Genomic DNA, 266,326 nt, shown 5'->3' with positions numbered 1-266,326 from the left:
TGAGTCAACTCTTCGCATGAGGTGGCCAAAGTACTGGAGTTTCAGCTTTAGCATCATTCCTTCCAAAGAAATCCCAGGGCTGATCTCCTTCAGAATGGACTGGTTGGATCTCCTTGCAGTCCAAGGGACTCTCAAGAGTCTTCTCCAACACCACAGTTCAAAGCATTAATTTTTCAGTGCTCAGCTTTCTTCACAGTCCAACTCTCACATCCATACATGACTACTGGAAAAACCATAGCCTTGACTAGGCAGACCTTTGTTGGCAAAGTAATGTCTCTGCTTTTGAATATGCTATCTAGGTTGGTCATAACTTTCCTTCCAAGGAGTAAGCGTCTTTTAATTTCATGCCTGCAGTCACCATCTGCAGTGATTTTGGAGCCCAAAAAAATAAAGTCTGACACTGTTTCCACTGTTTCCCCATCTATTTCCCATGAAGTGATAGGACCAGATGCCATGATCTTAGTTTTCTGAATGTTGAGCTTTAAGCCAACTTTTTCACTCTCCACTTTCACCTTCATCAAGAGGCTTTTGAGTTCCTCTTCACTTTCTGCCATAAGGGTGGTGCCATCTGCATATCTGAAGTTATTGATATTTCTCCTGGCAATCTTGATTCCAGCTTGTGCTTCTTCCAGTCCAGCATTTCTCATGATGTACTCTGCATATAAGTTAAATAAGCAGGGTGATAATATACAGCCTTGACGTACTCCTTTTCCTATGGAACCAGTCTGTTGTTCCATGTCCAGTTCTAACTGTTGCTTCCTGACCTGCATACAGATTTCTCAAGAGGCAGATCAGGTGGTCTGGTATTCCCATCTCTTGAAGAATTTGCCACAGTTTATTGTGATCCACACAGTCAAAGGCTTTGGCATAGTCAATAAAGCAGAAAGAGATGTTTTTCTGGAACTCTCTTGCTTTTTCCATGATCCAGTGGATGTTGGCAATTTGATCTCTAGTTCCTCTGCCTTTTCTAAAAGCAGCTTGAACATCAGGAAGTTCACGGTTCACGTATTGCTGAAGCCTGGCTTGGAGAATTTTGAGCATTACTTTACTAGCATGTGAGATGAGTGCAATGGTGCGGTAGTTTGAGCATTCTTTGGCATTGCCTTTCTTTGGGATTGGAATGAAAACTGACCTTTTCCAGTCCTGTGGCCACTGCTGAGTTTTCCAAATTTGCTGGCATATTAAGTGCAGCACTTTCACAGCATCATCTTTCGGGATTTGAAATAGCTCAACTGGAATTCCATCACCTCCACTAGCTTTGTTCATAGTGATGCTTTTCTAAGGTCCACTTGACTTTACATTCCAGGATGTCTGGCTCTAGATGAGTGATCACACCATCGTGATTATCTGGATCGTGAAGATCTTTTTTGTACAGTTCTTCTGTGTATTCTTGCCACTTCTTCTTAATATCTTCTGCTTCTGTTAGGTCCATACCATTTCTGTCCTTTATCAAGCCCATCTTTGCATGAAATGTTCTTGGTATCTAATTTTCTTGAAGAGATAGCTAGTCTTTCCCATTCTGTTGTTTTCCTCTATTTCTTTGCATTGATCGCTGAAGAAGGCTTTCTTATCTCTTCTTGCTAGTCTTTGGAACTCTGCATTCAGATGTTTATATCTTTCCTTTTCTCCTTTGCTTTTCGCTTCTCTTCTTTTCACAGCTATTTGTAAAGCCTCCCCAGACAGCTGTCTATGGGGTCGCAAAGAGTCGGACACGACTGAAGTGACTTAGCAGCAGCAGCAGCAGTCTGGAGAAGAGCTCTTGGCTCTGTGTCTTGCTTTTAGAACCCAGGCTACCCTGCAGATAAAAAAGTAATGACCACGTTACTCACAAGATGAACTGATGCTCTACGTCAGAGAGATAATAAAAGTCATCCAGCATGGATTTCTACAATTTGTGCCCAGTTGCCTCACCCAAACTCCATAAATTACCTGTGTCCACACCCAAGCTTACTCTTTTTCCTCTATCTCAGGCTGGGTGTCTCTGCTCCCCTCCAAGTGAACCTCTCCACTGCCTGATCCCCACTGTGAAGCCCTCCTTGGAATATCTTTAACATTATCCCTTTTGGTATTACTTTCCAGGATAATTAGGTAAGACTTTTGTGTCTGAAAGCTTCCCTTGACTTTAAAACTTCTTTCTGGTTCTCTGTTTTCTTCCATCATAACTAAGCCTTTGAAAGAATTGTGTATCAAGAACATTGCATTTCTTGAATATTTGTAGGATTCAGCAAAAAATCTTTTAAATAAATGCACATTGTCTTCCTCTCTACTCCATCAGTTCCTACCCTCTGACTTCCTACTTGAATCTCACGCAAGCTGTATCCACAATGATTATTCTAACACATACTTTGGAGCGCACAACTCCACTGCTTAAAATCTTTCATTGGCTCATCAGCGCTTTTGAGACAAAAATTAACACAATCTTCAAGGCTTCTTTCATGTTCATGGGCTTTTCCCTCCTGTTAGGACAAAGTCTTCAAAGTTCCTGACTGTACTCACTCATCTCTACTTTGAAGAGTACTGTTTCCTCTAACCTTTCCCTCACCTTTTTGCTTGTCCAGCTCCTTTAAAAATAAACTCAAGAACATGCTGGCAAGTGTGCTCTGAGACATAAACCCACACATTCCTGGCCAAGGTCTGTGCTCCATCTGCTGCACACAGAGGCCTCCTCCCACTTCTTGCTCTCCTTACAGCTCTCCAGAGTCCTCAGTTTTCACCTCTGCTGAGCTCCATTCAGAAGTTCCCAGTACTCACCAGGGCCCCTAAGTTGATAGCCAACATTGGACCAGCCTTTCATTATTAAATGTTTCTTTGGTGTTCAAATGAACACTATTATAAGTACCTTTTCACAAATCACTGCCCATGTCCTAACTTACTGCCATAATTTATGTGCTTAAAAGTAATTGAAGATGTGAACAATTTTAGCCCTCTTGAAATATATTGGCAAGTTACCTTTCAGGAAGGACGTCAGTGTAGGTATCACATTGCCTGGAATAAAAAACACACCTCTGCCACCCAGCATCACATTCAGATTTTCATGGATTCTGGGTGCTTTTACTTGGGCCTCTTCCTCCATAAAGTAATATTTAAAATTATATTTACAACTGCATTGAAACAAAGATAGCATACTGGTAATATACATTAAAACATTTCTTTGGCCTAAGCATTCATTTTTTCTTTCTGATTTTAAAAGACAGTAAAACATTATAGTGAAAGTCACTTAGTCATGTCTGACTCTTTGCAACCCCATAGACTATAAAATCCATGGAGTTCCCTAGGCCAGAATACTAGTGTGGATGGCCTTTCCCTTCTCCAGGGACTCTTCCCAACCCAAGGATCGAACCCAGGTCTCCCATATTGCAGGCAAATTCTTTACCAGGTGAGCCACCAGGGAAGCCCAAGATTACTGGAGTGGGTAGCCTATCCCTTCTCCAGTCAATTTTCCCAACCCAAGAATCCAACTGGGGTCTCCTGCATTGCAGACAGATTCCTTACCAACTGAGCTATGAGGGAAGCCCTATGGCCCTCTGAAAGTCTGGTTAGCCTGAGGCACTGTACTTATCTTGTCAACTGAATAAGTCAACACTCCTGCTTCGTATGAGCTATGAGGTTTGGCCAAAATCTTTAGTCTGTGCCTCAACCAAAAAGTTGGTTTAATACCACCACATGATGTTGTAGTAAAAAGAAAATGAGTTGCTACAAATAAAATAACTAGAACTACGTGGCACATAATAAGTTACTGATATTATAATTTTCATTCTCAGTTTTCCCACACCACCATATGAGAGTATGTGATTATCCTTCTTCACTGTGCCAAAGTCATCATGGTATAAGTCTTATCTGGGTATATTCTCATCACAGGGCAAAAATGGTATCTTATTGTTGGTCCATTATCCATTTTATTGCTGGAGTATTCACAAAAATCAATTTATACAATGTGGATATTGATGTATATATAATGCATATATTGTAATGTACAATTACAATATATAATTAGATGTTATGTACAATTTATATAATGTAGATATTGATGATATAAATGTAGATACATTTATATAGTGTGGATACTGGCTTAAAACTCAACATTCAAAAAACTAAGATCATAGCATCTGGTCCCATAATTTCATGGCAAATAGGTGGGGAAACAATGGAAACAGTGACAAACTTTATTTTGGGGGGCTCCAAAATCACTGAAGATGGTGACTGAAGCCATGAAATTAAAAGAAGTTTGCTCCTTGGAAGAAAAGATATGACCAATCTAGACAGCATATTAAAAAGCAGAGATATTACTTTGCCAACAAAGGTCCATCTAGTCAAAGCTATGGTTTTTCCAGTAGTCATGTATGGATGTGAGATTTGGACCATAAAAAAGCTGAGCGCTGAAGAATTGATGTTTTTGAACCGTAGTGTTGGAGAAGATTCTTGAGAGTCCCTTGGACTGCAAGGAGATCCAACCAGTCCATCCTAAAGGAGACCACTCCTGTGTGTTCATTGGAAGGATTGATGTTGAAGCTGAAACTCCAGTACTTTGGCCACCTGATGCGAAGGGCTGACTTATTTGAAAAGAGCCTGATGCTGGGAAAGATTGAAGGTGGGAGGAGAAGGGGACGACAGAGGATGAGCTGGTTGGATGGCATCGCTGACTCATTGGACATGAGTCTGAGAAAGCTCTGGGAGTTGGTGATGGACAGGGAGGCCTGGCGTGCTGTGGTCTATCAGGTTTCAAAAAATCTGATACGACTGAGCAATTGAACTGAACTGAACTGAGATATTGATGTGAGATAAAATCATTACTTTCTCATTTTTGTTTTCTTCTATTATTTTTTGCTTCACAACTCCATTACCACCCTGGGATCATGTCATTTATCTGCCTTTGAGTTTTTCTACATGATCATTTTGTTTTATCCATTAAATAATTTAATCCTTTCAGATTTAATTTACTCTCATCTACCTTTTCTTTTTCTAAAGAGCTCATGGTCTCCCCCAGCTCTTTTGTTAAAGACTCTCTCTCCATCTCTGAAGATTTGAAAATACGCCAATGAATTTATCCAGTACTCCTCCCTTCGAAAAGTAGAGACAAAGTCCCTTTCAAATGAATGTGGGTTGTATTTAGTGACATTTCTAATGGATACAATACCATAAAAGTGACAGTATGTACTTTGCAAGAGCAGGTCTTAAAAAGGTGTCGTGGCTTCTTGCAACTCTCTCTAAGATCACTTGCTCTGAGGAAGGCAGTTTACATGTCATGAAGGCATATCAGTAGCTTTATCAGATGCACATGTGGCGAGGAACTGACTGACTAGCCAGCAACCAGCAAGGATGTGAGACCTCCTGCCAGTCTCCATGTGCATGGAACCCTCGTGTATATGGAAGTGGGTCCACCAGCCCCAGTCAGGCATCAGACATCTTGAATGCAATCTCGTTAGAGACTTTAACCAGAAACCCTCAACTCAAATACCTGACCCATACAGTCACTGTGAAGTAATAAATTGTTCACTGCTTTAAGGCACTAAATAGGGGGGACAATTTTTTGCGCATCAATATGATAAACCGACTAACCCAGTGGTTCTCAGTTGGGGACCATCTTGTGTCTCAGAGGACATTTGTAAATGTTGTGAGCCATTTTTAACTGTATTAATAACAGCTAGGGAGCTGGGGGCAGTTTCCATTGGCATCTTGTGGGTAGAGGCCACAGAATGCTAAGCATCCTTCAGTGCACAGGCCAACACACACACACACACTCACACACACACCCCACAGAAGCAAAGCATGAGCAGATCCCGAATGGCGGTATGCTGAAGATGAGAAAACCTGCACTCGCCTCTCCGTTTTCCCCTCACTTATACTCTCTCTCTTTTACACAGATTCGTTCCACATCCTTTGCTCCTCTAAGTACTGTATTACCTTGTTTTACCCCTGGTCCTAGGCAACCACCAATCTGCTTTCTGTCACTAGAGAATATTTTTTTCTTTTTCAAGGATCTAGGGTAAATGGAATCATGCAGTGTGTATTTTTGTGGCTGACTTCTTCAGGTCAGCATATTTTAAAGATTCGTTCCTGTTTTGTGCAGCAGTAGTCACTTCTTTCCTCATTGCTGACTATTATTCTATTGTCTTGATCTGCCAAACTTTCAGAAACTGGTCCTAGTGCCTCCCTCTATTTGTCTTATTGGTAAACATTTAATTTGTTTCCAGTTTCTGGCTTTGTTGTTCAGTCACTAAGTCATGTCCAACCCTGCGACCCCATGGACTGCAGTCCACCAGGCTTCCCTTTCCTTCACTATCTCCTGCTGTTTGCTCCAATTCATGTCCATTGAGTCAGCGATGCCATCCAAGCATGTTATCTTCTGCTGCCCCCTTCTCCTTTTGCCTTCAATCTTTCCCAGCATCAGAGTCTTTTCCAATAGATTGACTCTTCACATCAGGTGGCCAAAGTATTGAAGCTTCAGCCTCAGCATCAATTCATCCAAGGAATATTCCGGGTTGATTTCTTTTGGATTGACTGGTTGGACCTCCTTGTAGTCCAAGGGACTCTCAGAAGTCTTCTCCAGCACCACAGTTCAAAAGCATCAATTCTTCGGCACTCAGCATTCTTTATGGTCCAACTCTCACACATGTACATGACTATTGAAAAAAACCTTAGCTTTGAATATATGCACCTTGGTCGGCAAAGTGATAGCTCTGCTTTTTAATACGCTGTCTAGGTTTGTCATAGCTTTCCTCCCAAGAAGCAACCGTCTTTTGATTTCATGGCTGCAGTCACTGTCTGCAGTGATTTTGGAGCCCAAGAAAATAAAATCTGTCACTGCTTCCACTTTTTCCCCCTAACGTGATGGGACTGGATGACATGATCTTAGTTTTTTCAAAGTTTTTCAAACTTTCAAAATTTTTTTAAGCCAGCTTTTTCACTCTCCTCTTTCACCCTCATCAAAGAGGCTCTTTAGTTCCTCTTCACTTTCTGCCATTAGAATAGTATCATCAGCATGTCTGAGGTTGATATTTCTCCCTGCAGTCTTGATTCCAGCTTGTGCTTCATCCAGCCTCGCATTCCACATGATATACTCTGCATATAAGCTAAATAAGCGGGGTGACAATATACAGCCTTGTTGTACTCCTTTCCCAATTTTGAACCCATCTGTTGTTTCATGTCCGGTTCTAACTGTTGCTTCTTGACTTTTTTTTGGCTATAATGACTAGAGATTCTATGAACACTGGGTTAAAGGTGTTTGTGATGACATTGGTTTTTATTTTTCCTGGATAAATAATGCCTAGGAGTGGAATTGCTAGGTCACATGGTAAGTATATATTTAATTATAAGAAATTGCCAAACTCTTCTCCAAAGTGGTTGTACCATTGTTCATTCCCACCAGCAATGTATGGGAGTTGCTCCAGCTGTTCTATTTCCTTTCCAACACTTGGTAATATCAGTCCTCTCTGATTTTAGCCATTGTAATGATGTGTAAGAGTAAGCCACTGTGTTTTAATTTTGGTTTTCTTGATAACCAATGATGTTGAGTATCTTCTCATGTGATTATGGCCTATTTGTTTATTTCCTTTTATTAAGTGTATGTTCCAGTCTTTTGTCCTTTTCAAATTGTTTTTGTCCGTTCTCTGTATGTTCCATACACCAGTCCTTTGTCAGATCCATGTGTTGTGAATCTTTTCTCCCAGACTGTGGCTTGCTGTGGTCGGCAGGCCTCCAAGATGGACCCTAGAGATCTTGCCTCCTGGTACCCACGCTCCTGGACAGTCTCCTCATCTTTAGAGCAGACCCGTGTCAGCTTTTCCAAGAGGAATTGTGAAAGCAATGGTACGTGACTCCTGGTACCAGGTCGTGAAAGTCGTTTGCAGCTTTTACCCTTTCCTCTTGGATTGCTTGTTCTAAAGAATGTCTTTGGGAAGAGAGCTAAGACCTGTTGATAAACAGCCTGCAGCAATTTGCCAGTCAGATGTGGCACGTTAGAAACAAACGCTCCAGCCTCTGTCCAGCCTTCAGATGACTGCATGTGACACTCCAAACCACAACTGGACAGCCAAGAAATTCACGTATTCCTAATCCACAAAAACTGTAAGAGGTGATCATTGTTGTTTGTTGTTTTCAGTCACTAAGCTTTGGAGCAATTTTTTACACAGAAGCAGTGAAACTGACTCCTCATTTTCTTAACAATGTCTTCTGAAGAACAGAGCTTTTATTTTGCTAAGGTTCAGTTTATTAACTCTTTGTTTTGTGACTCATGCTTTTTGAATGACATGTTTAAGAAAGTTTACCTACTCCTACAGAGAAAATAAGTTTTTACATGTTTTCTTCTTGAAATTTATAGTTTTAACCTTTTCATTTGGAACTGTAATATATTTCAAATCAATTTTTGCATAAGGTATCCTCAAGGAAAGGATCAATGTTATTTTTTTTTCTAGATGGATATACTATTATTTCAATGTCATTGGTTGAAAAGACAGTCCTTTAACTTTGGGAAAACTCAGCATCATTTTGGACTCTTTAATCCATTCCATTTAACTGTAAGCCTATCTTTATCACACTGTGTTGACTATAATAATTTTGAAAAGTATGGATACCAGGAAGTGTAAATTTTCCAAATTTGTTGTTCTTTTCAAAATGGTTTTGACTCTCCCAGGTTCTTCGCACTTCCATACAAATTTTAAAATTAGCTATTTAATTTTTATTTTAAAAATACCTCTAGGAGTTTGGGATCATTAATATGTAGATAAATTTAGGAAGAATTGACACATTAAAAGTATCAAGGGGACTTCCCTGGTCATTGAGTGGCTGGGAATCTGCCTGCAAGTGCAGGGGACATGGGTTTGATCCCTGGTCCGGGAGGATCCTGTGTTCCCAGACCACCTGATCTGCCTCTTGAGAAATTTGTATGCAGGTCAGGAAGCAACAGTTAGAAGTGGACATGGAACAACAGACTGGTTCCAAATAGGAAAAGGAGTACGTCAAGGCTGTATATTGTCACCCTGTTTATTTAACTTATATGCAGAGTACATCATGAGAAATGCTGGACTGGAAGAAATACAAGCTGGAATCAAGATTGCCGGGAGAAATATCAATAACCTCAGATATGCAGATGACACCATCCTTATGGCAGAAAGTGAAGGGGAACTCAAAAGCCTCTTGATGAAAGTGAAAGTTGAGAGTGAAAAAGTTGGCTTAAAGCTCAACATTCAGAAAATGAAGATCGTGGCATCCGGTCCCATCTCTTCATGGCAAATAGATGGGGAAACAGTGGAAACAGTGTCAGACTTTATTTTTCTGGGCTCCAAAATCACTGCAGATGGTGACTGCAGGCATGAAATTAAAAGACGCTTACTCCTTGGAAGGAAAGTTATGACAACCTAGATAGCATATTCAAAAGCAGAGACATTCCTTTGCCAACAAAGGTCTGTCTAGTCAAGGCTATGGTTTTTCCTGTGGTCATGTATGGATGTGAGAGTTGGACTGTGAAGAAGGCTGAGTGCCAAAGAATTGATGCTTTTGAAGTGTGGTGTTGGAGAAGACTCCTGAGAGTCCCTTGGACTGCAAGGAGATCCAACCAGTCCATTCTGAAGGAGATCAGCCCTGGGATTTCTTTGGAAGGAATGATGCTAAAGCTGAAACTCCAGTACTTTGGCCACCTCATGCAAAGAGTTGACTCATTGGAAAAGACTCTGATGCTGGGAGAGATTGGGGGCAGGAGGAGAAGGGGACGACAGAGGATGAGATGGCTGGATGGCATCACTGACTCGATGGACGTGAGTCTGAGTGAACTCCGGGAGTTGGTGATGGACAGGGAGGCCTGGCGTGCTGCGATTCATGGGGTCGAAAAGAGTCGGACACGACTGAGCAGCTGATCTGATCTTATCTGATCTGATCATATATCTGCAAATAAAGAGAGTTTTACTTTTCCTTTCCATTCTGCATGCTTTTATTTACTTTTCTCATTTTATTGTACTGGCTAGAACACACAGTACAATGCTAAACAGAAGTAATAAGAAAGAGCATCCCTGTCTTGTTCCTAATTTTAGGGAAATCACTCAGTGTTTTACTATTAAATATGATATTGTCTCTAGATTTTTTGCATATGTCCTTTGCCAGGTTGAGGAAGTTTCTTTCCTTTCTTAGTTTGCTGAGAGTTTTTATCATGAATGATTGTTGACTTATCAGTTGCTTTCAAGGGGCTTCTACTGAGATGATTTTATCTTTTTTTTTTTTTTTAGATTGTTGAGATGATGGATTAAATTGATTAATGTTAAACCAAGTTACATTCCCGAAGTAAACCAAACTTGTTCTTCGTGTATTATACTTTTTATATATTGTTGGATTCTACTAGCTAAATTTTAAAAATATTAAAGAATCCAAATTCATTGGGAATATTGGTCTGTAGTTTGCTTGTAATGTCTTTTTCTAGATTTGTTTTCAGGGTAAGCTTGGCCCAATAAGATGAGCATGGTAGCTTCTTATCTATTTTATGAGGAAGTTGTGTGATATTTTTATTATTTACTTCTTAAATGTTTGAAAGGTTTTCCAAAAAACTGTAGTTTATTTTTTATTGAAGTATAATTGATTTACATGATAGCTTTCATCAGTGAAGCTCTCTAGGACAAGAGTCTCCCTTTGGAGAAAATGTAAATTATGAATTTAAGTGTGTTTGTAGATAAAAAATTTAATTTTATATGTCTTTTTTGTGCCAGTTTTGGTAATTTGTGTCTGTCAAGATTTTTTTCCATTTCACTTGTCATATTTTTTGGCCTTAAGTTATTTATTTTATTCCTCTATTATTCTTTAACATTTGTTTAGTGTTTGATGTCTCATTTATTCCTAATATTAGTATTTTATACTTTCTCTTTTTTCACTCAGTAAGCTTAGTTAAAAGTGTTTCGTTTGATTGAGCTCTTCAAAAAAAGAAGCTTTGGTTTCATTAATTTTGTTTGTTCATCTTCTGTTTTATTTATTTCTGTTTCGTTTTATTTCCTTTACCTTTATCATTGCCATATTTCTATTATTTAGGGCTTATTTTCTCTTCTTTTTCTCGCTCATTAAGGTGAAAGTTTACATTATTCACTCGAGACCTTTTTTATTTTCTACAATAAGCATTCAGAGCACAGGTTTCTTCTGAGCCCTTATTTCGATATACCCCCCAAATTTAAATACATTTTATCCTAATTTTCATTTAGTTATAAATATTTTCTGATAGTCCTGTGATCTCTTCTTTGACCCATCAGTTATTAGGAAATCAGTTCAGTTCAGTTCAGTCACTCAGTCATGTCCGACTCTTGGCGACCCCATGAATCGCAGCACACCAGGCCTCCCTGTCCATCACCAACTCCTGGAGTTCACCCAAACTCATGTGCATCGAGTCAGTGATGCCATCTAGCCATCTCATCCTCTGTCGTCCCCTTCTCCTCCTGCCCTCAGTCCCTCCCAGCATCAGGGTCTTTTCCAGTGAGTCAACTCTTCGCATGAGGTGGCCAAAGTATCGGAGTTTCAGCCTCAGCATCAGTCCTTCCAGTGAACACCCAGGACTGGTCTTCTTTAGGATGGATTGGTTGGATCTCCAATAGGTTGTACATTTTCCAAATATTTGGGAATTTTCCATATATCTTTTGTTATATATCTTTTCCAGCATTCTTGGTGAAAATTTGCACCTGAATAGTGTGTGTTCTCTTGTTGCGGAGAGTGAAGATAATTCTATAAATGGCTCAGTCAAGTGGATGATAGTATTGTTCAGACTTTCTGTAGTTTTACTGAATTTTGTCTACTTTGTTCTATCAATTACTGGGATGAATAAAGAAATCTCTATAAATCTATTCAATGGATGCACTTTTCATTCTGTGAGTTCTGGATTCATGTATTGTGTGGATTTTTTATTAGGTGTTTACACATTAGGATAGTTATATATACTTTACCATTACAGTTTCCCTCTTAAGATGTTAGTCTTATTTGTTCTGAAATTTACTTTTTCTGATATATTTTTTAAACTTTTTATTTCGTACTGAAGTGTAGCCCATTAACAGTGTTGGGATAGTTTCAGGTGAACAGTGAGGGGACTCAGCGTTGTATATGCACGTATCCATTCTCCATCAAACTTCCCTCCAATCTAGGCTTGCCCTTAGCGTTGAGCAGAGTTCCATGTGCTGTACAGTAGGTCCTTGTTGGTTATCCATTTAAAAATATAGCAGTATGTGATATTTGTCTCTCTCTTTCTGACTCACTTCACTCTGTATAATAGGCTTTAGGTTCATCTACCTCATTAGAACTGACTCAAATACATTGCTTTTTATAGCTGAGCAATATTCCATTGTGTATATATACCACAATGTCCTTGTCCATTCATCTGTCGATGGGCATCTGGCTTGCTTCTATGTACTGCTGCTGCTGCTGCTAAGTCGTGTCAGTTGTGTCCAACTCTGTGTGACCCCATAGACAGCAGCCCAACAGGCTCCTCTGTCCCTGGGATTCTCCAGGCAAGAATACTGGAGTGGGTTGCCATTTCCTTCTCCAATGCATGAAAGTGAAAGGGAAAGTGAAGTCACTCAGTCGTTTCCAGCTCTTCGTGACCCCATGGACTGTAGCCTACCAGGCTCCTCCACCCATGGCAAGAGTACTGGAGTGGGGTGCCATTGCCTTCTATGTCCTAGCTGTTGTAAATAGTGCTGCAGCAAACACTGGGGTACGTGTGTCTGTTTCAACTATGGTTTCCTCAGGCTACATACCCAGTAGTGGGATTGCTGCGTCATCGGAGAAGGCAATGGCACCCCACTCCAGTACTCTTGCCTGGCCTGGAGAATCCCATGGACGGAGGAGCCTGGTAGGCTGCAGTCCTTGGGGTCGCTAAGAGTCAGACACGACTGAGCGACTTCACTTTCTCTTTTAACTTTCATGCACTGGAGAAGGAAATGGCAACCCACTCCAGTGTTCTTGCCTGGAGAATCCCAGGGACGGGGAGGCCTGGTGGACTGCCGTCTATGGGGTCACACAGAGTCGCACACGACTGAAGTGACTTAGCATAGCATATCATGGTAGTTTTATTACTAGTTTTTTAATCTCCATACTGTTCTCCATAATGGTTGTATCAGATTGCACACCCATTGACAGTGTAAGAGGATTGCCTTCTCTCCCCCCCCTCTCCAGCCTTTACTGTTTGTCTATTTTTTGATGATGGCCATTCTAACTGATGTGAGGTGATGACCTCCTGGTAGTTTTGATTTCTTTAATAATGAGTGATGTTGTGCATCTTTTCTTGTGTTTATTAGTTTCTTTGGAGAAATCTCTGTTTAGGTCTTCTGCCCATTTTAAGCATCATGAGCTATTTGTAAATTTTGGAGCCTAATCCCTTGTCAGTCACATCATTTGCAAATATTTTCTCTCAGTCTGTGTGTTGTCTTTTCATTTTGTTTATTGTTTCCTTTGCTGTGCATGAGTTGAAGTAGGTCCCATTAGTTTATTTTTGTTTTTATTTGGGGAGATGAATTGAAAAAGATACTGCCGTGATTTATGTCAGAGAGTATTCTGTGCATGTTTTCCTTTAGGAGTTTTATAGTTTTCAGTCTCACAGTTAGATCTGTAATCCATTTTGAGCTTACTTTTGTGTATTTTGTTAAAGAATAATCTAGTTTCATTTCAAGGATGTCCACTCTCACCTCTCTTATTCAGCATAGTTTTGGAAGCCCTAGCTATGGCAATAGAGAAGAAAAAGTAGTAAAGGGAATTGAATATGGAAAAGAAGTTAAACTGTCACTGTTTGCAGATGACATGATACTATGCACAGAAAATCCAAAAGATGCTATAAGAAAACTGCCAGAGCTCATTGGTCAATCTGGTAACACTCATCAATGAATTTGCAAGTTACAAAATTAATGTGTAGAAATCTGTTGCATTTCTATACACTAACAACAAAAGATCAGAAAGAGAAATTCAGGAAACAATTCAATTTACCATCACATCAAAAAGAATAAAATATTTAGGAATAAACCTACCTAAGGAGACAAAACACCTGTACTCCAAAAACTTAAGATGCTGATGAAATAAACTGAAGAAGACACAAACAGATGGAAAGATAGATATACCATGCTTGTGTATTGGAAGAATCAATATTGTCAATATGACTATGCTACCTAAGGCAGTCTACAGATTCAGTGCAATCCTTATCAAATTACCAGTGGCATTTTTTGCAGAACCAGAGCAAAAAATCTTAAAATTGTTATGGAAACACAAAAGACCCTGAATAGCAAAAACATTCTTGAGAAAGAGAAACAGAACTGGAGGAACCAGGCTCCCACTGGAGTGGGTTGCCATGCCCTTCTCCAGGGGATCTTCCTGACCCAGGGATTGAACCCACATCTCTTAGGTCTCCTGCATTGGTAGGTGGGTTCTTTCCCACTAGTGCCACCTGGGAATGGCATATTTTAAATAATTACTACTTAATTCCCCCGCCACGCTCCCCCCACCCCGCCATAGGCTACTGAGGCTCTGTTTTCATTGTTAATGTTTCAGTTTATTTCTAGAGGTGGTTTTTTTTTTCCCTGTCTTCACTTCAGTTTGGATAGTTCAATTGTTTTTTAATAGATCTCAAGTTTCACTGATTTTTTTTCTTCATTTATAGTATCTAATATATTTTTAAGAACATTTAGTAAATTCCTACTTCAGTTGCTGTAGTTTTCAATCCTAGAAAATTATATTTGGCGTTTTTAAAAAAAATCTTCTCTTTCCTCTTCTTTATATTCATATTTTCCTTTAGATACTTGAATATGTTTAAGATAGCTCTTTTATCATTCTTATTTGCTAATGCCATCGTTTATCACTTCCCAGTTTGTTTCTATTGTCAGATTATAAATCTGGTATGAGAAACAAGTTCATACTTCTCTGCATGTCTAGCAAATGTTAATTGCATGCTGGGCATTTTAAGTGTGAGCCTGCTGAGTTCTGGGTTTTGTTTCCTTATGTATTTTTTTTTTTAAAGAGTGCTAAACTGTGAAAGTTTGTTCTGTTAGCTAAGTTACTTAATAATTGACTAGATTCCCTTTTTTTGAGTACATATTTTATTTAGGATGCAGCACTAACAACACGATGATAAATTGTTACCAGTTTATACCAAGAAACACACTATCTTTAAAATGTGTTGTTTTCACAATTTAAGTATAGCCTTATTATTATTTGATACTAGAGTCAAAGACAACCTTTAGAGTTTTCCGCTTTGGGGCACTTAGTGACATCAAAATGATGATCTAGTCATGTAGAGGAAAGCAGTGCAAACGCAGTTTCTTTTCTTTTTGCCCGTTCCCTTGCAGTAAGATCCGTCCTCTCTCATCTGAGGAATCGTTAATAGGGAGACTTTCAACCACCTTGCAGGTCTTGTTCTTGATTATAACAGGTAATGAGCAAATCACCCAAAATACGTAAAAGTTGCCTTAAGAGATAACACATAAAGGACACAAATTCTCCCTTTGGGGTTCCACACCGGACGTGTCTGAAGTGGTGTCTGAGGTGGTCACAGATGGCTTTTGCAGCCGACACCGCACTGGGTAGGTTTCAGGCCTGATGACCCCAGTGCCATGCTGCTGCACGGCCATGAGGAATCCTCCCTTGAACCGGCTGTCATCTTTCAGAGCTTCGGAAATACCATCTTCCTTTCTGTACGCTTTCACTTTGCCGTGATTGACATCTGGATACTGAGGTGAGGAGTGGTTTCCCCAGATGATGACATTCTTCACACCATTGCAAGTCACACTGGAGACTTCCCTGGTGGTCTGGGGTTTAGGGCCTGGCACTTCCACTGCAGGGGGCATGGGTTTGCTCCCTGGTTAGAGAACTAAGATCCCAAATGCCCCATGGCACAGCCACAAAAAAAAAGAAGTCACACCAAGTTTTACACCGAGTTTAACAGAGCATATCAGCTCAGGTAAGATCCAAAAGAGTCAAGCAATCAAAGTTCTCCCTGGGGATGGGCTTGGAGCAATCAGGCCATTGGTATTGGCTGGACTTCCTACCACGAGAACGGTAACTGACTTCTTGGCATGTTTCTCAAGGCTGCACCCTGGCATTTGAAGATTTTCATATTTGCTTTGAATACATCTTTCCTCTCCATGCCATCCCTTTTTTGATGTGGAGCCCACAAGCATGGCCACGACCAGGTGTTTGAGGCAATCTGTCTTTTATTTTTTATCTGCGGCAGTGACCTCTTTCAGGAGGGTTGGGCCCAGTCTTGCGGTTCCATTAGGACACCATCCAAGACACCCATTATGAGAGTAATATCCAACGGCAGAAAAATTATAGGCTGGTCTTTACCAAAGGCAGATCCATTTCTAACACCGTACAGTAGTGACTATGTGATTTGACCAGCTGCTCCAGTCATAAGGACTCTGATTTGTTTCAAAATTTGTAGTCAAGGGCCTTCTGCTTTCAAGAGTTTTGTGACAGAAACTCTTAGAAACACTCTTGGTAGGTTTGGGGGCTCTGTGGACAGTTTGAACACCTGCCTTGACTAGATTCTCTTAAACCTTGTTTTTAAGCTTTTTTTTTGGTGGACTGATTTAGAATAGACTGTGGGTATTCAAATGACTCCCGGAATCTGGCTGGTCAAAACTCACACATCTCCGAGTTCTGTGTGAACTTTGAGGATCATCCACGTTACAGCCTCCCGGCCCATTTTTGTCTAGTTTTGAAAAGTCTCACCATGTGCCTGTGTCACCGAGTATTCAACAGCAGTCTCATGGTGACTCCGTGCTGGATTCTGAGTCTCCTCCTTCATGTTGCTTCCTTCTCTCAAAGTTCTTTGCTCTACAAAGTTGTCACATCGACTTGGGATTAATTTCACGTTAGTATCCATTGAGTCTTCCTCTACTGTAGCTCTTGCAGCAATTGAATTCCAAAGCTTAAGTTATTCTGTCTAAAATAATGCTCTGGGGCCCCAGAAGCTCTATCTATGTTGGGTTTTGGTCCTCCAGATCCAGTGGGATGATCTCAGAAGGTGAAGTGATTTTGGTACTCAAAGCCCCTCTGCCATGAAAACTCCAATATATTCACTTTTGGTGAAATATTATTTGCACACTCTTTAATCTTTTCATAATCTAGAAAGTGGATGTTAGATCAGTCTCACACAAGCATACATTTCCATGTATACATGTACACCTATACAAGCATCTATATACACATATGCACACACACATACTCATCAAGGAGAAAGTTTAATATCAGTAGCTATTTTATTATCACAATAAAAATAGCCACATAGTAATAATGGCTAAGATCTTTTGAGAGTTTATTATGAACCAGAAACTATGACAATTTAGGTGCATTATTTTCTTTTCTTCTTTTGAAATATGAAGGTTAGAGAATTGGGGTAATTTATACAAGGTCATGCATTAAGGAACAGATGAAGCCAAGTTTGAGTACAACCAACCTGACTGTAGAGGAGGAATAGGTAAACGATGGCTTGCAGACTGCCATTTGTTTTATAAATAAAGTTTTATTCCCAGGAGAACCAAGGACACTCATTTTTGTAGTGTCTGTGAGTTCTTTTGAGCTATAGTAGCAGAGTTGAGAAGTTGCAGTATAGCCTGAATAACAGCCTAAAATATTTATTATCTGTCCCTTTACAGAATGAGTTTGCTGACCCTTGCTTTAAATTGTGAATTAATCACTCTATAATTTTCAAGGCCCATCTCCATTGTTACCTTGAGGTAGTTTCTCCACGTCATTTTGCTCACCATGTAAATTCTCTTCATTCATATCCCCTACTTTCAAAGTATACTTTTCAGTATACCAAAAATAGCCTATTGTTAACAGCTTTACTGGAGAAGGAAATGGCACCCCATTCCAGTATTCTTGCCTGGAGAATCCCATGGACAGAGGGGCCTGGAGGGCTACAGTCCACGAGGTCACAAAGATTTGGACACGACTTAGCTATGAAACCACCAAGAGCTTTACCATTCACTTTCAAAATGTCTTTTTCTACCCTCCAGAATGGAAAGTTTTTGAGAACAGGTGTTTTCGTCTACTTTGTTCGTGGCTTTATTCCCAATGCCTAAGGCAGAGCCTGCCACAGAGTAGGTGTATAATTTTTAATGGATGATCCCTTGACCAAATACCTGGTTAAACTCAGACAAGGCTTCCCCGGTGGTGCTAGTGGTAAAGAACCCACCTGCCAATGCACAAGACCTAAGAACCACGGGTTTGATCCCTGGGTTGGGAAGATCCCCTGGAGGAGGGCATGGCAACCCACTCCAGCATTCTGGCCTGGAGAATTTCATGGATGAGTAGCCTGGCAGGCTACAGTCTATGGGGTCGCAAAAAGTCAGACACGACCAAAGTGACTTAGCACACAGATAAGACTCCATCCTTCCCTAGCTGAATCAGTATGGAATGGTGGCTGCTGCTTTTTTTTCTCTCTTATATATGCATCCTTTCCCATGGATTCATAATGCCACTTTTTCTTCTTGTAAAATCATGAACTGAGTTACTACATGTACTAGTTAACTCAGTTGTCAGTTGAGGCTGGTTCACCTTTTGATATTTAAAGAAAACCAACTCTAACGACTCAGACAGCATCCTATGAGAAGTCCAATTGCCTTCCCTCCCTCCTACAGCTTCTCTGAATTCTCCAAAGACAGTGTCCGATGGTGTCTTCAGGCTGTGTTAGCGTCAAACTAACGTTTACTTTCACAGATCTCTCATCCCACACGGCTGGTGTCCTCTCTGCCCCACGCTAGGCATGAATCTCAAGACTCTTTTTCTTGGATTCCTTCTCAACATCCCAACCCTTAAAAAAAAAATCTCACCCACAAAAGTGATTCTTCGTGTGTAACATTTTTCGTTTACAGTTAGAGGGAGACAAAGGGGATTTGCATGCAGCTGTGCCAACAGCTTAAAGTCTCTAGAAATTCCTTGCTTTCAAAACAACTTTAGTCAACATACAGCCAAGAATTTCTCACCTCTCTCCACCAGCACAGTGATTCCTTCTCTCTTTACTCTCTCTTCATACAAGTTTTTTTTTATTTAGGGGGCACAGTGATGTATCTCTTCATTACATTATCTTCTTCCATCCTTGTTGCTGTTTAACCACTCAGTCGTGTCCCAACTCTCTTGCGACCCTGTGCACTGTAGCCCGCCAGGCTCCTCTGCCCATGGGATTTCCCAGGCAAGGACACTGGAGTGGGTTGCCGTTTCCTCCTCCATCCTAAGCCCCACTGTATATACAGTGCTCAGGGACCACGGCTCCACTCAGGTCTTCCTGGGTACCTGTAACTCCACTTTAATCTCACCATCACTTCTGTGTTTTCATTAAAGAATGTTTACATCTGTGTTTCCCAAGCAAAATGTTACAGTTTTCTTTATTTAGACCCACCAGATTAAGAACCTTACTAGAAAGCTATGTGAAATAATGTCAACTCTATCTGAGTACATCAACTGCTTTCTTCAATATCAGTTCAGTTCAGTCGCTCACTTGTGTCTGACTCTTTGCAACCCCATGGACTGCAGCACACCAGGCCTCCCTGTCCACCACCAACTCCCGGAGTTTACTCAAACTCATGTCCATTGAGTCGGTGATGCCATCCAATCATCTCATCCTCTGTCATCCCCTTCTCCTCCTGCCTTCAATCTTTCCCAGCATCAGGGTCTTTTCAAATGATTCAGCTCTTTTTTTCAATATATCTTTCCATTTTTCCCCTTTGCCCATGGATGTATTATTATATTATTGTGATTTATAGTAAGAAATATGTATTTGGTCTTCAGTTGTTTCTGGCACACGGCTCCTAATACCCTTGGAATTTCCTATGTAATAAGATGAGAAAAGTTCCTTGATATTCATAAGAACTCCCCTTCTACTACTCCTGAGTTTATGTTAATGATGTGACTTGTGGGGAGAGTCGTGTGCTTGGAGAGAGCATGGAAACTCTGCACTTTTCCCCAACTCTTGCCCTACACATCCTTTCTTACTGTTCCTGAGTTACATCCTTTTATAGCAAACCAGCAATCTAATAAGAAAGCATTCCTCTGAATTCTGTGAGCCACTCTAGCAAATTCCTTAAACTCATGAAGGGGGTCATGGGAACTTCCCGTCTATAGCCCACAGCACTGGTACAAACTAAGCTGGGGACTGGCTTCTGAAGTGGTCAGTGAGGCAGTTTTGAAGGACTGAGCCCTTAACCTATGGGATCTGATGATCTGTCTCTAGGTAGCTAGCGTCAGAACTGGGATACATTGTAAGACTCCTGTCAGTGTCTCCTGAGTTGAGAAAACACACACTGGGATTGTATAAACAGGTTTTCTCATAGTGAATTGTCCTTGCATTCTTGTATCAGCCTTTTCTTGTTTGTAGTGGTTTTTATATTAAACTTGGAGAAGGAAATGGCAACCCACTCCAGTACTCTTGCCTTGAAAATCCCATAGACGGAGGAGCTTAGTGCAGGCTACTGTCCATGGGGTCACAAAGAGTCGGGCACGACTGAGCGACTTCACTTTCACTTTCACTTTATATTAAACTGTCAATTAAGAGCAGCTTGACAATGAGACTACCCCACTCTGAGAAGCCTCAGTGTGCTTGTAATACTTATACCCCCAACTGGGGGATTCTTTTTTTTTTTTTCCCCAGTAATACAAACACTTGACAACAACTGAGCAGAGCAGTGATGGGTTCTTAACCCAAAGACATTCATATTTAAATTAGACTGTAGTTTAAGACATGGTCTGGACTAAGGTTTTGCCACAGTCTTCTGGAAGATGATTGTACCAGACACTGAGAGAGAGAGAGGTGAATGATAGAATGGCGTGGAAACAAAGAAACTTCACAGAGAGAAGCAGTAACCAGAGGCCATGAAGTAGAAGTAAAAGCAATTAGATGAAAATGGCTGTGAAATAAAAGTTTCTAGTTTCCTGAAGGAATGAAACAGTCACTGTAGGAGCAAAGGTAGGCTTAGCCATGAGTATGGAAGACAGCTGGAGTGAAGAGCCGCAGGTACTTGGGGCTGAGCAGTCGTAGATGAACAGGACCCCCGTTGCAATACTGCAGTTGCAGAGACACAGCACCTGTGCATCCCGAGTGGCATTCCAGTTTCTCAGAAAACCTGACCTGTGGGACTATTGACAGACTGTTTTTACATATATCCCCTTGTATCAAAAGATGTTACCAACATGTGGCTTCTTGCTATCTGAAAAAAAACACAGCCAATGCAATTATTTTCTTCAAATACAGCAAGATTCAATTTTCCAGATTTGTGTTTGTTTTGGTCTTGGGTTGTTTGTTTTAGTATGCATCCCAAATATTTGCCTAAACTTTTTCATGTATTTGTGGGGATGCATGTGTATACTTGTACATGCACAGTTCGTAGGTTAAATTTTTTTTCTGTTACATTCTTTCTTGTTGGATGCTCTGTATTACCTGTCTTATCAGTTTTACTTTGCTGGATTTGACAAAATTACTTTCAGTTTACCATTGCTGTTTTTGCATAGCTTTCTTTTACCCTTATATATGAGGAGTGTACCTCAGACGGAGAATACATATATCTTTAAAAAATCTGTAGATTTGTGAAACTGTGCCAAATTCCAAATAAAACTTCAAAACTTTTAAACACACAGTATATTTCTTAGAGAACTCTACTTTCTGAAGTATCCAGAATTCATTATGTGGAAATGTCCGTTTCTCTTGAATGGGTTTTTGAAGTTTAGTGTCATGGTAGGTTCAGGAATCCAGGTGTCCATCAATTAGTTGTGTTAATGACCCCACCTAATGGCCTCCATAAGTCCATTGTGTTTGCCCTATGACTTGAACGTTTCCTCCCACTTTGACTCTAGACTTGGGCATGTGACTTGCTTTGAGCAATAGGATGTTAGCCTCCCTGATACAAGCAGAGACTTGGAAAGCACAAATGCTCTTTTATTTCCCTCTTGCATAATCGGGCCTGCTCACCATTCCCCTCGGCCGTGTTTTGCAAACATGCCTAGGCTAGTCTGCAGGAAGGACGTGAGCGACGTGTAGAAGAGAGCCAGATAGTCCAGACCTCCCAGCTCGGGCCGCCCTAGACCAGCCGGCTACCAGCCGGGCCCCCTATCTGTGGGGAAATCCACCTGAGATCAGAAGAACCACCCAGCTAAACTCATTCAAAACCGTCAACTTGTAGTGAACAAAATAAATGCTTGTCACTTTAAAGCCCTGAATTTGGAGTGGTTTATTATGAAGCACAATTGTGGCAATGGATAACACAGAGATAATTAATCAATGAGGGGAACTTCCTGTGTATTTGAGGTGCAAAATCAGAGATAATATTCACAGATGGTAGATACTTTCATATGTTCATATCTCTTTTTGTTTCCTTCTGTCTCTGAGAAAGCTCATTTACTACCCCAGGAAGAGTTCTGGTACCAGAGAATGTTTCCCTCTAGCACTTGAGTAGCGTTTTAGACCCTAGGCTTGTCTGACTTAGGCTATCGTTTGGTATTTGAAGTGTTAAGAAGGTGTGGGCCTTATGTGATCAGGATGGTGGACATAATGCCCTTCTCTGGCTCAGATTCTCATGTCCACCTAAGGTGTGGATGAGAAAAAAGAGAGTGTAACCAAGTTTGTGAATACTTTCAGTATGGTCTTTCCTGACATCTCATAGACGGTATTGATAGATGCTTTTTAAAGATATTTGGAAATAAAGGCTGTCACATGAAGTCTTCACTCTTACATTAGGCAGATGTAGATTTCTAAATAGAAAACACAGGGGTTTCAGTTCAAGTTAACAAACATTTATTGATCACCTGTTGTATAGTAGTAGGCATTAAGGATACAAAATCAAGAGCTTCCCCAGTGGCTCAATGGTAAAGAATCTGCCTGCCAATGCAGGAGATATGGGTTCAGTACCTGGTCCAGGGCGCTCCCACATGCTGCAGAGCCGCTAAGCCCGTGCGCCACAACTATTGACCCTGCGCTCTAGGTCCCGGGAGTTGCAACTACTGAGCCCACGGGCTGCAACTGCTGAAGCCTAGAGCCCTGCTCTGCAACAGGAGGAGCCACTGCAATGAGAAGCCTGCACGCTGCAACTAGAGAAAAGCCTCTGCAGCAACGAAGACCCGGCACAGCCCCAAATAGAAATAAATTATTTTAAAAAAAGAATGCAGAGTTAGTGAAAATTAGCCTCTGTCCTAGAGGAACTTCAGAGTCTGGAAAAGAGACAGACAAGTAAATCACCATTTCAGTATGGCAAATACAGTGATGAGGCATTCACACACAGCATGTGATCATCTAAGTGGTGTCAGATGTTGGATGGGGAGCTGTGTTGAGAAACGTAAAGGGTGAGTAGATTTAGGCAAGTAAAAGATGAGCCTTGGTGGAAATGAGTTCCAGCAAGATACAAGGGTATGAGGGCTTCCCAGGGGACGCTGGAGGTAAAGAACCCACCTCCCAGTGCAGGAGACTCAAGAAATGCGGATTAGATCCTTGGATCGAGAAGATCCCCTGGAGGAGGGCCTGGCAACCCACTCCAGTATTCTTGCCTGAAGAATCCCATGGACAGAGGAGCCTGGCGGGCTACAGTCCATAGCGTCTCAAAGAGTTGGACACGACTGAAGTGACTGAGCACGCATGCATGCACAAGGGTATGAATGATGACCTGGAGTGTGCCACAGCATGGATTATATTGGAGGCCACAGAACATCACGTGGGACCAGGAGTTATACTTGCCAAAGTATAGTTAAAGACCTGTTAGGTATTTGCTTATGTTGTCAGTTGTGCAGTTATTTGTAGTTATAAGACTTTTGTTTTATATTACATGTTAGGAAAATAATCTTTGAGCCTTTCAGTACCTTCGGGTTTTCTTTAAATGCCGTGTGGACGGAGACCAAGTTTATCTTATTCTCTCCTGCATCTCAGCACCCAGCACAGGGTCCGGCTCTTTGAATTCAGTAATATATGTTGAGTGTTTTACTGAGCATGGGTTGGTAAAGAATTTCTAGACACAGAGTATTTCAGGAAGGAGTAAATTTGCTAAGAACAAAGAACAGAGATAATGTGGACACGGAGAGCACAGCGGACTGACACCTCCTGACAGACCAGGGAGAGGCGATGCTTTTCATGGGTTAGAAGCCAATTTTTATAGCCTCAAGATACATAAAATTCCTGCTGGGAGGGTGGCATTAGGAGATTGGTTAGGGTGGGTATTTTTACCCACCCTCATATGGGGTGAGAGAGCTGGCAAGTTTAGATCAGGGAGACTCATGGTGATGGTCGCTCTGGGGCTCAGTCCTGAAGACGACCCTGGTGCAGGGCCCTGAATCTGTGGCCTCGTTACAAGGCTTCACACCTGTGACCTTGGTATGGAGCTCCATATTGAGCAAATCACTGAATTCTCAAATGCATCAGCCCCTACCAAAATACAACAGAAAGTTATCTTTAAATTATTCTTTTAAAAAATCATTTATTCATAAAGACTTATTTGCTTGAATAATTTATTTTTCTCAAATATCTTCAATAAAGACAGCTTAATCTTCAGTTTTATCATTCCCTCTACGTTTATTCTTTCAGTTTTTGAGATGTAACTTACATACATAGAGCACTGTATAAGGTTAAGGTGTACAACCTAATCTCTATTTTCGGATTTTTAAATATATGCAACTCTTGCTGTGGTTTTCACCCCATACATCCATTTATATTATTAGTCAACATATTCTTATTGAATACTTCATTCTATGCCAGCATTGTGATACACATTAGGAGCAGAGTAGTATTAGTTCAGACCTGCTCTGGGCCCCAGTGGAGCATATAGTCCAGAGAGGTAAGCAGGCCAACACTGAACAGAGAATTTACAAGCACAGTGAGTTTACAAACAGAAGTGAATAGCTTCCTGTGAGTGTGTAACAGCTTTGTTAAGTCTCTATTCAATATGGATTATCACATGATGATTATACAACGTATTTACTTTATCAGGTTTTTACTTTATGTCCTCTGCTTTCTGTTTTATTATGCTACATTTATAATTAATATTTAGCACATGGAAAACACACTATAAACATTACTTGATTGAATGAAAGAATAAATGAATATTTCCTCATAGAATTTGTCTTTTATCATTAAATTATTACTTTAATACTATTGCTTGAAAGCATATGTACCCTTTGTGGGAAGATGTGCATGTTTTTCTCTTATAATACATCTGTTAATTGAATGAAATGTTCATGGGAATGGTGCAGGTAATTAGTACTGTTTAAAGTTAGTTTGTCAGAGAAGGCAATGGCACTCCACTCCGGTACTCTTGCCTGGAAAATCCCATGGACGGAAGAGCCTGGTAGGCTGCAGTCTATGGGGTCACTCAGAGTCGGACACAACTGAGCGGCTTCACTTTCACTTTTCACTTTCATGAATCGGAGAAGGAAATGGCAACCCACTCCAGTGTCCTTGCCTGGAGAATCCCAGGGACGGCGGAGCCTGGTGGACTGCTGTCTATGGGGCCACACAGAGTCGGACACGACTGAAGCGACTTAGCAGCAGCAGCAAAGTTAGTTTGTACTCTTCAGCATTCCATTAAAGCCCTGCTCAACAGTTTACTGACTTTGTTTCTGTGTAAAATGAGATTACTGCCCAAATCTGTTTGGTTATCTGGTTTTATATCAATAAATATTTATTTGAAGTTCTTGTAAGTTATGTGGCAGATGTGAGGAATCCACAGAATAGGTTCCCTTATAGAAACTGCAATCCAGGACAAAAAAGACAATAACATATGAGAATTTGCAAACAGTTCCGCATGAGAAAAGATATGCCTTTTATATCTTTTAGAGAACGTATTGTCCTAGGTAATATGAGGGAAAAAAAGAAACTAGTAAGTAGTATGCCATGCCTTCAATTTGCTTATAATTTAATTGAGGCAGTAAGACAAATATACTTAACATGAAAATAACACCAAACAATAAGTGGTATGTTCTGGTGCTGAAGATCATGCAAGTCTTAAGACTTCAATGGATGGAAATCTCTTAAAGGATGGACACGTTTTCTCTTTCGACCAAACATTAGAAGGTTCTCCAAAGTACGACAAGACCATCCAGCAGTAGTAATAGTAGTAGATTGGGAAGAAAATATTAAAACTTCTACTTATTTAGAAATGGTTTTAAAAAAAGAATCTAGTCCTTACTAACATTTAATAAAAAGGATTGACAATGGACTGTCAATGGGTAGCCCATGGATGTATGGTATTAGTATTTGACATGGCATCACATGGAAATGAAAGTGGAAATTACATCTCCCAGAACAAAGGGAAGCTCCTTCCAATCCTTCACTGTGAGGCATTGCAAGTTATGGGACATGCCTTAAGTTTTAACTGACGTTCATGAAATGGACAACTCGCTTAAAAGAGTCCCACAAAGTGAGAGCAAATAAAATTTAAAATGCAAGCACAATTGGACACAAAAGAAAATTTTAGCTGTGACACTGCTCTTTGTGAATAAGCTTTTTCTGCAAATTGTTAAACAAGATCTAATCAGATCTAACAAAAAGCCATCTCCCCCTGGAATCAAAGTTATGATGAAAACATTTGAAATGTGGATTTTTTGGTATTCTTGTTAATGAAGATAGTTATCTGCATGTATTGTGCCTTGAGATGTGTTCGTGATTAACAAGGCATTAAAAAAAAATAAGGACAATCTTTTACAAGTTTTTCAGAAATTTTCAAAGTCAAGAGTTACTCAATCTGGCATTTAATGAAATTTCACTGACGTTAATGACAAATGTTCAAAAGTTTCCTTGCTAATAAAAGACCCCTTGGAAAACTGTTTTCCTTCCACATAAGACAAACTAATATGTAGTCCGTTGTCAGCAGTGTTAGAAGATACACAGAAAGTTTTCTAAAGACTTTGAGAAACAGATAATAGAACAAACATCAGAATTTAGGCAGGGTTAGAACTGAGTGAGTCTATCAGCATTTCTACCATGTCTCAAAATATACTTGCTAGATTGCATTTCAAAAAGAAAGCTCATGATTGATCATAATTTTGTGCCTCTGAAGGAAGAGTATATTGAAGATAAACTCTCAGCAGTAAGAGAATCCTTGTTGATTTTTTTAAAATTGTTTTATGGGAAGTATATTGCTTTGATGGAATTTAAAAATTGTGAATGTTTTCATACGTGAGATCTTAACTGCATCATTGATTAGCCAGGTTTTTCATCAGTGACTCTGAAGTCAGGAGTGCATCAACAATGATGTTTCTAATTTCACAAGAACACAACTCCAAAATGACATCAAATATTTATATGACTTTGTAATAAGATAGGGAATAACAATGTTAATATTTGCTGCCAGAGAAATTCACTGATTATTCCACTGAAAAGTGCTTAAGGAGTTGCTGAATTTAAAAACAAATTAAGTATTTCATTTACAAAAAGATAAGTGCTGAAAATGTGTTGACCTTTTCACTGATGACAAAAGGCTGTCTGCAGAGTGCACTTATCCTTTACATATCATCAAAATAAAGGGCACATTTTTACAGTGAATAGAAAATAAACAATTTGGGGGAAACTTTGTATTGTGGAAACTATTTGAAAACAGATGTTTGGAAATGTTTATATTAATATATGGTATTATAGCTGAAAGTGATACAGGTGTGCCATCTGTAAAATTCCTTACTTACAACTTTCCAAATAGAATTTCGCACAGTATCATCTTCTAAATGAAAAATTTGAATCCTTTTGGTTAGCCTTTTTTTCTTTTTTTTTTAAACCCAGTACCTATGGGCTTCCCTCATAGCTCAGTTGGTAAAGAATCTCTCTGCAATGCAGGAGACCTGGGTTTGATTCCTAGGTCGGGAAGATCCCCTGGAGAAGGAACGGGCAACCCTCTCCTGTATTCTTGCCTAGAGAATGCCCATGAACAGAGGAGGCTGGCAGGCTACAGCCCATGGGGTTGCAAGAGTCGGACATGACTTAGCGACTAAACCATTACCACCTACATCAAGGTGACATCAAGATGAACTGAATTGCCTATCTGAATTTCAAAACTTTGGCATAATTGGTGTCTGGGAGTGAACATGAATTTCGTGTTTTAAAACTAAGGATAATGATATATACTTAATCCATTTGTGTCAACATTTTTGAAGTGTCTTTTTCATCTGTGATAGCTGTTAATACTTAGCACTGATTCAGTTGAACTTAGAACCCAAGCCATCAAAATATTATATCACTAAATATTATACCAAGATTGAAAAAAAGATAATTTCACTAACTGGGAGCAAAATACTCTATATTGTTAATAAACACAATAAAATACCACATTGGTTTTAAAATATTGGTTTCATTGCTATCTAACCTTTCCTTTCAATTATTTTTTTCTGCTTCTGGTTATGAGTGTACATCCACAAAATATCAGTACTATAATACATGTATGCAATTTATTTTAAAATGTGTATAAATTTATATGCAAATTTGTTCTCCCTTATTTGATAGAGATGTGGGTTCAAATACTTTCTACTAATCAAGATATGTGATCCAAAAAGTTTGTAAGTCATTGAATTGGTACAAGGGACAGGGGCAGCTTTCTTGAGACAGTTAATCTGATAAAGTCACATGAAATAATTGGGAAGGAAAAAAGAAACAATATAAAAAATTTAACATTATTAAAACAGAAAAATTGGGCATAATAATATCTTTACAATAATAACATCTATTCACTTAAGGTCAGCATTTGTTTAGACCTATTATGCTCTGGTTGGCCTTGGCAATGAAAAGATGAATGTTATGGTCTCCTGTCCAGAGCTGCCCACCGTCTAACAGAGACATAGGATGTGTGTGACCATATGATGTAGTGAAACCATGTGAACAGATAATTTCCATAACAGTGTAAGCAGTATACAGATGGGGTTCTGTGAATATAAGATGGTATCTAGTGATGTCTGATGGGATAGGGTTCCTGGAGGATGTGGAGCCTGAGTTAAGCTTTCTTGAGACCATGTTAGAGAAAAATATGATAGATTCAAAAAAAAGGAATTTGAATAGCTTATAGAGTATTCATTATAATTTCATTTCTTTAATGAGGCAGAAAAATCTGTAAGACAATTGCTAAAGATTTCTGCCTTCATAAAACATTTTAAAAGTTTTGATTACTGAAGGTATAAACTTCAGTTATCTAGAAGATTCCTTAGACTACGCTTGTGCCAAATGAATAACATACTTTTTTTTTACTCTCTCTCATTCAGTCACGTTTCTTGAACACCAGCTCTGTATCAGACACTGAGGTAGATGCCAGGAATATGCAGTCGAATAAGACACTATTTCAGCCCTGGAGGGACTTGAAAGTCTCATTTCAGACGCAGTGTCGTGAAGCAGCACGTAGAAGTTAGTGTGAGAACTGCTGCAGTGGAGGATGAAACCAGGTTTGTGTTGCAGTGTCGATCAAAGAAGAGATTGCCTTTGATCTGAAAGAGAAAAGTGGACCACATATGAAAAAGATGACCAGCAGGGATGGTTAATCTAGGTCTCGAAGAACGAATAAGACTTTGCCAAGAAGACGGTGGAAGGAAAGGCGTTCTAGGGAGACGATCAGCATATGCAAGTGTGAGGAAGCCTGCCTCCATTTTCTAGCTCCTTCTAAACTATATTTTATTCACAGTCTTATTCACCATTACCTCAGAGTTTTTGTTTAGTTAGAGAAATTGTATTAGATTACAATTTACAAGATCTCTATCCTTAGTATGTCTCCAATCTGGTTTGCTTTTGGAAAGGGCACAAATTTAGTACTACATTCTACACCAACACTGGACAATTCAAGCATTCATATAAGTTGGAAGCACCTGATTCTTCATGGGTGTTGGCCAAGAAAGTGTGGCCTCACTGGTGGTTATGGGTGGTGACTGGGTTTTATAGCTTTGCTGGTCGTGTCTACTAATCATTGCTTCCCTCACCCAGCCCTCCATCTAAAGGAAATCTTCCCCCTGGTCACACCCATGGCTACCATGTTTATAGCACAGAATCTTCAGGTCCTCAACCCCAAAGGCTTAGCATAGCTGACTAGACAGATAGCCTAGATTAAAGCAACCTAAAGCTCAGTAGGGCCAATAAGATTCTTTCTGAGAGTGTGATGTTACGATGCTATACTTTGACCACTTGGTAGTAAAGCGTCCTGAATAAGATATCTAAACTCTAGGCCTGCTGGTTGGCAGAGAAAAACTCTCCCCATCAGGACCAAAAATGTCAACAATCTGAGAAGTATACCTCAGGTAGAGGAAGCAAGGTAGCAATAAGAATTCCTACCCAAGACTTACTAGACAGGGGATTAGGTTGCTATGGAGAAGGCAATGGCAACCCACTCCAGTACTCTTGCCTGGAAAATCCCATGGATGGAGGAACCTGGTAGGCTGCAGTCCATGGGGTCGCACAGAGTTGTACACGACTGAAGCGACTCAGCAGTAGCAGCAGGTTGCTATATTAAAGAGTTTGAGGTGCCTTAAAATAGCTCTGTAGATTCTGCTTACAAAGTCATTCACCTAAAGAGCTAAGGAGATTTTCCGATGGGCCAGCTGAGTAGGGTGTTTATTTGAAGACTGTGTCGGAGTCTCCATACTCCAACTGCAGGTAGTACCACCATGCCACATACATGCTGAAAATTTTCAGACAAGCTCTTTTCTCTTCTTTTTTTTTTTTTTCAGTCAGCACCATGTCTGTTCTCTGCATCTCTCCATCTTTACCTCCATTTCATTCTCCTTAAGGCAGTCAGTCTTTTTCATGCGGCTCTTAGTTCCTGTTCCTAAGGAACTTCAGTTTAACGTGAACCTTTTGTCCTTCTCTGGAGCCATTTTGGCACAGATTTGATATTACAGTTCCAGTAAATGCTACTGCTTACAAAGTCAAACTCTCCTGTGACTTACTTTGAATTCTTGTGTCCAGGGATATACAAGCAGTTGACATTTTTGGTACTGATGGGTAGAGTTATTCTCTGCCAACTAGCAATCTTAGACATTTGATACCTCATTCAAGACCTTTTACTACCAAGTGTTCAGATCGTAACATCTTAATCTTAAGTTGGCAAAATATTCTAGATAGTATAGATTTAAAAGGCATTGCTGGAGCATTTATAAGTATAAGCCAGTTGGCAAAAGTCCTGACATTGGCACAGGGAAAGCAAAGACCAGATCCTGCCAGGATGTCATCATTGTGGGGCATGTCAGCAGCATGTTTCATCCAAGTTACAACTGGAGTTAAGCCCTAGAGAGGATTGGCAAGCTTGCTTGTTGCAGAAAGCAAGCAAGAGAGTGTAGGTAAGGTGGTAGAAAAAACAGGCAAGGCTCAAGGTTAAATGAAAACTAATACCACCGATATTAAGGCAGTCAAGAAAAATAATCAAAGAGGTCATAAGTCAGAGCATGCTTGGAGGGAGCAGGTATTTCAGTCGAGAGCATTTGCTGAAAGAGGCCCATAATTTCAGAGCATATCAGAGTTATTGACAACATTCCTGCTTCTAGATCATAAAGAGCCTTTTGTAGCCAAAGTAAGGACCAGGCAGGAGCCTTCAGAGCTGTTGCCCAAGAGGGATGACTGTGCCATCTTCTGCATAGACTTGGATTTTGAATAGTCTGCGATCCTCACAGGGGCTCTGAAGGGTCATGCCCCAATGGTGCCAACCCAGCACCTTGGAGAGGATTTCCTTCTACTGAATGTCAAGGTCACGTCTCACATTACCCTAGTTTAGTTTCTTCTTAGTCCTTATCACCATCTGGAAATCTTATTTGCTTACCTTTTATCTCCCCCCAGTAAAAGGTAAATTCCTTTAGAATAGAAACATTAATCTGTATTTTCCTCTATTGCTGTCTTTTTAGTGCCTTGAACACTGCTCAGCGGTTAGTAGGTTCTTGGTAAATATCTACTGAATAAATAAACAGAAGTCCATGAACTCGGTGATGCGGTCAACAGCCAAGGGCCTGGACAACAGTCTGAGTCCTGGTGATCCTAAGAGCCCTGGATTAAGCTGTCTGCATTTTAAATATACTTAGAGAACTTGAGTGGGTGTCAACCATGGACACTGACATCCCAGCCCAACCACACCCAGATTCTGCTGCCAACTGATTTAGCAGATTTTGTAAGAGGAAAAAATGTGACTGTGCACTTCTGGAGGGAAGAAGCCCTTGTGTAGCCACTTGTTCCCGTGGAAGGAGCCCTCAGCCGCGGGTATTTTGTCCTGCCCAGCCTGCTTCTGGGATGACTCTCCAGGGGTCCCCGACCCAGCCCCCCATTTTGTCCCTTTCTTCCCAATAAACAAGCTCCTCAGTTCTTGCAGGTAATAAAAACCTCTCTTTCAGGGAAGTGTAAGTGAGCATGTTTGCAGGAAACAGCTGAAATTTCTCCCTGTACTTTGCTTTTTGAAAAGCAGCCACGTGGCTCAGTATGTGTGCAGCACGTGTTTACTTTAACAAAGAGTCTCCCGCTGAGTCAGCCTTCCCTGCCTCCCAATTTCCTTTTCCATTCTCAGAAACCTGTTTGAATGAATCCAAACTTGGCCCAGCACTTCTTGACAAGTGGTGGGGCTCCATTTATCAGCATGAACACTGCCACGCTGGAAATACATATTTCTTTTAGAGGGTATAATCAAGTAAAAATAGCATTCTGTTCACAAAAGTCAATTTTGGAGTCATTAAGCGAATGTCTACTTTGTACGATGACTTGACACAGGATCTCTTTCTTTGAAAGCAGCAAGTTAGAGTGAAATTTATTGTTGCAGAATGACATAATTAGCTTTAAAATCCAGTAATAAAATTTTCATTAGGGGTTAATTGGCAGATACGTATTCCTTTGGTAAGACAGGCTGCTACCTCACGGGCATCCCAAACTTGACATGTTCAGAACAGAACCACTCACTTCCTATCAGGATCTTTCTTAGTCATCCTTATTTTAAACAGTCGCTTACAATTTAATGGAAGAAATAGATAAAGATAAACAACATTTATGGAACTGTAATAGTGCCTTCATGGAGTCAGACCCAAGATAATATGTATGTTGAGGGAGGGGCAGTGAGTGCAACTAAGTTCAATGGAGCAAAAAGCGCAATATTCTTGTTATCAGAGGCGAATTTCCTGCTATCATTCAAGAGTAGTTTAAAGCATACATCACTGGGTAATTCTTTTCAAATGTTATCTTTCTTCCTTCTCTGCAAATGTTGTGTCTGTCTTATGGGCTGATAGAGTCACCCCTTCAATAACATGGGTCATTCTTTTTGGTGTTTCTGCCTGAGAATGTAGTGCCTTTCTGATTCCTGTCTTTTCCTTACAAAATTGAATTGAACTGCTAGCCAAAAGGGCCAGCTGCTTTCATTATTCACAAAGTTTAAAGTTCCCCCTTCTTCAGCCCCGGCTGAATCAGTCATGACTATCGTGGCAGCCATTTTGAATATCACATAGGGTTAATTGCTTTGAGAAACTGTCTTCACTTTGCCAATCCACTTTGGACTGCATAATTAAGATGGCACTGTTAAAACGGAGAAACCAGTTTCAGCATTCAATGGTCTTTATAATTTGTCCTCTGTTTGGAAAAGATAACTTTGGGGGGCGTCCCCGGTGGCTCAGATGGTAAAGAATCTACCTGCAATGGAGGAGACCCGGGTTCCATCCCTGGGCTGGGAAGATCCCCTGGAGAAGGGAATGACAACTCACTCCAGTATTCTTGCCTGGAGAATTCCATGGATAGAGGAGGGGGATAGGACTGTTAAAACTGAGAAACCAGTTTTAAAATTCAATGGGCTTTGTAATTTTTCCTCTATTTGAAAAGACAACTTTAGCTCTGTGATACTGGAAGTCTATATTCAGAATTTCAATGTGGAGAATTATTTACAGCTCAGCTAATTTACTAACTGTACAACATATAACGGTAATGCCGTCTAGGTCTAATTTTCAGTGTATTGTTGTGTATCGTATATAACCCCTGTTCAATATGAGGTCTCTGCAGTTCAGTGCAAAATATATTTTCATTAGGGAGGTAAAATGGTTCCTGGGGCAGTTAGGCAAAGATTATTACTATTCTCTTGAGAAGAAGATTAGTTTTTATTTTTATGGATCTATTCATGCACACAGGTGAAATTTTTAAAAAATATTAATGAAGTGCTAGTGAATTAGTACTCTGTGGTACTCACTAGTCAGCTTCAGAGTTAGCAGGTGGTCAGTGTATGCCACTGACTTGTAAAGAGGAAGATCGCTCGTCCCTCCAACACAAGTCTATTCTCTGCTGTTTTCAGTACTTTCTTTTCATTCCTTTGAGTCTGAAAAGGTTTTTGATTTTCAAAGCTTTAATAGATAGATAGGAAGATTTGGACCGGAACAGAATAGGATCAAATGTGTTTCCAATTATAGAAATATAAATGTGCAAAATTTAGAGGCATGGAAGAGGATATTTGGGGAAAGTGAGTTTATCAGATAAATGCCTTAAAAGTAATTTAATGGCTGATATTTATTATATGCTCATTATATACAAAGCATCCTGAGAATACTTTCATAAAGATTATAATAGTTAATCTTCATATAAGTCCAATTTTAATAAGACTCCATTTCAAAGTGAAGAAAATTAATCTTAGAAGTGTGGAGGTATGAGTCAACAAATCCTTTGGGCTTCGCCTGCAAAATATTGCCAGAATTAGACCAGTTTGACTACATTCATCCCTGTTGTCTGAACCATCATTTTCCACTTGGCCATTGCAATAGTCTTCAAACTGGTCTCCCTGTTTCTATTTTTTTTTTTTTTCCCTGTTTCTATTTTTGATCTCCTACTATTCTTCACATTGTGTTCAGAAAAATAATTTTTAAATTAATGTAAAATCAGGCCACATCTTTGCTCAAAACTCCCCAAAGATTTTATAGCCAAAATAAAACCTAAACCCTTTACCACTGCCTCCAAGACATTGCATGGTTCCATGCATTAGAGGCACCCATATATTAGAAAAACACACCAAAGTAGATGTTATTAGATGGCATACAGGTAACCTTCGCCACTCAGGAGACATTCCTCAGCACGGGCATGGCACAGCCCCATCCTACTCCTACACTTTTGTGACTGACACTGTTTAGGCCCCAGGGAAGTGTCTTTTACATCTTTTCCCTAGGTCTTCAAAATGCTGTGAATATTTGTGGATTATGCTATTGCCAACAGCTGAGAATGACGGCACTTCAAAAAGGAGTGGAAGAATTTAAGAGAAAAAGACAAAAAACAATAAAATTCTGTAAAGCAATTATCCTTCAAGTAAAAAATAAATAAATTTTAAAAATTTAAGCAGATACATAGATATTAAAGTACATGATTACAATAAAATTTGAAAGAAAAAAAAAAAACATTTGGTAATTAACTTCTCAAACCCTTTCAGAAAGCATGAATACCAAAAATTCTTGGGTAATGAAGTAATGTTTCCCAGTATGCCCTGCGTATTTTTTCTGTTTTGATTCATGCTTCAGAAAAATTGTTTGGGACCTGAGGAACAATAATTGCAAGTGGGCCCTGAGGAACATTTTTTAAAAATTTATATTTACTTCTAAATTTGTATGTAAGTAGATCTCAACACAACATATGAAACAATATCAATTCTTTACATTTTACATGTTATGCCTAATAGGCATAATAGGCACATATAGGCACATAATAGGCATAATAGGCACATAATAGGCATAATAGGCACATAATAGGCATAATAGGCACATAATAGGCATAATAGGCAGAAAGGCCCAAAATATAAAATATAGGCACATAATAGGCACACAATAAGCATAATAGGCATAATAGGCAATCAGGCCCAAAATATAAAATTACAAATAGCTTTCCTTCTTTGACAAAAATGTAATAAGATTTAATTAAAAATTTGAAAATGAAATTCAAATGTTTGTTTTATTTATATAATTAAAATTTTTTATGTTCTTTAGTCACGAATTGAATTTTGCTGCTTAATTTTAATAGATAACTCTAAGCATTTTAGAAACAGTAGAACACTTCTGAAAACATGAATCAAAATTTTAATCTTTATATTTATTTTATTTTTGGATAAATACATATTCAAATTATGACCTCATTGAATACAATTTTATTATATATACACATACATATGTATACATATGTACACATGTATGTATGTGTATATGTATTATTCTTTAGATCATTGAGAATGAGGACAAGTTGAAAGCAGATTGAAATTACAAGACAGAGACCCCCAAATAAGAAAACCTGAAAATAAAAATTAAACGGAAAATCTCCTAAAAAAGCAGACTGCTTAAATTTTTGAAAACCAGAAACAATGAGAGTTGAGAACAACCCACGTAAAATTCATGAAAACACATTGCATATTCTTTATTTAATGAAGATTTAATTAGTGATTAAAATAATAAAAGCAAGCAGGAAGATTATTTTCATCTAATTCACAACATATATGTATGTCATGAAATCTGTGCAACTTCATATTCTTTGCTAAATAAAGATTTAACTACTAATTTAGACAAAGACCATATAGGTAAGCCTCCCTTTGTACTCTTGCTGTGGGTTCCTAAGTGTTCATAAAAACGGGTTCACAAATATTATTTGTTATTTTTCTTTATAGAACTTGTCACAAAATGGCATGTTTGTTTGTTTATGAAAAGTCTCCTGATAGATTTTTAGCTCGATAAGAACAAGAACTTTATTTTCTTCATATTACCATCTATTCAAATTCTAAAACAATGCCTGACCCAAAGTATGGGTTCAATAAATTTTTCTGAGCTTGAAATTCTAAGACATTAATAGTCTTAACTAAGAAACACACGGGGTTCCACAGAGATGTCTGTATAAACCTCTGGGAGACAACTGGGGAAATGGAAAGCAAAGTGCAAATCATAATATTAGCTGGTCTTATGGCAAACATTTTAGCCTGTCCTAAGGTCCATTCTAAAAGAGATCAGTCCTGAGTGTTCTTTGGAAGGAATGATGCTAAAGCTGAAACTCCAGTACTATGGCCACCTCATGCAGAGAGTTGACTCATTGGAAAAGACTCTGATGCTGGGAGGGATTGGGGGCAGGAGGAAAAGGGGACGACAGAGGATGAGATGGCTGGATGGCATCACTGACTCGATGGACTTGAGTTTGAGTGAATTCCGGGAGTTGGTGATGGACAGGGAGGCCTGGCGTGCTGCGATTCATGGGGTTGCAAAGAGTTGGACACGACTGAGCAACTGAACTGAACTGAAGATTACCATTAAGACTTTAGCTAAATTTTGTTTAACCTAGTACTTTGTGCAAAGTATTGTCTTGGGTGGAGTGGATTCAAGGAACAATAAGACATGATTCACTTTACTGTAGACTGTATTAATGTCAAAATACTTGCTGCCCCTCTTTACTGGGTCTGCCTTGACAGGTGATCTGCTTTAGCTAAGAAAATGTGAGTAGCAGCGACTTGCAGCAATTCAGAACAGAACCCCCAAGAGTCATCCTATGGCTCCACTCTTGCTCTTTTCCCCTGCTACAAATTGGTGTGTCCTAGATAAGGGCACAGAGAAAGCAATGGCACCCCACTCCAGTACTCTTGCCTGGAAAATCCTATGGACGGAGGAGCCTGGTAGGCTGCAGTCCGTGGGGTTGCTGAGGGTCGGACACGACTGAGCGACTTCACTTTCACTTTTCACTTTCATGCATTGGAGAAGGACATGGCAACCCACTCTGGTGTTCTTGCCTGGAAAATCCCAGGGACAGGGGAGCCTTGTGGGCTGCCGTCTCTGGGGTCGCACAGAGTCGGACACAACTGAAGTGACTTAGCAGCAGCAGCAGCAGTGTTTAAAGAAACTGATAGTTGAGATTCTTCATTACCACACCACAACTTAGCCTAAGCTGTCTGATTCGCTGTTCTCCAACAGTTCTTAACCTATGGTAGATACTAATAGGATAAAACAGGACAGCATTCTACAGTTGAACTACATGGGTTTGAACTGTGCAGACACACTCTCACATGGATATTTTTCAATTGTAGATATCAGTACTGCAGTACTGCAAGGTCCATGTCCAGTTGCATCTACAGATGCAGGGGAATTGCTGACACATAGGGCTGACTACAAGTTATACACAGATTAATCCCCCAAGTTATTCAGGGGTCAACTGTAGAAAGTGCTGCATTAAGGCACGAACAGGATTTTTTGAGTTTCAGAAGCTGTGAAGCTGCTGGGGTGTCATCCTACTTGTAAGCCCACAAGTTCACCAGCCAGTTTCATGGCTGCTGTCAGAGGATACCCAGATCAGACACAAAGGACTGTATCAATCACAGCACCAAAAGCAGCATGAGGTTCCTCTTTTTCCCAAAGTCAGAAGTGAAGTGGAGCGGCCTGGGGAAGATGCTGCACATGCAATTAAAACCACAAGCTTAAGAAACCGGAATCTTTTTTTAATGCACCACAATCAAACCTCCCCAATTTTTGCTCTGGAGGAAGACATGATTTTATTTTGCCAATAAATAAATCTGTATTCTCGAGTGGGAGACACCACTATCCTCCAAGGCTGTTTGCTCTACACACATTCTTGAAAACACCATCCAGAACAAAGGCCATCCATGGCTCCACTCAGAAGTGCAGGGAAATAAGAGACACCTAGAGATTTGTCTCCCCAAGTGGATACAATCTCTGAAGAGCACCTCAGCTCCAAAGGAAGGTATGTTTCAGCATCTCCCTTTGTTGTTGTTCAGTTGCTAAGTTGTGTCTGACTCTTTGAGACCCCATGGACTGCAGCATGCCAGGCTTCCTTATCCTTCACTATCTCCTGGAGTTTGCTCAAACTCATGTCCATTGAGCCGGTGATGCCATCCAACCATCTCATCCTCTGTTGTCCCCTTCTCCCCCTGCCCTCAATCTCTCTCAGCATCAGGGTCTTTTCCAGTCAGTCAGCTCTTTGCATCAGGTGGCCAAAGTGTTGAAGCTTCAGTTTCAGTCCTTCCAGTGGATATTCAGGGTTGATCTCCCTTAAGATTGACTGGTTTGATCTCCTTGTTGTCTGAGGGACTTTCAAAGGTCTTCTCCAACATCACAGTTGAAAAGCATCAATTCTTCAGTTCTCAGCCTTCTTTATGGTCCAACTCTCACATCTGTACATGACTACTGGAAAAACCATAGCTTTGATTATACAGACGTTTGTCAGCAAAGTGATGTCTCTGCTTTTTAATATGCTGTCTAGGTTGGTCATAGCTTTTCTTTCAAGGAGCGAATGTCTTTTAATTCATGACTGCAGTCACCATCCACAGTGATTTTGAAGCCTGAGAAAATAAAGCCTGTCATTGTTTCCATTTTTTCCCCATCTATTTGCCATGAAGTGATGGGACCAGATCCCATGATCTTAGTTTTCTGAATGTTGAGTTTTAAGCCAGCTTTTTCACTCTCCTCTTTCACTTTCATCAAGAGGCTTTTGAGTTCCTCTTCACTTTCTGCCATAAGGGTGGTGTCATCTGCATATCTGAGGTTATTGGTATTTCTCCCTAGAGTCTCTCTTTAAGAGTAACACATGAGAGCATATCTTCCCCCTTCTTTCTTTGATTTTCTGGTCCTAGACCTTTGTGAGATCATTGAAGTTAATGCTGTAACAATTTGAGGAGTTCATTGTGGTCTTGTTCCTCTGAATGACAGTGTAAATAGGTGTGAGCAGCTGGCCAGGCTCTGCACTTGGTTGCATCTGAGGAAAATCGTAGACTTTCTGCTCAGTAACCCTTTGAACAAGCTTCAGGACGATAATGCATGTGTAATGAAGCGTCCTTGTGCACCACTGACAGAATTTCTTCATTCTTAGTGTTTCCTGAGGTTTTATTTCTTGTCCTGGGCTTTCATTATTAGTCAATATGGAGTTGGAGTTTTCAGCCTAGAATTAAAAAGTCAGTAAAACTGCTTATCTTTAAATTTCCAAATGGAAAGTTAACATCTCTAATAGAGACAATAACCTGAAAGGCTGAAGACCGGACTAGAGAAACTGTCTTCTCACAGTGGAGGCCTGTGAGCATCACTGATGGCATTGGGCTGGGCCCGTCTTTACATCCCATCTTTACCAAGGAGAAGAGGAGATCAAGAGGCTGAAATTTTGCACTGAGATTAAGTTCTGAGTTTACTTCTTTTCAGTTGAAAGTGTCTGGAATTACTTTGGTGGGCAAATTTATATTTTTCCTCAATTAGTGGACATGGGTACTTACATACTGATTCATATTCAACTCTTAGAGAAGTGAACGAAGTCATATTTGGAGCATCTGAGAGTTTTTGACTGTTCATTTCAAATCTACTATCCATGGGAGGGGGCTGGCACGCTGCCACATAGAATATATTCAATGAGCACTATTTATTGTTACTAATGGTATTATGCACATACATTTACAAAGCCTGGGGATGACTGAGAAGTGTTTGGAATCTGTTGCAGGTGTACCCTGCTTCATGCTTTTCTTCTTTCGTGTTGCTTCGGATCTCTCACTCCCTTATTTAGTAACTAATTCTCTCTAGAGTGTTAATAAGTGTTAACTGATAGATTTACTCTTCCCAAGAATATTTTTCAATTGCATAAGACAACCAAACACAAAAGCCCTTCAAGACTCAGAAAGAATGCACATCTAATTATGGGGTGCAGCATCTCACACTAGCTGTGGAGATACTTTGGGGTAGAGGAGAGCACTTGCTTTTCTCAAATTGTATGTCAGAAGTGTCTGTCTGCTTTCTTTCTTCCAAAAGGCACAGGTTAGTGCAGGAGGATTCTCAGATTGCTAAATTCAAGTAGAGTGTAAGAGCAGAGATTTATGTTTCTCCTGGCAGAATTTGAAGGGGAATTATTTTGGCCAAGTTTCCAAATTCCCTCTTCATTTCCACTACTTCACAGGCCTGAAATTATGCCTTTTGATGTCAATCTTTTCCAACGATGAATGGCAATAGACTTGAAAATATTACTAGTGATTTTTATCATTGACATTTTTCTGCCTTGAGATCTGTCTGATGAAACCTATTGATACTTATACTGGCTCCATGGGGACTCTCATAAACAATTTATTCCACTTAGTTTTGCAGAATGCTTAGCCTTACAGCCCCTGTTCCAAAAGAGGGATGCTGCTTAATTAATCTGCTTCTTAAATGTTGATTTTTGGACTAATATCTTTCAAAAAATAAAACAACTCTTGAAAATGAGTCTCAGCTAACAACTTAATTTTAGCTCATTTTTTTCCAGTAAATCATCTACTGTTTCCTATATCTTTATGGGAAGATACATTAAAAAAATCTGAATTTTTATAGAAAGAATTTTAAAAAAACAACTGTTCTTTTCCTATTCCCGAGAAACCCTTAAATTCTGCTTGGCTTTGATCCCAATGATCAAGCCTTCACAGATACATTTCAAAAATCTGTCTTTCTCTATAGAAATTTCTATTATAATTAACTTGAGTGTGCTTTCAGTTTCTTTCCATTGAGTTTGAAAGAAAAATCATTTAATATTTAAAATTACTGTTGAATACTTTCTTCTCTGAAGTGTCTGGAAACAGATTCTCCAAATTCTACATAAAGATACATCCTTCTGGAGGGGAAACATGTATACCTATGGCTGATTCATACTGATATATGGCAAAAGCCATCACAATATTTTAATTATCCTCCAATTAAAATAAATAAATTTTAAAAAGAGAAATTATTAACAACATAGGGCTCCCTGTTTCCTTGAGAGCCATTTGTATATTTGTAGACCATTTCTTAGTAATGTTTTAGCATGCTATGAGTTTAATAAATGTTTCTTGTATTTATAAAAAAAGAGATACACCCTTGTAAAACCATCAGTGTGAAAGTTCTATACACTTTTTCTTTTTTAAGAATGAGATCATGTGTCTACATATTCCTAGATATGTAGTGTCTAGCATATGGTAACAGGTATATTTTTAAAACTGAGCGAAATTTATACTTAAAGACAACTTTTTTGTTAAAATGAAAATCAAGTGCCTTTATTCACATGGCTGCTTCTTAAGAAGGTACAGTTTAGTGGAGCTGCAGCAGCCAGCTGGCATGCTTGCTCTCAGTTCAGTTCAGTCGCTCAGTCGTATTCCACTCTTGGCAACCCCACAGACCACAGTATGCCAGGCCTCCCTGTCCATCACCAGCTCCTGGAGTTCACCCAAACCCATGTCCATCAAGTCGGTGATGCCATCCAACCATCTCATCCTCTGTCGTCCGCTTCTCCTCCTGCCCTCAATCTTTCCCAGCATCAGGGTCTTTTCAAATGAGTCAGCTCTTCACACCAGGTGGCCAGGGTATTAGACCTTCAGCTTCAGCATCAGTCCTTCCAATGAATATTCAGGACTGATTTCCATTAAGATTTGACTGATTTGATCTCCTTGCAGTCCAAGGGACTCTCAAGAGTCTTCTCCAACACCACAGTTCGAAAGCATCAATTCTTCAGCACTCAGCTTTCTTTATAGTCCAGCTCTCACATCCATACATGACTACTGGAAAAACCATAGCTTTGACTAGATGGACTTATCTTTGCAAAATAATGTCTCTGCTTTTTCATATGCTGTCTGGTTTGGTCATAGCTTTTCTTCCAGGGAGCAAATTTCTTTTAATTTTAGTTAAAAGACAAGGAGTCTTTTAATTTCATGGCTGCAGTCACCATCTGCAGTGATTTTGGAGCCCCCAAAAATAAAGTCTGTCACTGTTTCTATTGTTTCCCCATCCATTTGCCATGAAGTGATGGGACCAGATCCCATGATCTTAGTTTTTTAAATGTTGAGTTTTAAGCCAGCTTTTTCACTCTCCTCTTTCACTTTCATCAAAAGGCTCTTTAGTTCTTCTTTGCTTTCTGCCACAAGGGTGGTGTCATCTGCGTATCTGATCATATTGATATTGCTCCCTTATATTCTATCTTGGGCTTCATCCAGCCCAGTGTTTCTCATGATGCACTCTGCATATAAGTTAAATAAGCAGGGTGACAATATACAGCCTTGATGTACTCCTTTCCCAATTTGAAACCAGTCTGTTTTCCCATGTCCAGTTCTAATGGTTGCTTCTTGATCTGTATACAGATTTCTCAAGAGGCAGGTCAGGTGGTCTGGTATTCCCATCTCTAAGAATTTTCCACAGTTTGTTGTGATCCACACAGTCAAAGGCTTTGGCATAGTCAATAAAGCAGAAATAAATGTTTTTCTAGAACTCTCTTGCTTTTCAAAGACCCAATGGATGTTGGCAATTTGATCTCTGGTTTCTCTGCTTTTTTTAAATCCATCTTGAACATCTGGAAATTCACGGTTCACATACTGTTAAAGCCTCACTTGGAGAATTTTGAGCATTACTTTACTAGCATGTGAGATGAGTGCAACTGGGCGGTAGTTTGAACATTCTTTGGCATTGCCCTTCTTTGAAATTGAAATGAAAACTGACCGTTTCTAGTCCTGTGGCCACAGCTGAGTTTTCCAAATTCGCTGGCATATTGAGTGCAGCATTTTCACAGCATCATCTTTTAGGATTTGAAATAGCTCAACTGGAATGTCATCACCTCCACTAGCTTTGTTGGTTTCTAAGCCTTACTTGACTTTGCATTCTAGGATATCTGGCTCTAGGTGAGTGATCACACCATCGTGGTTATCTGGGTCATGAAGGTCTTTTTTTTTTTTTTTATAGTCCTTCTGTGTATTCTTGCCACCTCTTCTTAATATCTTCTCTTTCTGTTAGGTCCATACCATTTCTGTCCTTTATTGAACCCATCTTTGCAAGAAATGTTCCCTTGGTATCTCTAATTTTCTTGAAGAGAGCTTTAGTCTTTTCCATTCTATTGTTTTCCTCTATTTCTTTGCACTGAACACTGAGGAAGGCTTTCTTATCTCTCCTTGCTATTCTTTGAAACTCTGCATTCAAATGGGTATAATTTTTGCATTCAAGTGGGTATATCTTTCCTTTTCTCCTTTGCCTTTTGTGTCTCTTCTTTTCTCAGCTATTTGTAAGGCCTCCTCAGACAACCATCTTACCTTTTTGCATTTCTTTTTCTTGGGGACCGTCTTGATCACTGCCTCCTGTACAATGTCACAAACCTCCATCTGCAGTTTTTCAGGCACTCTATCAGATCTAATCCCTTGAATCTATTTCTCACTTCCACTGTCTAATCGTAAGGGATTTGATTTAGGTCATACCTGAATGGTATAGTGTTTTTCCCTACTTTCTTCAATTTAAGTCTGAATTTGGCAGTAAGGAGTTCATGATCTGAGCCACTGTCAACTCCTGGTCTTATTTTTGCTGACTGTGTAGAGCTTCTCCATCTTTGGATGCAAAGGATATAATCAATCTGATTTCAGTGTTGACCATCTGGTGATGTCCATGTGTAGAGATACATCTGTACTTACTCTATTACATGCAACTGGTGGCGGCATCTGCCCTGAGATGATGCCTTTTTTTAGTGTGGAGACTTTCCCTTTTCACATCTTGATAAATTATAACCTGCCTATCCCACTCATTCATTCTTTTTGTTTTTTCCTTCTCTGTTAAATCTAAACTACACTATTAACAAAAGTTGCTAAAAATAAAATCTTTTTCTCTTCCCTATTTGAGGCCTTGATTTCATGTTTAGAAGACAACTTCATTTGCTGTGTCCACTTTTAAATTTCTAGTACTATCATTTTAAAATGTGATTCATTTCATTCTGTGTACATTTCTTAGTATTCCTAAATGCCTAGGAAAGCATTTCTATGTTTTTATACAATTACAAATAGGACACATACTTAGAGCTATTTCATTTTTATTAACTGATTGACTTGAAGCCCAAAATTATTTTTATGATGTAGGATGCATAGTTATTTGCATTAACTCAAAATTTGTTTCAGATTCAGACATGGGAGCTATTTAAATAACAAACAAGAACAGTTATAGAATGAAAGCATCTCTGAAAGCCTTTAGCCTTCACAAATTGGTGATAAATTGGTGGGATCTACTACCTCTTTCAGTGAAGGAGCTGAAGGCAACTATTGCCATGACCCTTATTTCTCTAGGCTAATTATTCTTAATTTCTTTGTAAAATATCTGATTTTTATCTGATTTATCAACCTGGTCAATTTTCTTTACTTTATATATTTTCTATATATGTGAGACCCGAGAATGAATGTCATCTCTCCAGATACGGTCTGAGGACGGAGGTGTAGGGCAGGGCTGTATCTTTTCTAATTCTAGATATTAAGTCTGTTGACTCTCAGACCATACATAGGTCCATGGGTTTTGTAAATCTCTTACCTAAACTAGAGCTTGATTATTGCATTTACAAAAGATAGTATATAGGTCCTCCCAGGGAACATATTCTTCCAAGAAAGATAAAAAGAAATTAGATAACCTTGACAGAAAAGAGAAATGTAAAATTTGTCTTTGAGGGAAGTGAAATTTGCAACATCAATTGTTTACTGTAGTTTAAAAGAAGACCTTATAGAAGATTTGTTCAATAAATATGCTGCCTTCAAATTCCTTCTGTACACATGCTAAACATTCGTGTTTATTCTGGGAGCCAAGATTGCATTGAGTGGTGTGAGGTGTGGAGCCAGGATTTTTAAATATGTATCCCCCTGGGGACCTAAGGAAAAAGATTTAATTGCTGTACTTTCCAAAATGTGGCTGGTAACATTTCCAGGCATACCCATATTTATTTTGTAGACTATTCCACAGATGTGTGTACCACACTTTGAAGATAAAACATAACAATCACTCTGACTCTGATAAAGGGCTAGGTAGATCTTTAATGACTGGTTTGTCAACATGTAATCAAAGACGGAGGTGGTGTCTGTGGGCTTACTGTTTAAAACAGCCCATGGAGAAGAGACTTGCGATTTCCCACACTTTCAGCTAAATTCCTCGTTTGTTGTTGTGGGTCCTCTGATGTCAGAGATGCTTGCCTCCATAGGCAGGAACTCATTGACAGAACAGAGTTTGCACCGTGAGGGAACAATTTCAGACTCAGACCTAATAAAGGAGTATTGTTAGATGCTTTATCTGTTAGCATGATTGGATTACAGTCAAGAGAAATTAAACCCTATAAATTTAAGCAAAATCAGTTTATTGGAAAGATACAGGATTTTAGTCTGATGATTTGGGCTTGAGAACAGGCAAGACCCAAAGAAGCTGGGAGGCCACAGAACAAGGAGTTCATGGCAGGAGTTGTCTTGTCAGGATGGTGCTGACCAAACTGGTGTATGCCAATCATTTTAAGAGTTTAGGATGCTCTGCTCAAGCTTCTGTTTGGTTCAGTTTTTTATGGAAGAGGTAGAACTCTGATTACTATCCTTTAGATTAGCAGTTCTCAAGCCTTTTAATCTCAAGGACTCTTTACACTCTTGGAGATTATGGAGGATTCCAAAGAGCTTTTGTTAATGTAGCTTACATCTGTGTTCCTTTACCATATATTGTTTTGCTTTTAAAATGTGTTTTCTTATTTTACTTATTTAGCTCACTTGGTTATGTCATGAATGAATGAATAGTCCTTGTGTAAAGAGAGTTGAGAAAGGATGAGAACAGACATTGATACCATTTGAGTGCCCACCATGTGCCAGGAAGGGTCTGTAAAAATAGTAATGCCATCTGTCATTTTTGAGTGGCACTCAAAGGATTTATTATGTGGACAAAATAATGAAGATAGTCTGTTATTATTTCCGTGTATATACATACCATGCACTGTCCATGTGTATGCTAAGTTGTTTTAGTCGTGTCCAACTCTTTGGGACCCTAGGGACTGTAGCCCACCAGGCTCCTCTGTCCATGAGATTCTCCAAGCAAGAATCTGGATTGGGTTGCCATGCCCTCTTCCAGGGGATTGTCCAGACCCAGAGGTCAAATCCATGGCTCTTGTGTCTCCTCCATTGACAGGTGGGTTCTGTACCACTAACACCACCTGTGAAGCCTCTACTGTCCTTGCACGATCTCATTTAATACCAGACTTGCAAAGCAGCTACATATTTACTGTATTATAAGCCAAAGTGAAAGTAAGGTCGCTCAGTCATGTCCGACTCTTGTGACCCCATGGACTGTAGCCTACCAGGCTCCTCTCTCCATGGGATTTTCCAGGCAAGAATACTGGAGTGGGTTGCCATGTCCTTCTCCAGGGGACCTTCCCAACCCAGGGATCGAACCCGGGTCTCCAGCATTGTAGGTAGATGCTTTTACCGCCTGAGCCACAGGGAAGTCAAAAGTGAGACAATTGAAAACATTCATGTATTCCTTTATTTTAAAATACCAATAACAGTAAACTTGTCAAATGTTAACCTTGCAGACTCATGAAAAGAAGTTATATTTTTCTAAACAAATAGTAGAAACAGTATGTGTGTGTGTATGTATATATATATATATATATATTTTTTTTTTTTTTTTTTGCCAATACCTTTAGTTTGGCTTGATCAATGAATTCTCTTACCTACTTTGCATTCAGTCATATACAATATACTGTCCAGCTGAATTACATAAAGAAAATTTGATCTCACACAGATAGTTAGAGGAGTATTTAAAAGCCTTTTTCAGTTAATTGTGGATCAATGGTGTTAAACTGCAAAATAGAGGCAATAGTCTGAAAGCCTAAAGACTAAGCTAGAGAAGATCTGCCTCCGTGGAGGCCTTTCAGAACCAGAGGCAGACGCTGGGATGAGACCCCTGCTCCTCACGCGGGTAAGCAATGTAAATCATTCCTCTTCTCCCAGTGCTGTCTTCCTCCTGCCACCAGGGGGACGGGTAGATCCAAGGGAATTTGAGGGTAAATTCTGAATGTAAGATCAGAAGTTTCTGCACATGGTCACATGGAGGGTCTTCCAGTCTCACACTGTGAACCCATCCCTGCGTACCCACTTCTCCAAGCCTTTGACTCCTTCTCCCACTAACTTGATATGATGGATCTGACATCTTTGCCTGATGAGGGCCATTCTTTTTTCTGAAGTTCCAGGACTATCCCAGTAGCATATTGGAACACTCACCCACAGCCTTGACCAAGGTGTTAACGTCTTACGGAAGGATATCCTTATAATGAAAAACACCCATTTGGAGTTTCATATTCCATCTGGCTTAATCTGACCCTCATTTTCTTGATTCCTGCCGGGATACATCAGCAAGGTCTTACAGCAACTTTAGCATACACTCTCTCTCCTCCCTTAGCAGGCCGAGCACTTCTCCAGTCCTGTTGTGCAGATTTGACCCTGATCGTGTGTCCATAGCCAAGGAGATGGAAGCAGATGCTGAGGAAGGCAATGTGATCTTGCCAGGCTTTGGCCTCATATGAAGTCTCCACAGACCCTTCAAGCAGGAAGTGAAGGTTGGATCTGTCTGTCAGTAAGAGAAAGTCGATCAATTCTGCAAGCCCAGAGGGCTCAGAGGAATGCAGACATTCAGGCTTCTGAAGTTCTTCTACTTGGTGATCCTCAGCCTGTTACTGAACCAAACTGGGATCCAAGCCTCCATGTGCCATAAAGCCAATCTGCCAACACTGGGTCGTGGTGAAGGAAAGTGCAGCGTTATTACAGGGACCAAGCAAGGAGTCCAGGACAGCTAGTGCTCAAAAAGCCCAAGCTCCTCGATGGGTCTCAGGAAAGCACTTTTAAAGGCCAGGTGAGGAAGGGGCGAAGTCCCAGGGCCTGTGATCATCTGATTGGTTGATGGTGAAATAACAGGGCAGTGTCACAGGGGCTCACATTATCAGGCTCCAGCAGGCTGGGGACTATGTAGTTAACATCATCCATTTGGTGAGGGGAGAGGAGACCTTAGCATCTGTAAAAATAGCTCAGGAAATATGCATCAGATGCTGTTATCTAGGGACTTCACAGAGGACCTAAGCAGAGGATTTGAGGGCGGGACCTGTCCCAGGAAGGCCCCAGAGGCTCCCTCTCAGTTCTGATCCCAGATTTCAGTTCTCCCCTTTCCCTATCAGAACACTGACTTTGCCATCTAAGATTCGCCAGAAGGAGAACCCAGCTTTCTCTGTGGTTCTGTCACTTCACAATCAAATCCTGTACCTGATCTTCAGTGTTTCAACTATAAGACCATGAGGTTCTATTTAAAGGCAGTCAAGGAAGTCTTCTGAGTATCATATTTAAGTTGTTGGTTAACAAATCTGAGACTAATTTTTTTGTTTTCCATGAATCAGTAACACTTAGCATTTCATTCCAATCTTTATGCTTGCTTTCTATAATACTTCTCACATGCCCCAGCCATAGCACCGGCTTTTGTAAGCCCTTACACATATTTACAGCTTGCCAGAAATGAAAGTCTTCACAATCACACAACTACAGCAATTCAGTGACAGTGACTGCTACACGTATTGCCCGTGATGGGTCCTCAGTGCCATTCACCAGGCAGGTGTTGCAGCTCCAGAATCTCATCCTTAGAGACTGCTTTGTAACACTGCATTCTAGAACATAAACAGAGCCTGAGGCTGGGGATCTTAATTGTAAGCGATTTATTGCAGGAACATGCTAAAGATAAAGGGGAAGGAAGGAAGCAGGGTACAGCAGGAAATTAAAAGCTAAGCAAAATTGTGGTCTCAACTAGAGGCAGGCTTTATTCTCCCCTAGGGGAGCTCTTGGAGAAGGCAATGGCACCCCCCTCCAGTACTCTTGCCTGGAAAATCCCATGGATAGAGGAGCCTGGTGGGCTACAGTCCATGGGGTCGCTAAGAGTCGGACACGACTGAGCGACTTCACTTTCACTTTTCATTTTCGTGCATTGGAGAAGGAAATGGCACCCCACTCCAGTGTTCTTGCCTGGAGAATCCCAGGGACAGGGGAGCCTGGTGGGCTGCCGTCTGTGGGGTCCCACAGAGTCGGACACGACTGAGCGACTTAGCAGCAGCAGCAGGGGAGCTCTAGAGCAGACATCGTATCATAGTTAAGGTTTCCTTTATTACTTTCTGTCCAGGCAAGGGGGTGTCACTTGGGTGAGGGCAATACTCTGGAGCATGAGAGCGTGAATCGTTAGTAGCCGGTAACAAGAATTAAAACAGTCATTGGTAACAGTATTGACAAATGCTTGGAAGGTGTAATACTGCTGAAACCAATTACTAAGAGGAAAAGCCTCTCTCTGCTTTCTATGCCTTGCCATTTTGGGGAAAGTCATCATGTTAGAGAACTTCCCTTGCCTCTCCAATCACTCTGCCTGACCACTGCAAAAACTGAACACACCAAAGGAGTTATTTCATAAACACTCGTGACATTATTTTTTTGCACGTTAGCCATTTTCTCCAAAACAATTGTTATCAAGCCAAATGAACACTTCCACTCTGGAAGAGCTCCATCAGCATGTATTAGCAACATTAAATAAAGAAAAAAAAATGATTTCACAATCTTTTCCTCTCTCAGTCTCTCCAGCCTACTCCTCTCCTCTGTTTTCTTCCTTCTTGAGTGCCTTTTATTTTTGGCTTTCCCGTCACTCTCTTCGTCCTTCTTGTCTTTCTTCCTTTCATTTATTCTTCTGAACGTACATCTAACTTTCAGTCTCTCTTTTACTTGACTCATCATATGATTCCATATGGCTATTTTCCACATATACATGGCTTCATTTTTCAAGACTGTTTTCTTTTCTGGCACCATCTGCCTTTGCTCCAGACAGGTATATCTCTCGTGATTTTAGAAGTCTTTAATCAGCAAGCTATGAAACAGAGTCAATAGCAGAAGACGTTCCAGATTTTCAACTTTTAACTATTTACTCCGAATATCTCTCTTGAGGAAAAGAAATTCTCTTTTTGAGCATATGCTGGCTATTACAATTGTGATTTTTTAGTCTAAATCAAAAGGAAGAGATAAGAAAAGATAACTATCTTCTATCATGTAGAAAACATTTTCTGTAATTAAATAATTTTAATACTCTGGTACTGCATCAATTGGCGAGGATGCAATAACAAAGTACCACAGGCTGGGTGGCTTAAATAGCAGAAGTTTATTTTTGCAAAACTCTGGAGGCTAGAAGTCTGAAGGTGTTGGCACGATTGTTTTACTCTGAAGCCTCTCCCTATGACTTGTAGACAGCTGTCTTCTGTGTCTTCACATGATCTACCTTTTGTGCCTGTGGTGTGTCCAAATTTTCTGTAGTTAGAAAGACAGCAGTCGTATTGGGTTAGGGCCACCCCAAAGACCTCATTTTAATTTATTTTCCTCTTTAAAGACGTTATCTCTGAGTCACATTCTGAAGCATTGGGGGTTAGTATTAGTCGCTCAGTTGGATCCGACTCTTTGCGACCCCATGGACTGTAGCCCACCGGGCTCCTCCGTCCATGGGATTCTCCAGGCAAGAGTACTGGAGTGGGTTGCCATTTCCTTCTCCAGGGGATCTTCCTGACTCAGGGATTGAACCCAGATCTCCTTCATTACAGGCAGACTCTTTACCTTTTGAGCCACCAACCAAGGTATTGGGGAGTTAGGACTCCAATATAAAAATGTTTAGAGAGACACATTCAGCTCATAACAGCTCACAACAATATCAACTGTATGAGAAATCTTCAGATTCTGATGAATGAGAAAATCTGCATATCACTGTTTGCTATGTTACAGTATTTTTAAAACTGCTAAACAGGAGGCTTAGTCTCTTCTGTCTGGGTTTGCTATAGTAAAATACTGTGAACTAGGTGGTTTGTAAACAACAGAAACTTGTTTTTCACAGTTCCAGAGGCTGAGACGTTCAAGATCAAGGTGCCTGCAATTTCTGTGTCTGGCGAGAGCCCACTTCCTGGTTCACAGATGGCTGTTTTTTGTTGTTCTGTGACTTACATGGTGGAAGGTAGAGACATTGCTGTGGGTCCTCTTTCATAGAGGTTCCAGTCCCACTCATGAGGGCTCCACCCTCCATGCCTGATCACCTCCTAAAGACCCCACTTCCAAACATCATCACAGGAGGACTTTGCTCCAGAGAAGGTTAAGCTGACATGTATTTCCCTATTCTTCCCAGTAAATACAGTGAAAACTTCTGGACATCATATATAAAGCAAAAAAGAAACTCTGAACAGTGGGGAAAAAAAGGTAGACTGGCTAGGGACCTCTAGACCTAAGGAATGAAATGGAGGTATTAAAAAAGCTCTCAACATACTGAGTGTAGAGGTAGAAGAAATGTAGAGGTAGAAGAAACTTTCAACAAAATTTATTATTCTTTCATGATAAAAACTCTTGAAAACTGGGTATAAGGAGAACATACATAAACATATTAAAGGCCGTGTATGACAAGCTCACAGCTAACATCGTGCTAAACATGGAAGAGCTCAAAACTTTTCCTCTAAGATCAGGAACAAGACAAGGACACGTGTTCTGGTCTTTTTTATTTAACGTAGTATTGGAAGCCCTAGCCAGTACTTTGGTGGTGGGAATGTAAATTGGTGAAGCCAGTATGGAGGTTCCTCAAAAACTTAAACATTGCTGCCATGTAATGTGGCAGTTCCATTTCTGGGTGTATATCCAAAGGAAATAAAATCATTATTTTTTTTGGAAAAAATATAAGTACTTTGTTTACTTATTATTTTAATGGAAGTATGAGTGAGTGACAATTGCCCAGTCATGCCTGACTCTTTGTGACCCCATGGACTGTAGCCTGCCAGGCTCCTCTGTCCATGGAATTCTCCAGGCAAGATTACTTGGAGTGGGTTGCCATTTCCTTCTCCATAATGGAAGTAGAGTTATCTTAAAATATTGTATTAGTTTCAGGTGTACAGCATAGTGATTCAGGATTTTAGCAGATTATTGCATTCCATTAGAGCTTATTACAAGATAATGGGTATAGTTCCGTGTGCTCTACAGTGAGGATTTGTTGCTTATCTTCTTTATATACAGTAGTCGTGTGAACACTACTACCACTCTATAGTAGTTTGTGTCCAGGAACCTTGCATACCTCTAATCTGTCCCTCCCCACTTTGCTCTCTCCTTTGGTGACCACAAGCTTGTTTTCTCATGTCCATGAACCTTGCATACCTCTAATCTGTCCCTCCCCACTTTGCTCTCTCCTTTGGTGACCACAAGCTTGTTTTCTCATGTCCATGAACCCTGCATACCTCTAATCTGTCCCTCCCCACTCTCCTCTCTCCTTTGGTGACCACAAGCTTGTTTTCTCATGTCCATGAACCCTGCATACCTCTAATCTGTCCCTCCCCACTTTGCTCTCTCCTTTGGTGACCACAAGCTTGTTTTCTCATGTCCATGAACCTTGCATACCTCTAATCTGTCCCTCCCCACTTTGCTCTCTCCTTTGGTGACCACAAGCTTGTTTTCTCATGTCCATGAACCCTGCATACCTCTAATCTGTCCCTCCCCACTCTCCTCTCTCCTTTGGTGACCACAAGCTTGTTTTCTCATGTCCATGAACCCTGCATACCTCTAATCTGTCCCTCCCCACTCTCCTCTCTCCTTTGGTGACCACAAGCTTGTTTTCTCATGTCCATGAACCTTGCATACAGCTAATCTGTCCCTCCGCACTCTCCTCTCGCCTTTGGTGACCACAAGCTTGTTCTCTCTGTGAGTCTGTTTTTGTCTTGAATAAACATCCATCTGTATTACATTTTAGGTTCCACATGTAAGTGATGCTGTATAGTGTTTGATACCCTGACTTAGTTCACTAAGCGTATTTCTAGGTCCACTAATGTCGCTGCAAATGATAGCATTTCTTCTTTTTTATGACGCACATTCCATTATATATATGCACACACTACATGCTCTCAAGCCAAGCATCTGTTGCTAGGCACTTGAGTTGCTTTCACTTGTGTCTTAACTATCGTAAATAATAGTTTGAATATTGGTACTTGTGTATCTTTTCAAATTAGTATTTTCATTTTTTTCAGATATATACCAGAAATGGAATTGCTGGATAATATGGTAGTTCTAATTTTTGTGTGTGTGTGAACCTCCATACTGTTTTCTCTATGGTTGCCCCACCAATAGTGTACAGGGGTTTCCTGTTTTCCAAATTCTCTTCATATTTGTTATTTATAGATTTTCTGATGTTTGATGTGAGGTGGTACCTGGTTGTGATTTTGATCTGCATTTCTTTAATAATTAGTGATGCTGAGCATGTTTTCATGTGCCTATTATCTATCTGTATGCCTTCTTTCGAAAAATATCTATTTAGATCTTCTGCTTATTTTTCCATTGATTTTTAAATTATTTATTTATTTATTTTAACTGGAGGACAATCACTTCACAACACTGTGGTGGCCCCTGCCACACTCTCATTGGATTTTAAAATACTGAATTATATGAGCTGTTTGTATATTTTAGGTATTAGACTCTTGTGAGTGAAAGTCGCTCAGTCATGTCCAACTCTTTGTGACTCCACGAACTCTACAGTCCACTGAATTCTCCAGGCCAGAATACTGGAGTGGGTAGCCTTTCCCATCTCCAGGGGATCTTCCCAAGCCAGGGATCGAAGCCAGGTCTCCCGCATTGCAGGCAGATTCTTCACCAACTGAGCCACCAGGGAAGCCCAAGAATTACTGGAGTGGGTAGCCTATCCCTTCTCCAGGGGATCTTCCTGACCCAGGAATCGAACACATCATTTGCAATTTTTTTTCCATTCTATAGGTTGTCTTCTAATTTTGTTGATGATTTTCTTTGCTATGCAAAAGCTCTTATGTTTAATTATGTCTCATTCATTTATTTTTGCTTTTATTTCTTTTGCCTTAGAGGATTGATCCAAGGAAATAATGCTATGATTTATGTCGAAGTATTTAGCTTATGTTCTCTTTTAGGAATTTTGTGGTAATATGTCTTATATTGTAGCGATTCCCTGGTGGCTCAGACAGTAAAGCATCTGCCTGCAATGTGGGAGACCCGGGTTTGATCACTGGGTTGGGAAGATCCCCTGGAGAAGGAAATGGCAACCCACTCCAGTACTCTTGCCTAGAAAATTCCATGGATGGAGGAGACTGGTGGGCTACAGTCCATGGGGTCACAAAGAGTCAGACACAACTGAGCGACTTCACGACTTCACGATGTCTTATATTTAGGTTTTAATTCATTTTGAGTTTTTTTTCTGTGTGGTATATGGTTGAGAGAATGTCCTATTTTCATTTTTTACATGTGAGTATACATTTCCCCAGTACCACTTATTGAAGAAACTATCCTTTCTCCATGGTATGTTTTTGCCACCTGGGTTGTAAATTACTTAAATGCACGTGTATGGGCTTATTTCTGGGCTTGTTATTCTATTGATTTATGTATCTGTTTTTATGTCAGTGCCATTCTGTTTTGATTCCTGTGACTTTGTAGTATAGTCTGAAGACAGGCAGGGTTGTTCCTTTTTCTCAAGGTTTCCTATGTGCTTTCATATAAATTTTAGCATTGTTTATTCTAGTTCTGTGAAAAAAGCCCTGGGTATTTTGATAGGGATTTCATTAAATCTGTAGATTGCACTGGGTGGTATGGACATTTTAATAACGCTAATTTTTTCAATCTAAGAGAATGAGATATGTTTCCATTGTTTGAAATCATCTTCAGTTTTTTCATCAGTGTTTTATATTTTTCAGAGTGCAGATCTTTCACCTTCTTGGTTAAGTTTATTTCTAGGTTTTTTTATTTTTTGCAATTTTAGATGGAATTTTTAAACTCTCTCTGTTATTTAATTATTAGTGTATAGAAGTGCAGCAGATTTCTGTACATTATCTTGTATACTGCCAACTCGCTGAATTCACTTATTAGTTTGAATACTTTTAGGGTAGAGAATTTAGGGTTCTTTATATAGAACAGGGGTCCTCGACCTCCAGGATCTAATGCCTGATGATCTGGGGTGGAGCTGATATAATAATAAGAGAAATAAAATGCACAACAAATCTAATGCACTTCAATCATCCCCAAACCATTTCCCCCCAGTCCGTGGAAAAACTGTCTTCCACAAAACCAGTCCCTGGCACCAAAAGTTTAGGTACTGCTGGTATAGAGAATCATGGCATCACAATTTTTTTGTGTCTCTGTGGTGTTAGCTGCTATTTCTCCTCTTTTATTTTTTATTTTGTTTGAGTCCTCTTTCTTTTTTTTCTTAGTAAACCTGGATAAAGTTTTATCAGTTTTATCTTTTCAAAAACTAGCTCTTGGTTTCACTGATCTTTTCAATTATTTTAATCTCTATTTTATTTATTTCCTCTCTGATCTTTGTTATTTCCTTCCTTCTGCTGACTCTGGACTTTGCTTTTTTTCTGATTCTTTCAGTGGGTAGGTTAGGTGTTTTATTTGAGATATTTCTTGTTTTCTTGAAGAAGACCTGCATTACTATGCACTTTCCTTTTTGAACTACTTTTGCTGCATCCCACAGATTCTGGAAAGTTGTATTTTCATTTTCATTTGTCATGAGGTATTTCTGATTTCCTCTTTGATTTTATCATTGACTTATTAGGTTTTTTTCGATGATCCAGCAGATGTTGGCAATTTGATCTCCAGTTCCTCTGCCTTTTCTAAAACCAGCTTGAACATCTGGAAGTTCACAGTTCACGTATTGCTGAAGCCTGGCTTGGAGAATTTTGAGCATTACTTTACTAGCGTGTGAGATGAGTGCAGTTGTGCGGTAGTTTGAGCATTCTTTGGCATTGCCTTTCTTTGGGATTGGAATGAAAACGGACCTTTTCCAGTCCTGTGGCCACTGCTGAGTTTTCCAAATTTGCTGGCAGATTGAGTGCAGCACTTTCACAGCATCATCTTTCAGGATTTGAAATAGCTCAACTGGAATTTCATCACCTCCACTAGCTTTGTTTGTAGTAATGCTTTCTAAGGCCCACTTGACTTCACATTCCAGGATGTCTGGCTCTAGGTGAGTGATCACACCATCATGATTATCTTGGTCGTGAAGATCTTTTTGGTACAGTTCTTCTATATATTCTTGCCACCTCTTATTAATATCTTCTGCTTCTGTTAGGTCCATACCATTTCTGTCCTTTATCGAGCCCATCTTTGCATGAAATGTTCCCTTGGTATCTCTAATTTTCTTGAAGAGATCTCTAGTCTTTCCCATTTTGTTGTTTTTCTCTATTTCTTTGCACTGATTGCTGAGGAAGGCTTTCTTACCTCTTCTTGCTATTCCTTGGAACTCTGCATTCAGATGCTTATTCCAGAAAAACATCTATTTCTGCTTTATTGACTATGCCAAAGCCTTTGACTGTGTGGATCACAATAAACTGTGGAAAATTCTGAAAGAGATGGGAATACCAGACCACCTGATCTGCCTCTTGAGAAACCTATATGCAGGTCAGGAAGCAACAGTTAGAACTGGACATGGAACAACAGACTGGTTCCAAATAGGAAAAGGAGTACGTCAAGGCTGTATATTGTCACCCTGCTTATTTAACTTATATGCAGAGTACATCATGAGAAACGCTGGGCTGGAAGAAGCACAAGCTGGAATCAAGATTGCAGGGAGAAATATCAATAACCTCAGATATGCAGATGACACCACCCTTACGGCAGAAAGTGAAGAGGAACTCAAAAGCCTCTTGATGAAAGTGAAAGAGGAGAGTGAAAAAGTTGGCTTAAAGCTCAACATTCAGAAAATGAAGATCATGGCATCTGGTCCTATCATTTCATGGGAAATAGATGGGGAAACAGTGGAAACAGTGTCAGACTTTATTTTTTTGGGCTCCAAAATCACTGCAGATGGTGACTGCAGCCATGAAATTAAAAGACGCTTACTCCTTGGAAGGAAAGTTATGGCCAACCTAGATAGCATATTCAAAAGCAGAGACATTCCTTTACCAACAAAGGTCCGTCTAGTCAAGGCTATGGTTTTTCCAGTGGTCATGTATGGATGTGAGAGTTGGACTGTGAAGAAAGCTGAGCGCTGAAGAATTGATGCTTTTGAACTGTGGTGTTGGAGAAGACTCTTGAGAGTCCCTTGGACTGCAAGGAGATCCAACCAGTCCATTCTGAAGGAGATCAGCCCTGGGATTTCTTTGGAAGGAATGATGCTGAGGCTGAAACTCAATACTTTGGCCACCTCATGCGAAGAGTTGACTCATTGGAAAAGACTCTGATGCTGGGAGGGATTGGGGGCAGGATAAGAAGGGGACGACAGAGGATGAGGTGGCTGGATGGCATCTCTGACTCGATGGACATGAGTTTGAGTGAACTCCGGGAGTTGGTAATGGACAGGGAGGCCTGGCGTGCTGTGATTCATGGGGTTGCAAAGAGTCGAACACAACTGAGCGATTGAACTGACTGATGAGGTTTTTTGTTTGCATGTTGTTTAGTCTCCACATGTTTGTTCTTTTCCTATTTTTCTTTTTTGTAGCTGATTTCTAGTTTCATAGTCTTGTGGTTGGAAAAAATGCTTGATATAATTTTTATACTCTTAAATTTGTTGAGGCTTATTTTGTGACCTGCTGTGTGGCCTGCCTTGGAGAGTGTTCCACACACGTTTGAAAAAAGTATATTCTTGTTTGGATGTGGTGCCCTGTAGGTATCAATTAAGTCCAACTGTTCTGCTGTGTCATTTAGGACATCTATTGCCTTATTGACTTTCAGTCTGAAGGATCTGTCTGTTGATGTCAGTTGGGTGTTAAATTCTCCTACTATTATTGTTATTGTCCTTGTTAGTTGTTCACTTGTGTCTACTCTTGGCGATCCCATGGACTGTAGCCTCTGACCACGGCATTCTCCAGGCAAAAATACCAGAGCGGCTTGTCATTTCCTTCTCCAACTACTGTATTCCTGTAATTTCTCCCTCTCCTTTAGTATTCGATTGTGTATTTATGTGATCCTGTATTGGGTGTATATATGTTAATGAATGTAATATTCCCTCCTTGTAGTGATTTCTTTATCATTATATAATGTCCCTCTTTTTTTAAAAAAAAATGGTCTTTGCTTTAAAGTGCATTTTGCCTGATATGCGTATTGCTTTCCTACATTCTTGTCATTTTCATTTGCATGAAATATCCATCCCCTCACCTTACCTTCAGTCTTTCACCCTGAAGTGAGTCTCTTGTAGGCAGCATTTTGAAGATTCTTGCTTTCCTTTTTTTTTTTTTAACCTAATCATCCACCCTGTGTCTTTTGATCAGAGCAGTTAGTCCGTTGACTTTTAAAGTAATTACCGATAGGTATGTGTGTACTCATGGCTTCCCTGGTGGCACAGTAGTAAAGAATCTGTCTGCCAAGCAGGAGGCACAGATTTGATCCCTGGGTCCGGAAGATCCCCTGGAGAAGGAAATGGTCACCCACTCCAGTATTCTTGCCTGGGAAGTCCCATGGACAGAGGAGTCTGGTAGGCTACAGTCTATGGGTTCCAAAAGAGTCAGATATGACTTAGCAACTAAAAAACAATGTCCTTATTGCCTTTTTATTCCTTGTTTTCCAGTTTTTTTTTTTAATTTCTTTGTTCATTTTTCTTTTTTGTTTTTCCCATTGTGATGTGATGATTTTTTTGTAGTGGGCTTGACTTCCTTTCTTTTTGGTTTTTGCATATCTATTATACATTTTTGATTTGTGATTTCCGTGGGATTCATATATGTTGATCCCCAATTATATATACTTGATTTAAACTGGTAATAATTTAAGTTCATATTCTTAAAGCTCATTTTTTACCATCCTTTCCTACATTTTGTTTTTTTCATCTCATATTTTACATCTCATGCTTATCCTTTTTTGTAGGTATAGTTACCTGTTCACTTTGGGTGTTTAAATAATTTACATACTGACTTATATAAGTTATCTTCGATCCATACAGTATATGTGCCTTTCCTTTTGAGACTGTCCCTTTCCTATAGATTCTTGCTTCTTTTGCCCTTAGAGAAAACCTTTTAACATTTCATTTAAGGTAGGTTTGGTATTGCTGAATTCTTTTAGTTTTTGCCTGTCTGAGAAATTCTTTACCTCTTCTTTATTTCTAAATAGTAACTTGCTGAGTAGAGTATCCTAGTTTGCACGTTTCTTCACTTCAGGACTTTGACTATATAATGCTACTCCCTTCTGGCCTGCAAAATTTCTGCAGAGAAATCAACTGATAGCCTTACAGGGGATCCCTTATATATGACTCTTTGTTTTTCTCTTGCTGCCTTTAGAACTCTCTATTTTTAACTTTTACAACTTTAATTATAATATGCCTTGAGTTAATTTGTTTGGGATCTTCTGTGTTTCCAGGACCTGAAAATCTATTTCCTTCTTCAGGTTTAGAAAGTTTTCAGCCATAATTTCTTCAAAACCATTTTTGATTCCTTTTTGTCTCTTTGCCTTCTGGAACGTCTATTATGTGTATGTTGGCACAAATATATTATCCTATGGTTCTCGTATGTTACTTTCTAAAATTTGTTTTCTATCTGTTCTGATTGGATGATTTCCATTATCCTACCTTCCAGATTACGTATGCATTCTCTGTGTCATTTATTCAGTTTTTTATTGCTTCTGAAGTGTTTTTTTTTAATCTCAGACATTGAATTATCCTCTTTTGATTGGGTGGTCTTTATAGTTTCTAGTTCCTTATTAAAATGATGTACATTTACATTGACACTCTTTCTTAATTCAGTTAGCATTTTTATTACCAGCTTTTTGAAGTGAGTGTCTGGTAGACTAGTTATGTTCCATTATTTATTTTTTCAGGGTTTTTCTTTTGCTTTCAACTGGAAGTAGTTCCTCTGCCTTTCATTTCACTTCACTTTCTCTGTATCTATGAGTTTAGATGAAACCGTTATCTATTCTGGTGGAACTCCCTGTGTAGACTGCTTTGCTTCATGCCTTTGGAGGGAGGGCTGGATCTGGTGTGGATGCCAGCCCCGTCTTTCCTGCGGGTGTGCTGGCCACTGTCATCTTGTCTGGGTGTGTAGCTTGTGTTGGAGGAGCTAGAGCCCGTGCAGGGCGTGAGCCAGGACTTCCTGCCCCATCACTGTGGTCCCCCTGCCCGGGGTGGGGTCTACTCCCCAGTTGTTGGAGTGAAAGCCCTGAAGATTAGCTCAGGCAGGCTGAGCTCACTTTAAGTATCTGCCCTTTCTTCTTCCTGACCTGGAGACTTTTCCCCAAAGAAGTGAAGTACATAGGAAAGGGAGGCTTTTGCACTCACAGAGGTCCAAGATGTTGCCTGTTCAGGCTGAAAATCACATCCCTTCCCCTTCTGTGGGCGTTACAGATCTAGCGCAAAGTTGTGGTGTGGAGTGGGCAGGGCCAAGGCATGTCTCAGCTGGGACTGGGGTTGCAGTGTTTTGGTTGCAAGGAGTTTTTTGAGCACCTACATTGCTGCCAAAAGTTTGGGCTACATCTGTGGTGCTGCCTCTGTAAGTGTCGACCGTGGTCACTGCTGCCTCCCACGGATCACTGCCCAGGCCTGTTGGTCATCCATGTACGACCATATCATCCCTTTCTGGGACCGGGTTGCCCTACATCCTGTGCCATGGCATGGACTGAGTGGAGCTGGTATGTCTGCCCAGCTTGGCTTGGGGAGTAAGGCGAGGGGACAGCTGCTAGTGCAGAGCTCTCTCTGCCCTGCCTGCAGGCAAGTGAGCACCTGTGTACTCGTCACAAGTGGAGTCTAGGCTTCTTCGCATCTTCCATCTGTCCCAGCTTTCTCCCCAGCAGCCAAGGGGCCTTGTCTCCTCTACGTGGGGTCCCGGAATTGGGATGCCTAGTGTACAGTTTCCTGTACACAAATAATTTAAAAGCAGTTTGGGTTAAAATTTATAAAAAGCATTTATTCTATTGTGCCTTGGGTTCAAGTCCTAAGAACAGATGATAATTGTGTTTCATTATCCTTTATTAACATCAGTTATTTCTTCTTACCAGTTTAGTTGTGTGTGAGTACTACACAAAGTTAACAGGAGGATACACATAATCCAAACAGATGCCCCTGTGCTACCAAGTTCTTGTACTATTATTATTGAATATACTTATGTTAATAATGAGTTACTAAATTCCTACTGTTTTCCAGGGACATTATATCTAATTCTTATAACTGCAAGGTAGATATTATCAGTCATATTTATTTAGCTTTCAGGAAATTGAGGCTTAGAGAGCTTCAATGGCCCTAGCTCACATTCTAGTGAGAGATCAGAGTTTCCTGTTCTCATTTCTATATTTACCATAATTTAAACCAAAAATTGGGGCCCACAATGTGAGAACAGGATGTAATAATATTTGAAACTGGGTTTCAGTTTGATGAAATTTTCAACACCTTGAAAAGTCTGTGATAGGTGTCTGGAACATATGTGTCTATTTCCTTAGAATTGCAGAGCATATCTTTTTCAGAAATCATAACTAATGAACAGTACTTATTTTCTTTTCTTTGATATTTAGAGAAACAGAAGAACCACTGCTGCTGCTGCTAAGTCGCTTCAGTCGTGTCCAACTCTGTGCGACCCATAGACGGCAGCCCACCAGGCTCCCCATCCCTGGGATTCTCCAGGCAAGAACACTGGGGTGGGTTGCCATTTCCTTCTCCAATGCATGAAAGTGAAAAGTGAAAGTGAAGTCGCTCAGTCGTGTCCGACCCTCAGGGACCCCATGGACTGCAGCCCACCAGGCTCCTCCATCCATGGGATTTTCCAGGCAAGAGTACTGGAGTGGGGTGCCATTGCCTTCTCCAACAAGAACCACAGATGATTCCAAAGCATGTTGTTAACAACAGTTCCTTTACTGACTGTGGTATCTTCTCTGCTTATTTTTTCAGACAGTCTAAGAAGTCCTCTATTTATCTTTGATAGTAAATAACTAAGAGGAAAATGAGCTTATCTTCGTCAAGTGCTCAAGTGCTACTGAATTATTGAGGGGTGTCGTGGCTCTATATGTAGAGGACAGTTGTACTTATATAATTTGTACAGTTATAGTTACATATAGATATGTAATTATCTATCATAAACAACAAAAGCTATTTTCTGTGTAGGGAAACTTTTATCCTTAAATATAATATGAGCTTTGATGATATTGAATGCATTTCAAAAACTGTAACTGAAACTGCATAGTAAAGATGTGACTAAAGTTTCTGGTTTCTTTGTTGTTGTCCATTTTCATAAGACTTTTCCTAAACACCATCTGGGATCTTCCTAGGTGGCTCAGTGGTAGGAGGTGCAGATTTAATCCCTGGGTTGGGAAGAGCCCCTTGAGGAAGAAATGGCAATCCTCTTCAGTATCCTTGCCTGGAAAATTCCATGGACAGAGGAGCCTGGCGGGCTACAGTCCATGGGGTCCCAAAGAGTCAGATATGACTAAGGAGCTGAGCACACACACCCCGAAGCACCCCATGAACAGGGCTACCATCTATAACATCTTTGGAAGAATTTGCGGTTCACAGTTCTTAATTGAAAAGAGTGTTTACTCTAATTTATCTGTTCTTGGGCATTAAAAATGTTTAAAGCTTTATAATGTAAAGCTTATAATTTTAACCATTTATAAGTGGACAGTTGTGTGACATGGTGTGTTTTCACATTGTTGAGCAATCGTCACCTCATCCATCTCCTGAACATTTTTCTCTTCCCAGCTGAAACCCCATAACCATTAGCATTAACTTCCCACCCCCACGCTCACTGCCTACCCTGGCAATCATCTGTCTGCTTTGTGTCTCCATGAACTCGACTACTCTATGTAACTCATATAAGCAGAATCATGATATTTATCCTTTTGTGGCTGATTTACTTCACTTAGCATGGTGTCTTCATGCTCATCCATGTAGTAGCATGTGTCAGAATTTTCTTCCCTTTTAAGACTGAACAATATTTCATTGGTTATGTATACTGTGTTTTGTTTTATTCATTTACTTTGGACTCCTGTATTAATTCCACCTTTTGGCTATTGTGAATAATGCTGCTATTGATATGGGTGTACAAATATTAGCTTGGATATCTGCTTTTAATCCTTTTAATTTAACTTTAATAACCACAAGTGGAATTTCTGGATCACAAGGAAATTCCAGTTTTAATTTTTTGAGTACTCACCATACCATTTTCCACAGTAGTTACACCATTTTGCATTCCCACCAGTAATACACTAAGGTTTCAGTTTCTTTATATTTTTAACAACCCTTGTGACTTTGTTTTTTTTTTTTTTTAATAAAAATTGTGCTCATGAGTGTAAAAGGGTATTTTCTCTTGAAAGAGTACATACTGAAGATTAATAGAAACAAATGCCAACAAACCAACAATATCTAATACTCTTACAGATATTTGTTGTGAAGTCAGTTTGAAAATATGCCCTTAAGATAATGAAAATTAGAACAGCAGTATTTTAGAGTTCTTGTTAAGTAAAGAAAATGGGAAAAAAAAATAAGAAAAAGAATAAGAACGTGCACCATAAGCATCTCAAAGGGAAGAACGTGTATTAAACAGGAGTAATGTATCCAAGGAAGGGGTGGAAATGTGGAAAAAAGCAAGGACTAGAGAAGTAGGAAATTAGTAATTTCCTAAATAAAACACCAAACCTCATGTATCTGTTATAAATAATGAAAGCAAATTCCTTTTGAGTACATGGTTGTTGCTTCTTTAGTGAGTGCTTAAGAAGTTTAGAAAGCGTATGTGAGACTTTAATAATGGTTTTTAGTTTTGTCTCTGTTCTTAAATTATGCCAAGAGAAGAAGAAGTTGGATTGTAATGATCTAGCCGTACTAGGGACATGCTAACTAAACAGAAGTGGGATCAGTTTTTCCAGTAACAGAATTCGACAGCTTTGTGTATGATTAAATATCAATTTTTAACTTTCAAGCAGTATAAGTGTCCTATGAATAGGTAATAATTTTAATAAAATTAAAAAATTTTTGCTTGAATCTGGACACACTATAAAGTGTACTGAATAACATGTGACCTGATTAAAAATGCCTACTCTTAAGCCAATTTTGGGTGTAAATTTAACTTTTAGAAGTTCAGAAATACAGTCTAATTCTACTTCTAGATGTTTATTAATTAGTAATCTTTACTGAGCATCTAGTGAGTTCTAGGCACTTTTCTAGGCACTGGGGATTTATATGTGAAAAAATTAGACTAAAATCTTTATTTTCATAGACCTTAGTTTTAGCAAAGGAGAGAGACTATAAATTGTAAATACAGCAAATAAATAATAATTTAGGTATTAGATGATGAATATTATAAGGTATTGTTGTTAGGGTATTAGATGTTAAGTGTTGTTCAAAAAAAGATGAGGCTAAAGAAAGGACAAAGGGTTGCAATTTCAAACGGAGTGATCACAGAAGGTTTTACTGGGATTTTTAAAAAAGCTTCAAGAAGGTAAGGGAAAAGAGCGTTCCCCCACACCAAGGAAACAGCCAGTGCGAAGTCCCTAAGGCAGGAATGTGTCTGACATATTGATAAGCAACTGGAAGGCAAGTGTGACTGGAACAAAGAGCAGAGTGAGAAGGCAATGAGCAGAAAAAAATCAGAGTTGTCCCAAAATTTATGCACATCGATGTCTAGTAGTGTATACTATCGAATAAATTCAGTTCAGCTCAGTCTCTCAGTCGTATCAGACTCTCTGTGACCCCATGGACTGCAGCATACCAGGCCTCCCTGTCCATCACCAACTCCTGGAGTTTACTCAAACTCATGTCCACTGAGTTGGTGATGCCATCCAACCATCTCATCCTTTTCCTCCCACCTTCAATCTTTCCCAGCATCAGGGTCTTTTCAAATGAGTCAGTTCTTTGCATCAGGTGGCCAAGGTATTGGAGTTTCAGCTTCAGCATCAGTCCTTCCATTGAATATTCAGCACTGATTTCCTTTAGGATGGACTGGTTGGATCTCCTTGCAGTCCAAGGGACTCTCAAGAGTCTTCTCCAACACCACAGTTCAAAAGCATCAATTCTTCAGCGCTCAGCTTTCTTTATAATCCAACTCTCACATCAATACGTGACTACAGCTCATGTTTAAAAAGAAAATTTAATGACTTGATACAATGCTCACAACTTAATGGTAACTAAAATATATGCTATAAAATGTAATAAACTTAAGAACAGATGCTTGTTTTTACAAGTCATTGAATTTGATTTGGTTTGTTATGCATCATTACTGCAGCAATAACTGATATGTGGACAACGTGCCTGTCTTGGTCAGCATTGAAAAACTCATTCAAAGCTGTGAAATAAACAGAAGATTGAAACGATAGAAAGTCAGAATTCTTGTGGATTTTTATACCAGTCCCAGGTTCTGAACTCTGACCTGTTTGTTCCCATATTACTCCATTGGAGAAACCGAATATTGATCTAATTCGTAAGTAAATTCTGGTAGTAAGAGTGGGATAGGTTAAGTTAGGATGAAGTTGTATAGAATCATTGCAGTTGCCGAGAGCAACCTGGGTACCAACGCTCTTAGCACAGCAGTTCAGTACTTACTTTAATCCACCACAGGGATTATTCCTGAGATCAGTTCCCTGTTAACCTTCTGCATGCAAATCTGCATTTCAAGTCTATTTCCCAGGAAACTGACTTAAAGGCAGTGAACAATATTTGTAGTTTTACCTTATGTATGTAAAAAATGATGACTAGATTTATGTTTTCTATGCATGTGTGCACATTTGTAGGTGCTTAGAAAATGTCTGAAATGATGTAATAAGTTGTGGATAAAGAAGACATGACGGAGATACATATATATATATATACACACACACATATGCATGCAATGGAATACTACTCAGCCATAAAAAACAGTGAAATATTGCCATTTGCAACAACATGGACGGACCTAGACGTTACTATACTAAGTGAAGCAAGTCAGGCAGAAAAAGACAATTATTATTTGATATCACTTATCTGTGCAGCCCAAAAAATAGTAGAAATCAACTTATTTCCAAAACAGAAACAGACTCACCGACTTAGGAAATAAACTTATGGTTCCCAAAGGGGAAAGAGGAAGGGCAGGGATAAATTAAGAGTATGGGATCAAAAGATACACACCACTATGTATAAAATAGATAAACAATAAAGATTTGCTGCATGGCACAGGGAGCATTATTCAATACCTTGTAGTAACCTATCATGGAAAAAAATCTGAAGCTGTATACCTGAAACTAACACAATAGTGCAAATCAACTATTTAGTTAAACGTTTTTTAAAAAGGTGGTGCAATGGAAATGGAAGAGGGGACTGTCGATGACAGAATTTGCTTTTCACATCACATTTTTTGTTTGAAATGTTCCAAGAGTTTGTAGTACTTTTTACAATATAGAATGTTTAAAATTATTTTTAAAAGATAAATACAGTAAAAAAAAAAAAAAAAAAAAACACCAAAACCTCCTGCAGGCTCTATTAGGTAGTGAGCTGAACCAAAAGATCTACAGACTATAACCAGCTAGTTTTGCCAGGAGCATGGTGTTTGTACAAAATCCTTTGCTATTGCAACAGTAAATATAGCTAAGTATGTAACACCTAAAGATATACAATCCACAGTGCAAGAAACAAATTTTCTCCTTCCCTTGTAATATTAATTTTATTTTAGTAGCAAAGGATCTATATAAAGAAGTTAAGTGAAGTGAAGTTACTCAGTCGTGTCCGACTCTTTGCCACCCCATGGGCTGTAGCCTACCAGGCTCCTCTGTCCATGGGATTTTCCAGGTAATAGTCCTGGAGTGGATTGCCATTTAAAGAAGTTCAGTTCAGTTCAGTTCAGTTCAGTCGCTCATTCATGTCTGACTCTTTGCGACCCCATGAATCGCAGCACGCCAGGCCTCCCTGTCCATCACCAACTCCTGGAGTTCACTTGGACTCATGTCCATTGAGTCGGTGATGCCATCCAGCCATCTTATCCTCTGTCATCCCCTTCTCCTCCTGCCCCCTATCCCTCCCAGCATCAGAGTCTTTTCCAATGAGTCAACTCTTCGCATGAGGTGGCCAAAGTATTGGAGTTTCAGCCTCAGCATCATTCCTTCCAAAGAAATCCCAGGGCTGATCTCCTTCAGAATGGACTGGTTGGATCTCCTTGCAGTCCAAGGGACTCTCAAGAGTCTTCTCCAACACCACACTTCAAAAGCATCAATTCTTCGGTGCTCAGCTTTCTTCACAGTCCAACTCTCACATCCATACATGACCACTGGAAAAACCATAGCCTTGACTAGACGGATCTTTGTTAGCAAAGTAATATCTCTGCTTTTGAATATGCTATCTAGGTTGGTCATAACTTTCCTTCCAAGGAGTAAGCGTCTTTTAATTTCATGGCTGCAGTCACCATCTGCAGTGATTTGTTAAAAAAGTTTTTTAAAGAAGTTAAAAAATCATTGCCAGTCCCCTATTTAGAAATAACTTTACTCCAGATGCTTTTCTATACATATGCACAAATGGAAGCATAGGTATATAAATTGGTGAAAGTGATTTTTTAATGAGATCATATTCTAAATGAAAAATATTATATTTAAATTTATTCATGTTTAAGAGGAATAAGATTCCTCTCAATGGGCCATTATGTTCTGAAAGATTTATCTGAGCTTAAGAGAAAATAAAGTGCATTAAGAAGTTGGAGTCATACTTAAAAATTACTTATTTCCACTTTAAATGGTATTGATTAAAGTCTCTGCTGTGGGAAATGAGGGCATTACTAACAAAAGCAAACAGTGACTGAGTGATTACAAAGGGCCAAGCACTTCTCTAAATACTTTAAGTGCATTAAATCATAGAATGCTTACAACAGTCCCACAAGACAGAGGCATCATCCTTATTATTTTACATGAAAAAACTAAGGTAAAGAAAATGTCACGATCACCCAGGGCCACTAATTAAGAAATCAGTGAAGCTAGAATTCAAGCCCGGAGAAGGCAATGGCACCCCACTCCAGTACTCTTGCCTGGAAAACCCCATGGACGGAGGAGCCTGGTGGGCTGCAGTCCATGGGGTCACTGAGGGTCGGACACGACTGAGCGACTTCACTTTCACTTTTCACTTTCATGCATCGGAGAAGGAAATGGCAACCCACTCCAGTGTTCTTGCCTGGAGAATCCCAGGGGGAGCCTGGTGGGCTGCCGTCTATGGGCTGCACGGACACGACTGAAGCGACTTGGCAGCAGCAGCAGCAGAATTGAAGCCGGGGCCCGAAGCCTTGGCTTCCTGACTCCACTGCTCCGCTTTGGTGCCTGCACCCCTGTTGGTTAGCCGAATTCTTTTTTATTTTGTCAAACTGTATGTCACTTCTACTTTTCGTACGGTCCATTTGTTTTGTCTCATTGTGTTCTTCAGTTTAAGGTGAAATTGAATTTTTTTTCCTACCTCTTTTCATTTTTTTTTTTTTTTTTGCTTTACCAGGTTTATCGACATGCATCACTGTATAAGTTTCCAGTGTACAACCTGGTGTTATTTGATTTACACATGTTATGAAATCATTACCACAAGAGGGTTTGGTTAACATCTGTCATCTCATGCAGATACCATCAAAAAACAAAAATTTCTCCTTGTGATGGGAACTCTTGGGATCTATGCTCTTAACTTTTCTGTTTACATAGCAGTGTTAATATGTTATACATGTTAAAACTAGTACTTACTCACCTTAAAATTGGAAGTTTATACCTTTTGACCACCTTTCTCTAACTGCCCCTACCTCCAACCTCTGCCTCTGGCAACTACAAATCTGATCTCTTTTCCTATGGGCTTGGTGTTTTTTGTTTTTTTGTTTGTTGGTATTAGATTTTACCTGTAAGTGAGATTGTATAGTATTTATCTTTCTCTCTGACTTGGTTAGCATAGTGTCTTCAAGTTTCATCCATGTTATCACAAATGGTAGGCTTTCCTTGTTTTTTTTTTTTTTTAAATGGCTGAACAATATTTCATTGTATATACACAGCTGACTCTTGAACAGCTTGGAGATAAGGGGTGCCGATCACTTGGTGAAGCAAAAACAATCCATGTTAACTTTACAATTGGTCCTCCATATCCCTGGTTTTCCATCTGCAGATCCAACCACCTGTGAGTCGTGTAGTGGTGTAATATGTATTTACTGGAAAAAATCTACAGATAGATAGAAACATCCATAGATAAGCAGACCTTCATAGTTCAAACATGTGTTGTTCAAGGGTCAACTTTATACCACTGTGTTTTGAACACAATTCAGTTCAGTTCAGTTCAGTCGCTCAGTCGTGTCCGACTCTTTGCGACCCCATGAATCGCAGCACGCCAGGCCTCCCTGTCCATCACCAACTCCCGGAGTTCACTCAGACTCACATCCATCGAGTCAGTGATGCCATCCAGCCATCTCATCCTCTGTCGTCCCCTTCTCCTCCTGCCCCCAATCCCTCCCAGCATCAGAGTCTTTTCCAATGAGTCAACTCTTCGAATGAGGTGGCCAAAGGACTGGAGTTTCAGCTTTAGCATCATTCCTTCCAAAGAACACCCAGGGCTGATCTCCTTCAGAATGGACTGGTTGGATCTCCTTGCAGCCCAATGGACTCTCAGGATCTTCTCCAACACCACAGTTCAGGCACTTATTTCACACTTACGTGACTTTCATTCCACCCCCAGTCCTTTTACTTGTATTTTCCGTTTCTGAGTTCAGTAATTTGGAATTTTGGGGGGTTTTTTGCTTTGCTTTCTTTTTCTCTTAATAAGAACCCATGAGTCCTATGTTCTTGCAGTTTCTTTGAAATAGATGGAAGGTCTGTTTGATTTTCTCACTTCTTGGATGAGTATTATTTCCTTGGGCCATATGAGTTTTTTTTTTTTTTCTCTTTTAGAGTTTTCTGGATGTGCCTCTCTGCTATGTTTTGTTTTGCATCATGCTGTGCCTCAATTCGGAGAAGGTGATGGCACCCCATTCCAGTACTCTTGCCTGGAAAATCCCGTGGACAGAGGAGCCTGGTGGGCTGCAGTCCATGGGGTTGCTAGAGTCGGACACGACTGAGCGACTTCCCTTTCACTTTTCACTTTCATGCATTGGAGAAGGAAATGGAAATCCACTCCAGTGTTCTTGCCTGGAGAATCCCAGGGACAGGGAAGCCTGGTGGGCTGCCGTCTCTGGGGTCACACAGAGTCGGACACGACTGAAGGGACTTAGCAGCAGCAGCAGTGCCTCAATTCTTTCTCCTTTTCAGTGGAGTTTTTTCCTACCTGATGTCTGAAGATTTCTTCTTTTCCTAACTTTTCCTTTCCTGTCCTTCTCTTTCTCCTCTCTTTTTCTTCCTTATGTTTGTTTTCTTTATTTTTAAAGTATCATGATTTTACCAAGTTATGGCTTGATGAATGTTGATTATGTGTGTTCAGTCTGCTGGAATCATTATTTGAGGGTTATTAGTTGGCAGTAATTCTTTGGAGGCTTTTGTTCTTACATTTGTTTAGTTCTTTGGTTTCAGAATGCTTCTATTAAATTGTAGCCATCTGTGCTCCAATCTGAAATTGATCATTTCAGTAGGCAAACCTTTGCCATATTCTTATCTGGTGATTGATCTTATTGGTGATTTTCTCAAATTTTTCATCTATTTAATAATTCAACTTTCATCTCTGTCCATTATGTTTTAAATTCATTTATCTGTAATGATGTTCTTTTGCCCCTCAATTGGATTCTTATAATCTCTCATTTATTCTCCTGTTCTTTTCTTATCATCTTTTGTTTTTAACTTTTTAAAAACTTTTCCATTAACATAGTAGGTTGTCTACCCATTTATTTTTGCCCCACTCTTGGTTAGTGTAGTTCAGAATTTACCTTTGTTCTAATATATTTAATTATTGGTTTTCTTTACACCATGCCTGGAGGAGTTGACTTTCTTTTGTGTGAAACAATTTAGAGATGTTTTCGATAGCACAAACAATCATAGGAGAAAGGGATAATTCAGAAGAAATTATATCTAGTATTTGTAACAATACCTAGGCTTTGCTCTCGTATCTGAAGCTTTCTTAACATTGTGTACAGGGGTTATCTATGAGGGTTAAACTATCTGTTGTAACAAGTGATTCTCAAACCTTGGAGATTTAGCACAATAAAACCTTGTTTTAGTTCACTTATTTTAGTCTTTGTCCAATGAGATATTGTGGGGAAAGACCACTGTCATCTAGTCATTCAGGGGCTAAAAGCCTCCATCTTGTGAGGTTGTCATCTTCAACACGTGGCTCTCAGGGTCATCAATGGAAAGGAAAGAGAAAACAAATACTCTCACATGGGCCTGACAGTATCATTTTTAGCTTTTACCCTCATTTCATTGGCCAAAACTTAGTTTCATGGCCACACGTCATTGAAAAGTAGCTTGGAGATACAGAGAAAATGTGTGCTCAGCAGAAACATTAGAAGGATTTAATGAACACATAACAATGTTTCTGCTGCAGGTTCACACTCTGCTTTGGTGCTCAAAAAATAATTGTAAACAGTTAAGTACCATCAAGCCTCAGATAAGTTCTCCAATTCAGTGTGACTCACCGTGAATCAAAGTCAAGGCTAGTTTCTGCCATGGGATAGTTTTTCCCATCACTCATGTGTATGACAAAAATAAGATGACTCACTTAGTTTTTATTTTAAAGGCTAAGTATTGGAGTGTTAGAATTCTGAGGAATTTGTTTACTCGACAGTAGAGAGGGGTGAGGACATTCGATTTCCAGTGCTGCCGTGACATCCTTCCACTCCCGCTCTCGTAGATACGCCTCCCACCCTACAGGAGAGGCTCCTCCCCTGCCTAGTACCTCTTTCAGCTGGACCTGCCGTACTTAGTCCTTAAGCTACTGGGTTTTACCTCTGTGCTAGCCTGGAAATTATTCAAACAAGCGATCACGTCCTCCAGGGGTGATCCGCTTATTCCTGCAAAGCCTGACTCCCACGGTCTCTGTTGGTTCCCTCTGCTCTGGCGTGCATGGCTCTGCACGGCGGGCAGTGTCCTCTGACCCGAAGGTGTGAGTTCTGTGACTGATAACCTGCTGTCGTGCTCATCTGTCCAGTTTTGGGGGTCATGTGTTCAGATATCTAACTACTTAGGATGAAAAATCCCTCCTTCACCAACAAGGTGAATTAGAAGTGGTTCAGAACAGGGGGGTTTGGAGGCTTATCACACTGAATCATCCAATTTTGCTTCAGCATCTTGTGGATTTTTTCCCTCTTGTTTTTCCTTTTGTTAAGAAAACAATATTAGATGACAGCTATCTCACTGTTTGGTTTAGTGGTTTTTCGACTGGTTTGATGGTTTTTGTTTCAATTTTTGTTTCCATTGTTTCAATTACTTAATGTGAATAGACAGTTTCAGAGTAGCTTTGTTTTGCTTCAGGTTCTTTATAGGCAAGGGTCTTGTAGAAAAGTGTAGAAGGGCAATGTACAGAAGTAAGAGTGTCCAGGAGCAGCCATCATTGATATCATTATTGGACATGAACAGTAAATCTGATATAACTGCTCTTAAGAGGAAAATCTAAGTGACTTTTGGTATACTGGCATTAGAAAGAGAACAAAAATAATTCATAAGCTTTTAAAAAGTGAACTCAGTGAAGCTATTAAATTGTTGAACCATGTGATGTCACTGTAATTTCATCATGCTGCAATTTCATCATTCTTATTATTTTATGAGTGGACAATATGTTGATGCCATCAAAGGCAAACTGGAGCTACTGAAGTCCTTAGAACACCTTACAGAGTGGATACACCCAGGGACACTCTGTATCCTAGGGCCTAACTCTGTTTCTGAAGAGCAGTTCTGTAGCTAGTCATGCATACAAACCGTTATTGGAACATTCAGAAACTATTTTTTTAGTCACTAAGTCATGTCCAACTCTTTTGTGACCCCATGGACTGTAGCCTACCAGGCTCCTCTGTCCATGGGATTTTCCAGGCAAGAAAACTGGAGTGGGTTGCCATTTCCTCCTGAGGATATTCCCAACCCAGGGATCAAACCCATGTCTCCTGCACTGGCAGGCAGGTTTTTTGCAGCTGAGCCACCAGGGAAGCCATTTATGAATTCACACTCTGCATTTCTTCTTAATCATATGACAAGTAGAAGAGACAACTTCTTAGTGGAGTTTTGAGAACTCCTAATCCAAAATGTCAATCCACCACCTTACAGTTTCCATCTGAACCTTCTGGTTTTGTTTGAGTTTCAAAAACTATTTGGTCTTCAAGGCCTCAAAAGATAAGGAAGATTTTGATAGAAAGAATGAGTAGGTGGCAACATTTTTATTATGAAAAAGTATATTCCATGGACAGAGGAGCCTGGCAGGCTACAGTCCACTGGATTCAGACACAACGGAATGACTGAGCATACCGTGGTCAAAAAGTTCTTGACTTAAACCTGGAGAAGGTAGGCTAGCTGTGTGCTCAGTCACGCTCAGCTCTTTGCAACCCCACAGACTAAAGCCCCGTCAGGCTCCTCTGTCCATGAGAGATAATCTGTATATAATTATAGGCTTGTGTTAAGTATCTATCATAATAATGACAGCTAACATGTATGAAGCAATGATAAGAATTAGGTTTTTTGCCAAGAATATATATATATATATATATATATATATATATATATATATCTAATATAGCAGCAAAAAATGAGAAATCTTTATTGTTGATGTTTTGCAGGTAAAGAAACTAAGACCTAGAGAAGTGGAGTAGACAGACATCTAATGAGATTGAGGCTGAGGATCTAATCTCAGAATTTCTGATTCTGCTGTCCAAGCTCTTGACCAATGCACTGAGAGTATGTTGGAAGGCAGAAAAGAATATCTAGAATGAAGGCTACTTCAGTTACCTTCTTCAAAAGGTTTCTCTTAAATTCTAACTTAAATGCTAATTTATTTATCCGAAATTATTTATTGGCCACCAGCTGTGGTCTTAGGATTGTGCTAGATATTGTGAACATAAAAATCAATGATTGTTCCTGTCTTCCAGCAGTTCACAGCCCAATGAAAGAGTTAGAAAATAGACAGAGAACTGTGAGTAGAGCACGGTAAGGACCACATAGGGACAAGCAAAGGATGCTAGGCACCCCACAGCGAGCACTGGGAAAATTTTTATTACTGGCTGTGGACACTACACCATGATTTACCCTTCTTTAGAAGTTCTAGTTCAGTTCAGTTCAGTCACTCAGTCGTGTCCAACTCTTTGCAACCCTATGGACTGCAGCATGCCAGGCCTCCCTGTCCATCCCCAACTCCCAGAACTTACACAAACTCATGTCCATTGAGTTGGTGATAACATTCAACCATCTCATCCTCTGTCACCCCCTTCTCCTCCCACCTTCTATCTTTTCCAGCATCAGGGTCTTTTCTAATGAGTCAGCTCTTGGCATCAGGTGGCCAAAGTATTGGAGTTTCAGCTTCAGCTTCAGTCCTTCCGATGAATATTCAGGACTTATTTCCTTTAGGATGGACTGTTTGGATCTCCTTGCAGTCCAAGGGACTCTCCAGAGTCTTCTCCAACACCACAGTTCAAAAGCATCAATTCTAACCATCTTTCCCTGCTTTATTTTTCAACATAGCCATTTGACCTATTGACATTTTGTTTATCACTAATATGTACACTTTGTGATAACAGGCATATTATCTGATTTTTTTTTTCATCGCTAAAACCCATGTATCAAAAATAGTGTTTGACCCTTAATAATTGAAAAAATAAACGAATAAATAATGGCAACCAAGTACTGAGCACAGTGTCTGGCTCATAGTAAACATTCAGTAAGATGAGGTTTTATGATTGTGATTATACCCTGACATACATGTGCACCTTAAAAGTGGCAAAGGGTTAGCCTTGGGTGTGCGGGAGAATTGACTAACATTTGTCCGTGTGTCCTAGTTAGTTATCTTCTGCACACTCTTATTTCTCCATTAATCTCAGTGTTTGACTATCCTAAAAGGTGTTAGGCAAATGGCTTACCCTTCACACTAGTTTTTAAGAGAAAATCCTGAACGCATAATGACTCAATAGCAAAAAGGTGCATCCTTCATTATGTGGTTTGAGATTAGTGGCTGAAATATTAGCCCTAGCAGTGGAGGTATTTGGGGTGAGGGGAAGGAATAAAGCTCAGAAAAGGCTGAGGGAATTGTTGGTCAACACACCAGTTCTGGGCTTCCCTCGTGGCTCAGTTGGTAAAGAATCTTCCTGCAGTGTGGGAGACCTGGGTTTGATCCCTGGGTTGGGAAGATCCCCTGGAGGAGGGAAGGGCCACCCACTCCAGTGTTCTGGCCTGGAGAATTCCATGGACTGTAAAGTCCATGGGGTCGCAAAGAGTCAGACACGTGGGAGTGACTTTTGCTTCACTTCACTCCCCCCATTCCCTCCTGCCTCTTAAATCACACCAAATAACCTACTACCCTCTGATGGAAACACAGCTGGGTGATGTTTTGTGGATTTATAGTATGAACTTTTTCTAGTTTGGGATTTGTTTACTTGTGTTGCCCTAAAGAAAATCTCCATAGACCCATGCTGGCCAGGCAGCAAGGGATTGCAACCCTGACACATTCCTGGGGTATGATCACTAAGGCGTGCTCCTACCATTGAAGCAAAATCCTGACAATGACGCCCTCCGATATCATCTCCTTCCTTTCAGTTTTATTTTACACCTTCCAAGATAGTTCAACTTGCTTCATAGGTCCTTAACCTAGATTCTGTTTTATCATTAGAGAACTATGCAGATATCACTCTATCGGTTTTTCATGTTAAACTGTTCATCTATTTTAGTTCTGATCCCAATGATCACATCTCCATGTTATCTACCTATAATATTTTCTCTGTGGGATAGGTTTTATTTAATTTTAGTATTCTTTGTATTTCATTTTATTTTGATGAAGATCACGGATTTGTAGTTTTTATCAAAGGCTTTTTCACCTAATGCAGCTGACGAAGAGCTGCCTGAGCAGGAAGCTATGAGAAACAGCTTTGCGAGGATGCTTCGAATTCCAAATAAAAATTAAATGTCTGCTCAATCAAAAATAGTGAAAATACTATAACACATTTAATTCCGAAGTGAACTACTAGGGAAATGTGCCTAAATTCAAGCCTAGTCTGTTGTAGGCTCACGTTGTCTTATTCATACATAATGTGTATCTCTTTAAAATTAATCTGCATGATTGCTTCATTAAATAAAAGAGTTGCTTATATTCTTTTTCCCTGTACTTTCTCTATGGAATTTGTAAGTTATGCTCAATTAAAGGGAATAATTGGAAAAAATAAAATATTCTTTTCAGTTTTCTCTGAGTATTTTCTCCGATGATAGTTTGAAGGTGTGAGTAATGCCATTTGCACAATCAACAGTTTCTTCCTAATGTTTTATTCCTGGGGGGATGGGGGAGACTGATATATTGGGATCATTATCTTTTTTTTCCTATGTGTATTCAAAAAAAGTCTCAAATGTCTTAGAGAATATTATTGTGTGCATATTCAATTCAAAATAAGATTCATATCAATTTTCTGCTCAAATACCATAGTTACATGGCAAAATTTGATTCTTGTGACATAAAGTTTGTTGCTGTTATTCTCATTTTTGCAGGTTCAGTCTTACAGCTTCAAATTCATATTATCAGCAGCTATTTAAATTACAAATGAGAATAATCATAGCACAGGATTATCATCTCTTTAATTCTAGATATCAAATTTCTGTTAATTGCTTTGGAAGCCACATCGACCAATAAGGTCATGTGAAACATTGCTTCATAAGTAGGACATGTTAATCTTTTACATGAAATTGCTAAGCCTCATTTTCTCTACCTGGCACTTGACGACAACTATCCTTAGATGAACCTGGGGAGGACACTAAAGGAGCATAGGTAAATGAAGTAGTAGGAAAATATTTTGATTATTATAAATATATATTTTTTTCTTTAATGCTCTGCAAATTTTTATAGCTATTTAGTAATTGAATGTTTATTTTCAATGATGTGCTGAGGTTGCTTTGTATTTGTCCGCAAGAGCTGACTGGGACATCTTCTCAACTCCAAATTTAGTGACATCAGGTTGTTGGCTTGAAATCAGCCATAAGTGAGAGTATTTATGGAGAAGGCAATGGCACCCCACTCCAGTACTCTTGCCTGGAGAACCCCATGGATGGAGGAGCCTGGTGGGCTGCAGTCTATGGGGTCACTGAGAGTCGGACACGACTGAGCGACTTCACTTTCACTTTTCACTTCCCTGCATTGGAGAAGGAAATGGCAACCCACTCCAGTGTCCTTGCCTGGAGAATCCCAGGGACGGCGGAGCCTGGTGGGCTGCTGTCTATGGGGTCACACAGAGTCAGACACGACTGAAGTAACTTAGCAGCAGCAGCAGCAGCAGTGAGTATTTATATGATGGGGAGTAGCAAATAAGACAAACCAGGGCCATTTTTTCAAAACCTGGAGAGCTTGATGTTAAATATTTACCGGCATTCCACTGCTAGTATTGTTAGAATTGTTAATTTCCTGCTGTTGATAATTGTACTAAACTATGTAAAAGATTATCTTTGTTTTTAGTAAACAAATCCTGAAATAGTTAAGGGCAAAGAGGTTTTATGTCTGCAACTTACTCAGGAAATTTATATGGTTATATACACATAATCTCCACACATAGAGAGATGAGAGAGAGAGAATGGTAAAGCAAATATGGTAAAATATTAACATTTGCAGAATTCGGATGATGGTTATAAGGAATTCTTTGTGTTATTTTTGTAACTTTTTTGTAAGTCTGAAATGATATAAAATAAAAAGCTAAAAGAAGTGTCCTTGAGGCTGAGATAAAGTGCTACAAGAAAAGGAGAATGCAAAAGAACAAGTGAATAGCAAGAGCACTTGCTTGAAAGGTTGTGCAAGGCAGTGGACACGAACATAGCCTGCAGTGTGGGGAAGGGCGTGGGTGGCAAGTGGGGGTCTGCAGGGTCAGGGTTGCCTTGGTTCAAAGGACAAAGATCAGCTCTGCTATTTCTTTTCTGTGGACTTGCCCACTAACCCTCTATGTGCTTGTTTCACCTGTAAAATGGGGTAATAATATCTATGAGAAGCAGTTGTTGCAGTGATTAAATGAGTTAATGCATGAAGCATCTCCGTTAGGGCCTGGCCCTTGGTAAGCAATTGCTATTGTTTTTGTAGTGGCTTTGCGTTTTTAAAACAGGGCATCAAAGCTTCCAAGACCAGGTGCTTAGGAGAGAAAAATGCTCAATAAATTTCAAAATCTTGATAAGTATCACGAACCAAAGCTGTAGGCTTAAAGAGTATGCCACAACATTATGGAGTCTGAGACTGTAGGATACATATACAAGAGCAGTTTTAAGTCACAGGGCAAGGGAATTAGAAAACAAGAACCAAAACGGAAGCTCAAAATCCAAAAATAAACCCCTGATATGAGAAAGATATATGGGGAGGATTTAGAAACAAGAGTCAGAGAGCTCAGATACAATGTGGAGTTTTATTCCCTGCCTGCCCATTCTCCGCTTCCCTGGAGGAAATCTTTTTGAATGTCAGTGATGATGCTAATATTTATTGAACAATAACAATAGGCCAGAGTGTCCTAAGTGCTTGACCTGGGTTATCTTTTATAATTCTCCCTACACCTCACTTCCCTGGTGACTCAGACAGTAAAGAATCTGCCTGCAATGCAAGAGACCTGGGTTCGCTCCCTGGGTTGGGATGATCCCCTCGAGGAGGAAATGGTAACCCATTCCAGTACTTTTGCCTGGAGAATCCCCATGGACAGAGGAGCCTGGTGGGCCACGGTCCATGGAGTCGCAGAGTCACACACGACTGAGAGACTAAGCACGGCACGACACCTCACTGTAGGTGGCATTATTAGCTCTGTTTTATAATGAGGACTTGGATGCAGAAATATTAATATTAAGTAAATTTCCCAGGTCACACACTTAAAAAGTGTTGGAAGAGAATTAGAAGCCAGACAGTAAACTCCCGAGCCTGCACCGTCTCTGGTGAGTTTGGGGCTCAGAAAGAATGACTAGCGCCTTGTACCCCATGCAGAATTCTGGGAGAAGAGGAACCTGGCAGAAGATGCGTGTAGAGTCGGCCTCCAGGATGGCCTACCGTGACCTCCTCTTCCTGGTGTTGGCACTCTCGTGTAGAACTGCTCCGCCGTGTCACTGCGCCCAGTCGAATGGTATGCGATTCGCTAGGCTAGATCACGAAAGACAATGTGGCTTCTTTTTTGTTCTCTTTCTCAGATCATTGGCCTTGGGAAAAGCTAGCCGCCATGTCCTGGGGTGTCTTCAGAATCTCTCCCGAGACGCCCAGATGGTGAGGAACTGGGCCCTCAACAACATGAGTGACTTTGGAAGCACACCTCCTCCAGCCCCAGCTGAGCCTTCCGATGACTGCAGCCCTGCGGAACAAAGGTTTGTGCGCCCGATGCACAGTGGGGCCAGAAAAACTGAGACACTGGAGTCTGGACCAGGGAAAAGCTGATTGCAGCGCCAAGCAAGGAAAACAGGCGGCCTGTGCTCAAAACCCCTGAACTCCCTGATGGTTTGGGGGAGAAGGTTTTATAGGCAAAATTTGGACTGAGAGTTGCAGGGTATGTGACTTTCTTCTGATTGGTTGATGGTGGGTGGATAGGGCTGTACTCCCGGCATCTTGGGCTCAGCCTGAAGTTGCCATCTTCTGTCTGGGGAGGGTCCTTCCTTCTGCCGAAGATACTGTTACGTAAATTCATTGAGGAGGAATCAGGATCCTGACCCAAGGCTAGTTGGGGTATAGTTGATTTACAATGCTGTGTTAATTTCAGCTGTGCAGCAGAGTGATTCAGTTATACATACATATACATTCTTTTTTTAAATATTCTTTTCCATTATGGTTTATCATAGGATATTGAATATAGTTTTCTGTGCTGTACAATAGGATCTTGTTTATCCAGTTTATATATGAAACCTTACTTTTAACCCCAACTTCCCACTGCATCCATCTCCTACCCCCATTCCCCTTGGCAACCACCAGTCTGTACCCTACATCCATGAATCTGTTTCTGTTTCATAGATAGGTTCATTTGTGTTGCATTTTAAATTTCACACATGAGTGATATCATATGGTATTTATCTTTATCTTTCTGACTTACTTCACTTAGTATGATAATCTCTAGGTTCATTCATGTTGCTTCAAATGACAACATCTCACTCTGTTTTATGGCTGAGTAGTATTCCACTGTATATATGTATCTCATCTTCTTTATCCATTCATCTGTCTATGGACATTTAGGTTGCTTCCATGTCCAAGGTTGCACTATTATATCTTCACCTTATTTCTGGGTTCATTCCCTTCCATCCCTGATTAAAGACTGAATCTGCTCTTTGGAACTCAGGGAAGACCAAGGAGGTTGAAGTCTGTTTCTTACAAACAAGAAATGAAGGACACAGAAGGGATTTGTGCCTGGGAGACCCACAGGGTCCTGCTTGGTTTCAACATCTTGACTTCAGCTTCAGGAGAGACCCCAGGTAACAACCACCCACCACCCACAGGTTGCTCCTGAATTTCTGACCAACAGAAACTGAGATAATACATGTTTTTGGTTTTAAACCACTAAGTGTTGGGATAATATGTTATGCAGCAAAGGGTGACTGATACAGTCTAGCACCAAAAAAAAAAAAAAAAAAATGCTTTGAGAGAAACAGTGGTATAGCAGATTTGTGCAAAGAGAGCATGAGGTGATCTATCTTTCCCCCAACAAATATTTTTGGTTAAGAATTAAGATCTGAGAGGGGAGCCCAGGACTAGGGTGACAGAACCCTATGCTAGGGTCTGCAGGGTGGGCTGCCCACGTCAAGGCAACCAGACTCCAGGTTACGTCAGCTGAGGCCACACATGAGGCATGGTGGAGACAGAGACTGATGCCCAAGATCAAGTAGCTCAAGCTTCACTCAGCGCAGTCTTACCTGAGACGCGCCAGCACACCGCTCCACTCCCCAAGCCCAGGATGACTCTCTCAGGAACTTCCAGCATTTCAGGAACTTTACTGCTGGGGAAAGGGCATAAAGGTGACGAGAAAGATGGGACAGTCTTGAGAGGCTAAATTTTAAACTGAAGATGACTAAGTTTTACCTTGAATGAATTTTCTACCACAAGTTAGCATTTGAGAATAAAATTAATTTCAACTACAGAGAAATAAGGTATTTATAGACTTTTGCACAGTCAATATTTGTTGTTACAAATCTCCACACCCACTGTTTCACGAATGGTAGGGATTCTTGATCCCAGAGCAAGATAGAAGAAATAGATCAGTAGTGTCACAGAAGGGCAGTGCGGATTTCCTTTGTTCAGACATGTAACTGCATTACTTTCAGTGATGAGTTCAGTTCAGTCGCTCAGTCATGTCTGACTCTTTGTGACCCCATGGACTGCAGCACGCCAGGCCTCCCTGTCCATCATCAACTCCCAGAGTTTGCTCAAACTCATGCCCATCGAGTTGGTGATGCCATCCAACCATCTCATCCTCTGTCGTCCCCTTCTCCTCCCGCCTTCAATCTTTCCCAGCATCAGAATCTTTTCCAATGAGTCAGCTCTTCTCATCAGGTGGCCAAAGTACTGGAGTTTCAGCTTCAGCATCAGTCCTTCCAATGAATATTCAGGACTGATTTCCTTTAGGATGGACTGGTTGGGTCTCCTTGCTTGGTGATGAGAAATAAGTCTTTATGGAGAATAAGCTCTCTTGCTGTGCACTACTGTTGGCTAATACTCCTGATATACTCACAATGTTCCAGGGAGTTGTTCTCACCATTTTACGAATATTAAACTTATTCTGTTCTCACAGAAAATCTATGGGGTGCTTATTAGTATCAGCCCCATTTGAAAAATGGGGAAACTAAGGTAAGGAAGCTTAGCAAACAACCGAAGGTCATACATGGCCAGTCTGGTTCTGGGGTGGATAATTTAATCAGTGTTCTCATGCTCGTCAGAACGCACCTTATACTCCAAACACTTTATTTCTGGTTTTGTTGTTGTTTATCACTAAGTTCGGTCCAACTCTTTGCTATCCCAAGGACTGTAGCCCACCAGCCTCCTCAGTCCATGGGATTTCCCAGGCATGAAAACTGGAGTGGATGATCATTTCCTTCTCCAGGGGAACTTCCTGACCCAGGGATCGAACCTGCATCTGCTCCATTGGCAGGGGGGTTCTTTACCACTGAGCCACCTGAGAGGCCCTAATTTCTAGTACATCAGGTTTATCCTAAGAGCTGTAACTAAGTTGGAAAAGTGTATGATTTAGATCCAAATTTACTGTGGAATTTCCTGACGATACTAGACAAAGAGTTTATTGGCTGATTTCTAAAATGGGGCTAATTGTAGTCATCTGCATGCACAGGTGTTTATGGAGATTATTCCGCTAGTATTTAGATTTCACTTTGAAGTGAATAACTTTAGGTGTCCTGGCTATGGGGTGGAGAGCTCTATGAATCTTTAAGGACTGGCTTGTAAACATGTAATCAGAGGATCTGGTGTTGCCTGAGAATCCAGAGCAGGTTTTAAATAGCTCACAGAGCACTAGGCTGGTCTTTCCAAGTCCAAGTTATCAAAAATAGTTTCCCAGTTTGTGCGTGTGACCTTTCCTGGCTGCAGACACTGAGCCATAAAGGCTATTTTGCCTTTGCCTGTCACCAGAAGCAAAAGCAAACTGCTGACTTTTTCAAATATGAATGACAGAGATCTAAATAATCTCAAATGTGGTGCTAGCACACAGCCCTGCGAGGCCCTTGGGTTTCCCTGAGTTCAGTGGAACTACTCTTTCCGTCGGATTCCTCCAAGATAGGGAATGGGCCTCAGTGGCCACGTCCTGACTTCATCAGCACATTCAACCAGAAACAAGACAGCCACAGACGCCCAAGGATCCTTCTATAGACAACTGGAGAATTTCTGATGTTGTCGATTAACTTGTTTCACTTGACTTATCTAAAATTTACTTGTCTAATACAGTCTGGTGGCTTTGCTCACTTCATTAGACCTGGAAGATAGGTTCCATCCAACATTTACAAATTCATTTTATGAACTCTTCATTTGAGAACTGTTCTAACACTCTAGTACTCTTGCCTGGAAAACCCCATGGATGGAGGAGCCTGGAAGGCTGCAGTCCTTGGGGTCGCTGAGGGTTGGACATGACTGAGCAACTTCACTTTCACTTTTCACTTTCATGCATTGGAGAAGGAAATGGCAACCCACTCCAGTGTTCTTGCCTGGAGAATCCCAGGGACAGCGGAGCCTGGTGGGCTGCCGTCTATGGGGTTGCACAGAGTCAGACACAACTGAAATGACTTAGCAGCAGCAGCAGCAGCTAACACCTATATGTGAAGTTAGCAGGGAATAAGAAAAATGATTGCTATGCTGAGATATTTTCTAGATGGTAGTCATATGGAACTATTGTGAAACATGAAAAATTAAAAAAAAAATCCTAGAAGATAAACATTTAAAGTACTCGATGAGTGGAATTTTGGCATTATTATACATTTTTTAAAAATCTGCTACTTTGGTCCAGAAAAAGATAGAAGTTTCAGTGTTCTTTTCTGTAAAGAGACTTCTAAAGTGCCATCAGGTAGAACTTATATTCTCGTGAAATACTAGGTCATAATCTTTTAATATTGTTTTTTAAAAATTTACTTTTGTTGAAGTATAGTTGATTTACAAGGTTGTGTTAGTTTTAGGGGTACAGCAGAGTGATTGGGATATTTTTCCCATATAGGTTGGTACAAAATATTGAGTATAATTCTTTGTGTTATACAGTGAGTCACTGCCATTTATTTTACATGTAGTAATATGTATATGTTACTTTTTAATATGCTCCTTCCAGTTTTCCAATGAATATTTATTATTAAGCAAGCCACGATTCAGGATCCCGGGGTGGGATCACCATGTACCCAGGTGCCCCTTTGCTGCCCTGGGAGAAGGATGGGGGGCAGAGGAGGGACTGGAGCCACTGTGGGTCTTCCCAGGACGGGGCGTCTCGGGCTGAGAGTCAAGCTGTGGGGCCGGAGGGCTCGCACACACAGAGCCCTTCTCGCCCTGTGGTGGCACTCCCACCAGCTGTCACTGCCTTCTGACAGTAATGCAGGTCCAGGGAACTCTGTTCACAGTTCCAGGTCTGCTTCTTGCTGGGTAAGGTGCCATCAAAGCGTCAGTCTGGTAGTTCTTGATTTGGGTCTTGCCATCTTTAGCAATAGTGCTGACTCCCAGAGACACCCCCGAAGCAGCGGGAAGCTGTGTCTGACACTGTGGTTAATCACCTAAGGGCTGGACTCTGCTTGTGGTTCCGTGGTTGAGAGTTTGCCTGCCGATCCAGGAGACATGAGTTCAATTGCCTCATCTGGGAAGATTCCACATGTGATGGGGCAGCTGAGCCCATGTGCTGCAGCTGCTGGAGCCCACCTGCCCTGGAGCCTGTGCTCCACAAGGAACCGCACCCCCCCACCGCCATGAGAGGCTCATGTATCGCAAGCGGACAGTAGCCCCCTGCTCTCTGCAACTAGAGAATGCCCGTGCACAGCAAAGAAGACCACAAATAAAATAAAAAATTTTAAAAAGGACTGGGTTTAATTTTCTGGGTGAGTTAGTTGAGATTTAACACTGTTTACTTTTATGCTTCATGATTATAAGTCAATATTTATTCAGAGAATGGAATAAATAGCATTTTATTTTCCTTATTTATAAAATGAATAGATATTTCTTGAAATGTGCATTCTCTTTTTAATGTGGGCAACTCACTAGGCCTGCTGTGTTTTTTCACATTCAGGTGCTTTTATTTTTTGTTTAAATCTGCTTATTTTTAATTAGAGGATAATTGCTTTAGAATATTGTGTTGGTTTCTGCAATATATCAACATGCATCAGTTTTAGGTATACATTAGGCTTGCTGTTGTTTTTTTTTTAATTGACTGATTCTTGAATCATGCAAGAAAAAAATTTTAACTACACTTTCAGGGCACTCATCATGTACTTTAATAAACTTCTGCTGTCAAAACTTTCCCTGTACCTGAATACTGCTTACCATGGGTCCATTTCAGGTTTATGGAACACTTGCATTTTACAACCACCACTGCTTCTGCCTCTGTTTTTCAGTTTTCATTTCTTAACTGAGGAATCATACTGGTCTACCTCATCTTTCTGATCAGGTCTTAAGAGAGCACCAGGTCTTAAGAGAGTACCACAAGCCCTGAACCTTGAGTGTGCTGCGTGCCTTTGGGCCAGCTGCCTTCCCCAGCAGACACAGATGCTGGGGCAAAGCGAGTTCTCACAGAAAGAGGTATGCAACATGGGGCAATACTGGCATTTTTGGGTATAATGCAAAGTAGGAAACTAAAGATTAATCTAGTTGCTAGACTATTCTGTTCTTTTGAAATAAATTCCTTGTAACTTATTATGGAGCACTTGAACTTGATTTCATAATCAGGATCTTAGTTCAAAGAAATAAAAACAGCTTTTGCAAACGACTGCTGTCACTGTTGGCTGGCTGATCCAGCGGCTCTTCCTGCCCCTTGAACTGGAGAATTTCCCTGAATTTTCTGGATTTTCTGGTAAAAGAAACTTGTGAGGCAGCATTGCGAGTTTGTCTTCCTCTTGCCTTGGTTGCTGGTGCTAAGCGTGAGTTCTAGCAGCCATCTATCTAGTAACTATTAGTGGGTAAGTCACTGGACCAATTTCTACCTCAGCCTTCCTCTGAGGCAAGTAAAAAAGATGACTATATTTTTAAAAGCTACTTCAATTTCCTGTAACTTATTTGCATGCAGTCCTAACTGATACAATAAAATATGGTTACACCAAAGAGGGTCAGGCCAAAACTTAGAGGACTGATGACGATACTGAAGTCAAACTGGACACTGTCCTATTTTTTTCAATACAATGAAAGATTTCAAGACCAATTTCAAAATTAAAAAGTGCATTTACTATTTTGGCATTTCTCCTTTACATTTATCATTTTCTCTTCATAAGTCTAATTGTGAGTACCACCTCACATGAACTGAGAAAATTATATTGTCTTGTAAACAGTGGTTTTTATATATTGGCCATTCCTCTCAAAGCATTATCATAAATCAATACAAGCACTTTTACTTTGGAAGAACTCCTGAGATTTGAATATACAATGTAATTAATAGCAGAGAATAAATTAGATCTCTCTTCTTTCTCTTTTCTTTCCTTCCTTCTCTCTTTGTTTCCAATTATTTCCTTCCTCTCACAATGTTTTTTTCTCTATTTAATCTTCTTTCTTTCCTTAAAAAAAAAACCTTTCCTACATTTCTCATAAAGAATACAAACATTTTTCGGGAATTTCCTGGTAGTCTTTGTTGTTGTTGGTGTTGTTCTGTCAACTGTGTTTGACTTTTTGTGACCCCATGGCCTGCACCATGCTAGGCTTCCCTGTCCCTCACTGTCTCCTGGAGTTTGCTCAAACTCATGTCCATTGAATCAGTGATGCAATCCAACCATCTCACCCTCTGTCACCCCCTTCTCCTCCTGCCCTCTATCTTTCCCAACATCAGGATCTTTTCCAATGAGTTGGCTCTTCACATCAGTCTTTCCAATGAATATTCAGGATTGATCTCCTTTTGGATTGAATGGTTTGATCTCCTTGCAGTCCAAGAGACTAAGAGTCCTCTCCAGCACCACAGTTTGAATGCATCAGTTCTTTGGCACTCAGTCTTCTTTATGGTCCAGCACTCACATCGTAGATGACTACTGGAAAAACCATAGCTTTGACTATACAGACCTTTGTCAGCAAAGCGAAGTCTTTGCTTTTTAATATGCTGTCTAGGTTTGTCATAGCTTTTCTTCCAAGGAGTAAGCGTCTTTTAATTGCATGGCTACAGTCACCATCTGCAGTGATTTTGGAGCCCAAGAAAAGAAAGTCTGTCACTGTTTCCATTGTTTCCCCATCTATTTGCCATAAAGTGATGGGCCCGGATGTCATGATCTTTGTTTTTTGAATGTTGAGTTTTAAGACAGCCTTTCACTCTCCTCTTTCACCTTCACTGAGAATCTGCCTGCCAAAGCAGGGGACACAGTTTCCATCCCTGGTCCAAGAAAATCCCACATGCCACAGAGCAGCTAAGTTCCATGCTACAACTGCTGAGCCTGCGCTCTAGAGCTGGAGAGTTGCAATTACTGAGCCCATGTGCTGCAAATACTGAAGCCCGGGCACCTAGAGCCTGTGCTCCATAAGAAAAGCCCCTACAATGAGAAGACTGTCCTGGGCAATGAAGAGTTGCCCCTGTTCACCACAACTAGAGAATGCCCGCGTGTGGCAATGAAGACCCAGCACAGCTAAAAACAAGTAAAAATAAATCTAAAAAAAAAAAAGAATATAGACATTTTTCTAAGTATTTATGTACCTTTGTGGTAGACATTTTGTCCTTATGCATTTTGTGGGGAATTTGCCAGCATGTTAACATGTTATACAACATAATCAGCAACGGAAAAGTTTTTGAGATTTTCAGTTTCAAATAATTTCCCTCCATTTTTTTTTCTGTAAAAATACAATCCTTGTTTGAAGTACATGCCATTTTGTCACAGTTGGAGACTTATGATCCAAGCCAAAATGATCAAATGATTTTTGATCATTCTGAAATATGAGATCACAAATCCATAATCATATTTGATTATTTACCAATATTTTTCTACTCACATGTATAAAAACACTGTGTGTTTTAATATTATACCAACTTGCAAAATATAGCTCAGTCAGTGTCTAAGATAGGATTAAATAATATAATTTGGTATGTTGTAAGTCAAATCCCTTATGATTATACAGTGGAAGTGAGAAATAGATTTAAGGGCCTAGATCTGATAGACAGAGTGCCTGATGAACTATGGATGGAGGTTCGTGACATTGTACGGGAGACAGGAATCAAGACCATCCCTATGGAAAAGAAATGCAAAAAAGCAAAATGGCTGTCTGGGGAGGTCTTACAAATAGCTGTGAAAAGAAGAGAAGCAAAAAGCAAAGGAGAAAAGGAAAGATATAAACATCTGAATGCAGAGTTCCAAAGAATAGCAAGGAGAGATAAGAAAGCCTTCCTCAGCGATCAATGCAAAGAAATAGAGGAAAACGACAGAATGGGAAAGACTAGGGATCTCTTCAAGAAAATTAGAGATACCAAGGGAACATTTCATGCAAAGATGGTCTTGATAAAGGACAGAAATGGTATGGACCTAACAGAAGCAGAAGATATTAAGAAGAGGTGGCAAGAATACACAGAAGAACTGTACAAAAAAGATCTTCACTGGGAGTTGGTGATGGACTGGGAGGCCTGGTGTGCTGCGATTCATGGGGTCGCAAAGAGTCGGAAAAGACTGAGCAACTGAACCCAACTGAAGTGTTTTAAACTGAACAGGATAAAAATTAAAAACAGCCTAATGTTGAGTAAGACATACGGAAAGTAAGCTTAAGCCATCTCCTTAGACAAGAAGGGCCACTTAGCTTACAAACGAGAGAAACAAAACAGAACATCTTTTCCAGTTTTTACCAAATTCAAGAAAGGTAAAATAATGTATTGAAACACGATTTCTCTGTCCATATGAGTCTGAAAAAAATCTGAACAGACAGTAATTTAACCAGAATCCAAAGTTCAGGGGCAAGACTGCTGAAAGCTCTCTCAGTTGAAAAATCACTGTTTGTAGAAGTAAACCTTTGTTCCTGGTCTGTAAATTATTAAAACAAGTAAATAATGAGTTCCCAGGCCTCCTCGTTAGGCCTCCTTGCAAGCACTGACGCGCTCCCTGGCAGCTCACCCTTGCCACGGCTGCAGCCCTTGGCGTGTGCGGAGGCGGTGCCGGTCCCAGGGCTGCGCGCGCATCCTCGCGCCAACTGCGGGTCAGCCTTTCCTGCCGCCTCCTCTAGAAGTTCAAATCTGGGGAGCTCAGTGGAGGGTAGGTTCTTGCTCTAGAAGCTTTTCTAATGCCGTTTCCTTTCTCTTCTGTATAATTCACTTTGATTTTTGCCTCAAAGTTCTTATTTTGCCCAAGGCAGAAAACTTAGTCATGTCTAAGTTAAGAATAAATTCTGTTGTTTTCAGTCCTTAAGTTTTGAAGCTTGATTACATTCACTGTGTTGCCCCCTGTTCCATCTTTTCCTTTCTCCTGGGTTGAAATTTTAAATTTTAAGCCCCTTTTAAACTTTTAGGGGCTTATGCAACTGCCACCGTGGGTTATGCGGGAGGGGCCTGACCTCATGCGGGTCTTGATTTATTAAGTCCTGCACTGGGTCCTTGCCTTCCACGTAATTTATACTATTAGACTCTCGGCAACGGGGAAGTATGATGCTTTCTCAAATGGCAACCTGGACAGAATGTGGCCGTATCTTGGCATCTACTCTGCTTCATCACACTGGTGGTCCCTGACCCCACTCTAGCCCTTCTGTTTGGAGGATGGCCCCAAAGGACCTGGTGGTTGTGTTTCTGTTTGTCCCAGTTGTGGGACCATCCGCAAAGGGGAAACACGCTTTCTCCCAGTTACTGTTCATGCCACAAATGGGGCCCAAAGGACCCCGCAGACCCCTTCTGCACTCCACAGGCGTCTCTGGTGGATGTGTGTGTCTCTTGCTCCCCTAGTACGTCACACTAACATCCCCACTTTCCCTCAGAGTCGGTGTTGAGACACTCAGTTTTCAATCAGGGGAGGAACCATACTTGGCACATGCAGTTCTGGTGTCTGTAAATGCAGTTCGATTCGGACACTACATACCTGGAGATAGAATCAAATTTCAAGGTAAAGATTCAGTCCCAGGAGACTGCTCTCCATTTCAGATGCCAGTTGCTAACCCAGGTTTTACCTGTATTTGTGACTAACTGGCTGCAAACAAGAGGTTTATACAACCCTGTCCTTTCTTGTTGTTTGGTTGCTCAGCTGTGTCCAACTTTTTGCGACGCCATGAATAGCAGCATGCCAGGCTTCCCTGTCCTTCAGTGTCTCCTGCAGTTTGCTCCAATTCATGTCCACAGCCCTCTCTTTGGGTTCGGTTAATTTGCTAGACAGCTCACAGAACTCAGGAAAATTCACTTACTCACGAGCTGACCAGTTTATTACATATGAGTCAGCAACCTGGTGAAGAGACACATAGGTGGGGTACCAAACAAAGAGCTTGAGACACAGACGTATGTGGAAGCATTCTGGCTTCTTCACATGGAAGCTCTCTTTTTCAACATGCCTGAACTACCTTACCCTGTAACTGATAACATCAGAGGGTTCTTATTTGTCCACATCTTGCTACCACTTGCTAATGTCGGTCTGATTTATTAGAGCCATTCTCGTGGGTGTGAAATGACATTTCATTGTGATTTAAATTTGCATTTCCTTAATGGACAATGTTGAACTGTGATGTTGGAGAAGACTCTTGAGAGTCCCTTGGACTGCAAGGAGATCCAACCAGTCCATCCTAAAGGAATATTCATTGGAAGGACTGAATATTCATTGGAAGGACTGAATATTCATTGGAAGAACTGATGCTGAAGCTGAAGCTCCAATAATTTGGCCACCTGATGCAAGGAGCTGACTCATTGGAAAAGACCCTGATGCTGGGAAAGATTGAAGGCGGGTGCAGAAGGGGATGACAGAGAATGAGATGGTTGGGTCGCATCACTGATTCAATGGATATAAGTTTGAATAAATTCCAGGGGATGGTGAAGGACAGGGAAGCCTCAAGTGCTGCAGTCCATGGAGTCGCAAAGACTGAGTGACTGAACACAGCAACAATGGATGATATTTTTGAGCATCTTTCCGTGTAACATTTTACATCAGCCATTCATGCATCTTCTTTCATAAATGTAGTTAACGTGTTTAAACATTTTTGATGGCTCATCTTATTGAGTTGTCAGCATTCTTCATGGGTTCTGGGTATAAGTCCTTTATTGGGCATGTGTTTTGAAAATGTTTGCTTCTTGTCTTTTGCTTACCTTTTCATTTTCTTAATTGTGACTTTTGAAGTCCAAAAGTTTTAAATTTTGATGAGGTTCAATTTAACAATTTTTTTAATTTTATGGATTATGCTTTTGGTCTTTCCCTAATACAAGGTCTTGAGCTTTTCTTTTACATATTCTTCTAAAAGTTTTATTGTTTTAACTCCTACATTCAAGTATATAATCCCTTTTGAGTTAATTTTGTGTATGTTCTAAGACAAAGGCCAAAATTGATCTTTTTTGTATGTGCATCTAATGGATCTAATCCCAGTTCCATTTGTTGAACAGATTACCCTTTCCTCCCAATGAATTGCTTTGGAATTTTGTAAAACAAATCAGTTGGCTGAAATATAAGGCTTTATTTCTGGGCTCTCAATTCTGTTTCATTAATCTACATACAGTTGACCTTACACAACTCAGAGATTAGGGGCACTGGCTCTTCTCACATTTAAAAATCCACATAAATTTAGTCTGCCCTCCATAGCTGAGGTTTCACATAACTGCGTCTGTGGATTCAACCAACTGCAGATCATGTAGTGCTGTATTATAGTACTTACTGTTTAAAAAAAATCTGCCTACATGTGGACCCTCACAGTTCAAATCTGTGTTGTTCAAGGGTCAATTATATTTGCATGTCTATATGCCAATACCAGGCTTCTCTATTGACTCAGATGGTAAAGAATCTGCCCACAACACAGGAGACTCTGGTTCAAGCCCTAGATTGGGAAGATCCCCTGCAGAAGAGAATGGCAACCCACCCCAGTATTCTTGCCTGGAGAATCCCATGGACAGAGGAGCCTGGCAGGCTACAGTCCATGGAGTCACAGAGTCAGACACGACTGAGACTAACACACACACACATATGCCATTACTAGGTTGTCTGATTGTTTTAGCTTTTACAGTTAGTTTTGAAATTAGAAAATAAGAGTTCTTTAACTTTTTGTCCTTTTCAAAATTATTTTGGCTGTTAGGTGTTTTGTATTTTCATATAAATTTTAGAATTTGTCAGTTTCTGTAAGAAGTTTTTTGATAGGAATGTGTTGAATCTATTTGGGAGAGAATTGTCATCTTAACAATATTGAGTGTTCTAATCCATAATCACAGAATGCCTATTTATTGAGGTCTGGGGCTTCCCTGGTAACTCAAATGGTGAAGAATCTGCCTGCAATGCAGGAGACCCGGATTCCATTCCTGGGTTGGGAAGATCCCCTTGAGAAGGGAATGACTATCCACTCCAGTATTCTTGCCTCTTGGACAGAGGAGCCTGGCAAGCTGCAAAGAGTCGGACATGATTGAGTGACAAACACTTTAAAATTGGCCTCAGCAAAGTTTTATGATTTTCAGTGTATGCTTTGTACTTTTCTTGTTAAATATATTCTTAAGTATTTCATTCATTTTGGTGCTATTGTGAGTGAAATTTTATTCTTAATTTTGCTCATATATCAAAATACAATTGATTTTTGCAGATTGATATTATATCCAGCAAACTTGCTGTACCTTTTGAAAAAAATTAGTGGGCTTAATTTTTTGAGAGCAGTTTTAGGTTTAAAGAAAAATTTAGCAGAAAGTACAGAAACTTCCCACCCACTCCTCCTCCCATCATTCTCCTCTACCCTTATTCAGTTTACCCTATTATCAACATCTTGTTAAATATGTTAAATAATACTAAAAGTTGGCTTACCATGTGATCCAACAATCGCTGGATCTAGTGCTAGAGATACACTTGATGACCCAATATTACATTAAAGTTCACACTATGTTGTATATCCTATGAGTTTTCACAAATGTATCCACCACTATGGTACCATACAAATTGCTTCACTGCCCCCGAGTTAACCTCTGCAACACCTGTTCATCCATCCTTCCCTCCTTCCAAATCCTTGGAAGCCACTTATCTTTTTACTGTCTCAGTAATGTTGCCTTTTCCAGATGCCAACTGTTGTGCCTTTGTTAAACTAGCTTTTGTTGAGTTTTGCGATGACAGATGGTGAGCTCTGGTTCAACAAGAGGCCACAAGGGAATAGAAATAGAGAAGTTTATTGCCCGTAGATCATAGAGGAAGTGCACCGCATACACTGGGGGAGCACATGGGGAGGTCAAGGCAGGGTGCAGGCAGAGAGAGAGACAGGATGTGGGGCATGGGCTTTTTTTAAGGTCCATGGGTGGAGTGCTTCAGGGTTTCCCGCTAAGCCAGATTGGTTAGTTCAAACCAAGAGGAACGGGACTTTGATAAGCTCGGCAGCTGTCTTATCTCAGGAGCACACAAGGGAAGGCCCTGGGCAGAGGGGTGAGAGTCTATCACAAGGGCTCTGGGGGAAGTCATATTGGGAACTTGATTTTCTTGTGCCTCTGCAGGCTGCTCTCTGGGCAATGTTCTTGCATGTGGAGCTGACGTCAGTTTAAGGCCACTGCAAGTTTCTTGCCCTCCAAAGTGGAGGTCAAGGCAGTGCTACCATGGAGTAGCCTAGCTAAATTTTCAACAGTTGGAATCAAGTAGCCTGTAGTGTCTTTGAACCGGTTTCTTTCACTTCACAATATACATTTTTAAGATGTCTCCATGTTTTATCATGTATTTTAACTGCTGAGTAGTATTCCATTGTGTACAACAGAATAATATTCCATTAATATTAACACAGATGTTTATTCTTTCACCCTTGAAGGCATCATAGCTGCTTACAAGTTTTGGTTAAGTTGTGAATAGAACTTTGTGTGCACATCATTAATTTCAACTCATTTGGGTCAATACCGAGGAGTGCCTTGCCGGATCATACGGTAAGCCAGTGGTCAATGTTTTACGAAACTGCCAAATTGTCTTCAGTGTTGTCATACCACTTTTGGATTCCCACTAGCAATAAATAAGAGTTCTTATTGCCCACATCCTTACTAATATATGGTATTGTTAGTGCTGTCAAGGATTTCAGCCATTTTAAAAGTGTGTAGTTTTACTTAATTTGCAGTCCCCTCATGACGTACAATGTGGAGCATCTCTTCATATGCTTATTTGCCATATCTTATTTAATAAGGTCGGAGAAGGCGATGGCACCCCACTCCAGTACTCTGGCCTGGAAAATCCCATGGACGGAGGAGCCTGGTAGGCTGCAGTCCATGGGATCTCGAAGAGTCGGACACGACTGAGCGACTTCACTTTCACTTTTCACTTTCACGCATTGGAGAAGGAAATGGCAACCCACTCCAGTGTTCTTGCCTGGAGAATCCCAGGGACGGGGCGAGCCTGGTGGGCTGCCGTCCGTGGGGTCGCACAGAGTCGGACATGACTGAAGTGACTTAGCAGCATTTAATAAGGTAGCTTATCAGTTCTTTTGATCACTTTTTGATTAGGTTGTTTGCTTTCTTACTGCTAAGTTTTAAGAGTTCTTTCTATATTTTGGATACATGTACCTTATCAGATACATATTTTGCAAAGATTTTCTTTCAGTCTGCAGTTAGTCTTTTCATTGTCTTAACAGTGTCTTTGCAGAGCCAAAGTTTTTAAATTAGGAAAAGTCCAATTTATCACATTTTTCCCCACAAGTTGTGCTTTTGTTGTTGTGCCTGAGAAGTCATCACTAAGCCCTAGGCCACCTAGAGTTTTTCTTATGTTGTCCTCAAGAGCTTTGTAGTTTTGTGTTTTATATCTAGGTTTATGAACTGTTTTGAGTTAATTTTTATGAAAAATGTCTACTCTGTGTCTGGATCTATCTATCTTCTCTTGCCCTTGGTGTTTAGTGTTTCAGTGCCGTGTGTTGAGAAGATTCTGCTTTCTCCATTGAATTGCCTGTGCTCCTTTGTCAGCGATAAGTTGACTACGTTTGGGTGGGTCTATTTCTGGGATCTCGCTTCTGTTCCTTTGATCTGTTTGTCTCTTCTTTTGCCAGTACCACACTGTCTTGATTGCTGTAGCTTCCTTCTGTTTTTGATTTCTAACTTAACTCCATTTCTATGACTTAAGTCCATTTAAATTTATTAATGCTTATTTCATTACTTAACATATTATCTATCTTGTAAAATGTTCCATCTGTGGTAGAAAATATTTATGAATATTGCTGATGATGGGTGTTAGATTAAGTGGGTTGACGATATTTTTTAAGTTATACATATTCTTCCAGATTTTTGTTCCAGTTTTTCTATCAATTTTTTGAGAGCAGCTATTTACTTTCTTAATTCTTTTTTTTTTTTTTTTGGCCACATGATGTAGTCTGTGGGATCTTAGTTCCTTCAGCAGTGATCAAACCCCAGCCCTTTGCAGTGACAGCAAGGATTCCTACCACTGGACTCCCAGGGAATTCTCAAGAGCAACTATCATTGAATTTTCTGTTCCTATCTCTAATTTTTTTTTATTTTAGTTTTATATATTTGGGAGTCAGTTGTTAGGTTTTTGTAATTATTTGTTTGTAATTTGTTTTATAATTATTTGTTCTTGTAACTCAATTCTCTTATTATTATAAAATGTTTTTCCAGTCTAGTAGCATTTTTTTCTTAAAAGTTTGTCTTTTATTAGTGTAATCTCTCCAGCTCTCTTTTGCATGCTATTTGTATTATATATCTTTTTCTATCTTTTAACTTATTTGTGTCTTTGAATTTTACTATCTTCTATATACCATATTTAACTGGATCATTAAAAAATTCCATCCTACCTGTCTCTACATTTTGCATCATAGCATTTAATTATTCACATTTACTGTAAATGCTGTTAAAGTAGGAGTTATATTTGAAATCTTGCTATTTGTTTTCTATATGTCTTTTTTATTCATCTGTTTCTCCATTACTTCCTTCTCTTGTGTGAAATAGATATTTTCTAGTGTACCATTTAAATTCTCTGCTTATTCTTTTTAAAAAGTTTTTCTCTTAGTGTTTGCCCTGACAACTGGCACCTTAACTTAAATCAATCTAATTTAGATTAATATTAATGTTAACTTAATTTCAATAGTATATAGAAATTTTGCTCTAATGGGGAAACTTTGCTCCATTCCTTCCTTTTCTCTATGTGATATTATTGTTTTACAAATCATAACTTTAAACATTATAAGACCATCAACAAAAATTTATATTAATTGTAATATATAGTTGTCTTCTAAATCAGACAGAAGAAGAAAAAAATTACAAAACATGTATTATATTGTGTTTTATATTTATCTGTGTAGTTATCCTTACTAATAATCTATTTCTTTGTGTGGATTTGAGTTACCCCCTAGTGTCTTTTCATTTTAGACTGGAAGATTCCCATAGAACTGGTAATTGTGAATTCCCTCAGCATTTGTTTGTCTTGTAGTGTCTTGATTTCTCTCACAATTTTGAGGAATAGTTTTCCTGAATATAGAATTCTTGATTGATAGTCTCCCCCTCCCATTCCCAACACTTTGTATAGTTCCACTGCCTCTGGCTTCCATAGTTTCTAATGAGAAGTTGGTGTTAACTCTATTGAGAATTTCATATACATGATTAGTATTTTTCTTTTGATGGTTTCAAGAATCCTTTGTCTATTTCTTTCTAAGTCTGAATACAGTGTGCTATGGTATAAACTTAGTTAAGTTTATTCTATTTGGGACTCATTTGTTTTTCATCAATTTGAAAGTACATTAATCATACTGGATTAGGGCCCACCCTAATGACTTCATTTTAAATTAATTACCTCTGTAAAGACTCTATCTCCAAATATTGTCACATTCTAAGGTACCAGGTATTAGGACTTAAACATGTCTTTTGGAGTTACATAATTCAACCCATAATATGAATTTTATAGAATTAGACTAGGAAAGTGATTAAGCAATCACACACACACACACACACACACACACCCCTGAAGCAATAGCAATAACAACAAACTTTGGGGAGGAGGGATCCTATTTTCAGAGTTGTGACATTTATTTTATCTAAAATGTCCAATTTCAACAAAAATTTATGTTACTTATGAAGAAATAAGAAAGACAAGGAGAGAAAAGAAGACATGGGGAGAAAAGAGCATGGAACTGATGTCTTGCATCTACAAACCAGGAAGTGCTATGGATTGGCAGAAATCACCTGCTGCTGGATGAGACCAGAAAGGATTCTCACCTAGAGCGGTCAGAGATTATGTGGCCCTGCTGAAATCTTGATTTTGAACTTCTAGCCTCCAGAACAATGAGACAATAAGTTTCTGTTGGTTTAAGACATCTCAGTTTTGGTACTTTATTTTGGCAGCCCTGAGAAAAAAAATTGGTATTCCTCAATGTGCAGCTCTGAATTCTTTACTAGCTGTGCTTACTACTACTACTACTAAGTCACTTCAGTCATGTCCGACTCTGTGCGACCCCATAGACGATAGCCCACCAGCCTCCCCCGTCCCTGGGATTCTCCAGGCAAGAACACTGGAGTGGGTTGCCATTTCCTTCTCCAATGCATGAAAGTGAAAAGTGAAAGTGAAGTTGCTCAGTCGTATCCGACTCTTAGCGACCCCATGGACTGCAGCCCACCAGGCTCCTCCATCCATGGGATTTTCCAGGCAAGAGGACTGGAGTGGGTGCCATTGCCTTCTCCCCTAGCTGTGCTTAGTAGTCAGCTAATGACCCATCCCAACCACTAGCAAAGTAATGCTCACAATTCTCCAAGCCAGGCTTCAATAGCACTTGAACCGTGAACTTCCAGATGTTCAAGCTGGATTTAGAAAAGGCTGAGGAACCAGAGACCAAATTGCCAACATCTGCTGAATCATCAAAAAAACAAGAGAGTTCCAGAAAAACATCTACTTCTGCTTTATGGACTATGCCAAAGCCTTTGACTGTGTGAACCACAATAAACTGTGGAAAATTCTTTAAGAGATGGGAATACCAGACCACATGACCTGCCTCTTGAGAAATCTGTATGCAGGTCAAGAAACAACAGTTAGAACTGGGCATGGAACAACAGACTGGTTCTAAATAGGAAAAGGAGCACGTCAAGGCTATATGTTGTCACCCTACTTATTTAACTTGTATGCAGAGTACATCATGGGAAATGCCAGGCTGGATGAAGCACAAGCTGGAATCAAGACTGCCAGGAGAAATATCAATAACCTCAGATATGCAGATGATACCACCCTTATGGCAAAAAGTGAAGAAGAACTAAAGAGCCTCTTGATGAAAGTGAGAGAAGAGAGTGAAAAAGTTGGCTTAAAACTTAACATTCAAAAAACTAAGGTCATGGCATCCAGTCCCATCACTTCATGGCAAATAGATGGGGAAACAGTAGAAACAGTGGCTGACTTTATTTTGAGGGGCTCCAAAGTCACTGCAGATGGTGACTGGAGCCATGAAATTAAAAGACGCTTGCTCCTTGGAAGAAAAGTTATGACCAACCTAGACAGCATATTAAAAAACAGAGACATTACTTTGCCAACAAAGGTCCATCTAGTCAAAGCTATGACTTTTCCAGTAATCATGTATGGATGTGAGAGTTGGACTATAAAGAAAGCTGAGCGCAGAAGAATTGATGCTTTTGAACTGTGATGTTGGAGAAGACTCTTGAGAGTCCCTTGGACTCTCACAAGGAGAGAGATTCCTTTTGCAAGGAGATCCAACAAGTCCATCCTAAAGGAGATCAGTCCTGGATGTTCATTGGAGGGACTGATGCTGAAGCTGAAACTCTAATACTTTGACCACCTGATGTGAAGAACTGACTTATTTGAAAAGACCCTGATGCTGGGAAAAATTGAGGGCAGGAGGAGAAGGGGATGACAGAGGATGAGATGGTTGGATGGCATCACTGACTCAATGGACATGAATTTGGGTAAACTCCAGGAGTTGGTGATGGACAGGGAGGCCTGGTGTGCTGCAGTCCATGGGGTCGCAAAGAGTCAGATACGACTGAGCCACTGAACTGAACTGAATGACTGATCAGAGGTTCCCATAAGTGCTTGGGGCCAGTAAGTCTTCCAGTCTTTGCTAAGGAGCTCTGTGTAGGTTAAGGCATTCCTTCTATGCTCAGGCAAATTATTAATCTAACTTAGGCTTCATTTCGAGTTTTCACAGGGCCTCAGTTCAGACAAAAGTGAGAGCTTGGGGCCCCGTCAGGCCTTCTCTGGGCATTTGCACAGTCCTGGATGTGCAGGTGGCCTTCGAGATATTTATGAATACACTGGCACTTTTCAAAGTGGATGTCTTCTGGATGTCTCTTCCTCCAGATCTTCCTTTTAAATTTTGGGTTTGGATTTCCCCTGTCCAATTCGCCCCCTAAACTGGCATTGCTGCTTTAGGCTATTGCTGTGTTAAACAAAATTGCAGTTGATTGTTTGTGTTGGATATCCTGCTGTTAGGGATTTTTTCAAGACCTGCATATGGAGTTTTTCAAGGAGCTGAGAGATAGGTCCATTGAGGAGAATGCTCTGGAGGCGGTGCTCTTTGAGGAGCTCCTAGTTTATCACTTTTCAATGCCTGCAACACCGCTTGTTTTTACAGCTGCAAGATTTCAGAGCTGTTGGTTTTCAAGGCTGATTTGGAGCTAGGGGAAGGAGGATGGGAATAGGGCAAATTTAAAACCTACCAACTCAACTGTATTAATTAAAGCTCAGAAGTTTTTCTTAAATAAATTCTCCGTAGATTGTGACAGTTTTTGACTTAGATTCTAAAGTATAGAAAAAGTTGATTTTGACAAATTTTTCAGTATCTTGTTGCTTTTATGGAAGAATAGACATGAGGGGTCTTCAGTCTGATAATGTGACTAGCATACTTACATTTAAATCAGAGGTAAAGCAGGGAAGCCTGGCGTGCTGAAGTCCACTGGGTCGCAAAGAGTTGGACACAACTGAGCAACTGAACTGACCAATACATAAGAAGGAAAAATCTAGTGCTATCTGCAGAGATGTGGATGGAGCTAGAGATTGTCATATAGAGTGAAGTAAGTCAGCAAGAGAAAAATAAATGTCATATAAGATCATCTATATGTGAAATCTAGAAAAATGGTTCAAATGAACTTATTTGCAAAGCGGAAATTGGGCCACAGATGTAGAGAACAAACTTATGGTTACCAAGGGGGGAAAGGGGTGGGGTGAATTGGGAGATTTGGAGATTGACATATATACACTGCTAAGTCTACGATAGCTCACTAATGAGAACAGACTGCACAGCGCAGGGGATTCTACTCAGCGATCTGTGGTGACCTGAGTGGGAAGGAGCTCTGAAAAACAGTGTGTTTGTGTATATGTGTAACTGATTGTCTTTTGTGTACGTCAGAAACTAACACAACATTGTAAAGCAATTATATTTCAATAAAAATTAATTAAAAATTAATAAATCAGGAATTTATTCTACAAACAGTAAAATTTTTTCTACAAATAATTCTACAAACAGTAGAATTTAGGTATTAATAACATAAATTTTGGAGTAACATAGAGGCATATGAATTGCACAAGTCCCTTCCCTTCTCCCATCACTTCATGGGAAATAGATGGGAAAACAGTGGAAACAGTGTCAGACTTTATTTTTGGGGGCTTCGAAATCACTGCAGATGGTGACTGCAGCCATGAAATTAAAAGACGCTTACTCCTTGGAAGGAAAGTTATGACCAACCTAGACAGCATATTGAAAAGCAGAGACATTACTTTGCCAACAAAGGTCTGTCTAGTCAAGGCTATGGTTTTTCCAGTGGTCACGTATGGAAGCGAGAGTTGGACTGTGAAGAAAGTTGAGCGTTGAAGAATTGATGCTTTTGAACTGTGGTGTTGGAGAAGACTCTTGAGAGTCCCTTGGACTGCAAGGAGATCCAACCAGTCCATTCTGAAGGAGATCAGCCCTGGGATTTCTTTGGAAGGATTGATGCTAAAGCTGAAACTCCAATACTTTGGCCACCTCATGCAAAGAGTTGATTCATTGGAAAAGACTCTGATGCTGGGAGGGATTGGGGGCAGGAGGAGAAGGGGACGACAGAGGATGAGATGGCCGGATGGCATCACCGACTTGCTGGACATGAGTCTGAGTGAACTCCGGGAGTTGGTGATGGACAGGGAAGCCTGGCATGCAGAAATTCATGGGGTCGCAAAGAGTCGGACATGACTGAGCAACTGAACTGAACTGAACTTCCCTTCTATTTGGAGAAGGCAATGGCACCCCACTCCAGTACTCTTGCCTGGAAAATCCCATGGATGGAGGAACCTGGTGGGCTGCAGTCATGGGATCTTGAAGAGTTGACACGACTTCACTTTCACTTTTCACTTTCATGCACTGGAGAAGGGAATGGCAACCCACTCCAGTGTTTTTGCCTAGAGAATCCCAGGGACAGGGGAGCCTGGTGAGCCGCTGTCTATAGGGTCACATAGAATCAGACATGACTGAAGCAACTTAGCAGCAGCAGCAGCAGCAGCAGCAGCTTCCCTTCTATGAGCCTCTTCTTTGCATATCTGTACAATTGAGCTAATGATACACGTTTAGCAAGACTGACAGCATTAGATCTGTCATGACAGATCTTCTCTTAGAATGCAATTAAAGAAAAAGAAGAATAAACAGGAAAAACATTGTAAACCTTTCAGGATGGCATCTCACTATACAATTTAGTCTTTCAAAATGTCTCTTCTTTGCCTCCCTCGTCTCTGATTCTCTGCTTTTTACAACTCCCATTGTTGTTTCTTAAGTCACGTGTTGAAAAGGCATGGTCATGGAAGTTTCTCACTTCACTTTCCAGAGTTTTTGTCCAATGGCTGAGCTCACCTACATGCTGAGCAGAAGGTAATTCTCAGGGCACCAGAGGAGCTGTGCCAGTGAGCCTAATACTGGATGATTCACCTTTTAATGGAGTAGCCTCACCTAGAATCTTCAAGAATACACACCATGGAGTAGGGATCCTGTTTCAAAGGAAGCTTCTGATGTATTTGGAGAATCTCTGATAGTGCTGAGAATGCCAGGAATGGGGGTTGATACCCTAGCCCAAGTCTCTTGTTTTACACTCTTATTTTTCAGTGTCACAGACATTTGTTGCTGTTTAGTTGCTACGTAATGTATGACTCTCTTGCGACCCCATGGACTGCAGCCCACCAGGCTCCTCTGTCCATGAGATTTCCCAGGTAAGAATACTGGAGTAGACTACCAGTTCCTTCTCCAGGGGATCTTCTTGACCCAAGGATTGAACCCGAGTCTCCTGCATTGGCAAGCAGATTCTTTGCCACTGAGTGACTGACATACTTGAATACTGCTGACCTCAAGGGATACGTGAAATGGCATATCCTTTTGCTCCTTGTATCAGTTAGAGCAATGGAAACTCTAGGAAATTGTATCTACATCTGCATATATTTCATCTCTGTATAGGGCCGTCTATAGCTCTTTATCTGCGTCCGTATCTGAATCTCTTCTATTTCTAGCTTTGAAAATGAAGAGGATTTGCCTGCTAATGCGATTTGACTTTATTTAGTTGTGGGAGCTGATTATGTCGTCTCTAGTAAGACTGATTATGATGTCTCTAGTCCTCAAGTCTGCAGCTGGAAGTTGAAGTTCAGGTCATCCAGAAAGGATAGTGGATGTAAAAGGGAAGGAGAACAAGAACAGGCGGGAGCTCACAAGGGTAAACTGAAATCTTAGTTTTATTAGCACTCACCTTGACAGCGTGAGTATCTCACCGAAGCTGAGGCCCTTCCTGGTGGAACTAAGCATACACCAGACCCAGAAGTTGGAGCAGCTGAAGGAGGACTTTGGTGAAGCTGGAAGAGCTACAAGTTTACTTACCGCCTCATGCTAATGAGATAAGCCAGCAGATATACAATTACAGCAAAGGGGTGGGCCATCATCTATAACACAGTGTATATTGTAAAAGAAAAATTGCTTAGCATGCTGGTTACAAATGGCAAGGCAGATTTTATTCAAGCTACTGCAGTAGGGGAAAGAGACTTCAGCCTAGAACTGAACTCAACTCCAAACTCAGCAAAGACATGTGAGGATTAATAGCCAACGCAGAGTGAGGGGTCAGTGAATGGAGGAAAACTAAGAGGAACTTGATTAGATGGCAGCAGTGTGGGTACTCTTGCTAAACTGCTCAGCAATTCAAAGGATGAGGGCTCAAAGGAGGTTTAGGTTTGGTCAAGAAGGGCTTCATTGTCAGTGTGAAACATCAAAATGATTTGCTGCTTCACTTCTGTTTTCTAAATCTTACTCAAGGATATTCCTTGTGGGGACTTCCTTGGTGGCCCAGTGGCCAAGACTTCACACTCCCAGTGCAGGAGCCCCTGCGTTTGATCCCTGGTTAGGGAATTGGATCCCACATGTCACCACTGAAGAGTTCAAATGCCACAACTAAGACCCAGAAGAGTCAACGAAACAAACAAACAAAAATTAGAAAAAAAGAAAAAAAAAAAAAAAGAATTCTTCCTAATGGTTCATTTTAACTCAAAAATTTGGGAAATGTAGTTCAGCATAGTCAAGTGTGTAGTTGACACAACTGCAAAGCTACCACACTGTTATCTGTGGGGGTGTGGGGGTCATGCTTTTTTTTCTAGTCTTACCTTCCTGCTATGAAATCCAGGACACGGGTTAGCTCACTGTCCCTCTGGAAAGCAGGTGGGTAGGAGACTGAGTGGCAGGGTGCTGCTGACTCTGCCCCTGCTGCTGCTGCATTTCTACCTTTTCTCCCCATCACTTAAATTATATTTCACCCTCATTTAAAATATCTTCTTGTGATAAGAACATAACATGGGCTTTATCCTCTTAAATTTTCAGTGTGCATTATTGTTGATAGTTATAATGGTGTGCATCTCTAGAGCTTATTCATATTACTTAGCTGAAACTTTATGACCTCTGATTAATAAGTACCCATTCCCCCCTGGTCTCAGCCCCTGGTAACCACCATCCCACTCTTTGACTTTATGAATTTGACTGTTTTCAGTTCAGTTCAGTTCAGTTGCTCAGTCATGTCCGACTCTTTGTGATCCCATGAACCACAGCACGCCAGGCCTCCCTGTCCATCACCAACTCCCGGAGTCCACCCAAACCCATGTCCATTTTGTTGGTGATGCCATCCAACCATCTCATCCTCTGTCATCCCCTTCTCCTCCTGGCCTCAATCTTTCCCAGGATCAGGGTCTTTTCCAATGAGTCAACTCTTCGCATGAGGTGGCCAAAGTATTGGAGTTTCAGCTTCAGCATCAGTCCCTCCAATGAATACCCAGGACTCATCTCCTTTAGGATGGACTAGTTGGACCTCCTTGCAGTCCAAGGGACTCTCAAGAGTCTTCTCCAACACCACAGTTCAAAAGCATCAATTCTTCTGTGCTCAGCTTTCTTTATAGTCCAACTCTCACATCCATACATGACTACTGGAAAAACCATAGCCTTAACTAGATGGACCTTTGTTGGCAAAGTAATGTCTCTGCTTTTTAATATGCTATCTAGGTTGGTCATAACCTTCCTTCCAAGGAGCAAGCATCTTTTAATTTCATGGCTGCAATCACCATCCACAGTGATTTTGGAGCCCCTCAAAATAAAGTCAGCCACTGTTTCTACTGTTTCCCCATCTATTTGCCATGAAGTGATGGGACCGGATGCCATGATCTTAGTTTTCTGAATGTTGAGCTTTAGGCCAACTTTTTCACTGTCTTCTCTCACTTTCATCAAGAGGCTCTTTAGTTCTTCTTCACTTTTTGCCATAAGGGTGGTGTCATCTGCATATCTGAGGTTATTGATATTTCTCCTGGAAATCTTGATTCCAGCTTGGGCTTCTTTCAGCCCAGTGTTTCTCATGATGTACTCTGCATACAAGTTAAATAAGCAGGGTGACAATATACAGTCTTGATGTACTCCTTTTCCTATTTAGAACCAGTCTGTTGTTCCATGTCCAGTTCTAACTGTTGCTTCCTGACCTACGTACAGGTTTCTCAAGAGGCAGGTCAGGTGGTCTGGTATTCCCATCTCTTTTAGAATTTTCCACAGTTTATTGTGATCCACACAAAGGCTTTGGCTTAGTCAATAAAGCAGAAATAGATGTTTTTCTGGAACTCTTGATTTTTTGATGATTAAATTGGGTGTTGGCAATTTGATTTCTGGTTCCTCTGCCTTTTCTAAAACCAGCTTGAACATCTGGAAGTTCACGGTTCATGTATTGCTGAAGTCTGGCTTGGAGAATTTTGAGCATTACTTTAGTCGCGTGTGAGATGAGTGCAATTGTGTGGTAGTTTGAGCATTCTTTGGCATTACCGTACTTTGGGATTGAAATGAAAAGTGGCCTTTTCCAGTCCTTTGGCCACTGCTGAGTTTTCCAAATTTGCTGACGTATTGAGTGCAGCACTTTCACAGGATCATCTTTCAGAATTTGAAGTAGCTCAGCTGGAATTCCATGACCTCCACTAGCTTTGTTTGTAGTGGTGTTTCCTAAGGCCCACCTGACTTCACATTCCAGGATGTCCGGCTCTAGGTGAGTGGATGTGACCCCACGATGATGGTTCCTCCGACACGGAAGGACAGTGGAAGCAGCCACCAAGAAGAACCAGAAGCGTAAACACTCCTGAATGGTTGTTCCCAGAAGAAAAAACTGGGAATACGTTTGGGAAGGGGTGAAGTAGAGTAGAAAACCCTTGCTTTTTGCTGTAATACCTATCTTACTGAAATTTTTTTCCATCTGAATGTATTATTTTGATGATAATTTTTTTAAAAGTCAAACTAAAACCCTTTCAAGTAACCTGACATTATTTTACGTGGATGAATCACATGTATTTTGCTAATGATTAACACAATCTCTATTTAACAAAGGTGGAACAAGAGGGACAGCACTCTTTTATTTCAGAGAACCCATGAAATCATTTCTACCAATATGGGCAGGAAAAGTCATCAGCTGTCATTTATGCAAAATTTAAGAATTCTGTTACAATGGATAAAGAGAGGAAGATACAGCTCAAGAGAGTATTTGGATGTTTCTGGGCACAAGGTTTCTAATTGCTGATATAACTGGAGCAGACGTTTTTGTGGCCCTCAAAGGGTGTTGAAGTCCTTGTGCGTGAAATCGGGACTCTTCCTGAGCATCCAGGTTGATTGGGCCCTGTGGTCCTTTATGACCCCTCTCCACTCAGCAGAGGTAGGTGTGACCTTCCCATGCAGTGGAGCTCACTACTGTTTTCTCAAGAGGTGTTTTGGAAACATGATCTCTTTCCTGAATCTCTGGACCACCTTTCTGGGCCCAGGGCTCACTGCCAGGCAGGCTCTGCTCCTTGCCGAGTACAGCATCCAGCCTTTTTATCCCAGCTGCTCTGCTCCAAAGCTGCTGAAGAAATGTCTGGCGCTGGGAATTCTGAGTTCTCGTGGTGTGAGAGCGGTGACTTGGCTTCAGATAGCCAGCATGATGCTGAAAATGGCCACGCTCGGCCTTATTTCCCTAAATGCAGTAGTGTCACCGGTGAAATGGAGGAAGAAGCTAGAATTATTTCAGAACTCTTTGAATGCTGAGTTTCTAGAAGCCTCCCAGTTGACAGAAGCCATCTTCCAAGGATATTTTGCAGATTGAGTTGGGAGATGCTTTATGTATCCAGCAGGTAACCAACAATACTTTGAGAAAAACAAATCTCAAGCCATGACTTGTTGCATGCAATGTGAAGTGCACATCTTTTATTACATTTTGTGTCTTATTTAAACTAAGTAATTTTTTCTTTATTATTTTCCAAATCAGATCAGAATATGCCAGCTCTGCATTTATCACCAACTCTTAATTTTTTCCAGCTATTCTGAAGTACTTATTTTCTTGAATAACTTCTCTTTTTCAGCTTTCTTTTCTGGGACAACAGATAGGGGACTTACGTGCCAATCTAGTTTTTATTCTATTAATGAATGGATTCTGAGAGTGTGGAAATAGTCCTCTTTCATGAAACTGAATCTAAGAATAATCCAGTGCCAGACTATGCTTGTGTTACAGGTGGGTGTGGCATATTCAGGCTTTTAAGTATTTTTAAAAAGAATAGAATCATAGGTTTCCTTGATTGCTCTAAGGTCAGATTCAGTACTCTTCCCTTTAATGTCAGGATACAAGTTTTCTCTCCATTTTCAAAGTCAGCCTCTCCCCTTGGCCTCCACCTCTATACTTTTCCTCTCATCTCCTTTTTATCAGTGTTTTTCAACCTTTTTATCAGTGTTTTTCTTGGACATTTAAACATGAAGCAGACTCTCTACTACTGAAAAAAGTTTTCCTTAATTTTAGGGCCCCCTGTAGTCACTGATGTGTCCATCATCTATTAACTCTCTTGTCAGCAGGCATTTTTTGAAACACTGATGATTTTCAAAGCTCTGTATTAGTGCCTTAAGATGAGTAAGATGCATTCTTTCCACCAAAGAGGTTTGCCGTGGTAGAAGAGGCTCTCCCTAGATTGCGGCCTGACTTCCGCTACTTCCTAGCTGTGGCAAGTGTCTTTAACTCTCTGCACTTCACCCTCCTTCATCTGAAAAATAAGCAGTATTGTTTAAAGTCACCATAATTCTGTGACTTGTGAATAAGTAATGATATGATAGTATGTAGTAACTGGCAGTAAGGGAACAATACAATTACAATGGAAATTCAGTGGAAGGTAAAACCACCTTCTGCTGTCTCATCAAGAGGAAAAGTTAGCAATTTTAATGGGACCCCACAAAAATTCCAGCAGTAGAGAAATCTGAGTGAAGCTGTGGAGACGAGAAGTGTGCAGATGTGTGTAAGACATGGCACACAATCTTAAATAACTGCCAAATTGTTTCCACCTCACCAGCCTGCTAATCAATAGAGTTGTTAGGTCAAGCATCGAGAGTGAGGTAGAGCAAGATGGCATAGGATTGGAGACGGAGGATGGAGAATGTCAACTTTTAGGAGGTAGATGGAGAAAATGGATTTGATAAAGAAGCCAGAGGAAGTCTAGAGAAAGAAAATCACCAAGTTTTCAAAGGAGAGAGTAATCCATATGGTGAAATGCTTCAGAAGTTGAAGAGTGTGAGAAATGATCAGAAGCAATTTTACTAACCAGGAGTTCATTGGTGAATTTTGAGCATGAGAGGTAAGTCACTCAGCATTGAATTTAAAATTGAGATATTGAGAAAAGAAAACTATGAGAGATCAGTGTTTTATAATTAAATGGGCCACTGCCGTTTGAGAGGGTAATGAGCCAAACTTTCTTTTCCTCTCTCTCTCTCACATTGTCTCTTTCTCTTTTAAGAACAGAAATCTTTGGCTTCTATTTGTGCCAATTCCATCTTGTTTCTTTGCCAATGGTGTTTCATTGCTAGATGACTCTGCTGTAAACGAATTAACAAAATTTGCTAACCTATCAACTGTTACAGAACTCTTCAAAACCAGCGAGCAGTAAACAAAAGCTGGAGGAATTTGGGTATATGCTGGGATTGTGGAGAAGGCAATGGCACCCTACTCCAGCACTCTTGCCTGGAAAATCCCATGGACGGAGGAGCCTGGTAGGCTGCAGTCCATGGGGTCGTGAAGAGTTGGACACGACTGAGTGACTTCACTTTCACTTTTCACTTTCATGTATTGGGGAAGGAAATGGCAACCCACTCCAGTGTTCTTGCCTGGAGAGTCCCAGGGACAGGGGAGCCTGGTGGGCTGCCGTCTATGGGGTTGCACAGAATTGGACATGACTGAAGCGACTTAGCAGCAGCAGCTGGGATTGTTAATTTACTTAATAACTTTTAAGCATAAGTAAATTCTAACACTTTTACCAGTAAAATGGTAATTTATAAGCAGCTGACTTTGCCTACTGCAGGAACATTCATCTTTTAAGTTCAAAACCAAGGATATTCACCACTTGTATAGCTATTACATTATATATTTTATTGTATTATATTCCTTATCTCCGATGTAACAATCTAATACATAATGAGAAAAAGCAAAAGGCCCAAAGGAAAGAACAGATAATCCTAAAAGTTGCCCTTTTGCTTGCTCAAAAGCTTTAACTAATAACTGTAGTTATTAATAACTTATTAAGGGCTAGGGATTTGATGGGAATTTTATTGTCTCTATATTTTCCAATTACCCCCAATATACAGGTAAGGAAATTGAAGGCTTGATGGTCAATAAATCATCCAGAAGCCCATAGGAGTGAGTGGGTGAGGCAGCACCTTAGTGAGAGCTTTTTAAGCCTTTACTCTTCAGCTCTCAATCAGCCCAGGGACAGTACATTCAACCCCTGGGTGGATGTAGATGGAAAGCGTTTGATATCTGTCAAAGGACAAATATTTATCAGTCAGAGGTATTTGGCTTTAAGTAACAGAAACTCACACACATTAGCTTAAAAACAAGCAAAAGGAAATGGGCTGGAAGAACAATGCTGTATTTCGAGGAAGGCCTGAGCAACCCGTCTTCAGGAACAACAGAAATCAAGGAAGCTCTAGGATTTAAAAATTAAAATTATCAGTTGCCTATTATGCAAACACTGAGTGCTTTTTTCCTGGTTCTCTCAGCTTTGTTGACATATGGTTCAAATCTTTGCAAGAAATCCTGTGTACTGGCAATGATAGGCTTCCAGTGAGTCAGAGGTCTGTGTGTGGTGCTGTTACCTATTACCAGGGCCCAGGGTCACAGAGTGTACATATAGCTATAATGTTCAATTGTCTATGTCAGGGAGAGTGCTCAGAAAATGGTAAGACTGGGGAAAATGGTGTCATAAACGGGATAATATTTAGAATAAGACTATCCTGGAAAATCATTATATATATAAAAATAAATCATGATCTCTTCTGCACTGAAGATTGGCATTAAGGAAAGATGAGAACACACAGGGAAAGAGAACTTCTGACTGACTCTTCTACTCTTTTCACAGATGCTATGAGAATGTATAACAGGACAATTTTGTTGGCCTAGGAGAGTTTTGATAGACAGAGTGCCTGACGAACTATGGACGGAGGTTCGTGGCATTGTACAGGAAGCTGTGACCAAAACCATCCCCAAGAAGAAGAAATGCAAGAAGACAAAATGGCTGTCTGAGGAGGCCTTACAAATAGCTGAGAAAAGAAGAGAAACAAGAGGCAACAGAGAAAAGGAAAGATATACCCATGTGAATGCAGAGTTCCAAAGAATAGCAAGGAGAGGTAAGAAAGCCTTATTAGGTGATCAGTGCAAAGAAATAGATGAAAATAATAGAATGGGAAAGACTAGAGATCTCTTCAAGAAAATTAGAGATACAAAAGGAACTCATGCATATGAAATAGGCACAATAAAGGACAGAAATGGTAAAGACCTAACAGAAGCAGAAGAAATCAAGAAGAGGTGGCAAGAATACACAGAAGAACTGTACAAAAAACATCTTAATGACCCAGATAACTGTGATGGTGTGGTCACTCACCTAGAGCCGGACATCTTGCAGTGTGAAGTCAAGTGGGGCTTAGGAAGCATTACTACGAACAAAGCTAGCAGAGGTGATGGAATTCCAGCTGAGCTATTTCAAATCCTAAAAAATGATGTTGTTAAAGTGCTGCACTCAATATACCAGCAAATTTGGAAAACTCAGCAGTGGCAACAGGACTGGAAAAGGTCAGTTTTCATTCCAATCCCAAAGAATGGCAATGCCAAAGAATGTTCAAACTACCACACAATTGCATCATTTCACATGCTAGCAAAGTAATGCTCAAAGTAGGTTCACTTTGAGGTAGGTTTCAACAGTGTGTGAACTGAGAACTTCCAGATGTACAACCTAGATTTAGAAAAGGCAGAAGAATCATCCACTGGATCAGAGAAAAAGCAAAAGAATTCCAGAAAAAAAAAAAAAACCTACTTCTGCTTCATTGACTCTGCTAAAGTCTTTGTGTGGATCACAACAAACTGTGGAAAATTCTTAAAGAGATGGGAATACCAGATCACTCTACCTGCCTCCTGAGACACAGTTTAAGAAGCAACAGTTAGAACTGGACATGGAACAATGGACAAAATTGGACAAAATTGGAAAAGGAGTACATCAAGGCTGTTTATTGTCACCCTGCTTATTTAACTTATATGCAGAGTACATCATGCAAAATCCTGGGCCCGATGAAGCACAAGCTGGAATCAAGACTGCCAGAAGTATCAGTAACCTCGGATATGCAGATGGTACCACCCTAACGGCAGAAACCAAAGAGGAACCAAAGAACCTACTGATGAAGGTGAAAGAGGAGAGTGAAAAGCTGGCTTTTTTAAAACTCAGCCTTTGGAAAACTAAGATCATGGCATCATGGCAAATAGAGAAAAAATTGAAACAATGACAGACTTTCTTTTCTTGGGCTCCAAAAGCACTGCAGATGGTGACTGCAGACATGAAATTAAGAGATGCTTGCTCCTTGGAAGAAAAGCCGTGACAAACCTAGACAGCGTTTTAAAAAGCAGAGACATCACTTTGCTGACAAAGGTCTGTCTAGTCAAAGCTATGGGTTTTCCAGTTGTCATGGATGGATGTGGTGAGGGTTGAACCATAAAGAAGGCTGAGGGCTGAAGAATTGATTTCTTTGAATGTGGGGCTGGAGGAGACTCTTGAGAGTCCCTTGGACTGCAAGGAGATCAAACCAGTCAATCCTAAAGGAAATCAACCCTGAATATTCATTGGAAGGACTGATGCTGAAGCTGAAGCTCCAATACTTTGGCCACCTGATGTGAGGAGCCGACTCATTGGAAGAGAGTCTGATGCTGGGAAAGATTGAGGGCAGGAAGAGAATGAGGCAACAGAGAATGAGACTCAATGGACATGAGTTTGAGCAAACTCCAAAGACAGTGAAGGACAGGGAAGCCTGGGGTGCTGCAGTCCATGGGGTCTCAGAGTTAGACATGACTGAGAGACTGAACAACAACAAGGAGAGTGTTAGCTCCTGTTTTCCCGGAAGAAACTGTGATTGCTGGAGGAAGGGTTAATGTCAATTAGGCAACCAGAAAAGGCAATGAGAGAATGGGCTGAGGGCAACAGGGAGAACATTTCTGAGAAACTGAAAGAAAGCTGGTGTGCCTGTGACGCAAATAGCAAAAGGGACCATCAATTATCATGTGTTTTCACAGCCCTTTCTCTTTTATACGGACCCTTATCACAGTCACTGTTTTAACTTTTCTTCATGTGATTATTGAGTTAATCATAGCTCCTCTTCTCATAATCTTAAGGTATTGAACATATGTTTTAAAATGAGTAACATCCAAGGAATAAAAGGAAATTTGGGAAAAAATGAGGAACAGGAACCAGGAGAGGTTGAGCTTCCTGTTTGTTTTTGCTTACCATTGTATTCCCACTACTCAAACTCAGCGCCCAGTACCCAGCAGAGAAGCCTGAAGACACAGGCGGACTCTGAACCCACAGGGTCATATGGGCTCAGCTTCCATTTTCATTCTTGTGCCTTTAATTCAGAAATTTTACCATGTATGGGGGAAATGTCTGCATTCCCCACCTTTGTTCACTCAGCAGCAAGCTTTGAAGGGAGTGGGAGTGTGTAGCAGTTACTATTGTGGGTGTTTGTGCATATTAGTGTGTGTGTGTGTGTGTGTGTGTGTGTGGCCAGGGTGAATAGGAAGAATGCAGTCCAACACTTGAACAATTTTAAAGATAAATTTAAGACGTAAGATTTACCTGTTGTGATTTTGCTCTTTTACGTCTATTCAGGGGAGCTCAAGAAACCCAGAAAGACAATTCTAAAGGACGTATTTCCTGCATTCCCGCTGGTAACTCTTGTTTATTTACTGGTTAACATTTCCTACCTGACTGTTCTGACATCCAAGGGAATTCCCTCTTCAGATTTGTACATAAATTGCTAAGACAATAAATAACAACAAAGACAGCATATGTAAGTATCCCTTTACCAGTTGGAACTGTTGTTTGCTTTTCATTATTTTATAGAGAATCTATTGTAATCTTTGAAGATGACAGAGGGGATAAAGAGTATGGTTTGGTTAAGAAGAGAGTTTCACATTTAATCATGGTAATACATTTTTTGCTAATATGGAAAAGTATATATAATGCTGGCATATGATGCAGACTGATTCAATGTTAGCATTCCTTTCATGATCTCATCTCACCAGAGTGATGCTGTGTGATCAGAGCTTATATCTACTAAAACTTTGACAATGTGAATTTTCCAAATATTCTTCTAGATGATGTAAAGAATGATAAACTTGAAATGTAGGACAGTAGCAATTAAAAGAATAGATGCTAATGTATATAGTTAATATGATAAATATTAATATGTAATATAATTTAATTATTTATCATAAATAACTAAAATATATGGTGGCAAAGGGCTCTGAACATATTGCAAATTTGACTAAAAGATAACTATTTGAGATCCCTAATTGTAGAATAAAAAGTGAAATAAGAAAATCTTAAGGAAATAAAGCATATAATTAAAAATGAGCAAAAGATTCAAGGAATAAAAGGAAATTTGAGGAATAGGAAATATGAGAGACTAGCAATTTCCTCAAAACAGCATTAGACTTTGAGTAACCACCTTCTGTGATAAGCTATCCGCCAGTACCATTGGGACTAATCTCTTTTGAGTGGTTATTACTGCTTTGGCAAATCCTCGGGGCACTGGGAATAAACCTGGGGGAGGTTTAATATAAAAGTCGTAACACACTCCGCCTGAGGTCTTGAGTTCCTGCCATGTAGGAAGTTGCCATATGCATGATATCAGTGTTGATTCACAGTGGTCTAGCTGTCTTTGGAAGCTGTATGCTAGAAATAATCAAGATTCTGAGAATTTGTAAGAACAACCTGACTGCTGAATTGGATAAAACCAAGTAGTGGGTTAGTTCCTCAGTCATGTCCGACTCTTTGCAACACCATGGACCGTAGCCTGCCAGGCTCCTCTGTCCATGGACTTCTCCAGGCAAGAATGCTGGAGTGGGTTGCCATTCCTTTCTCCAGGGGATCTTCCCGACCCAGGGATCAAATCCAGGTCTCTTGCATTGCAGGTGGATTCTTTACCATCTGAGCCACCAGGGAAGCCCTCTACTTTGATTATGTAGAAAATAAATTAACAAAGCTAGCTATAGATGTGGTGAGGGCTGTTGGTCACCTGGCTAGCTGTAATGCTTCACTGAAGCTGACATCTGTTATGGCCAGTCATAAAGATTGTGAAAAATAATGAATATCTCTTCTCAGCTGTCATAATAGTTGCAACATTTTTGTGGGTGGTATATGGTGACTGCAGCCATGAAATTAAAAGACGCTTACTCCTTGGAAGGAAAGTTATGACCAACTGAGATAGCATATTCAAAAGCAGAGGCATTACTTTGCCAACAAAGGTTCGTCTAGTCAAGGCTATGGTTTTTCCTGTGGTCATGTATGGATGTGAGAGTTGGACTGTGAAGAAGGCTGAGCGCCAAAAAATTGATGCTTTTGAAGTGTGGTGTTGGAGAAGACTCTTGAGTCCCTTGGACTGCAAGGAGATCCAACCAGTCCATTCTGAAGGAGATCAGCCCTGGGATTTCTTTGGAAGGAATGATGCTAAAGCTGAAACTCCAGTACTTTGGCCACCTGATGCGAAGAGTTGACTCATTGGAAAAGACTCTGATGCTGGGAGGGATTGGGGGCAGGAGGAGAAGGGGACGACAGAGGATGAGATGGCCGGATGGCATCACCGACTTGATGGACGTTAGTTTGAGTGAAGTCCAGGAGTTGGTGATGGACAGGGAGGCCTGGCGTGCCGTGATTCATGGGGTCACAAAGAGTCGGACACAACTGAGCAACTGATCTGACCTGATAGTAATTTTGGTATGTTTGGAAGACTCATGAAATATTTTGACATATTCTTTTAGACATTTCCTCAGATCTTGTTTAAATTCTGAAATAATATTTTTATTGCAAATATCTATTTTTATTGTATTATGAACTTAAATTAAGAAAAAAATCAGAACTACACACAAAAACTGTATGTACAGGGACAACCATCATAACATTATCTAAGAGAGCAAAAAATTAAAGATCACCAAAATAGTCAATAAATTTGAAATAGATAAATAATTTCTAGCAAGTCATATAATAGACCACCCTGAGCTTTTCCAAAGATCGTATTTTTGAAGAATGCTTAAAGTAAAAAGACAATAATGAGAGGATTTAATTGTATCTAGTGCCATCTGAGGGCTTCCCAAGTGTGCTAATGGCAGAGAACCCGCCTGCCAACGCAGGAGACTAAGAGAGGTGAGTTTGAACCCTGGGTTGGGAAGATCTCCTGGAGGAGGGCATGGCAACCCACTGCAGTATTCTTGCCTGGAGAATCCTGTTGACAGAGGAGCCTGGTGCGCTGCAGTCCCTGGGGTCACAAAGAGTCGGACACGACTGAAGCGATTTAACAATGAGAGAAAAGGCAGGATCTACATTACAATATATAACAGAAAGTAAACAGTTAATACTGATCTACAGGTGATTTTTGTTTATTCCTTACTAAAGTTTCTGTCAAGTCTGACATCGTCGAGTCTGTTCAGCAGAGGTTCCTTTGTTTACTTACAAAGCTACTGCTGCATTCCAGCATCTTCCACAGTGAGGCTCAGATTTAGCAGGTGGGAAATAAGAACAGGCAAGTGCTGCTGTGGGGTCACAAGTTACAGCATCTGCTATTCTGAAACGTCAGCTTAACTCGATCACCAACAGATTCCATCATTTCATCTTCACTTGAATTTAAACTGACTTTCAGTATGGATGAAGAAGGGTTTCACAGGAGCGCCCTTTAGTTACAGAAAAGGAAAGAGGCAACAACTTGACCACGTAAGGATACTATTGGAGAAAGCTGGCCTGATGCTGTAATTACCAGAACAGTAAAATAGGCTTGGTAGGCTCAGCATGCTAAAAGCTTTACTTATTTAGCCCTCTCGGTAATACAGAAGGCAGATACTACTGTTATCTCCATTTTACAGAAAAGGAAACAGGTTTATACAAGTTGAGTCACTTGCCCAAGGTCACACAGCATGAAGTGGAAACAAGCTTCAAATCTGGGCAGTTTCTTCGGGATGTTTTTCTCTCACTAAGTACAAAATATAAGAATGAACACTCAGATGAAGCTGCATTTTAATCACCATCAACTTTGGCTGACTTGCAACCAGCCGTTCTTTTCAGTTCTTCTGCTTCCATCTAATAATGTAATGAAAGTCGTTCAGTTGTGTCTGACTCCTTGCGACCCCAGGGACTATACAGTCCATGGAATTCTCCATGAAATAATACTGAAGTGGGAGCCTTTCCCTTCTTCAGGGCATCTTCCCAACCCAGGTACTGAACCCAGGTCTCCCACATTGCAGGCAGATTCTTTACCAGCTGAGCCACCAGGGAAGCCCATCTAGCCATCCCCTAATTGTATCAGTTATTGAGTAGCCACTAGGATTTGAGTATCTAGCTAGGTATTCTGGGTGTAGAAAGGAATAAGACTTGGCTTCTGCATTCAGGCAGAGTTTAGTCTACCTGGACAGTCAGGTGCTCCAAAACCACAGTAAGATCCCTGCCAGCTGGGGGCCTCCAGAGTATATAGGGAGGGTACACAGGGAAAGACAATCTTCTTTTTTTTAACCGCTGATCCTCAGTGTTTTCAGACCTAAAATTGGAATAAATAATGCTTACCTCCTAAGAATGTGGGATGTATTAAATGAGCTAAGGCATGCAAACAGTACAAAGCCATGGTTATTATTACTTATATTATTATTTGATATTCATTTGCATCAAAATGGAAGGCAGGGGACTTCCCTGGTGGCCCAAGGGCTAAGACTCTGTGCTCCCAGTGCAGAGGGCCTGGGTTAGGGAATTAGATCCCGTATGCTGCAACTAAGACCCAGCACAGCCAAATAAATATTACATTAAAAACAAGGAAGGCAAGGGTAACCATAGCAGAAGTAGTTGAAATTTGTCTCCAATACCCACATGCATGCTCTTCTTCCCGCTCTCAGTTTTTGGATAATTGATAACAGGCTGTGAAATGATAGGTTATCTTTCTCAAGGGTATTTTACCCATTAAAAGGAGTTTTCTTAATGATTTGAGCCCCAAATGAGTGACCTTCTAATTAAAGGGTTTCATAAATTGTAACTTACTATGTTATACTCTGGGGCTATAGATTTGTATCTGTCTCTTAAAGACATCACAAAAGTGACTGACTTTTCTCCCTAGACTTTTCTTTATGTGAATTGCTTACATTAACTTCCTAATATTTTATGGTTTTGTTTTTAAAATCTAGCTCTTTGGTTTATATAAAACTTGTTTCTATGTATATTTGAAAGAAATCTTCTAAATGTACCTTCTTTTTTTCTGAAATGAATAGCCAATTACCAATCTGTTTTCTTTTGATAGTCTTTAATTTTAAAATATATATGGGTCTATTTCTGAATTATTTATTTTGTTCTATTAATCTATTTTGTATTAGTATGCAGTTTCTTAAAAATAGCAATGTTTTAGTTATCCTATTGGGTTGAATATTGTCTCCCAAAATTTATGTCCTTACCTGAACCTCAGAATGTGAATCTATTTGGAAACCATGCTTTTAAAGATGTAGTTAGTTAAGAAGAGGTCATACTGCATATAGGATGGGCACTTAATTCAACAAGATGATATCTTTGAAAGCAGATGAGCAGAGCCGTGCAGAGGGAAGATGTGTGATGGGACACCAAGAATACCATGGACTTCTGAGTCAGCGTTTGGAGTAATGTATCTGCAAGGAGATCCAACCAGTCCATCCTAAAGGAAATCAGTCCTAAATATTCATTGGAAGGACTGATGATGAAGCTGAAACTCCAATACTTTGGCCACCTGGTGTGAAGAACTGACTCATTTGAAAAGACCCTGATGTTGGGAAAGATTGAAGGCGGGAAGAGAAGGGGGCGACAGAGGATGAGATGGTTGAATGGCATCACGACACGATGGACATGAGTTTAAGTAAACTGCTGGAGTTGGTGATGGACAGGGAAGCCTGGTGTGGTGTAGTCCATGGGGTCACAAAGAGTCAGACACGACTGAGCGACTGAACTGAACTGCTCTGCAAGTTGGGGAAAATGCCATGAGTGGCCAGAAGCTTGACCCTTCAGAGAAGGCAAATGGACTTCCCACACAACTGTGGGAGAGTAAATTTCTGTTTTTTTCATGTCACCCAGTTTCTGGTACTCTATGGCAGCCGTAGGGAATGTACACAGTTTTTAATGCTCTTAAAGAAAAGTCTTATTTGGTTATCTGGTAGTGTATGTCAATTTTCCTCATCTTATAAAAAATGAGTATTAGTTATTACTGCCTTTTCATACGCCATGGCAAATTCTATTTGAATTTTTATTTTCATTACTTGGTTGTACTGGTTACTTCCAGAAGAACTCATATTTTCCAATACTGAGTCTTTCTTTTCAAGATGATTATTTTGCTATTTATTAGGTTATCTTTATGTCTTCAAAGAAGTTTTATACTTTTCTTAACAAAGATCTTGCAAATTTTTGTTCATTCCTATATATTCCATATTTTCTTTCTTTTTTTTGACAGCAATTATGTTTGGGATACTTTAATCTCTCATTATTTTTTTCCAACTGGTGATTGTTGGTATTTAGGAAAGCCATTTTTATTGTGGATGATCTTGTATTTGGCTACTTAACTGAACTCTCATTATTCCAATAATTTTTTAGAAGACTATTTCTCATTTGCTAGGAAGATAATTGTCATCTTCAGAGAAAGAATTTTGTTTCTTCCACTTTAGTTTTTAGATATCATTTATATGTTTTGCCTTGTGGTGATGACCAACACCTCCAGAACAAGGTTGAAAACTGTAATGATATATGTATCCTTGCTCTGATCTTAACTTCAGTGGAAATAATTTTTATGTTTTACAATTAAAAATAACTAATGCAAGTGTTATCCAAGTTAATCCAGTGGTCATGTACGGATGTGAGAGTTGGACTGTGAAGAAGGCTGAGCGCCGAAGAATTGATGCTTTTGAACTGTGGTGTTGGAGAAGACTCTTGAGAGTCCCTTGGACTGCAAGGATATCTAACCAGTCCATTCTGAAGGAGATCAGCCCTGGGATTTCTTTGGAAGGAATGATGCTAAAGCTGAAACTCCAGTACTTTGGCCACCTCATGCGAAGAGTTGACTCATTGGAAAAGACTCTGATTGGGGGCAGGAGGAGAAGGGGACGACAGAGGATGAGATGGCTGGATGGCATCACTGACTCGATGGACGTGAGTTTGAGTGAACCCCGGGAGTTGGTGATGCACAGGGAGGCCTGGCGTGCTGCGATTCATGGGGTTGCAAAGAGTCGGACACGACTGAGCGACTGAACTGAACTGAACTGAATGCAAGTTTATACATATTTGCAATCACATACGTATTTATAGGAAAATTCTTATTCTAGCATATTTTCCTTTTCTTTCCTTACAGTGATAAGCTTTTGTTTAGTTGAGTAAAAATAAATATGAATTCCCTGCCCGCCCCCTAAAAAAGTAAAAGAGAGACATGAGGCTTTCATGAACCCTGAAGAGTAGATGGATATTTCTACATGGCACCATCTTTCTATCACTGCAGACTCATCACAAGAGATGATGGTTCCAGGGACTCCCTGTGGTTGTCTGTTCACTCTGGAGGGTAAGACAGCTCTACATATAGTCCTCTGCACTTTTCTAAAACAGTCTCTAACGTGATTCACCCGAGATTTCCTTTGTCAATGTTCTGGGGAATTCTCTTTACCTCCACTTGTTTCTTTTGTCTATTGTATTTCTATTTTTCAGCTGATTCTTCATTTTGGAAAGGCATGTTATTTTCTAACTTCATGTAAAAGGTAATGGGAGAAAAATTTCATGAGATATTATAAGTATGTGTCTATTTTATTTTCTTCCTTGAGTGATAGCTTGCAAGTAATAGAATTCTTTGGAAATAATTTTCCTTCAGAATTTTGAAGGTATTTCTCCATTGAATTCTAAATTCCAATATTGCTGTTGACATTTCAAAATCATTCTAATTTTTAAAATTTCTTGTTTAATTGTTCTGGTTAGACATTCTAGTATATTCTAATACCTAATCCTATATATGTAGCCAAAGCCCTGTTTTTTTCCCTCCAACCTGAAAAAATGTAGGTATATTTTTGGTCTTCAGTATTTTAAAAAATTTAATGGTAATGGGTTTTTATGTGTCTTTATTTTCACCTATTGTGTTAGACCTTCATGAGCCTTTTCAAAATGGAAAATATTTTGGTTTGGGGAAATTTTCTTGGATCATTTCATTGATATATGCCTCCTCTCTCTTTCTGTTGGTTTTTCTGGAATTTTTGTTATTTTGGTGTGAACCTCCTGAACTTGTCTTTTGATTTTCTTATCTTTTGTTTCCTATTTTTAACCTCTATTTGTTTGCTTGTTGTTACTTTTTTGTTGCTGTTTGTTGTTCAGCCGAGTCCAACTCTTTGCTACCCCATGGACTGCAGCATGCCGGGCTTCCTTGTCCTTCACCGTCTCCCGGAGCTTGCTCAAACTCATGTCCATTGAGTCGGTGATGCCATCCAACCATCTCATCCTCTGTTGTCCCCTTTTCCTCCTGCCTTCAATCTTTTCCAGCACCAGGGCCTTAATGAGTTGGTTCTTCATATAAGGTGGCCAAAGTATTGGAGCTTCAGCTTCAGCATCAGTCCTTCCAATGAATATTCAGGACTGATTTCCTTTAGGATGGACTGGTTTGATCTTGCTGTCCAAGGGACTCTCAAGAGCCTTCTCCCACCCCACAGTTCAAAAGCATCGATTCTTCAACACTCTGTCTTTTTATGGTCCAACTCTCACATCCATACATGACTACTGGAAAAGCAGTAGTTTTCAGATGTTTTGTGAGCCTTAACTGTCTGCTCATAATTAATAATAATGGACCAAAAAGTTGACTGGAAACTCCAAATGTATACATATAGCTTATATGCTATATATATGGAGATCTGAGTGAACCAATTGTTAAGGCATTGTCAAAGTCAGAATCTGTACATCTTTCATCTTGGGTAGTCAGGTTCCTCAGCTGCTGCTGCTGCTAAGTCGCTTCAGTCGTGTCCGACTCTGTGTGACCCCATAGACAGCAGCGCACCAGGCTCCCCCGTCCCTGGGACTCTTCAGGCAAGAACACCGGAGTGGGTTGCCATTTCCTTCTCCAGTGCATGAAAGTGAAAAGTGAAAGTGAAGTCGCTCAGTTGTGTCTGACTTCTAGCGACCACATGGACCACAGCCCACCAGGCTCCTCCATCCATAGGATTCTCCAGGCAAGAGTACTGGAGTGGTGTGCCATTGCCTTCTCTAAGTCTTCTAATCTTTTTAAAGGCAGGACTCTGACTTTCAGGTATTGGGAGCTGAGCTGGGGAATGGGACTAGAGAGCACAGTCTCTGCAGTTAGTAATCAATGAATATAAATTCATCTCATTTTCACAGAGTACCTAGAACTTCAACTGTGCTGATATCTCCCATCAATAAATCTGCAGTCATCTGCTATGGTAGCACAGGAGCAGGTGCCTAGGGATTAAGACTAGAACTGGATTCTAGATCATTTCCACATAATCTTCTTTATTTAAGTGATGTAACTGCCCCAGCCCCAGTCAGACCTAATTCCATTAATTTACATGATGCTTTTGAGCATTCTGTAGAGTAAATCACCTTGTTTCTCAACTTCTACTGCTTTAAAGACCCACATTTGTAATGCATCTTTAATGCATTTGCTTTCCAATTTACAATATTTTGGAATATTTATCTCAAAACAAAACAAAACAAAACACCTTTTCTCTTTCCCCTCTTCCTCATGGGGTTATTTATTTGAAAACTTCTTCATTCTGGTTTTACTGGGATTACATAAGAGTGAAGGTACTGCGTTTTGGGCAGAATAGTGGAGTGGGTAGCCCTGCCTTTCTCCAGGGGATCTTCCTAACCCTGGGATCAAACCCAGGCTCCTCCATTGCAGGCAGATTTTTTTTTTAACCATCTGAGCCATCAGAGAAGCCCCAAAATGCTGAAGTGGGTAGTCTGTCCCTTCTCCAGTGGATCTTCCCCACCCAGGAGTGGAACCAGAGTCTCCTGCATTGTATTATAAAACATGTTTCATGGCTTAACATATTTGTTGTATGTAGCTGAATTTAAGAGGCTTCCCTCATGGCTCAGATGGTAAAGAATCTGTCTGCAGTGTAGGAGACCCAGGTTTGAGCCCTGGGTTGGGAAGATCCTCTGGAGAAGGAAATGGCTACCCAGTCCAATCTTCTTGGGGCTTCCCTGGTAGCTCAGATAGTAAAGAATCTGACTGAAATGCAGGAGATCCAGGTTCAATCCCTGGGTCAGGAAGATCCCCTGGAGAAAGGAATGGCAACCCCTTCCAGTATTCTTGCCTGGAGAGTCCCATGGATGGAGGAGCCTGGTGGACTACTCTCCATGGGGTCTCAAAGAGTCAGACATGACTGAGCGGCTAACACACACACACACACACACACACACACACACACAATAGGGACTTCCCAGGTGGCTCAGTGGCAAAGAATCTGCTTGCCAATGTAGGAGATGCAGGAAATGGATTTGACCTCTGGGTTGGGAAGATCCCCTGGGGAAGGAAATGGCAACTCACTCTCGTATTCTTGCCTGGAGAATCCCAGGGACAGAGGAGCCATGGGGTTGCAAAGAGTTGGACATGACTGAGCATGCACTCACGGCTTAAATAGATGTTTCTTCAGTCTGACATTTTAAACCTAAGACTTTTTTTAAAATGTGTTGCAAAGATTTTTTTTTAAACAGGTAATATGTCCATCAAGAAATCTGAGTTGATCAGACTCATTATTCTGAATAAATTTTAAAGGAAAGGTGCTGAAAGACATTTGACTTAAAAATCTTTGTCTCAGTGATATAAATTGTTTTAAAACAAGAATGTGATTAGTCTACATGGTCTTGTTTCATGGTATAGTGCAATATTTTCTTCCTTTTAATGGCTGGCCCCATTCTCAGGCTAAATTTGGTGTTAGTGCATTTACATTTGGCCCACCAGGCACAACTCTACCAAGATGTCCTGTAGTCTTACCATGCTTTAGTTCCACATGCTTAGGTTAGTGGTGCATTCAAAATTTCTATCTCGGTTAAAATCTTGTGGAGGATGATGTGTCTAACGGCAAGTTAGAAAATTCCTTATTACCTGGGATCTTTGAGCATTTTAATATATAAGGGAGATCTTACAGGTTGTCCCCTTTTCCCTTCCCTTACCTGATTTTATTCAGGTAAAAGGCAAAATTACACCCATCTTCAAGGGGATGAATCATAATGGATCTTGGCCAACCCCTGTCATCTCATACTCCTGGCCTGTGATTTGTTTAGGAGTGGGTGTGAGACCAGCTTTTGCCAACAAAATGTAAGAGAGAGTCCAATGCAGGGCTAATGAGAAATATTGCTCTCTCTGATAAAAAAGAGAAGCCAGAACAATCTCTTTGTCCTTTCCTTTCTTGGATTTTATCATGTAAAGGTAGGATGCTTGAAGCTGTGCTGACCATCTTGTAACCCTGATATGCAAGTCAAGAGAATATGGAGAAATGGAACACTCATCTGTGAAGCTGGAAACATAACCAGCCCTGGAACTGCTTCCCTCCAGACTGCTTTTTATGACTTAATTTAATACACTTATGATTTAAGATACTTTTATCCAGTCTACTTTAAACCAAAAGTATTTTAACTGGAAAAATGGTAAAATGTGAGGTGTTTGGTGGTCATCAAGTGATGAGATGGTAATCAATATCTTTAAACCTGTTTTATCATTTACAAATTGGAGTTAACACTCACCACTTAGGGATTTATTAGAATTAAATGAGGTAATTTAGATTTAAAATGAGGGGGTGTGTGGGAAGCATGTCACAAGGTAAAAGATATATGTCTACATACAGCTGATTCACTTTGTTGTACAACAGAAATTAACACAACATTGTAAGGCAATTATACTCCACAAAAAATAATAACATTTTATAAAGTAAAATAAGGTGCTTTTCTCAGTGTCTGGTAGCTGGTAATCTCTAAATAAATAATAGTAAACCTTATCTTAATTAAGACATCTAGCTTCTTTCATTTTAATAATTGTCTTAATAACACTCATTTTTTGGCCTAATGAGACTATATCCACTTTGGAAGCAAGCCCAAGCTTATGCGTATCTTTTCATGTCCAGTATGAGGCACAGGATAAATGTTCCATAAAATTAATGAAACACAGTGAACATAGTAGGCATGGAATGCCTTTTTATTAAGTTAATGAATAAAAGGGTGAGTGAGTGAATTAGTGCGAATTGTCTACAGTGTCTATTGATTACCCTAAATTGTTAGAAGGAAAGGTGACATCACATCCAAGTAAGTTCTGTGAAAATTTTGACAGAGTTCCTCGAGAGAAGGTGGGATGGGACGGCAATGTGAGCTCTATACAGAACGTTGCGCCGTGCCCCTTACGATAAAGCGGTCCGCCGCATCCTGGGGAAGTATCCTGGAGCTGCGCAAGCAAAATCTCTTTGAACTGTGCTAGGACAGAGCTTGTCTCTCACCCTGTCTGGAATTTTATCTTAGAATCTTACAGGCTTATGCAGCATTAAATTTCATTTTATAGAATACACATTTAGCATTTTGCCATAAACAGAACTCATTAAAACAAATGGAATGTACCAGAGAGGTTTCTACAGAACAAGGTGTTCCTTGAAAAGCCCATGGCCTCTGTAATTCTCTTCTCTTTCTGAACAGATGGTTCATTCTGGGCACCAAGCAGAGCTCCAAATCCAATGTCATCATCTGCTGGTCCCAATCTTATCACAACAGTTTGTATTTTTAAAGGAAATACATAAAACTGAAAGATAATATTCTTTTCATTTGCTCACAGGAAACAAGCATTGTGTTTTTTACTGAAAAGTTCTGGCTCGCACAACCCTTGACATCGCAACTGATCTCAAAGCCCATTCTTGTTTTGGAATTTTTTGAAAGTTTGATTGCAAGTTCTGCAGAAACCATGATTTAAAAAGCAAGAGCTCAAACTGTTTCTGATGCTGGTTCAACAGGATCCAAGGTACCTCAGGTCAATGTAAAGGAAATGACTTAAACCAATGATCAAACTTGTGTAATGTCCTCGAGAAAGAAGTAAGTGATTTATGTCTGAATATTTTATGAACCCAAAGGCTGAATCTGAGAGAAACAGCTCTGAAAAGCCAAAGACCTTGAAGAATTAATGGTATCATTTCTTTGGTTACTCTTCTGGAGAGGCACTAAAAGAGTCTGGGGATGGTATCTGAGGTTAAGGGGTAAAGCCGCTAACGGGACAGCACCGTACAGTTTCATCATCATATGTAGATAAGCTGAAAGACGACCTTTGCTGAGTCTTCAAGCCCCAGTCACTGGAAGACTCATCTTGTGGTCTGATACGGAATGTCTGTTCACAGATTTGTGAATCAGTGATGACAGAAGGGAGAGTGTGGTTGACAGGTGGAACCTGACTGCATTGAGAAAATTTTCAGCTGTGGTAAAACTAGTGAATGGAGGGCTTAAGCTCCAGTGAGAGATAGGATTCAGTGAACAGCCTATAAAGCAGGGTGTGCAAAATGTTTGAGAATGACAGTGTCACTCTCTGTCCTGAGATGGAGACTCTGTTTGTATGTTTGACACTGATGATGGAGGTGTGCAGGACAATATCTCATCCTCCTAAAATTGTTGCTTAAATGAAATTACGCCTATAACAAAGACAATACTTGTCGTCATATGTGAGGCAAAAGTAGCTATCAAGCAGAGGCAATTATTTAGAGTGTCTTCAGACAGTACTCTAAATCAGATAGCTATGATAGGAGCAGGCCAACCATTCCATCTCAGACATCCATGATTTACTGATTCTGATTTTTATAGCAAGAGAGAATGGATAAAAGAATTTCTGACATGGAAAGAGAGAATCATCTTTCATTCCACATCTATCAAGACTCCTTTAAAAGCACTGGAAAATGTCCAGCAAAGTTGAAGCCAGTGCTGATCGTTAGACTCGGAGTTCATTGACACACAGTATGTCTGAGATTGTACAGAAGTTACCTGGTGGCCAAGTCTATCTCAAAAACTCTCCCTCCCACTCTTCTCCTCCCCATTACAGATGGCCAACTTTCTATTGACTTCTTTCAAAATTTCCAACAAAGGTTAGGGATGGTTGGCTACTTGAGAAAAATCGAGCATATTAAAGGACGTGGCTAAGCTACTTACTATTTTCAAAATTTGAAGAGGAATATTTCAGACAGAACAGAGTAAAACAGAAAGAAAAGAAAGTCTTTTAAAGTTGCATCGAGGGGCACAGGAAGATAAGAACCCACCTGCAGAAATGGGAAGTTGTGGCACATGGATTTTTTTTTTTACTGGTATTTGAAACTCCTCATACACAAGATTGAACTTCTTCCCAAGCAAGCCTTCTCTAGTTTTACCTCTCAGTAAGTGGCATCAATATCTTCCCAGCAATATAGACTCACACATAAGAGCCATCTTTGAGCCCTCCTCCCCCTCCATCCCCAATATTCAACAGGTTATCTAAAGTTCTATTGATTCTATCTTGTCAGGGTTTCTCACGTTGCTTCTCTCTTTCCCATTGCCATATCTACCTTCTTAGTACAAGTCCTTAACTTCCGACCACCAGGTCTAGAGTGTTTGCCAATATCAACAATCAATTCTTTTTTTTTTTTTTTTTAGTAGCTGCCATACCTTCTTGTGGTATCCTAGGCACATGTTTGGTCTTTGGCTCACATCCCTGGCACAGAGCTCCTAAAACCCTTGGATTTTCCTGAGTGATAAGGGTGAGGAAAAAAAAAAAAGCTTCTTTTGTTCTAATGAGGTGACTCTTAGGGATCCCTAGATACCTTCAGGATGGTGTTATGTCATCAGAAAGCCCAAGCCTTGATTAGAAGCTTAGAAATTTTAGCTCTGCTTTCCCAGTCTCCTGGAAGGGGAGGGTCTGGAGATTAAGTTAACCACCTGTTATTTAGGTTATATAATAACCTCCTGTTATTTAATCAATCGTGTTTATGTCATGGAAATCTTAAATGACGGGGTTTGGAGAGCGTCTTGGCTGGTGAACACATCTGTATGCCAGAAGGGGGCACGCCCCACCTCTAAGGAGACAGAAGCTCCTGCACTCAGGACCCTCTGAATCGTGCCCTGGGTGCCTCGTCCCCTGGCTGTTCATTTCTATCTTTATAATACCTTTTCTAATAAACCAGTAAACGTAAGTGAAGTGTGTTCCTGAGTTCTGTGAGTCATGCTAGCAGCTAATTGAACCTGAGGAAGGGATTGTGGGAAACTCTAATTTATAGCTCGTCGGTCAGAAGTATGAGAGACTGAGAATTTGCAGTTGGAATCGGAAGTGGAAATGATCTTGTGGATTTTGTGGGTTTTCTGGATCTTCCTGCTAAGATTCATGACCCCTTGAGAGGGCACCCAGACAAATTTTCCACATATTATCCATCTTCATTTCACATAAAATGCCAGGAACCGGCACCTTGTGAATCAGCTCGGTTGCTCAGTTGTGTCCAACTCTTTGCAACCCCATGGAATACAGCACACCAGGCTTCCCTGTTCATCACCAACCTTGTGAATATCAGACTGGAAAATGATATACCATTCAATATGTATTATTATATCATGTATATGTACTATTACTGCCATTTAGAAATTATAAAATAAATTAGAAATCTGAAAAAAAACATAATTAGATAACCCCTAAAAATATGTTTATTATATGGTCTACTAAATCTAGGTCATATATTGAATTCTAAGCTTATACGACTGAGCGACTGGACTGAACTGACTGAAGCTTATACGGCTTTAACTTTCTTTGGCAGACTTATCTGAAAATTCTTTAAGTCTCTGAAATAGGCAAACTAAGATCATCTGGTTTTAATTAGCTTATTCAAGACATAGTGAATTACGATGGTCAGTGGCAATTAACACCAGTTTTTAGGGAATAAAGTAAATCACGCTCTGGGCATTGCCAAAATATGTTATTTTGATTGTTTTGACTTCAAACAAGCTAGTTCTTTCAAATGATTCAGTAAATAAACTTGATCTTACTCCAAGCTTCCCCCAAATTTTAACCACAGAAATCCTTTCAATTGCATTACTTTATTTTAAAACAAGATATAGATAGAATAGAATTTGGTATAGAATTTGGAAACTCGACACACAAATGAAAATAAATTATCTTACAAAGTAAAAAAGAGATAATTTTTGTATACAAGAAATGTTTATACAGCCACTATGTGCCAGGCAAAAACTTTTCAAGACTTCAAATGTAATCTAAGGATGGCAATGGGAGATAATCTGATAAATAAGAGGCTACAGCATCAGAGCCTGTTCAATGCTTTCCTGGTACCCAGAGGAAAGGCCAGTATAGGCTTTACCGGATACAATTTCAGTTGAGATTAAAGACAGAATTACCAGAGAGAACAAGTCAGCTTTGTACCTCAGTTCAGTTCAGTTCAGTTCAGTCGTTCAGTCGTGTCCGACTCTTTGTGACCCCATGAATTGCAGCACACCAGGCCTCCCTGTCCATCACCAACTCCCAGAGTTCACTCAGACTCACGTCCATCGAGTCGGTGATGCCACCCAGCCATCTCATCCTCTGTCGTCCCCTTCTCCTCCTGCCCCCAATCCCTCCCAGCATCAGTCCTTTCCAATGAGTCAACTCTTTGCATGAGGTGGCCCAAGTATTGGAGTTTCAGCTTTAGCATCATTCCTTCCAAAGAAATCCCAGAGCTGATCTCCTTTAGGATGGACTGGTTAGACCTCCTTGCAGTCCAAGGGACTCTCAAGAGTCTTCTCCAACACCACAGTTCAAAAGCATCAATTCTTTGACGCTCAGCTTTCTTCACAGTCCAACTCTCACATCCATACATGACCACAGGAAAAACCATAGCCTTGACTAGATGGACCTTTTTTGGCAAAGTAATGTCTCTGCTTTTCAATATGCTATCTAGGTTGGTCATAACTTTCCTTCCAAGGAGTAAGCGTCTTTTAATTTCATGGCTGCAATCACCATCTGCAGTGATTTTGGAGCCCAGAAAAATAAAGTCTGACACTGTTTCCCCATCTATTTCCCATGAAGTGATGGGACCAGATGCCATGATCTTCGTTTTCTGAATGTTGAGCTTTAAGCCAACTTTTTCACTCTCCACTTTCACTTTCATCAAGAGGCTTTTGAGTTCCTCTTCACTTTCTGCCTTAAGGGTGGTGCCATCTGCATATCTGAGGTTATTGATATTTCTCCTGGCAATCTTGATTCCAGCTTGTGCTTCTTCCAGCCCAGCATTTCTCATGATGTGCTCTCCATATAAGTTAAATAAGCAGGGTGACAATATACAGCCTTGAAGTACTTCTTTTTCTATTTGGAACCAGTCTGTTGTTCCATGTCCAGTTCTAACTGTTGCTTCCTGACCTGCATATAGGTTTCTCAAGAGGCAGGTCAGGTGGTCTGGTATTCCCATCTCTTTTAGAATTTTCCACAGTTTATTGTGATCCACACAGTCAAAGGCTTTGGCATAGTCAATAAAGCAGAAATAGATGTTTTTCTGGAACTCTCTTGCTTTTTTCGATGATCCAGTGGATCATCATGTAGGACCAAATATCTCTATAATTTGCCCAGTTAAAAATTACTTAACCTGGGCTTCCCTGATAGCTCAGCTGGTAAAGAATCCACCTGCAATGCAGGAGACCCCCTGTTCGACTCCTGGGTTGGGAAGATTGCTGGAGAAGGGATAGGCTACCCACTCCAGTATTCTTGGGCTTCCCTTGTGGCTCAGCTGGTAAAGAATCCACCTGCAATGCAGGAGACCCCCTGTTCGACTCCTGGGTTGGGAAGATTGCTGGAGAAGGGATAGGCTACCCACTCCAGCATTCTTGGGCTTCCCTTGTGGCTCAGCTGGTAAAGAATCCACCTGCAATGTGGGAGACCTGGGTTCGATCCCTGGATTGGGAAGATCCCCTGGAGAAGGGAAAGGCTACCCACTCCAGTATTCTGGCCTGGAAAATTCCATGGACTGTATAGTCCATGGAGTCGTAAAGAGTCAGACACGACTGAGCGACTTTCACTTCACTTTACTTCACTTCAACCAATGGATTTACTTAATATATTTATAAAAAGATAATCCAAGGTTATTGACTTTAGGAGGAGAACTCAGATTAACTGGTTTCAGATTAAGAAATTTTTCCCAACTGGCTTCCTGCCAAGTTGTTAATAAATATGCAGACCCAATCAAATACAAAAGTGGTGTTTCTTTTGTGCAACTTGGCTTGCCTTTTCCTGAAAGTTATCAGTGAGGGCACGGCACTGATTTATCTATCAAACCATTTTATGGGCCAGAGGGCTTTTCAAGGAGATGTGCCCATATGTTACCTTCACAAGTCTGAGTCTTGGGAGCTGTTCCTAACTGATGTTGATGGTGGGGTTGTCCACCGTCCAGCCCTGCTGGCTAATCCACTTCCAAACAGCAGCTGAGGAGATGCAGCCAAGGTCCTCCGTACAGACCCGTATACTGACTGGAGGAAGCCCTAGGAGAAGGCTTGGAGCAAAAGGGAGAAAAGTCCAGGCTTTTGAGAGACAAATCTGACTGTGGAAGCCTTGAGATCTCATCACTGCCCCTGGAATTCTGCCATGGGGGGAAAATTCATTTCTGCTGGATGAGAAGAAAATAGTGAATTTAACTCATCTTATGTCCTCCGTTACCATTAGCGTGGTCCTCATCAACGTGCAATTACTGAGTGCCTACTGGGTGACAGTGAAGGATGGGGAAGCCAGGCATGCTGCAGGCCATGGGGTCTCAAAGAGTTGGACACGACTTAGCAACTGAACAACTGGGTACATGCCCTTTAACTAGGGAATATGCAGCTCTTGTAAACCATGGAAAAACAATGGAGAATTTTTAGGAGATTTAACAGAGAAATGAGTAGTCATATATTAAGCATAAAAATTTTAGGTAAATACACACATTTGTGTAAAATGAATGAATATTGATAGCCAGATGGCTATTTTGGCTTTGAATTAGTCTCCAGACTGGAAATGACATGTTCCAATTAAGAACAGGTGATCATAAGTATATAGTTAAAGCAATACAATATTTTAAAAGCATTTAGCAATCTTTTTCAATAGTTACTGAATGAACTACTATCACATTAAGCTTAAAAAAATAAGTGCTACTTAATAAAGATAAGTTATGAAGATATTTTAGGTCCTCAGAGTACTATGGTCTTTAAATCCAGAGCATTATTGGGACATTTCCTTCCCATCAGTGATCCCATGAATTTCTGGGACCAATCAGATAACTGAGATAAGCACTGTTTCCTAATATCTGTAAGCTCTCTGGCCTCTAACATATCTCTTTGGAAATGGAAATATTAAGGACAAAGTGAAGTATAGTTATGGTCCCCTCAGAATTCTGGATCTCTAAACTTCTAGGTAAGTTATATCAGATTCAAACAAGGAGGAGGTTAGAGAAAAACTATCTTTTGGGGAAGGAGAGATGCTGTCTTTATTTGAAGTCCTGCCTCCCTTCTGTCGGGGAGTGGTCCTCTCATAGCAGCCCTTCCCTGCTCCGGCTTTATCCCAGGCCTGATTAGAAGCCATGGGCCTCTGTCCCTGGTCACCAAGGTGAGCAAGTTTACCCAAGGGCAGGCTCACGCTTCCTTCCTGCCACCCACCATTCAACACCCAGAAGAGTTTTCTCAAACCTTGTTACACAGCTCAGCGCAATGTAAGAGCTGCTAAAGGGAAGCGAAGTCACTCGCTTGTGTTCAACTCTTTGTGACCCCGTGGACTGTAACCTACCAGGCTCCTCTGTCCATGGGCTTTTCCAGGCAAGAATACTGGAGTGGGTTGCCATTTCCTGCTCCAGGGAATCTTCTCAACCCAGGGATGGAAGCCTGGTCTCCCCGTTGCAGGCAGATGCTTTACCATCTGAGCCACCAGGGAAGCTACCAAGATCTACTAAATATACAATAAATATGACTTTCCCAAGATCCAGAGAGATAGCCCCCTGAGAAGCTAAAGTCTTCCTGAGGGAACCTCTCTTGATACATCCATGTTCCTAATCTGGCTCCTCCCATTCCATGCTTCGTTTTTCTGACTTTGCAAATCTATCCCCTCTCTTTCGGGAAATGTGCCTCTTAACCACAGTGGTTGATCTCCTTCCACAGTCCCCACAGTCCGTGCTTCTCTTCCATGGAAGTACTTTTTTTTTTTTAATCTGAGACATTCATGTCAAAGTAACATACTTGGTGGGTTAGGGAGAGGGTCAGTGGTCTACGCTGATGTTTCCTGAGTAGCTTGGCAACAGCCAGGATGGACCTGAGTCCTCCAGTCCCCTCTCAATCTGAGAGCACACTGGGAGTCCACGAACGGCGGCTTTGTGCAGTGAGGACTATTTAAAGCCCACACACACGTGCACTCTCACACACACGTGCACATACACTCCCAAAGCACATCTCAATTCTGATAAATGGTGAATTCCAATCCTACGATAGAATAGAGAAATATTTTCCTCCTTCATAACCAAACTTCACATTTTTTTTAGGTTAATACCAAAAATGCTATTCCCTTTCTTTCATTGTTTCCTTTTAACGATTAATGCCTTTTCTTCACAAAGACCCTATGGAAGCTTAGAGATTCCTTCAGGTTTTCTAGAAGGAACCTGGGTCTCCCACATTGCAGGCAGACACTTTACCGTCTGAGCCACCAGAGAAGCTACCAAGAGCTACTAAATACACAACAAATATGACTTTCCCAAGGTCCAGAGAGGTAGCCCCCAGGAAGCTGAAGTCTTAGAGGAGGTTTTATGCTTCAAGTTACCTTTTTTTCCAGTTACATTTTTAGCACAATAAAACTCAAGAGATTCATTAATTCCTCATTTATTCATTGATTCATTCAACAGATGTTTGTTGAGTGCCACTTGGTTCTTGGGGGGAAATATTGTATAAACATAAACAAGCCATGCTTTCAGTCCACAGACAGCTCACAGATTAAGTATAATACCAAGTGGAACGTGCCTTAAAAGGTGCTAAGCGGATATAGAAAAGCTCCAATTAAATTTTCCTTGGAGAGTCATGGTCCTATTTCTCACTTATTTTGATAATGTGAAGTAGTAATTCACTTGTGAGAGAACCGTTTCTTTTTTCCTTATTATGTATTCGTACTGCACTGTCTCTCAGAACTTACATTTGGGTTTTGGAGATGTATGTGTGTTCTCTTCAACAGCCCTCTGTGTTCAACTGGGAGAAGAAACCACCACACCTTCAACTTAAGGGTGATGGGTGGTGTCACAAAGGGTGAGTAGACCCGAGAGATCCCCAGTGACCTGGGCATATTCCGAAATATTTTCACTTCATCTTAAGGATTAATGAATCTTACATCGTAAGTATCAGCTAATTTTGTCAACTTCACCCTTGCAAAAATAAAAAAGCTGTGACCCATGGTGCACATATAGCTACTCTCTCACTTCTATAACTCTCCGAGGCCTCCTGCTCTTCTGGATTCACAGCTTTCTCAGGTGGGGAAAGAGGAAAGGGTCAAATGTAGGGGAAGGTCAGTGATGGTGTGAATCTAAAATCCATTCATCCATTTACCCTTTGAATAGCTGTTAAGCGCTTTGCTCTGGAGTGGGCTCTGAAGACATAAGGTTCAGTAACAACACACACAGATACTGTGGCAAGCTGCTAGATGTTCCCCAGGTTCAACCTCCTTGTCTTTCCTAGTATACATGGGTGCGAGCTAACTCCTACATTTCCCAGATTTCTTTTTGTTGCAATTATTAATGACCATGTGAGTAAGTTGTGGCTGATAGGTTGAGCCTAGAAGCAACGTTTCTTCTTCAGGGACTCTGACCTTTTAAAGGATCACTGAACACACGCTGCTCTGGTCCTTTACTCTTCTAACTGACAGAGAGACAGTAAGACACCGACAGCCCTCTTCAGTCAGGACAGAGGCCTGTGCTGAGGAGAGCAGCCATCCCACCACCCTGGATTGCCCTCACCTGTGATGTTACACGAAAGAGAAATACACTTGCAGCCTGTATAAGCTGCATTATTTGTGGTTTTCTTTATTAAAACATTTTAGTCTGTTTCTTCATTAACACAGTCTCTGATAGCTCAGTTGGTAAAGAATTCACCAGCAATGCAGAAGACCCCGGTTCAATTCCTGGGTTGGGAAGATTCCCCTGGAGAAGGAATAGGCTACCCACTCCAGTGTTCTTGGGCTTCCCTGGTGGCTCAGATGGTAAAGAATCTACCTGCCATGTGGGAGATCTGGGTTTGATCTTTGGTTTGGAAGATCCCTTGGAGAAGGGAAAAGCTACCCATTCCAGTATTCTGGCCTGGAGAATTCCATAGACAAAGGAGCCTGGCAGGCTACAGTCCATGAGGTCACAAAGAGTCAGACATGACTGAGAGGCTTTCATTTTCACTTTTTCTGCCTTCATGGAGTTTACAAACTACAAGAAAATTTAGACATTAATCAAGTAATCTCAAAATGAGCATATTCTTATAAATTGAGATAGAAATTATGAAAGATAAAAAAGTGGTACTATTAGAGCATATAATAAGGCAATCCCACAGTGTGAGGGGTCAGGGAAGATTCAAGAAAGAACAAGAATGAAGTGAACAAAGTCCTTGAATATTTAAAAATAGTAATTTTACTTAGAGCTAGCTTTTAAAGGCTATAACCCAAATATTCTTCTGCATGAATTTTTCTGCCTGATGTGGTCCTTGGACTTGAGGGAGAAATTACAAATGCCTTGTATATAGAATAGTCAAGTAAAGCAACGCAATAAAATGAAAGCTATTTAGCATCTTCTAAGACACTGGGTTAAGATGAATTATCAAAACATAGTGTATAATAAGTTGCATAAGCTATGTCATATAAAATAGGAAAAATTCTAAATTCTGAACAGAAAACATTATTAATATTTAAATTACAATGCTGAGCTTAAAAAAAAAAACAGAGTAAAATGTTTCTGTAACATAAATCTACATGGGCAGATAGAAGAGGACGCCTGAGGTACATAGGAAATCTAGTCCAAAACTACAAATCCTTCCCTTATTAAGGAAGAGAATGAGGCTAATTTTCATCCACGTTTTTGGCTTGTTGTCTACAGTGATCATATGCATTGACAGACTGTGCCACTTTCTGTTCCTTGTGTACAGACTTAGGGCCAGAGACTAATTACAACTCAGTGTGTGCTAACAGAGAAGCTGGCGTCGAATTACAACTGTGCTGCGTGGAAGGACAGGAAACCCTTTTAGAGTGGTAGACACACAAGTGACTTTAATAAAGCCACAGTCGTGCAGACTTGCAACCAAAGGACATCGCATTGCTGTATGGCATCAGAAACAAGGTCAGGAAAATCAGTGACCGACTCATTGATTAAGACCTGAGCACATCTGATTATTCTAGCTTAATTCCACTGTGGTCTGAGAACAGACACTGTATGACTTCTATTCTTTTAAATTTAAGATGTGCTTTATTAACCAGAATGTGGTCTATCTTGGTGAATATTGCTCGTAAGCTTGAGACGATTACTCTATACATGTTTTTGTTTCAGTTATATCTAACAGGTAGATCATTTGTACTTGGAAACAGAAGGAATTGACTAGATCCTGGATGTTAACCTAGAATATATCTACTTAATCACATCTAGTGTCAAAATTTTAAAAAACATCCAGTCATCATGGTAAAGAGTGGCTATTTATCCCATATAACTTTTATTTTTTAAAAATCTTTAATTGGAGGATAATTGCTTTGCAATTTGTATATTAATTTTACATCTTAAACTGTTTTCCCAGTTTACATCATGATGGAGTATCTTGGTCTCACTAAATTAAGAGGCAATTGTATAGAAGAAATAGATGTCAAGAAAAACTCACTTTTGTAAAAAGTATTGCCTTGGCTAATAAGTTCACATGCTAAATTAAATATGATTTTCATGAACACTCTTGGGACAAAAGAAAATATTCACAGAGAGGAAGAGAAGCATGAAAAATGTATGGTTAAAAGTATTAACCATAACATATTAATATTTCTTTTCTATATTAATGGAAAATTCTACCAGTGGACATAATCCTAATAATTACAATGATGATGAGATTTTAACTTCATTAGAAGTTACTGGAAGTGTTTTCCAAGAGAGTTCTGGTCATTTAAACAAATTTATTTTGAGAGGAAATAGATTAACATTATGTTTTAACTACTCCATTGTATAAAGAAGAAGATTATGTGTTTCTGGAAAGCTAAATTTTAAAATAGGAAAGAAGAAATTTCGAAGAATTCATTATAAATATCATCCTTATCTGTTCTGATATTTTATAATGATCATAAAAGTCATATCTAAGTCAAGTTAAATAACATTAATATCACAGTTCAGTTATGATTCTTTTATTGGAATAAAAATTCATCATTTTGAAAATGAATTGCTATACTGTCCTGAGTGGGAAAAGCTAATAAATAGAGAAAGAAATACATTTGTTCAAGAAGCAAAACATATTTTAATCTGTCATATTGATATATTATTTTATCATTTTTGAGGCATTCTCATAGGCATCATATTGTTTTGAGACAAAAGTTCCACATGATAGGAGATGTTTATTCAGTGGCTGTTTATGGAACATCTACTCTGAGCCTGGTAACTTGGTCAGTAAAGAATCCGCCTGCAATGCAGGAGACCAGAATTCAGTACCTGGGCTAGGAAGGTCCCCTGGAGAAGGAAATGGCAACCTGCTCCAGTATTCTTGCCTGGGAAATCACAAGGACAGAGGAGTCTGGACAGCTATAGTCCATGGGTCACAAGAGTCGGACACGACTTAGTAACTAAGTCATGAATTTATTTAAGCAGGAAGGAGATTTTTATTATAAGGATCTTGATCTCACACTTCTCAAGGGAAAGATTGTTGAGTCTCAGAAACAATCAGAAGCGAGAATCTAAATGCTGCTAAGACCCTGACTTGCCTTTTCTTTCTGCCTTTAATCTCTATCTGCCTCTTAATCCTGACTTCATTTGTCTTTCTGACACATGATGAAAACCATGGCTGCCAACTTACTTTCATAATTTATAGTTTCAACCACTGGAATAAAATTGATAAGCTATTTTTTCTAGTAGGAAACCTAAAACTTCCACTGTAGGAATCCTCTGGCTCACTTTAGTAAATTAACCACTCCTGATTCAGGCAAAGGATCTGTAGGGCTGAGTTCTTTGGGTCAGATTAGATTTAGGTTTACCCTTGAAGCCATTTCCAGGGGCAGAAAGTCATTCCCTTGTCCTGGTTCCCCAGGCTGCCGCCCTCTGCAGCAGCTTTCACGGGGCCCATTCAAGTCCGAGCCCCAATTCTTCACGAGCTCCATCCCGTGACAGGGCAAGGTAACTGATCTCACCTCTCACCTTTCTTTTCACAGCCCCGTTTGTTGAAAGCAAAATCCATATACAATTTCATGTCCCTTAAGATCGGTTTTCTATCTATTTGCAGCTTGACTTACATTTTCATCGCTCGGAGAAACTACTTTTGCCAAGGTTGTCGTTGATTCAGTGAATCCCTTTCAATCCTCATCTCGCAGGAACTCTCTCGAGTTTGTGTCAGTGTTCACCAACTCTTGTGTGGCAGAAATTCCCAGTTTGCTTTCAGGATACGTTTCCCCCTTCTTAGTAAAACAGAGCTCTATTTTCAGCTGGACTTCTGGTTGCCCCAAATTTGATATGCATTTCCCAGCCTCCTTTAAAGGGAGGTGTGTTCATATGGCTAAATTCTCCCAATAGACAGAAGTACTGGGTAAAGTGGAGAGAAGTATCCTTACAGGGAGGACTCTCCTTTCTTCGACATGTCCTCCTTCCCCTGAGATGAATCTTGAGGAACCCAATTGGATTATCAAGATTCCGGGTAAAATGTAGAAGGAACTGGATGATAATGAAGCCCCCATACTACTACCAGCAGCCTAGCTCCACATCTAGTCTACCTGAGAAAGAAGTGTAACCTGCAGCGAAGTCCCATCCTAACCCGTACATACTCTTTCTTGAAACTCCCTTCCCTTTCCTCTGTCTGCTTTCTGTTGTATCCGCTTTTTACTGCTCTTCTTCTTATTTTTGAATTTCCAACTCAGTTCTTTCCCTTGATCCATCCATTAATTATAGTCTCCAAGATTCCATTCTCAGGTCTGTGTTTAGTCAAAATATTCTACATATGAAACTCATCAATATCCACATTTGAAATGGCTATCTTGCCCTGTTAACTCAGAAACGTCTCTCTTCTGACTGCAGACCTGTGTATGCACTTGGCCTCTGATTGGCTTCAGCGGTCTCTTCTTCAGTCCCTCTTCTCAGCTAGCAACCCCATCATCTGGTCCGCTACGTGAGAAAGAAGACTGGATTTCCCTGGACCTTTCTTTTCTACTCTATGGCGAGTTCCATGTAGCCGGTCTTCTTCCCCTTGTTCATATTCTTTTCCATTGCTGCCAAAGTGGTCTTTCTAAAAACGACATTCAACATGTCACTCACCCAAATAAAAAATCCTTACTGACTCTCTGTTGCCTAAAGCATGGGATCCATAGCCTTTATAGGAACTTCCAGGGTGTGCCTCTTCCTCCAGACTTATTTTCAGCAACTTTCACTTCAGATCCCCAAACTGCAACGACATTGAACTACTCAAAGCTCTGCAGACAGCCACGCTGCCTCTTACTTCTACCCTTCTTTATTTTGTCTTTTGAAACTGCACTTTTTCTAGAGGGCATGCCTCTCATCTTCATAATAAATTCCCACTTATCCTTCAAGACTCAGCTCATAACCTATAATAGAAAATAATCTGAAAAAAATGCATAAATGAATCATTTTGCTATACACTTAAAACCAACACAATATTGTACATCAAGTATACTTCAATTAAAAAAAAAGACCAAAAAAAAAAAAAAAAGACAAATATTCTTTCTTCTGAAAAGATTTCCCTGACATCTCAGGTGTATGTCAATTGATATTTTTTAAAGCTTCTAGTGAAGTGAAAGTCGCTCAGTTGTGTCTGACCCTTTGTGACTCCATGGATAGTCCATGGAATTCTCCAGGCCAGAATACTGGAGTGGGTAGCCTTTTCCTTTTCCAGGGGATCTTCCCAACCCAGGTATCGAACTGAACACAGGTCTCCCGCATTGTAGGCAGATTCTTAAAGCTTCTAATAACTTCCTAAATATGCACAAGCCTGAATTATATCTGTTATGATGCTACTCATTACTTAAACATCTGCATCTCTTACTTGATTGAGAACTTTTTTATACCCGGAGTTTTGTCTTCTCCCTGGCATACTATAGGTATTTAATAAAGTGTTGAAATTATTCAGGAAAACCAATGTTCTCTTTGTAACTCCATGAACCTAGAGCCTCATTATGACTTCAGCAATAACAGTAGATAGAATTGGGGTTGCTGCTCAGTACACAGTGATTCTCTGAGTGGCCTTGATCATTTTCCCTTCCCTTTCACTCTATGCCCTTTATCCTTGGCAGTGGCTGTTAACCCAAGGGTAGATATGCTTCCCAGGTGGCGCAGTGGTGAAGAATCTGCCTGTTAATGCAGGAGATGCAAGAGACAAGGGTTCGACCCCAAGGTCAGGAAGTTTTCCTGAAGTAGGAAATGTATTCTTGCCTCCAGTATTCTTGCCTGGAAAATTCCATGGAGGGAGGAGCCCGACGGGCTATGGTCCATGGGGTTGCAGAAGAGTCGAATACAACTGAGGGGCTGAACTCAGGGGCCCACAGAGATGCTAACTGTGCCTGGGCCAAGAGGATATTTCTTCCCCAGACGTTTGACGATGAATGGAGACCTGCAGAAACTGAAGCGTCTCAGAACCAAGTCACCTGATATGAGTGTCCTAGAGAGAATGTTTGGAGAAGACAATGGCACCCCACTCCAGCACTCTCGCCTGGAAAATCCCATGGACAGAGGAGCCTGGTGGGCTGCAGTCCATGGGGTTGCTAGAGTTGGACACGACTGAGCGACTCACTTTCACTTTTCACTTTCATGCATTGGAGAAGGAAATGGCAACCCACTCCAGTGTTCTTGCCTGGAGAATCCCAGGGACGGGGAGCCTGGTGGGCTGCCATCTATGGGGTCACACAGAGTCAGACACGACTGAAGCGACTTAGCAGCAGCAGCAGAGAGAATGTTCATGAGCAACTAACCCCAATGATGTCTCTGGATCTGCTCTGATTTCTGTCCTCTGCAAGGTCTGTGTTGCCCTTCCTTTGATTTTGTGAGCAACCCTTTAACACACTCTCCTAATTCATTTGGATTAGCCAGAGTCAGTTTCTTTAGCCTGAAAATTAAAGAATCTTAATCAAAGTGACAATTATAAAAGCACTACAGGATGGCAAACATGATTGGCAGGTCCTTTGTTCCGTGGGTTAGTCATTAGATTCTTGTAAACCCACATGGTTAAGCTCTTGGAGCACACTGATCTAATAGCCCTCTAATAGATTTAAGAGAAACAAAAGTGGACAAACACACAATAATCTTTTCCACAGATGTAATTTAAATCATTTTTTCCTCTTCAGGTGTCCTATTCTCAAGTTTTTCATAAAAATACATTTTTCCCCTTCTAGAAGTTGACTTTTCACTTCAAATTCAAAATGCTTCATCAAGTTAGTAAAGAATTTTGGCTTAAGTTGTTCCTAGAAATTAGGTCTACTTTCCCTCAATGCCAATTAAAATGACATAGTCTGACAGAGTGGAATATCTGACGTTTCCATAGCAGCTGGCACTAAGCAGCTTTGCTTACTAATTAGTCTCATGGTACAGTCTGAAATTCCCTTTATCCAAAGACCAGAGGTTAGAAGATATGGCCTTTTTTGTAAACATAACCTTATGTGACAGGAAACCAAAAAAGCAAAATTTATCCAGATGAAACAGAAAGGGGAAATGTGCTCAGCCAAACTGTTAGATTCAAGCTGAGAGTTGGCAGAACACGGGGAAGAAAATACCCTCTCCTGATTTGTTATCATATACATACTCAGTGGAATACTTAATAATCAGGCTTGTTTTGTAATGCAGTTTGGCAATTGGCATCTCCAGTACCCAAGGTCTTTAAATTTCATTACAAGACATGATTTAACACTGCTTTAGAGGACGTCGGTCTGCTGATTCAGCTCCACCACTTCCTGTCAACAAGAACACTAATATTATAAAAAACTCTTCTCACGTACTCAGTTGTTATTTAACAAAGTAATCTAGCTCTCAGGAAATAGAGAATAATCCATCAGGCCAAAGAGTTTACTGGGAATTCAGAGCTGCCTCACAATATCCAGGTACTCAAGTTTATCCTGAGTCTTCTTTACGTATCTTTTGGACCCAATTCTAAGTGGTATAAAAGTATGGTTTTATTGCTCCCCTTTGGTGGGCAGCAAATCAGATGTAATATAAAGAAGCCAGAGAAAACTAATAAAAAATAACTTCTATTACACTGACAGTTATAGAAGGGGCAAGAAAATTGCAGAAAAAGCAATCATAAAGCTATAAAACATGTGCTTGTCTAGAGTCATTTCAAAGACAGGCAAATGAGCTTATTCAGTTTAGTAGCCCTTGAGGCAACTCTGTTGTTATTATTTTTGGTCTTTTCTACCCCTTTTTATATTCTGAAATTATAAGGAAAAATATTTTTTAACAGTAATAATTTTAGAATGGCAGCTATAAATTTAACTCCAGGACACAAGTATGTACTGTGCCCTGAAAAAAAAAAATGTAACACCCTCAAAGGGAGGGCTATGGAGAGGTGAGTTGCTTTGGTGGGTGCTGGTTTGGAGATGCACTGTGAGTCAGGTGAGAGCATCAGGGTACTGCAGGGCACACTGCAAATGCCAGCTGCTCTCTGGACGCCCTCACCCCTCCTGTGTAGGGAGGTGCCCCCTGTCCTTGAAAACTAGGCAAAGGCAGGACTCCAACTGTCCAAGTCCCCCAGGTGACCGCTGTTCATCTCAGACTTTGTGGTCCCACAGACACTTTCTAAAAAAGAAGGCAAATTATTAAACTATAAATTGTGAAGACAAAACAATGAAAACTGGAGAAGTGAGTGGTGGCAGAAAGGATCTCAAGCCACCAAGAAAAGTTTCCATCCAGTGTGGAGGCTTCTAGTTAAGAAGATAGGGACATATTTATCCAACTTTCTATTAGAGTTTACTATAAGGCTCAGATGAGGCTTGGGGAGGGGAGGAGACTGAAAAAAGAAGAGCAGTGAGTGCCCCCCAAAATCACAGGAGACATGACCCAGGCTAAGCGGGATTGCAGCAGACCTGCAGTGAAGGACTTAGAGAGGGAAGGGCAAAGAGAGCTGGGAGCAGTAAGTAGAATTGTAAGACCAGAACATGAACCGCTCTAGGAGTTTGGGGAAGGGTGGCCACGGCCTCGAAATGGAAGAAATTATTGTACAAAAGAGACCGTACAGTGTTGTTCAGGTTTATATGGAAGGCGACAGTCCTCGTTAATCAGAATTAATTAATCTGCAGCCAACCTGGGAATTCAGTAAAATTATTTTGGTCATATATCTATATTATATCAATATCCAGTAGCAAATTTTGATTCGATTTGAAAAGCACATATGATTTGAACTAATGGAGACACAAAAGCAATTAACAGATGGTCTTCACTTTCCGGATACTTTCAGCCTAGTGACTGGAACAGCTGCTGCTGCTGCTGCTAAGTCGCATCAGTTGTGTCTGACTCTCGCAGCCCCATAGACGGGAGCCCACCAGGCTCCCCCGTCCCTGGGATTCTCTAGGCAAGAATACTGGAGTGCATTGCCATTTCCTTCTCCAATGCATGAAAGTGAAAAGTGAAAGTGAAGTCACTCAGTCGTGTCTGATTCTTCACGACCCCATGGACTGCAGCCCACCAGGCTCCTCCACCCATGGGATTTTCCAGGCAAGAGTACTGGAGTGGGTTGCCATTGCCTTCTCCGACTGGAACAGCAGCATGCACAAATTATTCAGATGCAAGTCTGTCCAAAGGAGGTGTAACAGGACATTTATTGAGCTCCTACTTTGTGCCAGGCTGTGTACTAAGCATTTAAACATATTGCTTAATCTAAATTTTGTAGCAATCGTAAGAAGTAGGTGTAATTCTGTCCCTCATACAGATAGGGAAGTTCAATCTTTATTTATGTATTTACTTTTGGTTGCACTGGCTCTTTGTTGCTGGGAGGCCTTCTCTAGTTGCAGTGAGCAGGGGCTGCTCCTTGTTGCAGTGTATGGGCTTCTCACTGTGGGAGCTTCTCTTGCTGTGGAGCACAGGCTCCAGGCACGTGAACTTCAGCAGTTGCAGCAAGCGGGCTCAATAGTTGTGGCTTGTGGGCTCCAGACCATGGGCTCAGACCATGTGGCTCAGAACCACAACTAAAGCCCGTTGTGGTTCACGGGCTTTAGTTGCTCTGCAGCACGTGAAATCTTCCTAGATCAGGTGTCAAACCCATGTCGCCTACATTAGCAGGCAGATTCCTATCCATTGTACCACCAGAGAAGTCTCAGAAGCTCAAACTTAAAAGTTTAGTAATTTGCCCAAGGCTACAAAGTTCTGGAAACTAAGGAAAGTAGATTCAAGTTCCTGACTCATACTCATTTTCTCAAAGGCTTTCCTGCTCTAATCAGTTAATTCCTTAGAGTCTAAGTGTGCTTGTTTGATGCCTAACAAGACCGAGACATGTATTTATGAAGCCCTTATCTGCTAGAAGAGAGTAAAGGCCTTTGTTTTGAAAGATGGAGCAATGATATTAAGAGGGAAGGACCTCCATGGAAGACAGGCTCCTCTCTGCTATCCTGAAGGGTGACTATGGAGGATGAGGTTAACCTTCAAAATCATTTCACATTTTAGTTTTTAAACCCCCACTCCCTGCTACCAGAAAACTACTAGAACTCATCAATGAATTTGGTAAAGTTGTAGATTACAAAATTAATATATAGAAATCTGTTGCATTTCTATATACAAACAGTGAAAGATCAGATAGAGAAATTCAAGAAACAATTCCATTTACCACTGCATCAAAAAGAATAAAATACCTAGGGATAAATTTACTTAAGGAGACAAAAGACCTGCACTTTGAGAACTATAAGACCTCAATGAAAGAAATTGAAGAAGATACAAACAATGGAAAGATCATAGTGTTCATGGATTAGAAAAATCAATATTATCAAAAATGACTATACTACTGAAGGCAACCTGCAGATTCAATGAAGAACTGGAACAAAAAACATTAAAACTTGTGTGGAGACACAGAAGATCCCAAATAGCCAAAACAATCTTGAGAAAGAGAAATGGAACTGGAAGAATCAGGCTCCCTGACCTCAGACTATACTACAAAGCTACAATAATCAAAACAGTGTGGTACTGGCACAAAAAGAGAAACAGAGACCAATGGAACAAAATAGAAAGCCCAGAAAGAACCCCATGCATCTATGGTCAATTAATGTCGGACAAAGTAGGAAAGGCTACATAATGTTGGAAAGACAGTCTCTTCAGCAAATGGTGCTGGAAAACAGGACAGATATACATGGGAAAAAAGTGAAATTAGATCATTCTTTAACATCATACACAAAAACAAGCTCAGAATGGATTAAAGACCTATATGGGAGACTGGACACGATAAAACTCCTAGAGGAAAACATAGGCAGAACACTCTCTGACATAAATTCAGCAATATCCTTTCTGACCCATCTCCCAGAATAATGGAAATAAAAACAAACAAATGAGACCTACTTAAACTCAAAAGCTTTTGCACAGCAAAGGAAATAATAAACAAAATGAAAAAACAACCCACCAGTTGGGAAAGAATATTTGCAATTATGATTGATAAGGGATTAGTGACAGTCACTCAGTCATGTCTGATTCTGCAACCCCATGGACTATACCGTCCATGAAATTCTCAGGCCAGAACACTGGAGTGGGCAGCCTTTCCCTTCTCCAGGGGATCTTCCCAGCCCAGGTTCAAACCCAGGTCTCCTGCAATGCCCAGGCTGATTCTTTACCAGCTGAGCCACAAGGGAAGCCCAAGAATACCAGAGTGGGTAGCCTATCCCTTCTCCAGAGGATCTTCCCAACCCAGGTATCAAACTTAGGTCTCCCGCACTGCAGGCAAATTCTTTACCAACTGAGCTATCAGGGAAGTCCTAAAAAGGGATTAGTCTCCAAAAGAGACAAACAGCTCTTGAGGCTTAACATCAGCAAAGCAAACAAAACAATCAAAAAATGGGCAGAAGACCTAAATAGCCATTTCTCCAAAGAAGACATACAGATGCCTAAGAGGCACGTGAAACTACATTCAACATCAGTAATTATTAGAGAAATGCAAATCAAAACGACAATGAAATATCACCTCACATCAGTCAGAATGGCTATCATCAGAAACTCCACCAACAATAAGTGCTGGAGAAAATGTGGAGAGAAGGGAACTGTCCTACACTGTGGGAATGTCAATTGGTACAGTCACTATGGAGAACGATATGCAGGTTCCTTAGAAAACTAACAATAGAGCTACTATGTGACCCTGCAATCTCACTCTGGACATATCTAGAGAAAAACATGATCCAAAAGGATATCGGCACCATAATGTTCTTACTGTTTATAATAGCCAAGACATGGAAGCAACCTAATTATCCATTGACAGATGAATGGATAAAGAAGATGTGGTACATAAATACAATGGGATATTATTCGTCCATTAAAAAGAATGGAAAATGCCATTTGCACCAACACAGATGGACCTAGAGATGGTCATACTGAGTGAAATAAGTCAGACAGAGAAGGAGCAATATTGTATAACATCCATTATATGCAGAATCTAAAAGGAAATGATAAAAATGAACTTATTTACAGAACAGAAAGAGACTCACAGACTTAGAAAATGAATTTATGGTTTCTGAGAGAGAGGAATGGAGGAAAATGATGTCAGAGAGTTTAGGATGGACATGAACACACTGCTAAATTTGAATGGACATTTCAAATTGACCAGGACTTGCTGTATAGCACAGGGAACTCTGCTCAATGTTATGTGGCAGCCTGGTGGGAGGAGAGTTTGGAGAAGAATGGATACATGCATACATGCGGCTGAGTTCCTTTGCTCTCCACCTGAAACAATCATAACATTGTCAATGGGCTATACTCCAATGAAAAATAAAAAGTTTAAAAAAAGAACACAGAAGGAGAGGATAAAAAGTAAGTAGACTGGACTATCATAAAACTTTACCAAAAAAGTAAAAGAATGGTTTCTCAAAGGAGGTGATAATTGAGATAGACCTGGATGGATGGCTAAGACATTTAAAGGTTAAAAAAAAAAGAACCTTCACAGTGTTCAAGTCAAGGAAATAGTATAAAAGAACACACAAAGAACAGAGGTGGCTGGTCTGGTTCGCAGACCAGCTCAGAGGAGGATGGGAAAGACACAGTAGTGTAGATGCATCTGACTGTTGGGTTCAGGTCTTAGAGATGGAAGAGTTTGGATTCTGACATAGACCCTGGGGTGCTAATGAAGGTTTCAGTGTGGAGATGACCTCAATGTGAATTCCAGGAAGGGGAAAAGGAAGGTAGAGTAGCATTCAGGAGCATTCACAACTGTGTGCCTGTCAGACTAGCAGTTCATAGTGCCTCTAAGAACCAGGGGGTGCCAGTGAGACTCTGGGGCAGGAAGCAAAGGGGAAAAGAATTTGTAGGACAAATGAATGAAAGGCGAGGCAAGAGAAGGCGGATTTGGACATGGTAGGTGACATGGACTTTAGGCCACTCTTTCTGGACATAAATTATTGTTTACACTTGTAAAGTAATACCCTGGACTGAAGGTTGTATTAGCTCTCATTCAGGGTGGTATTTCAAATCAGGAACAGATGTGAGAAGGGAAGTCAGCGGAGCTGAGGTGGGTGCTAGGTAATCTGAAAGGCAGTACCTGAACTAACAGAGTTGGAAAAAGCCACAAAACCTCAAAAGTGAGGTGGTCCAAAAAGCCTGGAAAAAGAACCCTTTTTCAGGATGGGTATGAGCAGGAGGCAGTGGCCCTGGTAGAAGGTCAGATCCAGTGGATCTTAATCCAAGGGGCTCTAGAACAAGTTTTGCCTCGGAACAGGTGAATGGATTCCAGGACCATGGGGAACAGAAGAGATGAGCCGTCCGCTGGTTCCTTGCTCCTCATTGTCCTGTGGGTCTCTCAGCCTTAATGTACCTCCTGCTGACATCACTCCCTCTCTCCCCTTCTGAAGTCTGTGAGCAGAACAGCAGTGTTTCCTTCCATTCAGCTTTCCCAAGCTAAGCATCCCTGTGGTCCCTGACTGCCTTCACACTCCCCATAATCAGTGGCTGTGAGACCCTGCAGATTCTGCCTCCTAAAGATCTCGGGCCTCTGTGCCCACTTCTCCAAGCCAACTGCCACTTCTCCAATCACTGACGTGCTCCCATCTCCTTCCTAACTCACTGCAACTGGCTCACGGCCAGCATCTTTGCACTGGTCTCTCCTGCACTGTGTACTGTGCCAGTCCTATGAACAGATCTGAGCATGTGTCCACTGATGTAAAAACACTAGCTAGCCTTTCAGTGGCCACAGGGTGAAGGCCACACTGCTTGGCAGAGTCTGTAAAAGCCCTTGTCACCTGGTGTCAACCATTCCCTCCAGCTTCCCACAAACCATCCGTGCCGTCCCACGCACATACACATGTTCTGCTCTGCATCTCCATGCAGGGCCTTCTCTGCCTGGATTCTCTCTTCAATGCTGATCTGTTGTGTAAGACTCAGCCTGAACATGGCCTCCTCCAGAAAACTTTGCCAATGCTCCAAAAATCATGGCACTACATTTTGGTGGGTTCCTTTGTCAATTTACAGATTTCTTTAAAAAAAAAAAAAAAAGTATTGTTCTTAAAAAAATGCCAATGATATTTTTCACAGAACTAGAACAAATGATTTTAAAGCTTGTTATGGAATGCAAAAGACCATGAATAGCCAAAACAATCTTGAGAGAAAAAGAATGGAGCTGGAGAAATCATGCTCCCTGACTTCAGACTATAGTACAAGGATACAGTAATCAAAATGGTATGGTAATGATACAAAAACAGATACCTGGATCAAAGGAATAGAGTAGAGTGCCCAGAAATAAACCCATACACTTACGGTTAATTAATCTATGACAAAGGAGGCAAGAATATATGGTGGAGAAAAGACAATTCCTTTAGTAAGTGGTACTGGGTAGGACAGCTACATATAAAAGAATTAAATTAAAATATTGTCTAACACCAAGTACAAAAATAAAGTAAAAATGGATTAAAGACTTACTTGTAAGACAGAATACTACAAAACTCCTGGAGAAAAAAATAGAATACTTTCTGACATAAATCATGACAATATTTTCTTGGATCCATGTCCTACAGTAATGGAAATAAAAGCAAAAATAAACAATTGACCTAATTAAACTTAAAGCTTTTGCACAACAAAGGAAACCATCAACAAATCAAAAAGAAAACCTAAGGGCTGGGAGAAAATATTTTCAAATGATGCTACTGACATGAGATTAGTCTCCAAAATATACAAATAGCTCATACTGCTTAGTATAAAAAAACAAACAATACAATCAAAAAATGGGCAGAAGATTCAAATAGATATTTCTTCAAAGAAGACATACAAATGGCCAAAAAGCGCACGAAAAGGTGCTCAGTGTTGCTAATTATCAGAGAAATGCAAATCAAAATTACATGGAAGTATCACCTCACTCCGATCAGAATGGCCTTCATTAAAAAGTCTACAGATAACAAATTGTGGAGAGGGTGTGGAGAAAAAGGAACTCTCCTGCATTGTTGGTAGGAATGTAAACTGATACAGCTGCTATGAAGAATGGTATGAAGGTTCCTTAAAAAATGAAAAATAGAACCACCATATGATCCCCAAATCGTACGTCTTGGCATAAATCAGAGAAAACTATAATTCAAAAAGATACATGTACCCCAGAGTTCATTACAGTGCTATTTACAATAGCTAAGGCATGGGAGCCACTTAAATGTCCATCAACGAAGGAATAGATGAAGACGATGTGGTCTATGTATATACAATGGAATATTACTCGGTCATGGAAATGAAATAATGCCATTTGCAGCAACACTGTTGGATCTAAAGATTATTGTACTAAGTGAAGTAAGTCAGACAGAGAAAGGCAAATACCATATGATATCGCTTATCATATGAAACATGTTGCATATCAACTTATTACTATTTACAGAACAGAAACAGAGTCTTAGTCACAGAAAACTAACATGGTTATCAAAGGGGAAGCTGTGGGGAGGGAAAAGTTAAGCATTTGGGATTAACACATACACACCACTATATATAAAATAGACAGCCAACAAGAACCTCCCGTATAGTAGAGAACTATACTTAATGTTTTGTACTAACCTATAAGGGAAAAGAACCTGAAAAAAAAAAGATATATACGTACTTACAATGGAATCACTTTGCCGTACACCTAAAACTAACACAACATTGTAAGTCAACTATAAAATCAACTGTAAATCAACTATAAAATCAACTACATAAATCAATAAAAAGCTGTTTGTTTTGACAAAAGAAACCCACTCCCACATAGTATCAAGCAAATAATAGTCTTTGAGGTATCTCTGCCTTAAAATAGTTCTCCATAACTGTGAAGTAAGTTCTGGAGAAAGAACTTAAGACAGATGGTCAGAAAAGACAGATGGTCAGAAAAGCAACACAAATAATGACCAGAATGACCAAAATACCTTCATCATGCTTACTTTCCTTTACCTAGGGTTGTATTTCATGTCTTGCTAAGTTTCAGTAAGTTCAAGTATTAGGACTATGGAACTGGTTTACTTGGGGAGTGTCTCCTTTGGAGTGACTCACTGGAGACCCATTTGGCAGATCAGATTAATTGCTTAAGTTGCTAGAAGGAGCAGATGTCAAGGGTCAAGGAGGAAGCACAGGGCTGGTCCTCAGTGAGGGCCTTTTCAGCTCTCTCCTCACCTCGAAAAAGAAGTTCAAGAGGACAGAGGTCTCATGTCTTCATGCAGCTTTTAGTCTGTCTCTGGCTGTGATTTACTTGTCTTACCTACACCTGGAGAAGACCACTGTGGAAACGGCCAGCCTCTCTCCCCAGGGCTTACACATTTAAGTAGAGGAGACTGAAACAGGTGCTTAAATGCCATCTTACCAGGAGACCATACTAAGAGCATGTAATAGATGTGAACCCCCAAAACAGTTATTTCCCCAAATCTCAGCCGCTCCTTCAGCTGGAAGTAGCCTTCTCTGAGTGCCTTTCCGTTCCCGATGGAATGAATGGGGTGTGGGTTGGTGCCTGGTGAACAGAGAGACACGAGTATCAGCAGCATCTGGACCTTGCAATTAACCTTCCATTCCACCTGCGGTTATTTAAAATAATTTCCATTCCTTCCCTTTTCCTAAATATCATTCATCTTTTCCCCTCTTTATATTCCCATTGATTTTCATCACTGAAGTGGGACGTTCTGCACTTTTGCTTTTATCTCCATGCCTAGAACTCTTTAAAAAAGAGAGAACATAATTAGTTGAATAAACGGTGCATGGCAGAGTAAACCCTGTTTGATAATTCTTTTCAAACGCCATATCAATGAGGGAAATAACCAGTGTTTTATGTATTGTAGAGTCCTGTGAGTTTCAAGTTAGATGTTAAAGGAGTTTGAGCAGGCAGGCCAATGGGATTGAGAGTCATTACCCACACTTACCTTGGTGTGCAGAGAACACCATGGAGCAATTTTGGTTCATTTACCTGTTCTTCGGGTTTGTCCTCTGTAGACACCTGTGTTTGTAGATGACGGGAAATAGGCTCTATTTGGTTAAGCAGTTCTTGGCTGAGGTGTATTTCTGTGATTGAATTGGCTTGGCTTCTGACTGTGGCTGCTGAGCCAACTGTGAGTGCAGACAAAGAACTGCAGTCTGGCTGCTCTGACTCCCAGGGAACGCTGTACTTGGGATGGATTCCGGGTCACTTTCCCCTCTTTGGTTACAAAGGTCAGGGTGGGTGGTGATGTTATACTTGCTCTGCATATGCGTTTATTTACTCCACAAATACGTGTTGGATGCCTACTATGTGCTGAAGATCTCATTGTGGTCCAGAGGAGCCCCCTGGGACCCCATCTTTGAATGTGTTTCTGTTTTCATGGACTGAGGAGGTGACATTCTATCAGACTCAGTTGTTTGGGCTTTAAAAAAAATCTTAGTCTTCCCGTGTGGCTCAGGTGGTAAAGAATCCATCTGCAAAGCAGGAGACCTGGGTTCGATCCCTGGGTTGGGAGGATCCCCTGGAGGAGGGAAAGACTACCCACTCCAGTATTCTGGCCTGGGGAATTCTGTGGACTTCATAGTCCGTGGGGTCGCAAAGAGTGGACATGACTGAGTCACTTTCACTGGGCACTGAAAATATCTGTGCCCCAAAGGAAATTTATGGGTCCCAGAGTTATATTTTGGCTTTTCCTTCTATTAAATTAACTAAACAAGGAGGACATTAGACCGGGATGGGGTTAAGACCTTAGCAGTCTTTGTAAGCAAAGCAAAACTTAGACCTACAAATGCCTCAAGGTTAGGAAATAAAAACCTGAGGACAATCCATTAATAAACAGTCAACTAGGCTTCCCCAAACAAGGCAGATGCTTAAGCTATAGCCATTCAAACAATTTCCTTGCTTTTCTTCAGCCTTTTCTCTGTAAGTCTTTCCCCTTAGCTGCTGTCGGCAGAGCATGCCTCACTGCTTCCAGAGGGGAGCTGCCCCAGTGGAATCGATTTTGCTTAAATAAACTCTTAAAATTTTTAATATGCCTCAGTTCATCTTCTAGCAGTTCTTGATTTGAATCTATGTATTTTGCAGGTGGAAGAATTTGTGCATTCATTCATTAAACAAATATCTATTAAATGCTGCCATATGCCAGGCTCTGTGCCAAATACTGAATATATTAATATAACGATGATCAAAAAAATAAATTTCCTGCTCTCACACACCATCGTTGGGTGGGGAAGGCCAACATTACAAAACAGATAAACAAATCCATTATGGTTACAAATTGTGGTAAGATATAAGGTAAGGAACAGGATGCTTTGAGAGAGACAATACAAGGTACCTCTTTGAAACTGAAAAAAGTCTTTGAGAAACTGAATATATAGGAACATCGTGTACTGGTGGTTTGCACAACTTCAAAGATATGAAAAGTGCCCATTGGAACTGGGCAACGTGACAAAATCACGTTAAAACCTGAAGGAAAGGAGCCAGCCTTGGGAGAATCCAGTGGGAAAAAATTCTATGTAGAGGGAGGAACATGATAGCCCTAAATGGGAACAAATTTGGAGTCCTGAAAATATGAAAGAAGGCCAGTGAGTGTGGTAGGGGACAGAGGATGTCAGTGGGAAGGGAGCGAAGGCCTGACCTTTCTGGGCCTTGTAGATCATGGTAAAGTTCTGATTTTATTTCAAATATAAGGGGAAATGATGGGAGAGTTTTGTTGTTGCTTTAAAGAGTGATAAGGTCTTAGATTTTTAAAAGCCCTCTCAGTTGTAGTGGGGATGACAGTTAGACAGTAGAGGTTTATGGACCTAGCCTACACAAAAGATGATGAAGCACTGGACTTACGTGGTGAGTTAAAGAAATATTTTTGTTAGAAGAATTGGAGAATTTACTTACAGGTTATATACTATGGGTAAGGGAGATTAAAGTGTCATGATATAACTTAGCTATTAACATTTTAAATGTAAATGTTAATAAACCAAAGTTTTGATAACTAGCATTCCAAATAATTTTCCATTCAGCTCAGTTCAGTCGCTCAGTTGTGTCCAACTCTTTGCGACCCCATGGACTGCAGCACGCCAGGCCTCCTTGTCCATCATCAACTCGCGGAGCTTGCTCAAACTCATGTCCAAAATTTGGCACTTAGTCTTGGATGAAAGGGCAAAATTATTTTCAAAGTTACACTGTGCATGATATGGGCTAGTCCTCAGTAAGGGCTCAGGGTTTAAATGATTAAAATGATTCAATAAAATAGGTAGTGTTTCTACTATTCTAATAATTTATAAAAATAAATTAACAAATGTTTTAAAATGCTTCCTCAATTCTCAAATAGTAACAGAATGATAAAAATTATAATTGCAAAGATTTACATGAAATGCCTAGGCAAGTCAGTCACTGTCGAATCCGGGGCATTTGTTGCTATTGGACTAGAAGAACATTTCCCACCAGGCTGGGCTGCTGCTGGTCATCTCTGCGATGACATGGGGAAGACAGATAATTTTTAATGAAATCTGTGAAGCCCCAGATCCAGTTCCATGAACTCTGCAAATTCCCAAAGACATGAGGTGGTTTCCTTCTCATAATTTTATGAACTTTGATAGGACTTCTGTCATTTTTTCACAGGACATATTTGGAACAAACAGGAATCTTAAACTGGAGGCGGTAACTTAAAGAGAAAATTAAAAACTTGTCTACCACCTCTAAGAAAGTAGAATATCTATATCTATCTATCTATCTAAGACGGAAGACACAGAACACTTGAGGCCTAGTTTTGACCCCTAATCTTAGCTCTTCTGACTACAGTTTCCCTATCTGGAAATCTAGTGCCCATTCTAGTTCTGAAATTCTACATACCCATTTTATGCCCATCTTTCAGTATCCAGCTTAAATTATCCATTTTATTTTATTTTTTTAGGCTAGATATAACAGATGTAGGCATGTTTCTTAGATGACTATATTGAAAAAGGAACGTTTAGCCTGATGTACTAAATTTGTCAGAGAAATCCAATTAAAAAAAAATTGTCAGAGCAAGATATGGCCATTGGACAGATTTACTGTAGAAAGTTAATGGACCATACACATATGTCAATTTGTTTTCAGAGCCATTGTGCTGATATGCAGCTTGAATTTGTGCTGTCAGACCTACCTTCAGAGGCTGTGCAGAACACCAAGTTCTCTGGAGCATACAAACCAAATTGTGCTGCATATTTCCTTCAGGTAAGTTATTTCTTGAAGTACACTATTCTCGGGGCTTCAATCCAGAGCTGATACTGAACGGTCATTTTCTCTGCAGACTGTAGATACCTGCTTCATTTTCACACAAGCATCCCTTTTCTCCTTGCTGTTGCTTTCCCATATTGTAAAACTGCTCCTGTCTTAAGTCAGCTGACGCTCTCCATGTGGTTCAGTACGGGCTGGCAGTGTGTCCAGCTGCTTTTGATTTACACATAGTTTCTCCACGGTCTTGCCTGAAAATGGTCCCATCAGTGCAGGATAGCACAGGCTACTTCCTAAATATAAGGATGTGTATTTTCTTCTAGAAAAAACCGATTTAAATTTCCACCTACTCCTCCTAGATTTATAATTTTTACTAAAGGGGTTCTGCATCTGTCCTGCCCACTCTTCACTATTCCGCTTGACTTATTTTAGTTGGCTTTAAGCAACAAAGGATGACTTTTATATAAATTAAAGAAGACAGAAATGATTCATTTCTAGGTGCCATGAGAAAATGTGAGGGCGCAATGTTCATCTCTTACACTGAAGGTGCTGCCTTAATGGTAATTTTTCCCATTTGATCATCCCATCCTGAAAATAGGCTTCAGGAAATATCAGCTTGGCAGATGTATTTATGTTTTTAAGACAATTAAGAGCAGTTTTAGGCTTCCAACAAAACTGAGAGGGAGTCCCAGAGATTTTCCATGCCCCACGCATGCAGTCTCCCCCATCATCGACATCCCTCGGCAGAACAGCACATTTTTCATCAAGGACGAACCTACATTAACACATCATAATCTCTCCAAGTCCACGGTTTACCTTAGTGTTCACGCTTGGTGTTATATTGTATGGGTTTACACAGATGTATAATGACATATGTCCGTCGGCAGAATATCCTAGAGAGTCACTGACCTAAAAATCCTCTGAGCTGGGCCTGTTCATCTCTCCCCCCACCACCCCTGGCAAACACCAATCTTTTTATTGCCTTCATAATTTTGCTTTTTCCAGAATGTCATATAGTTGAAATCATTCAGGATGTTGTCCCTTTATATTGGCTTATGTCACTTAATAATATGCATTTAAGATAGCCCATGAGGTTGCAAAGGGCTTCCCTTGTAGCTCAGTTGGTAAAGAATCTGCCTGCCATGCAGGAGACCTGGGGTTCGATTCCTGCGTTGGGAAGATCCCCTGGAGAAGGAAATGGCAACCTGCTCCAGTATTTCTGCCTGGAGAATCCCATGAACAGAGGAGCCTGGCGGGCTACAGTCCATGGGGTCACAAGAGTCGGACATGACTTAGTGACTAAACCACCACCATGGGGTCGCAAAGAGTTGGACACAACTGAGCGACTTTCACTTTCACTTTTCAAGTTTCCTCCATGTCTTTTCATGGCTTAGTGTTGACTAACACTCCTTCTGGATGATCACTGTTTATCTGTTACTACTGAAGGACATCTTGATTGCTTCCAAGTCTGGGCAGTTATGAATAAAGCTGCTACAAGCATCTGTGTATAGGTTTTTGTGTGGACATAAATTTCCAACTCCTTTGGCAAAATACTGAGCAGGGAGGTGATTGCTGGTTAGTTTTGTAAGAAACCACTAAACTGTCTTCCAGAGTGGCCACACCATCTTGCATCCCCACTGGCAATGAATTTTGCTCCAATCCCACCCTGCCTCCCCACCACCACCACCACCGTCAGCATTTGGTGTGTGAATCCTGGACTTTGGCTATTCTAATAGGTGTGTAGTAGTATCTTATTGCTTTAATTTGCATTTCCCTAATGATCTATGATGTGGAGCATCTTCCAATAAGCTTATTTGCCATTTATGCATCTTCCTTGGTGAAATTCCTCTTGAGGTCTTTTTTTTAACTGGGTTGTTTATTTTCTTAGTGTGGAGTTTTAAGAGTTCTTTGTACGTTTGCATAACAGTGCTTTATCAGATATGTCTTTGCCAATATTTTATCCTAATCTATAGTTTGCCTTGTTATTCTCTTGATACTGGTTTTTGTAGATTTAAGTGAATGTGTAGTGTCTATTATTCTTAGGGAAGGTGTCCATCATGTTCATCAGATTCTTTAAGGATTCAGTCAGTTCAGTCGCTCAGTTGTGTCCGACTCTTTGCGACCCCATGAATCACAGCATGCCAGGCCTCCCTGTCCATCACCAACTCCCGGAGTTTACTCAAACTCACGTCCACCGAGTCAGTGATGCCATCCAGCCATCTCATCCTCTGTCGTCCCCTTCTCCTCCTGCCCCCAGTCTTTCCCAGCATCGGGGTCTTTTCCAATGAGTCAACTCTTGGCATGAGGTGGCCAAAGTATTAGAGTTTCAGCTTCAGCATCAGTCCTTCCAATGAACACCCAGGACTGATCTCCTTTAGGATGGACTGGTTGGACCTCCTTGCAGTTCAAGGACTCTCAGGAGTCTTCTCCAACACCACAGTTCAAAAGCATCAATTCTTCGGTGCTCAGCTTTCTTCACAGTCCAACTCTCACATCCATACATGACCACTGGAAAAACCATAGCCTTGACTAGACGGACCTTTGTTGGCAAAGTAATGTCTCTGCTTTTCAATATGCTATCTAGGTTGGTCATAACTTTCCTTCCAAGGATAAGCGTCTTTTAATTTCATGGCTGCAGTCACCATCTGCAGTGATTTTGGAGCCCCAAAAAATAAAGTCTGACACTGTTTCCCCATCTATTTCCCATGAAGTGATGGGACCAGATGCCATGATCTTCGTTTTCTGAATGTTGAGCTTTAAGCCAACTTTTTCACTCTCTTCTTTCACTTTCATCAAGAGGCTCTTTAGTTCCTCTTCACTTTCTGCCGTAACGGTGGTGTCATCTGCATATCTGAGGTTATTGATATTTCTCCCGGCAATCTTGATTCTAGCTTGTGCTTCTTCCAGCCCAGCGTTTCTTGTGATGTACTCTGCATGTAAGTTAAATAAGCAGGGTGACAATAAACAGCCTTGACATACTCCTTTTCCTATTTGGAACCAGTCTGTTGTTCCATGTCCAGTTCTAACATATAATAATCTTAAAGGATTATTTTAATTCAAATGATTAGAGCCATGGTTAATGACTCATGTTAAAGTTGGTGGCTCAGGTAATACTGGTATTTCACAGAATTACCTCCAGCACAGGGAACAGTTGAACTATGAACTGATAATTCCCTATGATATGGTTTACGTTTATTTATTTGCACGTGTGGTTCTTACATAACTTTCTTCCAGTCTTTCTACTGAAAGCCTTTCGGGTTCTGAAAGATTTGTTCAATACAAACCTCTCATCACAGCACCAGGGTGAATCCTTGCACACAACCATGTGATCTGGACACCCAGAGCTAGAATTGATGGTCACCCAAGCTTCCATATTTCCACATATCTTAAGAAATAGATTGAGTTAAAATATATCTAATCATGATCACTAAGGGGCTTCCCTGATATCTCAGACAGTAAAGAATCTGTCTACAATGTAGGAGACCTGGGTTCAACTTCTGGGTTGGGAAGATTCCCTGGAGAAGGGCATGGCAAAGCATGACACTATTCTTGCCTGGAGAATCCCGTGGACAGAAGAGCCTGGTAGGCCACAGCCCATGGGGTGGCAAAGAGTCAGACATGACTGAGCAACTAACGGAACCACAGCAACCAACAATCATGATCACTAAAATCTTACCTATAGATTTCCTTTCAATTTTCACTTACATTTTGGAAAAAAAGAAGTCAGCCTCATAGAAACAGAGAGTAGAAAAGTGACTAACAGGGGCAGGGAGTGGTACAAATAGGGAGAAGTTGGTAGAAAGGTCCAAACCTTTGGTTATAAGATGAATAAGGTCTTATTAATAGAATCAAACGTGTTACTTGATGACTATAGTTGGTAACACTGTACTGCATATTTGAAATTTGCTAACGAGTAGAACTTAAATATTCTCTCCCATACAAGAATAAAGGTGTTACCATGATGGGAGGACTCCCTTCACAGTGTCTGTGCCCATGCCTATCAAATCATATTGTGCACTAAAGTATCTTACAATTTTGTCAATTATTCTTCAAAAACCTGAAAAAAACGAAAATATGTTAATTTTAAAAACTCCTGATGTTGCAGAAATGAACTGTAATATATTAGCATTTCACTCATTTTTTAAAAGAGCAGAAAATTAAAAATAAAACACTAAATCAAACCAAAAATTTAAAAACAGTGAACATCTTATCCAACAAAATATGTATCTCGTCAGCATGAAGAGCTGAATACAGAATGAACTGCTTTAATTTTTCAAAACTTACAAAAGAAGAATCTGAAAATGTTTAGTTTAAAATCTAAAATTGCTGTTTGTTCAAAAAACGACAAAGGTAATAATGACTATCACCTCTGAAGAGTGAGACTCAGGGTCAGCGAGGCTGGTGCTGCCAGACCTTACTGGAAAGCAAGATGCCGCCCTGTCCCCTGGAGTTGCTCGCTCCTATCTGGCCTTGGGAGTGACATTTCTGTCTTCAAACGGCACAGAAGTAGTCCCTCCGGGTCAGAGTCAAGACTCATTTGCAGGTGATATACGTAGAAAACCATACCTACCCCAACCACCTGCAAAGACGATTGGAGAGTGGATGGCTTCGGCAGGCCTAAGAAAGGACTTCAGAGTGGCCACAGACACTGTGGGACCTATCAGTGGATGACTGCTGAGTGCCACTGTTCCATTTGTACTACTGCAAAGAAGTACCCTCGATTTAGCAGTTCAAAGCAGCAACTCTTTATTAAGCTCAAGGATACTGCAGGTCAGTAATTTAGGACAGGACTTGTCTAGGTAGTTCTCGCCTGGGATCTCTCATGCAGTTGTGGTCAGGTGTTGGGTTGAGCTTTAGTATCTGAAGACTAGCCTGGGCTAGACATGGCAGTCTAGACGTGATACTGTTGGTTGGGGTTCAACTGGGATTGTCATATTTGAATATACCTTGCTTCTCCATGTTGTCTGAGTGTCTAACCTTGGCTGCTGTATTGTGAGGCTCAGGGAAGCTGGACTACTTACATGGTAGCTCAGGACTTAAAATCCAGTAAGCAAAGGGAACTAAATAACCTTGGAAGGCATACAGCACTGCATTTCTGGATTTTGCTGGTTATGAGTAAGTCACTAAAGATAGCTTATGTACAAGGAGAAGGGACAAAGAGCCCCATCTCTAGGTGGAGGAGTTTTAAAGAATGTGAAGACATATGCAACCTTGCAGTAAAACCACTGCAACCAGTCTTAATGAGAGCCTGCTCTATTGATAGGGAATCTGGTACTTGCTTCCTGAAATGGAGATCTAATAATTTCTTATGTATTTATCCATAAAACTTGCTTCCAACTTTGTCAAAAAGAGATCCACACTAAGTGGAATGTTGAAAACATTCTTACAGATATCAGAAGTCTGCATAGAGCTACCAATGTACTTTTATAGCTTGTCAATGATCCCAGTCTTTAAATGACATTTTGTGGATCTGAACAGAATGATAATTTTCTGGGGACAACTTCCAGTATATTGATTGACACTGGTTTCTATGTGCATCTTCTTCATGTATTCTCTTTCCTTTTCAAAGAGAACCCCAACTTGCCTTCCCTTGGAAAAGCAGCCAGCTGTTCTCATTGAGCAGTGCTCTGATCAATCATATTTCACTTAGTGATCAAGTTGGTTGTTGAAGCTGGAAATTGCAGCAGAAAGTGACTGAGGAGAAAGTGGGAAAGTGATTGATGGGAGGCCAGACAGAGTAATGAAGATGTAAAAGAGGAAAATGAGCATAGGAAATTGCTCAGGGCAGGTGGTTTGGCCCTTACGATAGTTTCTGCAGCCTATTCTCTTATTTATAAAGCTCCTACATTTTGTAACTATGCAGCCATCCAAACTAACATAAAAACTCCCAATATCAGGTCTCGCCGCAATGCGGGAGACGTGGGTTGGATCCATGGGTTGGGAAGATCCCTTGTGTTCTTGCCTGGAGAATTCCATGGACAGCAGAGCCTGGTGGGCTACAGTCCATAGGATCGCAAAGAATCGGACACGACTGAATGACTAACACTTTCACTTTCACGTATATCTTCATCTTACCTGTGAGATCTGACACTACCAGCATGTTTCAAGTGGTAGGTTAAAAGTTATTACTGATGAAACCTCTCAAATCTGATAACCAAGTCTTTCTTCACTCTACAAAGTTTTATTTATCTGTCTTAATGTCTTATTAAGTTTCTGCCATGCTGCGGGGAAGGGTTAATTCAACTTGTCCAATATTCAGCAAGACAGCCTTAGGCAAAATTCACCCAGATTCAGAATGGTCCTTTTTATTTGCTGTCAGCATTCCAAAAGCATTGCAACAAATAAAAGGACTGCAATTTTTTTTCCTGCCTCAGATATTCTCCAAATTTCCTGAGAACTGCAATTGCTGATTTTGAATCCCCAAGCACCGCAAATTCTCCTGACTGAAAAACTTTCTTATAGATTTAACAGGTCCCTGCCCACAGACAGACTGATAAATGACTTTGGAACCTTCGAGAAGGGGGTGGGAATGAAGGGGTGGGGGTGGCCGGAAGTCTGCCTGTGGCGCGGGCTGGACCGGGTGCAGACTGAGCGATTCTGGGTGTAGAATCCACTGGAGTACCGTGTGCCAAGACCAAAGTCAGCCGATTATAGAGGTGGAAATCTGAGACTGATGGAATACTGCTGGGAGGTGGGTGCTAAAGGGATAACAAAGAGCCTCAGCTTCCACCACTTAGGAAACGAAATGCATTTTTGCCTCGTGGTTTTTGTGTTGCTTTCTGTACCTGATTTGCTGGCCTCGTTTCCAAAGGGTCCCCGAGGTAGGACAGAGAAATCGGATCCCAGCCACACTTAAAGGCTGTAACTTCGAAGCCAAGTTTTCCCAACAGCAGAGGGTGCACCCCGTCTCTAACAGGGCACAACCTGCAGCGTGCGCCACATGAGGTGACAGGAAATTCCTTTCTCTTCTGTCCACACGATGGTTAGACTTGGTGGCTAGGGCCTCGCGGGGGCTGGAGGCTTCATTACCCGCATAGAGGTGATGAGAGCAGTAACCGCAGCCTGCAGCCCTGGGGCACGTGAAGGGCCCACACGGGTCATGGAGAGGCGGGTGGGAAGGGCTTGGTCTGAGAAAGCACCACTTTCTCTAAGGGGCCGCTGTGCAACCAGCATCTTTGCCCTCGACCCTTAGGGACGCCCAGTCTTACCAGTCTCCCCCGCTGCAGACTGCAGAAATGTAGTTTACGGGCATCTCCTGGCCTCCAGGCTTCGGAGGGGAAGACGGCAGCCGCAGGTAGGGGCAGGGGCGAGCCGGGGAGGATGCTTTCCACGGCAGAGGCTGCCCCTGGAGCAGCTCCTGGTTCTGGCTGCTGAATCCGCGCTGGAGCCTTTACAGCACGGCCTCCACGTGGGCACACGGCCCGGGCCCCTGCACAGCTGAGCAGCAAGGCACCTGCCTGCCTTCTGACTCTCTGAGCCACTGTTTTTCCTCCTGCTTAAAAAATTCCTATCACTGAAATTAGGAAATATTTTATAAGTTTAATTCCCAACCGCCACCCCCCCACCCCCGCCCCCACCAAATGGATTTACTTCTTGGTCTTTGTACTTAATTCAGTATAGGTATACTCTGTATTCCTGGACTTCCCTGGTGGCTCAGACAGTAAAGCGTCTGCCTACAGTGCGGGAGACCGCGTTCGATCCCTGGGCGGGGAAGATCCGATCCCCTGGAGAAGGAAGTGGCAACCCACTCCAGGACTCTTGCCTGGAAAATCCCATGGACGGAGGAGCCTGGTGGGCTACAGTCCAAGGGGTTGCAAAGAGTCGGGCACCACTGAGTGACTTCACTTTTCTATACTCTGTAAATATTCTTACTTGAAGAACTTTCAAATATAAATATATGTTTACCTTTTAAACATAGCAAAAAACCCCAGATTTTTCTATTTAGGAATTTTTTATTATTTTTAAAGAAAGCACTGGAACAGTGTTTGTTGATTTTTCTTTCTCTGGTAAACTGGAGTTTTATAGAGAATCCATATCCTGTGAACCTATGATTTATGTTTCTTAATGAATAAAATATAACAATTTTTTCTTCTCAAAGTATTAATATGGAGAAACTGTAAGAAAGAGAGGTATACCTTTTGTTTAATGAAAGTTGTGAGAAAATAAGTCATAGTCGGCAGCCTTAATAAGAAGTTTAACACTCGTGCCCCTGTGGGACATGATTTGGAACTCTGGAGCTTTCCCAAGCCTACCAGATCAACGTGCATTAGAAGAAAGTACAGTCTTTTCCACCGTGTGTGTGCTCCTTGATGCCTAGGTACTACTCTGGATTTTTGTGGACATGGATAAGGAATGGACAGTTAACGAGTAAAGGAGACACTCAGCTTGTGGAGAAACATGGAAAAGCAAAACACTTCTTAATAGATTTGATTTTATAAGAAGAAAATGAGAATAGGGAAAGCACCACAGGTTAATTAAAATTAATGTCTAAGGCCCAGTGAAGAATGAGACGTAACAAGATTTAAGGCTCCTGGCAAAAGATATGCTTTGTTTCAGGGTTGCTTTGCTGTGTTTCCAGTGGGTGTACAATTCATGAAGTGCAACGTCTCTTACTTTTGTGTGATCTAGATAGTACAACACAACTCTTTTATTTCCCTCATAACTTCCTCTTAATGTTTATGATTTTCTGCATTTGAGAGCCCCTCACTGGGTTATAAGATTGGAATGTAACTGTTAATTTTAGTTCGTTGTCTCTGTGAAATGCATTCGGCTATCCACACGATATTTCTCATTTCTTGTTCCTTCAGCTTGGTGTATGCATAAAACACACCATAGTGGAATTGCCTGTTAAATGCCAGCACGTTCATCTGTACCTGAGGAAGGAAAAAAAAAAAAAAATGGACCATCAACTTATATGGAACATACTACATTAATGAAATAATATGAAGCTACAGACCAGCTAGTGCTTGTTTAGTGCTTATATGTATTTAAATAGACAATTTCCAAATTGGGTCAAAGAAAGGGAAACAGCAGGAAATTCAGCAAGTCTGAAAGAAGAGTGTCACTTTGCAGAGAAAGGCAGACAACCAGCAGTTTACGAAGTAAGTTTGGAAAATTACAAGACAAGCTCCAAATCTCAGTAGCACTGTAAGCACTGATTCACCTTGGGAGGACTTCGTCTGTGTGTGTGTGTGTGTGTGTGTGTGTGTGTGTGTGTGAGTAACTTGGTAGAGATATTGATTTGGCTTCTCTCATTTAGATAAGATATTTTTCCTTGGTGCACAACGGTTTACAATTTTCAAGTCGTTTTTAGGCTATTGGACTCCTTTTCAGGGCAATGTCATACAGGACTCTGGAATCTGGACCAGGTTACGCTATGAGTTTCCTTAGAAACTTGACATATAGTTAAACTGTTAAAAGAAAATTAAAAAAAAATTTTTTAAAACTAGGGTACAGTCTGAAATGGAACAATCCCTTTATTCTTTTCCATTTAGGAAAAAGAAGAGGTACCAAGTCCCTTACTCTGTTCTGAAAACCTCCAGCAAAGCTGTCAGGAAGGGGAAGCTCCCCGCTGTCAGGAGCAGGCAGGCATTTTTCCCGCCAAGGGGGGCCCTTTAACAGCGGTTTTTGCAGAAGCGCAAAGAGTGTGGGCTTTTAAAGCATCCCTAATATATGAAACAACTTGCATTGTGTTCACTTCCTTCTAGAGAGCTGTTAGAAAATGTCTAGAGTAGGGCTTACAGGAAGACTCTCATACTGCTTTCTGGAGCCAGTCTGACCCTAAAGTGTGGGTAAATTTCAGGCTTCTCTCTAAAACCAGTGGTTTTAGGGAAATGAATAAAACACATCATAAAATATTGTCCGGATGTGGGGGGCCCGCCATCGGGCTAGCTGCCCGAAGTCCTCTCGTTGCACGTTTTAGTAGCCCATGAACTGGCTATAAGATTAAAGTACTCTTCTGCCTTTTCAGGAAAACAGAATAATCTAGACTGGATGGATTTCCACGCAAATAATTCCTAAGTCTTGTAACTGCACAGGAGTGATAAACCCTCCTTGAAGAAGGGATGGGTTAGAGGGTGTGCCCTTAACAGAGTGTGCTCCATGACGGCTGTCAACACGTGATCATGAGGGCATCCTAGCTTTGTTTCTCTGGGTAATTATGGATGAGCTACCTCACTTCCATATTCTTGCCTGGAGAATCCCCTGGAGAGAGGCGGCTGATGGGCTACAGCCCACGGGGCTGCACAGAATCGGGCATGACTGAAGTGACTTAGGCACAGCGCAGCTGCCTCACTCCCGGAACTTCACTATGAGCACATCTGTCTGGATGGGACAATCCCACAAGAAGCCATCATTTGTGAACCTCAGGGCCTTCACGCTCCAAGGCAGAGACACTGACTAATACCTGTCCAAGCTACGGACGTGCCTAGTCAGTTGGCCTGGTCAACTGTAAAGAAAACCCAAGGTGTTAAAAAAATACAAAAACTAAAACCCAGAGTATGAGGAAAAGGGTGTAAATGCTAGGAGCATTTCCATTTCCACCATACCTCACGCTCATAAAACACATCCTCCAAAGTCTTTCCCCCACTGCTGTCACTTACGGCCTCAAACAAAGGCTTGTATACCTGAAAAACAAAGGCAAGACATTCTTTTTTAAACAAGTCTTCATGTTTTATAAGCATAAAAATCATATCTTTCCAGCAACATAAGAATTGTGCATCTGTTTTAGAAAATCTATCCAGAAGGCCTGAATGTTTTTTGTAGGCTCTTTGGTCTCTTGAGGAAATAACAAAAAAATCCAAACAAGGAGAGGAGGGATGCAATTCCGTTCTGTGGGCTTATTCAGGCCTACAAGGCGGGAGGCAAAAGCAATTCCGCTCTCTGTGCACGTGGTATGAGCTAATTTCCACATTTGTCTCTTAGGGCTGGTTAGACACATTATAGAGGCTAAATGAGTGCTCGTGGGTTACTCAGTGTGGCTTCACAGTTCTTTGAGATGACAACTGATAAAATCCGTATGGAATTTTAAGTGAGGAAGGGGTGAAAACCAGGGAGAAGCTCAAATTTTAAGATTGCGCTCAAGAGCCTCTTGCAGTGACGCAAGAGACGTTACAAAGATTCATGCATTGTTGGTTGGCTTATCTTTCCCTGGGGGCAAAAATCCACAGGCAAAGATGAGAGGGGTGTCATTCTAGTTCTGGAAAAGCTCCCTGGAGGGTGTGTGTTACTGTCTGCAAGTCAGAAGGTAGGGTGCCAGGGGATGAGGTTACACCCTTGAGCTGAGAAGCTTCAGGCTGTCCAAGAGCAGCCGGGTGCCGCAGTAAGAGAGGAGGCGGCAGCCCTCCTTCCCGAATGCTGGCCACCGAGCAAAGGGTGTGGTAAACAGTATGACCATTTCTCCCGTGTCCTTCTAGGAGACACTCTGTACCTAGCACTGTCTGTCCAGTGGGCACTTGAAAGGGCAGCTGGGGCAGGCTCTTACACATAACTCTGACATGAGCTCACATTTCCACTGCACCAGTCCCTTGGGGAATTTGCTCTATCAAGCACTGTATTAAAAAAAAAAAAAAAAAGGTTCGAATGACCATCCCCTGGAGATTTAAACAAGTACTTGCTTGGCAGGAATCTTAAAAAACACACTAGCTTGGGTTAGAAACTCGATGTATTTCTTTGGGAGAAACATCATAGCAAGAAATACTGCCTTCTAGCCTATAAACATTATAACCACGTTACATAAAGTGTAAATGTGATGTGTGGACTTCTAAAGCATGCGAGAGGAAATCATGCGAGACATTCCGGGATAAGCACGCACTCCGTAACTGTCCGCTACCCTCTTCATCTGCTCGAAGTCCTCGGCCTGGGCCAGCAGGCGCAGCCCCTCGGGGTGGAGCTTGCCGCAGGTCGGGTAGAGGGTCTCCCGGTCCTCTTTGCTCAACTCGGTGCCAAAGGAGTTCAGAGTGATGATAAAAGCACGCCGGTCAGCCTCAAACTGAATTTGCAAGACATGAGAGTCAATGAAATTGAACCACCTACTAAATGCTCTAGACAAATTCATTTTCGAAACGATCTGCTTTCTTTCCAATCTATGGCTAATTATAATACAGACGTGTTATTAATATCCCCACAGTCTCTTCCTGTCACAGAGCAACTCTGCTGGCCAGAGAAGGAGCTCACAGCCCAGGAGGCCAGGGCATCCCACTGCAGTTCCCAGGCTCTCTGTTATCAGTTACTCAAGTGTTTCTCTCGTGTAGCCCCCTAGAGTCCCAAATGCCCCTTCCATAAACATCAGAATAAGACCAACTTGCTGGGATCGATTCAGAGATAGGATGAGATAATGTACACAGAAGGTCCTGGCAAAGTGTTTAGAACAAAAAAGTGCATGTCATAGCAGTTAACATCCCTTTCTGAATGCTGAGATCAGTTCAGTTCAGTCACTCAGTCATGTCTGACTCTTTGCGACCCCATGGACTGCAGCGTGCCAGGCCTCCCTGTCCATCACCAGCTCCCAGAGTTTACCCAAACCCATGTCCACTGAGTCAGTGACGCCAACCAACCCATTTCATCCTCTGTCGTCCCCTTCTCCTCCTGCCCTCAATCTTTCCCAGCATCAGGGTCTTTTCCAATGAGTCAGCTCTTCACATCAGGTGGCCAAAGTATTGGAGTTTCAGCTTCATCATCAGTCCTTCCAATGAACACCCAGGGCTGATTTCCTTTAGGATGGACTGGTTGGATCTCCTTGCACTCCAGGGACTCTCAAGAGTCTTCTCCAATACCACAGTTCAAAAGCATCAATTCTTCTGCTCTCAGCTTTCTTTAAAGTTCAACTCTCACATCCATAAGTGACTACTGGAAAAACCATAGCCTTGACTAGCTGGACCTTTGTTGGCAAAGTAATGTCTCTGCTTTTTAATATGCTGTCTAGGTTGGTCATAACTTAAACCAGGCTACTTACCATTCGTTTGTACTTCCCTGGTATTGGTTTTCTTCTTTCAACTCCTAGGGTAGATATTGATAAATCTAAGCCTGTCTCTAAGGATCATGGGACTTGGGACAAGTGACTTTGCTCTCCGGACCTGTTTCCTTATTTGTAAATGGTGAGGTCTGATCACATGCTCTCTCAGGAGGGGTCAGTCTACTCCCCACCTGTCTCCTCTGTGCTGAGCCCTACTAGACACTGAGCTCCCAGCCCCACGTCCCACCTCTCTGTTTCATCTGACCAGCAAATCCTTCTTGAAATCGCCCTCTATGTCTTCACACTCCTGTTGGTTCTGCTTCTACCCACGCTGACCATTCCATCTCAGTCCGTCCCCCACAGGTACCTCCTCTGCCTGCCAGGGGAATCTGCCATGATGACCTTGGGCTAGGAAGACCGTCTCCACCTACCCAAAGCAACCTGTGCTTACCGCATTATTTTAAAATCTCTGCATGTTCCTTTCATCCCACTGCACTCTAAAATCTTTGAGGGGTCATGTCTGCCTTATTTATTTTTTGAATATCTAGTGCCTGACACAGGAAGATCTTAAACGTTTACCAACTGCAACAGAATAGTCCACAGTTCTACCACTCTAAAATTCTCTAATATTCTCTACCATGTTGCTATCCAAGGTGTGTTTCAAGGATTTGTAGCTTTGACCTCACTGGGAAGCTTGTTAGAAGTTCAGAATCTTAGACTGTAGTCCAGACCTAGTGAATTAGAATCTGCATTTGAAATAAGATCCCAAGCTTGCTCATATGCACATCAGAACTGAAATGAATTGCTCTACAGTATTATTATTTTTTTACTAATTAACCAATAGCAAATCCAGACTTACAACAGATCTTACTGGAACTGTTTTGTTAGAACAGGTGTTTCCTATCAGTAGAGCAAGAGTTGGTTTCTCTGATTCTTTTGATTGCTCTCATGGAAATTATGGGTGCGTCAGAGGCAAGGAGAAGCCTTATATGGAAGCAAAGGCAGCTGCCTCTGGCTACTGAATATAATCAAACTTGTCAGTAATCTTAGACCTTCCGGGATAAGAAAAGAAATGCAATAGGGAGATTTCATGGCAAAAAGAAACCCTGAAAATAACCAACAGGGCAGGCGGAGCAACAATGGAGTTCATCGCCCCAGATGCTCTTCAGCGTCCTTTCTAGCGCCAAAATGTTAGAATCTCAAGGAGAGAAACGGGGTGGGGTGGGGAGCACTGCAGGCACCAAGGCGGAGGAAGAAGTCGCGCGGGCAGAGCGTGACATCGTGGGGCAGTGCCCGAAGCTCCAAGTCCCGGGATGCAGCTGCAGAGGCGGCAGGGACAGGTAGCTGGGAGGGAACGGGAGAGGCTTCCCAAAGCCTCGCCAGAAGAGAGGACTTTGACGGACGCGGCTGCTTATCTGCACACGCCGCTCACTTTCCAACTTCTGGTCCTTCCCCTTTGCCTACAGAGCACACACACCATCCCATAACTCTACAGGTTGAAATTCTACCTGCCTTTGAGGATCTCCTGAAATACAATGTTTTTCATCTGAAGCCCTTCTCTCTTCTATTCGGATATGATTTCCTTTGGCGGAGCTGGTGATGGACAGGGAGGCCTGGCGTGGTGGGATTCATGGGGTCGCAAAGAGTAGGACATGACTGAGCGACTGATCTGATCTGATCTACTGCTTTCTTCTAGCCTAGAGGCTGTGTGCGTGTTTGTGTGTGTATTCTCTTCATGAAAAGAGCTATAATTTTTGAATTGTAAAGAGGCCATCCTGTCTTTGACCGTCCCTAAGCAGACACTTTGCCATGACACCTGATTACAGAGGCGAGTAGCTGGGGTGGTACTGGTTTCCCGTAAGCCCAGTATCGCTTGCAGAAGGCAACCAGCCTGTGTAGCACAGCGTACCTTAAACATCCTGTCTTTCCTTTCCCTGCAGATACTCAGGCATTGTAAAACCATAACATTTTGTGTTGCTATTGCAAAAGATAGCTATGCATTTTGACAGATTCAAAACCCTTATCCGTTGCTTATGAGAGTTGGGCTGATTAGTTTGAAAATTCTTGCCAGTTCCTTACAGGAGGAAGGGTCTCCCTGGTGGGAGCAGTGGACAGAGGGTTGACGGCAGAGGAAGAGCGTGAAGTGAACCAGCCCTTCCTTATCAGCATGTGTCCTGGCCCAGGGAGGTAAAACAAGCATACTCTGTGCTTATTATTTTCACGGCTTCATTAACCATGCAGATCATCGGAAAAGCAGGAAAGAGGCAAACAGTCCCCTGCAGCACATTTGCCTGGGACGTAAGTCAATTTCTTTTTTTAAATATGAAGCCACAATCTCGTAATTAGGTCACATTTTCACCTGAAAGCCTAGGTTTATTCCCTCTTCTACTATATTCAATCTTTTGAAGTCTCTTATCAAATAAGATCAAATGAGAAAATATACGGAAGAACTTCGAAATTCTAAGTGCTCTATGGTTGTGCAAACAAAAGGGGAAGTAATTACATGACCTGGGACATTGACATAAAACTGACACACCTCTTCTGATCATATCATTAGACATGTAATAACTGCACACCATGTGTAACTGATATTTTTACTTAAGCATATAAAGATAGTTAAATGGATTTTTAACATTGCTTGAAAAAAAATCTAACAAGGTAGTATCTTGGGTATCGGGAAAGGACAAAGAGAACACAGGGCATATAGTATTTTGACCAAATCCTCCTGGTGACAAGTATTCTTCTAATACTGTGCTGTCCTTTTCACATTACCAAGGATGACAAAGACATAATTCTTATTTGCTCCTGGTTTTTAAAGCATGTGGAGTATGATCTTGCTTAAGAATTAGCACTTGGCGTCATACAGAAGAGCTGCAGGTGAATTTGACGTGGAGGTGACCTAGCACAGTAGATAAACACATAAGAACCAGAGCCAGATAACCCAAATCCTGACAGCTGTTTGACATCAGGCAACTTGCTAGCCTTCTCTGTGCCTCAGTGTCCCCTCTGAAAAAGAGGTCCTAAGCTACACATCTCAATGTGCTATTTTGAAGTCCAAGTGAATTTATATATATAAAGCACCTAGGACAGTATCTGGTATACAATAAATGTTAGCTATTAATACTGCCGTTGTATACCTCTGTAGGGTTATTATCTTTTTCTTTTTTTATTAAATGAAAGATTATTCTATAGCACTTTACGATTTTCACATTTCATAAAATCCCATAATAACCCTTCCTTTCCCCCATCCTGCCCCTCCCCCTTCACTCTCTCCACTGGTAACCATTAATTTGTTCTCTTTATCCACCAGTCTGCTTCTTTTTTGTTTTATTCACTGGTATTATTTTTTAGATTCCACATATAAGATAACATACAGTACTTTGTCTTATTTCACTTAACATGCTGCTGCTGCTGCTAAGTCGCTTCAGTCATGTCCGACTCTGTGTGACCCCATAAGACGGCAGCCCACCAGGCTCCCCCGTCCCTGGGATTCTCCAGGCAAGAACACTGGACTGGGTTGCCATTTCCTTCTCCATCACTTAACATAATGCCCTCCAAATCCATCCAAATTGCTGCAAATGGTGAGATTTCATCCTTTTTCACGGCTGAGTAGTATTCCGTTGTATATATGTACTACATCTTCTTTACCTTTTCATCTGTTGATGGACATTTAGGTTGCGTCCATTCCTTGGAAACTGTAAATAATGCTACTATGCACACTGGCGTGTATGTATCTTTCCAAATTAGAATCTTTGCTTTTTTTTCAGATGTGTATCCAGGAGTGGAATTGCTGGGTCATGTGGTAGTTCTAGTTTCATTTTTTTTTGAGAAACCCCACACCAGCTTCCACAGCGGCTGCACCAATTTATGTTCCTAACTACAGTGGCGACGATTTCCTTTTCTCCACATCCTTGCCAACATTTGTTGTTTATATTCGTTTGGTGATAGTCATTTTGACAGATGTGAAGGTTATTAATCGTAACATAACTCTTTCCCACATATTTGGTAGGTACAAAGTAGGTGAATCGTTGCTAAGCCACAGGAATTATGCCATGTAGAATCTATACTTTGAGCCATAGATAATGTGGCTTTTTGTAGAGTGGCTAGTAGTTAAATTCTTGCCTGGAGAATCCCAGGGACAGGGAGCCTGGTGGGCTGCCGTCTATGGGGTCGCACAGAGTCGGACATGACTGAAGCAACTTAGCAGCAGCAGCAGCAGTAGTTAAATTTATGAAAAGAAAGTGAGGTGCTTCAGAGGGTCACTAGGCTGCTTGTATTATGTGCTCAGCATGTCTGGAACTCACTTTCTGACAACTGGCATGTCTTAAAAAAATATGTTTTGATGCCCACCACCTATGTAATACAGATAGAGATAAAAAATATTTTTGGAATCCTCCAAAGAGTTCTTACTTCAAGGACTGCTTTGACTTTAAATTTTCAACAGTATCTTTAACTGTAAAAGTTTAATAATTAGATATTTGAGGGGAATTACTTTTATCAGGGGGCTTCCCAGGTGGCTCTAGTGGTAAAGAACCTAGACTGCTAATACAGGAGATGTAAGAGATGTGGTTTGATTCCTCGGTCAGGAAGATCCCCTGGAGGAGGGCACGATAACCCACTCCAGTATCCTTGCCTGGAGAATCGCATGCACAGAGAAGCCTGGTGGGCTACTGTCCACGGGGTCGCAGAGTTGGACATGACTGAAGCAACTCTGCGTACACACACTTTTATCAAATGCAGTATCAGAACATTAAGTTAAAATATGTGCAGATGAAGCTATTTCAGCTTTTTCTCTTCTTCTTCAATGAGTAGTTCTTATCAGGCTTTTCTTGAAATTAGAAATCATTCAAATATGTAAATATTAATATCTACCCAGTCCTGAGTGTTCATTGGAAGGACTGATGCTGAAGCTGAAACTCCAATATTTTGGCCACCTGATGTGAAGAACTGACTTATTTGAAAAGACTCTGATGGTGGGAAAGGTTGAAGGCAGGAGGAGAAGGGGATGACAGAGGATGAGATGGTTGGATGGCATCACCAACTCAATGGACATGAGTTTGAGTAAACTCCGGGAGTTGGTGATGGACAGAGACGCCTGGCGTGCTGGTTACAAAGAGTCAGACACTACTGAGAGACTGAACTAAACCCATCAATGAAGCCAGTATAACTGATAATCTAATGATTAAGGATATTCTTTAGACAAAACTTCTTTCCATAGAGCAAAGCAAGAGCTTTCTAAGCCCAGTAAGTTTTTTTGTTTGTTTGTTTGTTTTTTTTTGGCTGTGCCATGTGGCTTCAAGGATTCTTAGTTCCCCAACCAGGGACTGAACCTGTGCTCCTGGCAGTGAAAGCGAAGAGTCCTCGCACTGGACCACCGGGGAATGCTTTTTTTTTTAAGATCCAAGTGAAATAGTAAGTCAGCAAGAGAGATCCAGGTAAAACACTCAAACTACTCCCAGAATTCCCCTCCGATCCCTTGATCTCTCGCCTGAGTCTCCCGTGCGTGTGCAGATTGACATTTGCAAGCAAGAGGGCCTCTGGGAACAGATGAAAGCTGTGATGATGAAGAGGAATTAAAGGGAGTATAACATCTGTTAGAGAGGTGGGTGCCGAAGGTGGCCTCCGCCACGCTGTGAGGAGTAAGCGGGCACGCCAACTGTGAATCACCACCCCTGGTCTTTCTGCAGTGGTGCTCAAGGGTTGCTCGTGGAGGCCTTTATTTTAGGACTTAATGAGAAGTGCCACCTGCAGGGGGTTTTGCTGACAAGTTGTGGGGGTTCCCAACAGGCCCGATGTTGGGAGGGAACTTGGTGATTGTTATGGGTACCTATAGTGCACCAGTTGTCCAAACCATAATAAATTTTTAACGAATTGTAATCTGCTTCCTTCATACTATATCCAAGTAAATCATGATCAAACTTCTATAAGCATTATTCTTTTTTAATTCCCAAATAGCTCTTCTCTGTAGAAAACTAGGAAAATACCACTCTTACTGAAGACATCAAATGATACACATGATAAAATATATTGCTATTTTATTTCCAGATAAAAGAACTTCTAAGAATAAAAAAAATGGTAGGATTATATAAATAAAAAGCATGTGAGCCCATTATTTGGCATAAAAAAGTCGAGGTCTCTTTCTTACCTCCAGAATGGGACACATGACTTCCGCTGTGACGTCACCATGATTCTTACAGAATTTATAGAATGCCTCGATGTAGGACTTAAAAAAGAAGAAAGATCACAAAACAAGAAAATGAACATATTTTCCTTTTGGAAATTTCTAGATCAGCTTTTCACAACTTATTAAACTCTTTAATGAAAATTGAATTACTTCTCCCATAGGGAGATATTTTATAATATATTTGATGCAAACTTTCACCTTGCAGCACATTGCACAGCCTAAAAAGCAAAACTCTGTAAAAGAACAAAATTGAACTTACCATAGCTTGAAATAACGTACCAAACACTTTTTTGCGTGGCTCTTGGATTATTTCATAGTTAATTCTCACTATTCTGACAAGACCATGAAACTGTCTTATGAGCTCAGCAAATAGGTCCAGAATGGGTCCTATGAAAAGTGAAAGTCCTAGCGCTCAGGAGACACTTTTGGGATGGCGCTGAGCGTGGGCAGTACACGGGGAAGGCAGAGTCTAGGCTGTAGAGTCAGGCAGTCTTCGTGTGAGTCTCAGCTCTATTACCTACTAGCTCGCTGACTTCTACCAACTACATTTACCTCTCCATGTTTCAGTTTTCTCATCTGGGGAGCAGGGATGGCACGTAGTTTTGCTGAGTGGATTAAATGAACTAATGCCTAGAAATGCTTAAAACAGTGGCTTCTCTTAGCTGAATCTCAGGGATGCCTCCTTGAAGCCCATAAGTCTGTCTATAAAAAGGAAACTGCTGCAATGCAGTGCCTTGGAGAGGTTTCATATGTTTCAGCATAAGAAGCTAGGTAGAGGGCATATCCATTCAGTTGCTCTGTGAGCGTGTCTAAAGGTGCTGCGGTTGCATGGGTGGAAATGGACAGCCCCTTTGACTCAGCCCCTATCACACAGGGCATCTCAGAGGGCGGCAGCACGGCCCAGAGAGATGGCCACACTGCACAAGGTGGTGCCTGTGGTGTGGTGTCCACAGGCTGGCCATCCTGGAATGCCACACACTGTCAGTCCATTAAAACTGTGTGGGCAGGTTCACAGGGCTGAGGACATGGAAACTACATAACACAGGGGTCGCTGTGCATGCCGCTGCTTTGGAAATGGATTGGCGTTATTCACCCCACTCATCTATCGACCTATCCATCCATCCATCCAGTTGACACCTTTTATGTGCCAGGTGTCATGTAAGAGCTAAGGATACAGAGAAGAATGGGATCATCTCAAGAATCTTGCTGGATGGGAGAACTTGCTGCTGCTGCTGTTGCTGCTGCTAAGTCACGTCAGTCGTGTCTGACTCTGTGCAACCCCATAGACGGCAGCCCACCAGGCTCCCCCATCCCTGGGATTCTCCAGGCAAGAACACTGGAGTGGGTTGCCATTTCCTTCTCCAATGCATGAAAGTGAAAAGTGAACGTGAAGTCGCTCAGTCGTGTCCGACTCTTAGCGACCCCATGGTCTGCAGCCTACCAGGCTCCTCCATCCATGGGATTTTCATGAACTTGACATACGGGTATTTAACTAGAAGACAGGTCAGGACTAAAAAAGAGATTTGTTCCCATTATGTCTAACCTCATAATTCAGAAGTTGGCTAGCGAGAGCTAGTGCTGGTGCTAAGTCGCTTTCAGTCGTGTCTGACTCTGTGCGACCCAATAGACTGCAGCCCGCCAGGCTCTTCTGTTCATGGGATTCTCCAGGCAAGAGCACCGGAGTGGGGTGCCATTGCCCTCTCCAGGGGATCTTCTTGACCCAGGGACTGAACCCACGTCTCTTATGTCTACTGCATCGGCAGGCGGGTTAGCACCACCTTGGAAGCCCAGTACCACACAGCTGAGCCGATCGTTGGTCAATAGAGTGAAAGTATTGGTCATCCGGTCGTGTCCTACTCTTTGCAACCCAGCAAGAATAATGGAGTGGGTTGCCAGTTACTTCTCCACGGGATCTTCCCGACCTAGGGAGGCGAATTCTCTACCAGCTGAGCTGCTAGCGAGTAAGTAATATCTAATGAAGAACTCTGGTTACAATGTATTATGTAACAAAGAAGAACATCATATTTGGGAAAACAGTTACCTTGTATAGTTTATTCCGCAGGATTTCAATATTCAGTTCATCTAGAGCATTTTCAGAAGTACAGTCTTGAAAGAACGGAGCTGAAAGCAGAAATTATCATACAAAATAAATCAAAATAGGATTTTACATTGTAGAAAATGTTCTGTGAATGTGCCACCCTCTGCTCACCCCTGACTAGGACACTGTAGAGTGAGGGCGATTGACAGCCTCATTGAAGCTGACAATGACGGTGACGGGGAGTGATTACCGAGGAAGCATTTGCTCCGTGCGAGCCGCCAGTAAACACTGGATACACTTGAACATATTCAGTCCTCACAACCTTGAACTACTCACTTTATGGTTTCCGTTTTTGAAGTCCCTCCCCACATCAGCCATATTCACCATTTGCGACCTTACTATGTGACAAGTATGGAGCTGTATTAAAACTGTCCTAGTGTTTAAAACTCTTTGATAGGAAGAGAGTATTGTTTTCAGAATGAGGAAACTGGGGTGAAATGAATTGTCCCAAGTCCCTTGGTTGGGGGTGACAGGGCCTGGTTTCATGCCTGTGGACCTGGGTTTTCAGACTCACCGTCTTTCTGCCGTGCTATGCTCCTGGAGCAACCAACACTTAATAATGATGTGATTACTTTTCTTTTTAAAGTTTGTTTTAAATGGCAACTATTATGATGAATGATCAACAGTGAACTGCTGTTATCTAGGTTTCCTGACAATGGAGATATAAAATGATTCCTTCAGCATTTTAAATGCTGCAACTCTTGTCAGTGCCAAACTATGATGACATTAACATTTATTTTATCATGGCTTCAGGTTGTTTGACGGACACTCCTGAGCATCTCAGAAAAAAAATGGCATTCCCAAACTTCTTAAAACAATGTGTTTCCCAGACACAGCCTTATACAGACAGAAATTTAAAATGAAAAGGTAAGGATTAATCAAAAAAGGAAAATTTTTTGAAAAATTACTAGTTTTATTATTTATTTGCTGTGATCAGGAGTGAAGCCCATGGGTTTGGAGGTTGGAAGATGAGGCCTGGCCTGTCTCGGCTACCAGTGGTCTGTGTGGGATCTGGGGTGGTATCACATCACTTGTCTTGATCTGAAAAAGGAGGGAGCTGGACCAGAGGATTCTGCATGTCCCCTCCCCTTCGAGGAATCTGTGCAGTGTGACACTGTGTTCATGGAGACAACTGCGACGTGCAACTGCATTTTCTAATAGTGTGGTAACACACGCAAGCAGCTGCACAATTACCTATGCACTCGTACCTAGGGGTGTCTCGACCAGAATGGCATTGAAGAGGTCAGAAGGTGTCTCTGCAATGTTGACTGCCTCCATCTCCGTGAAGTGGCCCAGGGGGTGGCACTTCACCAGAACGTCCTTCACAGGCTTGTTCTGCAGCGCGCCGTTCATCAGGAGAATCACGTTGTCGATCATGTAACTGCAGCTGGTGTGGAAGGAGCACTCGATCGTTAGGACTCGATCGTTAGGAAAACGACTGCATGAGGATAAGGAGCATCCCGCGGGTTAAATGAAAGCCACACACACACCATTCAGGCACATACCCGTTCACGAAGGAAATTACATCTCCTTTTATTTTAAGCTCCGGTGTATGAGAGATGTGGCTGCGGTAAAATACTTGACTCCCAGAGGGAACTGTAGTTTGAAAAACCATATTCATAATAACTGACCGGCGGAACCACGTAGAAGATGACCCTACACAGTAATTGTCGTATGTGGGGCATGGGGCTGGGGGCAGAGAGCCACAAGGGTGTAAAATGGTTTGATTTCTCATGATGGACTATGGACTGACAAAGTTGAGAAACAGAACTGAAGGTTTCTTTCTACTTTAAAAACTGACTTTTGAAATCTGTGACGAAGCCCCATCACTGAGGATTCAAAGTTTTAAGTATTTAAAATATGACCCAGCAATCCCACTGCTGGGCATACACACTGAGGAAATCAGAATTGAAAGAGACATGTGTACCCCAATGTTCATCGCAGCACTGTTTATAATAGCCAGGACATGGAAGCAACCTAGATGCCCATCAGCAGATGAATGGATAAGAAAGCTGTGGTACATATACACAATGCAGTATTACTCGGCCATTAAAAAGAATACATTTGAATCAGTTCTAATGAGGTGGATGAAACTGGAGCCTATTATACAGAGTGAAGTAAGCCAGAAAGGAAAACACCAATACAGTATACTAATGCATATATATGGAATTTAGAAAGATGGTAACAAAAACCCTGTATACGAGACAGCAAAAGAGACACTGATGTATAGAACAGTCTTTTGGACTCTGTGGGAAAGGGAGAGGGTGGGATGATTTGGGAGAATGGCATTGAAACATGTATAATATCATATATGAAATGAGTCACCAGTCCAGGTTCGATGCATGATACTGGATGCTTGGGGCTGGTGCACTGGGACGACCCAGAGGGATGGTACAGGGAGGGAGGAGGGAGGAGGGTTCAGGATGGGGAACACGTGTATACCTGTGGTGGATTCATGTTGATATATGGCTAAACCAATACAATATTGTAAAGTTAAAAAAATAAATTAAATTAAATTAAAATAAAATAAAAAGGAATAAAATTAAAATGTTCATTTTAAAATTAAAATGCTTTATTTATTAAAAATTGGACTGTTCTGGTCTTTTTCTCTTATGAGAGAGTGAGCTTTCTAGCCTCATCCCCCTCCCAGAACCCCAAGCGTCCATAGATTCATACTTTATGTGATTTCTTCCTTCAATACAAAGCCCTATATTCCAAGGATGTTCCAAACAATGAGGTGGAGAAGTAAGAGAGACACAGTCGCCTCCTTTGTCGAAACGTAGCTAAGGGAAGTACTGGACAAGGATCCACTGGGGTGCCCTGCAGTGCAGCACACAGGCTGCGTAGATTTCGGGGTGGTGCGCAGCTTCAGAGCCAGGTGTTTAAACCTGTCTGGGATCACGCTGATGAGATGGCTGGATGGGATCACTGACTCCATGGACATGAGTTTGGGTAGACTCCGGGAGTTGGTGATGGACGGGGAGGCCTGGCGTGCTGCAGTCTATGGGGTTGCAGAGAGTCAGACACGACTGAGCGACTTGAACTGAACTGAACTGAACTGGGATCAGACTTCCTAGGGAGTGACTTCAGGCTGCAACTTGCAGAATGAGTAAGAGCTGTCTAAGCAAAAGAGGCTGGGAATGGGGCGAAAGAATGCTTCCAGGCAGAAGGGAGAACACATGGAAAGCCCCAGAGGCAGAGAGCCAGGAACAAGGACATCCTTTTGCCTGAGGCTGAGTGCTGCAGGTGGGGCCCAGACTGAACAGGCGGGGTCCTGAAGGACAAGATGAGGAAATTAGATCAAAGGCCCTGGGAGACACTGAGTGCCTTTTAAGGACAGGGGAGAATTATGATCTACATAGACAAAATAGGCATTAAAACAGAAGAGGGAAGCACACTTTAGTAAAATGCTTTTCAAAAGTTATACTGCATTTTTATTTAATTATGATAATCACACTGTGATGATAATAGGTACTATTATTAATGAAATTTTACAGACGAGCACCTAGAGGCCCAGACAGGTAAAAAATCTCAGCCATGATGACACAGCTAACAGATGAGAGAGCCGTGCGTCAAACTCGGTCTGATCCTGGAAGCTTTCTCTGAACGCTCAGGTTATGTTGTATTTAGTTGTCAAGGATGACACATCGGTTTCTGGTTTTAACAGTTAGAAGCTGGAGCCATTTGTTGAGATGCGAGTGTTGGAGGAAGAGCAGGTTATAATAGGAGCAGGTTTTGGGCAGAGTGAGCTCAGATGCCCAGGAGGAGACCCCAGGCAGGCTCCAGACATCTGAGTCCTGAAGACAGCGGTGGGGCAGAGACGGTCAGGGGACCGGGTGCAGCATGGGGCAGGCGGGGGCGGTTTAAAGGTAGAAGCAGGTGTTTGGGAGTGCTTGAGGTCACACCTTCAAGTGCACCTCGAGAGTTCCGTCCTGAGAACTCTGGGGAACCCCAACATTCAAAGCCCTGGATGGAACCTTAGCAGGAATGACCAGACGGGAGGGAGAAAGCCACAGGAGGGAGTTCTAGGACGTTTCAGAAAGAAGTCAAAGGCCACAGGAAAATCAAGGTGAGGTGAAGTTGCTCAGTCGTGTCCGACTGTTTGCGACCCCATGGACTATAGCTCCTCAGGCTCCTCTGTCCATGGGATTTTCCAAGCAAGAGTACTGGAGTGGGTTGCCAGTTCCTTCTCCAGGAGATCTTCCCAACCCAAGGATTGAACCCAGGTCTCCCACATTGTAGGCAGACGCTTTACCCTCTGAACCACCGGGGAAAATCAAGGGGGACGCTAAAGCCAAGTGTTTTCAGGATGCAGCCACTAAGAGGCCCTCTAACGCCAGAGTGAACACACGTTCAGGGGGATTTGCTTGTGGAAGGGAAAGGGCAGAAGGCAGAAACCTGGCCACTGTGTGTCTAAAACGAGTGGGAAGTAAAGAGGTTTTGTTCGTTCTGTTTGTTAAAAGAGTTCACACTACAGGGCAGCGGAAGGTAACTATATGGAGACCTAGGGGCTGAAGAAACTTTGGACTTCCAGTTTTGGTGTTTTTTTCCTAAAGATGGCAGTGAAGAGAATGTAATTAAGAGCGGAGGGGAAAGAGGCAGCGAGAGGCTGAGGTGGAAGAGACGGAAGGGACAGCTAAGCGATGAGATGGAAGAGACAGCTAAGTGATGAGACACAGTCTCGGGTTTGACAGCGATGGGACTCAACCGCTGCACAGTTTAAGCCTGAAAACAGAACACCTTTCAGGACTTCCCCCGGTGGTCCAGTGGTTAGGAATCTGCCTTGCAATGCACAGGACGCGAGCTTCATCCCTGGTCAGAGAACCCGGATCCCACATGCGACAGGGCAACGAAGCTCCCGTGCCTCAACCAGAGTCCGTGTGCTGGAAACTAGAGTCCACGCGCAGCGGGTCCCGCCACAGCCAGAGAGGCCCACGCACCTCAACAGAAGATCCCGCAGGCCTCGACTAAGACCAGACACAGCCAAAACGGGATAGATAAATGTGAAAAAAACCAAACCCACCTTTCCCAGGATGAAAATAAACCTGTCCGCTCAGAAGCACAGTCGCTGGAGTCTGGCTGCCTGGGTCACGGACTTCCTGGACAAGAATGCATTTCCAGCAGGAAAATAGTCTCCTACATGGCACCTGAGCTTCTAAAAGTTATCCCAAGAAAAACTTTACCTAAAGAACTTTAGAAGGAGGCACGTATCCCTTCATGAAATTGTGTAACTATGAAGTTTCTTCACCCCTCCAAACAGCAGTGCCAAATTTAGACAGTATAGAATTGGAGAATCCTTTTTATCTCCTGAAAAGGATATTAAAATGGAAGTGCTTATTTAACTGTCCCTTTATGGCTCAGAAGCTATTACCTGAGAGGGGAATTGCCAGCACTTAATAATCTTAGCAGACTCCAGATATTTAATTGTTCCCCATGGCACACCTGTGATGCAGGGGAGCTGCCAACATTCCCGATTTGTGGAGGACTATTAGACCGACGCTGACGGGGGCGTACAGTCAGTGAGAAGTCAGCCCACAGGTAACAAAACTCAAGCCCACGCCTGTACAGTGCATGTGGGCGTGTGCACACGTGTGTGTGTGTGTGCACATGTGTGTATCGGGTGCTTTTTTTTAAAGTTAACAGAAAGGCTAGGTCCTACATTGCAAAGAGAAAGGCATGCGGAGATTGAATTGCTTTATTTCAACTCATTTAAGTTGGCCTTGTTTTTAAGATGGGATAATAATGGCAGTTCTCATAGTTTTGTTCGGAAAACGAAGTGAGAACTCAAGATTGGACCACGGCAGGGGAGAGGCGTCTCCTTCCTCACCTCCAGCGCACAGGCACCGGCTGCATAATGAGTGGCGGTTTGGGGTGGACGGGGATGATATGCCCGGAAGACAGCTTGTTCTCTCCAGACTATGATCCTGATAACCTTCAGGGCCATGCCTCCAGCGGTTAGGAATGAAATCTCTAATGGGTCACTTGAGTCATGTTTGAGTTTAAAGTCACCTGGGTGCTCACCTAGTTCAAACTCCTCATGTTTCAAATACTTGTGCTTATAAGTAGTAACAGAGCCGAGACCCGTGTCCCCTCAGTTGGGTCAATGTTTCTCCCACTCATGGTCTAGACAAACTTTCTCATTGAGCCCCTTCCAAATGTTTTCTTCTATAACTCTGACATCGGCTACCTGTGAAAATCATGAAGTGAAGTGAAGTAAAAGTCGCTCAGTCGTGTCCGACTCTTGGCGACCCCGTGGACTATGCAGTCCATGGAATTCTCCAGGCCAGAATACTGGAGTGGGTAGCCTTTCCCTTCTCCAGGGGATCTTCCCAACCCAGGATCAAACCCAGGTCTCCTGCATTGCAGGCAGATTCTTTACCAGCTGAGCCACAAGGAAAGCACATGAATGAACCTAAAATTGTGGGAGTAAATGACACGATTTCAAAAAGTTTAGGTTTTAGAAAGACTAATTTTTAAGAATGCCAACCTTTCTTGAGGTTGTCAACATGTGTCAGGCATTACATCCAATACACACATGGTTCTACTCAAGACTCCCCACCAGTCAGTGCTTAAGGGCCACTCCACACAGAGCAATCAGGCTGTGGGGGTTCCACGCCTTGTCCAAGGTCACATTGCTGGAGAGGGGCAGGGCTGGGACCCCCACCAGAGCCCGGCTCCATGCTGGATTCAGACAAAGCAGCTTCGCCCAGAAGATAGTTTAATATTTCCTTTTGGACTTAGTGCTGTTCTTTTTCCTTCTGCCCCCCAACTTATTTAAGGATCTCGAAGCTAACTAAATTAACTTTCCTGTGATATAACTATCAAATTCTGGGCTAATATAACAGTTGCTAAATGGTCAGACACTAGAGAGAGCCATAATTTGGTGTTAGTGGATCTGTTCTATGAATAAAAATTTTAAGTGCTTAAGTGTCATTAGCAGCAGCTGAGAAATGACCATCATTCCCTAAGCACTCTGGCGCGAGATAGGTAAAGAGAGAGAGCTCTTTTAAGAATATAGTTAGGAGAGGTTCAGAAGAAAGTGGTCACGTCCTTTCTGAAGACACATCTACTAACACGGCTGCTGCCGCTGCTAAGTCACTTCAGTCGTGTCCGACTCTGTGCGACCCCATAGACGGCAGCCCACCAGGCTCCCCCATCCCTGGGGTTCTCCGGGCACAGGGCAAAGCCAGAGGATTTGACAAACCCTTTAGGCTTCTCTGGTCGGATTTTGTCTGAGCACGTCATGCACCATTTGACCCCCTGCCCGAAGCACATTAATATTCAAGGTATATGAAAAGGAAAACACTCATCAATAGAGTGAAATGAGGGGAAAAGAGATTTCAATAAATTTCTAGAAGCTCTCAAACAAGTAGAATTTTATTGATGGCTTTAGAGCAACGGAAGTGCCTGATCAGAAGGTACATGTGATAGAGCAGCTGCAGAGTTGGGAAACTGCCATGAAAGGTGTCAGGCCTGGACTGGTTCAGGAACAGCGACAATTGGTTCAAGGCTGTCAGGCAAGGGGTCAGGGCAATTGACCACAATAATTTTCCAGGGGCGTGACCTCCCAGGTGGGGTAGGGCAGCAAGTCTTAAGAGTGTTGCCATGGAACCACATGAAACAATTGCTGAAAACGATGCACCAGCTCATTTACTTTACGTTGATACGTAAAAACTTTTATTGCAAGCTTAAATACTGCAAAGATATTTCTGGTATATCACAGATGTCAGTATTTAAAATGAAACTGTTAAATCAGTCAAATTAAATTATTCAGTGAAGTGTCTAGATACTCACTTGCTATAGGCTGATTTTTGTCCTCCTAAAATTCATGTTGAATGAAATTCCAGCAGAACTATTCAAATCCTTAAAGGATGATGTCATCAAGGTTTTGCTTTCATTACGTCAGCAAATCTGGAAGACCCGGCAGTGGTCACGGACTGGAAAAGGTCAATCCTTATCCCAATTCCCAAGAAGGGTGGTACTAACCAATGTGCTGACCACCGGACAATTGCACTCATCTTCCAGGCTAGTAAGGTCATGCTTAAAATCTTGCATGCTAGGCTTCAGCATTATTTGAACCAAGAACTTCCAAATATTCAGGCTGGGTTTAGAAAAGGAAGAGGAACTAGAGATCAAACTGCCAACATTCGCTGGATCACAGAAAAAGCAAGGGCATTTCAGAAAAACATATATCTCTGTATCATAGACTACACTAAAGCCTTTGACCGTGTGGATCATGACCAACTTGGAAAGCTCTCAGCAAGATGAGAATACCTGTATGCGGGTCAAGAAGCAACAGTTAGAACCCTGTATGGAACAACCGATTGGTTCAAGACTGAGAAAGGAGTATGGCAGGGCTGTCTGCTGTCACCCTGTTTAACCTATACACTGAGCACATCATGAGAAATGCCAGGCTGGATGAGTCACAAGCTGGAATCAAGATAGGCGGGGGAAACATCAACAATCTCAGATATGCAGATGACACCACTCTAATGGCAGAAAGTGAAGAGGAACTAAAGAGCCTCTTGATGAGGGTGAAGGAGGAGGGTGGAAGAGCTGGCTTAAGACTAAATATTAAAAAAACTAACATCCTGGCATCTGACCCCATTTCGGCATGGCAAATAGAGGGGGGAAAGGTGGAAGTAGTGACTGATTTCCTCTCCTTGGGCTCCAAAATCACTATGCACAGTGACTGCAGCCGTGAAATCAGAAGATGACTGCTTCTTGGCAGAAAAGCAATGACAAGCCTAGACAGTATGTTGAAAAGCAGAGACATCACTCTGCCGGCAAAGGTCCATATAGTCAAGGCTATGGTCTTCCCAGGGGTCAGGTATGGTTGTGAGAGCTGGACTACAGCTAAAGAAGGCAGAGCACCAAAGAACTGATGCCTTTGAACTGTGGTGCTGGAGAAGACTCCTGAGAGTCCCTTGGACTGCAAGGAGATCCAACCAGTCAACCTCAAGGAAGGTCAACCCTGAATATTCACTGGAAAGATTGATGCTGAAGCTGAAGCTGAAGCTCTGGAAGTTTGGTCATCTGATGCAAACAGATTACTCATTGGAAAAGTCCTTGATGCTGGGAAAGATTGAGGGCAGAAGGAGAAGAGGGCATCAGAGGATGAGATGGCTGGACTACATCACTGATGCAATAAGCATGAACTTGGGCAAACTGGGAGATGGTGAGGGACAGGGAGGCCAGGTGTGCTGCAGTCCATAGGGCTGCAAAGAGTCAGACACGACTGGGTGACTAAACAACAAAAAATTCATGTAGAAGCCCCAACCCCAGTGTGATGGTATGTGGACTTGGGGCCACTGAGGCTGTTAATTAGGTTCAAGTGAAGTCCCGACGGTGCAGCCTGCATGATTGGATCAGTGCTCTTCTAAGGACAGCCACCCGGCATCTTGCTCTCTCTCCTGCTGTGTGAGGACACAGTGACGAAGAGAGCCTTCACCAGGGGACCAGATTGGATGGCACCTTAATTGTGGACTTCCGTGCCTCCACAACTGTAGGAAATTAAAGTCCAATTTTTCAAGTCACCAAGTCTGTGCCATTTTGTTATAGAAACTCAAGCTCACTAAGACACCACCACTACTCAATTACAAATACATAAACAGAAAGAAATTATGTTGTTCTTTTTTTTCCTGGAAATGTTATATCTACTTCAATTCGCTGATGAAATTTTTACACTAATATAGCGTTTATGTCTTTATGTTGAAAGTCTTTTATGTCTCTCTGTAACTCTCTATACGTATAATTAAACACTAATTTTTCATTTCCTGTGATCATAGGCTTCAGATGTTAGAAGAGATTTTATGAGTTATTATTACTGTTACTACCATGTAGATACAACAATATGGGATAAATTTTTAATTGAAATTTATTTATTTTAATTGGAGGTTAATTACAATATTGTATTGGTTTTGCCATACTTTTTAAAGCTTTTTATCTTGAAATAATTATAGATTCCCTAGGAAGTTGCAAAAATCGTACAGAGAGGTCCTACGTCCTCTTCACCCAGGTTCCACCAGGGGTTACATCTTCATGGCTGTAATGTTAGCATTAGACAATTGACATCGATCCTCTGCACGTGTGTAGTTCTGTTACTTTATCCCATGCGTAGATTGGTGCAGGCACCACCACAATCACGGTACAGAGCTCCCTCGTCATCTGAAGACCTCCAGCGCACCACCCCTTCATTGTCCACCCTTTTCCCGTCAACCATCTCCTCGCTGTAAAGTTTAGCCACTCAGTCATGACTCCTTGTGATCCCGTGGACTGTAGCCCGCCAGGCTCCTCTGTCCATGGGGATTCTCCAGGTCAATAAGACTGCAGTGGGTTGCCATGCCCTCCTCCAGGGGATCTTCCCAACCCAGGGTTTGAACCCAAGTCTCTTGCATTGCAGGTGGATTCCTTACCATCTGAGCTACCTGGGAAGCCCATCTCTGAACCTCTGGCAAGTACTAATTTGTTCTCTCTATAGCTTTGCCATTTTTGTGAATAATATTTAACAAGAATGATATATCATGTGACATTTTGAGATTGGATATTTTACTTCAGCTTAATTCCCTTGAGATACATGTAATACATACAAGCTGCTGCCTGTAAATAATGTAAATATGGACACTTGTGTGTCAGTGTTTATGTAGAAATAAATTTCAGTTTATCTGGAATAATGCTTAGAAGTGCAGTTTGAGTTGTATGGTAGCATATGTTTAGTTCCTTTAGAAACTGCATAAATCTTCTCTCTTAAAACTTCTCCTTACCTTCCCTACTTATAATAGAACTGTCTTAACTATTTCCTCCATATACAGTAAAGACCACATCAGAAAAATATTAATTTTTGCTTCAACTGTCAACTATAATATAGAAAATCAAGAGGAGGAAGTCTGTTGTATTTACTCACGTTTTCCTCCTATTTTATTGTTCTTTTCCTGTTGTTTCCAGATTCCTTCTTTTATCATTTCCTTTCTGTTTCAATAATTTTGTTTAGCCATTCTTTAAGGTAGGTCTATGGGCCACAAATTCTTAGTTTTCATTCTTCTGAGGCTGTTTTGAGTCACCCTTCATTCTTGAAAGATGCCTTCACTGTATACAGAATTCTGGGTTAAGATTTCTTTCCCTTTAGCATTAAACAATGTTACAACCCTTCCTTCTGAACACCATGGTTTATAATGAGAAACTTACCATTGTTCACATCGCTTTTCCCCCACGAGTATCACAGCTTTCAGGCACTTTTGTGTTTGTCTTTTGGAAGTTTGACTATGATGTATCTTGGCTTGGGTTTCATTGGGTTCCTCTTATTTGGGGTTTGTTTAGTTCTTGAATCAGTAGGTTTGTGTCTTTTGCCTAATTCTGAGGGTTTTCAGTCATTGTTTCCTGGAACAGTTTTTCACCCTTTCCTCTCTTCTCCTCTCCTTTGGGACTCACTGCTGCTTTGCCTTGAGTCCCTGGTGTGATGGACGGTGGAGCCGGGGGAGTCTTAAAGGGTGAGGAGGGAAAAGTTGGAAGCTTGAAATCCAGAAGCTTGGAGAAGGGCTCTGCCCCCACACCCCCCAGTCACCCCTGCAGACGAGTTCTGCACCTCCACCTGCAAAGCAGAAGCCGGAGGAGCCACTTCCATCGCATTCTATCAACGGAGCCTCCTGGCAGCATAGTTCACGACCGCCTGTGCCAGCACGGGCACCCGGCTGAGGTGGTGTCTGCCAGACCCCTCCACCGAAAAGGCCCTGCCTCCTCTTTCCATACTGTCCTCTTTGGAAGTCAAGCATAAGAGGTGGGAAATATGGCACCAGCCTTGAGGATGCAGCGTCTACACAAATCATTCTGCAAGGGAGACTTGTCTTTTCTCCTGCCGGGGACCATACCCGGCTGATCCAGGGTATTCGAAGCGGGGACGGCGTCAGCGACCTATTTATTTAAATATTTTATCAAAGATATAAAGAGTAATAAGATGAGGATAGCTCAGTAGGAAAATCTAGTGGAGAAAAGAGGCCGAGTAGCTTGGTTTACTCGGGAGACCAATAAAACTTCAAGGCAAGAAGTGTGCACCACTTACGTAGGCCGCAGGCGTCCTTCCGTTCTCCCGAAGGAGAGGAGACACTGAGGCCTCCCCGGTCGGATCTTAGAAGCCCAGGCATAATTAGCAAGCATGGTGGGTTCCGCGCTCCAGATGGAGACTCAGCCAGAATTTGAGAGAGAGAGCGACATGGGGAGACCAAGTTTCAGTGAACAAGGCCCGCACTTTATTTTCCAAAGTAGTTTTTATACCTTAATTATGCATAGAGGATAATGGGGGAAGGGGTGGAGTCATGCAAGGACAGCAGTTCCTGGTTCTAATCGAAGCCAGGCTTTCAAACTTATCATATGCAAAAGTTCAGGTGATTTACATCATCTTCTGGCCAGGAGGCCTGTTAACATTTTAAGGAACTTATTTTTCTCTAAAGGTGATTATTCTAAAGTCAGGCACCAGCCTCCAAAAAGCATTGGACAAAGCTGCATTCCTACAGGGCAAAGGTGAGGTGGGCTCAATCAAAAAAAGAATTAACTCAAGAGTCCAAGGTTACAAACATTGAGGCTACTACTTACATTTCTATACACCCATTATATCAATCAATACACTGCCAAGGACACAGTAGGTAAGGAGTATGGAGACTTAGCAGAAAACATTGGCCCAATAAGTGAAAAACCCTTCACCAATACAATTTCTAATCAATCTTTTAACTACTCAAAGGAATCTGTGTTTAGACAGTTTAGAACATCTCCTGCCTCTCACAGTTGGGAGGCTCTGAACAATCACATGTGGCTGGAAAAACCTATTCAGGCAGGCTAGAGGACTTCCAAAGGAGTTTGTAGGTTAAACACTGTCACACCCAGGAATTATTAACTGGAGCTGTAAGCTAACTCTTTTTTCAGAGAGAGGTAGTGAGGGACAGCCCCCCGTAAAGTCAGAGGTGTAGGTGAGAGCACAAAGCAGAAAGTAGGCAGACTCTGGTTTTGGGGGTAGATGCTCGAGAATTTCCAGGGGGACTCCTGAGGCTCGATCCTGCCTTTGCATATGCCGAGCCTCCTTCCTCATGACCTTTGCCACGGGCGGAGCTCGCTCCCAGCATTCTCCCTCATTTATTAAGGTAGCCAATCATTTACTTAGACCAGGATGGTCTTAAAAAATATTTATTTTATATTTTGGATGATAATTCAGTATAACTTCCCTTAATTCGCTGCTCGGATTGCTCCAGCTTTGGCCCCTGGAGCTCCTGCAGTCCGTTCCTGTGAGCTCCTTTAACACACCCCAAAGCACTTCGGGTTCTTTTGTTTCATTTTTCACATCCTCATATTCTGGTCTTACAAGATAGTTCAAGTTCATCTTGTATATTTCTCGCTCCAGTCCTAGAATAGCTGTTTCTGCAAGGAATGTCGGTTCCCTTTACGGGGGAATGGTTTTAGAAACCAAGATCTAACAAAAAAGCTGAAAATATACCCATTAGACTTAGCAACTAGAGTGGTTTTGAGGGCATGGAGGGGTCGGAACTAAGACTGAAGTGGGTTGAGAAAATAAGTGAGAAGATAGGAGTAGAGACCACCCTTTTTTAAGAAGCTTGGCATCAAGGGGTGGGAAAGGGCAGAATATCATTGTCTTCACATGATTGCTGTGCAAATTAAATCAAATCACACATATGAAAATAGTTTGTAAATAATCAATTATAACAGTAAAAGGAGGCCAAGCTTCGAAACAGATAAGCCTAATTCTAAGCCCAGTTCTGTTACTTAAAAACCATTTTAAAAAGAGCTCCATTTCCTCAGTCTCAAATGGAAATATTTATTCAACTTGAACTGCTGGCACCAGGATTAGTCATACATATGAAAACTCTCCTCCAGTAAAGGAGAGTCACATACCCTTAGAGGAAGCTAATTCTCTGTAAACTGGACCTTGGAGGAAGAGGAGGGAAAAATTAGAAGCTGTATATATAATACTTAGTGTAAAAATTTTGCACTGTTTATACTCTTTCATCAAGCCTGAGATTTCTATATCTCTATACTTTCACACTTGCTGCTGCTGCTGCTGCTGCTGAGTCGCTTCAGTCATGTCTGACTCTGTGTGACCCCATAGATGGCAGCCACCAGGCTCCCCCATCCCTGGGATTCTCCAGGCAAGAACACTGGAGTGGGTTGCCATTGCCTTCTCCAATGCATGAAAGTGAAAAGTGAAAGTGAAGTCGCTCAGTCGTGTCCGACTCTTAGCAACCCCATGGACTGCAGCCCACCAGGCTCCTCCGTCCATGGGATTTTCCAGGCAAGAGTACTGGAGTGGGGTGCCATTGCCTTCTCCGACTTTCACACTTAGTTCTAGTTAATAGAATCCTTTTAAAATTTACCTATTGCTCTTAGAAGACAAGGGATTAACCCCTGGTATGGCATGGAGATATGAGGCTGAAGGCCTCAGTCATCTGGGAGACAGACCATCCACAGGGCATAAACCACGACACCTGTTGGGATATTGGCCCTCAGGTCTGATTTACACCTTTTACAAAATCTGTCACCAACCTGTTCTGCATCTTATTAGAATTATGCTTGTGTGGTCATCGTTTCATATGAAGTCTCTGTTAAGATATCTAAACTTCAAAATGTTTAATGTTTTCTCTTTGGAAATGTAATCACTAATTTCAGAACATGCTGGTTAACTCATCATAAATGATAGCTGCTTTTATGTATAAAAAAGCCTGAACCCCTTAGTGTAGATGGAAGCTCTTCATGACTCAGACTGAACTCCCCCTCCAGGCGCGGCTGGATAGGAAATAACTTGGTGAACTTGGAGATGGGCAATAGATTCATCATCTCAAAGCACTGTGACTAAGGTCTGGCTTCATCACGGGAGGCACACCCTGATATCAAGACTGGTTCCTTCTGCCTAAGCGGCCGGGTCAGCATCCTTTCATCTGCAACACGTCACATGGTGCTCTCAGCGTCAACGTTCTGTTCTGGGTGAGGAGGAGTGTGATATGTTTCCGGGTCATGCTTGTACATACGGAAAACACAGGAAGAGGGACATAAAATGCACAATTCATGGAAGGTGTGGGGGGAGGACGTGTGAAATACATTCATTTCAGTTCAGTTCATTCGCTCAGTCACGTCCGACTCTTTGCAACCCCACGAATCGCAGCATGCCAGGCCTCCCTGTCCATCACCAATTTTCGGAATTCACTGAGACGCACGTCCATCGAGTCAGTGATGCCATCCAGCCATCTCATCCTCTGTCGTCCCCTTCTCCTCCTGCCCCCAATCCCTCCCAGCATCAGAGTCTTTTCCAATGAGTCAACTCTTAGCATGAGGTGGCCAAAGGACTGGAGTTTCAGCTTTAGCATCATTCCTTCCAAAGAAATCCCAGGGCTGATCTCCTTCAGAATGGACTGGTTGGATCTCCTTGCAGTCCAAGGGACTCTTAAGAGTCTTCTCCAACACCACAGTTCAAAAGCATCAATTCTTCGGCACTCAGCCTTCTTCACAGTCCAACTCTCACATCCATACATGACCACAGGAAAAACCATAGCCTTGACTAGACGAACCTTTGTTGGCAAAGTAATGTCTCTGCTTTTCAATATGCTATCTATGTTGGTCATAACTTTCCTTCCAAGGAGTAAGCGTCTTTTAATTTCATGGCTGCAGTCACCATCTGCAGTGATTTTGGAGCCCAAAAAAAAAAAGTCTGACACTGTTTCCACTGCTTCCCCATCTATTTCCCATGAAGATCCGGATTCCATGATCTTCGTTTTCTGAATGTTGAGCTTTAAGCCAACTTTTTCACTCTCCACTTTCACTTTCATCAAGAGGCTTTTGAGTTCCTCTTCACTTTCTGCCATAAGGGTGGTGTCATCTGCATATCTGAGGTTATTGATATTTCTCCCAGCAATCTTGATTCCAGCTTGTGTTTCTTCCAGCCCAGCGTTTCTCATGATGTACTCTGCATAGAAGTTAAATAAGCAGGGTGACAATATACAGTGTTGACATACTCCCTTTCCTATTTGGAACCAGTCTGTTGTTCCATGCCCAGTTCTAACTGTTGCTTCCTGACCTGCATACAGATTTCTCAAGAGGCAGGTCAGGTGGTCTGGTATTCCCATCTCTTTCAGAATTTTCCACAGTTTATTGTGATCCACACAGTCAAAGGCTTTGGCATAGTCAATAAAGCAGAAATAGATGTTTTTCTGGAACTCTCTTGCTTTTTCCATGATCTAGCAGATGTTGGCAATTTGATGTCTGGTTCCTCTGCCTTTTCTAAAAGCAGCTTGAACATCAGGAAGTTCACAGTTCACATATTGCTGAAGCCTGGCCTGGAGAATTTTGAGCATGACTTTACTAGCGTGTGAGATGAGTGCAATTGTGTGGTAGTTTGAGCATTTTTGGCATTGCCTTTCCTTGGGATTGGAATGAAAACTGACCTTTTCCAGTCCTGTGGCCACTGCTGAGTTTTCCAAATTTGCTGGCATATTGAGTGCAGCACTTTCACAGCATCATCTTTCAGGATTTGAAATAGCTCAACCAGAATGCCATCACCTCCACTAGCTTTGTTCGTAGTGATGCTTTCTAAGGCCCACTTGACTTCACATTCCAGGATGTCTGGCTCTAGGTCAGTGATCACACCATTGTGATTATCTGGGTCATGAAGATCTTTTTTGTACAGTTCTTCGGTGTATTCTTGCCACCTCTTCTTGATATCTTCTACTTCTATTAGGTCCATACCATTTCTGTCCTTTATCAAGCCCATCTTTGCATGAAATGTTCCCTTGGTATCTCTAATTTTCTTGAAGAGATCTCTAGTCTTTCCCATTCTGTTGTTTTTCTCTATTTCTTTGCATTGATTGCTGCACTTATTTCATTCCTCAGCAACAGCTGATCCGCCTTAACAAGCCCGCCAGTTCTTTGCTGTCACACAGACAATGGGGCTGGGCTTCTCAGGCGGAAGAATCTGCCTGCCAGTGGAGGAGACGTAAGAGATGCGAGTTGGATCCCCTGGAGGAGGGCATGGTGACCCACTCCACTATTCTTGCCTGGACAATCCTGTGGTCAGGAGCCTGGTGGACTACAGTCCATGGGGTCACAAAGAGTCGGACACGACTGAAGCAACTGAGCACAAAAGCAGATGATAGGGCCACGTAGGAAGTATTGTCCAATGTGTCAATTTTCAAATGAAAGCTTTTCTTGACTGCACTGATAACATTTCTGTGTTACCCCAGATGTACTCAGTCCAATGCTAATCCTATATATTCAGGTGGGGCAGCCCTGCGTTTAGTCTGATTTGCTGAACAGGCGGCTGAGATTTGGAATCTCCCCATGAATATTCTGTTCCTTCTTGAAACTGGACATTTGGGGTCACATTTCTTACTCCCCTGAAGTTTCCTACTTTTTAAATAGAGGAAGTGAAAATTAAAGCCATTTTTAAAAGCAATTCATTTTGCTGTCACGTGCATTTTTTTTTTTCTTCTAGGAAAATAAAATATTGAAAAACTATTCTGAAGTCAGCATTGCTGGAACAGCACATTTCAAACAAGGACGCTGGTCACTATGCATTTCTCAAACCCGCGGGAGCTCTGGAATCTCTAGCACTCTTCCCTAGTACTTAAGATTCTCGCCAGTCTTGGCCTAACCCATTTGTGTGGATTAAAAATTCTTCAAACTCATTTGTCCTTTTCTATATCAGTGTCTTTGCTCCTACTCCTCTTTAGATGGAAAAAGCATCCGTCCCCCACCAGTTGCTAAATGCTGAAATCCTTCCCATCTTTTAAGGCCAATATTCAAATATTTATTTTAAGCTTTTAAAATATCTCTAGCTAGAAGTGATATCTTTCTTCTGTCTCTGAAGCTCTGTATTTATATTTATCTTGGTGCAAAATTAATTTTCAGTATACATTGGCAGTAGCCATGGCGAACATGGGGAGGAGTTAGCTCATTCATTCACAAATATTAATTATATATCTAAGGAGCTGAGACCTGGATTCAGCATTAATTCTGTCACTATTCAACTGTGTAATCTTGGGTAAGTGATTTCACATGTTCATTTCAAATGTAATTATTTACAGATAATTCCTACTTGTTTTTATTCCTTACAATACCCTTAGAAACTGTTCATTTTTTGTGGCCTCCAAGAGGCCTGAACCATACTTGCCCAGGACAATAGCACAGTGATGATGTTTTTCAATTGATGAGTACATTTCTTCCTGTAACCCTAACTCTGACAGTCCCCGGGTAAAAAGGATGAAGGAGATACCTGGTACTTTTTCTAGGGATCATAGCTGCTTATTCCTTGCTCTTTCTATACTTTTCTATTGAGAAGAATAACATTAGCAAGATGGCTTCAATGCTGCCTCTTCCATAGCAGTGTATGTAAATATTACAGAAGTTGATAGGAATACTCCAATGGGGTGATGACTCTTCTTGTCCATTAGACAGTTAAACATGCTGTGAGTGTATATTATAGGGTGTTCTCCATCTGGTCAAGAATAGTGACTGGTGAATTTCATGTTTATTATATTCAAAACACCAGTCACAACAGGTTTTGGAGAATCTTATTTCTTTCAATGAGGAAAGAAGAAAAAGAAACAGCTGAGAAGATAGGGAAAGGAATAAAACATTTCTGCTGATAACTGTCAAAATCTAGAACCTGCACAATTATGGACAAAGCAATTTCACTTCTGGAAATCCCTCATAAAGAAATGCCGGCAAGAGACAGCAAACATAAGAGGTACAATGATTTCCATTGTAGTATTACTCGAAATAGCAAAGAGATAAACTATATGGACAAACGAGGGAACAGTACACAACATATGCTTTAAAATAAGGTAGATCCATGTGCACTCATGGCTTTCCAGGTGGCTCAGGGGTAAGGAATCTGCCTGCAAAGCAGGAGACACGGGCTCGATCTCTGGGTCAAGAAGATCCCCTGGAGAAGGAAATGGCAACCCACTAAAGTATTCTTGACTGGTAAGTCCCACGGACAGAGAGCCTGGTGGGTTACAGTCCGTGGGGTCACAAAAGAGTCAGATATGACTTAGCCCCTAAACAACAACATTATGCACTTCTGTAGAAAATTCTTAATATCAATAGATTACACTAAAAAAAAAGACAAACTGTAAACAATACATCATATAATTTAACTGTTCTAAAAAAATTAAAACCAGCTATGTATATTTTACATGTTGGTTTAGATATAAATATATGCATACATATAAACTTTTTTCATGTTGAAAAAAATTTGAAAAGGCATACATAAAATTTATGAGTGCTTCCTTCTGGGCTTGGGAAATAGGTACTGAAGTAAAGACTTAACTTATGAAACCTGTTCTGTGTTTCTGAAAAGCCACCTCATAGGATTGTGGTGAGAATTAAATTTCATGCATGAATAGTGACTGTAGGGCTTCCCAGGGGTTCAGTGGTAAAGAATCCGCCTGCCAATGCAGGAAACTTGGGTTCGACTCTTGGGTGGGGAAGATGCCCTGGAGAAGGAAATGGCCAACACGCTCCAGTCTTCTTGCCGGAAAATCGCGTGGACAGGAGCCTGGCAGGCTAGTCCACGGGCTTTCAGAGTCAGATGTGACTTAGCAACTAAACATCGACAAAGTGTAAAACTGTTGGTCTGCAGAAAGCACTAAATACATTTTTTAATAAAAACTATTAAAAAAAAAGGTGCTTCATTTTAAATTTTAAAAATAAAACAAACAAGATAAAATACAACTAGGGCAGTGGTTATATGAATTAGTACCAGGGTTATGGGACAGTCTCAAATCTTACCAAACAATTGCTGCGAAAGGAGCAGAGATGTGGAGAAAGGGTTACGGGGATCAATCGCGCCCCCTGGTGGTTGACTGCCGCCTAGCCAGAATGTGGATAAAACAAAGAAAACGATGCATCTACCTTGATTTCTCACTCTGGGGAGAACTGTTGTAGCATCCTAAGGTCTTTTACGCCCATGACCTTAGCGTCCTTAATCTTCAGACGCTACTTTTGCTTTTATCAGTTAAGTGGCATAGGCAATCCAGCAGCAGTACTGGTTAAGCCTATGTTTCTGCTCTCTCCGCTAGATTTTTCCCTCCTGGCCGCGTACAAACAGGGTCCCCTCCTTCCAACCTCAGTCTCAGCATTACCTCCTTTATGCAATCTTTTCTCACTTTCACAGATGATAAGATCCTAATGAGAAAAATTAGCTGTATTGAGCAAATGTATGTAGATATACTGTGTGTGTGGATTTATTTACATATTATATTCGTGTATATTTTTCAGTAAGCTTCCCTGATGGTGCTAATGGTAAAGAATCCACCTGTTAATGCAGGAGACGCAAGAGGCACGGGTTCCATCCTTGGGTTGGGGAGATCCCCTGGAGGAGGCCACAGCAACCCACTCCAGTATTCTTGCCTGGAGAATCCCATGGACAGAGGAGCCTAGCAGGCTACAGTCCATGGGGTCGCAAGAGCTGGGCACAACTTAGCTACTAAACCATCACCATGCTTGGTTTAATTCTCTGCTGTTGGTCTCTTGAAATTACTGTTCTTTACCAAGGGCCATGTATTTTCATTTCACTGGGCCTCATGCAACACAGAACTTTCAATTAACACTTATGACTCTATATTGTATATGTGTTTTCAGGTAAACTTGCAACTCTATTGTATGTAATTATTATTCTAGATGAGGAAAAGGCTTTGATTGACTAAGGAACTTTTTCAGGGCCCCACAGCTGGTGTACTGTACACTCAGAGCCTGCCTACTGGCTGTAAGAATTTCTCATGTACATCAGGATCCCTGTAGGGCCTACTGAAAGTATAGATTCCTAAACTGCAGTCCAGGATTTACTAAAACCTGATTTTTAGAGGCATGGTCTTGGAATCTGCGCCTTAAGTGACTCTTCCACTGGCTTAGAGCAGAAAGTCTGTATTCAGTTCATCTCCAGTCTTAGAACCTAGCATAGGCCTTCGCTCACAGCATCACTTAATAAAGGTCATGCGGATTAATTAGGCTTCTGTTGTGACACAGCTGGTAAAGAATCCGCCTGCAATGCGGGAGACCCGGGTTCAGTCCCTGGGTTGGGAAGATCCCCTGGAGGAGGGAAAGGCTACCCACTCCAGGATTCTGGCCTGGAGGATTCTCAAAGAGTTGGACACCATGGAGTGACTTATTCACTCACTTATGCTGATTCAGTATCGTTCAGTTACAGAAAGACCAAGTATTGCTTTTGTAGAAGAGCACCAGTGTTTTCAATTCCAGAGCCTGGCGAATTTTACACAAAGAAGGTCTCATCAGCAGCTGGACTACGGACATTTTTGCTTCCCATTGAACATTCGCATAGAATCTCTGGATATAAAACCTTTAAGATGGTGCAATTTGTAAGGTTTCAGAAGATCTTTTCTGGCCAAAGAATCAAAATCACAAATACACAGTGTTGTCAACTGGATGTTATTCAACCTGATATTTTGTATTGGGAATTTGATTCTTGAGCTCAGAATTTAACAAATTAAATACTTTGCAGACTTGGAAGTCAGGAAGAAACAAAACACATCTAGAATGTTCATGACCAGACAGAAGCCTATACAGTCATTTAAAAATACTAGAAAAAACTTTTAACATGAAAAAATCCTGATAATAGATATCAAAGATTAAAGTATTTTACAGAGTGATCTTAATTCTTTTAAAATGTATGAGTATAAAAATATATCAAATCATGGTGCGACTAAGGATAATTTATTAATTTAATGTAACTTAAATAGGCTTCTTATTCTTTTTGATTAGAAATAAAACAAAACTCTTTATCTTATTTGCAAATGCTTTGCTCCCTTAGCTTAGGATTCCAGGAATCATTGATTGCTTTCTCTCACTCATTGCATCATAAGTCAAGATGCTAAATTCTGTCAGGTCTGCCTAGCAACTGCATCTAACCACTGTCTCCTTCCTATCAATATTTTAAGTGTAAACGTTTAAAATAGCTTCCTCTATAGTTTCTCTGCTTCATGTCTCATTTCTTCAATGCATCTTTCACAATACCAGCAGAATCATCTTCCTAAAATATGTAGCAGATCATTCCCCCTCACTTTTCAAGACAATTAGAGCTGAAAAGTAAAAACAAACAAGAAAAAGCAGCATCTTTGAAACACTATTTGGAAAACCCAATGTCACATTGCAGAAGGAAATGGCAACTCTTGCCTGGAAAATCCCATGGACGGAGGAGCCTGGTAGGCTACAATCCATGGGGTCGCAAAGAATCAGACATGACTGAGCGACTTCACTTTCTTTCTTTCTACAGTTCCTTTTGGAGAGGGAAATGGAAACCCAGTCCAGTGTTCTTGCCTGGAGAATCCCATGGAATGGGGGTGGTGGGGTGGTGGTGGTGCCTGGTGGGCTGCAGTCTATGGGGTTGCAAAGAGACGGATATGACTAAGCAACTAACACACACATACACAATGTCACATCTTAGGGTCTCTATTACTTACTAACAAAAAGGACGTGGGTGTTTGAAGCAGGGAGCGGTAGCACCCTTCCTGAAAAGCTTCCCTCAACTGGCTGTTGCTGATGGAGACAGGTGAAGCCTTGCGTCAGGCCTGCCTCTCATCTCATTCCCCAGTCACACGCCTGCTCTTGCCTGGGCTCCAGCCACGCCTGAGATGACCCATCACCCCCAGGTAGACAATCTTCTCGTGTCTCACTTACACAGTGTATTCTTTCAATCTGATGCCCACTTGAAATCCTGGTTCAAATTCTACCTTCTCTGCAAACTCTTTCAACATCAGGATTAGTCATCTCACCCTCCAGCTCCCTCCAGCTGAATGTTCACGTCCATTGCAGCTGTTGCGTAATTCTGTCAGCTTTTCACCCTTTGCGGATGCATCTACCTGCTCCACTGGAATGTGAGTTCTCACTGACTCAGAGGTATGCTATTTATGTTTTGCCTAACAAGTGATGGGGTGACCAAGTTTGTGATCCAGTTTGTGGAGGAGTCTGGTAAAGAATCTTCCTGCAATGCAGGAGACCCCAGTTCCATTCCTGGATCTGGAAGATCCACTGGAGAAGGGATAGGCTACCTACTCCAGTATTCTTGCCTGGAGTATTCCATGGACTGTATGGTTCATGGGGTCACAAAGAGTCAGACACGACTGAGCAACTTTCACTTCCTCATTTCAGCACCAGAAGACCTGATTCAGAGAAACTTTTTAGGGCAAACCAAGCTGTACAACACAATGCAAAACCTGTAGAGGGTTATAAAGTGTCACTGAGATACTCAAGAACTTTTGACTAGCTTTTCTAAATGAATCTCTAAAGCTTTCTTCACTGTGTGGATCTTAGCCTATGATTCTTGGTTGATGTTACTGTGAAGTATTGAAGAGTATATTTCCTTGGTTATCCTACATTGAGAAAATTTATTTTTAAAGATTAATAAAACTTAAAGCTTAAAAAGTTAAATTAGTATTTTGAATATTAAAATATTTTAATCAGAGAGCTAATCTCAAAAGATAGAAGTTGAAATGCTGCTGGAAAGGGCTGAGTAGGAGGGAAGAAAAACAAAAGAATCCAAGCCTATATTATACAGTCTCTTCATTAAAATGCTATAGGATTCACTCCTTTGTTTCACAGCACTGTGTATAATTATAGTACACAAAACCTCCAGATCTTCCTGCGATTAGGCACTTAAAAATATCCATCCAGATTTTCAAAGCAAGTTTCACATATACGGTAATTATATCACACGAATGTACAGTTCTTGTACATTCATACTGTATCTATCATACCACTTTAAATATAGACCATTTCTATTAGGGTTGGCTTAATCATTTTCATAATGATACCCTGGGAATTTCCTCATAGGGCGGGAAGTAAGCCTACCTGATGGCAGTTCAAGGTGCTAGATAGACACTTGACTTTGCAATATGTTTTAAAAGAGAAGTAAGAAAAACAGATTCAGAACTACTGGACACCTGTCCTACACACATACACCTTTGTTTTGGTAATGTATCTCCAGGCACTAAAAGAAATCAGTCCTGGGTGTTCATTGGAAGGGCTGATACTGAAGCTGAAACTCCAATATTTTGGCCACCTGATGCGAAGAGCTGACTCATTGGAAAAGACCCTAATGCTGAGAAAGATTGAGGGCAGGAGGAGAAGGGGACAACAGAGGATGAGATGGTTGGATGGCATCATAGACTCAGTGGACATGGGTTTGGGTGGACTCTGGGAGTTGGTGATGGACAGGGAGGACTGGTGGGCTGCAGTTCATGGGGTCGCAAAGAGTCAGACACGACTGAGCGACTGAACTGAACTCCAGGCACTGCTGGATGCTGGCATGTCACATGAATGGTGGGACAAACCATGGACTGAGATTCAGAAGACCTAGGCTTTGGTGTGATTCCTTTGGTCTCCAACAAGGGGATAACACTTTTCATTGTAATTAACTGTGGCTAAAGACTCACGGAATAATTGTGAAAGTGACTTCCAAGTCATAACGTTAGGGCACCATAATGGGACATTTTCAGTTAGGGGTGCCCATCTGAATAACCCGGGTGCTTTCCAAAATACAGGTGGGCCCCACTCCCAGGTCAATTAGGTCAGAATCTCCTGGGATAGGGATCAGGAATATACTTCTGTTCTAAAGGCCCACAGATACTTCTGATTTACTTGCCTTTTGACAAACTGTGGAGTGAGTGCAAGACCATCAGCTTTCTAGAATGATGGACCCACACCAAATGCTTTCCAAATCTCTTAATAATGCTCTCACTTTGAAATACACATTGATTCATTGAGCCTCCGTTTCTCTAATTTGAAAACTGGAGATATAAACACTTCTTTGCATGGTTCTGGTGCAAAGATGCAGGTAAAACATCTAGGTCTGATGCCTGATAAGAAACCTACACATCTGGGGTCTGATAAGTAAGTTAAATACATGCAGATCATAAGACAGAAGGGAGCGTTGGAGACCGTGGCTAATTGGGGAATGCAAGCCTTAATGAAACATATTTTTTTAATATTACTGTAAAGACTACCCTGGCCACATAAAACACATCTATAGGAATGACATCTGGTTTTTAGCCCTGACATACCGTTCAATAAATAACCAATCCTCAAGTACCATACATGAATTAAATATAAGACATAAAATCCTGAATTGTCTGAAAGTATGTTTCTATATGCAGGTGTAGGATGTATATATAATATATACAGGATTATATATTGATTCAACAAATATTCAGTGTTCATTATTTGCTAATGAGTCCAGATAGAGATACTTAAAAGAACTAGTTCAAAGAGTTTACCGTCAAGAGACAGAGAGGAAGAAGATGAATTAAAACACGCCCATTACTAACAATGCGAATACTACCAAAACGAGGCTTCCGTGTCCATTTTTGCATTAACATTCTACCCAGGTATCTGTGACTATCTATACATACTTATACACAGTTTTTAAATATCACTAATGACTAGAAATATTTTAAATTTTAAGTATTTATTTTTAGAAACAGTATATTTTAAACTAGATCAATATGATATGATATTTAACTAGATCAATATGATATAAAATATGATAGTTTGTTGTGAAATAAGAAGTCTTGCTGAATTAATCTAAGGTTCCTTCCAGGTTTAAGATTCTATAGTCAGAAAACAATCAATCATGGAATCATCACATAAGAGAAACCACTGACCAAATGCCTCAGCATCATTCTTAGAGTATTTCTTAACATATTGGGGAAAATTTCCATCATGTGAGATCGTCTCTCAACCTAAAAAGTACAAAACCTGGCAGCTTTTAGATTTAATTAAAATTGGACTTGCCCTCTGTCTTCACCACAGGTCAGCTTTTCTGCACTCACCTAAGTCTGAGCAAAATAATTCTGCACAGCCTACTGCTAACATTTATTTCAAATCACTTTTTAGTGGTTTGGGCAAGTTCTTGCTCTTAAGTTTTCATTTCCTCTTCCTTAAAACGGTGATGACCAGAACTGAGTAAGACTTGTCTCTGAAGACTCCATAATCTGACTGGAATTTTCTTCCGTAGCCTCCCTTCCCCATCCCGCTCCTCTTTCTGCACAGCCTGCTCCAGCCAAAACTGACCGGTTATTACTCACTCAGCGTCCTTCCCATCGGCATGCTTCAAACCCAGCCTTCTCCGGAATCTCCAACTTCTACTCCATTTCCAGCCTTGCCAACAATGTCGGCCCTTCTGGGAAACCTTTCCAGAATCTTTCTCAAAGAAAATGCTTGGGCTTTGGACTGAGTCAGACCCAGGTTCATATCTGATCTTCATTCAAACTAGTTGTTTATCGGTGGATTCTTTCAAAACGTCAGCATCTATACCTTGTCCATAAACAAAATCCCAGACTACAGCGCTGTTAGGAGGCTAGATTGCACAAACAGGGAACACAGGCGCTAACAACACGTCTCAGGCTCATCAGTGATTGCTTCCTGCCTTGAACTACGATCATTCCTTCTAAGTACTTACTGGATCGTTATTTGGGAGACACAATTTGAGCTGGATCCCTACTCTCATTCTTTACACCAAAATACATTTTACATGAATCAAAATTTTAAATGTAAACAGCAACAAAAGGAATGGAAGAAAAGACAGGTGAATTCACTGATGCTCTGGAGTGAAGGCTTTTCTAAGCAGGACACAATAATCAAAAGATTGTACAATAAAAAGACTGATGATAACTACATAAAAAATGTCAATATACCTACAGCAAAAAAATTAAAATAAAAGTTAAGTTATATCAAATGGACGAAGGGCTAACTTTCTTAATTTATAGAGTCCTTGTATATCAAGGAAAAATGCTGCATACTCTAATAGGAAAAATACACAAAGAATTTGGTCAGGTAGCAAATATACATGACTAGCAAGTGTGAAAAGATATTCCTTTTTGCTAATAAAGAAATATGGAAAGTGAAAGTCAGTAGTGTCCGACTCTTTGCCACCCCATGGACTGTAACCTGCCAGGCTCCTCTGTCCAAAGAATTCTCCAGGCAAGAATACTGGAGCGGGTAGCTGTTCCCTTCATTCCCCTCTCCAGTTGATCTTCCCAACCCAGGGATTGAACCCAGGTCTCCCACATTGCAGGTGGAGTCTTTAGCGCCTGAGCTACCAGGGAAACCCAAGAATACTGGAGTGGGTAGCCTATCCCTTCTCCACGGGATCTTCCTGACCCAGGAATTGAACCAGGGTCTCCTGCATTATAGGCAGATTTTTTTCACCAGCTGAGCTACCAGGGAAGCCCATAAAGAAATATAAATTAAAGCAAAGAGATAGTTTTTAACCTATTGTTAGGGTAAAAATTAAAAAGATAATATCTGATGTTGGTAATGGTGTAAGGGCACAGGCTTTCTCATGCACTGTTTTGGGGGTACAGATTGGTGCTACTTCCGTTGCGTTCAACTTAGCAAATTTTCTAAAATAAACAAAGGGACATTCCTTTGACTCACTCCTTGCACTGCTAGAAATTTAGCTTAGAAATAAATTCAAGACCTACACTATAATGAGTTAGAGCTAGTTGCAAACTTTTTGTAATAGAAAAAAAAAATTATTTGTTAATCAGTTCAGTTCAGTCGCTCAGTCATGTCCGACTCTCTGCGACCCCATGGACACCAGCACGCCAGGCCTCCCTGTCCATCACCAACTCCCAGAGTTTACTCAAACTCATAATAATGCCTGATAAACTGAGTTATAATGTCTACCAAACATGGACTTCCACATAGTTATTAAAAATGCATGACGTGGATGAGGATATTTCTAACAAATATTAATGGAGGAAAACTGATGTCATCTGTATGAATTGAAATGTGGGAGTAGGGTGGGTTGAGTTTGTATCAATATACATACACACAGTGCAATTTTTTTTTAGAAAAATAATAAGTAACTGAGAAGTGCTTACTTTTAGGAAGAACTGTGTGGGGAGGAAGGGGATAGGTGGAATAGAGGGATATTTTTATTATAAGCCTTTCTCAACCAGTCTATGGCCTGGATGTAGTAATCATAGCTGTATATTAATCTAAATTATATGTACATGATAGACAGCTCATCCTTTGTGGGCATTCATTCTCAGCTTATCAGCTAAGACAACTGAAGGGGCCCAAAGTTTTGAGCACTGGATATAGTTTGTTAACTAGATTAAGAAATACAATTTACTACTGTGTAGAAATTCAAACACTTTTTAGAAAGAAGGGCCTTCACACGGCAAGACTGGAACCACTGGTGACACAGAGGGATAAAAATAAGACACGTCTAACTATGATGGGAGCTCCTTATTCTGTTGAAGGGGTAGGTGTGACTTTAAGAAAGATCTGTGATATTTCAACCCCACCTTGACAAGTGATCTGAAAATGTGGCGTAGTACCTACCTTCAGTTCCAACATCTGGAAAGTTTCAAACATCAGCAGCACTTATCACTGCTTAGAATGAATGACCTAATCATGTTTATAAGTAAATGAAATAAATAAATGAAATCTATTTTCTAACAGTGAAAATGTGGCTCTATGCTCTTCCCTGGTCACTTAGACGGTAAAGAATCTGCCAGCAATATGGGAGACCCAGGTTCGATCCCTGGGTTGGGAAGATCCCCTGGAGAAGGGGATGGCCACCCACTCCAGTATTCTTACCTGGAGAATCCCATGGCGGAGGAGCCTGGTGGGCTACAGTCCAGGAGGTTGCAAAGAGTCTGGGGACAGAGTGACTAACACTAAGATAAGACACGCTCTTATCAGTTCTCAGATCTGAATGCATTCAAACTTACAAACAGAAGTGGTCTTGAACTTCAGGCCAGCCTAACCCCACCTGGAACTCTTAGGGGTCACTCGCACAGTCACCCTGGGGAGGAGCAGGGCCCCTGCTGCCACTTACGTCATGTATGTGAAAAAGGTGCTTAGCGGCTCCAGGGAGTGATTCCGGAAATACTCAAACTCTCTGCAGAGCTTTTTCCTCATCTCCGTGTCAATAACAGAAACAGTAAGAGGAGTGGCTTGATTAGCCAAGAAGTTCCCATAATCCGTGGTCTGGAGATGAATTTTCAGATCTGAAATTAAACAAAGCACCAGATCAGGTTAAATTTGGAACATGCATGAAAAAGCTTTACAACACTGACTGAATTTGCAGTAACTTTATGATAAATGCATATTTATTTACTGTTTATTATTTATTTGATTGCACTGGGTCTTCGTTGCTGCGGTGATGTTTCCTGCTGCAGAGCACAGGCTCTGGCGCGTGGGCTTCAGTAGCTCCAGCCCCTGGGCTCAGTTGTGGCTCACAGGGCCCGGGGCACTCAGGCTATAGTAGCCCCAGCCCCCGGGCTCAGTTGTGGCTCGCAGGGCCTGTGGCACTCAGGCTTGGTAGCTCCAGCCCGTGGGCTCAGGAGGGGTGACTCGCAGGGCCCGGGGCGCTCAGGCTTCGGTAGCTCCAGCCCGCGGGCTCAGGAGGGGTGGCTCGCAGGGCCCGGGGCGCTCAGGCTTCGGTAGCTCCAGCCCGCGGGCTCAGGAGGGGTGACTCGCAGGGCCCGGGCGCTCAGGCTTCGGTAGCTCCAGCCCGCGGGCTCAGGAGGGGTGGCTCGCAGGCCCGGGGCGCTCAGGCTTCGGTAGCTGTGACTCAGGGGCTCAGCTGCTCTGCAGCATGTGGAAGCTTCCCGGATTAGGGATGCAACTCCGATTTCCTGCACTGGCAGGTAAATTCTTATCCACTCTTCCACCAGGGAAGTCTGATAAATGCATATTTAATTATTACTACTTTATTCAGTTCAGTTCAGTTGCTCAGTCATGTCCGACTCTTTGCGACCCCATGAATCGCAGCACGCCAGGCCTCCCTGTCCATCACCAACTCCCAGAGTTCACTCAAACTCACGTCCATCGAGTCAGTGATGCCATCCAGCCATCTCATCCTCCGTCGTCCCCTTATCCTCCTGTCCCCAATCCCTCCCAGCATCAGAGTCTTTTCCAATGAATCAACTCTTCCCATGAGGTGGCCAAAGTACTGGAGTTTCAGCTTTAGCATCATTCCTTCCAAAGAACACCCAGGACTGATCTCCTTTAAAATGGACTGGTTGGATTTCCTTGTAGTCCAAGGGACTCTCAAGAGTCTTCTCCAACAGCACAGTTCCCTTAATATAAGGTCTACGTAAGATTTAGACTTGCATGTTAATCTCTAAAGCAATAAGATTCAATGTTAATGCAGGTAATCAAAAACAACTTTTAATTACATATGAACTCTAGAATCATTGAGCACAGTTGAAAAGAACATTAGAAACCACCTAGTCCAGAGATTGCAAATTGGTTTTAACTGAGCCACTATTTGGAAATAGTGCTAGGAAAACTGTTTGAGGATACTAAGCCTCCATCCCTGCTTGATGGCAAAGAAAAGTTTATTACTAATATTTACCCTACAGATGAAGACATTGAGTTTCAGTGGGTCTAAATGGGTTTTAACCTTTAAAAAACAAAGATCCAGTCCCATCACTTCATCAAGATCATGTTGTGAAATTGATTCAAAGCCAGTATCATACCTTTAAAAAAATCTGTATTTTATTACCAATCAATTAAATCAGATCATCAATTATTCTGTTACTTAATTCTGTCTCGTGGAATTATTTAACCTCACTCATCTGAATTTCAAAATACCTGGATAATACTTCTGGAACACCTCCTATTCCAGGATATTACAAAGTCTTAATATGTTAACTTCAAAGAGACAGTTCCAATTTCTTAGTAGTATCTTTTATCTTTTGGTTCCTGTGTGGTACCCAACACATAAGTGTCTCAAATATCTGAACATCAGAAATGTCTTTGGCACCATCTAGCACATGACTGGAGGCAATAGAGCATCCTAGACTTTATTGCAATTTTCACTGAAACATTTATTGAGTATCTATTATGTGCTGTTACCACAGGAGACAAAACATATTCCTCATCTTCAAGCAAACTCATAATCTGGTGGAAGAAGAGGCACGAAAAAACAGATGATGCAACCAGCTGAGTTCAGGAATACAGATAAGAACCTTGATTTATGGGAACATAGAAAACGACTCAACAGATATAAGTTTGGGTAAACTCCAGGAGTTGGTGATGGACAGGGAGGCCTGGCATGCTGCAATCCATGGGGTCGCAAAGAGTCGGACACAACTGAGCCACTGAACTGAACTGAACTGAGAAAATGAGAGCAAGACTCAGAGGGATGAAAGCAAAACAAGCCTAGGAAAGTTTCCGGAAGAAGGTTAAGCCAGAGATGAGCCTTCAAGTGCTATGCAAGAGTGCAAGGAAGGCATTCCATGAATTTGTACAGGTGGGGAGGGGCAAGAAATTCAAAGCAGTTCAGTGCTGTTGAAGAGCTGAGTGGGAGAGAAGGAGGGGTAAGAAATGAAGCCAGATAAATACGCAGGGGCTGTCCCCAGGAAGATTTGGTGTGACATTCTTGATCCTGAGGATAACAGGGAGCCCTGTGGGTGATGAGCTAATCACTCTGGTAGCTGATGCAGGAGGGGCATTTGCAGTCAAGTGGTTCTTGAGTCTCAGCAGACAGGCATTCTTCAGGGTCTGGAGTAGATCATGCATCAGAAATGCTCTTCATCTGACTGACCACAGAATTTATTTGCTCAATTATCTATTTAATTAGCTTAACTAAAAAAAAAAACATACTCTTTTGCCATGTCTTTTATTTTGACAGTTCAGATTTTTTACAATTTGACAGTGTGCAGTCTCAGCATGGAGAAATATTTGCCAACAGGAATGACACAAATGGTATTTCTTCCAAAACCATGATATATGGCTCACGGGACATATGTTTCTCTTTCAGCTGCCAGTGAGATGCTGAAATTAAATGTCTCAGGTATTTCAGACTCTGCTTAAGCAATCTTGTAAAACTGTGGTTGGTGGACAGTTAAGATGGGGACCCTGGAAATCAGAACCGAAGAAAATCTTAGCTTGAAATATCTGCTCTGAGTTAATATCATTATCTTTCAATGATAACGATCATGCTGATAGTTTTGGGGTCACATGTTTTTCCTCGCATTTGCCCAAGTGCTTATGTAAACGTGTGTGCCTACATGCTCAGTTGTGTCCAGCTCTTTGCGATCCCACGGACTGCAGTCCAATAGGCTTCTCTGTCCATGGGACTTTCCCAGGCAAGAATTCTAGACTGGGTTGCCATTTCCTGCTCCAGGGGATCTTGCCAACCCAGGGGTAGAACTTGCATCTCCTGCAGGGGCAGGGTGATTCTTGCTGAGCCACTGGGAAGCCTTGCTTATCTTAGTAGGTATGTGATAAATAGAGCTTTGTGGTCAGATACATTTGGAATAAATAAGCTTCCTAACTGCAGGAACTGAAAGCCTTTAATACATTAATTTGAATGATTTCTTTGGAAAGAGTTTGGTACAGAACTTCCCAAGCCACTGGAAAACAATGCAGCCTCCCACAGAGCACACTTTGGAAAATTACTCTTTTTTTATCCAGAGTCGTGTTGCAAGTGGCACTTCTTTTTTATTCAAATGAGGAACTATGAGATCACTGCCAACTAAATCCATTTTATACGTCCCGAACACAATAGCACAACGGGAACAGATTCAGCTATTATAGCAAATATCTGAGTATATCACACAGTATAATAGCATATATGTGTATGTGCCTGCATGCGTGTACAAAGAGTCATAATGTAAAAATGCTTCTTCTGTGGGTTGCAGTCACTGGGTTCACGGAATTAGCTGAGATCTCTTGACTCGTGAGGCAGGAAAACTCTCTGGTTGCTATCTTTTCTCTGTTGGTTTGTTGGGTGGTTCATTTTTCTTTCCTGTGCAGCTTCCTGTTGGAACTCTTTAAAAATGAATGTCCAGACTGTTCACACTCCAGGTAGGTTTATGCCAAGGCAGCACCTGTACTTGTGAAGGATGCTATCTTTGAGCAGCCCCCTACCTCTTCCCCACACTCTGCTTGATGCTGAACTTATGGAAATTACCTGACCCTTCCAAACTCAATTTTCTCACCTTCAAAATGGGTTAGAATGTATGCTTTTTGGGTTACTGTGCAGCTTTAAAAAAGATAATGTAGATGAAGACCTTTTTTGCCCCCTTACTTATACCTATCTCCTTCCAAAATAATTTGATTCGATTGGCTGACTTTGATTTTTATTCCCTAAATCAGAACTTTCTTAAATAATATATTACCATCATACTTTACAGTTACTTAATTTGAATAAATCTATCACTATTTTTAAAGCCAGATGCTTCTTCCTCCATTTTTGCTACAGTACTGCCATTCTCACGGTGATGAAACTTTGAAGAGTTTCCTTCAAGTCCTCTTTGAAGATTTATTAACTCCAAATCTCCTGCATCGTTTCTGGATATCTTCCCAGATTTCCTCTCCTTATACCCCAGTTTGGAATGATAATGTCATAAACCTAGATCACTGTGGCAATCTCTTAATAGATTCTTGTCATAAACCTAGATCACTGTGGCAATCTCTTAATAGATTCTCCCAAGTTTCTTTCCTTTCTGTACTCCATGCCTCAAACTTTCATCTTTCCTAAGAAACGCTTGGATCTTAGAATGACCCTCTAAGTAGCGTGGAGCTACTGAATTTTAGGCAGATTAAAAGCAACTTGCAAATTATTTGTATTTTACCACTGACAGATGATTTTAACATACAATATAAGCCTTAACAATAATCCCCATTCCATAGATGAAGAAGCCGAGGCTCAGAGAAATAACCTGTACATCTTTCCATGCATACAGGTATTTGACTGAAGATTTGGACATGACTCTCTCCTCACTCAATATTCTGAAGTTCCATAATTAGACCTTCGGTGGCTCTCGAAAATTTTCCCAGCACAAACTCCTGTGTTATTGGAATACTCTAGTACTGCAGGCAACTGCTTTACCCCTCACCAGTATGCCTTTATGTTTTTCTACTTATAGTCCATTAATTCTCCCCAAGAGCCTAGAACGGCTTATCAGCTCAACTGCCCTGACCCCACCTCCAGTTCCCCATTTCACTGACATTTTCCCAACCCACTGCCCTTCAAGATTCAGTTTACTTTCGAATATATCCTCTAGCTATAAACTCTTCTTAAATTTTAATAGTTTTTATTTATTTATAGAATGATTGTTTCCAAAACAAACCAGTGCTCTTTGAAGGAAAGCAGAATCAACAACATAAGAGTCATACACCAAACACTATTAACCACAACCAGGAAAAGGGAAGGATTATTTTAGGGATTTTAAAGTCTAGCAGAAGAGGGTAAATTAATTTGTGTTGTATATACACGGCAATTCAGGCTGTGTTCTTATGACTTCCAGGGAATTCTCATGATTTACAGTTTACAAAACATTTTCAGAAATGTCTGTTTCCCTTAGAAACTGGGAGTTGGGCCAGGGAGATACCATCTATCATAAAGGAAAGCACCATGGCTAAAAGTTAAGCAGCTGGCTTATACCCCAGGCCCAGGAAGCAGAGTCAGGACTTAAACAGGCAGACATGTCTATTGCGTATTTTCAAATTTTTACCACGTGCAAAACACAGCCTTAGGCTAGGGAAGCTAGGAGACGAAAAAGGATATGCTGTGGTTTCTATCCTTTAAAAAAGGTCTTTTTTTTTTTTAAGTTCAGTTTTACTGGGGTATAACCAACAAATAAAATTCTAAAGCACTTAAAGTATACGTCGTGGTGATCTGATACACTCTAACACTGTGAAAGGATTCTCCCACCTCGTTAACTAACCCCTCTATAAGCAAACCTATTTACAGTTTCTGCCCTTGAGAAGCTTACAATTTAGGAGGGGATAGATTCATTTATTCATTTAGGAGTTAAGCCCTTAACTGTGATATCTCAGGGGACTAGATAGATAAACAGACAAACGTCCTGCCCCAGAATGACATACTTATGCAAATATTACAGATGCTGTACAGAATTAGGTACATTACATGGCACAATAAAGCACAAAATTGAGACTTGTCAATTCTATCCCAATAGGAATGAGTACAAAAGGGTTTATAGAGAAAATGACTTCGAGTGGAGATTTTAAAGAGGAATGGGCATTCTCCAGGCAACAAGATGCAGAATGGAATTTGTGGCTGAAGGAATAACTGTAGAGAAAGGCAGAAGAGCTCTGAGGAAATGCTTACCAGGTAGAGATGGGATGGTAACTGGCCAGTCAGCTCAGCTGGTTAGCTACTGCTGCTCAGCCGCTTCAGTTGTGTCCAACTATGTGCCACCCTATGGACTGTAGCCCGCCAGACTCCTTTGTCCACGGGATTCTCCAGGCCAGAATACTGGAGTGGGTTGTCATGCTCTCCTCCAGGGGATCTCCTGACCCAGGGATCAAACTCAGGTCTCCTGCATTGCAGGAAGATTCTTTACCATCTGAGCCACCAGGGAAGCCCCATTGGTTAGAGTGTGGTGCTAACATCACCAAGGTCACTGGTTTAATCCTCATAGGCCAAGCTGTCTAGCTTTTAAACTAAGTTAAATTTATCCTGCCTGATGGAAGTATTTTTGAACACTGACAATACTGTATATGCATTTTTTATACAAAGCAGAGAAAATAAGTACTATAATTAGGGCTTCCTGGGTAGCTCAAATAGTAAAGAATCTGCCTGCAATGCAGGAGACCTGGGTTACATCCCTGGGTCAGGACGATCCCTTGGAGGAGGGCATGGCAACCCACTCCAGTATCCTTGCCTGGAGAAAACATGGACAGAGAAGCCTGGTGGGCCCCAGTCCATGGGGTCCCAAAGAGTTGGACACGCCTGAGTGACTAACACTTTCATTTTCACATAATTAGAGGTACAAATAGTGTGTAAAGGAGAATGATGAAATTCCTTTGAAATAAGAGTCTTCCTTCTATAAGAGTTTTTTAAATTTTAGACTACCTTTTAATAGATAGTAGGTATTTTCCCTTCCATGCATTGGAGAAGGAAATGGCAACCCACTCCAGTGTTCTTGCCTGGAGAATCCCAGGAACGGGGGAGGCTGGTGGGCTGCCGTCTATGGGGTCGCACAGAGTCGGACACGACTGAAGAGACTTAGCATAGCATAAGGTCTCCTACTTGTCAACTACGTATCCACACCACTGCCACTCATTACTAGTCCCAGTAACTACTATTTTTAATTCCACATGAATCCTTTCACAGTTTATTATGCCTTTTCTTTTTTTTCTGTAGTTATAGGATATTACATTATATAACTGTTCCATAATTTATTTAACCAGCTCCCTTACAGTGGACATTTAATTTGTTTTTTATTTTCTGCCAGTCCCAACAACGCTACATGAAGTCCCCGGCCAAGCGTGCATGCACTTAGAATTGTGAGGCCCAACCGCTCTCATTAAGGGGTTCTTACTCTTTCAATGTTTTTATTCTTTAGAGTGGGAGCCCTTTTCGGGCAGGGTATTCTTTTTCATCTTTCCTTCCCTGGCCCTAACTAGAACGTGCTGAGTACACGCATTAATTCCCACATGAAGGCACAGTTGGAAAGGAATGGAGGTCATGTCCCTTGAAAAGGAAGCATTAATGATTGTTCATAAGCTGTAATCAGCTCCTCTCATCCGCTTCCCAGAAACGACAGCAGAGACGACAAGGGAAAGGCTGGGTCCAGACCTCTCACCATACCCGAGAGCCGGGGTCACGTTCAGCACGTGTTTCAGAGAAAGCTTGCTGTTTGTTGTTCAGCTGCAGCCCCGGGGACTGCAGCCCACCACGCTCCTCCGTCCATGGAATTCCCCAGGCAGGAATACTGCAGTCTGCGGCCATTGCCTTCTCCAGGGGATCTTCACCATCCAGGGATCCAACCGTGTCTCCAGCATTGCAGGTGGATTCTTTACCTCTGAGCCACCAGGGAAGGCTATTTCTTACTAAATTTTTGAGCTCTGAACTGTTCATCTTACCACTTTGTCTTTTTTTGAACATGAAAGAATACTTACAACGGTCTGGTTTGTAATTTAAAAATCTAATGAAAATAGCAGTGTTGCCATGAAAAGACATGAAGGAGCCTCAAATGTGTGTTATTAAGTGAAAGAAACCCGTCTGGAAAGGTTACATACTTAATGATCCCAACTGTGTGACATTCTGGAGAAGGCCAAACTAGGGAAACAGCACAATGACCAGTGGTTCCCGCAGGGGGTCACGGATATGGAGAATACTCAGAGCACAGAATAATTTCAGGGCAGTGAAAATACTCTGTATAATGTAACAGTGGTGGATACGTGTTGTACATTTGTCCGTTCCCACAGAATATGAAAGAGGAGAGTGAAAAATCTGGCTTACAACTCAATAGTCAAAAAACTAAGATCATGGTGTCTGTTCCATCACTTCATGGCAAATAGATGGGGAAACAATGGAAACAGTGACAGACTTTATTTTCTTGGGCTCCAAAATCACTGCAGATGGTGACTGTAGCCCTGAAATTAGAAGACACTTGCTCCTTGGGAGAAAAGCTATGATTAACCTAAACAGTATATAAAAAGCAGAGACATTACTTTCTCAACAAAAGTCCATATAATCAAAGCTATGGTTTTACCGATAGTCATGTATGGATGTGAGAATTGGACCATAAAGAAGGCTGAGCACTGAAGAATTGATGCTTCTGAACTGTGGTGTTGGAGAAGACTCTTGAGAGTCCCTGGGACTATAAGGAGATCAAACCAGTCAATCCTAAAGAAAATCAGTCCTGAATATTCATTGGAAGGACTGATGCTGAAGCTGAAGCTCCAATATTTTGGCCACCTGATTTGCAGCGCTGACTCATTAGAAAAGACCCTGATGCTTGGAAAGATTGAAGGCAGGAGGAGAAGGGGACGACAGAGGGCAAGATGGTTGGATGGCATCACCGACTCAATGGACATGAATTTGAGTAAGCTCTGGGAGGTGGTGAAGGACAGGGAGGCCTGGCGTGCTGCAGTCCAAGGGGTCGAAAAGAGTTGGACGTGACTGAGTGAATGAACAACAATATAGAATGTATAAGTCCAATGTAAACTCTGGACTCGATTATGATGTATCGAGCATAGGTTCACAGATTACAAAATTGCACCTTTCTAGTGGAGGACACTGATAACGGGAGGCTATGCATGTGTGGAAGCAGGGGTTATATAAAAAATCTCTGTACTTTCTCCTAAATTTTGCTGTGAACCTATAGTTGCTCTAAAAAAAAAATTAATTAAAAATTAGCAGTGTTAATTCTTCTGAAGACGATTTTATGGCGTTTCACACTATTATTTTGGTTCAAGTTATTGTAAATAACTTTTTTAAAAAGTCACTTTTTAGGAATTTTCTGTGTGCAGTACCAGTGATACAGGCTATGTGAACTGGCTTCCTCTCCTATTCCCGGGAAGGACTGAGTCATGGAGCGGCCTAAAACAGAGGGTCCTAGTGACTGGTTCAGCTGACTGTTAGTCAGGGTGAGATCTTGGAGCAGGTGAGTATTTCTGACCACACTCACTTGCACAATCATAAATGCCAGGATTTTTCAAAGCTTTTGTGGACAATCTTCATATTTGTCTCTTCCAAAATGACCTGAAACCTCCTGTGTTCCTGGTAAGTGGTTCCAAAACAATTCATTGGTGTCAGGATACTTTTCTTTTAAAGACTAGAGAAATTTAAAAGACTAAAGGTGAATTTAATCTTTGCCAAATTAGCTTTCCTTTACCGAAAGTGCCTGCTTCCACACGGTACTATCCCGACACTGCTTTCCCTGCCCTTCTTGACCCGTCATGTGTATGGTGTATATTATGCTCAAAAGTAACAGAAATCTAAAGTCCTTAACTTCTGTCCCGAGAGTGTCCATGATTTCTCTCCAGCGTGTTTTAAACCAGCTGGGAAAGTGGCTGGGTTTCTCTCAGTAAACTCACAGATGCAACAGCTGAGCTGCTTTTCACAAGTGCCTTATTTCCCAACATCCTATAAGTGAGAGAGTCATTTCCTAGGCAGGTTGATAAGGAGTCTAGGGTCCCCAAGGAGAGAGGGGTCTGGAATTCTCAAGGAGGAAGAAAGGACAAACTTTTTTTCCTTCTCTACATTCCTTAGGATTATGTAACAATAATGTATCCTGCCTAAGGACAGTCTTTGGATTAAACCTTCTGTTATCTTAAAATGTAAATTATGGGAGTAGGTCTGATGAGGTCTTTACAACCTCCAGACATTCTTTGGATTCATTGGAAAGTATGTAACTTCATTGTTAACACTAGCAAGCGGGTATTCTTTCTGCCCCCTTCTGATGCCTATGTCAGAAGCTTTCTCTATCTTCTTTATACTTTAATAAAACTTTATTACACAAAAACTCTGAGCGATCAAGCCTCGTCTCTGGCCCCAGATTGAATTCTTCTCCTCCGGGGGCCAAGAATCCCGGTGTCTTCGCATGAATCAACAACAACCTTTCATAAGGTAAACAGGCAAGGCAGACCTTATTATTTTCTATATCAAAATGGAGCTGAGAGCAGCATCGACCTACTCATGGATCTTCCATTCATGCTCAGGAGGCAGACATTTTAGTGGAAAAAGTATAATAGCTGCAGACGTCTGCATACCTCACCCTTGGTGAGGTGGTTAGATTGGTCATAGCCACGCCAAGCCTCAGAGTCCTCAACTGAAGACATGAAACCTTTATTTAGATTGATTTTCTCAGCAGTCGTTATAACCTGCAGTTTGAGGGCATATTTGATATTCACAAGAGTCTCCAAAAAGATTGGAAACAGATTCAAACACAGTTGTGAAATGAATGGCTGAAAAAGAAATATAACTGGGAGAAAGGAAAGGTAGAAACCATGAGATATCATGAAAATAATGAACGGTGTACGTAGGAAGGGTTCTTATTCGGGGCTCAGGATGACTTCAGCTGGTCCATGACTCCTTGATATTACATGGAAAATTCCATATGTGTGCACCTGTGTGTATTTTTCTAAGAAATTCACTCTTCAGGGCTTCAAGAGTCTGAAACCTTTCCTTCTCCCCCAAATTGAAGCTGAGGGTGATTTCTCTCTGAATTCTTTAGTGAGCAGGCTTAAACCTTGCTTTGTATCATGAAGACATTTATGTATGGTTTGTGTTTAAATTTGCATTCCTCAACTCATTTAAAAGCCTGCTGCAAACTACTGAATTCATTCAAATGGTTTCTCTCGGAAGCATTCATTCTGCCTTGTGCTCATTAATTTTTTCTACCTCAATTTATGCTTATTTCCTATATGTGATTAACATTCTCCAGGCACCAAACTCCAAACTAGATATGCTGAAATGATTTAGGATTTGGAATTAAATTGCAATTATTTGTAGCCAACAGAATTAGTTATCATCTACAAGATTTGTCTAGCCATTTCCATCTCTAATGAAAAGAGAGGAGCTCCCTTAACTTAGGCAGTTCTGCCTTAATCCTGTTTGGCTTTACCCTCAGCCCTACCTGAGAAGCGTACAAAGTCACCTTGTTTTTTTGTCTTGTTTTCACTTTCTAATACTCTTCCTGGCAATTTATTACTTTCTTGTTTTTTCTAGAATGATCTGGACATTTTAAAGCACCCTATTATTAACATGATAATGATTTTATAAACATGTTTCAAAGTTATAAATGTAGCCGTATTTAATAATAAAGTGAAAGTGAAGTCGCTCAGTCGCGTCCGACTCTTTGCAACCCCATCCATGGACTATTGCCCATCAGGCTCCTCCATCCATGGAATTTTCCAGGCAAGAGCACTGGAGTGGGTTGCCATTTCCTTCTCCAGGGGATCTTCCTGACCCAGGGATTGAACCCGGGTCTCCAACATTGCAGGCAGACGCTCTACTGTCAGAGCCACCAGGGAAGCCCCTTTAATAATAAAAATACTATATTATAGATGTGAGATCTTTGGTAAGGCTTTGAAAACATTATAGCTTAATTTCCAGAGAGGAAGGGGAAGTTGGGAGGTACTGGTCAAAGGGTATGCAGTGTTGGTTACACAAGACAAATAAGTCCTAGAGATCTGCTGTAGAGCACAGAGCCATAGTCCTCACACACATGCACACACAACAACAGAGGGCAGGAGAAGACTTTTAGAGGTGCCAGATGGGCTTATGGCACAGACTGTGGTGATTTCCCAGGTGTACACTTATCCCTAAACTCATCCAGTTGTATACATTAAATATGTACAGCTTTTGTATGTCAATCATATCTCAGTAAAATGGTTAAAAAAAAAAAGAAAAGATAATTGGCTTTGTAGAGTCCTAAAGGAAATCAACCTTGAATGCTCACTGGAAGGACTGATGCTGAAGCTGAAGCTCCGATACTTTGACCACCTCATGCGAAGAGCTGATTAATTGGAAGAAAAAGACCCTGATGCTGGGAAAGATTGAAGGCAGGAGAAGGGGATGACAGATGGCTGGATGGCATCACTGACTCAATGGACATGAGTTCGAGCGAACTCTGGGAAGTGGTGAAGAACAGGGAAGCCTGGAGTGCTGCAGTCCATGGGGTCGCAAAGAGTCGGACACATCTTAGCGACTAGAGAACAAGAGTGCTTCATAGCTCTTCACACATTCTCCTGTGCGTTGCCTTATTTATTTCTCCAAACCACTCAGCAGAGCAGGCAGCATTACCACCCAGTTTTACAAAGAAGGAATCAGGCTCGGAGGTTTTGAGCCTCAGGTCTGACCCTCTGTAGAGGTCAAAGTCAGGGCTTTTGAATCCAGGGTGGCCTCACCACAGGCCTGTCTCTTGATTTTTTTTCTTAAGCTCCAGTGAAGACAAATCTCAAATACACATGCCCTCATATTAATAGACACAGAGAAAGCGGATAGAATAAAATTCTCTATACCAAGGTTTGGGGGTGGGGGAAGGAGGGGGGAATTAAGGCTGTAGATCCCTGGACAGTTTGGTGACACCCTTCTGCAAATATTTATAAATACATAGAATGAAAATATATAGAATTACCAAGAAAACAAAATATATCAAAATATAGTTACGAGGATATTGTAAAATGTGACAAGGTGCTTCTTTATTAAGACAGTAAATATCAAGGTTGAGTCCAGTATCTAGCATTCTTTGAAACAGTGAAAGCATAAAAGGTATTTCAAGGCATCTGCAAGAACAGTAAGAGGATATGAAAACACTGGATTACTATTCAAAGTGCTAACCAGCTGTGATTTGTTGCCTGTCTTCATAATGAAAGGAAACGCTAAATTTCACTTAGAGACTATCGAAAATATAGATGCAATTTATTCCTCCCTAGTCAAAATTCAGGAGCCCTGATGTCTGCATCTTGGGCTGAAGACACCGCCCTGGACTCTAGGCCAGGGGGACGCAGCCCCTGGCCGCGCTTCCTTCCAGCGGGCGGCGTCAGCCCCTTTTTTCCCCCACTCCAGTATTCTTGCCTGGAGAATCCCATGGACAGAGGAGCCTGGCGGGCTATAGTCTATGGGGTCGCAGAGAGTCGGACACGACTGAAGCGACTTACACAAGAGCGGCGCTTACCTTCCAGGTTCTCACACTGGACCAGGTTGACGTAGTCCCGCCGGGTCAGGAGGCCAGCCTTGCAGCCGCGCACCAGGCCCTCCAGGTAGCCGTGGTCGGCGTTGAAGTTCAGCTCTGCGCTCTCGAGCATCGCGGGAAAGACCGCCCGAGGCTGCAGGGGCGCTCGGGTCCGCAGGGGCGCTCGGGTCCCCAGGGGCGCGCGGGTCCGGAAGGGCGCGCAGGTCTGCAGGGGCGCTCCAGTCTGGAGGGGCGCGCGGGTCTGCAGGGGCACGCGGTTCTCCCGAGTGGTCAGGCGGCGATCTCTCAGCTGATAGTCACGCTGCGGTGACCGGTTTCCTCCGCTTTCAAAGGCTTTCCATACAGCCGGCCCAGCCCTGTTTTTCCATCCACAATGGATCAGCCAGATAACCCGAGGGGGACCCGGGAGCAAAGCCCTGCAGGGGGAGCGGGGTCGTGGGAGGGACGGAGGGTCAGAGGCCGGGTCCCCGCCCCGCTCTGCTATTGCAGCCTTGCTACACCTGAATGTTGTGCAAACAGTGCTTCCCCATCCGAGCTTCTGTGCTTTCAGTTGTAAATTACATTCCTCTTAAACGTATTGAGGGCTACTAAGAAGAGAGGGGTTTAACACACACACACCCCACACACCTTATGTGAATAGATCCAATGTGAGCAGGCGGTTTGGAGAACCCTGAGAAGCTCATTTGGCAGCACGGTGTTTGTAAAACAAAACTCTAGTAATGCCTTGGGCTTAGCCGCTCAAGTCGTGTCCGACTCTGCGACCCATGGACTGTAGCCCGCCAGGCTCCTCTGTCCTTGGGATTCTCCAGGCAAGAACATTGGAGAGGGTTGCCATGCCCTCCTCCAGAGGCTCTTCCCGACCCAGGATTCGAACCCAGGTGTCCCGCATTGCGGGCTGATTCTTTATCGTCTGAGCCCTCCGCAGGGAAGCCCCAGTAATGGCTTAGCCTACTCCAAGTCTCCTAGCTGCTTCCCTCTCGTCCAGGTCCTGGGGCAGAGACCAGAAGGCAGTCCAGGGAGCAGGCACACAGCGCTGTGATTCTATAATAATAAGCCACTGTCTTTGCAAACTCTGAGTCTTTAGGAGGTGCTCTTCATTCTTTTTCCCTTTTAGATCTCAGGATTTACTCAGAGGAGTATCTGGACTGACTCTATTCCTGAGGTCAGGCCTGTCCTGCTCTTTACTGTAGCCCCTCCAGGCTCCTCTGTCCAGGGAATTTTCCAGGCAAGAATGCTGGGCTGGGTTGCCATTTCCCACTCCAGGGGATGTGGCCCTACTCCTGGGGCTTCCCTGGCACCTCAGTCAGTAAAGAATCCGCCTGCAATGCAGGAGACCCAGGTTCAATCCCTGGGTGTGGAAGCTCCCCTGGAGAAGGGAATGGCTACCCACTCCAGGATTCTTGCCTGGAGAAGCCCATGGACAGAGGAGCCTGGGGGGCTACAGTCCATGGGGTCACAAGAATTGGACCTGACTTAGCAACTTCACCACCACCGCCTCTCCAGGGGATGTTACCCACCCAGGGCTCCAACCCAGTATCTCACATCTCCCGCATTGGCAGGCGGATTCCTTACCACTGCGCTGCCTGGGAAGCCATAGTGTTGGTGTGGTGGTGCTGGTTTAGTGGCTAAGTTCTCTTGGACTCTTTGTGACCCCAGGGATCAAACACACAGAAGCCATAGTATTATTACCAAATCACAAATAAGGGACCGACTCTCAGAAGTTGGGAGGCAGCTCAGAATGCACAGCATAATTAAGCCAGGGTGTAACTGTTGTTTCCTGCTCCCAAAAGGAACGCTGGTTCTCCCTTATACCTAGCTCAAACATTGTGCCAAGTATCCTGAACATGATTTTACACATGTTGCATTTCACTGTCATATATATTATGTCAAATTCTTAACTGAAGTTAAAGTGTCAGAAAATCTCCAGTTATTTCTAAGTCTTTCTCAGTATTTCTAAGACCGCATGCCATGGAACAGGGCAGCTGTCTTGGGTTCCCTTCCCCTGATGCCCTCCAGCCTCTTCCCAATCAAAGTCTTTTGTTTTGTCAGTACATGTGTCTCCTTGGACAGTGTATTTCTCAGTGTCACACAAGAGCCCACTCTTGGGCTTTGAGAGGGGTCCCCCTTCCGGTAACAGTTACATTGTGAATTGGAAAAAATTTGAAGAAATAGTCTTTCAGTATTCAAAACCATTGACTACTTCTTTTTTTCAACAGAGAAGCCAGTCACGTTACATATGTCTTCACTGTTTCATTTTTGTCCTGCTCGTTAATGTAAATAAAAATACCAGCCAACCACCCTGAAACTACACTCGTTTGTCAGTTGCAACCAAATGCTGGCAACAGAAACTAGAGCTGAACAAAAACCAATGAAAGCATACTGTGAAAATCAATAGGCTAAATGGAATTTATATGAAAAAACATTATTGCTATTTGTAATTTGGGTGATACACATCCATTATATCATAAAATTTAGGATAAACCTATGTACCTATTTTGGAGAGAGAGCCAGTTTTTAAGCATGTACAGCACAACACAAAATCTTCATAGTTTTGCTGCTAACTAGCCCTTAATGGGAGAAGGCAATGGCACCCCACTCCAGTACTCTTGCCTGGAAAATCCCATGGATGAAGGAGCCCGGTAGGCTGCAGTCCATGGGGTCGCACAGAGTCGGACACAACTGAGCGACTTCACTTTCACTTTTCACTTTCATGCATTGGAGAAGGAAATGGCAACCCACTCCAGTGTTCTTGCCTGGAGAATCCCAGGGACGGGGAAGCCTGGTGGGCTGCTGTCTATGGGGTCACACAGAGTCGGACACGACTGAAGTGACTTAGCAGCAGCCCTTAATGTCTTGCTCCCAAAAGGAATGCTGGTTCGGACACAACTGAGCGACTGAACTGAACTGAACTGAGCCCTTAATGTCAACACGCTCAAAAAAGAATGGATTTTGTGTATGTGAAAACTTGTTTCTCATATTTTATATTCATAAGTAGATGAGTTCCAATGTTTCTTTAAAATTATATACATCTACTTTCTCTACTTTTATGAAATTGGCAGATGAGGTAAGCAAAGTATTTCCCTTTTTCTTGAATGAGCAAACATGTCTTATTCTTGCTAAAGATGCTTGTAAAAAAAATGAGATCAAACTCATAGGATAGGAGAGGAAACCCAGAACAGTGACAATAATCTAAAGCTTCTTCTTAAATGGGTCCTTCTGGCGGAAACATAATAAAAATGTTCACTTCAGTGTTTAAACTACCAATGATGTTTAGGAGAGCGGGCTTTGGCGTGTGACAGAGCCTGAGTTTCAGTGCCTTCTCCAAGTGCCAGTGCTTTCACGTGTAAAATGAGGATAATAGCACCTCGGTTTGTTGTAAATATTAAATGAGATACAATCCTAAATATACTTAGCAAGTGTGGGTATATGTGCTAAGAAGCAACTGCGGCGGCTTCTCCTCTTCCTCTCGTCACTGTAAAACACTGTGATTTCAGTTCACCAACTAGACTGCATTCCTGGAAGCCAGGATCAGTATCTTATTCATCTTTCTGTCTCTCAAGTGCCTAGTCACATGCCTTGAGGAAAGCAGATACTCGATAGCTGTCCACTGGATAAAATTATGCTTAACAGAATCTTTAGCTCCATGTGTCTCTAGGAAACCTTATATTTGGCAATTGTATTTGAAGAATGAAGGTATTTTGTGGTTTTCTAGCATGCTATACATCTGTGTATGTGTGTATGTATGCCTATCTATATAGAGTATATAGGACTTCTTACAACTTTCTGATAATTTTAAGAGCTCCCAAGAGTCATTAGTTTTGCAGCCATTAGAAGGTCAACTTATTCTATAAAGAATGGAGTTATTTTTTAGAGAGATGCAATGTCTATTCTCCAAAGCATAAAATGGTTGTCTTTTTTTTAGATGTAGCAGGATCTCAAGAGGACAGGGAGGAAGCAAAGAAGATCTAGACACCTTCCCACAGGCCTGGATATTGCCATTCAGTTGACCAGAGCAAGCCAGGGCTAAACTCTGAGGTAGCTGTGGACAGCCACACCCGCCCCCAGACAGTCCCTCAGAGTGTCTTCAAAGTGTTGTGTAGGATTCACCCTGGGGTGGGCCCTGGGTGCCATCCTTAATGACAAAGTCAAAGGCCAAGTCAAAGCTATCAGCACTTAAAACAAACAGTCTCCGTTGCAACTGTTCACCTCTGCCTTTGCAGCATTCCTAGATCACACAAACAAATGAACTTGACTGTTTTCCAGTAAAACTTCACCAAACACATGTGGTGAGCCAGATTTGGCCTCTGGATCACTGTTGCTGGGTCTGCTCTATAGCATCACCCATCTCCTCCCTTCCCTGACTGACTGTCAAGGAAACCCAAGATACCCTATGTCTTGTCCATAAATATGTCAGTATCTCTAAAAGACAAAATCCTTTAGTGATAATATTTTTTTTTCTTCTTTTCAACCTTGTCTGAAACTAGCCCACGTGCTGTACAGCACACACCACGAGCACAGTTTCAGTACTACTATTCCTCCTTTTATGACCACCAAGACCAGGGTTTAGATCCGATGGGAAAGGGAACTGGAGGGTTAGTGATAATATAATATTATGTGAATGTTTGTGTTAGTCACTCAGCTGTGTCCAACTTTTTGTGATACCATGAACTGTATGTAGCCCATCAAGCTCCTCTGTCCATGGAATTTTTCAGACAAGAAGACTGGAGTGGGTAACCATTTGCTTCTCCTTGGGATCTTCCCAAACAAGGGATCAAACCTGGGTCTCCAGCATTGTAGTTGGAGTCTTTACCATCTGAGCCACCAGGGAAGTCCACTGATGTATATACTATATTATATCTTAATGACCTGGATAACCACAGTGGTGTGGTTACTCACCTAGAACTTAATATCCTGGAGTGTGAAGTCAAGTGGGGCTTAGGAGGAATTACTATAAAAAAAGCTAGTGGAGGTGATGGAATTTCAGCTGAGCTATTTCAAATCCTAAAAGATGATGCCGTTAAAGTGCTACACTCAATATGCCAGCAAATTTGGAAAACTCAGCAATGGCCACAGGACTGGAAAAGGTCAGTTTTCATTCCAGTCCCAAAGAAAGGCACTTCCAAAAAATGTTTAAACTATTGCATAACAGCACTCATTTCACATGCCAGCAAGGTAATGCTCAAAATCCTTCAAGCTAGACTTCAATAGTATGTGAACCAAGAACTTCCAGATGTACAACTTGGATTTAGAAAAGGCAGAGGAATCAGAGATCAAATGGCCAACATCAGTTGGATCATAAAAAAGCAAAGGAATTCCAGAGAAACATCTACTTCTGCTTCATTGACCATGCTAAGGCCTCTGAATTGTGTGGATTACAACAAACTGTTGAAAATGCTTAAAGAGATGGGAATACCAGACCACCTTACCTGTCTCTTGTATGCAGGTCAAGAAGCAACAGTTAGAACCGGACATGGAACCACGGACTGGTTCAAATTTGGAAAGAAGTACGTCAAGACCGTATATTGTCACCCTGCTTATTTAATTTCTATACAGAGTACATCATGAGAAATGCAAGGCTGGATGAAGCCCAAGCTGAAATCAAGATTGCCAGGAGAAATAGCAATAACCTCAGACACACAGATGATACCACTCTAACTGCAGAAAGTGAAGAGGAACTAAAGAGCCTCTAAATGAAGGTGAAAGAGGAGAGTGAAAAAGCTGGCTTTAAAACTCAACATTCAAAAAGCTAAGATCATGGCATCTGGTCCCATCACTTCATGGCAAATAGATGGGGCAACAATGGAAACAGTGACAAACTTTATTTTCTTGGGCTCCAAAGTCACTGTGGAAGGTGACTGCAGCCATGAAATTAAAAAATGCTTGCTCTTAAAAGAAAAGCTATGACCAACCTAGACGGCATACTAAGAAGCATATACAACTCTCAGCCGACAAAATTTTGTATAATCGAAGCCATGATTTTTCCAGTAGTCATGTATGGATGTGAGAGTTGGACCATAAAGAAGGCTGAGTGCCAAAGAATTGATGTTTTTGAATTGTGTTACTGCAGAACACTCTTGGGAGTCCTTTGGACAGCAAGGAGATTCAACCAGTCAATCCTAAAGGAAATCAGTCCTGAATATTCATTGGAATGATTAATGGTGAAGTTGAAGCTCCAGTTCTTTGGCCACCTGATGTGAAGAACTGACTCATTTGAAAAGACCCTGATGGTGGGAAAGATTGAGGGCAAGAGGAGAAGGGGACAACAGAGGATGAGATGGTTGGGTGGCATCACTGACTCAATGCACCTCAGTTTAAGCAAACTCTGGGAGATGGTAAAGGACAGGGAAGCCTGGAGTGCTGCAGTCCATGGGGTTGCAAAGAGTTGGACATGGCTTAGTGATTGAACAACAAATATTATACATTATAATATAATCATAATTATATTACACTTTAAGTTATTCCTTAGTATTAAATATCCGGTCAATGTCCAAATTTTCTCAAGGTAATGATTTTTTACACTTGGTTTGCTTTAATGAGGAGACATTACAGTTGGATTTTATGTATCTTAATTTCCTTTTAGGTACACCTTCTCTCCATTAGCTTTGCATTTTGTTTAAAAAACCTGGTCACAGAATCTAGAGAGTTTCCCACAGTTAGGAATTTGCTGATTACATCCTGATGTGTCATTGAACTTGTTGCTCTATCTCCTGTTATTCCTATAAATTGGTAGTTAAATCTGGTGGCTTGATCACTTTCATGTTAAAGTTTTTGTAAGAGCACTTCATAGTGGTATTGACTACTTCTATCAGGATGCCTGTAACATTTTTTTTTAAATTTCACCTGCCATTTATGATTACTACTTAGATCCACTGTTTCATTGTCACAAAATGATTATATTTTAGACTATCATTCCTTCTTCATTTATTAGCTGGAGAACTTACATAGAAAGAGACTTTTCAACATCAACTGTTGGTTACCTTACCTTACATTTCATTCAAGAAAGATAGTATAGAGGACTTCACTGGTGGGTCAAGAATCTGCCTTCCAGTGGAAGGGACGTGGGTTCGATCCCTGGTTGGAGAACTCAGCCCCACATGTGCACGAGAGCTAAGCCTGTGTGCTCCAATGAGAGAAACCTGCCTGCTGCAGCTTACCAAGCCCGCACACTCCAGAGCCTGTGCTCGGATAAGCCTGTGAGCCGCAACTAGGGAAAGCCAGTGTGTTACAGCGAAGATCCAGGACCGCCCCCCACCCCCTCACCCCCGCCAAAAAAAAGGCTGGATAAATGCTTAACTCATTCCATTTACCAGTTTTCCAAATAATGTGTTGGTTCCCTAGAATCCTCCAAAAGTGACCAATAAAGGTTTTTCTTTTTATTTAATGTATTTATTTTAATCAGAGGCTAATTACTTTACAATATTATAGTGGTTTTTGCCATACATTGACATGAATCCTCCATGGGTGTACATGTGTTCACCATCCTGAACCCCCCTCCCACCTCTCTCCCCCATCCCATCCTCTGGGTCATCCCAGTACACCAGCCTGAAGCACCCTGTCTCATGCCTCGAACCTGGACTGGTCATCTATTTCATATATTGTAATATACATGTTTAAATGCTATTCTCTCAAATTATCCCACTCTCTCCCTCTCCCACAGAGTCCAAAAGTCTGTTCTTTACATCTGTTTCTCTTTTGCTGTCTCGCATACAGGGTTATCATTACCATCTTTCTAAATTCCATATATATGTGTTAGTATACTGTATTGGTGTTTTTCTTTCTGGCTTACTTCACTCTGTATAATAGGCTCCAGTTTCATCCACCTCATTAGAACTGATTCAAATGTATTCTTTTTAATGGCTGAGTAATACTCCATTGTGTATATGTACCACAGCTTTCTTATCCATTCATCTGCTGATGGACATCTAGGTTGCTTCCATGTCCTGGCTATTATAAACAGTGCTGTGATGAACATTGGGGTACATGTGTCTCTTTCAATTCTGGTTTCCTTGGTGTGTGTGCCCAGCAGTGGGGTTGCTGGGTCATAAGGCAGTTCTATTTCCAGTTTTTTAAGGAATCTCCACACTGTTCTCCATAGTGGCTGTACTAGTTTGCATTCCCACCAACAGTGTAAGAGGGTTCCCTTTTCTCCACACCCTCTCCAGCATTTATTGCTTGTAGACTTTTGAATAGCAGCCATTCTGACTGGCGTGAAATGATACCTCATTGTGGTTTTGATTTGCATTTCTCTGATAATGAGTGATGTTGAGCATCTTTTCATGTGTTTTGTTAGCCATCTGTATGTCTTCTTTGGAGAAATGTCTGTTTAGTTCTTTGGCCCATTTTCTAATTGGGTCATTTATTTTTCTGGAATTGAGCTTCATGAGCTATTTGTATGTTTTTGAGATTAATTCTTTGTCAGTTGCTTCATTTGCTATTATTTTCTCCCATTCTGAAGGCTGTCTCTTCACCTTGCTTATAGTTTCCTTTGTTGTGCAAAAGCTTTTAAGTTTAATCAGGTCCCATTTGTTTATTTTTGCTTTTATTTCCATTACTTTGGGAGGTGGGTCATAGAGGATCCTGCTGTGATTTATGTCAGAGAGTGTTTTGCCTATGTTTTCAAATCTCTAGGAGTTTTATAGTTTCTGGTTTTACATTTAGATCTTTAATCCATTTTGAGTTTATTTTTGTGCATGGTGTTACCAAGTGTTCTAATTTCATCCTTTCACAGGTGGTTGACCAGTTTTCCCAGCACCACTTGTCAAAGAGATTGTCTTTTCTCCTTTGTGTATTCTTGACTCCTTTGTTAAAGATAAGGTGTCCCTAGGTGCGTGGATTTATCTCTGGGAATTTTCTTTTTGATAAAAATATTATTATTATTAACACATGGATCTAAGCATAGTCGTCTTCTCCTTTTTACATGTTTACTTCCTTGTTTGACTGTACCAGTGGCTGGTTGCAGCACGTGGGGTCTGTTTCCCCGACCGGGATGGAGCCCAGGCCTCTGCGTTGACAGCCCAGTCTTTGCCACTGGATCACCAGGGAAGTCCCCATCGTGTTCTTCTGATTTACCCCAGTAGTCTTTGACACGCAGAAGGCAATGGTGCCCCCTCCAGTACTCTTGCCTGGAAAATCCATGGACGGAGGAGCCTGGTGGGCTGCAGTCCATGGGGTCGCACAGAGTTGGACACGACTGAAGCGACTCAGCAGCAGCAGCAGCAGTCTTCGACAACTTCCTTGCTTTCTGTAACGACAGCTTGGTCTGTGCTTTTGTTCCATTTTCACCCAGACCTAGAATCAGCTATTTCTCCAAGGAGCTCTGCTTTAACACTTCAGTTCAGAAAAAAGTGTTCAGAAAAAAAGCAGATTCTCTGCAGTGGGGTGGACAGTGTGCTCAGCGGTGTGAGAGCCCCACACTGTCCACTGGAAGCTAAGGTTAGTCCATGCAGGCAGGGGTTTTTAAGAGCACATGGGCCCAGTAGAGGCAATGCTTGTGTCAATGGGTTTGCGGTTACCTCTGCTTAACTGTTTTCTCCAGTACTCAAGCTCTCCAATTAGAACATGTGAACATAAACGCAGACTTCCCATATCAGTCCAAAAATCCCCTCATATTGAAAAACTGAGTTTTGAAGCCCCATGAACTTCCGTGTATGTTCTTCAAGAATCCCAGCTGGATTAAAGGGGGTTACAGTGAGAAACCCCAGAGAGCATGTGACCGAATTCAGTACGAGGACTCCGCAGGCAAAGCAGGATGCTTCCTTGACACTGATTCAGAACGGCTATCACGGTGCTCAGCCCGGCTGTGCTCCTGGTTTTACTCTCTTAGAAGCAGGAGGGTTTGCCATCAGCATCATTGCCTTTCTGGGCCACGTCGGTCAGGAGAATCTCTTGTTTAAGGTTAAAAGTGGGCCTATTTTTGCTTTGTTGGCTTTGGCTAATTTAAAGTTTTAAGGATGTTTTAATATTTTTCTTCTTGCCAAAGAGAAGACGAAAAGCACTTCATGTGTTGGCTGGTGATGAAATCTGTTTTGTCAGGGGTTTGTAAGGTGCTATCTGCACTAATATTTATCTTTTATACTTTATCAAAATGATATTCTTTAAACCTTAATTAAGGCTGGACCTGATATAATATGTGTCTTCCTTCATGATATCTTACTGTTCTTCAGAGACCCTGTTTAATGTCTTAGTACTAAATCTGTTCTAGGGAAAAAATTTTAATCTGATTAGAAAAGTACAAAAAACGAATCATCACTCATAATATTTAGATAAAATACTTATATAACTTTAAAGCAAAGGTAAAAGGGCCCAAATCCTGTTTATTTAGAAAGGCTAAGAGCATTAATGTACTTTAATCCAGATTCTATCTTTGGGCTTGCAGAGAAATGAACATCTACCGAGAAGGGTGATCGTTTCCTTTGTATTTTGTTTAGCCTTCATTGTGTTTTGCTCTGATCACCAGAGCAATGCATGCTTTTTGCAAAACTTTTGACTATTACAGAAATACATGAGATGAAAGTCCCTCTAATACCACTCCGAAGAGATAACCACTGACAATAGTGTGGGGAAACATGGAAAGGAGTTACTTAAACTCTAAGATACTTGCTGCTCATGGTGCCAGGATTAACTTTTCAAAGGATCATTTTGACTTTGAACTACAAGGGGTCATCATAACATTATAGCAAGCATCTTTTCATTTGATTTACCAGTCAAAAATCAATTCAACTGAGTATCTCTGAAAGTGTAATTAGCTTTATTAGACAATTCATGAACCAGGAAGCATTCCATCTGGTACTAGAAGGGCACTCCAGAGGCCAGGAGCAGCTCAAGGCAGAAGGCTTTTATAGAAACTGGGGTGGGGTGAGGAAGTCATTAGTAAAAGAAAACAAAGGATTATTGGGGGCCAGGATAACTGCTTTTTGGAAGGAAGAGACCCAGGGGTTTTATCATGGGATTCCCTCGTCTTCTTCTGGTGTGGTGTCAGGGAGAAGGCCCATGTGCTGCCTCAGTGCAGTCAGTTCAGTCGCTCAGTCGTGTCTGACTCTTTGTGACCCCATGGACTGCAGCACGCCAGGCCTCCTTGTCCATCACCAACTCCCGGAGCTTACTCAAACTCATGTCCATTGAGTCGGTGATGCCATCCAACCATCTCATCCTTTGTTGCCCCCTTCTCCTCCCGACTTCAGCCTTTCCCAGCATCAGGGTCTTTTCAAATGAGTCAGTTCTTTGCATCAGGTGGCCAAAGTATTGGAGTTTCAACTTCAACATCAGTTCTTCCAATGAATATTCAGGACTGATTTCCTTTAGGATGGACTGGTTGGATCTCCTTGCAGTCCAAGGGACTCTCAAGAGTCTTCTCCAACACCACAGTTCAAAAGCATCAATTCTTCAGTGTTAAGCTTTCTTTATGGTCCAGCTCTCACATCCATACATGACTACTGGGAAAACCATAGCTTTCACTAGACTTTGTTGAGAAAGTAATGTCTCTGCTTTTTAGTATGCTGTCTAGGTTGGTCATAGCTTTTCTTCCAAGGAGTAAGCGTCTTTTAATTTCATAACTGCAGTCACCATCTTACAGTGCTTTTGGAACCCAAAAAGATAAAATCTGTCACTGTTTCCATTGTTTCCCCATCTATTTGCCATGACATGATGGAACCAGATGCCATGATCTTAGTTTTTTTAATGTTGAGTTTAAACCAGCTTTTTCACTCTCCTCTTTCACTTTCACTTTCATCAAGAGGCTCTTTAGCTCTTCTTCACTTTCTCCTATAAGAGTGGTGTCATCTGCATATCTGAGGTTATTGATATTTCTCCTGGCAATCTTGATTCTAGCTTGTGCTTCATCCAGGCCAGCATTTCTTATGATGCATAACGTATATGCATATAAGTTGCATATAAGTTAAATAAGCAGAATGACAATATACAGCCTTGACATACTCCTTTCCCGATTTGGAAGCAGTCTGTTGTTCTATGTCCAGTTCTAACTATTACTTCTTGACCTACATACGGATTTCTCAAGCGGAAGGTAAGGTGGTCTGGTATTCCCATCTCTTCTAAGAATTCTCCACAATTTGTTGTGATCCACACAGTCAAAGGTTTTGGCATAGTCAATAAAGCAGAAGTAGGCATTTTTTTTTAAAACTCTCTGGCTTTTTTGATGATCAGCAGATGTTGGCAATTTGATCTATCGTTCCTCTGCCTTTTCTAAAACTAGCTTGAACATCTGGAAGTTCACGGTTCACATACTGTTGAAGCCTGGCTTGGAGTATTTTGAGCACTACTTTGCTAGCGTGTGAGATGAGTGCAATATGCGGTAGTTTGAACATTCTTTGGTACTGCCTTTCTTTGGGATTGGAATGAAATCTGACCTTTTCCAGTCCTGTGGTCACTGCTGAATTTTCCAAATTTGCTGGCATATTGAGTGTAGCACTTTCATAGCATCATCTTTTAGGATTTGAAATAGCTCAACTGGATTTCCATCACCTCCACCAGCTTTGTTTGTAGTGATGCTTCCTAAGGCCCACTTGACTTCACATTCCAGGATGTCTGGCTCTAGGTCAGTGATCACACCATCGTGATTATCTTGGTCGTGAAGATCTTTTTTGTACAGTTCTTCTGTGTATTCTTGCCACCTCTTCTTAATATCTTCTGCTTCTGTTAAGTCCATACCATTTCTGTCTTTCATTGTGTTCATCTTTGCATGAAGTGTTCCCTTGGTATCTCTAATTTTCTTGAAGAGATCTTTAGTCTTTCCCATTCTATTGTTTTCCTCTATTTCTTTGCACTGATCACTGAGGAAGGCTTTCTTATCTCTCTTTGCTATTCTTTGGAACTCTGCATTCAAGTGGGTTTATCTTTCCTTTTCTCCTTTGCCTTTGGCTTCTCTTCTTTACTCAGCTATTTGTAAGGCCTCCTCAGACAACTATTTTGCCTTTTTGCATTTCTTTTTCTTGGGGATGGTCTTGATCACTTCCTCCTGTACAATGTCACAAACCTCCATCCATAGTTCTTCAGGCACTCTATCAGATCTAATCCCTTGAATCTATTTCTCACTTCCACTGTATAATCATAAGGGATTTGATTTAGGTCATACCTGAATAGTCTAGTGGTTTTCCCTACTTTCTTCAATTTCAGTCTGAATTTGGCAATAAGGAGTTCATGATCTGAGCCACAGTCAGCTCCCAGTCTTGTTTTTGCTGACTGTATATAGCTCCTCCATCTTTGGCTGCAAAGAATATAATCAATCTGATTTCGGTGTTGACCATCTGGTGATGTCCATGTATAGAGTCTTCTCTTGTGCTGTTGGAAGAGGGTGTTTGTTATGACCAGTGCATTTTCTTGGCAAAACTCTATTAGTCTTTGCCCTGCTTCATTCTGTATTCCAAGGCCAAATTTGCCTGTTACTCCAGGTGTTTCTTGACTTCCTACTTTTGCATTCCAGTCCCCTATAATGAAAAGGACATCTTTTTTGGGTGTTAGTTCTAAAAGGTCGTGTAGGTCTTCATAGAACCGTTCAACTTCAGCTTCTTCAGCGTTACTGGTTGGGGCATAGACTTGGATTACTGTGATATTGAATGGTTTGCCTTGGAAAAGAACAGAGATCATTCTGTCGTTTTTGAGATTGCATCCAAGTACTGCATTTTGGACTCTTTTGTTGACCATGATGGCTACTCCATTTCTTGAGGGATTTCTGCCCACAGTAGTAGATATAATGGTCATCTGAGTTAAATTCACCCATTCCAGTCCATTTGAGTTCGCTGATTCTTAGAATGTTGACATTCACTCTTGCCATCTCCTGTTTGACCACTTCCAATTTGCCTTGATTCATGAACCTAACATTCCAGGTTCCTATGCAATATTGTTCTTTACAGCATCGGACCTTGCTTCCATCACCAGTCACATCCACAACTGGGCATTGTTTTTGCTTTGGCTCCTTCTCTTCATTCTTTCTGGAGTTATTTCCCCACTGATCTCCAGTAGCATATTGGGCACCTACTGACCTGGGGAGTTCATCTGTTAGTGTCCTATCTTTGGCTTTTCAGTATAAAAAGGGGTTCCCAAGGCAAGAATACTGAAGTGGTTTGCCATTCCCTTCTCCAGTGGACCACGTTTTGTCAGAACTTTCCACCTTGACCCATCCGTCTTGGGTGGCCCTACAGGGCATGGCTCATAGTTTCATTGAGTTAGACAAGGCTGTGGTCCATGTGATCAGATTGTTAGTTTTCTATGATTGTGGTTTTCAGTCACTCTGCCCTCTGATGGAGAAGGATAAGAGGTTTATGGAAGCTTCCTGATGGGAGAGACTGACTGAGGGGGAAACTGGGTCTTGTTCTGATGGATGGTGCTATGCTCAGTAAATCTTTAATCCAATTTTCTGTTGATGGATGGGGCTGTGTTCTCACCCTGCTATTTGCCTGGGGCCAAACTATGGTGGAGGTAATGAAGGTAAAAGGGGCTTCCCTGGTGGCTCAGAGGTAAAGCCTCTGCCTGCAATGCTGGAAACCTGGGTTTGATCCCTGGGTTGGGACCCTGGAGAAGGAAATGGCAACCCACTCCAGTATGCTTGCCTGGAAAATCCCACTGATGGAGGAACCTGGTAGGCTACGGTCCATGGGGTTGCAAAGAGTGGGACATGCCTAAGCGACTTCACCGTATACTGTATATAACAAAGATAATGGCGACCTCCTTCAAAAGGTCTGTGCACGCACTGTCGCACCGAGTGCTCCCGACCCTGCAGCAGGCCTCCGCCGACCCTCGCCTCCTCCAGAGACTCCTGGACCCTCCTGGGCAAGTCAGGGTCAGGGTCCTGGTACACAAGGTTCTGCTTGTGCCATCCCCGAGTCTGTTTCCCAGTCCTGTGTAAGTTCTGGCGGCTCTATGGTGGGGTTAATGGCGACCTCCTCCAAGAGGACATATGCCCAGAAAATTCCAACTGCTTGATTAAGGTTGCATTTCTGAGGAAGGTTGAAACTACAATTAGATTAAATCCAGGTGGAATCATGGGCTTTGGCACAAGTGGCATTACATGTGGCCTGTGGTTTTTCTCTTTAACATACGTTAACAAACATCAAGGAGTTCTCCTACTTCCTGTCCCTTACTCTGCTGACCAAACTGTTAGGGGAAACACTGACTGAAGCCGTCCACCCTGGCCAGGCACCTCAGTGACCATTTGCATGAGTTATTTTACAGTTATTTTATGACAGGAGGCCTGGTAAGGAGCAAGGAGCTGACATGCTACCACCAACCAGAAGAATTTGGGAAAGGTCAAAAGGAAACACCAGTCCGTGTGACCTACCAACCTCCCAGAATCCTCTTCGCTGGAATCCATCTTGGCTGAGCAATGCGCATACCACCAAGAAAGACCCTGAGCCAGGATGACAGGCCATAGACAACCTGGAAACGAATCCCCTCACCATGACCCTGGAGACTGAGAGCCTTGTGGCGGAGCTGGGTTCCCTTATGCTCCTGCTCTCCGTCCGGGTGCCCCTTCCCAAAGAAGCCTCTGGTTTTGTCAGCATGGTGTCTCCTCAGATGACCTATTTCCTGGTGTTACCCAAGAGCCCACTCTGGGACCCTGGTAGGCATCCCCGTCCCTGCAACAAAGCCATCACTGGTTTCCCCCATAATGCAAGCCCTTCTCTTCATCCTAAATAGCATTAAAAAAAAAATTTTTCATCTGTTATTTCACAATCTGGTTGCATTCACCCTACATATTCACTGCAACTTACCTTGTTTTAAGGATCTGTAAACAGAAAAGAACAGAATGTTGCTCATCATCCAGTTATACAAAGGGTTAAGTCACAACCGACTGACAGCCTCCAACAGTGAGTCCTGAACTCAGGGAACTCAGGATGGAAAAAATAGGATGAGCATTCTGTGTTTTGGATTTTGGTCCAAGGTAGTTAAGACGCATATCTAAGGAAGAATGTTGGTGACTCCAGATTCTCGCACCTTCCCATAAACAGAAAAGCACTAAACTCATTGACTTCATATATCTGGTTTTTGTGTGTGTGTGTGATTAGCAATAATCTTTTATCAAGATGTATGCTTGACTACACATATTTTCCAGCCCGAATTCACATATATATTGGCGGCTCTTTCTCAACCTCTTCAGAGCCATTCTTCAGACCTATCTGAGAGACTGTCTCCTGGCTACAGTCCTCAGTAATGTTCCCAAGTAAAACTGAATCTCACTGCTTTTAAATTGTGATTTTGGTTTTCTATCTTTTATTATCAGTCGATATTTCCTTGAGATATGTTCTATGGTGGAAGGAAAAGCTTTGTGAACAAACAACCAACTTGGACAATCAAAATGCATGCTAACATACTGAAGTCTCTGGGAAGTCCTTTGGTGATTAGAGCCTTTGAACTTTAAGATAGCATTTTCCAAACAATAGATTGGACAATGGCTCCCTTTGTTTGGGCAACTAGTGTCTTTAGTGACTTGAAGAAGTAGTATTATTTTGAATAGTATTTGAGAAATTCTGATTTATAACATTAATTATTTTAAAAAGTTATAAAATTCATATATCACACAATTGTATAAATATTCATGTTTTTACTTGAAGAAATTATCTACTTTTGAATTCATGCACATTTTAAAATGTAATTGGAGAAGGAAATGGCAACCCACTCCAGTGTTCTTGCCTGGAGAATCCCAGGGATGGGGGAGCCTGGTGGGCTGCCGTCTATGGGGTTGCACAGAGTTGGACACAAGTGAAGCGACTTAGCAGCAGTAGCAGCAGCAGCAAAGATGGAAAATTCACCAGTGGGAATAATAAATGGCATTGTTATGCTGAGAACATTATTTCTATGAAAAAATATGAACTAAGAAAAAATGAATTATTAGGTAGAAAGGTCATTATTTTACATTATTATAGAGGTCATTATTATACATTATATTTACATTTTTAAAAATGTTACCCAAGAAAGATTTATAATCAGAAATAGTTTTATACATACAAAGCTTATAATCTTAGCATAGGAAGGGATGTTATCAGAGAAAATTTGATAGGATGTCATACCAACTGAAGAAATATGGAGACACTCACGGCTTTTTGTGGCTAATTCTTTAAAGAATCTGGAAAAGAAATTTCTTGATTTGAGTTATCCCAGTGCCACATTTCATAAGATTATAAAATGTACTGGAAATTATAAAGAACTTTGGAACATCAAAAACAGTCTTCTTGGGCTTCCCTGGTGGTCCAGTGGTTAAGAATCCGCCTCCTAATGCAGGGGACTCTGGTTGGATCTCTGGGCCAGGAAGCTCCCACAAGTCACGGGACAACTTGGCCCAAGGACCCCAACTACTGAGCCTGCACGGTGGAGGCCCTCGCTGCAGCTGCTGAGCCCACGCCCACGTCCTAGGGCCTGCGCTCCACTGCAGGAGAAGCTGCCGCAGTGAGAAGCCTGCGCTCGGCTGCGGGAGAGCGGTCCCCACTCTCTGCGAGTAGTGAAAGGGAGAGTGAAGTCGCTCAGTCGTGTCCGGCTCTTTGCGACCCAACGCTCTTCAGTCAATGGGATTTTTCAGGTGAGAATGCTGGAGTGGGTTCCCATTTCCTTCTCCAGGGGATCTTCCCGACCCAGGGATCGAACCCAGGTCTCCCGCATTGCGGGCAGACACTTTACCGTCCGAGCCACCACGGGAGCAGTCTACAGCTAGAGAACTAGAGAAAGCCTGTGCACAACCACCAAGACCCAGGGTCGCCAAAAACAAATAAATAAATATTAAACACACACACACACACACACACACACAGAAAAACCCGACCTTCTTGCCTCAAAGAAAGGGAGGCCCAACTTCAAAAAGTTAAGGATTAAAAAAAAAAGCAGATATTACAAATCAGTAATTGCAAATCTGGAGATAAAGATATTCTGACTCTAGGTTTATGATTCATTCTACTATTTAAAAAGTGATTCATAAACTATTCACATTGTTGTTTGTTGTTTAGTCGCCGTCATGTCTGAGTCTTTGGGACCCCATGGATTATAGTCAGACTCCTCCGTCCATGGGATTCTCCAGGCAAGAGTACTGGAGTGGGTTGCCATTTCCTTCTCCAGGGGATCTTCCTGACCCAGGAATTGAACCTGCGTCTCCTGCATTGGCAGGCGGATTCTTTACACAGAGCCACCAGGGAAGCCCCCGTAAACTGTTCGTGTGTGCGTACGTGCTCAGCTGCTTCAGCCGTACGCTACTGTTTGCCACCCTATGGACGGTAGCCCACCAGGCTCCTCTGGCCACAGGATTCTCCAGGCAAGAATACTGGAGGCAGTCTTCCCCACCCAGGGACTGAACCCAAATCTCCTGTGTCTCCTGCATTGTAGGCAGATTCTTTACCACTGAGCCACTAGGGAAGCCTAAACTATTCACAATTTTATACAAATATTAAGTTATTACTGGAGTGAGTGACCTTAGAGCTGTATTGTAAAATCGGATTATTCTCTAAGGGGGAAAAACCTTCATTTTCCATTTCCACCACTAGATGGCAGGCTACTGAATAATACACAATACAGGATTTCACAGGTCTAGAGTGCAATGGCGGAGAAGACAATGTCACCCCACTCCAGTACTCTTGCCTGGAAAATCCCATGGATGGAGGAGCCTGGTAGGCTGCAGTCCATGGGGTCGCTAAGAGTCGGATACGACTGAGCGACTTCACTCTCACTTTTCACTTTCCTACATTGAAGAAGGAAATGGCAACCCACTCCAGTGTTCGTGCCTGCAAAATCCCAGGGACGGCGGAGCCTGGTGGGCTGCCGTCTATGGGTTGCACAAAGTCGGACACGACTGAAGTGACTTAGCAGCAGCAGCAGCAGCAGCAGAGTGCAATGGCACCCCACTCCAGTACTCTTGCCTGGAAAATCCCACGGACGGAGGAGCCTGGTGGGCTGCAATCCATGGGTTCGCTAAGAGTCGGGCACGACTGAAGCGACTTAGCAGCAGCAGCAGCAGCAGAGTGGTAAATAGGGTCGGTGAGGACAATGGCAAGTTGCAAAGTCACAAGAGATAGGACGTTATAAACAGTCTGGTGAATCGGGATTTACCCGAGGAGAATGAGGCCGTAACTTTCCCGTACTTTACCTCTACAGCAGTGAGAGCCAGGTCTAACAGCTCCTGAACCCTGAGATATAATTTGCTTTGGTGATCGCCAATCTGTGTGATGGGTAGAAAATAAGAAACTGATTAAAAATTCAAAGGCTGATTGCACAGTGCATTTCTACATCACAGTGTATCCAATTTGGGAGTCCTTTCTGAGTACAATGCAAAAAGCAGAAGCAATAAAGGAAAAAGCTTAAGAAGACTTCAACAGGAATATTTAAAATATCTGCGTGCTGGGATTTCCCTGGTGGTACAGTGGTTAAGAATTTGCTTTGGCATGCAGGGGACACAGGTTGGATCCCTGATCAGGGAACTAAGATCCAGCAGCAGCTAAGCTCCACACCACAGCTAGAGAGTTCATGCATCAAAACAAAAGATCCACATGATGTAGCGAAGACCCTGCATGCTGCAACTGAGACGATGCAGTCAAATCAATCAATATTAAAAATAAAGTGAAACATCTATGTTGAAAGACATCCCATGTCCACCTCACAGTGGGACTAAATATTCAGTGGCAAAGGAATATTTAAATTGCGGAATAGCTACATGATGGAATGCTGGTTAGTCATTTAAAATAATCGTTTAGATAATTTTTTACATAGGAAGTAAAGATACTGGTAAATGGAAAAAATGTTACATTATATCAATATATACCGTAATATGTTTAGGGAATAATGAAAAATAAAAATGAAAAATAATGACATTTATTTACATCCATAAATCAAAGTTCTTTTTAAAGGTCAGCTTTCTTTTCGTGTTTTCACAAGTTGTACTAAGCATGTATTATCTCTGAAATTGGAAGACAACGAAACTAAACATTTAACAGAAAGGTTGGTAAAGCAGCTCCTTTACCCACTGCGCTCCTGCTGTCCAAGCCATCGAGAGCTTGCCCTGCTCTCTCTCTCTTTTTCTCTCTCCTTCTCCTGGTAGAGGTGGTGACTACCTAATATCTGATTTCCCTGGAGGTGATGGCACTTGGGTGGTGTCTATGAGTCCGCTGTTTAGGTGGTCAGTGTTGCCATTCATGAGTGATAGTACTGAATATAGTTACGATTCTTTGGTTTAAATTTTAATGACTTGTAGTTTTCAATGTCTAAAACAATATTTTCAAACCGGGGTTTATAGACCACCTTGCATTGATTTGTTAAAAATGCAGATTTTGGGGCTTTTTCCCAGGCTCAATGAATCTGCAGTTTTGGAAAAAGTGTTCTGAATTTTCATTTTTAACTAGCTCCTTGAGTTATTTTTATGCATACTGAAATTTGAGAACTGTTGGTAGTGGTTGGGATCAAGTGTGAGAAGAACAAGAATGAAAATATCAAACTAGGGAACACTTTCAAAGTCTGAATATTTATCAGACGTCTCATCTCAGCTATTTTTTCCAACAGATACTTATATATTCAATATTTTTAAAGGCACAAACATATAGTGACCAACTAATGATAATAACTTTAATAACTTAAGCACTTCCCCATCAGTCATATCAAAAATTTGCTACTTCATAAAAGCACCCAGCATATATGTGGAAATTGAAGTAAATAAACCAAGAAGTAATGTCTTAAAAAGGACAAAATGAAACAAAATAACATTTCAGAAATAAACTTCTCATAGTGGAGGAATAAGTCTGGATTTAGACATTCTCTGTTTTTCCTGAAGTCAATTGGCACCAGACAAATTTGGATGCCAGAGGCATTGATGACAGGGTGAAGAGCTCAGGTCTTGAAAGCTTTCACAGGTGGTTTCAGCATGACCATGGGCTCCTCTCGGAGGTAAGGCTGTGTCCTGATTCTGAGACTGACGTTTGCAAGGAAACGGTGACCTCCGATTTCAGTCCACAGCAGGTTTCCACAAAATGCTGGAGAGAGAAAATTAGTCACAGACTAACAGTTGGAGAGAAAAGCATTGCCAAGGATACAGGTGACAGTGTCCAAGGATGAGAAAGCTATTTCCCTGGTGAGAGAGGCTTATGTGGGAATAACAGATATTAGAGAAGTATCACGTTGTGGAAATGCCTTGAAAGCACAGGCCAATAAAAAACCAAGGTTCTCATCCCTGTTGACTTTTTTGTAGAGTCTTGTTTGAATTAAATATTGCAGCGGGGAAATCCAGAGCATGTTTCAGTAAATAGTTAAGAAATTTGGATTTATTCAAGTTAGGAATCAGTCTCTAGGTCACTGGCTTTTGAAATGTTTATGAAAACTGCACAAACTTTCTTGGAATAAACATTTTGATTTGCGGGGCTTCAGTGGTGGAGAATCTGCCTACCAATGAGGGAGACATAGGTTCGATCCCTAATGCGGGAAGATCCCACATGCTGCTGGCAGTCAAGCCCGAGGGCTACAACTACTGAGCCTGTGCTCTAAGAGCCCAGGAGCCGCAATGACTGAGCCCATGTGCCCCGAAGATCGTGCTCCCCAAAAGAAGACACTGCAAAAACAAGCTTGTACCCCACAACCAGAGAGGAGCCTCCTCTTGCCGAAACTAGAGACAAGCCCGCTCAGCAAACAAGACACAGCAGTTCAGTTCAGTTCAGTTCAGTCGCTCAGTCATGTCCGACTCTTTGCGACCCCATGAACTGCAGCACGCCAGGCCTCCCTGTCCATCACCAACTCACGGAGTTCACCCAGACTCACGTCCATCGAGTCAGTGATGCCATCCAGCCATCTCGTCCAATGCCGTCCCGTTCTCCTCCTGCCCCCAATCCCTCCCAGCATCAGAGTCTTTTCCAATGAGTCAACTCTTCACATGAGGTGGCCAAAGTACTGGAGTTTCAGCTTCAGCATCATTTCTTCCAAAGAACACCCAGGGCTGATCTCCTTCAGAATGGACTGGTTGGATCTCCTTGCAGTCCAAGGGACTCTTAAGAGTCTTCTCCAACATCACAGTTCAAAAGCATCAGTTCTTCGGTGCTCAGCCTTCTTCACAGTCCAACTCTCTCATCCATACACGACTACTGGAAAAACCATAGCCTTGACTAGACGGACCTTTGTTGGCAAAGTAATGTCTCTACTTTTGAATATGCTATCTAGGTTGGACATAACTTTCCTTCCAAGGAGCAAGCGTCTTTTAATTTCATGGCTGCATTCACCATCTGCAGTGATTTTGGAGCCCCCCAAAATAAAGCCTGACACTGTTTCCACAGTTTCCCCATCTATTTCCCATGAAGTGATGGGACCCGATGCCATGATCTTCGTTTTCTGGCCAAAGCTAAATAAATGCACATTAAAAAAAACAACAACAAGTTTTGAGTTTTGTTTGTTAAAAAGCTCATTTCAAAGTAGTTTAGCTGTTGAAATATGGCTTTCTTTTCATAATAACTGTCTTGATACTTGATTACCTGTGGCAGCCATGAGAACTACACCTTGAGAACTTCCTGCTGCTGCTACTAAGTCACTTCAGTCGTGTCCGACTCTGTGCGACCCCATAGACGGCAGCCCACCAGGCTCCCCGTCCCTGGGATTCTCCAGGCAAGAACACTGGAGTGGGTTGCCATTTCCTTCTCCAACGCATGAAAGTGAAAAGTGAAAGTGAAGTCGCTCAGTCGTGTCCGACTCTTAGCGACCCCATGGACTGCAGCCTACCAGGCTCCTCTGTCCATGGGATTTTCCAGGCAAGAGTACTGGAGTGGGGTGCCATTGCCTTCTCTGTGAGAACTTCCTACTGCAGGGAATTGACTGCCGGAGGAGCCGACGAACCGTGCGTGTTCAGACAGGCATTCTCTGATGCCCCACGTGGTAGGCATATTCGGAGAGCCTTAGTCCTGAGAGTCAGTGGATGCCTCTCCCCTGACTTTGTTGTTTGAGAGCAGCTAAATTTGGAGATGTGTTATGAAACAAGAGGTAACTAACACAATCCCTTAAAGCCATTTATTTAGGCTAGTTTTTAGTGAACTATGTAATTATTATGGGGCTTCACTTGTGGCTCAGATGGTGAAGAGTCTGCCTGTTTTGATCCCTAGGTCAAGAAGATCCCCTGGAGAAGGAAATGGCAACCCACTCCAGTACTCTTGCCTGGAAAATCCCATGGATGGAGGAGCCTTGCAGGCTACAGTCCATGGGGTCGCGAAGAGTTGGACAGAACTGAGCAACTTCACTTAGCCCAAAGCGGCTAAATTTGGAGGTACACAATCCCTTAAAGCCATTTATTTAGGCTAGTTTTTAGTAAACTGTGTAATTATTGTATATAATACATTACAATAATGATAGTTATTGAGCATTTATCAAGTTCTAGGTAGTTGTTCTAAGTGCTTTACATCAATGAAGTTATTCACAGCAACCTTATGACGTTTGTGACGCTATCATTTCAAATTCATGGATAAGGTGGGAGAACACACAGGCTAGGTAACTTTGCTAAGGTCCTAGTGCTGGGGAGTGGTGTTAACAGGACTTGAACTTGAAATCTACTTTCAGAGCCAAGCTTTCCCGAAGTGGCATCAAGCTGTCATCTGGGGCCGTAGTCATCTCAAGGCTCAGCTGGGGATGTGGAATCTGTTCCCGGCTTGTCATATAGCTGTCAACAGGCCTTGGTTCCTTGCTGCTTGATTTTTGGCTGGAGGCTTCCTTCCACACCACAGGAACTTATCTCATTAGTGAGTTTACAAATGAGATCACACAATATAGGGTTTCTTTTTTATCTTTTTTCCCACCCAGAAATATTAATGTATTGTAAATTTTTTTGCCATGTAACTAAACCTATTTCTAATCATCATTTTTTTCTAAAGGCTTTGGATACAATTTGTCAAGTTAAAAATGCAGAATTCTTTTGGGCAAATCATTTAAAATATTATGGAAAAACTCACTTTATCTTCTTTGATTTATGCACTAAAACTTCACTCACAGTTGGCTGTTGGCTTCTTTGATTCATTACTATTAAAAAAGGGAAAGATTTGTGTTTTTATTTGACAGCAGAGATCTTACTGGCAATTTAGTGCTATATTTTAACATTTATCTTCTTTTTGTAATTATCGAAATTCTACAAAAATGAAATACTTTTTTTCAGTGCTAAATGTAGAGCTATGCAAATTAACAGGAATGACTCACTACTATAGTGGAGGCAAAATATTTAAAGTAATTAAAAATTTCTTGCTGACTTGTCTGGATTATTATAATTTTTTTTTTAATGTGTGTACCTGTTGTGATAATGAAAAATAGTCTTCCAGGGGTAGCAGGAACGTTATTCTCATCTCTAAATTTCACACAAAGGCATCCTACTTAATGGTTCTTCATTATTGGTTTTATGGAAAGAAAGCTCAGAGAGGAGTTTTGCACTGTTGGCTCCACACTTGACTGTGTATGTGAAATTGACTTAAAAGAGCCCGTTCTAGTCCTCATTAGAAACACAGCCCCTGCACCTTGGGAAATTGGAAGTCAAGAAGATGAACACCTTCAAACTGATGTTTCAGGCATGAGTTCATTCGAGAGAAAATTAACCCCAATGAAAGTTAAGTCGCTCAGTCGCATCCGACTCTTTGCAACCCCGTGGACTGTAGCCCACCAGGCTCCTCCGTCCATGGGATTCTCCAGGCAAGAATACTGGAATGGGTTGCCATTTCCTTCTCCAGGGGATCTTCCCGACCCAGGGATCGAACCCAGCTCTCCCACATTGCAGGCAGACGCTTTAACCTCTGAGCCACCAGGGAAGCCCCAAGGGGGCTCTAAAAAGAAGGAGAAGTTGAAAAACAACAAAATTGCAGCTATTCAAAAAAAAAACAAACCCATCCCAAATGCAGCAAATTCCTCCTTTTTATCTGTTAAATACGTCCTTTGGTTTTATCTTTTTATTCTTAATCTAGGCAGGTCATAGAATTGTAGGGCTTCCCAGCGCGTCACTTTTTGTGACACCCCTAATTTCTTGTGTTGCTCTCTTTCCTTTATTGACAAATACTAAAGACTGACAATAGAGAGAATAGAAAAATTTGTATTATTTTTCTGTGTTGTTTGCCAATATCATTCATGTAAGAGAGAAATGAATTTTCTCTAAACGATCTTTATTGAGCTTTTTTTTTTTTTTTTTTTAATGAAGTGTTTATTGTTCTCCTTAAAGACACTGGATATCAACTTTTTAATCGTTAGTATTTTTTTTTTTTTCCCATCCTGAACCCTCCTCCCTCCTCCCTCCCCATACCATCCCTCTGGGTCGTCCCAGTGCACTAGCCCCAAGCATCCAGTATCGTGTATCGAACCTGGACTGGCAACTCGTTTCTTACATGATATTTTACATGTTTCAATGTCATTCTCCCAAATCTTCCCACCCTCTCCCTCTCCCACAGAGTCCATAAGACTGTTCTATACATCAGTGTCTCTTTTGCTGTTTTTGATTTGGCTTAATTCCTTATATCCTTTCAACAGCTTCCCAGGTGACTCAGTGGCAAAGAATCTGCCTGCCAATGCAGGAGATGCAGGAAGCACACATTCGATCCCTGGGTAGGGAAGATCCCCTGGAGAAGGATGGCAACCCATTCCAGTATTCTTGCCTGGAGGATACTGTAGACAGCAGAGCCTGGCGGGCTGCAGCCCCTGGGGTCTCAGAGTCGCACGTGACTGAGCACAGCACAGCAGCAGCAATAACAAAGGCTCTGTGTGGAAGGTAAGGGTATCATAACTTCCTCACAGGGACAGAGGAGCCTGATGGGCTACAGTCCACTGGGTTGCAAAGAGTCAGACAAGCACGTGCTCTTAAAACCTTTCAGTGCAATATTCCTTAGGACTGGATTACAATTTGTTGAGTATGTCTTTCACACATCAAGTTGCTTAGTTGAGAGTCTCTGTTGCCTAGGATTCCCTGTGCCCTGCTGACTCTACTTTTTGAAAGCTGGGTATAGGAGGCAACCCAGCCCTAACTGATTGGTGCAATGTATTACATATTGCTCTGAATGTTATCACCAACTATTAATGAGAATTTGTGACTTGTGGGTAATGAGTGGGAGTTGAGGATGAGGTTGGATTTTTTTCTTTAGAAACTGGAGGTTCAATGTATTTCATCCTCTTCAGAAAACACTGCTGGAGTAAACTTTAGCACCAGAACCAGATGTTAGTTAAACACCATCATCCTTCTTCAGCTGCTGTGAGTCTCACAGGAAGCCGTTCATAAGCACTAAATACATGAACATAAAAATAAAAGTTCATTTAAAATGAGCCTAATGTCTAAAACTTACTTCAACAGTTGTATTACTTCAATTAGGATAAAATACATAATTTAAATAGCTATAAATAGTTAATTAATGTGTAAACAGCATGTGATCCCCAACGACGTTTGCATGGTTTCGAAAACAATGGAGCAATTATGACAACAAAGACAAATACACACAGGGGACTGCGGGAGGATGCTACTCTACGCAACACAGGTTCTTTCCAAGGGGTTAGATTGCCTGGAAAATCCCACAGACGGAGGAGCCTGGTGGGCTCCAGTCCATGGGGTCGCTAACAGTCGGGCACAACTGAGCGACTTCACTTTCACTTTTCACTTTCATGCACTGGAGAACAAAATGGCAACCCACTCCAGCATTCTTGCCTGGAGAATCCCAGGGACGGGAGAGCCTGGTGGGCTGCCGTCTATGGGGTCGCACAGAGTCGGACGCGACTGAAGCAACTTAGCAGCAGCAGCAGCAGATAGGCCACAAGAACACACTGATGATGTGTGCTTAACATTTTGATTTCAAAGCTTGGTGAAAACCCATAAAAGTTTTGACTATGTTGTCATTAAATTTTGTCTCCTGCCATGGAATTTATATTTTCAACAACACTTGCAGTTATTAACAATGGTTGGTGCTTTCCAAAAGAGACCTAATCAGTGGTTTCTAATTTACTGTTTTCATTTTTAAAGGCCTTAAAAGCCAGAGATTGTATTAGCCCATTTTCAAGCAAAGTTCAGGCTGAGCAGTAGGCTCTTGATGAAGCTCTCACCGCAGGGCACCAGCTCTATGGACTGACCGCCTCTGGGAGCTGCAGGAGGCTGTCCTCGTGGCCCAGGGCCCGGATTTAGGAGCACGCTTCCTGTGCCCTGGGCAGCCGCCCACATCCTCAGCTCACAGCTCTGGGCTCCCGAGCAGCGAGCTGGCTCCTTGAGCAGCCTCTAAATGTCTTATTTCTCTCCATCAGCGCCCCTTTCTTTCCTTTCCCATTCCACGTCTTTCGGTCTTTTGCCTATTCTGCCAATTCATTCAAAAGCCTGAAACGCAAAAGCACAGATTCTTTACTGGCTTACCGTCAACCTTCTCTCTTTGTCCCCCAGTATCTGGAGAATCCTGCAGGTTCTTTTTTGTGAAAAGTCTGTTTGGCGCTTAAGCTCCCTCTGCAGAATGGGCTCATTTTCTCTAAGCTACACCCAAGTCATATTTTAAAATTTCCTTCAAAATACAGTTAGTTCTTTCGGGCAAATCCAGGACTAATTGACCCATCACAGATGTTCCCTGTTAAAACAGACTAAACGCTGTCTGAGAGTGCTCAGTCCTGTCTGACTCTTTTGTGATCCCACGGACAGCAGCCTGCCAGGCTCCTCTGTCCATGGGTTTTCCAGGCAAGAATACTGGAGTGTGTTGCCATCTCCTTCTTCAGGACTGTCGCGACCCAGGGACTGAACCCACCTCTCCTGCTTGGCAGGCAGATTCTTTACCACTGAACCGCCTGGGAGGCCCCGGGTTATCTGAAATTATAAACGAAGTGACCACTAAGAGGGCACTAAACGGGGAGACTTGGCCTCCAGTTCTGGCTCCATAACCTGTGAGGGTGTCTGATCGTCACCGAATTTCACTTCCTGTGTATCATTTATATAAACTTTATCAATATAAATCACGTAAAATCAATATATTGATATATAACCCAAACTTAAAATATCATTTATTAAAATACTTATAATGCATGCAAACACATAAAAACACTTATGAAGGTAAGAATGAAATATACAAAACAGAAGATTATATATTATAGAATAATTATAAATTATAGCACAATTATATTATTAATTAATATTCATATAACTATTAATATCTGAGACTCGTAGCTCAGTCAGTAAAGAATCCGTCTGCAATGCAGGAGACCCTGGTTCCATCCCTGGGTCAGGAAGATCTCCTGGAGAAGGAAATGGCAACCCACTGCAGTATTCTTGCCTGGGATATCCCATGGACACAGGAGCCTGGCTGGCTACAGTCCATGAAGTTGCAAGAGTCAGATGCGACTTAGCGACTAAACCACCACATAATTATTAATACAATTTCCCCCCACAGGTTTTATCCTGGTGTTTGCATAGTGTATTGCGCTTAGTTCTAGACACCTGGTTTTGCCCAGAGTTTTTGCGTCTCAGATGCATCACTGGGAGAGTGCAGCTCATGTCTCTCCTGGCTGTAGGAGCTGGCAGAGAGCCAGACGTGGACTAGAGTGCACAGCTAACGCAAAGGAGTACAGTGATGTTTCATACTTTAAATATTACAAGCTCTTAGAGCTTAAAAATAATGTATTTAAAGTTCATATTGTCATTCCAAATCATGACGAGACAAAGAACTGAGGAACATACACTCGCATGACAGTATCAATTTAATACGAGTGAGCTCTGCTTTGGAGACAGGAAAAGTCCTTTAGAGGGAAGCTATACCTTATAGATATAACTTCGTATGTTCACGTCCCCATTTCACAGACCAGAAAACTGAGGCTCCTGCCTTCTCCTCCACTTTGCTTTTACCACCTCTAAATCTATTAGGGTAAGTGGTCAGTGTGGATCAAGGCAGTCTGACGTCGGCAAGGCCTTCTTCCCAGCAAGGACTCCTGGGCCGGGTGCTCCTTCCCACCTCCCTTGCGGTTCCGGTGATAAGTGGGTGGCTACCCCCTGTGGAGCGGGCCCCTGCTCCCTGCCTTGGCCCTGGGTTGCAGCAGAGGGTCAAGGCCAAGGCCACTCTGGAGGACCCTGACCCACGGCCACACACAGGATGCAAGCTGCCTGCTTCTGCACCGAGTTCAAGCCCCGGGGCCTCACCAGGTAAAGTGCAGTGCAGCGCTGGGGCAGCGGGAGGGCTGGAGTGGGGCTGAGAAAGGTGACCGGCGACCCAAGGCCTTGTCATTCCCCTAGACTTGCCAGAGACCTCGTGAAGTCACTCAGTCGTGTCCACCTCTCTGTGACCCCATGGACTATACAGTCTGTGGAATTCTCTAGGCCAGAATACTGAGGTGGGTAGCCTTTCCCTTCTCCAGGGGATCTTCCCAACCCAGGGATGGAACCCAGGTCTCCCGCATTGCAGGCGGATTGTCTACCAGCTGAGCCACAAGGGAAGCCAGGAGCCCAAGGTCTTCTGATAAAAGGCCCCTGACCTCCCTAAAATCTCGGCCCCTTTGAGATGTAAATGTTCTACAACCCAGGAATGTCTTTCTCCAGGACTTGGGCCATCCTTTCTTTTGAAATACAATCATCAAGAAAATAGCATTGAAACGTGTATATTATATGTGAAGCGGATCGCAGGTCCAGGTTCGATGCATGAGACAGAGCACTCAAAGCCGGCGCACTGGGAAGACCCAGAGGGATGGGACGGGGAAGGAGGTGGGAGGGGGTTCAGGATGGGGGACACATGTACACCCGTGGCTGATTCATGTCTTTGTGTGGCAAAAACCACCACAATATTGTAAAGTAATTAGCCTCTAATTAAAATAAGTAAATAAAAAGTAGATCCTGGAAACAAAAAAAAGAAAGAAAGAAAGATCCTGGCCTTATGAACCAGTCTCTACAGGAGTCCGGAATCTAACTCCCGGTTTCCCTCTCCCGTGGCCTCTGCAGTTGATAGTGTCCTACAAGCTCGCTCCAGCCTCACACTCTCCTGCCGTGTGTTTCCACAGCTGTTCTTTCCCAGTACAGTAATTTTGACCCCTATTGCAGTAGTCTGGAATAAAACCTTCTTTGCTCTTTTAGCCAGTGTCTCTTTGAAAAGAGTAGGGAGGGCAGAGGATAGGGAAAGTTCTAGACTAAAAGGAAGGAGGAACCACAAGGAGGAAAGGGAGGGAATCCCTGATCTCAGAGTCCAGGGGCAGGAGGAAGGTCTCCCATCCACACAGCACCAGATAGGGGTGGGGTGCAGGGGGATTTGGTAGAGGGGGTGTTGTTGTTCAGTGGCACAGCCCTGTCCGACTCTTTGTGTCCCCATGGACTGCAGCATGCCAGGCTTCCCTGTCCTTCACCACCTCCTGGAGCTTGCTCAAACTCATGTCTGTTGAGTTGAGTCAGTGATGCCATCCAACCATCTCATCCTCTGTCATCCCCTTTTCCTCCTGCCTTCAGTCTTTCCCAGCATTGGGGTCTTTTCTAATGAGTCAGGTGGTCAAAGTATTGGAGCTTCAGCTTCAGCATCAATGAATGAGTAGTCCTTCCAATGAATGTTCAGGACTGATTTCCTTTAGGATTGATTGGTTTGATCTCCTTACAGTCCAAGGGACTCTCAAGAGTCTTCTCCAACACCACAGTTCAAAAGCATGAATTGTTCAGCACTCAGCTTTCTTTATAGTCAAGCTCTCACAACCATACATGACTACTGGAAAAACCATAGCTTTGACTAGATGGACGTTTGTTGGTAAAGTAATGTCTCTGATTTTTAATATGCTGTCTAGGTTGGGCATAGCTTTTCTTCCAAGGAGCAAGTGTCTTTTAATTTCGTGGCTGCAGTCACCATCTGCAGTGGCAGTGAGGAGGACCTTGCTTTGGATACACTGGGGCTGGGGTGTGTGAAGGATCCTTGAACAGCAAAGACATCAAACCAGTCAATCTTAATGGAAATCAGCTCTGAATACTTGTTGGAAGGACTGATTCTAAAGCTGAAGCTCCAGTATTTTGGTCATCTGATGTGAACAGCTGACTCCTTGGAGAAGTCCCTGATTCTGGGAAAGATTGAAGGCAGAAGAAGGGGGCATCAGAGGATGAGATGGCTGGATGGCATCACTGATGCAATGGACATGAACTTGGGCAAGATCCGGGAGATGGTGAGGGACAGGGAGGCCTGGTGCGCTGCAGCCCACGGGGACACAAAGAGTTAGACATGACGGGGTCACTGAACAACAACAACATTAGAATGTTGTGAGGTCTATTAGGTAATATATGTAAATGATGGTGCACATCTTCATGTGATATTATTGTCTTCTTAAGGTGAAGGAAATCAGTCCTGAGTGTTCATTGGCAAGACTGATGTTGAAGCTGAAACTCCAATACTTTGGCCACTTAATGCAAAGAGCTGACTCATTGGAAAGGACCCTGATGCTGGGAAAGATTGAGGGCAGAAGGAGAAGGGGACGCCAGAGACAGAGGATGAGATGGCTGGATGGCATCATCAACTCAATGGGCATGAGTTTGAGTAAGCTCTGGGAGTTGGTGATGGATAGGGAAGCCTGGCGTGCTGCATTCCATGGGGTCACAAAGAGTCAGACTTGACTGAGCGACTGAACTGAACTGAAGGTAGACATAAGATCTAACTGATATGTAAGTAATGAGCAAGGAAGGCCAGCCAGTTGGTTGGCCTGAGAAGGAATTTGGTCAGAGTGCCCCAGGTTGGCCGAGCGGAAGACAGTCATCACGGAATCCTCTCCACTCTGCAGCGTTTGGAGGAACACAGATGTGGACGGCCCAGCTGGAGTCTAGCCTGGGGGTTATTTGCTTGCTTCTTCACAGTGTTCTGACCAGATTCTATGCAGAGCCTTTTCCTGCTCTCCATGGGAAGTTCTGGCACAAAGATGACTTGATGATTAGTCTAGTATCCGCTAAGCTTAGAGAGGAACAAAGTTGGCTGATGCAGCTGAACTTGAATTAGAAGGGACGTGGGATCTTGTCAAGCCTGAAACGGTTGGGTGGCATATCTGGTCATCTGTAGCCAGGAGGCTCTGGTATAGTCTTTATCTACCCTTATAACTCAGCTCCTTACAGTATGAAAGCGTCGTATAAGGTGAGGATCTCAATACTTGAAGGACTTTAGAGACTAAGTCAAGGCTCTTCTTTAACCAGCAAGGAGTTGAGCCCCAGAAGATTAAGTGACTTGTCCAAGTTGGTGGCATAATTAGGTCTAGGCTCTGTTGTGAGCCTGCAGGGAGATATAGATGATAGAATTTAACTCTGACTATACTCACTTTCTTCATGGGAATTCATTACAATTGTTTCTGTCAAATAGGTATTATTGTCTTTTCCATTTTTTTTTTAATCATGTTCAGAAAATTCCCAGTTTGTGGCAGCTGAGGTCAAAGTAATAATTTGTTTCCTATAATCTCTGAGATGATGACCCACAAAACTACCTTTGGGGCTGCTTTGTGGGAGGCTGCGGATGGAGGGTGGGAGTGGAGCAGATGGGCTGGCCTTGTAGATGGATTCTCCCATGCCTGATTCTATTCTCAATGTTTTCAAATTACAAGTGATAATTGGAAATAAGCATTCAGTGACTGGGTCTCTCATTCAACATTTATTGCTGTCCCTTCTGTGCCAGGCGCTACACAAGATACAGCTACACCAGTCATAAAAATAGTCACCATCCATGGCCATCAGCAGCTCATGAGCAAGGCCACCATCCATGGCCATTAGCGGCTCACGAGCAAGGCCACAGCTTCCAGCTTGTTATAGGACATTTGTTTTCTAAAACCATTTATTTCCACAACTCTAAATTTTGGCTTAAAGCTTGCTGTTTCTTCCAATGCCAAATTGCTAGCATTTTTTTTTTTTCCTCAAATTGTTGGTATATAAAAGCCTGTAACAGTGTTGAGTAAAGCTTCTTTTATTTGAGTAAGAGTGTGGTTCCTCAGAAATGGTAATTTCTGATAGCTGATGATTAATCCCATGAGCAAATGAATTTTCCTGCAGTTTTGAGGGCAGAGTGATAAATTAGTATTTGCAAAATGCTTTCATCCACTTTAGAGGTAATGTGTTCATCTGCAAACCAACAGAATTTGAAATGCCTGTGATTATCTTCAAAATCACACTGGGAATGCATGCGAATAAAAATAACAGAGTTGGCAAGAGAAGAAGGGGCAGAATCCATTTAAGATTGCTAAATTGCTATCTGTTTTGATAAGGTAATTGGCCAGAAAATTAAATGCACTGTATAGAACAAAGCTATTTCCTGTAAGCTGGTACAGCCAAAGGCCATTTTTATTCAGCAAGCACAGGAATACAAGGACTAAGTAAGTGGATCAAACCAAAAAGAAATTAGAGGAAGAATAAATTCAACAAAAAGAAATAAGATTATTTAAAGTCCAGGTTGATATCTGCATTTGAATCTTTGGTATTGAGTATGCATCTAAAAAAATTATCTTTTCCCTGCACCCTCCTTGAGTACATTTCATTTGTTGAAATCCTTACTTGGGAGAAATTGCAATAAAGTGGGGAAAGCAGCGAATTATGATGCAGGTACAGAAGCCTGGGTTCTAGTCCTCACTCCACAGCTTAACCAATCAGCTAGCCCGATCTTCAAATGGCCTCATTGCTAAAATGAGAGATTGGATGAAATCATTCTCTAGTATTCTCTCCAGCTGTAAAATCTTGATTCTAAGTCAAGCGCTTCCTCAACATTTCTTAAATATAGACAGAAGATTAAATTCTGATAGGATTCTTAAATTTACATAGACATCAACAAAGATAACTCAAGGTGAAGAGCCCTAGCCTTTGAAATCCACTTGACTTCCTGGTCTTTCTGAGAGATGATTACACATTACTGACACACATCCCAGGTTAAGATTCTGTTGGCTCCTTAAATATTGCAAGTGCAGGGGAGTCGTCGGGGAAACGATGAGAGCTGCTGGCCGCAGGGTGGTCCTGATACCACCCCACCCATCTTCTGAAAGCTGCCCTTTCAATAGCACAGCCACGTGGACTTTCTCAGGGGTCATCTGCGAAGGAGCATCTCTGGGCGAGAACTTGAGTGAAATACGAGACGTTGCTGGGACTGAGAGCTCGCAGTCAAGCAACCTGAGGAAGCCTACTGCTTGCGCCCTGCCTCCTGATACCATTTCCTCCCTCTTTGGAGAAGTTATAACTAGGACTAAGTTTCTTTTTTATTTTCTCCACCTGGTTTAGGTGGTTGCTGTTGCAGAATGATAAACATAAAGAGTTGTAGGGAGGAGAGAAAATGCTAGATGGAGGTCCCAAAATTCTTCAAGGAAAATTTGGAGCAATACATTTGAAGGAATTAGATTTAAGTTCCATCTATTGCAACTGTATAGCCTTGGGAAATCACTTAACTTTTTAATATCACCCAGCAGGACTTTTATTGGATACAATTTAAAAAAAGATCCTAGCACATAATAAATGCATAATTAATGGTAGTTATTGTTATTAAGATTGTTTGTCTTTCTACCAACTAATTACTTTTTATCCCTTGCCTCCATTTCAAAAGAGGATTTGGGGGGATTTTTAAAAATAATGAACACAAGTAAGGAAACTGGATGCAGGAATGTAAAGCTAGAAAAACTGACGTAAAACATCGAATTAAATCATTTTGAAAATCATCACTTGAGAGGATAGCAGATTTATTTGACTTTTCTTCCAACAGATATGATATCAAGACTTTTATTGGGACTGACAGTTTCAGGAGGTGGTCAGGGTGGAGCTGAAGACCACCAAGAAACCTTTTGCAATACAAATGATGGAAACCAGAATGAGAGAAGGCAGAGAGGTGTGTAGTCTGAGTCACCCATCCTATGGGGGGTTAGTCACTGTTCCATCATCCAGCTCCTGGAGATCTTTGGGGCCCAAGATCGAGTTTACATGGTGGTGGGGTTGGGTCCAGAAAGGGAGCTCTTTGATCAACTCATCTCTCAGGGATCCTTTACAGAGCAAGATGCTGTCAGAATGCCCCACGTGGTTGCTGATGGCAGGAGGTATGTGCATGTGTTGAGAATAACTCAACAGGGACCTAAAGCCTGAAAAACTTACGCGATCACCCAGGAGTAGACTCAAACATTTTAATCACAGACTTTGATTTGGCACACTCTAGGAACAAAGGGGGTGACTGGACAGTGAGGATGCTCTGTGGGACCCCAGAGTACATAGCTCCCAAAGTTTTGCTGAGAAAATCCTATACCAGCACAGTTGACACGTGGACTAATTGAATATGTGTTACTTGGCAGATCCCTGTCTTTTGACGATGAAAGCCATGTGAGACTTTACAGGAAGATTCTGAAAGGCAAAGATAGTTATACAGGAGAGGTAAGAGCTCAGTTTCTTCCTATTGACTTGGTCTTGAATAGATTTTCTTTTTAAGAAATTAATGTGTTTTATTTGGGGTTGTCCGGGGTCTTTGTTGCTGCATGCGGGCTTTCTCTGGTTGCCGTGCGCAGGCTTCTTACTGAGGTGGCTGCTCGTGTTGCAGAGCACAGGCTCTGGTGCGTGGGTTTCAGTGGCTGCGGCGTGCGGGCTCAGCCGTCGTGGCTTGTGGGCTCCAGAGATCGGGCTCAGTGGCTGTGCTGCGTAGGCTTCGCTACCCCGCGGCGTGCGGGATCTTCCTGAGGCAGGGTTTGAACTGGTGTCCCCTGCACTGGTGGGCAGTTGAACAAAGTTTCTTAATTTCAACACTATTGGTGTTTGCAGGGGGATGATTCTCTACTGGAGCGGGTGGGGAGAGGTGTGGGGTATGGCTGCCCTGGATGCAGTAGGATGCCAAGCCTACCAACCAGGTACCAGGAGACACACCACTAGCAGAGTCTGCTAGATACTGGCATCCAGTAGCTACTCTAGACACACACCTTCCCCAGAGTTGTGACAATTAAAATTGTCCTCAGACATCCTTAAATGGCCCCCATCGGGCAAAAATCACCCCTGATTGAGAGCCATATCTCAAGGTAGCAGAGGGCCTCAACGACTGAGCTGTCTGTGGCTAGCACATGACGTTGACAATCAAGTAGGTAAGTGAGTTTGCCACGTCTTCAGTCTTCATGCGGAGCCTGAGCCCCTGTGTAGACGAATGTGTACCCAGAGGCTCACAGTGATGCTTGGGTGTTTGGGGAGACATTTTCTGCCTTGATTCTAGAGGATCCAGGCCCTCTGTGAGATGCAGTGTTTTCTCAAATATTTAACCTTATAGTTTGTGTAAAATATTTATCCATTGTTTAAACTTGGAACTCCCAGTGCTTAGGAATGTGTTAACTTTTCGTTGTTTTGTTTAGGGAAGGAAGGTTGCCAATGCCCCATGTGGGAATCCTGACAAAACAGGAAATTTACTTCTTATTGAGCAAGTGACCAAATTTATTTGATTTTTAATGATGAAAGGGATTTTTTTTTTCTTACGGAAAAGTATTGATAGCTTGATCGTACGTACTTAAAGTGTAACATCTATATGTATAACATCTTAAGCACAATTAAAAGTTAAATAACAAATTGAAAAATAATATTTTCTATCCTCTTGCAGATTTAATGTCTTATTGTACATGTATTTGTTTGAATACAAATTGGTAATTGAGAACTGAGATTTACACAGGGAGGTAGGAAAGGATGGGAAGAATTCACAGACAACACAAATCATGAGAAGCTTTAAAAAAACGTCTAGCTTCACTAATGCCCAAAGAAATGCAAATGAAGACAACCGTATCTTTTCTTTGTCTTTCAAATTGATAAAAAATTTTAAAAAATGCTCAATTTTACTCATTGTTGCTAAGAGTACTAAGAGAATAGCCCTCTTATCCACTGTTGGTAGGGGAAGAATAGTTACAGATTTCTTGAAAAGTAGTTTGAAAGATACATCTAGAACAGAGACTGCAGCCATGAAATTAAAAGACACTTGCTCCTTAGAAGGAAAGCTATGGCAAACCTAGACATTGTATTAAAAATCAGAGACATCATTTTGCTGACAAACGTCCATGTAGTCAAATCTATGGCTTTTCCAGTAGTCATGTATGGATGTGAAAGTTGCACCATAAAGAAGGCTGAGAGCCAAAGAATTGTTGCTTTTGAACTGTGATACTGAAGAGGACTCTTGAGAATCCCTTTGATTACTTTACATATATTGAAGAATCCCTTTGATTACTTTACATATATTGAAGAATCCTTGCATTCTTGTGGTAAATTCCACTTGATCACATTGTATGACCCTTTAAATATGTTCTTGGATTTTGTTTGCTAGTATCTTCTTGAGGATTTTTGTGTTTATGTTCATCGGTGATACTGGCCTGTAATTTTCATTTTTTGTGGCATCTTTATCTGGATTTGGTATCAGGGTGATGATTGCCTCATAGAAAAAATTTGAGAGTGTTCTTCCTTCTGCAATTTTTGGAAGATTTTGAGCATGGTAGGTACTATCTCTTCTCTAAATGTTTGATAGAATTCACCTGTGAAGCCATCTGGTCCTGGACTTTTTTGTTGGAAGATTTTAAATGACAGTTTCAATTTCAGTGCTTGTGATCTATGTGTCTATATTTTCTAATTCTTTCTGGTTCAGTCTTAGAAGACTGTACCTTTCCAAGAACTTGTCTGTTTCTTTCAGGTTGTCAGCTTTATTGGCATGTAGTTGCTATAGCAGTCGCTGATGGTCCTTCGTATTTCCATGGTGTCGGTTATCATTTCTCCTTTCTCATTTCTCATTTTATTGAGTTCTCTCCCTTTCTTCTTGAAGAGTCTGGCTAAAGTTTATCAATTTTGTTTATCATCTCAAAAAACTAACTTTTACCGATATTTGATATTGCTGTCTTCATTTCCATTTCATTTATTTCTGCTCTGACCTTTATGATTTCGTTCTTTCCACTGACTTTGGGTTTTCTTTGTTCTTCTTTCTCTGGTTGCTTTAGATGTAAGTTTGGATTGTTTACTTGAGATTTTTCTTGTTTCTTGAGGTGAGATTGAATTGATCTAAACTTCCCTCTTAGAACTGCTTTTGCATCCCATAGGTTTTGGGTCATCATGTTTTCATTGGCATTTGTTTCTAGATATTTCTGTTTCTTTAGTTCTTTAATTTCTGCAGGAATCACCTGGTTATTTAGCTACACAGTGTCTAGTTTCCATGTATTTGTGTTTTTTAAAGATTGCTTTACTGTAATTGATTTCTAATTTCATAGCATTGTGGTCAGAAAAGATGCTTGATACAACTTCAATTTTCTTAGATTTTCCAAGGCTTGATTTGTGACCCAAAACGTGGTCTATCCTGAAGAATTGAGACGAAAGTTTATTCTGTTGCTTGTGGGTGGAATGTCCTATAAATATCAATCAAACCTATCCGGTCTATTATGTTATTTAAAGATTGTGTCTCCTTGTTTATCTTCTGTCTAGATGACCCTTCAGTTGGCATCAGCCTGCTATCAGAGTCGAACACTACTGTTGTGTTACTGCCAATTTCTTCTTTTACGGTTCTTAGCATTTGCTTTATGTATTCAGGGGTTCCTATGTTGGGTGCATAAATGTGTATAATTGTTATATCTTCTTGGATTGATCCTTTTTCAAAAATAATTTAATTTTTACATTTATTTTTTGGCTGTGCTGAGTCTCTGCTGCTGCACAGGCTTTTCTCTACTTGCAGCACATGGGCTCCTCACTTCAGCAGCTTCTCTCATTGCAGAGTACAGGCTTCAGGGCGCTTGGGTTTCAGGACCAACAGTGCATGAGCTCAGTAGCTGCCCGGGCTCTAGAGCGCAGGCTCAGCGGTTGTGACCTACAGGCCTAGTTGCTCCATGGCACGTGGGCTCTTCCCAGATTCGGAATCTGTATCTCCTGCACAGGCAGGCAGATCCTTTACCACTGAGCCATCAGGGAAGCCCTGCCCGACCCTTTTAGCTTCAGTGCTTTCTATATAAGTGAAGAGCTGAAAGCATCCTTCCTCTAATGTCAAGAGCCTCTTCAGTTCAGTCCAGTCGCTCAGTCGTGTCTGACTCTTTGCCACCCCATGGACTGCAGCTCGCCAGGCCTCCCTGTTCTTCACCGGTTCCCGGAGTTTGCTGAAACTCCCGTCTGTTGAGTCGGTGATGCCATCCAACCATCTCATCCTCTGTCGCTCTCTTCTTCTCCTGCCCTCAATCTTTCCCAGGAATCTTTCCCATTGCTCTCAATTTCTTTTATTTCTCCAAAGCTAATAGTGCGATTTCTAATACTGAGTTTCAGTTTTCTGCCTTCTTTGTTGTTGTTTTGTACAGTTTAGCTAGTTTCTATCACAGAGGACAGAGAAATAGGCACAGATGAGGAAAGGGACAAGAAAGGAGGAAAAGGCCCACACTGTTCATGAATATTACAATGTGCTTGTAACTAACTGGATGAGCCTTGGATAAAAGCAAAGGGCTGTCTTTGTCTTCACATGGTTCATTGCCTCTTCACACAGGATGGTGTTTTTATTTTTAGTTTTGATGGCATATATTTGTCACAGTAATAGTAAGTGGAATAGGTCTGAGAACTTTTGGACGATTTTCATCTTCTAGTCCTCTAAATGTTGTTAGTGAAATATATCTATAAAAGAGTCACATGGTGATTTAATAGTAACCAGAACAAGAGCAACAGCAATCTAGGTAATATTTTGTACTTCGAAAATCATTTTTCACATACTTTATTACTTTGGTCCTAACAGAAAATCTTTTCTTTGATTTATATTATATATTTTCTTTTTCGATGTTTCTTATGCATTTGCCTGCGTCGGGTCTCAGTCGTGGCATGCGAGATCTTCCCTGCATCACGTGAGATCTTTCTCTGCAATGCACAGACTCTCTCGTGGGGGCACACGGGCTCCAGAGCTCTCAGGCTCAGTAGTTGTGGTGTGTGGGCTTAGTTGCTCTGCGGCAGGTGGGATCTTAGTTCCCAGACCAGGGATCGAACCTGCATCTCCTGCATTGCAAGGTGGATTCTTAACCACTGGACCCCCAGGTTGCTGCTGCTGCTGCTAAGTCGCTTCAGTCGTGTCTGACTCTGTGAGACCCCATAGACGACAGCCCACCAGGCTCCCCCGTCCCTGGGATTCTCCAGGCAAGAACACTGGAGTGGGTTGCCATTTCCTTCTCCAATGCAGGAAAGTGAAAAGTGAAAATGAAGTCGCTCAGTTGTGTCCGACTCTTCGCAACCCCACGGACTACAGCCTACCAGGCTCCTCCATCCATGGGATTTCCTAGGCAAGAGTACTGAAGTGGGGTGCCTCCCCTAAAGGCAATCTTATGAAAGAGAGTTGGTGATCCCCACTTTTCTGGTGCAGAAACCGAGACCTTGCAGTTCAGAGTTGAGTGTAGCTGCTCAGCCTCTCTCATCCAGACCCACTGACCTCAGTCCCCAGCTCTCTCCGTGTTATAGCGGGTTGCCAGGCCAGTTAGTCACGTGGGTGTGAAAGCTGCTCATGGGGCTGAATGACCTCACCAGGTGACAGTGGTCCAGAGGAGGAATCTTATTAAACCTGTGATCCCATGAACTGATCATTTTGTGTCACATTATACTATTCAAGAAGTTTGAGCATGCATGCTGTTTTTATGCATTTCTAGAATATATACATGTATGTATATTAATCTGTTTTGTTCTTTATGAAACATAGGCAAAAATAAAATTTAGATTAAGAAGATAAAAATATAGTAGACATTCTGACATTTTTTTAGTTTTACTTGTTGTTTTCTAATATGCAACATGAAATTGTCTTCTATATACTCTCCAGCTGTTCGTTATGGCTCAGGGATTCTGTAATTTGTAACCTGTGTTTGAATAATGAGGTTTGTCTGAAGAATTTTTGTCCAGGACACCAGTTACCTTATTTTCTGCATTTTCAATGTATATTCATTTGGTCATCTTAATGAGCTCTCCATAAGTCTCATTGCACATATTTTGTATTCTTTCCAGCTTTCAGTGGCATGTGTTATTATAATGTTCCACTGAAGACAAATGGTTTAACTTTAAGTAGCCTTGAACCCAGATAAATATGTATGGATCCAGTACCAAATAAATGTCTAGTCAGAATCGGAGGACGTGGCATCATGAGTCAACCACCGACACGCTTGGTCTAGACTTGCAAGGTTTGTGTTTGATTTTCCCTGTGTTTGAGTATTTGGCAAACACATTCATTTATTTTGAGAATTTTATTTTGGGGAAAAATATTTCTCATAGATCATCTATCTAAGTAAACTGAGGGGGAAAAAAAGAAAAATAATTCCTTTACTGGTTTCTTTGATCCAAATCTTCAGAATGCTAAGAGATTGGAGGATGTAATGTTTATGTATGGAATTTGATTTATTTTTCCCCCACAAGAACAAAGACAATAGTTTGTAGGGATTCCCTTATTTATCTTGAAATTTACAATTAAAAAAAAATACACACCAACTAGAAATTGTTGTTTGAGATATAGCAAATATACAGGCAGTTTTCTCAATCTCTCTGCTTTGTAGATGAGGAGGGATACAAAATCACAGTGTTTTTTTTTTTTTCCTAGATACCTGCTCATTGGTAGGTAACACAGAAAAGGAGTTTGAGAAAAAACAACTGCCCTTTTGTCCCTGTTCTCAGAAAAGTCACTGTGGTTTTCTGCCATTGCACTGAAGTGCAAAAGCTGTAGACTTTGCCAGAATATGTCCCTGAAACCTCAAATAGCTGAATGCACATGTCATATCTCTGCTACAGGCGGAATTGCACTTGTAGGCAGCCAAGTGGCGCAGAGAGGCCTTCTGGGCTCAGAGGAAATGCACCATGGTGGGTTCTACCCTGAAGCCCCCTTCTCTCTCCATACTAGAGATGTAGGCGTAGTAAGTCCAGAGCAAGCTCTCTTCTTGTTGCTGTTGTTGCTTTTGTTTTAATTTTTTAAATTTATTTTTTAATTGGAGGAGAATTGCTTGATAATGGTGTGTTGGTTTCTGCCATGTAACAGTGCAAATCAGCCGTAATTAGACATATATCACCTCCCCCTTGCACTTTCCTCCACTCCCGCCACCCCCCGGGTCCTCAGAGAGCGCCAGGCTGGGCTCCCTGTGTTGCACAGCACCTTCCCACCGGCTGTCCGTTTTCCTCATGGTTGTGTCTACGTGTCGATGGTGCTTTCTCCCTTTTTGAATTCTCCCACTCTCTCCCTCTCCCAGTGCCCACAAGTCCGTTCCTTACATCTTCATCTCCACTCCTTCCCTGCAAGTAAATAGCTTTATCAACACCATATTTCTAGATTCCATATGTATGCGTGTGTGTGTGCTTAGTCGCTTCAGTCGCGTCCAACTCTCTGCAACCCTAGGGACCATGGCCCGCCAGGCTCCTCTGTCCATAGGATTCTCCAGGCAAGAATACTGGAGTGGGTTGCCATTTCCTGCTCCACCATATATATGCATTAATGTACAATAATTTTCTTTTTCTGGCTTAACTTCACTCTGTGTAATAGGCTCTAGGTTCATCCACCTCACTGGAACGGACTCAAGTTCATTCTTTTTTCATGGCTGGGTAATATTTCACGGTATAGACACACCATATCTTCTTTATCCATTCATCTGTAGACGGATATCTAGGTTGCTTCCATGTCCTGGCTATGGTAAACAGTGCTGCCGTAAACACTGGGGAGCGTGTGTCTCTTAGAATTGTGGCTGTCTCAGGGTACATACCTAGCAGTGGGATTGCAGGATCATATGGTAGATTTATTCCTAGTTTTGGAAGGAATCTCCTTTCTGCTCTCCACATTGGCTCTATCAGTTTTCATTCCCAACAACAATTTCGGAGGGCTCCCTGTTCTCCACACAGTGAGCTTTCAAAATTCGATGATGTTCATTCCACTTTCCACTCTAACTCATTCTTGGAGTCACAGGGACTCTGTGACATGACCACAATGGGATAAATGCTCACCTAACATTTGCTGGTGGAGTTCACCAGTGACGGCTGCTTCACCTTGTCCTGCTAGTGTGAAAGGGTGTGGGAGCTTTCATTGCTGATGGCAGCACACTGGACAGGTTGGAAAAGAACTCTCATTCGTTAGAGAGTTGAAAGAGAATTGCTATGTTTATCTTTCACTAAAAAGAGTGTTTTTTTTTTTTTTTTCAAAAGTGGAGTTTTAGGCTCACTATATATTTGATGACATGATCTTTGAGTGGCTTATTTGAAGAAGTCATTTGGATTTGATAAGCTTTGATCTTTATAGTTAAGAATGTAATTCTATATATGTGTTTGTGTATATGTGTGTTTGTTTTATTATTTTATTCTATTTTAATTGCTTACTTTTCTTCTCAGCCTTGGCCAGCTTTTTTACACTGGGTGAAGAACTTTATACACAAGCTAGTGATTTGGGGGGTAATCATCACTTGTCAGCTAGGCAGGCCTGGAACCGTTCCTGGGTCATCACCATGGCTGTAGGGTCTTCCATGAAGACGCTTCAAGGGTCATTTCCTGGAATCTCATCAGAGTGCATCTCCCCATCCACAGAGTCCTGGATCTGCACAGTCTTCGAAGGCATATTCTTATCATAAATCAAGGCATATGTGGAGCAAGAGAAGCTTAAGGGCAGAAGAATCACCGCTATCTGTACTTTAGTGAGTAGATGCCCTTTAACTCACTTTATCCATTTTAAGCCAGATACATTGACTTCATAAGTAGCTTTAGATCAATAGGGATCATTTCATCATGGTTAAGGTACCTAAAGTTCCAGAGATCTGAGGGCATGTGGTTATTATTGGATAATGGTGACCTTCATTTTTAACATTTTTATCTGCAATTGTTCCATATAAAAATATATAATTCTCCAAAATATACTACTGTAAAAGATGACTCATACCTTCGTATAATAGGAAATAGTAGATAAATCTGTTAATAATGATGGATTAAATAAAATATGAGATTATAGGCAAAAGGGATAAATAAGTGAAGGGATGCTGAATCAGAGATGCAGCAGGCATGGTTAGATATGGGGAATAAATGCACTTGTTCTGAAATTATTGCTTTATAGTTAAGACCAGTATATGGGTAACACTCAGGATAGTCACAAGTGTCTGTCAATTTCATATTTAGCCTGCAACTATTCATTGAAGTTGTTAATTATGGGGAATATAAGGAAACTTAGCAGGCAATAGAATAAAAATAAATAGTGATAATACTTCAAACTAAAAAGCTTCTGCACAGCAAACTACAAAACAAAGCACAGCCCACAAGATAGGAGAGAGTATTTTCAAACCATATATCTGATAAAAGGTCCATCTCCAATATAAAAGAGACTTCTATAGGTCAATATTAAAAAACAAACAAAATAAAAAAACTAGCACAGTTTTAAAAATGGGTTAAGGACTTGAATAGACATCTCTCTACAGATGGCTATTAAGTACATGAAAAGGAGCTCAACATCACTGATCATCAGTGAAATGAAAATCAAAACCACAACATCACCTCACACCTGTTACTAATGAAGCAAAAGACAAGTGTTTGTGAGGGTGTGGAGAAAAGGGAATTCTTGTACAGTGGTGGTGGAAACGTGCATTGGTGCAGCTACCGTGGCAAGCAGGGTGCTGGCTTTTGGGTTAGGAGAGGTAGCGCTGGCTGGAAGATGGGTTGAGTCCCAGAGAAGAACAACAGAAGGGAGCGTGGAATCCAGGGAGGTGGTCTGGGTCAGTGGGGACCAGACCAGAAGGATCGGGCACTCAGATAGAGGGGGACAGTAAGGGCTCAGTGCCCAGGAGAGGGGAGAAGGCAATGGCACCCCACTCCAGTACTCTTGCCTGGAAAATTCCATGGACGGAGGAGCCTGGTGGGCTGCAGTCCATGAGGTCGCTAAGAGTCGGACATGACTGAGCGACTTCACTTTCACTTTTCCCTTTCATGCATTGGAGAAGGAAATGGCAACCCACTCCAGTGTTCTTGCCTGGAGAATCCCAGGGACGGAGGAGCCCGGTGGGAGGCTGTCTATGGGGTCGCACAGAGTCGGACACGACTGAAGTGACTTAGCAGCAGCAGCAGCAGCAGCCCAGGAGAGGAGCTTGACACCAGGCCCGAGGTTCCCCAGGGGCAGAGCGTTTGTTTCCACGGTGACTGGGGACCATTGATGAGAGAACCCACAGAATAGAAGGGCCCAGAGGGATCGTGGCTTGTGTGATTCACGTCTCCTACATTTTCGAATTCTGAAGAGCAGGCACCAGACCTTATTTGCTTTGGAAACCCCAGAGCCTGGTAGTCTGCATTTACCAGGCATGCGCTGTTTGAAAGTGAAGCTGGACTGGTCTGCCCCTGCCCTTGTCCCAAGGGTTTCCCTGCTGAAAAAACAAGTCCCCACTGACCTAAATCTCTTAATCATCTGTAGACACTGGGTGGATGTGACAGGAAGGGCTCGAGCTGTCTAGCAGGGTGGATACCAGGGGTTTTCACGAGCAGAAGAAACACCCTGCTCTCTCCTGCTGGCTACTCGTGGACCTCGCTCACTGTCCCTGACCTGATAAAGGATTTTGAATGGAGGGCTGTGATTTGGGTAAGTCCCCTTCTTTCCAGCTTCTGTAAAGTTCCTACAAATCAACTTACTTTGTTTTTGATTGTCTCCCTGAAACAGTCCATGGGGTGGCAAAGAGTTGGACACGACTGAGAGACTGACGCTTTCACTGAGAAATTCATGGTTCTTTCACAGGCTGCCTTCCTTGTTCCGTCGGTTTGTGTGAGCAGGAGCTTGTAGGTCGTATTCTAATGTCCATCTCCTCTCTCCACCATGGAGAAACAGACTGATGAGCCAATCCACCAAAACCCCGGCAGTATCATCTTTCGAAATGCTAGCTTTGAAAAATAGATGTGTATTTATTCATATACGGCAGCGCCTGGCCTTCACTGAGGCACTGGGGCCAGCTTAGCTGACTCATGGCATATGGGGTCTTCCCGAACCAGGGATTGAACCCACGTCCCTGGCATGCCAGGCATGTTATTAATACCATGGAACCACCAGGGAAGCCCTGAATAAAACGACTTCGACAGGTTTACAAATCACGGAACTTTGTTGTGAGCTCCTGAGAGAAAACTACAAATTAGCTGTTTTTCATATGTTTTAACCCTCTCCTGCCATCCTCTGGTGAAATAAGGTATTGTCAACCAGTTTCTAAACAGTTGAATCTTTACTTGAACGTGGTTAACATGAATTGAGTGAAAAGAACACAACTCATTTTATAAAAGATACGTTGTCTCATATTTCCTTTTACATTTCTTCTTTTATTACTTTTATGAAATCGTTTATATTTTTCTAATAGAGAAAAAAGATTTATCCTGAATAACGATATCAATTTCCTCCTTCATCATTGTCTAATATCCATTTAGATTGTCTTGTATTATTATTTGTCCTGAGTTTTTTATCTAAATATTTTCTCTCTTACCCTTTCTCCCTGTCTCCTGGTGGTTATGTGACTGTTTACTATTATCTTTGCTTGCATATTTTAAAAAGGGTTGTCAAAAAAGATTTACTTTGCATGATATAAGGTTGATAACTATATTTCAAGGAGTTTAATATTTGATTGATATAATCTGGATAATAGAAATCATGCACATGTGAGCTATATTTTTTCATTCTATTGCATATCATAGCATTATTTATTAAAATACATCATATAACAATGTAATGGTGAATAGCCTTTAAGAGCACAAGCTTCTGGAAAGTTAAAACACTTAAGCTACAGTGAAAACATCTTCAACTGGATATGTGGAATAATTACTGATTTGTGTTTGAAATTTTTTTTTTATTGAAGTGAAGAAGTTTCACTTTCAAAAAAGCACTTTAACCAAGAGTTAAATTCATAGAGAAAGGCTCTGAAACCTGAAACATGGATTGATCTGAATCTGGAGATGACGCATCAATTCCCCAGGGCTCCACAAACTGAGAGGCTCAAAGCAACAGAAATGTGCTCTGGAGACCAGAGTCCGAAGTCCGGGTCCCGCGGGTTTGATTCCTCGTGGAGGTTCTCGGGGGAATCGGCTCCGCGCCGCTTTCCTGGCTTCCGGTGGCCTGGGGCCGCCCTCCGGCTTCTGCCTCCCTCCTCACACGGCTTCTCTCTCTGTGTGTCTCTCTCTCGTTCTCTGTCTTTTATAAGGACACGCATCACCAGATTTACCGCCTTAATTTAGGATGATCTCATCTCTGGATCTTTACCTTGATTATATTTTAAAAGACTCTTAATCCAAACAAGATCATGTTCTGAAGTTCTGCTTGGCCTCGTGTTTTAGGGTCACCATTCAACCCACTACAGATGGAAATCAGCACCTGTGTCTGTGGCCCTGAGGTCACACGTGGGGTCCTCCGTTAGATCTGCCTTCCTAAAGCATCTTCCTCTTTCTGTTGCCGGTGGCCCTGGCCTTGGGGCCCCACTTCCAGTCTTTCAGGAAATGGTGCTCTGAGTATTATTAACTAGTGGGTTTGTTTGAAGCAATGTTCTATGGAATTGTCCCAATTCTATAAAATTGCATAATTCCATTCTATTTCCTAAAGTATCAATTCAGGGAAAGGGAACAGTTAAATGTAAAATTATAACATAAAATTTATAAGTAAAAATATTAAAAACCATAGATTGTAGAAGGTGATTTGCTAAAGATAAACTTCAAATTTGACTCTCAGCTTTCTAGGAGTCAGTTCAAAGAAGAAAACAGGTACATGCTTCACAGTGCCTGTAAAATTAAAGCAAATTAATTTTAATTAGTTGCTTGGAAAGAGCACATTCATTCCTGACTCTGGGACTCAAAAGAAAATTTCTTGTGGGATCTCCGCAGAGGATGCGCCGTGTAATTAGCAAGTGCAATACGATTGGCAGCATCTTTAGAGTAAACGCAGTGAGAAGTTTCAACAAGTTTCTTGTTCATGATGGCCCTTAATATAAACCAGTGGGTGATTTGGTGAAGATAGTTCCTGGGAGCTCCAAAGCTCCAGGTACCGAGCTCAAATGTTTGTCTGGGTTGCTGGAGAGAGGGATTGTGAGACAATCAAAAGGAAGGGATATCTCACATGCCTTCCAAGTGATACTGCAAATATATTGCTTCTCAGCGTGATTTTGGCTTGTGCTGTACGGCAGTGACAGCAGGCTGCTACAGAGCCTGGAGGACGGCGTCCTGCAGGGTCAGCTGTGTGTGCTCTGGCTGGCCGTCAGAGGGGCAGGCCGACAGCCAGTCTGGCACCTGCCCCAGGGAAGGAGGGTGAGGGCACCGCCTTGGGGGCCGCACAATTTCCTCCAGGAGCCGGTGTCTGCTGCAGGGCCCGAAGGGGCTTCCCAGGCGGCTCAGTGGTAAAGCATCCGCCTGAAAATGCAAGAGACGCAGGAAGATCCCCTGGAGGAGGGCATGGCCACCCACTCCAGTACTCTGGCCTGGGGAATCCCATGGACAGAGGAGCCTGGTGGGCTACAGTCCATGGGATCGCAAAGAGCTGGACTCCACTTAGCGACTGAGCACGCACCCAGTCCCCCAAGGAAAGGGCATCCAGAACCACCGAAGCTCCACAGCAAAACGATAGCGGT

General features: G+C 41.5%; 2 protein-coding genes, 1 long non-coding RNA gene, 2 other non-coding genes and 2 pseudogenes across 8 annotated transcripts; 4 read left to right on the top strand and 3 right to left on the bottom strand.

Annotated features, from left to right (window-relative positions):
• Positions 1 to 15,225: 15,225 nt before the first annotated feature.
• LOC102272419 (malate dehydrogenase, cytoplasmic pseudogene) lies at positions 15,226 to 16,822 on the bottom strand (annotated as a pseudogene).
• A 60,818-nt stretch (positions 16,823 to 77,640) lies between these two features.
• On the top strand, positions 77,641 to 97,886 carry LOC138990786 (uncharacterized). 2 transcript variants are annotated; one of them, XR_011466889.1, is made up of 6 exons: positions 77,641 to 77,907; positions 79,776 to 80,125; positions 80,906 to 81,038; positions 85,697 to 85,827; positions 94,132 to 94,243; positions 97,385 to 97,886. It is a non-coding gene; the product is annotated as an uncharacterized lncRNA (long non-coding RNA). The 2 variants fall into 2 exon arrangements; XR_011466890.1 differs by lacking the exons at positions 85,697 to 85,827; positions 94,132 to 94,243; positions 97,385 to 97,886 and adding an exon at positions 84,818 to 85,621.
• A 6,837-nt stretch (positions 97,887 to 104,723) lies between these two features.
• Positions 104,724 to 110,324, top strand: LOC138983916 (solute carrier family 7 member 13-like; annotated as a pseudogene).
• A 43-nt stretch (positions 110,325 to 110,367) lies between these two features.
• LOC102272708 (uncharacterized) lies at positions 110,368 to 163,595 on the top strand. Of its 3 annotated transcripts, XR_011466894.1 has the most exons (7): positions 110,368 to 110,445; positions 112,965 to 113,023; positions 119,689 to 119,892; positions 125,143 to 126,715; positions 152,151 to 152,360; positions 154,161 to 154,277; positions 163,085 to 163,595. It is a non-coding gene; the product is annotated as an uncharacterized protein (transcript). The 3 variants fall into 3 exon arrangements; XR_011466891.1 differs by lacking the exons at positions 152,151 to 152,360; positions 154,161 to 154,277; positions 163,085 to 163,595 and having other exon boundaries at positions 125,143 to 127,568; XR_011466892.1 differs by lacking the exons at positions 152,151 to 152,360; positions 154,161 to 154,277; positions 163,085 to 163,595 and having other exon boundaries at positions 110,387 to 110,445; positions 117,901 to 119,892; positions 125,143 to 127,568.
• Positions 162,232 to 218,327, bottom strand: ATP6V0D2 (ATPase H+ transporting V0 subunit d2). Its single transcript, XM_005888282.2, has 8 exons — positions 217,919 to 218,327; positions 204,364 to 204,535; positions 176,720 to 176,898; positions 175,455 to 175,534; positions 173,375 to 173,452; positions 166,090 to 166,266; positions 164,825 to 164,902; positions 162,232 to 163,150 (listed from the first exon to the last, which is right to left on the bottom strand). Exons 1-8 carry the CDS (start codon positions 218,046 to 218,048, stop codon positions 162,989 to 162,991), a joined length of 1,056 nt encoding a protein of 351 aa, XP_005888344.1. The 5' UTR covers positions 218,049 to 218,327; the 3' UTR covers positions 162,232 to 162,988.
• Positions 218,328 to 222,404: 4,077 nt separating this feature from the next.
• LOC138990849 (small nucleolar RNA SNORA61) lies at positions 222,405 to 222,530 on the bottom strand. The gene has a single exon (XR_011466958.1). It is a non-coding gene; the product is annotated as a small nucleolar RNA SNORA61 (small nucleolar RNA).
• Positions 222,531 to 232,604: 10,074 nt separating this feature from the next.
• On the top strand, positions 232,605 to 261,401 carry PSKH2 (protein serine kinase H2). Its single transcript, XM_014480604.2, is given in 10 exon segments — positions 232,605 to 232,789; positions 252,520 to 252,554; positions 252,557 to 252,646; positions 252,649 to 252,872; positions 252,874 to 252,905; positions 252,907 to 253,068; positions 253,070 to 253,175; positions 261,102 to 261,150; positions 261,153 to 261,258; positions 261,260 to 261,401. Coding segments are annotated over 10 exon segments (1,131 nt in total).
• Positions 261,402 to 266,326: the final 4,925 nt, after the last annotated feature.

This window comes from Bos mutus, chromosome 14, assembly GCF_027580195.1.
Source record: "Bos mutus isolate GX-2022 chromosome 14, NWIPB_WYAK_1.1, whole genome shotgun sequence".
Taxonomy (NCBI): domain Eukaryota; kingdom Metazoa; phylum Chordata; class Mammalia; order Artiodactyla; family Bovidae; genus Bos; species Bos mutus.
This window is presented reverse-complemented; position numbering and strand designations above follow the sequence as displayed.

Bases quoted from the DNA above. Each gene is read 5' to 3' on its own strand.
- ATP6V0D2 (XM_005888282.2), bottom strand. From the start codon at position 218,048: ATGCTCGAGAGCGCAGAGCTGAACTTCAACGCCGACCACGGCTACCTG. The intron at 173,453-175,454 runs GTAACTGTTTTC...TTCTTTTTTAAG, and splicing joins TGCGGAATAAACTATACAAG to TCCTACATCGAGGCATTCTA. The intron at 166,267-173,374 runs GTAAGAAAGAGA...TTGCAAATTCAG, and splicing joins TCATGTGTCCCATTCTGGAG to TTTGAGGCTGACCGGCGTGC.